Here is a 288,358-nt window from a genome sequence, read left to right on the forward strand (position 1 = left end):
ATTTGCCAGGACTTCAGCATCCCAGCCCTTCAGTGCAATGACATAGGTCAAGTCCCTAGTGATATATTCCTTGTTGTAATTGATTTTTGCTCATTTGTACTAATGGACTCAATCACAAGAGGCACAAAAAATTGTTATCTTCTGTGTAACCATAGACCCTAGTTGTACTTTTGATTGTGGGAGGGTAGCAACAAGCAAACTTAGCTCAGCCAAGTCATGGGAGAGAGAGATGGCCCATTAGAAGTCCTTCCCAGCCTCAGTGTGTGATGGTGTGTGTACGTACGTAAGGAGATGTAACATACTGCAAACCCCAAAGAGCTGGGTTCTTCAAGAGTTTCCTTAAGCACTACAGACTGCTATACCAGCGCAGCCTAGGGGAGATGTGGAGCCCTCTCTGGCCCTGCCTCTTGCACACATGGGTGAATGGATACCAGGCTTTTTTAGGGAGACCACCAACCAGCTCCAAAATCATGACACGGAGACTTGTTATTAGTTTTGAATGCTTGCCTTATCTTAGTCTCCTTTCTGGCTCCCTCTTATAACTTAAATTAACCTGCGTATCTACCTTTTGCTTCCAGGCTTTTTACTTTTCTTCCCTTTTGTATATCTTACTTTCACTGCTTCTCCGGTCTGGCTGGCTGGCAGCTGCCTGCCTTGATGCCCCAGGCATGTCCATCCTCCTCCTTCCTCTTTTGAGCCTACATTTCTCCTATTTATTCTCTCTGCCTGCCAGCCCTGCTTATCCTTTCTTCTGCCTAGCTATTGGCCTTCATCTCTTTACTAGATCAATCAGGTGCCTTAGGTAGGCAAGATGAAACAATGCAACACATCTTTCCATAATTAAACACATGTCCTTACATCGTAAAACAAATGCAGCATAAACAAATGTAACACCACTTTGCCCAGTTAAAATAATACTTTACAACATGGATACATGCATACATACACAGGAACCACACAGACACACCATACATAAATGCATACTACACACATACCATGTACACACATGGGCACAGGAATCATAGAGACACAACATATACAAAGCATACTGCACAGACACCATATATACACATGGGCGCAGGAGCCACACAGATGCACCATATACAAATGAACACCACATACATGCGTGTGCACATGTACATATACCACACACACAGGTTGCACATACACACACACCACAATCATCACATATGTACACCACCAATACACATATGTAATACACAGAAAGAAGAGAAAGAAAGGAAAAGAAGGGGAGGGAAACTTGCTAACACACCCAGACAGGTCCAAGGAAGAATCAAAATAAAATTCGTGTTTCTTGCAGAGGCAAAGGTGCTCCTGTTTCAAGGAGCCTGTCTTTTCAGATGCTTGGCCAAGCCTCAGTTTCTCTCTTCCACTGAATGGTCTGCCAGTGCTACTACCTCGAAGAGCTCAGCCAGGACACACCCACACACCTCTGCAGCCTCTCTTCCCTGTTTCTCTTCCCTTCGTGGAACCCAGGGAAAGAAAATCAAAAGTACAAATAACTCTTGGAAAGAGTTGCTCCTGTATTTTGTATAAGATGATATTGTGTGTGTGTGTGTGTGTGTGTGTGTGTATTTTTTATTATCCATGGTCTTTTTTGGAATAATTATGGTGCCATTTTTAAACACGGCAGCAGCAATCTGTCACCCAGAATTACACAGCAGGCCACCCAGGCTCCATGCTTCCTATTGTCCTGAGGTAAATCAGTGTGACTTGCAGGGGAGCATGCCACACCGCCCTGATGACCTGGCAGTCCCCTGTCACAATCCACACGGTGCCCACAGCTCCTCTCTTCTAACCCTGAGAGGGTCCTGAAAGAGAATTTGTCCAAGAATGTCACAGCCCCACAGCTAGCTGGCTTTCTAAAGAGCTGAGGTGAAGTAGCACTTTTCTTTTTAATACCCCGTGGTGTCGAACTGGAATTGCAGCCTGCTCCTATTTTCAGAGGCCTCCTTGGTAAGAGAATGTGTTTTATCTGCAGATACAATGACTGTACCCCGTACCCTGCAGTTCCCATGAAACCCTTGCCAAAGCTCATGAATGCTGTCTTTATGAATCGGTCTTGCAGGTGTTCGGGGGGTATGTAATCACTAATGAATAGTCCAGAAACACACAAACTCCTCAGCCTCTGGCACTGAGAGCTGCCTGGCTTTAGAATTCTGTGAGAAAACACACATGCAAGGAAGGCTTTCCCTGGGCTCCAGCATTGCCTGAGGCTTAGCATTTGTCCCAGTCTGTCTCTGGGCTGGTGGCACTTTCTAGAATGGAAAGGATCTGTAGTCACCCTGTGTGCTGGGAAGTGTGTGTCACTTACACAATTTCCCAACCTGACATGGGCCAAGCATTGCACTGGCTAGGGTACCATCTTCATGCACAGGTCATTTATACAACCCAACAGGGTACACAGACTTGTGACCTTAAGAGCCGAAAGACACAGATCCAGGTGAGCTGGCTGCCCTGAGTCACTTAGCATTGTGACCAACTATAATGCAAGAAGCCCGAAAGACACAGATCCAGGTGAGCTGGCTGCCCTGAGTCACTTAGCATTGTGACCAACTATAATGCAAGAAGCAACTGAAGGGAGCAGAGATAAAAGTGACATCTTATTTCCATTAATGTCTAACTGAGATGAAGTCTTTAATTACAAATGTATGTGACCAACCACAGTATGTTATAGTTGGTGTATGTGTAAGTATGGATTCTAGTCAACCAACTGTCCTGTGAATTTATGGTAGCTACATCAAGCCTACAAGTAGATGTAGATAGTTATTATGTTATTACACAATACACATTTCTATATAAAATTGTTTTTTAATTATTTGATGACTACATCTAGTATAATCAAATTCACTTTGGAGACTTTTGTAACCTGTTTTGTTCATTAAAAAAAACAAACTTAATGAGAATGTGTGTCTGGCTTCCTAAAGCAGTTAGGAACATGGTGTCTAGAGCCATGCATTTTCAATGTGTATCTACCAAAATGGCAAGATATTTCTATAAGAATATAAAGTAATATAGTAAGGTATGCATCCTCACAGATCTTACTCAAGTAACAAAAAACTGCATGGCCTTTTTAGAAAGCAATATAGTGATATCTATAGATACACATACACCTATATATTTAGAATTTACTCCTGGGCACTTAACATATGTCTGTGCAAATACTAACACCAAAAACAAAACAGAAACAAACACAAAACCCAACCACAACAAAAGAACAGATGGGCAGGCATTATTCATAGTGAACAAAAGAAACACAGAGAATGCCTGTCACTAAGAGGATGGTTAGAAAATGGGAATATTCCATGTAATGGAACATTATACAGTCGTGGAAAAGGATGTGTCCTTGGGAGATTCCAGTTAGTGGCATTAAATGACGGACGCAGCAAGAATGCTATGCGACTGTAGTCCACTTAATAACTAAGATGCGCTAAGACGGAGGTTGTGTGATTTGTGTGTACTAGTGTGAGGACATAATGAAGCAAGCACGGGGAAAGGGGTGTGGAGAGATGCTCACAGTCCATTCAGAGGAGGAGGGGGAACTGGTGGAGAAGAAAATGAGAGTCGGAAGGAGCCATAGACAAGCAGAAGCAGGACCACTCGTCAGCAACAAAATGCACATACAGAATGACCGCTTTGTGCTAAGATAAAATAGGGTTTACCATTGTCAAAGAAACATCTACAATATAGATATAGTGATTCTGCTGTGACACTAACGCAGTCAACTTGCTCTCAAGCCACTGAGGTGCTTTTTTTTTTCTAATTTCTTTGCTGCAGACTAATACTTAACATGTTGGGCAGCTTGTCTGGCAATGTAGATAAATCATAATGGCCAAAGCAGTTTGATTCTAAAAGCGAATATTTTCCGTTTTGATACAAGCGGCTCACCCACCTATCCATCCATTCTTCTTCAGAGGAACACAAGTACCAGGGTCTCTAAAGAAAGAGAAAAGAGTGGGGGAGGGGCTACGGGGGAGGGGCAGTGTTTATGAGCACTTGCTGCTGGTTTGTCTAGCTGTTGGTGAATGCCCAGCATGTACTTTGCCTGTGTGCACCATGTCACAGACACCCACAGCACAGGCTTCCAGAGCCGCAAGTGCAGATCCACTTGTCACACTTCTAAAGGTCACATGAGAGGAACAGAGGCTCCGGCCAGGCGCCGTTCTGCCCAGTGACCTAGAGGCTGAGGAATCTGATCAGGCCACTTAACAGTGCTGTCCACTTCAGCTACTGCCCGTCACTGTCTGTTCCAGTGGCCAAGAGAGAACAAAAGAAGTGACCAGCCAGCAGCTTTTGGCCTCCCGGCGTCATCCAGCTCCACCACGCCTTTCTGTCTTCACCAACTCACGTCTGTTCCAGGACACAGTAGGCAGCGGACAGGAGTCTCTTTAAACATCAAGTGGAGGATGAAGACGAATCCTGAGCATGCTGAATTGCTTTGTGCATCTGTTTCCTGAGTGTGTGTGTATGTGTGTGTTTGCACATGTATTTGCATACATGTACCCACATGTGTATATGTGTGTGCTTGTGCATGTCGGGGGTCTGAGGCTGAAACTGGAAATCCTCTACGGCAGCACTTTTTCCTAATTCATTGAGGCAGGTCTCTCAATCAAAAAACCAGAGCTCTCTTGCTAGCCAACTTGCTCTGGGGACCTTCTGTTTTCTTCTTCTGAGGTGGAAATGCCAGTGGGGTTACCATGCCCACCTGGGGCTTATGTGGGTCTCTGGGGATATGAACTCTGATCCTCACTCTTGCATCCCAGCATTTCAACCACTGAGTTGTCCCCAGGACTCAATGTTGAGTGACAGCCGCTAACATCTTACCACAGTTACCTAGAGCCAGTGATGTACAGTTCAAAACGCCTCCTTCCACCTATGAATTTCTGGGAAAAAATAGAGAACACACTGACAGAGATCAAAAGCACTGTCCAGCAACTTGCCAATGATGACTTAGCATTTTAGAGAAAACAAACTGCCAAAGGTTACTGCTGTGTGTGTTAGTCTTTGACACTAGGTCAAATACTCAAGAGAAACACAGGTTAAGGGAGGAAATGCTTATTGGGTTCATGGTTTCAGGGGGTTCAGTTTAGACGGGTTAGTTAGCCTGCTTCTCTGCTTTGGGCCTGTGGCAAAGCAGAATATCGCGGTAGTAGGAGAGTGTATTGAGCACAGTTGCTCACCTCCTTGTAGTTGGTAGCTTTTATGCATCTCGTCTGCTCCCACCGCTGCTTATAAAATAACACTCTGAAGCATAAGATTAATTGTAATCGTTTGGTCAATGGCTCAGGCATATTACCAACTCGCTCTCACAATAATTAAATGAGCCCAGTTTTACTAATAATCTATGTATCACATGTGGCTGTGTCTTACGGGTAACATTTTAGCATCCAATTCCTTCAGCGGCTACATGGCATCTCCCAGACTCACATGGGCCTGGTGGATACTGTCTGTGTAGGGCAGCAGAAGGCGTAGAGAGAGGAGAGCAAGGATATAACTAACATCCACAAAGTGATATCGCCTTCAGAAAAGGAAATTGGTAGAGACATGTCTCGATGAAAATGATCAGAAAAGGAAATTGGTAGAGACATGTCTCGATGAAAATGAAGCAGAGAATACCCACCCAGACCCTGCATTGACCCCCAGAGCAGATCTTGAGGCTCTGACAAAGTGGGTGACCTAACCAGTCAGAAACCAGCCTCTGGTTGTCCTTAACAGCCAACAAGGCTCAGGGAGGTAATCGAGAAGCTTGTCTTCAAGATGCAGGCATGAGCAGACATCTTGGGGACTTACAAAGCCTCTGTCAATAAGAAGTCGGGCTCTGTAATCATTCTCAACCACAGTGAGCCTCACAGGAAGCCAGTCTAGTAAAGCAGGCTCATTAAGACTGCAGCCCAGACAGCCCCGCCCCCTCTTCATTCCCGCAGTGAAACCTGAAACTTGAGGTGTTTGGAAGTTGCTTCTAAAGAGTTTGGGTGTTGATTGTTTGTTTGTTTGTTTGTTTGTTTGTTTTAAAATGGTTCACAGAGAGGCTATGGGTATTCTATAAAGCTCAATCCACTACAGCAATAGAGTTCTAGGTTACTGTCACATCAGTTTTGGGGCAAGTACCTGAAGATAAGCCCTACAGGCAATCAAGTCTAGCTTACTGGATGTCTGATACCTCTGTTTTTCCTCTCTGGTGACTGTAGATGTGTTTCAGACAGTGGCTATAAGAATGTCTCCTCGTCAGGAGCCAAAGCTAATAAAATAGTTTCATGCGTTTGATTCCTGGCAAGAAAACTAGGGAGACATAGCCCAGAACTAAAGTCAGGCTGTAAAAGTCTAGAAACCAGGAAAGGGATCTGGTGTGGAAATCTGAGCTGCATCAGCTAGATGGTAGGAAACAGCCTCTGTGACTGGGGTTGTTGCCTCTATTCCCTTTGCAGACTGGAAGCCTGGGTCCTTCTGGTTAGAAACAGCCAACCATAAATATGAACAACAGCAAGGGGGGAAAAGCAGACTACCAAAATGGAGCAGCTGGGCTTACTCAAATATCCATAGCCTGGCTCACCCCAACAGTGCTCTGAGCTTGCCATGTGCTCTGGGAGTTATTTCTGACCCCTCTATACACTGTGTGTCTACCACAGGTTCTTATACCGCTCCAAGTGACAAGCCAGAGCATCCCTCATAGGACAGCAAAATACGTCTGCATTTTCTCTTGGCTCTCTCTGAAACTGTCAAGGGTTTAGGGATCCGTCGACCAGGAAGAGGTAGAAGAGTGAGCGGAAGCTGGGGATGGCTGACTCAAAGGTGAGGAGCCCTAGACTACGGGGAGCTACAGCTCTGGGCGTCCGCCTACATCATTGGGTTCCTTCCAGGCCACCTCTGAGTCCTTAGTCTGTGAGGTTTCTCAAAGGCTCCAGGTTTCCTGACTGGTTTAACAGCCTCCTAAAGGGGTTTAAAAAGTCTCAAACGTAAACTGTCAAAGCTGCTTATGGTCTCACTGAGCCAGTGTTTGTGAAGGAACCAGGTTCCTTTCGTCAGTGGGTACCACTGAGCACCATGGTCGTTTGGTTTTTGCGAGTTCCTTTTTTTCCTGTGAGGCTAAGAGGTTTTGATATATTCAGAGAGAGCAACTAAGCATGCAAGCAAACAAAGGCAAAGTCATTTTGTGCCACCACCTCATGCCCTAACTCATATCAGTGTGGAAGATGAAAAGGGAGATTCCCACAGAGAATTGCACTAGCATAACCTGCTCTCATGCTGGACAGGCTGACATCTATCTTGCTCTAGTATCTTCACCCTAATTCCTTTCAGAAAACTGGGTACTGTTCTTCACTATCTGAGCCTCAGTTTCCCTATCTGTAAAAATGGGAGCATCCGGTTTTCTACCTGATAGCCTATCAATTGCAACCTGTGGGCAGATCAATACTGTAGCATCAGAGTGAAGGGTGATAGGCTGTCTTCTATCAGATTATAAGCCCCGTGCACAGGGGCTGGCTGGCTCTGAACAACTGATGGCAGAATGGTGCCTGGTGCACAGTGGATACTCAAGAATGTGTACTCTACATCTTTGCCATTGTCCATTCTAGGCAAGCTTGGTGTTCCATCTGCTCCCGTCGGCCATCTTTGATCGGTCCCAATAGCTGCCATACTGCACATTGTAAGGACTCCAATACCCATCCTTCATCTCCCATGGCTTCTGCCTCAACAAACCCCACATTCTCAGGTCTTAGCTCCTACACTAACTCACCTGCTTCGTAAGCTGCTCCCTGACTCTGCCTGTACCTCAAGTTACTTTTCTTGTTGTGACAATATACCTGACTTGAGAAAGAGGGGTTTTATTTTGGCTTGTGGTTTGAGGGTGATTTTTAAATCTTATCAGGTTGACAATTAAGGTCAGCTATCACATGTGCATTCTGTTGGTCACCGTCAAATCAGTCCTTTTCAATGATTACCTTACACTTTAAGTCCCCTTAGAGCCAGGAGTGGGTCTTATGTATAAGCTCTACCCTTTATATGGAACACAGTATGATATATGTATGTACCATACCCTATGTGTAGAACACAGTAGTTCAAATGCATATGCCATACCTTTATATGGCACACAGTAGGTGCCAAAGGGTGGTGAGAAGTGTAATTGTTTTAACATGTTCAGCTCTTTATAACTCACCCAAGTTTACATACGCAGGAGGTTACTTTAATCCTGTCAGTTGTAGCCAATAACCCTTTAAGAATTCCCTCTCAAACGTCTAGGTAGACTCATACACAAAAATCAAAGTCCAGGCATCCAAGCCCTGTATGAAGTGTTGGCATCTGCCTTTCCATTCCTCCTGCTCACCTTCTCCTGCCTTGGAGATACCTCTTAGGGATACAGCTCTGTGGCAGAGCACTTGTCAAGAGTGTTCAAGACCCTGGGTTCACTCCCCCACTCTTCAAAAGGAAGAATATGCCTGTCTCCTACTTAGTCTATCGATGGCTGTTCTTCACACCCTTGGCACATCAACCCCCTTCCATGTATCCAGCTTATACCAACCTGCCAGACCCCATTTTTCCTTCAAGGCCTCTATAAAATTCCAGAATGCAAAGAGGGACATGCTCTGCCTTGCTGCAGGTCTGACTCAGACACAAGCAGTACCTGACAGTCCTTCATTTAACACAGAATGTACCAGGCACCTGTGATATATTAACACCATCTTCCCGTAATTGTGCCCTCTCTGCTACATTATATTGTGAACTCTTCGGAAGAGGAAACCAGGATCTTGAATGTATTCAAATGATCCACACACGTGGCACATGCATGTCAAATGACTGATCAAAGAGAGTGTGGTCCTTTTTATGCCTCTGTGCTGTTGTACATATTGTTCTATTCCCCTAGAATGCCCTCTTCAGCTCTCATTGCTTCCATCTGTCAGGCAAAACCTGTTTTAGAATATTCTCTACACTCGACTCTTAATCTCATGGGCTGCTTCTTCTTCTTCTTCTTCTTCTTCTTCTTCTTCTTCTTCTTCTTCTTCTTCTTCTTCTTCTTCTTCTCCTTCTCCTTCTTTTTCCTACCCCTCCTCCTTCCTTCTCCTTCTCCTTCTTCCTCTTTTGGTTTTTCAAGACAAGGTTTCTCTGTGTAGCTTTAGAGACTATCCTCGCACTACCTCTGTAGACCAGGCTAGCCTTAAACTCACAGAGAGCCACCTGTCTCTGCCTCCCGAGTGTCAACACGGCCTGGCCTCTCATGGGCTTCTTACTTGTAGACTTCATCCCTAAGAGCATTGACGGCCATACTCTGCAGTATATTTAAACACTTCACATTCTGCACAAGGGAAGGATTGGATAGCTCTACACAGGTGCTGTAGTCACTGCTGTACCAAATATAACTCTGAGCTTTGAGTGCACATTTTCATTACTAGCACCTTAGGCATCTGACATGCGCTCCCTTCTTTCTACCCTGGCAGCATCCATGTGAGGTTGCTATGGAATGTCTCCACATCGTGGCTGAAATAACAGGCTGCTGTTTTACTTTCATGTTGCTATAGCCCCATGGTATTTGGTTCTTTTCTACCATGCTGTGAGTACTTTGAAAGGTATTTAGAAAAAAAATTTTAAAGACAGCTGAGATGTTTAGTCATGATAAAAAATGGGGAAGGATATGGTGGCCTAGAAAGGAGAGGTTGTGGAAAGCCCAATGGTTAAATCAAGGTGACTTGGCTCAACTCCTTCTCTTTCTGGCTAAATGGCTTTGAGCACATGGCTTTCTGTCTCTAACTCTTGTTTTCTGCACCTATTACATGATAATAGAGGATTTTAAGTCACAGTATCATAAAGGCTCCAAAATAGATAATCCATAAAATACTTGGCATGGTGCAGAATGTTAGTGTATGACAGACCAACAAATGCCATTCGTAAGTTCTATGTCAAAAGTACCAGAAGGAGACCAACGTGTTTATATCAAAAAATCAAATTCTGAAAAATACTTAACGGCGAACATATCTGTACAAAGATGGAATCCTGAAGAATGCCCCTAAATGGCTGACTCGTGAAGGATAACAGGGCAGCCCCTCAGCTAGCACAGTTTTGCTGTCACCAAGTCACAGACATCAATCTTGCTTCATGTTTGGAAAGGGTTATTAGACAGGCAGGTTAATGAATGGAGGTCACACATCTTCAATTGTATTAGACTTCTCTTCTTTTAATCTTGGTGGTTTCTCTGTAAAAAGGTGCACAAAGCAAGAGCTTTTAACATTAAAGTTGTTAAATAGATTATATGTACACACACATACACACATTCAATATATATATTTATATATATAATTATATATATATAATTGTCTTATCAGGGAACACACCAGTGGCCTTGACACCAGGTTTTCCTTCCTATAATAAATAAGTACTGTCAAAAAAATGGACAAAGGGAACAAAGCCATCGCCATCAGTAGAGAACAAACAGGGCTGAACCATGTTGTCCCAGAAAGGATGCATATATTAGGTGGTTCCTGGAACAGACTGGGCATTCTGTCTGCAAGCCCAGGGAGAAGAGATCCAAACAAAGCACAGAAATCCTGATACATTGGAGGCAGAGATCAGAGTCTGGATAGATCCAGACAGCCCCAAGTATAGAATGAAGCAAGATTCCTTAAATTCTACCCACCTTCAACCTCTTTTTGTCCATGAAATTTCTATACAACCCAAGATATATAGATATTATAAAATAGACATGCAAACCAAATGTTTGCTTGTAGTAAATCATAAGGACATTTATTTTTTTTAATTCCTATACATGTAATCTTACATATTAAATATGAAGGTATATTTGCATGCTAATGAAATGATTGTGCTGTTTATTTTTATGCAGAGAATCAAAGGCTGATGGCATTTTTGATGATGCAGGATGAAGACCATCTTCGGTGTTTTCCAGAGTTGATGGATACTTTGATTTTATTGTTAAATTGTCATTGCTGAAAATTTCGTGTCACATAAATGCCTAATACAAAAATGGCAAAGGTTTTTGTCTACTCTCAGAAATTGCTAAGAATTCTGAGTTCTATCAAAACTTTAAGGAAGGAACAATACCATTCTCACAAATTTTTTAAAGGAAACTGAGCATTTGCCACCGCGTCTTCTAGGATAATGCTATGCTACCAAGACCAATTGACAAAGCTTCAAATCGATGCCCTTTATAAATATGGATACAAAACTGTTAAATGCCTATTAGCAAATTAGTTTAGCAATGCATAAAATAGATAAAGGATCATGATCAAATGCTGTTTGCAGCAAGAATGCAATGATTAGTTTAAGATCAAAAGATCAGCTATTGGTACTCACTAGAACCATGAAGCATAGGAGGAAATTATGTGATTGCTTTAATGAATGCAGGAGAAATGAAACTGGCTTTTCACAGCATGCTAAATCAAAGTGTACCCAGCAAATTATTTCTAGGGAGAACCAACAAAAATGGGAGAACATTGAAAATAACATGACTGCAATAGTATCTAAATCATCAAGTAATTGGGAATAAGTATAAAAATACTTGTAAGACCTATACACTAACAACTACAGTGCAAAAGATTCAATTATTAACATGTATCATGTTCATGGATTGGACAACTAAATGTTAAAATGAAAGGACTCTCAAAAAACCCTATTATCACTATAATTTAATTAGAGAATATTAATTATTGGTGGGTTTGACAAATTAATTAAATTTTAAAATTTTATTTTATGTGTGAGTAGTTGCATGTGTGTATATGTACCATGTGCTTACATGGTATATGAGGAGGCCAGAAGAAGGTATCAGATCACCTAGAGCTAGAATTACAGATGGTTGTGAGCTGCCTGATGTGGGCCTTGGGAACTGAACCTGGGTCCTCTGCAAGAGCAGCAAGTGATCTTAAATGCTGAGCCATCTCTCCAACACCTCGACAATCAAATTTAAATATCCACATGGAAATGCAAAGGACTTTTAATACAAGTACATCATTTTAGATTAAGAGTGAAGTTGGGAGACTATGCTGTGTGATCTTATGGTCACTAGAAATTTTACTAAACAGAGGAGGGCATGGTGTTGTTGTGTAGACAGTGATCCAAATCAGGGAACAATTTATGATCCACCCACATGTGGTCAGATGAGTTGAGTTTCAGCATTTTAGAAAGTTAAATGAACAATTGAACTGCCAAGGATTAAAGGCGGGAAAGTCATTTCAAACAATGACTAGGAATCACTGGTTCCTAGTAGAAGCAACAATAAATCTCAACTTTCATGCCATACCACACATAGAAGGCAACTCAAGATGGGTCATCATTTTCAACCCAAAGTTCATAGCTACAAAATCCCTGGAAGGAAATGGAAGGAGAAAACTTATCCAAAGGATAAAAATTCCATCCAAATTAAAATCTTCTGTTCTGTCCCTTGAACGATACTGTTAATAAAATAAAAAAGGAAAGCTGTAAATCAGAATGGAGTGGGGGCCAAAGTTTGGTGTTTTTTTTAAGATTTGTATCCAAAGTAAAAAACCTTTTATGTGTTGGGGATAAGACAGGAAAGAAGGAAGGAAGAGGAGAAGAGGAAGGAAGCAGTAGAAGCCAACACACAGGAAATGGATGCCCTCGGTAGTAAGCATGGCAATAAAATGTCATCGCACATGGAGTCACCACTACATACATGCTGAGTCATGTCGAGTACACAGAACCACAGGAATGTTTATACATTCCCTGTAGGAGGGCAAACTGGGACTTTAGGAAAGCATGTGGTGGGTTCTAATAAGGTTAGAAATACATTCACTTACCTTAACACCTAACAGTGCCACACCTGCACCTTTCCCCCAGAGTGAAATGCATCTACACAGAGTCTCGTACAGAAATGTTTGATATTGACTTAACAGCCCCAAACTTGAGAGAAACCCAACGTCTCTCCACAGGTGGCTGACTGCACATCGTGGGCAGTCTGCACAACTGAGTACTTCTCAATACTGAAGAAAATTGTTTCAATATTTACCTCCTAAGTAAATCTCGAAAACATTATTCTGAGTAGAAATATTCCCCAAACAAATGGGACTGCCTGTATGATTCCACTTATATGAAATGTTACAGCAGCCAGCACCATAATAATGATTGCACTCATGAAGGGAGAGCCCACATACCAAGGGGTACTGGTGGCTTACACAGGGGTATGGCAGATGAAAGGAATGGATGTGTCTGAGTTTTGTGGTACCTGTTAGAGGAGTACACACATTTATCAAAGTTCATCAAACTATACATTTAAGTGAGTTCTGTGTGTGTGTGTGTGTGTGTGTGTGTGTGTGTGTGTGTGTGTGTGCTTGAATGTGTACGCGTGTGCATGCGGAAGTCACAGATCCATCTCCATGTCTTCTTCAATCATTCCGTCTTTTTGTTTGGTTTGGTGTTTTTGGCTTTTTCTGAGACAAGGCTTCTCTATAAAGCCCTGGCAGTCTTAGAACTGACTCTGTAGACCAGGGTGGCCTTGAAGCCACAGAGATCCACCTGCCTCAGCCTCCTGAGGGCTGGTACTTAAAACATGCACCACCACGGCCAGCCTCTGCCTTGTTTTCTTGAGATGAGAGCTCCCATCGAACCTACACCTCACCTATTCAACTAGACTGAAGGACCAACAAGCTCCAGAATTTTCCTGTCGCCTCGAGCCCCACCCCCTAAGAGCTGTGATTTCAGGCATGCACCACTGTGCCCAGCTTTTGTTCGTGGTCGTTTTGAGGACCCAAACTCAGGACCTCACGCTTATGTGTCGAGCCTTTTACCAAATGAGCTGTCTTCCCTGCCCTAAGTGAGTTCATTTAGTGTGCATCACGTATACGCAAATCATACCTCAGTAATAATTGACTTGGACTTAAACTCTGTCTTATTCTCCATTTTTATGCAGCAATAAATCTTGCTCATCAAGACATTTGGTTGGAAGATGTTCAAACTGTTGTTCTGACAAGTGTTTCAGCATCTGCTGTGAGCTAGGCATTTGTGACCATGATGACAAAGGAAGCAACAGGTCTTCTTCTCGTGGCAGTGCAATGCTATAAGGGAGACTGTGCATTGAGCAGTAGAATGCGCACTCTTAAGGGGAAAGAATCTGAGAGGCCCTGAGACTCTCTGGAAGGGAGGCTGGCTGAGTCCAAGTGGGAAGAGAGGGACTCACTTACCCAGTGGAGGGATGTGTATCACATTACAAAGCCTCTAGGGAAGAGGGGAGCATTTTTCAGGGCACTGAAGGAAATGTAGTGTGCTGGAGCCCTAAGAGAAATGAATTGAGACAAAGTATGAAAGGCAGGAAACCAGGTCCAGGCCACAGAGGGGCCCGAAGCAGGAGCTACATGTGCTGATCCCAGGCTGTCTGAGAAAACTTGCATCTTGTCCTAGGCTGCTGGCAGTGGCGAGGGGAAGGAGGGGTGGCATCTGAAAAATAAATAGTAGCAGTGAAAGTTCTTCAGGGATGACAGGGCTGGGGGTGGGGCAGTCACCATGTGTCTGGAACAACAGTCGGACTTTCTGCCCGGACAACTCTGCTCAGAAAAGAGTTCTTCACTGGGCATAAAATACAGGCCAAGAAGTTAAACTGAGGGATGGAGATAAGGGGCCTATTGAATTCAACTTACTAGGAAGCAGCAAAGAAAGGGGGAATTCCAGACCACTGACCACGGGGTCCTGAGGATGGGGGCTATACACATATGCACAGCCACCATCAGGACAGAAAGGGTCATCACAGTCTTTGGGAGGACAAGGTGACCAGCAGAGTGGGAAGAGACAGCAGGGTCCAGAATAGAACCCAGAGTGAATCTCTCTCTCTCTCTCTCTCTCTCTCTCTCTCTCTCTCTCTCTCTCTCTCTCTCTCTCTCTCTCTCCCTCTGTGTGTGTGTGTTTGTCTGTCTGTCTGCCTGTCTCTCTTTCTCTCTCTGCCTCTCTGTGTGTGTGTGTGTGTGTGTTTGTTTGTCTGTCTGTCTGCCTGTCTCTCTCTCTCTCTGCCTCTCTCTCCCCTCACTCAGTGTGTATATGTGTGTTTGTGTGTATGTGTATGTACGATGTGTGTACAATGTGTGTATGGTATGTGTGTTCATATGTTAGAATGCAGGTACACATGTGGAGTTAGAGGACAACCTTGGATATCAGTCTGTGTCTTCTACCTCGTTTTTTTTTATTGCTGCTACACGTGACAGGGTTAGGTGGTTCAGGAGCTGCCCAGGCACTCTCCTGCCTCTGGGATTAGACACATACACTCCAAGCCATCTCCACGGCTCAGAAAAGCAACTCTTAAGGTCTGGCCAGAAGAAGCAGGTTCCATGAAGGACAATAAGGACAAAGAGCAGGATCCAAGTAGTGGGAGAAAATCCAGAAAGAAGTTATACTCTAGAAGCTTGGGAAGGGAAGTGAGCCTTTCCTGGAGAATGTAGGTGTCCAAGATACCAACCCCTAATACAAGGCTAACACAGCACCTACCACAACTCTAGCACAACGCTAACACAGCACTGTGGGGGGGGGGCATGCTGACACTGACATGACTGAATACTGTGGAAGCCTTACCCCACTTAGCCACTTGGAGAGCATCACCTGTTGTCACTGAACAGTGACATAGGATAGGATACAGGATGCCACTTCTCTAGAACTCCCTGCCCTAGGCAGAGGCAATACAAGAACTGAGTCCTTCTGTAGTGCTCGCTCCCCTGGTGACTTTTCCACTGAGCTGCATGACCACCTGTTTCTCCCAAACAGCCTCTGAGGATCCATCAGTACATCATCCAAATCCTCTGTACCCTGGGATGGGATGCTTGAGATTTCTGAGCCCCTCTCTTGGACCACCAGGAAGCAGGCTGAGTAGGTAGAAAAGAGGCATGCATCCCCTCGAGCACCTCATCCCCACTCTTTGTTATTCCTCCCGCACCCACAGAGGCATAACAGGGAGAACTTGAGTAAGAGTTACTACTGCAGCCTGTGTGTAGGGTGGTAAAGGCTGCATCTCTCTACCTCCTTCCCAAGAGCAAGCTCTCCAGCACTCCTCCATCTAGTCCCTTGACCAGCAGGGTTCTCTTTCCTACCCGGGATTTATAGTTACTGGCTTTGACAAGCACCCAGGCCAACTGTCGGCAGATCCCAACTACCCTGCAGCCAAGAAGATGGCTGAGGAGATCAGAAAGCCCCACCTAGGAGTCAAGCACCCAGTGGATCTATTCTCTGTTCCTTCAGCCAAGCACCCACCCCTGTAGCCGGCTCCCGGGATCCTTGCCAGGTTCCTGCCCTCCCTAGGTCCAGGAGCCTGCAGGGGAGACCTAGGTGGCACTGAGCTCCAGGACTTCGCCGGCTGCATCCCTGCACGTGCACACAGGCAGGTGTCCCTCCCCTCCCCCCTCGATGCCTGCGCGGGGCTGCGGTCCTTTGTGTCTGAGTCTCCTCGAGCAGCGTCTGCTCTAGACTGGGTGGGGTGGGGGAAGCCGGAAGCGGCGTCTGGGACTTGAAAAATGCCTAGAAGGGTGGACGTTTTCTTTCACAACCCTGACCCCTCCAGGGCCTCCACCCCCACCCCAATCACTCCCCTCCCCCGCAAGTCCACTCGCCATCAGCCCACCTCACTTTCTCAGTTTCCTCTCCCACCCACCCCTGCCTGGGTCATCTGGATGTCATTGTCGCTGCGGTTCCCCGGCTGTGGGTTTGCATTCTCTGCCCCCACATGCACGGACCTACACGTGCTAAAGCACCTCCACCCGGTGGACCTGTATACTCCCACAATTCCACTTCTGGGGGGAGATTCTCTAGGTACCTCATTCCCTGGCTACATGATCCCCATAAAGAATGGGCTTTATCCCAAAAAAGTAACGAAAGGAGCCTTGGGGATATGTAATTGGAACAGGAGAAACTGCCGGGACAGGGGCTACATTTTTGTTGAAGAGTGGGTGGGCTGCCTGTGAGATTTAGGGCAATTTAGTTTTTTCCTAAAGAAGAGCAATCAATTTCCCCATTCCTCTGAATGCAGACCTTTCTGAGGGCGTGGGGGACTATGCAGCGAACCCACATTAAAATGTTTTCCTTTTATTTAGCCTAAAAAGCTGTTGCTGCATTCAGTGACTGGGTATTATATATATATATATATATATATATATATATATATATATATATATATATATATATATATATATATGTTAACCGGTGGCTGAAAAAGATCAGCAAAAATCTAGGACATTGTTGCTTTAAGAATCTAGACAAAAACACCTTAAATGAACTCTGAAGCAGACAGATGAAGGAAAAAAAAAAAAGCCCTTCTCTGGCCCTTGCTGCTTTTTGCCATTATTCATGATGTAATTTTTCAGGTGTTAGTTTGGCAGAGAAAGATTGGAACTGGGCTTGTTGCTAGGACATGAATGAAGAAGAGGAATCTCATTGGTTCCCTGGTACTTGGCAGGAGCCAATGAGAATGAAGGGGATGGAGTTAGGAGGGAGGCCACCACCATCACCAAAAAAAAAAAAAAAAAAAAAAGACTGCGGCCAGACTATTAATGCCTTGCTATGTTAAAGTGAAATGGAATAATTATGAAATCATGGTGGGGTCTCTTTTAGCATATTTTAGGGTATTGATGGGCAGTGGGACTCGATGGACCAGGGCTGAAGAAGCAATTAAGCGACTGCTTTGTGCAGATTACCCTGGTTTTCTCTAATAATTCACTGCCATTGCCAGTCTGGAACAAGACGCAAGTAAGGCCGAGAACATTTAATACCCTTAACCTGCTGCCACACTCCGTGTGCGGACTGCAATTATACTAAAGCTGGAGGCAAAGGTGCTGGGATTCTTCCTCTACTCTTGATCAGGACTAAATGAACCTTCTGCTGTACAGTGAACTGGCTCTCTGTGTGACCTGGTACTCAACATGTTTCCTGCCCAAGGCATGCGAGCAAGCTCCCATCACCACATTGCCATGGCGTCTCAGTGGGTAACAAGACAAGGCCCAGCTAAACTTCCAGTTCTAATGCCTTTTCCATGGCAGAACACTGCAGCAAAAAAAAAATGTCACTGGCTTTCCACACCAGTGTTATAAAATGGTCACCCACTTAAGTTTTGTGAGCCCCAGGCTCCCAGCTAGCATAGTAAGCAGTTCTGGGTGCCAATCATGCTTAGTGTCTTGATTCCCAGCAGTTCTTTAGAAACCAGGGAAGGAGAGATGTACCGCTACAGGGCCCTCCGTTTCCTCCATGACTTCCACAGACCTTACAAACACTGCGGTTTGCTGTCACCTATTGTCTGAGCTGCAGGCTGCACCCCACACCTTTTCTTTAATAACCGGGCAGGGCTTTGAGCTGAGTGATTTGAAACACACACAATAAATTGACTTCTATTGGGTTATAGACCAGGCTGGTTTATTTACACCCTGGAGGAGCTCAACCTCTGCCAGATCCCTGACTGCAGAGATTTTTGTGGCTGGCATCCAGCAACATAAAAGGATGTTTCCTTGTAACCAGAGCACTTCCTAAAACCACAGGCAGTTTCAATCAATTACCATCTCTGGATGCCATGCAAAAATTTCAGGGGACTCAAAAGGACCAGGACTGTTTTCCACCACAAGTCTTTCTGGATCTACAGCAGGGATTGATCTGATTATTGATTTTTTTTCTTGTCAATTGCCGAGTCCTCCCAAGTTGCTGTAGATTTGGGAGGATGGAGGGTGGGGCAGAGGCAGAAGACAGGAAAAGGTGAAACAACAAAAGCTTCCTAAACAGGCCTTCTTTTTTCCCTCAGCCAAACAAAGCCAAGGCTCTGCTCATGTCCACCCCACAGCACTGACAGAAAGCACAGCTCCATGTGTGGACCCTAATTGCACCCTTCAGGTGACAGGTACCATGTGAGCCTCATTTCAAAGCCAAAGTCAGGGTTGAATAAATCTGATTTCAGACAGTCGGCATTTCAAAATAAAAGTCTTCAGTCTGCACCACAAATGGAAATCTCTCCACAGTCTGCAGGAATCTGATACAGTGCACCCAGGCAGGCTGTACACTGCACATTGTTCTTAGTTCTCATAAAACCTGACTGCCTGGCAGGGCTAGCTGTCCTGTCCCAACTGAGCAGAGCCCTGGGACCAGGGACAGAAGCATAACAAGCACAGGAAAGATGTTACAGTCTGCATAGGGAAGTTCAGAGCCATGCAACTGCCAAGGGGAGAAAGGAGATCCCTAAAGGAAGGCAGCATGGTGTTCCTCTCTTTGTATTTCAATGTGTTGATGAATTGGATATTATTTTATATTTACAAGAGGAAATAAAACCATAAGATCTGAGTTCTCTTTAATGGTTTAAAAAATAAAAAAATGAAAAGCCTGGGAATGTAGCCTGGTGGAGTGCTTGCCTAGCAGGTATGAAGTCCTGGGCTGCATCTCACAGACTGAGTGTAGACGCAGGAGATTCAGAAGTTCAAGGCAGCTGCCCAGCAAGCTCAAGGTCAGACTGAACTATGTGAAGCGGTCTCAAAGGAATCAGTAAGAAAATAGACAGTCCATGAAGCCAGATGAACAAGCAACATTAAAAATCCGGCACTTGGGTTGGAGGGATAGCTCAGCCATTAAAGGCTAGGCTCACAACCAAAAATATAAGAAACCTGGCCCTTAAGCCACACAGGTTCGTTCCAAGCCAGCCTCTAGCATGGAGCCTCCAAACATTCCACTTGTGAATTACTAATGCCATACTAAAGCATTGTCTTCCCTCCATGCAGTGAACTTACATAGTCTCAAAAATTAAAAGATCTGTTTAGTGATGCCCAGTGAACCTGGGTCAGGGCCAAACAGAAACACCACATTCAAGTGAGGAAGGAGCCTCCACCAGCCAACTTCAGAAATGAACATGTTTTCATTGCCACAGCATGAACTACAAGTTAATTGGGCTTTGTTGTAAGGAAAGCAAATTATGCTGACTGTAAAATAAAAGCTATTGTCAGTCAGTCCCAGTATATCCATCATGACCCCAAAAGATGCAAAAATATTGACTGGCTCTAAATAGCATTTTCCTTTTCTCTCTAGGCAGCAATTTTTAAGGCACAGAATGGCCAGAGATGGTTCTGTTAACTTGTCAAAGGGCAGAAATGAGACAAAAGAAACAGGAGTTATGAACAGATCAGCCATCATCTGTGAGTGACCAAGATATGTATATATATCTATCTATATATATATGTGTGTGTGTGTGTGTGTGTGTGTGTATCCTTAAAATTCCCAACAGTACCTACAGCAACAAGAATATAATGAAGCCCACTGACAACTCTCAAAAGAAGGTGATTAATTAAAATAATTAGACTCCACTGAATTATTAAAATATGAAGTCTTCTGCAGGATGACCAAAAAAAAAGGCAGAACATTTTTGCTGTTCAAAAATTAAAACCAGATTCTGGTTCATTAGCTGAGACGGGAACTCACACGTTTTTAGCCTACAATCTTATTCACAGATGCGTAAGTGTCTAATATTTCACACCTTTGTAATGGCTCTTGTAAAAAAGAAAAGGGGGGACAGGGGAGAGAAACAACAACCTGATTTCAATTATTTCATTGCTTATAGAGAAGAGGAGATCTTTTGAAAGACAGAACAAGGAGTTGCTGGGATTGGCTCTAAAAATGTCTTCAGGCTTTGAAAGGACAGGTGTGTGGGGTCCAGGACTAGAATCAGGCTGCGGACAGCAAAGGACAAAGAAGCATTACTCCAAACATTCCTCAATTGTGTCTTCATAGTGCCCATCTTTTTCTTGCCGGCTAAATAAAACTGAGCTAATGCTAGGCTTGCAACCTCTTGCCATATTGCACGGCCCCATATTTTCCTTTCTCTGAAGCCTATGCCTTCCAGACACATCTATCTGCTTCCAAATCATGTTCTTACTTGGCTGGAGCACACTTGATTACTTAATGGGCCATAGCCTCTGCTTCTGCTGCAGGGAGAACCCAGTTCCAAGTCCTTTGCTCCACTCTCCCAGGAGTTCACACTTGGACCTGCACCAACCGTGCTTCTCCTGCTCTTAAACCTTCTATTTTGTTCTCTGTCTTCAGAGCAAATGGTGTTTGTGGCCTTCTGGCATCTGCCCTCACCGAATCCTCCAATGGGTGTTTAGTGTACCCACTGGAGAAAACACTAGCTCTGTCGCATATCATCATGCCTTGGAGTTACTAAACTTATTTGGACCAAAGACTGTGTATATAATAAAATGGGCTAGTACACATAACTAGTACCCAGGCCTGGTTTATGCTTGCTTCTTCACCAGACATCACTGTCTTAGGACTGTTTTTCCTTTTCCTGTGCTCTACCTGCCCCCAAGCAAACTTTCACTGTTTTGTTGATGCTTCTCTGTCAATATGCGCTTGTTTGAAAGTCTATCAAAGCCTACCAATCTTCCCAGCTTTACTGAAACATCATGATCAACAAAATCCTTCCCCAGACTCAGCCCTGTTGACCTACCTACCCAGCCCCTCTTAAGTATTTTGTCTCCATCTCCCTGAAGATCCCTAGCATCCTGTGTTTTGCACTGTGGTTTTGAGCAGGTATGGGGGGAGAGAACACATCTATTCTTATATCCACTTCTCATTTGTAGCAGAAACTATTAGTGTCATAGTCTCCAACTTCCACTACATGGTCTTGGATTCACATGACTAGTTTAGAACCATGGATGGACTATGAGCAGTGGAAACAGCTTAAGAGTCAGTGTTCCTTGTCCAACCTTCTCCTCCCTTCCTTGGGAACCGTGGTGCTCATACTGCAAAGTTTGGATAAAAGACAGCAAGCTTTCCTGAATTTGGGTTCCAAGTGCCACATGGAACAGAGAAGTCCCAACAACTTTTTTCTGCATGTGTTACCTGAGCAAGAAATAAGGCTTCTTCATACTAATGCTTTAAGTGTAGACTTTCATTATTTTAGCAAAATCTTGTTTATACTAATGTAATAGTCAACTTTACGATAAGGGAAACTGAGAGCACAGGAAGTATATAATATTCAAATGTGGAATAAGTGATGTATAAAACCATATTATTCCTCAAGAGATATATACATTTTTAAACAGTCTTTCACTGGCCTCACCAAATATGCTAGACTGGCTAGGCAGTAAGCTTCATAGATCTACCCACCTCTGCCTTGGAATAACCAACTCTCTTATTAACATGCATGATGATGTACTTTGTCACCCAATTGAATTTCAAGCATTTGATTTTGGCTGTTTAACTATAGGGTAAATCCCTCGTGGGTTTTCTCAATTGTTCAAGGAACCATCTCCAGCTGCCCTGCACATGTATGTAGTCAGACCTGTTGATTAATACCCGAGTCTACTCCATCTAAAGCCAAGCAAGAACACCATCTGATAAGGGATTCCCGAGCAGCTACTCCTGACTCCAGCAATCAGCAGGGTGTACTCTGATGCTGGTCCTGTGGTGCCATTGCCATCCCAGATCAGACTCTGAAGCTTCTCGGTTATGATAGAGGACTGAAAAGATAGAACTAGTTTTCAAATACTTCAAATAATATTCCATTAGTCCAGAATGTACCAAAGCTGTCATTGGACAGTATTTCTCTTATAAAGAAAATATAATGAACAGATTCCTAAACTCCCTTGCTGACTCCAAAGATACCAATAGACACCAAATGGGTAACAACAGAGTTGAAGGCCCATTCTCAGAGCACTTTTCTGGCATCTTCATCCCAGATGAATGAATCAGGTAATGTGTAATGCCTTCTACCCACAGAGAAATTCTTCCTGTAGTCAGAACCTGAAAACCCAAGTTCAAGTAAAGATCTTCCTAGTAAAGAACTAGATTTTGCTGTCTGCAAAAAATGGGGAGCTGTTTCTCTGGCCTTTTTTCCCAAAAGGTTTGTTGAAGTAAACACTAGTTAGGATACAATGAAAAAAATGCTTTGAAACAAAATTCACTAATATTTCCTTCTCGCTTCTTCATAAAAGCCCAGACCCTAGAATGCTTATACAAATGCCTGTACGTGGGCTTTCTCAAACACCTAGGATATGTCCAAACTGCTGGTGAGAAAAGGCTTCTCAGAGATATAGGCATTGTGCTCCATTCACTGCCATGGTCAAGGAAGCTGACACGGAAAGACATCTGCAGCGCAAAAGCAACTCGATGCAGAAGGGATGGGTGGAACCTGGGTACTTTCTCTATGCATTAGGATTTAGGAAAGAGCCAAAGGGGGTCAAAGGGAAGCAGGTTGGGTGAATGTAGCCAGAGGAACTCTCCACCTGTGGCGTATGCTCTGAACTAGGATTTCCTAACCTCAGGACCCTATCCTCAAAGAAAGAAAATATCCAAACGTTTTTAGGAGAATAGTATAAATTAGACCTCGTCTGGAGAGAGGTAAACTGATTAAACTGAGTTCTTTCCCACGTTTCCAGAATCTTAAACAGAGTATGGGAGAATCAGATAATTACCATCACTGCCACTTGGACAGTCTACCAATGGTAACTGTGCCATAGGTCCAGGCACCTCTCAACTGCCCTCTTAATTGGTTTTCTCTTTGCCAGCTACTGTTAGGGGCTCTAAATGCCAGTTTGCCCTATGGGGCATTGCCTCTGAGTAGCAGAATCAGCTCAGAGCTGCCAGGGCCACCGGGATGTCAAGCTGCTCAGAAACTCTGAATGGGCAAGGTCAGGATATCCAAGGGGGAAAGTCTGGCTCAAGTTGACCAAAGGCAACCTCAACTGAGAGACGACACAGGCTTTGTCAGGTCACTGTTTAAAATGCAGAAGGGAAGCAGAGCGGCTCTCTGGAGCCAGGTGGGAGCCAAGGCCAGTAATTAAGAGGTAAGCAACACTGTAGCCAGTGGGCTGGGAATTCACTGGACAGATGGTGGAGGTGGAAGTGCAGTTGTTCCCCAGCCAAGTGCCCTTGTGCACAGATGTCATTGTTGAGTGTGTGTCCTACCAAGGACTCCAGATCTTTGACACAGCAGTGCCGCTATCCTGCTCCCTATGGAGACATATGATGGCACACCCATTCCTAACCTTCACCCTGAGGTTGATAGAGACTGCTGATCTTAGCCACAGAAACCTCAAATTTAGGGATATTTTATTCGCCTTTGAGATTTTCTTTTTTCCTTTCCTTTCCATTCCTTTTCTTTCCTTTTCCTCTTTCCTCCCCCCTGCTCTTTTTCCACTTATAAGAGTGAATATCATTTACTGTACCCATGATTATGTTCCCTGGAAATTTTAGGACTAATAAGACATGATTCCTACATTCCAGTTCTGTTTAGTCAATGACACACTGTATCAACACACTGAAATGATACAGCTCCTAGAGGTAAAATTTCACATAACTGACTACTGCTTTCTTCTTACCAGGGTCAACTCTGCATGTGAGGGTACTACACTGTCAGCAGCTGGCTGTAAGTATCAAAAACACACAGCAGTTTCCCAGCTTGATGTTCCCAGCCTGCTTCTCTCCATAGCTCTAATTCATTCACCACCCATTTGCTCGATCTATGCCTGGTAGACATCCACACTTCCTTAGCACCTGCCTTCTGTCTCTCTTCTCCTCCAGGTCTTCTGCCATCTCTCCATCAAGCTATCATCTTCCCACTCCCATGGCAGAACAAATGATTCATGTAGTGAATCCAAGAATTACCCATGATGCTTCTACCCTAACTCTCCTAGCCTTCATCTAACCAATTAACATATCTGAAGGAAATTTGACGTCTCTCACTTCTTACCAAGCTTTTAGTTCTAATTTTCCCAATGCCTATGGCTCCTATTTCACATGCAACAGATTCCATACAAATTCAGGGGATTCATAGATGCAACCATTGGGGGAGGAGCATGCCAATAGATTCTAGATTAACAACCCAGGTCATTGGCTGCTATAAATGAGTGTTTATATCTGTTTAATAGTTTTAGATGTTAAGCTACTTAGGGACAGGGTTCCTCCTTGTAATTATCTCTGTAGGGCACCTGGCACGGAGCCTCATATAGTTAATCCCTTAATTAAGTCTTTTTGAATATCATATGGAGAAGAAAATGAACCATTCATCCAATAAATATTTATTGAACACATACCATGTGCAGGACCCTGTGCTTGTTTTCGTGGGAAATACTAAGACTTGGAGATAAAAGAAAGAGGAGGCTAACCCGATCACACAGGGTGGCTATGATAGGATAGGACGGATGTTGGAGTTCTGGCTTCAAAGTCCAGCAAGGATGGAGAGATTGATGAAGTAGTGATGAGCTTGTTGAAATGTGAGGACTCTCTGAGAGGCCTCAGAAAGGTTCAGTGGCACCATGGTAGGGGTTAAAAGTAGTGGAATTCACATTCAATCCATAACTCACCTCAGACTCTAGCAGGGATGGTGGAGGGGGGATAATTCAACACCATTCAGAACCCATGGACCATGGAAAGGTTCTAGGAATCCTCTTTTACTACTGTTTTCATGTTGCTGGTGGAAATGGGTTATATCAAGCCCCGTGGCAGGCACTGGGGCATCAGATGCTCACAGAGGATGTGGGGGCATTCAGGGTCTCCCTCATGCTCTATGTGTGTGTACGTAAGGTCTCCTCAAGCATCTGTCATGCTTCCTAGCAAGATGAAATCCCTTTGAGGGTGACTTATAATTATGGCTGTCAATTGCAGTACAACTCTTTTGCAGGCACAGGCATTGAACCGAGGGTATACTTGCTTATGTTAACCAAGAGCCTACCACTGGCTGAACTACACTTTCAGGTCTGCAACAACACATTTTACCATGCAATATTCTACTGGCTTCTCTAAACGTCCCCAGTGAAGAGGCTGACTCTCACTCCTCTATATCCAATTGGTTATACAGAATCTCACAAAGAATCTGAGGGTAGAGCCAGTTCCTTGCATTACAAAAAGCTGGGAGCAGAGGTGGTGTAGACCAAGCCAGTTTTGAGCACAAATGATTCTTGTCGTGGCACATAGCACCTAGCAAAGAGCCCCACTTTTGAGTCTGCTCAAGGAAGAATCACTGAATTTTGCAAGTTGACCTGAAATAAAACAGCTGTGTGTGGGTAATACTTCAAAAAGGGTGTTCTGGGCAAGTTCTGGTCCCAGACCTGGTCACCTGTAGGGGGAAGATCTTGGTGCTTCTGGTTCGAAACCCAAGAATAAAGAGATGATAAGTCCTGTCTCACATTGGATAAAGTCAGCTAGACAGATGTCCATTCTTTGACAGGAGAGTCAGTCACCAAACCCCTTCAAATTACCCTGAGTGGGATTTACACTATGATTTGAGTCTGTCGGGAACTTTTGATTTTCACAAACATCTGACAGACATGGTTAACTTGGCCCTGAACCATCAAACCACAGACTTCTTATTCCTCTTCTATGAATAAGGGGATCAGGGACAGAGAAAATATTTGAAATTAGAAATCAAGAAAGTAGTTCCAGTACAGCCAACCCAATTACACAGCATCTGTTTTATGGTTATTCAGTGATCAGAACAGACCCCGTGGTTCCTGGCCTTGGGTCTTCACAGCAACAGCTCCAAGCTCCAGAGTTAGTTCCATTGTCGCTCATCATGTGTTTTCAGAGATAAAGTGGTCATGCCCCTGCAGATGTGGCAAAAATGTATTTTCTATTCAGATCAGACAGGAATGGGACTCTGGAAATCTTTTTACTTAATGAGTGTTTGGAGGGATCTTCTAGTTAAAAGGGCTCTATCTAGGTGTGTCATAGTGTTACTATTGCTGTGATTAAACACCATGACCAAAAGCAATTGGGGGGGGCAAAAGGTTTATTTCACCCACATAAAATTAGCCATCCCAGATGATCCCTTGTCAGCTTGACATACAAACACATCACTGTTCAACTAGAACCTTTCCTTTCTCATTTATCCTCCAGATAGCATGTTGATATTAATATTCCAATATAAAACACAAATAACTTTAAAAGTTCTACAGTCTTTTCAAATTCAAACACATTATAAAGAGTGGTGCAATCTCTTTAAAATATCCAGTCACTTAAAAAACCCAGCATCTCTTTTAAAAGTTCAAAGTCTCTCAACTGTCAGCTCCTGTAAAAATGAAAATTAGGTTAAATATTTTCTTACTTCAAGAGGGAAGAATCAGGGCAGTCACAATCCGAACAAAGTAAAACCAAACTCCAAGAGTGTAAAAAACTCAATGTCCAACATCTGGGATTCATTCACGATCTTCTGGGCTCCTCCAAGGGTCTTAGGTCACTTATAATAACGGTTCTGTCTCTGCAGCATGCAAAGTTTTTCTTCCAGGATCTGGCAAGCTCTATTTCATTGCTCTGCTATTCTTGGTGGTCATTTCATGGTGCTGGCATCTCCAAAATGCTGAGATCTCTGTTGCAAGTGGGCTACACTTTCGCCAATAGCCTCTCCTAGGTTCACTTCATGGTACCAAGCCTCAACTTCTCCTCCATAACCTCTGGATCATGGGGATTTTGCTGCTACTGTGGCTGCACCTTCTTTAATGGCCTATCATGGTTACGTATAGTGCCCAGCCCAGCTGCTTCTCATAACCCCCTCATACTTTCAAAACCAGTACCACCTGGGTGACTTTTACACTACCAAGTTTGACCATCAGTGAAAAGTACAACTTTGGTCACCTCTGAAACATAGCTTCTTTGTACTGATTCTGAGGAAACACTTCCCAAAAGATTGCACCTCAATGACATGCGTACCTTTTTAATCACCACTAATTTTTCAACTCCAGCTGGCCAGCATAGAGTATCCCAGCAAAGCAAAGGTTTGTGTCAGCGACTCTGGTCTCTTGTTAATCACAACTGATTCTTCAGTCCCAGCTAGCCAGAACCACAGATTCTCAACTAAAAAGTAGTGAACAGTCCCACTAGAGTCTTGAAGTGACTCTCAAACTTCCTTCTGGAATTCCACAAACCAGGCTTCCATCATCTGCACTGCCCTCGACATTCTTATCTTCTAAGCTCCCACAGAAAAGCTCAGAACACTCAATGGATTTTCTAGTCCAAAATTCCAAAGTCCTTCCATAATCCTCCCCAAAACAACACAGGTCTGTCACAGCAATATCCCATGATCCTGGTACCAATTGGTCTTAGTTGGGTCACTACTGATATGACAAAACACCATGACCAAAAGGAACTTGGAGAGGAAAGGGTTTATTTCACTCACAGTTCCATATCATTCATCATCAAAAGCAGTGACAGCAGGAACTCAAGCAGGGGAGGAATATGGAGGCAGGAGTTAATGCAGAGGCCATGGAGGGGTGCTTCTTACTGGCTTACTTGCCATGGTTTGCTCAGTCGGCTTTCTTATAGAACTCAGGGCTAGTCTAGATGTGGCCCCAACCACGATGGGCTGGGCCCTCTCACATCAATCAGTAATAAAGAAAATGCCCTACATTGGAGAAAATGGAGGCATTTTCTCAACTGAGGTTCCTTCCTCTCTGATGATTCTAGCTTGTGTGAAGGCAATGTAAAACTAGCTAGTACAAGGTGAAAAACATTGTTACTATGGGTGATGGCTCTTTCCATAAAGGGAGTAGCAATATTAGGAGGTATGGCCTTATTGAAGGAAGCATGTCACTGTGGATGTGGGCTTTGAGGTGTTATATATGCTCAAGCCATGCCTGGTGAGACAGACTACTTCCTGTTGCCTGTGAGTCAAGATATAGACTCTCAGCTACTTCTCCAGCATCATGTCTGCCTGCATGCCACCATGCTTCCCACCATGATAGTAATTGACTAGACCTCCAAAACTGTAAGCCATCCCAATTAAATGTTTTTCCTTTATAGGAGTTGCTGTGGTCATAGTCTCTTTACAGCAATAGAAACAAATGACACAGCAAAAATACAGGCACAAAGGTCTCAGAGTATAGAGACCTACACTGGTGAAGTCTCAAAGACAGTCATTTAGCTGATCTGATTTCCCAGGATAGAATGAGTAGAAGCCAAGACTCCTACCTGTGGTTCTACACCCAGGAGACTAGAAAAGTAAACCACCATGGGAACAAAGAACCCAGGGTCCACTGATTGGTTCAAAGCAGACCTTGAGGCACATGTGGGAGCTGAGTTGTCAAGTGGAGGGGATGGAAAAGTGGAAAGGGTCAAGAAGGAATCATGATGATTGATTCTAAGAACAATGCTCAGAGCTGACAGTTGTGATTGGACTTTTGTATGCCCTGTGACATCAGCAACAAGTGTGGATGAGCTCAGGAACAGAAACAGAGAAGACCCAGTTGAATAATCCTATTGGCAGATGCTGGGAAAACCTTGGAGAAGAATCCCACATGCTGGTTTTGAAGTCTGGGCGGGAGTTTCTGTCAAAGAAAATTCCATGGAACTGAGTGTTGACAGCTCCATGTACCTTTTCACAACACTGTCTGTATGGCATTCAAGGTTATCTATCCCCAGACACCATCCTAAGTTTCCATCCCAGCATATTCTCCACCACATTTACATGGGCTCATCTTTGTTCTCCAAGTAGTCTCCGATTCTCTTAATGTTTTTTATTGTCCCCTTGTCTAAAATGCCTTACCTTCTTCTGATTAAAACTGTGTGTTTTCCCCTTTCTTTTTTATTTCTTTCTTTTTTTTTTTTTTTTTTTTTTTTTGGTTCTTTGAGAGCAGATTTCTCTGTACAGCTCTATCTGTCCTGGAACTCTCTTTGTAGACCAGGATAGCCTCACACTCACAGAGATCCACCTACCTTCATCTCCCAGATACTGGGATTTAAGGTGTGTGCCACCATCACCCACATAACTGCATTTTTAAACCTCTAGCCCAAATAATAGTCCATCTTGGAAGCCTTCCTGTCACAGTACTAATGCCCTAGGAAAAAGGAGTCACTCCTAAGATCTCTTTAAATTCCTAACTGACCATGCTTCTCTTCTGCCTTTGATTAAACACCGTGTCTCAAATATTTGTTTGATAAGTGAAGACTATGATAAGCCGTCTGTGGCAGGGGCACATTCTGTTTGCCTAGCCTCTTCACTACAAAAGCGTTATCTGAAGAAGAGCTGAGTTAGTGCCTGATGAACTTTGGATATGCACAGCCTCCACCAATTATTAGTATTCCAGTAAGTTTGCTACTTTTTTCTGAATCTTTTGAAACTGAGTTGCAAGCAACCACCCTGACACTCAGCCTCAAACACTTCGGCATGCCTCTCCCAGCCATAGGGACTTCTCCCTAGAAAACCACCACAATCTTTTCCAATCTAATCATCGCCCATCTCCTGGGATCTGCAGGTTCCACATTGTGTCAAAGATGCCTCCGATGGAGAAAGACAGTCACCACCATCACCTAGAGCAGTGGTTCTCAACCTATGAGCCCAGACCCCTTTGAGGGTTACATAACAGATACTTATATTATGATTCACAATAGTAACAAAATTACAGTTATAAAGTAGCAACGAAAATAGTTTTATGGCTGGGGGTCACCACAACATGAGGAACTGTATTAAAGGGTTACAGCATTAGGAAGGTTGAGGACCATTTCTCTAGAAGATTCTCAAGGGAAGTTGGCAAACATAAGGCCAACTGTCACCTAGCTGGGAGATGGGATGCCTCCTTCGATCACCTACTTTGCCCTAAACCTAGGACTATGTTCCATAAAAACAGATCACTGCATGACAGTTACCACCACAGTGAGCCATGTATGGACACTGAAGCCCTTTTGAAACCACAACTGATACATTAGAGAAATTGGGGGTACAGGGCAATTGTCATCAAACTGTCTGGACATAGAATTTTGTTTAAAGCAGACAGATGGAGCATCCCTCAAGAATTGTAGAGCAAGTTCTCCCCCTAATTTCTCACAGACAATAGAAACAGAGATAGGAGGCCACTGATGGGCTTCATTAAACAAGGGGAAGAAGAAGCTGGCTCACCCGTGAACAGTATACCAATAAGGAAAAGAAAGGTCCAGGCTTTTCTGAGGTGCCAGACACTTTACACCGATTCCAGGCTGGACTTGAACTTGTATGACCTTGGCTGGGCTGCTTAACTTTTAGGATTTGTAGAGCAGAGGAAGTTAGGTTAGAATTAAATCACAGTTAGAATAAAAATTTTTTAAAAAAGCAAAACTTCTGTCTGTATATTACAACCACTTGGTGGGGAGTCCTACAACTTGGGATTTTTAACCCATTCCTTTTCCTCTGTAAAGGAAGTAGCTCTTAGTGGGAGGCCAGTATTTTGTTTTGCTTTTTGCCCCCACCCACTGCAGGGTCACTTGGAGCCCAAGCTGACCTTGAACTTATTAAGTAGCTGAGGATGCCCTTGAACTTCTGATCCTCAGGACTGAGACCCTCTGCATGACAAGACGTCCAAAAGCTGATTCTCAGAAAGGAATTAAGTGAGCCCGTGAAAAGAACTCTGGAATCCTTCCACCATCCCAAGGAGTGAAGCTGTCAGTGTACTTCAGTGTCTCCAACTTAGCTCATTCCCATCCTCCTCACCCCAGGCAGTACAGTTTGCTGCAAAGGCTCACTGCAGAGACACATAGGTGTGTTTTGTTTTGTTTGTTTCAGAGAGAAAGGTTGATCCCGGAAGCCAAGATGGCAACATACTCTGGAGATGTTCACCCACCACCTTTTTTTTTCCCCCTATGCTTGCATCACAGAGCTGGGCGACCACTGAGGAGGGAAGAGGGAAGGAAAACAAGATGGCCGCTCAGCCTGCCTGCTTGACAGATTCTAACCCCTGCCAGCCACCACCAGCTCTCCACATGCAGGACTTGAAGCATCTGCCAGACGGGTGCTGGCTTTTGATCAGAACCGTGTCGAGCCAGAGACCTGCAGGGAAGCCGGCAGGCTCCCTGGAATTGGCTAGCAGGAGTCTTCCTAGCTTCCTCGAGCGAGCGACTTGAAGTTTGAGCAGAGGCTGAAAACGCGGGTGGATGGGGGCTGCATAACAAAGATCAGACCTTCTTTTTCTGAGGCCAAGTCATTCCAGCCAAGGGAGGCCACGCACCCTTTCCCCTCTGGCAGATGGAGCTGGATTTGGGGCCGCATTTGCAGATTTAGCTAATGACTCTGGGCTCAGAGTCTTTTAACCTTGTGGGATAACACCTGTAAAAACCGAGACCACTAGAGTGGGTTCCTAGGGTCCCTGTGGGGTGTGCGACACTGCAATATTGCTGTTTACAAGACAAATGATCACTCCAGCGGGTCCACTCAGCAAAGTCTGCTGGAGACCTCATTTTTTTCAAGAGGTCCTCTGGGGCGTGGGCTGCTAGCCTAAGGGAAAGCAACAACTTGCATCCTTAAGGCTGATTCAAAAATCCTCCAAAGCTGTCGGGAGCCTGTGTCTGGCCCTGGCAGGAGCAGCCGGGCCATGGGTTAAACAGAGGTCTAGCGTGTTCTGAGCCTGACAATAGCACTCTACACGACTCCAGGCCCCTTGTCTTTCAGGAACCAATTCAGCTTATTGGCCCTAACCTCCAAAGAACCCAGAGGTCCCTGCCTAGGTCGATAAATAAATCCGACTCTACTGTAGCAAACTTCAACAAAGTTCAACTGTTGGCTCCCTCCTGAATATCCCTGTTAACTCCCTCCAGGCACCCTAGCCCCATGCCTGTTCAGCCCTCCTTTCCTCTGGGGATGTCAGCCGCTGTTGGTGTGTTGTTGTTGTTGTTGTTTTAATTCCTTCAAAGGATGAGGAATGTTGACACCCCTGAAACACGCCTCTGATGTCTGGTTAGACTTCAGACGGCTGCATGTGAGTGTGCACGGACGCAATCGGGCCGATTGGGTTAAACCAAATATTACAATCGCAAGAACTCATCTGGAACTAATCATTTTGAGGCCACCGAAAGTAAAAGGGCCTCGGCTTTGGGCCTGGCCAGAGGCAGAGGCCAACTCGAGCCAATGCTGCCACCTGCCGTGGGCGCGGGGAACTGGGTGCGCCGCCTCGGCCTTCCTGTTTTGTTCGCCCCTCGGCACCCACACAAGGCAGGTTTCTCACCCGCCAGACCAGGGCTATTTTAAAAGACCAGTGCCTGTCCCCAGCCATTAAGGTAAAGATAGTCAGTCTGGCTGCTCCCTATCTTCTCTGAAAAAGGGCCACTTTCCAATTATAGTCCCAGGCCTAGAGAGCAGGACACTCCTGACTAAACGGAGCTCCATTAAGCACATAATCCCATGATCGTGTTGCCGGTTCACTTAGAGGAAGGCTCGTTTAAGAAAGAATGTTTTATTTTGCGGGGGATGAAGGAAACGCACAATTCTGGGTTCTGTCGGCACATTGCTGAACTGCAAGTCACGTGCCAGATCCAGAAATGATGAAAACATCTGTTTTTGCTTTAGCCCAGCAGTGAGCCCCGGACGGTGGGGAGGGGCAGCGACAGGACCGAGACGGCCTTGCTCACGAGCGCCATCTGCCGAGCCTGCGCGGGAAATACGTGCATACCCGGCACAATGCAGGTTGCTCACCCCCCGGGAAGGGACAGATCCACAGGTGGGGGTCTGTACCCGAGAGACCACTCTCTTCAGAGAACAGCCCTGGCTGTGGCCTGGAAACTTTGCCACTCTGAATTGTCTCGAAGTGTTCTCAACAAAGAGATCTATCCCTGGGGACTGCTCTAGGGCAGAGGAGGCTGAGGGAGGCAGCGAATGAATTCCCAGGTTGTAAAGCAAAGAGGTAAGGGGTGGGGGTGGGGGACACTTTTGGTTTGCAGAATTTGCGGTTCCTACCGGCTGAAATCTCCCAGAACAAAGAAACCACTTCCCAGCTCCCGCCCTGCACTCCTCCAACCAGCGCGCTCTCTCTCTCTCTCTCTCTCTCTCTCTCTCTCTCTCTCTCTCTCTCTCTCTCTCTCTCTCTCTCTCTCTCTCTCTCTCTCTCTCTCTCTCTCTCTCTCTCTCTCTCTCTCTCTCTCTCTTGCTCTTTCTCTCTCTCTCTTGCTATGTTGGTTTTGTGCAGTAAGTTTGAGAAGAATTCAGTGAATACTATTCTGGTCAGGCAGAGCTTGCCTGTCCCTTTATGTGCAATTTGCCCAACCTTAAGAAGCCAGTGCTGGATCCAAGCTCTGTGCAGGAGCCACACTGACAGCCATGACAATGCCACCTTAGCGTTTTCTTTTCAGGGTTCCCTGAGTTACTCTTTGCCTGCCTGCCCAGCCAGGCACTTGGCACAACTGTACAACTATATAAATACATTCATACATACATACATACTTCAAACACATCCCAGGAAAACGTGTACTCTGTGTCAAATCAGTGTTGCATACAATGACAGCTGGGACCTCCAAGTCAGGGAGGGGATTACAGCTGCAGACAGGATGTGGATCCACCTTTCTCTCAGTCATCTCCCTGAGGAATCCCTTCCCTCAGGCCACTTCCACCCTGGCCTCCAGTCCCTTACACATTAGCCCTTCTCAGAAGTTCCGGGAGCGCCGTTAGTGACTTCCCACTATCTCATGTCAAAATTGGTCTGGGGTCCAGACCCCATTCCCAACATCTCTTCCTTACCAGATGTAGATGCTAAGGCTTTACTGTGGAACTATATGAACAGTGCTTCCCATAGGAGGCAAAGAGTTAATAAAAAGAGCAAAAAGTCTGGCCAGGACGATCAGGCTTGCCAGGGGCTCCCGTGTCCCTTGAGGCTGGGCTGCTGAGCACACCCTCAGCTCTGAGGCAACATTCCCCAAAGCAGTCTATGCAGCCTGACTGTCCTCTAACCTACAAACTCGTAGGTTTAAAATGGAGACTGGCCTATCTATCTTTCCTACCCCTCTCTCAAACAAGTATAGAAAGAGCTGTCCTTTGTATGGGTCAGGAACCTGTCTATAATCTCAGGCATTTCAGAAAAAGACACTTTATTTTTACAGCTGGACAAATCTTCTAAGAAGCAACCCCATCCTCAACATAGTAGCTATAGCTATATCCCCACTGGCCATATGCTTCCATGGTACCAAGTTTTTAGATTACTAGGGCCCAAATTAACCTCCTGAGTCCCTGCAGACTCACCTGAACCCAGCAATGCTCAGCTCTGGGTCTGTGACATGGCCAGTTCTCAGGGAGCCCCTCCCATCAGTCAAGTTCATTTCTTGTTTCAGGCCGCAAAAAAAAAAAAAAAAAAAAGTGTTAGAAGATGAAACTTCCTTTTAGTCTGACTTAAAATTGGCCTAGTATAGAGAGTTTTGTTGAATTTTCTTTGTTCTCTCCAGAGGAAACTTAATGCTTACTGTCTCGTGTTTCTTTTCTGGTCTCTTGACTCCTTTTCTTATTTCTACCTGGTTCTGCAACAGACCTGTGTTTGGATACACAGTGGACAAGTTATGAAACTTTTTATACTGTGTTGTCATCTCAGAAGTCAAATTTGGGTGTTTTTATCAGAAAAGCAAAAATCTCTGAGGTGGGTTGCAATCATAAGAAAGAAGAAGAGGAGGAAGAGGAAGAGGAGCAGCAGCAGCATTAATGTGGGTCAAAAATAAACATGGCCGACAGTGCTCCCTTCCATGTGCAGTGTCATATCTCCCATATATACATATATATATATATTTCAGTTCTGGCCAAGACTCTCCTGTCCTCACATAAAAATCATTTGTCCCCCACTTTTCTCCATCTATCTTGGCGTAACTCTCTTCACACAGAGACAAGTAACCTTTGTTCAAAGCTCTGTTCTCCTCCTAAGCCGGGCAGAATTCTGCAAGATCACTCTGCACACACAAGCTTAGCGCCTCCCTTCCAGCTCCAAACAAACCATAATCCAAAAGCCACTCCTTTAAATAGAGGTTTCTTTTATGCCTAGATGCCTAAAAAAAAGGAATGTCGACTGCTACTGCTAGTTTGTCCAGTTAAATCCGATTTTCGCTGAAATGCTGCTTGCTCAAAATTCTGGGTGTGAACTGCAGGCAGGGCTCTGGGAACTGGAATTCTCGAGCTATCTGGAGGGCCCTCCAGTGGCCAAAATAAAACCTGCTGTAAACAAAGGGCATGGAAGCCAGCACTGCAACAAAGACCGAAGGGTGGTCCCTAGCCTGCCTGGAAAACCTGCAGAGTACGATCCCCGCATTTTGCTCCATGGAGGTGTGTCTCACATAAACGAAACTAAGACAGAATCTCAACTGGAAGGATGATGATGTTATTTGCATGACAAAAGAATCCTTCATGATATAAAAGAGGGACAGGTTTGAACTCCTTTAAATGATAACTCCCCCTATTATTTTTTAAAGACTCTATTGAACTGGGAGGGGGGTGACATGCAAATTTCTAGAATGCGGCTGTGAAACCTAAGAGGGTGCACTTGGGCTTGTGCTACTTGAACCCCCACTGACATTTCTTTCTACCTGTGAAAGCCTCGTAAGTACTATGACCTTGAGACTCAGGAATAAGTGGAGGTCAGGGTCCTTAGAGGTGAGATAAGAAGAGAAGGGGCAAGTTGAAGATCTGAGCCCAGAGAGCATTTCTAGAGGACTTTGAAAAAGCAAATGGTTCCCCTGCACCTGACAGACTTCCGATCTTCCAGAAAGAGCTCTAGATCTGTTACAAATTAGTACACTATGTCACATAAGCATGCCCCAGTTTCTCTTGGTAGACAACACGAGCCAGGCACAGATTTCTAGGAACTGTGGCTCCCTACTCATTGTAATAACCTTTGTTACCTGGAAACATAGTAGAAAGAGAGGGGAGGAAGAATTCTTCCCACAAAGTCCCTTTAGCCCTGATTCATTCTGAATCCCTCACCTTTCCATGTTCACATATGTGACTAGCAGCCATGCCAAAACCTCCATGCCCACTACTGATCACCACATACACACACATGCCCATGCACAGGCACACACACACACACACACACACACACACACACACACACACACAGAGAGAGAGTACACTCTGGCCTGCTGGATGCTGGGAGAAGCAGAGGTGAGGCAGGGATGGAGAAAATAGAGTTTACCCTCCCGAGTCTCTGCTCCATCAAGCACTGCTGCCAGATGTCTTCTGTGTCATCATGGTTTGTGCTCCAGACTCATGTCTGTGCCCCCACAAATGTATAGATTGAGATCATGCCCCCACAAAGTGATAGTGTTGGGAGATGGGGTCTTTGGGTCATGAGATCAGAATAGGTTGAGGTCACTCATAAAAAGCTTTGTCGGAGAACTGCCTTCCCCTTTTTTCATTCAAGGAAAGAGCAAGAAAACTATAAAGGAAGGAGGATCCCTTACCAGACATGAAATCTCCAGTGCCTCTGTCTTGAACTTCAGCCTTCAGGTCTGTGAGAAACCACATAGTTTATAAACCACCTACTTTGTAGCACTGTGTTACAAACACCCCCAATGGAGCCCAGCAACTGGGCGTTGTTTGTTTAGCATGCTTAGCTAAAGCAGGGAGCTAACGTCTGTCTGGAAACTGGAAAAGAGCTGGTCCAAGTCCATCAAGCTCTAGAGAAAGGACATGCATGAAGATAAATGCTCTATGGCAGATGAGTGTGTAGCAGCAGGACCACAAATTCTCAGGTGGCAAAGGCTCAGAGACCAGGCACAAGACAACAACCTGCTCTCTAAGCACACCAGTCTCCTTTGCCCGCTGCCACCAAGCACGCTCCAGCCTTCCCAGACTAGCCTTCCTTTGTTCTGATTTGGGCATATTGTCTGATTTCTCTGTCTTTCAAATGTTTGTGTGTTTGTGTGTGCATGTCAGGGTGGGGAAGCTGAAGTTACTTCTTTCCCATTTTTCTGTGTTCAAACTAGTCTCTATGGGTATTGTATCCTGAAAATCAGGGACACCTACAACTTCCTCCTCTGTGGAAATAAAGTGTGTCTCACACAGGGCAACAGGGGACTGAAGGAAGACAATTGTGGGTTGTCAACACTCATGTCTAGTGTATTTCATGGTCTGCTGGCATCCTCACAATAGCCAGTGAGTTAGATGCTAAGCCATCTGTATTGACAGGGAGGAAACAATAGTGGGTAAGATGTTAAGATGCACAGCATCATGAGACTCCTGAGTCAGGATTCTGCCCCAGAACCCGGACTCCAAACCACATGTGATTCGAAGGTGACCGTGGAGAAGCATGCCAGGCACATACCTGGGCTCATAGCCCTCATACTTTTTTGCTCTGGAAGTGAATAAATGTGGTCATCTTTTCTCTGTGCCCTGAGCACTGGGATGCTCCTGATTCCCACTCACCACTCTGACATCTCCAAGGCAGCATGTTCTAAGGTTGCCTAACTTCAGAAGACTCTCCAAACACACATTATCTTGAGATCTCTGCCATTCCAAAAATATCTCTCCAGATGGTGTGCCTGCTTCCCCTCTCTCGGTAACTCTGGACAGACACTTCGAGTACACAGCTCAGCCTAGCAAGTTTTGAACACATACATTAAGCCCTTTCTTATATTTATTAAATTGTTCGATCAACCTGAGGCTATGGCTCCTTATGACAGGGTTTTGTTTGTTTGTTTGTTTGTTTGAAGAACGAAGCATCTTCAACACCTGGAGAGTACCTAGGCAAAGTTTGCTAAGTGGAACAAGACAGCTTTCACCTTCTGTGGTATGTCACTAGCCATTTATATGTCCTAAAGAGAATTCACTACCCTTTCCACACCTATCTTTCCCTCTCCTTTCATACCCAGGTTAACAATATCAGCTACCCACTTCATTTTACAGGACAGGGATACTGAAATCATTCTAGCCCTGTATCACTTTGTTCATTTGTTTGTTTGTTCATTCCTTCATTTGTATGTGTGTGTGTGTGTGTGTGATGTACATAAGTGTGTGTGATGTATGTACACACTGAAGTGTGTGCAAATGTGTATGATATAATGTGGAGGTCAGATATAATGTCCATGTCAGGAGTCTTCCTTGGTATCTCCCAACTTTACTCTTTTGAAACAGTTTTCCCTCTGAATATGGAACTTTCTGATTGGCTAGACTGGTTGGACAGTGAACTTCTGTCCCCTTCTCCCCCCCAAAAAAACCAGGGATATGGGACTTTCAAAATGGGCTCTGGGCATCAAACTCAGGTCCTCACACTTACCTGGCATGGGTTTTACTGAATCATCTGTCCAGTCTTCTGTGTCACTCTCTGGGGGGGGGGCTGATGGTTACTTGAGCTTTTTGGATGTCATTGTCCCTAGGATTCTACAAAAGCAATCTCTGCTCCTCTCTCTCACTTTGTGGGGAGAGTCTTCCTTGATGAAACAACTGAAGACTGCTGAATTAAAGGTGTGCTAGGATCAGAAGGGAGAACAGTGTGGAGAAGCCCACCCCAAGAGGGAGGGGTGTGGACTATGGTGATGGCTGCTGGGAACCTTTAGAACTATAGCCATGAAGCATCTTCTTCCCTTGTCAAAACTCCTACAGATCTGTCTCTATCAGGATTCCCACCACCCTTTGAGTCACTTCAACATTATCCCACTTCAAAGACAAGAGAATAAACACACAAGATATTTGGCAAATTGTCAGATAGCCATAGATATCAACCTTGCTTAGCCTCTCTCTACTGTTCTTCTCTCAAAGTGGAGTCTGTCCAGTTGACATGCTGCATGAGTCGACTTGCTTTGTTACCTAACTTTTCATTTTGTCTATCAAGGACTCTGGGCAACAGGAGTCAATACTTGCCTGACTGATATGTGATATGTACCTCCATGCATTTCTTCCAAGGATGGAGAAACAGACCAAATGAGCTACATTCAACAGGTTCTTGTACAAAGAGGTGGCCAGTGAAAGATGGGCAGAAGTGCTGGATGGGTGGTTCTGGGAGAACTCTTTAAAAGGGAGTTACCCCAGCTGTGAGACTCTCTTTTACACTCAGTGTGGGGTCCCAGTAAGCACTGAGTGACTGTATAAGGAGCAGTTGAAGTTCTAATAAGAGTTGGTGGAGTCCTGAGAAGTGGGTAGTGAGTGTATAGTGTTTGACATGGGTACAGCCATATCAAGGACCCAATGCCTTAGACCCTTGGCAGTAGCCAAGTCTTTCCCACGGTGAGGCTCAGAGGGATGGCAAAGCCCTCTTCAGGTCCAGTGTGAACGTGGACAGTGTGTGTGCAATTTCATTTTCTGAATCATTGATCAGTGTGTGCAAAACCTAGCAAGCATGGCTTCCTTCTCCCAGATGGCTGCAACCTTAGAGTGGGGGCTTCCTAAGTCCTCCAACTGAGACCAGCTAACACCTCCTGCCTGTTGTACATAATAAAAGCTGTGGTTCTGGCTCACTGTAGTGTATTAGGTGTGTCCCTTTAGAGAGAGCACAACCCACCTGATCCTAGGCTTTCTGTACACGTGTCTGTAGGTCTGTCTTTTCTTCACTCTGTCATTGCCCCAGTCCGGTTTTCAGGACCAAGCCATACAGGAGGCAGTACCTCATCTTTTCCTCCTTGATATTGGCCTTCAGACTTGATGGATGGAATGTGAGCTCTGTGTGGACTTCAGACTACAAAGCTAAAGGCAGAAAGCAGTGCTGGATAGTGGAGCAGAAAGATGGGGAAAACCTGAATGCTCGGGTTCTAGCCTAGGACAACTTTTCAATGAAAGCAAACACACAGAGCTTGCTTTTACAGCCACGGAGGATTCGTTTTCCGTCACATGAAGCTGAACTTCACACTAGCTGATTAGTTCCTTAGGAGCAGCTTATATACATATGCATGCAATAACAATTAATGAAAAAAGAGGCCATGAAATTTAAGGAGAGTGGGCAGGGGCATATGAGAGGATTTGAAGGAGGGGGGGGAGAAATGTAATTATACTCTCAAAACTTTTTACTGTATTTAAAAATCAGGTTAACCCATCCCTGATGAGGGAAGTCCTATGTATATGTCAATAAAGCACTGTTGGACCAATAGGGAACCAAGATAGGTGGGACTAGGAGTCCAGGAGAACTCTGGGAAGGAGAAACACAGAGAGTCAAGATGTAACGCCATGGGGTAGGAAGCCCGGAACTATTCTCCGGTAAGAGAAATACTTAGATTAACAATTACGGGGTAATTACTTAAGTCAGAGTTAGCCAGTAAGAAACAAGCAAGGCCAACAGCTTCATAATTAATATAGCCTCCTGTGTGTTTATTTGGGACTGATGCGGCTCTGGAACCAGGCTGGCGGGAAGGTTTCTCTCAAGGAAAAGGTTTCCCTTTACACATCCCTTCATTGATTCAACAACCTTATGAAGTATCAAAGACTATTCTAAGCTCTGTGGAAATTAACAATCAGGGATGATAATGACAGGTTTCATTCTATAGTAGCATCCCACTTTTAGTGAGTTCATGGAGCTTCACTTTGTGTTGTCCCCACCAGGCTCACCAGCATCATGGTTGGGATGACTTATGCTCTTGAAATAAAAAGTGTCCTGCTGGTTTAAATCTAGAATGTTCTCCCAAGGGCCTATGTACTAAAAAGTTGCCCCTTAGCCTGTGGTGCTATTGGATGGTAATAAACCCTATGGGAAGCAGAGCGAGCCTGTTAAAAGGAAGTTGGTTCATTGGGTATGGGGGTGGTCCTTTAAGGAGGTACAGAGAGCTCAGCTCTTTGTCTCTCTCTTGACTTCTAGGCTGAGTTTTCTCTGCGGCATGCCACAGCCATACAATACTACTATCTGTTTAAAGTACCAGGGTCGACTGATTATGGACTGAAACATCTGAAACTATGACTAAAACCTATAAGTTACTTATCTCAGTTACTTTGTCACAGCAACAGAAAACTAACCAACACTCTCCCATCAGAGGCTATCAGAAACCCTTCTAACTCATGTATGAAAAGCATTCTCAGACGTGGAATGTCTTTTAAAGAAGAACAAGCCCCCAGAGGTCTACCAGCTCCTATTCAAGACATGTGAACACAGAACTATGTCAAAGAGGAGGCAAGGAGAAAGAGGCAAAAAGCAATTTGTTAATTTATGTTTTAGAGCTTTACTGCATGGGAGTTGTAGACTTCCAGGTGTGAAGACTAAGGGGACATACCTAAATCCTTAGGGAAAGAGGCAGAAGTCTGGGGTATAATCCAGTAGGGAAGGGCTGAGAAATCCTGGGGACATAACCGTAAAAGGTCAGCTACTCTTTGTGTATTTTATAAACCAAGAGGATTGTCTAGCTTTGAACATTTTGCTGAGGTTATTAAATCAGCTTTCCGTTCCTGAACACAACGTATGGAATATAGGATTGTATTGGGGCACTGGGGCCCTTGAACTTACCCCTCCTTCCTGTTGAGAAAGATCCCATACAATAAAATGGCTGATGGAAAAGGGTATCAAGGTTTGGGTTAAACAGCCAACAACATGCTCTTCTACCCTGAGACAGAGATGGAGCCTGTGTCTTCATCAGGGCATCACACCATCTCACTCCACAGAATCAGGGCCCACATGCTCAGTCTGGACTTCAGGGCTTTAGGATGCAGAATATACATACACTTATTAGCTGAGCCCTTAAAAATCTTTAATCTCCATTTTCTCCTTTACAAAAGCCCATGGATTCACAGTGGCCTCTCAGCCCTGAGGATTTGTTTTAAGTTGTCCCAGAGAGCAGGAATCATGTCAGTGTTGTCCACATTATATTCTTAGTGGCTGAGAGGGTACTGGATAGAGTTCTTAGGTGAATGTTGCCATGGGATCCATGATCCAGGGGACTCTGCCGTCCAAGGAGATTAATATCTTGCCAATTAGAGACTAGACCTTCATCTTCTGTTTCCCTAGTGGCTATCCCAATCATTGGATTTCCCCTCCTTTGCTTAACACCTCTCTACCTTAGAAACTGTACACCTATAAGAGATTCACTATCTGCTCAAGTGGGTTCCACACTCTATTCCCTCTAGCTCTGGCAGAAGCTCTGCACCACACTGTAATACTCGGGAAAAACATTTGACAGTCCCTGTGCAGTTGAAATGAAAAGCATATTCACCAGCCAGCACTGAGTCCTCCCCCCAAGCTCCTCCCAACTCCTCTTCCTCCCACCCCACCGCACAGACCCATGGAGAAAGGTGCCCCCCAGCTGCTAGTAACTTTTAGGCAGTTCCCTTCTTTTCTCTAGAGCTGTGAAACAACGATGGCTGGGGGGGGGGGAGTCAAGGTCCCTTTTACTAAAAGTGAATGTGACCACCACACTTGTGACTTGCCCTACCCGTGTGCCCACAATGTCTGTACTCCCTTATGTCTGCCATTTTCTCCATTCCCTTTGATGAGAGGCATTCATGGCTGACCCGTCTGTCTCCTGAGAAATGAAATGAAAGCTTGGGGAGCTAGAGAGGAAGGGAGTAAAAATTCCTCCTGTGAGCTCCCTCAGAGTGGATGATGACTCTAAGCCCTTGACCACACTGACAGAAGAAGGGTAATGCAGCCGAGTACACGGTGGCTGAGAGTTCCCTGGTTCTCCTTGTCTTCAAGTCTGAATCAAAACAACTTGTAGAAAGTAAGGGGGAGATACTGTGGTTCTGCTTCTGACATCTGACTTTTAGTTGAACTAGGAATAAGAGAAGTAGCTGTGATTTGGTCCTCGCCCCTGTTTAGATTTACTCACAACAGAATCATAAGTGTATGCTGTCACTGCTACAGAACAAAGTGACAGAAGCACACACCAGATGCTCCCAATGCTTGTCTCTGGGGCTACTAGGAAATCTCATTTTCTTCTTGGTGCTTTTATTCCCTCAGATTTCTATTATGGATACAAATTCCTTGTCTAATCCCCTTCTGACAAAGGAGCATTATTGAAAAAGGCAAACCAGCTGGGTAAATAAATTCCTGATGTATACACCCCAATCTGTTATCAAAAGGGGCCGTGTGGAATGGCTCTGTATGTATGTAGGAACAGCATGGAGTCTGGAAGCAGGCTTCCTGGCCTCCTATCTCAATTCTGCTGCTTCTTCTTACTTGATGTGACCACAGGCAACTGTCTTTACCATTCCTTGCTTCAGGTTGTAGAAGGTTGTGAGAATTAAACAACTTTAAATGAGCTACCCTCAGAAGAATGTCAGGTCCATAGCAATTATATATTTAATACTGTTGTTCACTGTAGCAGCACAGCCACTGATCAAAAGATTTCTAGCCTGTGTTAGAGAAGAGTATTCTTTTCAGTCTTAAACATATCTTGTCAACTATCTATGAACATCCATGAACCCAGTTTCCTCCATTGTTCTAGTTCTAGGGAACAGGCAAGGAGTTTAGGCCTTCAGTGTACTTCTGAAGCCAAAAGCATGGTGTCCATGAAAAACACACATGTTCACACACATCCAGACAGCTCCACCGTAACCAGGGCCGATTCATCCAGGGTCACTAACTGGCTATGTCTCAACCAGAAAAAGATAAGTCTTAATTATGAAGCCTCTTCCCCTGACCAGCCCTGAAGGTTTTAAGGAACTGAGTACAACCAAAGGGCAAATTTCAGAAAAGTCTGATTTGCATTTAAATCCAAGTCTTCCCCCCCCCACAAGGTTTGCTGATGCCAAGTTTTAAATATGAAATGTCATTGTTTTCATACAGATATTACCAAGCGTTACCGGTTGTCATTTTGGCATTCAGTAGGGTTATGATATTACAATGGAAACATTAGCATTTTCAAAAGTCTATCACCATTGTTCTTCTGTAAATTGCGGCAGCTCATATTACCCTACACATAATCTTAAAAAAAAAATGAATGGGATGCTAACAACAAAGCCAATGGTGAGAAGGGTAGTCACCTCCTTTGTCTGGGATGCTAGTGGTCTCCTGCTAGCACTGTCACTGCCCTAATGGGACATGCAGCAGCCCTGTGCACCACTGAACCCACACTAGTGAATGAAATAGGCACTGAAAAATTCCCACAATGCAAAGGATTTTGATAAAGTCTTACTGAGTTGCTGCAAAGCAAAAGAATCTTCTATTTTTCTAATCATGAAAATCTTTATAAAAATATACCATTTTTTTAAAGACTTCATTGTTCTACCATCAAAAAGGAAGATGATGTGTTGTCTAAACAGCTTGCAAAGAAGCCTGGGTGTATTTGTTTATTTATGCCTTTGGATTTAAATTTTTTTCTAGTTGGAATGTTTCTAAAAATGTCTGCCCTGTAGTCACCCATACAGATGGGGCAAAATTGCATGGTCATTAATATCACAGTTTAAGGGAGTTCAGGTGGTTCAATCTGACTCTGTCATGATACTGCATATGACAGCTTGGGGGAGCTAATCAGAACTGTCTTCTTTTCTTATTTTAAATTTATTTTTCTTTTATGTCTGCATATATGTCTATGAGGATGTGGGATCACCTGAAAATGTAGTTGCAGACAGTTGTGAGCTGCTGTGTGGGTACTGAGAATTGAACCTGGGTCCCCTGGAAGAGTGGCCAGTGCTCTTAACAACTGAGCCATCTCTCCAGCCAAGACCATCCTCTTTAAAGGAAAGATTCATAGCTAAATCAAAGGATCATTTTCAGAATCAAAGTCTCTTCATAAATGGTTTAGTATAATGACTATCAAATACAGATCCCAAAGAAGAGAACCAGCCTAGAGTGATAAGCTGCTAATAGCACTAACTGCTTTTCTAGAGGACTCAGGTTCAATCCCCAGTACCTGCATAGCAACTTACAACCATCCATAACTGCAGTTCCAGAGGGTCTGATTTGTTCTTCTAGTCTCCTCAGACACTGAATGCAAATGATACCCAGACATAAACACAGTCAAAATACCCCCACACATGAAATTACATCTTGACAAACTATAATTGTAAGTAGGTGGGCTATTTAATGTGTGAGACCGTCTTTCCAGTGCTAAACTGTCCCAATAAACTGTGGGGACTGGACTGTCCTTCTAAGAAAGTAATGTTCTGGTTCTTTAATTCAGAGGCTCTTTGCCCTTCTATTATTGTTGGGGTTCTTCTCTTCAGCACTTCTTGGTTTTAATTTGTTGTAGGTCCAATGGGGTGGGAGGCCAGCATCACATGACCACAGATGACAGATGAAATCAGAAAGGGTCAAGAGTAGGTAGCGACATGTCCTAAGACTCAGAGACACAGCCAGTGTCTCCTCAGAGTTAAATTAGAGGATCAATACATAGCAGGTGAGATAATGTAGAGATGAAATGACTCTCAAGCCTCAAGTTTCAATTCAAACCTCTCTGGATGTATCAATACTGTCTACAGTGTTATATGCAAGACTGACTTCCTAGGCAGCTCTCCCCACAGTGGGAAGATATATTGGCCTTGTCACTTTCTGTGACAAGTTTTCCATGGCCAGTTATTAGCTAGACAGTGTGATGTTGTGGGTCAGCCTCATTAGGTTGGTTAGGGTGTGTTTGGCCATGAAAGAAGAAGTGTGTTATGTAGACTTGAAAACTCAAGTTTAGGCCATGACCAGGTAACTTCACCCAGGTGATAGGATTCCCCTTGGGATTTCTGGGTACAGTGCATTGAAGCATTGAGCTCATTCTCACACTGAATGGAAGCATGATACTGTTGGCACGGGATTACTGGTTAAGACCTAGGGTCAGAAGGACCTAATGTTGAAGCTGGCATTGCCATTCACTCTCTGCTTTCCTCTAAACCAGTGACTGTCAACCTTCTGGATGCTGTAATATAAGTTCCTCATGTTATGGTGACCCCCAAACATAAATTATTATCATTATTATGATTATTTATTTTTGAGAGATGTTTTCTCTGTATAGCCTTGGCTGACCTGAAGCTCACTCTGTAGACCAGACTGGCCTCAAACTCTCAGATTCACTTTCCTCTGCCTCTTGAATGCTGGGATTAAAGGTGTGTACCACCACAGCCCAGCAAAATTACTTTCATTGCTACTTCATAACTGTAGTTTTGGTACTATTAAGAGTCATAATGTGTGGTGGTGGCACATGCCTTTAATCCCAACATTCAGGAGGCAGAGGCAGGAGGATCTCTGTGAGTTTGAGGCCAGTCAGCTCTACAGAGAGTGTTCCAGGACTGTCAAGGCTACACAGAAAGAAAGAAACCCTGTCTCCTATCTCCTAAAACAATCAACTCATAATGTAAATATCTGCGTTTTCCGATAGTCCAGGCAACTCGTGTGAAAGGGCTGCTTGACCACCCCCTACACACACACACACACACACACACACACACACACACACACACACACACACACACAAGGATTTCGTTCCCCAGGTTGAGAACTGCTTTGGCTCAAAGTCCAAACAAAAGCAACATGCCAGACTTGCTAAACTTTAGAAAGCCACCTATCCTTGACCATATCCTGGTCTAAGTTTATGATGCTTGTACTCATTGGCCTCTTGAGAGAGAAACGCAACACTTCCTACTTGGGCTCACTGAGTATAGGAAGTGTTCTTGGGTGCCCAGTTCATCTGCACTGCTCTGCTTTCTTCTCAGGTCCAGAAAATCACCTCCTTAACCAACTGTCTCATCCAGTTCTCAGGGAGGCACTGTGGAAGAATTCTGTTTACTTCAAACAGTCACCAGCATACCTCCTCAGTCATCAGCCAGCACACCTCCCTGCTCATCAACCAGCACACAGACATTGTGTTCTTCGAGGATCCGCCATCTGAGACCAGCTCCTTAACAAAATTATCCCAGGTCTGAATGTTCTCTCTTCTATGACATAAATGCCTTTTTCAAAGAGACGAGTCAGCTGCTGCTTGGAGACTGTGTCAGCCATCTTTATTGCACTCAAAAGAACAATGTAAGACACACACAGCGGATATTCAAATAGGTGGTGGCGATGTTTTTTTTTTTTTTAATTCTTTTTTAACTCAGTTAAATTTTATTCAGTGAAAAAAGTTGACACCAAGACAAATAAAATTATCTTAAAATTGTGCGACAATGTAGTAAAATCTTCAGCAGAAATCAGTGACTTGGAAACCTAGCAAGGCGATTGAAGTTATAAATACCTAATTTTACTTTGGAGAGAAACAAGTACACAGTGTTTCACTTTAAATAAGAGCAGAACAGGCCTTGGTTTTGCTGCAGATACTTCTGACTTTGCCTAAAGTGTCTAATGAGTCTTAGCAAAGAGTCTTTTTACATGAGGAGTGACGTAGGATATCTGAGGGTAATAATGTTCCACTTCGGCATTCATGCTCAGCCCATTGAAATTATTACACATGAAACTAATACCAGTCCTGGGTTTTCACTCGGCTCTGATGATTACATTTATAATATGGCTGCTCAAAACAATATGGGCAGAAACACATGCAACCGATCCTCCCTCAGCCACATTGAGCGGTGGTATTCCATCTGAGAACACACTTCTTGTCTATGTAACTCACAGTGCATTTCTCTTGTGACTTACTTGATATCTCAGTCTTGCATAGGAAGTAGTCTATATAAACTTAATGCTCTGGCTTTTATTACACAAAAGTTGTACCTGAAAAGTAGCACACACTCCAGATAAGAAAAACATCCTAGGAATGTTGAAATACAATCCCGACACAAGGAAGCGTCTGCAGAGTTTAGAGTAGGTTCTTACAGTGGCAATGGGGATAGAATTTGATTTAGTTATATGCCTGAATTTCTCCAGAGGGGACCTCGCTTCACTTCTGCGGAAGGAAGAGAATTCTCAGGAACTCACTGTGGCCCTCTTCGTGGGACAGAGAACTATGAGATGGGGGCTCTCGCCCAAGGAATAGAATCTTATTACTTGTGCTGACCATTAGGGGCCATGTGAAGGCAGGATGCATTGAGGAGACACTGGTGCTTATCTGTAAGGGGCTCAACATTACTGCTGGCCTTCCTAGTTCCTTCTAGACACCTAGTGTCTTCTGAAGGGCCTGCTCTATAAATTGGAGAATGGCGTTTAACCTGGCAGGTCATCCATCTGGAGAGGAGAGAACATGCAAGTGACTGTACTCTGGCAGCCTGCAAACATACCCAGTGATGCAATCAGGGGTAGCTCCTGAAGAGCCATTCTTCCAAAAGCCAGCGTGCCAGCCAGCCGCCCAGCAGCAGGCCAAGCTCTCTGGTTCCCACGTATCAAGCAGTGACAGTCTCACTTGTGTGCTCGCATGTGGTCCCTCTCCGTAGACCTTGGAGGCACTCTCCTGCGTCACCGCATCCACACAGACCCATGTCCCACACAGCTCAAAGGGTATTCAAAACAGGAAGGAGAAAAAAAAATCATTTCCCACATAGTCAGCAGGGAACCAATACTTGGTGTTCCAGTATATTCCATTCCCTGTGAGGAGGGAACTTTCCAAGACTACACATAGTTTAGTTTTAATTTCCTATTGTCACTCCAACCTCTGGACTCTTGCCGTTGACTTGGATACATGGAAACCTCCACATAGCTAAGCAGAGGGAAACAGGAGTGCGCGCTTGAAGAGTTCACAAAAATATACAATTTACACATAGCTGCATCTATCTGGCTTAGTCTTCGGGACCTCAGCTCTGCTATTTATACAAAATATTCTAGCCTTAAATGGCTACATGTTTTCAAACAGCACAGTGCATCTCCCGAGGGGAGGGGTGGCGGTGGGTCTGTACAGTACTATGGTTCAGCATCGGAGGCCCTGGAGACTGGCCTCGATGCTTGGCAACAACTCACGCTGCCTGCAGGAGACATATGCTCTGTGAAAAGGCTTGCCTGCAGAATAATAGACAATAATGCCACAGAGCCTTTTACACCGGCTTCTACAAATGCCACCAAAAAACTTGGCAGGAAAAGAAAAGGAGAAAATATACTTTCCTAGCAGTTCAATTCAATGGCTTGCCTCCCACCAGACTGTTAATCTTTCAGCTACTTAAAGACTTTGTTTAAGTGGGGATGGTAGGGCTGGAGGAACATTGAGCAAAACTTCAAAACAAGACAAGATAAAGCTGAAGAAATTCCAGTCTGGGGGAAAATAATGAAAAAGAGAGTGAGAGGAAAGAGGAGAAAAATAAGTTATAAGACAACCGACTCCTTATTCTTAGCAGTTGATACCAGAAACTACAACCACATAGCACACTACGGATCTACAGCTCAAAATGCTCATTTAATATACATATATATCCTTTAAAAAATTGGCTCTTACTTTCCAGACAATCCTCAGGTAAATATATTCCCACCAAAGGATGATACTTTTAGTTAAAAGAAACCAAGCACTTGTGAGGAGGGGACACACTGGATGGAAGGGGAGGCAGGTTTCACAAAATTTGCACACAGAAAACATGTATTCAGAGGCATAACTGGAATATTCCCAGAGCTTGCTGCTTTTCCGCTGGCAGGAAATCCTCACTGAGGTTGTTCCCATAGCACAAGTCAGGACACACTGGACACCGTTGCCTACACGCTGGACTGAAGGATGTGTTGAGGCCACAAAGAAGTCCACAGAACTTTGAAGTGACCGTGACATGAAACATGGGGTGGGGAAGTGCAGCTGTGTTTAGACACACATGGTGTTTCACAGAGAAAGCAAATGAACAAATCTGCCGATGGAGAAGTCAAACGTTTAGAACACCTCCATCCCTGGCAATTCCTACAACAACACTCTCTATGGTTGGGTGGGAGCACAGGCCAGGCAAGTGAGGGTGGTAGGTAGGGGTCAAGGTGAGGATCCAGAGAAGGCACTGACCAAATTCAAAATGACTGCATATATCAGTATGGACTTTTGAGGACAATTCAGTGGCTTAAACCCAATATAAAAATTTATACTTGAAATTCTTTGGTGGTGAGTAAAAACAAAAGGAAAACTCAAATTAAAAATGGAGACACGGCATACTATATATTTGCAATGCATATCTATCATGGCACAGATCTAAAACTTTCTCCCACAACCACAGTAATTGTTTTTCAAGTGACAAAGATCCCAGTGTATAAGAAAGCAGTGTCAACAATTGGCAGCTTCCAGAGGTACGCTTTGTACAGAGACATACACGGTAAAAGCCCACACATTCCTAGAAGACAGGGGTGTGGCTTGCGGGGCTTCCAAGGCTCCAGTTCAGCTGAATTGGAATCTAGCACTGACCCAGAATTCTCTCCTGTCCCAGACACAAGCAAACCAAAGCAGATTGCTCCTGCTCCTCCACCCCACCCTGATGGGCAAGAGGCCTTAACACCTGGGGTTTCCGACGACCACTAAAATATGGCCTTAGACAGAGTCCCAATAAATTAACAAAAAACAATAGAAACAGGACCTTCCCCCACAAGACACCCACACACTTATGTAAACTAAATCCAAACAAAATGTAAAATCAGAGCAGTTTTCAAGGAGAAATGTGATTCTGCCCATCACTCTCTCTTGAAGATTTTATTAAATACATTTCTGTGTCTTAGAAAAATAAAATGAATGGTCAATTTACTGAACCAAAATTATCTCACAGACGTAAAAGCATGCCCAGCAAGCACAGCTCTGCAAGACGACATCAATGTCAAATCAAATCAATTCAACCTGCTTTCAGTTCACAGTTGATGCTACAAAGTGTATTCATTCCTTTCTCTCCTTTTTTTTTGTTTGTTTTGTTTTTTTGTTTTTGTTTTTGTGTTGTGGTGGTGGTGGTTTTGGCCCATATAAAAATAACATATTGCAACTCAAAGTGCATCTTTTAAAATAAACCATCAACTATCTTTATCAAATAAAATATTTACACCATTTGGTTTCTAATGAGAAAAGCTCCTTCACGCTATCACCATGGGGACATCGTCTGAGAATCCAGTTATCATAGGAGCGTCTTCATCGTCCTCTCCTGAAGACAAAACAGTCAGACCTTGGTGAGTCCCAGCAGAGTTTTACACCACCCCATATGCCACCACTCTGCCCATGCCCATAGCCTTACAACAACCCCCAGCTGAACCAACACTAACTAGTCTTGAACCCTAGCTTGGTTTTCCTCTACCATCCTCAGGTCACCTTCTTCCCTTCCCTAAGTGACCAAACTAATTTTAATTGCTGTTTGAAGTAAAATCTGTAGCAAGGTGAATCTCATCCCCTAGGGCTAAATGGGTGGGTTGGTTTCTCCTACTTGAATTTTCAGTCCTCTTTTGAATTGGAACTGCTCTGAGGAAACAGAGATTGGTTGGAGAGGCTTAAGAATTGTGAGGTTAGCTTCCCAGACTTCATAGCTGTCCCTTTGAGACTCCTGTTGCTTGGCCTTCAGTGACTACTGAAGGGCCACCCTGCCAGGCCAACCAAAAGGAGCCACCCATTCATACAAGGTACTCCAGGTGCTTGTTGATTAACAAAAACAAAAACAGAGAAGGCAAGGGAATGCAGGTGACCTCATATGATCACTGGGGAGGAAAACACGCCACTTCATAAAGAGAAGAGTAGCAACAACTAGTCTATAGGAAAAGTAAACCCATAAACTCACATCTGGTGCCTTGAATTTGGGGAAGCCTTTGCCACACTCACTTTATTGCATGACCTGGCTACCAACTCTCTCAGTTTAGGGCTTGCAGCATTTGAAGACTTCTCACAGCGATCAAAAGATTTCCCTTCTCCTTACTGTACTTCACCCCCACACAGAGTAAGAAGAGGCTGTACTCAAAATGGAAAGAGGTATGGCTGACTGAAGGGTTTCACACAGAAGCTGACAGAAGATGAGGACTTTCATCTTGAAGCCCTCCAAAGGACGGATTAGACGGGGTCAGGTGAACATACTTGAGGATTGTTTTGAAATTTGGGGGCCATTCAAACCTAGGCCCTAACACTCCCTTTTCAAAGGGTACCCTTCCACTTCTCCCCTGTAAGGAGCCAGAACTACACAACTAAAGAAAATGTGGTATTTTGATTAAGGATCAAGGAAAGCAGAGATCCCAGACAGCGGGAACACTGGAGCCATGCCTGTCCTGAAAGGGTGAGCTGCAAGAGTCTTCCCTGATCACACCTCAGGCTTTATGGTGTTTGCCCCCGGGACCCCTGGGTACTTACCCAGGTCATCCCCAGAGGAGAAGATGGCTGAGCCCAGCCTGGAGCTGTAGTGGCTGTTGGCAAAAGCAGTAAAACTGCTTTGTAGGCGACGATGCTTTGTGTAGAGGATGGCAAAGCCAACACCCAGGCTCAGCAGGATCAGGAACAAGATAGGGACCACCACAGCGGCAACATCAGTAGACCTGGCAGTCTGGACTGCTGTTGTATCTCCACCTGCAGAGACAACATTCCCTGCCAGTGAGCCTCCTACCTGAGGGCCAGAAAAAGGATGGTCCAGGCAACCTCTCCAGGTCCCACCCACCCACCAAAATAGAAAGAAAAAAGCCTGGAGTTTGCAAGGGTTCCAATAAACAGCTTTCTTTTCTTGTGTGACATGGTCCAGCACATGTGTGAAGCTTGATGTTTCCCAAGTACTTGCCATGAGCCCGAAGACAGTGGGCCTTGCACATGCAAATACAGTAATTACATTAGACTCCTAATCACTGCCTTGTTGGTTATTTAGATAATCTCTTGGAAGGGAGACCTTTGTTGGGACATCAACACTGATTTCATTAGCATTATTACTTAAGGCCGCTTGCTTGCCTACATAAGAGGATGTGAAATCAGACCACTAATTAACGAGATTGCAATTATTTCCCCCTACTTGGCACCAAAGTCACTCTGCACTGCAATTACCTGAATCTCCGTTAAGTGATACAAACGAGATTCCTTTGCTGCAATACTGACTCAACAGCTCACCAAGTTTTATGGGCTTTTTTCTATCTTTTTCACTTAAGTAAAAAAGAGAAATAAACTTCCCATATACATGTGATATTTTAAACAGCTTGTTACTAAGCCACTTGACTGTCTATATAACATGACAAAGATGCTGCCTTCAAATTTGGCTTTAGATGGTTCACTGATACAGGTCCTCACTGGGGCTCTGGAGAAAGGTCTCTACCCATTCATTGCTCAACTCCATATCTGTTGGAGTTGGGGCCATTGTCTTGAGAGGGAGTAAAATTTTCACATTATAAATCCTGGGACTAGTCTGAGCTTGGGGGCAGAAAAAAAGGAGCTTTGGAATCAGTTTTTAGCAAAGGGGGCATAGTTTCTATAGACCTTGGAGTTGCTCTCTGGTACAGGAGGAGATGGCATAAGCAAGCTCCCATCTCACAGAGAAAGCATCATAGCTACACAGGGATTCAGGTAAACACAGTATCCACCAAAACAGCCCGCAGAACAGCCATTCCTTGTAGGTGTAACCTAGCAATTCAGTATGTATGTCTCTATTTAAATTTCTTTCATTTTCTGGATAGGAAAAAACAGCCCGCAGAACAGCCATTCCTTGTAGGTGTAACCTAGCAATTCAGTATGTATGTCTCTATTTAAATTTCTTTCATTTTCTGGATAGGAAAAAAAAAAGTATTTTCCAGCCTACCCCAATGGTGAGGTGGTAAATTAAAGAACTGCTCCCTGGCTGAACTTCTGAAGGTTCAATCGGCTTGATTCCCTAAAAGCAGCTGCCAGGGGCCTTACAACAGACAGTTTTACCTCAATGGGCATTTCATAGACTAATAACCGGTTTTGATTAAAACCAGGTCTTATTAAGGAAAAAGCACATTGTCAAGAGCTATCCTGTTTGCTTTCTGTAAGACTGTCCCAGAGCCTTGACTATGCCATAACTTTCTAAAGGGAGGGAGAAGACATGTTCAACCTTCCTGACGCTGTGACCCTTTAATACAGTCCTCATGTTGTAGTGGCCCCAACCATAAAGTTACTTTTGTTGCTACTTCATAACTGTAACTGAGTCACAATGTAAATATTTTTGGAGCTAGAGGTTTGTCAAAGGGGTTGAGATCCCCAAGTTGAGAACCACTCCTCTAAGAGACTGTTTATTCTGCAGAGGTTGCACTGGGCCCAGCCCAGGAAGGATTGGGAGGGAACATTTAACGGCAACCCTACCTAGCAATAAGATATTTTTTGAAATCCTGGCCAATCTACCACAATGCAAGTACTATCCTTACAAAGCAGCAATATGGTCCAAGGCTGGTATCCGTGTGTTCCAAAGATAAAGAGCCCAGGTTGTGACAGGAGTGCTAGCTGTACGCGGTAGGATGTGCTAATGACATGGAGAGTTACAGGTTTAGTAGCACGCTCAAGGCTCTGAGCAGTCTCATGAAAACCACCAACAGAACACTTGTTTGTCTAGCCTGGTGGATGGTTAGTCATCATGGTCAGCTTGACTGAATTTACTCAGTCATGTGAGAGACTGAGGTGTATTTCTGGGTGTGTGTCTGTGAGGGAATAAGTAGGGGGATGGTGGAAGACCCACCTTCAGTGTGGGTGGCAACATCCCCATGGGCTTGGGGCTTGGATGTAATGCAGGAGGAGGAGGAGAAGGCTGAGCACCAACACCCTTCCACTTCAGCTTCCTAATTGCTAAAGAAGCCTAAGCAGCTACTCCAGACTCCTCCTCCATGACAGGCTCTGTCTCCTCAAATTGCCAGCCAAAATAAATGCCCCACTCTCAACTTGCTTATTACGTGTCTGGCCACAGTAACAAGAAAAAAAAAAAGGCAACTAACCCACATACTGAGTTTCCTAAATACAGCCTTCTTCTTACCCTTTCCTGAACTTTACACTCAATGTAGCACCTTGCAATTCCAGTTCTTTCTATACTAGTACTATGGCCGGTCAAGAAGGATTAATTAATTAACTGTATCAGTATTGGACTAAAATGGTACCTAAGTGATTTTCTCAGAAGGCACACAGACAGTACTTGAAATGTGTTTTAGGAAGATCATCTGAAAACTATCACTCTCTCTCCTTCCTAGGAACAGGGCAGAGACAGGGCGGTTACACAGCAACTCACCTGAGCTCAGTTCATCGTACAGTAGCACAGCAGGCTCCCCACAGATCTGGCTGCCAAATAGACATCGCGCCTGGACCGTGAAGGTGTAATTATGACCCAGCTTCAGGTTAGACACTTTGAAGAAATTGTCAGTGGTATTCCCAAGGTAAGCAGTGAGATTCATAGCACTGTCAAACATATGGATCTCATAGCCCTGCAAACAAGCACACAGTGGACCATTCAGAGGTTTGAAGAAGGGGCCTGATGGTTTCTGTTACCTGCTCCAGATACAAACGTGAGTCCTTACTGTGGGGTTTTATGGATGCTAATATACTTTATGTTTCTCGATAGTTCTTTTGATTATGTGACTGAGATATTAAACTCAGAAAACAGGACTTTCCCTACTGACATCGTGCAGAAAAGGAAGAGTACGGTATGGCTGCAGGAGAACCATTCCACCCATCGCCTACTCAAAGTTCCAGGCAGCAGTTTGTTGTGCCCAGAAGAACCTGGGCACATTTAGGAATCAATACTTTGCAGTGGCAGTGGGTGCAGGCAAGACTAGGGAACATGCAATCAGAAAAGGAACTGTTGGAAGACCACTGTCATTCACTTCCTGTCCTAGCTTTCTAATTCTTTCTAGGCTGATCCCAGAGCCAGACAGCCTGATGCTGACTGAGAAGCCCTTAAGCAGGTTGAGAGTTCTATTCACAGTAGGACAGTATGAAATAATCTCTTCCCTCATTGCCTTAGGAAGTCCCAGATTGCTGTTGCTAGGAAACAGACAGATGAGACTCAAGATGTTGACTGGGATCAGTTTGGTGGTCAGCTTCCCTGCTGATCTCCAACATCCCAGTGTCAAACTCTGGCCACATCTGAGCCTACAATGCGGTCAATCTCTTGGTTCCTACTCCACTGACATGTCTCTAATGCTAAGCCAGGACGTCCTGCTACACCCATGGCAGCACCCTCCACTAGAAATGGAATACTGACCTATAAAGGCAACCTAAAACTGGGCTTCTGCTGCCCATATAGGCTCTCCTAGTGGTGATTGGCTGCCAAGTTCCCCAACACCTGCCTGGCATCCCTCATACCCCTTCTTACAAGCTAGTAATGATTATTTACTATCTGGTGTAAATCCAGGGTAGAACATCTGTAAAATAGGTAAAGATACAAATGAAACAACATACACAACCATCATTCACCTTTACTTTCCTCCAGGAGTCCTCCTGTTAGGTATTTATGCTTCCTCTTTCTTTCTATCATGAAGCAGAGTGTATAAAATTTTAATGCACTGCTTTCCCAATGTAAAATCTTAGAATAACTAAATCAGGGAATGTGAACATTCCGGTGCCTTTGATAAGTATTATCAAAGAGCCTTCCAGAACTTTGAACCACTCTATATTTTCAGTGTCATTCCGCAGCTATTTCCCACACTGCCATTACTCCCCCAGAGTTCTTTGCAGGCTTGATGTCTTTGTCGTTAGCTTGCTAGGGGCCTTTCTTTTCCACTCACAGCTGCTGGAATGCCATACTGTTCAGTGCCTTTTCAACAGTGGAGTATTCCCGGGTGGATTTCATACTCTTACGGACATTCACCATGTAGACATCACAGCTATGGGAGCTGTGAGGTGTCTCACAGAAGGTGAGGACTTTCAAAGTCTACCTGAGCCTGCCTCTCACATTACACTGTGGAAACCCCTTGGGCTCTTTGCCTACACTGTTCCTCCTGGTGACCGCAGCTGGATCATCACAGTCCTAGTTTGCTTTCAAGGGGACCAAGCCAGTTCCAATCAATACAATAATGAGTCCACCCTCCTGGGCAAATCTCTTGGATCTCACACTTCCTTCCTTCCCAAGTGCCAAGGGCAAAACAAAGTATCTTTTTCATAAGCTACTGCAGTATCTTTATGTACTTCTCGCTCCTTCTAATTACCCTGAGGAGACAGTGACAAGGTGCTATACTGAGAGTGTGGTTTGGCTGCCTGGCACTGGAACCACCCCCCAGCTCTCAAGGGGTTGGAGAAGCTCGGGGCTCTTGGCTCCAATACTGAGCACAGTCCAGCTGCAAGAAGCAGCACGTGTCTCCCGCCCGTTTCTTTCTTCCAAGGACAAGCGCCTGCCTGGCTGTGGGTGCTGAGCGCAGATTCTCGTGCTTCGTGGACAGCACAAACATTTCACCAGTACTCAAACGGTCCTTTCACTCGTAAGTTCCCTCCCCTGCCCGATGCTTTCCTCCTTCCCGCTGTCTGCCAGCCTGCTGCTAATGAACTCATGCCTAAAACAGCATGTCAACTAGAGTTCCAAAGTCACTGAGGATGCATGAGCAGCTTACCCTGGTTTCACTGAACTGCTTTTCCTTTAAAGCCAGGCTTTTCCAAAAGAGAAGAACGTGGTCATTTTCTGTTATGATTTTTAAGGCGTCGGGTGCTGACAATGAAACTGAAAATGGAAGAGTAAGCCACTTGCAGTTAGTACACAGATATCTGAACCTTTGCATCCTCATCTAGGAAAAGAGGCTGGAAAATGGTTCCCAGCCTCTAAGAGCTGTGACAACAATGGGATAATGAAAAAAAAAAACAAAACAAAACATGAATACTGCTCAGCATAGCATTAGGCTAGTGGTGGTGGTTATCAGTTCTTTAGCCATCAAATCTGGATATACGGTAGAAGCAGCAAGAACACATTATGTCTAAACACAGGGACCTAGAGGGAATGGAAAATTGCCCAGGTCCACTACATGCATCCCCAGCCTAAATGGGCCTGGACACTACCACCCCCACATACCCCCCATGCCCCCATCCACTGCAACTGTTGACACTACTTGCTGTTATCTAGATAGTAGAGATCATGAATCACCCAGTGGGCAGGAGCCTAACCAACCTTCTAGCCCACAGCATTATTACTTGTCTCCCTCCATTCTATCGGCCTGATGGACAAGAGGGCCACTGTGATACAGTCCAGGTCCTCATTGTAATGCCTGTCCTTACTGGGAAATAGTGTTGGGTTTCTTAACTCTCCTGAGCATTCCTCCTTTCCTCCCCTAGCTATGGTAAGACACTCTAAAGGAGGGTAGTGTGAGAAAAGCCTCAGAGACACTGGATGTGGCTCAGCGGTAGAGTGTTTGCCTAGCATTCAAGACACTCTGAGTTCAAACCCTCCAACTGCATTATATTAAAAAAAAGACTTCAAGAATATAGAAAGTAAGAGTCTTTCTCAGACTACTGAGCCTTAACCCCCCCACCAAAGCCATGAAGCCCCACATCCCTGCCTTGGTCTGCTGTAGCATGAACAGAGAAGAACAATGTCTGCATGCCCTACAAAGACACTGCAGCATTCCTCTGTGCCAAGGCCGCTCAGGTGCAAGAAGGCCTTTCTTCCTCCCCAGTTACCTGTGGTGATTTTTATGCTGGACTCCTTGCTCATGTTCCCCAGCTGGACAACAACATGGTATTTCCCTCCAGGTTCCAGCTTGTTAAGGCTGTACTCCACAGTACTGTTGCGAGATTTGACTTTGTAGCTCCTGTCCGTCTTTCTGATCAGATCTTTCACTGCAATTGCGTAGAACTAAGACAGACAGAGGGAGGATCTGAGTTGCAGTCAGATACAAGGCCTTTTACTCGAAATCAGCTACTTACGAACAATACTTTATACAATGTAAATGCCATTGTTCTAGTCACTGTTCCTCTGCTGTGAAGAGACACTCTTATAAAACAGAGCATTTCATTGACGTCTTGCTTACAGTGTCACAGGTTAGTCCGTTACCAGCATGGCAGGGAGCATGGCTCTACACATGGCATTGGAGCACTAGCTGAGAGCTGTACATCCTAGTCCACAGGCAGAGAAAGAGAAAGCCTGGGCCTGGAATGGGCTTTCAACACCCCAAAGCCCACCTGCAGTGACACACTTCCTCCAACAAGGCCACACCTACTCCAATAAGGCCACACCTCATAACTGAGAATTCAAATATATGGGACTGTGGGAAAAGGGACAAAGGGGATCAGAAATGCAGAAAAGGGAGAAGAGGGAATGAAAAGTAGAGGAGGAAACCAAAACACTCTAGGAAAAGTCACATAAACTGTGAGATCAGCAGCGAGGCTTCTGTCTATCCATCATGACAATGGTTTCTGGATACCGACAGAGGTGAAGACATATATGAAGATGTTCAACCCCGGCTCTAAAGCACAAACAGCCCCACCTGCTCTCTCCCAGGCTGCTGCTTAGATTGGAACTGTGGAGGAAAGGGGACATGTAGGACACATAGAAAACCTGGTCACCAGGAAGAATCTTGGAAGCAAGAGGTGTCTCAGCAGCCAAGAGGACACCACACTGATGGGGTACAGGGGTGAGGGACAGAGGGCAAAGCAGTCCAGAGCAAGGAAGAGAGTGGTGTTTCTAGGATCAGTGTCCTGTCCTATTTTTCAGCGAGGGATGGAAAACTGAAAAAGTTGAGGTGGCAGGCATTTTAGGCTTGAGGGTCTCAGGATCTCAACCACAAATGATTCTATTTTCTATTGGTAGTGGCACAAAAACAGACACAGGTCATATGTATGCAGATGGTTGTGGCCCTGGTTCCAATTAGCTATTAGTTAAAAAAAAATAATCCACAGGCTGGATTTGGCCTGCAGACCTTTGCCTGCTTGAGCACCGGTTAATGGAGGGGATGGACAAAATATGGTGGCAGGGAACAAGGGAGGAAAGCCAGCTCAGAAGGGGTCCCTGTGAAGACCTGTCTTGGACCACACAGAAATGGGGTCAAGGCCTGCTGAGCCAAGCTGCTATCAGGCTCACCTGTCACACTACCTGACCCCCCCCCCCCCCACACACTCCACATATCCAAAGCATGCTAAGCATAAGCATGGCGGGCTGCACGCCTTCCCACTCACCAAGTCCTGGTCAGGAGAGTCGTAGGGCGATTCCCACTTGATGATTGCTGAGGTTTTGCCTATTTGGACTGCATGCAGATGTCGAGGTGGAAGCCTGCTGTCTGGGATCATCTTCACGACGACGTAGTCAGAAGATGGCCCTTGGTAAGGGATCAACACCCGGACCTGGGTCCAAGCACACACAGGAAAAACAACACATGGTCTCATGCAACCTCTATCAAACTACTTTTCAATAAGCTGACACATGACCACAATTAAAATTTGATTAGAATAAAATAATATAAAATAGTTCCCTGTCTGGCCTAGACTGTTTTTTCTTTGTGTGTGTGTTTTATCTTCCTTGCAGAAATGCCCTAGACATATGTAAGCATAGACACATGATATGTAAGCCAAAACACACACGTGTGTGTGTGAGTGTGAGTGTGTGAGTGTGTGTGAGTGAGTGTGTGTGTGCGTGTGTGTGTATGTGTGTGTGTGGGTGTGTGTGAGTGCAGCCTACCTTTTAAAAATCTTTTTCACACAACCATGTTTCCCCTCCTAAGTAAAAATTAATAATATGCGTTCAGATTTTTTTTTTGCACATGGGTACATTCAGCACTGGCTTTTTTTTTTAACACTTCTGTATTCTACTCCATGGATAAGCCACAATTTATTTTACCAATCGTTTCTTGAAAGATATAGGTTATAGCAAAACTTTTGCTCTCACTGGTAATAGTGTCCTATGTGCTAGCTACTTTTTTTTTGGGGGGGGTTAACTTGACACAAGCCAGAGTCATCTGAAAAGAGGAAACCTCAGTTGAGGAAATGCCTCCATTATTTAACCTGTGGGAAAGAAAATGACCTGTGGGTATTTTCTTTATGGATAATTGATGTGGTAAGGCCCACCTGGGGAGGTGGTCCTGAGTTATATGAGAAAGCAGTCTAAGCAAGTCTTGGGAGGCAGTCAGGAAGCAGCACTCCTCCGTGGTCCTGCATCAGCTCCTGACTGCAGTTCCTGCCCTGACTTCCCTTAGGGATGGACTATAACCTGTAGGATAAAATAAACCTTTTCTTCCCCAAATTGCTTTTGGTCATGGTGCTTATCTCAGCAGTAGAAAGCAAAGTACGGCAGCCCACACACCTTCCCCTACATCTTGGCACACACTTGTGTTAACAATACAGATGGTACAGATGGTGCATTGCTAGGAGTGGACTCCGACAAAGACATCTTGTGTATCTGAACTGTGATTCATTTGCCATGTGACCAACGCTCCACCAATGAGCTGCATTTCAGAAACTGACTATGGGAACTTACAAAGATGAATCTAGGTCCCCCATTCTACTAGTGTTGGGCTCAGAAGCCCTAACTCTTAAGACGCCTCCTTTAAATGCAGGAACTCCTGTTTCCCTGCTGCAGAAAGCTTACCAGAAACAAATACTGCTCATCCTTGCTGACAATGACCGTCTTATTGTGGAGCGAAGTGGTTAAGCTTCTAGGGTTTCGGTAGAGGTCAAGGAAGGATGTGGCATAGAAAATGCCATAAACCTGGTAAAGGCAGAGAAGAGAAAAGGCCATCAGCGGATGGGTCAGTGCCCTCATGTTCTGAAATTGCTGACCTGAGACGTTGGGAGTGCTTCTAAAGAGCACGGAGAAATGGTCCTTCAACCTTTATTGTGTTAACCACACTCAGGAACAGGCAATGCCCTATGTGTGCACCTGCAAAGGAGTGCATGAGCAGCTTCTTCTAGAGGAGGGAAAGAGAAAAGGACCAGTTCAGCCATGAGAGCAAGCGAGAAGCTCTGGCTGCCACTCCAAGTGTGACGTGTCAGAGCAAAGAGGGCTTGTCTAAAAGGTGTGACATTATACAACAAACAGCAGTGACGGGGGAGCCGTCAAGTGAGTGTGGAATCTCAGCAGCCTATGGAATGGACACAGGAGGACAGGTGCAGCCAGTTTCCCCAACCCTCCAAGTTTTCCTTTCCTGGTGGGAAGAAGTCTGCAGTCCCTGCCACTGTGGAAGCTGGAAGAGCCAGGAACAAGGTGTCAGCCAATGAGATGCCAGCAGGTGTCAGCCAATGAGATGTAATCAGAAGTGCCCAGTGGGAGGGTCCAGCAGGCTCTTTCAATAGCAGGACAGCTTATCATTCTGCCCTCCTTCCTGGTGTTCAGACAATGACTGCAGCTCTATCTAGCAGGCTGCCTGCCCAGGAGATGACCTTAAAGACGCACACCATTGGCTGGAGATGGCAAGGTCTGTGTCATATCCAGGGTGAAAGTGTGTCACTGCAATAGAGGCCCTGAGCTCCACTTGACCCAGGGTATGTCTAAATCGCACTCTGTGGGTCCATGTGGGAAGCTGGGGGGACCTCAAACCAGGGGACTGGACTAAGCATACAGCAAGGAATGGCAGCTGAGTGAGTTCATATACCAAGGAACAAACTGAAGACGATAAAGTAGGGTCCCAATACTCCCTCCCCCGGGGATATGCACATGAAGCCAGGTGCCTGCAGAAAAAGAATACACACCTGCAGATAGCCTGGGCACAGAGAGGGGACTGCCTGGGGAGGCCAATGTCCCAGCAACAGTGCCACTCCCTGTAGCTCTGCTCAAAAGATTTGGAGGAGGGGGAGCTTGGATAGTGAAAGAGGAAAGGTGGCCTCCCAGGGGCCAGTTAACTGGGAGGAGCTGGGAAGAGAGAAATTGAGGGAAAGCAAATGCATAATGGGATAGCATGAAAGGAACAAGGCGACCAAGAGGCTTATATAAAAGGCCATGGCCCCAGCAGGGGCTTGGTGCTCAGAAATAGGATTATCTCATTATAATAGGGCTCGCGGTAAATGGGTTGGGGTAGCTAGTGATGGGAAAGGACTCCCAGAGACCACGGGAGTCAGGAAACAAGAAGGGCCCCTCATAGATGAAGACAACGACCATGAGTGCTGCCAGAGTACTCAGTGAAGAGACAGGAGCAGGTGACGGCCACCCACAGTGGGCCTCATTTGCCTCATCACATATGCAAGTTGGTTGTGTGCGACCAGTGAAGGCACAAGCCGGGACACGGCACAAGCAAGGCTGCTTTTCCAAACTGGCATGGAAAGAGAGGGGCTAACGCTGCTTGATGCCCCCATGTTCTGCAGACTATGCCTGACTCCAGAGGACTGCTCCGTGGGACAAGTGGGCCGGCACCAAGCTGAGCCTATTGAGAATAATGTCTCCTTGTGGGCATGTGCACTCTCCTTCAAGGTAAAAGGGAGTGCTAAGGTGGGCTCGGGCTTCTCTGGCTTAGCATCATATTGTGGGGCATGCAAAAGAGCAGAGCTCTATTGAAAATCTCAACCAAGCTCACCCCCCCACCCAGGATGATTTCCTTAGCGCATGAATACAGCACTCCACATGTGTGGTCTCCCCAACGATAAATAGGGGAACTGAGGCCAGCAGACTGAGGTCGGGGATGCATGGGCTGGCTGGGATGCCACGTCCCTTCAGAAGGTAATCCTGAGCTGGTGGGTGGCTTGTGTTTGGACAAAACTCAAGAGGGAAGAAAGTCCCATGGCTGTCCCGGGGCCTAAACTTAGGCAGGGTTCAGACCACCTTGTTCACTTACCACATTCTTGGGGCCAGTCCATGTGCATTCCACAGCAGTCTGGTTGATGGCCTTGGCTTTGAGACTAGGAGCCGGTGGGCGGATGCCTCTGGTCAAGACATGCTCGAATGCCAGGGGACTATCACCCAAGTCTGTCTTGGCCCAGGCGGAAATCTCATAGGATGTGTGAGCCGTCAGATTGCTAACTGTGAAAAGGAGAAGGGGTATTCCAGGGATGTATATAAGTGAGGGGTGTGTGTGTGTGTGGGGGGGGTGACAGCCAATACTTTGTTTGGGTTTGCACACCCTACTTTCCAATAGTTAGCAAATTCATTTAACATTTTCCTGGTATTCAGCACATGTAGTTCTTAGAGATTAGGAAACTTCTAAAGCTGACTGTGTGGATGTACAGTTGACAAAACATTCCTGCAGTCATTTGGTCTTATGTGACTGGAGGCCTGAGACTGACAGCCATCAACTCAACTACTCCAGGAAATCAGAGAGGATCTCAAAAGCTGTGAACCAGGACATCCATGTCTGCTACAGTAAACACGGGCAGCTAATGGTGCTGGGGTGGGAGGTCATTTTCTACAGTGGTGGAGCCCCTGGTAAGTTGCCCTTGTCACAGTAAATAACCAAGTACTCGTGTTCATGAAAGCAACCTCAGTAAGTCATAGTCACACGCCAAGCACTCACATGGCTTAAGGCAGGAAGACTGCCAGCATGAGGTCAGCCTGAGCTACAAAGTGAGTGCCAGGCCAACCTGAGCTAGATGGCATTTGAAAAACCAAGGGTTATGATCTAGTTCTAGCATGCACAAAGTCCTGGGTTCGATCCCCAGCATGAACAAAATGGAATAATAATAAAAGATGATGACAACAGCACACCTGTGGTTTCTGTTTCATAAGAGTAACAAGGAGGGACTAAAACTATGATTAACTGTCCTTTTCAAACAGGCTAGAAGGAGAGGAAAGGAGAAAGCTTCCAAGCCATTCACAGCACTCACAAATAGCTTTTGGTGTTGAAGGTTTTCTCTTAGAAACACATTAACATCTTCCCGTGAGACCATCTTCAGATATAAGAAGTTTAATGGCGGTCAGAGTTCGCACAGACCTAAGTGAGAATGGACCACCTCCCCTTTTCATTTGTTTGCTCTTCTATGCAGCTGACAAATCTTCCCTGAATGCCAATACACACCAGGCCTTGCCCAACTCTTACTGGCTGAGGAAAAGTACAACTAGAAAGATCGCAGGTAATGGAATCTGGGCAAGCTCATACACAGAGCAAAAATCATCTCTAGGGTTAAACAGCTCCTTCCAGGCTCCTCTCTTGCCCCAGCTTGCACCGAGAGCCACCAGGTTTAGAAGGAGGTTTGGAGGTTTGAGGAGCCAGCCAGTTAAGACTTTCCACCTGGAGCTAGAAGGATGCAGACAGTCCTCAATGGGCAAAGATTGTCCATGCACAACCATCTCCGGAGAGGACCCCACTCATTCCCAGTCTCCAAGTCCCCACAACCACACACAAGCCCTGATCCCTGCTTACAGACCAGCATGGCTCCAAGGTGTTACCTTTGTGTGACACTGAGCTTCCTTGGAAGTTCAAGGTTTTCTTTTCTTGTTTGTGGGCATCGAATGACCAGAAAAGGTTCACCACATAGCCATTGACCTGCCAAGAACCAGGAAGCATGAGACATGATCAGCTGACAGAGTCGGGAGACATACTGACACACCAGGCAGAGCTGGTCTCATTAGCTGCCTCCTAGTCTCTTTTGATGAACAGGTGTTTCTTCTGGTTTGTAATCAACTTCGATTTGTGCTATCATTAAATACATTCAATTATTTACAGGAAGTGGCAGTTAAGAGAACACCGTAGCTCAGGTTGTCCTCTTAGTCAAGGCCAAGAGGTCAATACAAAGGCCCCCAGAATCAGGAAAAACTACCTTCTTGTCTGAAAGTTCCTCATTGGAGAAGCTTCTAAACAAAAAACAATCGCATGTGGGACATGTAATGTCTTCATGATCAACACCACCAACAAAGGTCTACACTAAGTCATGTCTTCTATTGGTCCTCTCTGATGCTAAGAACACGATACTAAATGTACTTAAGTGAACATCACAAAGACCCTGAACACCCACCCTGTCACAACATCATGGATGGAGAGGGATGGGATGAGGAACCAGCAGATGGGGTCGCAAATTATGGGAGTGGATTTCAATTAGAAAGATCACAGGGACAGCTAAGTGGGCTATGCAGATGGGTGCTCAGAGGGACCAGTGGTGGCAGACAGGGAGTGACTGGATGGACATAAGAGACGCATGGAGATGGGTTTCCAAGGCATCTGATTCTCCCAAGAAGCTCGCTCTACCACAACGGGAACTTATACATTAGCACCGAGTACCAGGAAATCCAATAAAGCTGAAAATTACAGGGCACACATATTCTGTTCACACCAAGTCTTTCTGCGCACTGGAGCTGTGAACCATTTAATTATATGGTTAAAGAAGAAAGGGACCAGGCTGAGGCAGAATAATTACATGTGGAGACGCAAGTTGTTCTTCGTGGGGGGAAGGAAACAACCTGGGTCTGGTATTTCAGCTCCACTAGATCAGGTCCTTCATCTCTCCTAATCTCCCTGCCATAAGACACTCGAGTTCCCACACAAAGGAGAGCCCCACCCACTGCCAGTCTGAGAATCCCACATTACCTTGATGTCACCATCCATGGTCAGGGTAAAGCTCAGAGAGTTTTCATCATAGCTGTCAATGTGGACATTCGGGGCTTGAATCACTGAAAAGAAAAAGGAGTCAAAGAGAAACCACACTGTGGAAAGTGAAGAGGGCGGGCCCTTACAGCTTTCATCTCAACAAAGTGGCCTTTCAGCCAGGGAACAAAGGGCACCCTGGCTGCCTTTCCACAGTTATCTCTCCTACTACCTTGTCCCTGAATGAGGCCGGGCCCACTATTGCTTGGTGAACACATAATCTCCGCCATCTGGTCAGCTGACATGGCAATTAGGTTGAGCGGAAAAGTTTCATTGTGCCAATGTCCCGACATAGCCCGGCTTCGGTTCGGCCTGGCTCTTAAAAAGTCAGGATCCCAGTGAATGATGTCTTTATGAGGGACCACAAAGTTCCAGTCTCCCCATGTCCTTTGTGAAGGATGGGACTTGTGGAAAGAGAAACCATACGTTGTTAATGTGTGCGCTGCGGGTTGGGAGGGAACGGCACCACTGGAATTTGGGAAACCTGAGTGCAAATTCGTGTTCCCTTCATATCTCTTCCAAAGTCACTAAGACCCCAGGTCACAGATACTTTACAACAGAGCTATCCTCTGCACACAGCCTGACCAAAACTCACAAGAGGACCCGAGACTTGCCCAAATCACCGGGAATAGAATGAAGGAAATTATGACTCGGGGTCATTTTCAAATGCTCATTTGACTTTCGCCTACTGGATTTGGGAACAAGGTGGTCTCCCAAAGTCCCTCATTTTTGGGTTTGGATTGTCTGTATACTTTGGCCCAGAGTTTTGTACAGAGAAATGATAACACAATAGGATGTCAAGGAAGGTGTATTCATCACAACCTCTTTACTATCTGCCAGCATGCTGTCCCCCGACTGGCTGGCAGCATTAACTCTGGCTGCCTCCTGCCCTGATCACTACAACCCCACAGACTTTAGAGTGACTGAAGGCAATCTTCATCACTGAGAGCTTGTCACAGGCTCAGATGAATGTAGGACTGCCCTATGTCATCCCACACCACAGAGATCGATTGGTTTTAATATCTGTCAGGCCATGGGGTGAAAGTCTCCAGGGCCAGGCTGTGCTGAAGAAACCACTCAGGAGGATGGGTTTCCATCCACTGTTTGACGGGGGCTGGTACCCTTCATGCTGAGGCTTCAATTTACTCATCCTCCATCTGAGCTTTCAGTTCCCACCAGACACCAAGGATGGAGTAAAGCAAGCAGCAAAGATCTCAGTCCCAAGAGGCAGACATGCAGGATGGGGAGCTGCCTCCTGATGGGCAGAGCAGCCCAGCATAGGGACCAACGGAGGTATGCAGAAGCATGGTTAATGGCTTTGGAGTCAGGTACATGAGATTCTAGTCCCAGCTTTGTCATTTATGCGTGTTCTAGACAAGTAACACACCGCTTTCCCCACCCTTGTCTTGCAGCTATTCTGAGGGACCAGGCGTGCTCTGAGCTTTCATGTGTGCAGAGCAGTGAATCACGAGCACCAAGGGTCAGCTCTGGTGCTATGTGCCATCCCTAACCCCAACATGCTTGTCAGCGTAACCAAGGGAGAGGTGCGCAGACATCAATGAGGTGCCTTAAAAAGACACCAACAACAAGTGCACAAACCACGTCCAGCTTCAGTGAAAAGAGACTCCTCCTGCTTCAGGAGTTACACAAGCTCACGAAGGGCCTGGCATAATGGCTTTTGGGAATCAATGCGTGGAGGAAGAGTACACTCAGTGGATGCCCAAGAAGACTTCCCAACTTCCTAACGCCAAGGGTGCCTGTGCTGGGAACAGGAGTCTCAGAAAAGCTTTCTAACCACTGTTTCTCCTCTCCCGCTCAATAAAGGTCATTTCCAAAGGGCTTCTATCTTCTCTAAAATTGCCAGCGCTCCAGTCATTTACCTTTTCCTTTTATAGTGGTGATGGATTTAGAATCGCTCCAGTTTCCTATCCCGCGACTGGTCACCGCAGCCACCTTTTCAAATCAGAGTGTGAGTTAATAGGAAATAAAAGTAACACCATACAGTAAGAATCCTGAATGAGATAAAAGGCTAAGGATGCAGCAGTGAGGACAGAAAAAATACATAGACAGAGTGACCCAGGATATTCAGAGGCTCCAGCAAAGGAATTAAGAAGACCAAGAGGCAAAAAAAAATTATAATAGTCATAAGAATATAAAATTTTCATTGATCCTATTGATACTCAGATTCTTGTAAAGGACAGGTGAGTGAGTGTGTGTGTGTGTGCGCACACGCACGCACACACACACGCGCATGTATGTGCTCACATGGGTGTGTGTGGGTGTGTGCATGTGTATATGATCTCTAAGCTCTATATTCATATACAGAGACACATTTATACTCATATAAAAGGAGTCCTAGAGAAATTATCAGTGCAAGGATTCTCCAGGAGATGCGCATTAATGGCTTTAATAAACAACCTTTGCACAAAATCTATCTCCTTTCTGTCATATATATATATATATATATATATATATATACACTGCATTTCATAAGAACCTCGTGAAATCGGTTTACACAAGACACTTAGCACTGCAGCATCCTGCAGGTAATGTTAAATAAAGAAGCGGTGAGCACGAAAGGACAGACCCCAGAAGCAGAAGAGTGCCTGGTTAGCAGCAGGGAGAGCTGCACTGCTGCATGTTACTGGTTATCTGAGGGGTAAGCTGAACTTCCCTCTTTAAGACAAGGCACTGGAGCCGGGCGTTGGTGGCGCACGCCTTTAATCCCAGCACTCGGGAGGCAGAGGCAGGCGGATCTCTGTGAGTTCGAGGCCAGCCTGGTCTACAGAGTGAGCTCCAGGACAGCCTCCAAAACAATACAGAGAAACCGTGTCTCAAAAAACCAAAAAAAAAAAAAAAAAAAAAAAAAAAGACAAGGCACCAGGTGTTGTGAAGAACACTAATACTCAGTTCCCAAAGGTAATCATAGAGATGACAAGCCAGAGGCATCTCTCTATGTTCTAAGACAGGTCAGATGCAGACACTCACTCTGATGGTATAAAGGGCATTGAGCAGTAAGTTCTTTATTTCTGTAGAGTTGCTAGCAGCTCTCTGGGAGGCCCACATCTTGGAACCACTCCTGCTGTATTCCACCTACAAGGAGAAGCTCAGCATGAGCAGAGGGTGACCAGAGGTTGGGCCTGTCTAATCCCTTGCAAAGACGCATGTGGGGAAAGACAGGGCACTGTGGTGGCTAGTGGTAATTGTTAACTTGAGAGTATCTAGAATCCCCAGTGGTATCCCTGCACATGATTATGTGAATCATGTTAACTGAGGTTAGCACACCATTTCCCTGGGCTGGATGCTGTATAAATGGCAGGCACCCATTGCTGCTTCCTGACTGTGAATGAAATGGGACCGACCAGCCATGCTAGCTCTGATAGCCTTGAATTCTCAGCCATTGTGGAACTGTGAGTAAACCTTTGTCCCTTAAGTTGCCTTTGTGGGAATATTTTATCACAATGACAGGAAAAAAAATAGGACAGATGCGCAGTGTCCTAACAGATGGATCATTATTCACAACACCGAATCACATCCTAGTGACATAAAGCCCCCAGAAAACTTTAGCTCTCTGATACCCACCCCAATGTCTCAAAGGACAGTACTTACAATGTACTCACGAATGAGGCCATGGGTATGGATGGGAGGAGCCCAATGCCCAATGATTACACCTTCCTCTTCATTGTTGAGTGACAGCTGGAGGTTCCGAGGGGCATCTGGCACTAAAAACAGTTAAGTCAGAAATCAAGTTCTCCCTGCATTCAAATAATTTGATTATATGCATAAAAAGGACTCTACCAGGAAGCAGTTGGTGCTGGTATGAATTCAGTAAAATTAAATAGCATAAGAATCAACAGATAAATAAAACAAACCTATATCCCAGCAACCAAATAGTTTAAAAGAAACCCTGCTTAAAATTGTTCCCAAAATGAACAAGGAATAATTTAACCAAGAAGGTTAATTATTTCTACAATGAAAAAATTTAAACTACATATGAGAGAGGTTGAAGGAAATACCAGAAAATGGACAGGAAGAATTCATATTATCAACATAGTCTTGTTATCCAAAGCAATTCACATATTCAGTGCAATCCCTATCAGAATAGCAATAACATCCTCCACAGAAATAGAAAAAAAAAAGGCTGGGAAGTGGTGGTGCACACCTTTAATCCCAGCACTTGGGAGGCAGAGGCAGGCGGATCTTTGTGAGTTTGAGACCAGCCTGGTCTACAGAGTGAGTTCCAGGACAGGCTCCAAAGCCACAGAGAAACTCTGCCTTGAAACCTCCCCCCAAAACGAAAGATATAGAAAAAAAGCACTCTTTAAAAAGTGAGGTGCAGAAGGGAGCAGAAAGATTGCAAGAGCCAGAGGAGATGGTGGCCATCAAGGAAATGAGGCCTTCTCAACAGAGCAGCGCTGACTCGCATGAGTGCACTTACAGACACTGCAGAGGTCTGCACCATACGGGGTCCCAGTGCTAGCGGAGAAGTGGACACAAGCCCCATCCCTAACCCATCAGCCATCTCCAACTGATAATCACTCACAAATGAAGAATCAGTTTTCTCTAACTGAGTATACAACCCATTCTTAAGGCCAGGCCCCATGCCCATTATAGATGGCAACACAAAATGAACTCGCCATTTTGGGAGGTTCTTTGTCTCATAATGCTTTATCATGCCTTTGTTCTTTTTACCCTATACATATGCATTACAGTTTCCAATTTTGTTTTTTATGGGATTCCTGTGTGTATGAATGTGTATCTCTGCGACTGTGTGCGTTTCTTGTGCTTTTTCTTTTCTTGGCTTTCTTTTTTCTGTTTGTTTGTCTTGGCCTATTCTGGTTTGTTTGTTATTTTATCTTACATTATTATTGCTTTTTAGATGCCTGTTTGTATTCTAACGAGGGAGGATTTGGGTAGCGGGGAATGGGGAGGAGCTAGGAGGAGCTGGGGGAGAGGAAATCAAAATCAGAATATGTTGTTTGAAAAAAATCTATTTTCAGTAAAAAAGAAAGAAAAAAGTGAGGTGTGATGGGTGGTCACTAGGGGGAGTTGGAGAGTGAGAGGGGCAAGTGTGTATATAATCAAGATATATTGTATACATGTGTGAAAATTTCAAAGAATACATTTTTTAAATTGCACAGAACCATGAAAGACAACCCCCCCCACACACGGACACACACACACACACACAAACACACACACACACACACACACACACACACGGACACACACAGACACACACAAACACACACCTGCCAAAAGACAAAGCAATCCTAAAAAAACCAAATGCAAGGCTGGAGACAGCACACTGCCTCACCTCAAAATCCACACCACAGACATAGAAACCAAAGAGGCATGAAACACGGAGCAGGACAGGGAAGTCAGGAATGTGTCCATGTGTTTGCAGCCCACGGACTGTTGATGAAGGCAACAAGAACATTCAACGGGGAAGGGAGAGCCTCTTCAACAAAGGGAGGAGGGAAACCCGGAGACTCACCTGCAGAAGACAGCTGAAGCCTGCTCATTCACCGTGTACAAAAATCAACTCATAACAGATCAAAACGGAAAATGTAAACCACCCCAAACTAGGAAAACACTCAAATTTAAAAAATTTTAAAAGACCTGGGGAAAATACTTCAGGACATTCATCTGGGGAAAGGTTGGCTTTAAATGTGACCTCCATAAACATAGACAACAAAACTAAAAATTGTGTAATGAAATGAGACTATAGCAAACTTAGAAGTTCCCAAACAGAGAAAAGCAAGCAACAGGGTAAAGAGACAACTGCAAAAACAAAACAAAAAAACAAACACAAACCAGTAACAACAGCCTGGTTTTAGATGCACCAATGATCTAAAAAGAATATTTTTCCAGAGCTGATACACAAATGGCCAAAAGGCTTATGTATAAAAGCATCACTAAACATGAGAGAGGAGCAATCATGAGGGAGGAACAGATAAAAATGATGAGCTATCCTTTAGCCCAGTAATGGCAGCTGAGCATCTGAAGTACAAGTCAACCTAAGCTGGCCCAGATGCAGAGATGACAGAACCTACTACTGATGAGAACATCATCTGCCACAGCATCCAGGTTTCTCAAACTCCGGCATTAATGCTATGCCATGACCCAGCAACCCCACTACTGGGTATGCATACTCAAAGAAATCCATATACCTACATTCCATGTTTCTGCAGCAATATTCACAGCAGCCATGGTGTGAGATCAGCATAGACAAACAAAAAGAGAAAACATGGTACAAATATACAGTGTAACATTATTCAATCATAAAGAACGATATCCTGCCATTTGTGGCAACATGGATGAACCTGGAGGGCATTCTATTGAGTAAAATAAGTCTAGTATCAAGATATGAACACTGGTTGTTCTGATTTATATGCAGAAACTGCAGAATGATCTCACAGAAGTGCAGAGACTAGTGATTCCCAAGTCTTCAAGAGCGGAGGGGTGGGAGAGGGCTGGAGAAAAGTGGGCTTCAGGTGGACAGATGGAAGAAGGCCTAATGTTCAACAGCACATGACAATAGTGGTTGACAAAGATTAGCTGAATATCTTAAAATAAGTAGCAGAGAGGAGGCTGCACATCCCTCATGCAAAGACATAAAAACAAGCGGAGAGATCATATATCCTAGTAACCATGATCTCATCATTATATATTGTATATGCATAGTAAAATGTCAGGCTGTTACCCCCCCCCACACACACATGTGTACAACCTTTATGATAGGTACCAGTATATTTCAAAACTTTAAAGGAATCAACCGGAAGCTGAAATCCATCTACACAGTAGCCAACTAGGACAATTCCTGAGCTTAACGCAAGGACAAGAAAGGATGCCGGAGGGCACTGGAGCCTTTCTCTTAAAGATGCTGGCAACACCACCTTCACATTGACTGGACACTCTCCTCTCTTCCCAGAAGGTCTCCATAGACTGTGATGTGTGTGTGTGTGTGTGTGTGTGTGTGTGTGTGTGTGTGTGTGTATGTGTGTCCTGATGAGCTGTTAAATATTCATGAGAGGTCCAGCCACCTCCAACTCTCAAAACACAGAGTGGAGGACTCAGGGTGTAACTGCTGAGGAAGGAGATTATTTTCCAACATCACAGAAACCTTACATTCAAATGAATGTTACCACCATAACACAGACTCTTTACTTCAGGCAGTGGGGAAAATGACTAGGAGAAGCAGGCCTGCTGCAGCCACTCTGAAGGGAGGAGCAGGTGGGAAACGCTTTTAGAATTTGTTTTTAAAAACTTAGCCGTTTGTTAAGATCTTTAAAAGTGAGCAACAAAATGTTGACATGCCTCATATTTAAGTGACAAGGTCACCGTAAGTGTTAGGTATCAACAAGTACCCAGAAAAAGGAAAATAGAAGCAGAAACTAGATAAGACATTTAAAAAAAAAGTAGAGAGCTTCTGAAGCTAAGGGGATAAGAACATTCTGGGCCATGGTAAGGAAGATCAACCTCAGCACCTCAGACCAGCACTTACTTCCAATCATGTAAGGACCAGGCACGCTCCTCCTCACTCATGTAAAGTGTGGATAATCACATCCTCTGCCCACAGCGTCCTTGGGAAAAGGTCTGCAATATGTGCTAATGATTGTAATCTGGGGGCTTGGGAAATGGGTCACTGGGTAAAGTGCTTCCCACACAGGCATGAGGACCTGAGTTCAGATCACCAGCACCCATGTAAAGGCTGCCCATGGTGGCAAGTGTCCCTAGCCAGGCAGCCTATCTCAAGCTCCATGTTCGGTGACAGACCCTACTTCAAACATTAGATGGAGAGCATGACAGAGAGATCATGCGTTGGCCTCCAGTGTCTGCATAAGCATATAAGGTGTGTACACACGTGGGTATGCATACCCACACCTACTAACTACACAAACTTTGAAAATACATTATAAACTGGTGTGACAGTGCACATTTCTCACCCTTGCTACCTGCAAAGGAGAGGCAGGAAGATGGCAAATTCCACACCTGCCAGGGCTACAGAGCAAGTTGGAGGCCAGCTGCAAATTAATAAGTGTCTCAAAATAAAATGAGATGGAGCTCAGTGGCAGAGTGCTTTTGGGTATGTGCAGTGCCCTGGGTTCAGCCTCCATGATCACACACACACACACACACACACACACACACACACACACACACACACACACACCAACTATAATACTTACAGCCCTCTGGAGTCCTCAGGGTCACGAAGTCATTGGTGTTGTGCACTTTGCTGAGGCAGTGGACCTGGACCTTAACATGATAAGTGGTATCTGGCTTCAAGACTTTCAGTACAGTGCTTGTTTTATTGCTGTGAGTTTCCAGGGTCTTCCATATGCTCTCGCCAACCACCCTGACCAAAACAAGTAGGACACTGTCACAGAGAGGCAGTGTGCAGAGACAGAGATGCATGAGCCAGCTAAAGAGAAGCTCTCCATGCACATCGCAGGGGAACTCACAGGACATCCCATGTTGATGGCAACTGTGGCTAAATTGGGACCCACCTGTAGTAGACATTGTATACGCAAGAAGCAGAGGGCATTTTTTTTGGTCGCATCCAGGTCAAAGTCACATCCCCAGAGAAGTCGGCTGTCCACTGAAGATTCTGTACTTTGTATACAGTTAACTCATCTACAGAGATACACAGAGAGGCATCAAAGTTCTATCTGAGAAATCCTTGAATTTCAAAGGAATCCTCTGAGGTAGAGCCACTACAGTCTAAATTGTTAAGAGGACACAATCGTTATATGAAGATATCCTAGAAAACGTGACTACAACCACCCCACTGCCTTTCCTGCATTTCCCACCATTTTCTACTTCTGCATGTTTACCTCCCCTGTGCCTGATCAGTTTAAACTCGATTGTCAATAGAAGACGCTGCAAGTTGAAGGATGGCACATACTCTAGAGAGCAGGTATCCCCACCTGCAGCAGGAGGCTCTGTGAGAGCTACGGTGTGTCCATCAGGAAGGATAGAGATCACGGGGAACACACACTGAGGCCTTTCACTGCTGGAGAAGAGATGGCTGTATGGTCCATCAAAATTAGGCCACACCTCCTCTCACTTGGCACTCCCAGGCTGAGCACATTTTCAAGAGGAGACAAAGTCCCTAAGGTCCTAGCTAGAAGCCCCCACAGTGACTGGAGAAGTGGGGCTGTCACTCACCACTGCAGGCCTTCTCGTCACTCTCGTCTGAGCAGTCCAGGAAGCCGTCACAGCGCTCAGAGAGCACAATGCAGGCCTCTCCGTCCTCGCACTTGAACTCCCTGCTCATACAGGTCAGGGTGCTGTGAGTGGCTGAAATAGAAAGAACCTCCTTCAACCCAGAGGGGACAGGATACTTTGGTGTGGCTCGGCCCAGGTTCACCACATTTAAGAAAAGTAGGCTGGTTTCTTTCTACTATTGATTTCTGCTCCAAAATTCTCTGGAAGGGGAAGTAGAAGGATGCCATGTGATAGTCTTGTACTTACTAAAATCTCCCTTCAGGAAGATTGGAAGCTCTGGGGTCAAAAACACTAGATGAGGGTTTTGTTTATGCTTGTTTTTGAGACAGAGTGTGATCTTCCTGTCTCCATCTCCTGAGTGCTAGGATTACAGGCTTGTATAACTATGCTGTGGGAAAGTCTATGATGCAGTTTCTTGACTGATGACTGTGGGAGGGCCCAGCTTACCATAAGCAGTGCTGCCCCTGGGCTTGTGGTCCTGGCTGAGCAAGCCAGTAAGCAGCACTCCCTCGTGGCTTCTGCTTCAGTTCCTGCTACCAGGCTCCTTCCTGAAACCAGGCTCCTCCCTGCTACCAGGAAACTCCCTGCTTGAGTTCCTGCCCTGACTTCCTTTGAGGCTGGACTGCGATATAGAACTGTATGTTGAGATAAACCCTTCCCTCCTCAAGTTGCTTCGGTCATGGCATTTACCACAGCAGTAGAAATCATAACTAAGACACCAGGCAAGTGGGCAAGCACTATACCAACTCAACTCCATCTTTGGTCCAGGTTGAAACCCTGATTCAGTGTTATCTCAAGCACCTTCCAAAGTTCAACAAACACCACTTTGGAAGGCTGCTGCCTATGTGTGAGGATCCAATGAGCTCAAGCACATGCAAAGAGGCCTGGCTTTGGCCAACACTGACAAACCACAGCTATATTCCCCTGCACTGGTTATTATTCTGCTCCTAGTATTTATTGGTTTACAGTCTAGAAAGACGCTATGCTTTTCAGGATTGGGTAATAAAAATAACTGGATGAGTGGCAGTAATGTGAAGAGGGGTGCATGCTCACGTGGCATTTTGAATTGCACGAGTCTTCAAAGTATTTTGACAAGAGAATGAAGGGGTAATCTAAGAGTTATGAGACCCATTTCAAAGAAGGTTATTAGTCAAAGGTACATGATTTCCATTTTGGAGGAGGGTCAAAAGGGAAATGATGACAATGTCATTGAAAATACTTCTAAAGAAAGAAGAGGATGTCTACAGAACCCAAATCTCCTGTCCAAGGGTGGTTTGGGGTTTGGTTCTCCTTGTTCCTGCTTACCTGCTCAATCCTGAATAATAAATGGCTATATCAGAGACATCATGCCCCCCAGGAGTCGGTAGGATCTGAAGGCAACTGTGAGACCCTAAGTCAAAGACTTCCACATCCTAATCCGTGGAAGCTGTTGCTATGTTACTTTACATAGCAACAGGAGGCCTAGAAGATGGAATTGAGTTAAGGACCGTGATGGAGAAAGCTCAACCTATGTCAACCAAGTGGGCTCCAGCTACCTCCATGATCCTTCAGAACAGAGAGCTTCCCTGTTGCTGTCAGAAAGTGACATCCAAAGGCAGAAGGGCAGACAGATGCAAAGTTGCTGGCTTTGAAGATGGAGGAGGAGCTATGAACTTCTGGAGCCCTCAGAAGTCGCTGGGAAAAGCAAAGCATCAGACAACTCCAGGAGTCAGTCCATCCACACCTAGGTTTTAGCCTAGTGACACCAAGGCCACATCTGACTCAGAATATGGATTGCTTCAGGTATTACATGTGGGGCCAGACATCACAGTGGTCAGAGAAGACCGGCATGCATTCTAACCTTGGTGTCTGCTCAGCTCTTATGTGGGAGGTCCTATCTTGTTTTTATGAGCTCAGACTGTAAATTCTCTAATGGGCCTCAACAGCAAAGTTTCTCCCAGTTCTTGAGCCTCACCTGTCTTGTACACAAAAACATCATTTGCCACTCAGCAACTACACAAAGTGTCACCCAGGCATACAGAATTCATGTTTAAAAAAAATCCAACCTTAATCTAAAACAAATTGTTTGATGTCACCCACACTAGGATTTCAACATACACACACACACACACACACACACACACACACACACCACACACACACACACACAGGTCTTAAATGTATATATTAAATATCTTGAACCATTTAATTATATCTATTTAGTAATTTCAACAGCTGCATTTGTAAACTAAAATCTAAAGAATGAAAAATAGATATAAGTGTATTATTAATTGACAAGCAATAGCATAAGTGCAGAAATAAACCTTGTCTTAAAAAAAAACCTGGAAGTAAGACTGTCATTAATATTTAAACTGATTAACAGACACGTGACTGATGGGCACGAGCAGAGAACGTGGGGTGCTGGAAACACATTTTCTGTTTGATAAGGCAATCACAATAATGGATCAAAGGGCATTATGGGTAATAACACATCTTGGTTTTAAGACCCTTAACTAAGCAACACCCCTGTGAGTGAGCTAGATTTGAAACGGGTTGAAAACAGTGATTTAAAGGATGCCACTTAGCAAGTTCCAATCAATCACCCAGGTGGGAGGCTCTGTTTCTCTTCTTTCCTGTTAATTATTTTTAACATTGGCTCACTCTTGGCTAAGAAGTTCCCACTGTAGTTTTGGAGAGTGTGAGTATGAGTGTGAGGTAAGCCTGCCCTGCTAACAAAATGTCCCAGGGGGGCATCTTCACTCTTTCAACACAAGTGTAGGCTTTTACACTAACCTGTATTTAATTTCCACGGGTTGTTCTTGGTGTAGCCTCCTCAGATATGAACATTTAATGTGGCATGGTAGCAAGGCCACAGCTTTCTAGCTGAGTAAAGTGTCCCAGTGCCACTGACTGGGGGTGGGGTGGGGTGAGATTCAGAGGCCAAAGGAACATAAATGTTGGACTTGGGAATAGTAAATGAGACATTAAAACTCACCATAAAATGTTCATTTACCTTTCTTTTTACGTGTGTGTAGATGCATATGTGTGCACACGTATGGCTGTGAGTACAGAGGTCAGAGAACAAACCTAAATACCATCCTCACGAATGCCATCTACCTCCTTTGAGGAAGTGACTTTCACAGGCCTAGAGGTCACCAACTGACCTAAGTTGGCTGGGCAATGAGCCCCAAACATCCTCCTGTCTCTGGCTCCCCCATCTTTCCTTCCTCCATGGGTTCTAGGGATTGAACTTGGGTCATCGTGCCTGCACAACAAGCACATTCCTAACGGGGCCAAATCTCAGTGCCAACTTCCTGAATCTTGATTATTTCATCAGAAACTCAGCTACTTTGTTGGCTTCCTGTCACCTGTAGGTATGACATGTAAGCCTTCATGTTTTTGTTCAAGGTGCTGGGTACATTTAAAAATGGACAGAACGTATATTTAAAAAAGAAAAACACCTTACATATGCAAATGAAAAGTAGCAGCATCTTGATCCTTCTAGGTTACATCTATTATTTCTTATGGGTTGGATTAGAGGAACTGGCTGCTAATAGACATGGAAATGATAACATTTGGTGGGGTTCCCTTTGGGACTCAGTCTTCCCCTTTCTTAAAAATCTTTAAGAGATGAGAGAGAGAAAGAGATACACACACATACACACACACAGAGAGACAGACAGACACACACACACACACACACACACACACACACACACACAGAGACAGTTCACTGAGCAAAATGAGGCATGCATGAGAAAATGTGCTTCCTGGTACTACGAGGCATGTGACAGGGTAGGACATCAGTGTCTGCAGTGAGTAGGTGACCAATGGAGGGGATCCAGGAAAGCAAATCCCCAGGTAAGAAGAGCATTCTCCCATCAGAGAGACGAGTTGATGGCGGGTTGGGTGGCATCATATCAGTCCCCACTTTATCAGGTCAAAGGTAGTTTCCTGTACAGATGGCAGCTAAAGGTGCTGACTGGGTGCTGTACCGAGGATTAAACTAGTGTCCCTAGGATCTGTGTCTTCTCCCACCCAGGCTGCCTGCTTTCACTCCTGGCCCCTGAGCATCAGTCAGCTGGACAGTCAGTCTGTCCATCCACCACCTACTCCAAGCAGCTTCCCTGGGTACATCAGGGGAGCAGGCAGCGGGGCAACTGCCAGTTCAGAACATAGCTACCATGCAAGTGTCACCTCACATGGCACTCGGGTTCCCTACGTGGCTTATTGTTTCTCCCTAAGTATAATTACTCTAGGAGCAAAGGCCCTGGTTGTTAATTTAATGCTGCAGGTGATCTGTCCAACAGTCTATTCTAAATGCCTCAAGGATGCTGGTTGAATACGCCCACAAGGCAATGACTTTACCAATTCCTTTTAGGAATTAAACATGTTTAGAAAAAAATTCATTCTTCCATTGAGAAATCTTTCCCCTGGGGATGTTCATAATATTTAACATTTAGTCAGTTCATTAAATCCAGCATCACTATCATAGACTATGACGTTTGTCCACTCAGCCATGCCCTCATAGATAATACTGTAAACACAGTTATACAGAGATACATGGGAGTCAGCTATCCAAAGATGGAGGCAGAAGAATGGGACCCAGAGCTCTGCAAAGTGGCCTTGAGAAGATACTCACGGCAGTTGGCTTCATCCTGGCCATCCTGGCAATCCTGGTGGCCGTCACAGCGCTTCCAGTTGGGGATACATTTCTTTGGTTGGTGACACTCGAACTCAAACCGGTCACACCGTCCACGCTGGGCGGGAGTGGAGGCAGCAGTAGTGTTTGCTAGAAAAATATTTTGTTTTTACATTACTTGTCAGTATTAGGGGAGCTTGCTAGGAAGGGCAACCATTCAGCTATTGAATGTGCGAGGGGGAGTTCAGGCTGCAGGAACTGCAGGGCAGGGTACAGGGCCCAGGCACCTATCAGCTACACAGGAAAAGCAGGTAGGACACCACACCTTGTGTCGTTCCTCACAGCGTGCCACCACAGACTTACTTGTGAGAATCTCTCTAAAGACATGGGCATGGTCGGGCGGTGGTGGTGCACGCCTTTAATCCCAGCACTCGGGAGGCAGAGGCAGGCAGATCTCTGTGAGTTCGAGGCTGGGCTGGACTGATAGCCTCCGAAACAATACAGAGAAACCCTGTCTCTTAAAACCAAAAAAAAAGACATGGGCATGGGTAAGAAGAAAGGAGAGCAGGATGAGGAGGCCAAGTGATTAAGGGAGCCAGAGGAGGCTGCATCCGACCCTAAGCTATTGGAAGAGAAAGCTGAGCCAGCCAGCTCAGTATACAGCATTCCCCAAAAGGCTTAGAAACCGTCTCTCTCACCTGAGAGAGAAGTCTGGGAAGGGTCAGGCAAGGGGGATAGGACAAAAGCAGCCTCATTTACTACTATTCCCTTCTGGACCCAGCCCAGGACAAAACTGACTGGTATATGGTGGAGGAGGAGGCAGAAGTCTGGCTGATTGTGTTTTGCAAAGAATCAAAACAAAGGGCCTGTTGAAGCAGTCATAACTGAGCAAAAAGATGCTAATGATCACAAAGGCACTGAACTTACAGTCAGTCAATGAGAAGTCAGGTAACTATGGGACCCTGACAGTTTAGGCAGGGGACCTAGAATTGTCTCTAAGGACACTGACCAGCATTAAGAATTGGTCTCAGGTACACTCAGGGCAGAGGACAGAGGTGAGCTCTGGGTCCCCATCTTAGACCCAAATTCCTCCTGCTTGCCCTCTCTCGGATCCCCTGACCTGGGGACTGCAGCCAGGCCAACTCCCCCCCCTCCCCGCCTCCACTGACATCCAAGGGACCAGGAGCCTGCAGAGAGAGCTGGTTCACTTCCCCACACTCAGGGCAGAGGACAGAGGAGAGGAAGAGGATCTTTCTATACCCAAGAAGAAGTGATGGAAAAGAGGCAATATGAGAATACACTCAGCAACAGAAAACCAAATATGACACCACCAGAGTCTAGAGATTCTACACCAGCAAGACCTGAACACCCCAGTGCAGATGAAGCAGAAGGGAATGACTTTAAAAACACCTTCATGAAAATGATAGAGGCCCTCAAAGAGGATATGAGAAAATCCCTTAAAGAAATGGAAGAAAAAACAAACCAAAAAAATCCAACAAATGCAAGAAACAGAGGAAAACAGGGAGCAAAACTTACAAGAAACAACTCAAACAGTGCAATGTTTGAGAGCTGACTTGGAGACAATACAAAATACACAGTCTGAAGGAATGCTGGAAATAGAAAAATTGGGGAAATGGTCAGGTACTACAGATGCATAACCAACAGAACACAAGAGATAGAAGAGAGAATCTCAGGTGTTGAAGACACACTAGGAGAAATAGATTCATTGACCAAAGAAAATCTTAAGTCCAACAAATCCCTAACACAAAACATCCAGGAAATATGGGACACTGTGAAAAGCCCAACCCTAAGAATAATAGGTATAGGAAAAGGTGAAGAAACCCAATTCAAAGGGGCAGAAAACTTATTCAACAAAATCATAGAAGAAAACTTTCCCAACTTAAAGAAAGACATGCCAATGAAGGTACAAGAAGCTTACAGAACACCAAATAGAGTGGACCACAAAAATGTCCCTTTGCCACATAATAATCAAGACTCCAAGCATACAGAATAAAGAAAGCATACTTAGAGCAGCTAAGGAAAAAGGTGCAAACCTATCAGAATTACACCTGACTTCTCCATGGAAACCCTGAAACGCAGAAGGTCCTAGATATTCTATCAACACTAAGAGACCATGAATGCCAGCCCAGACTACTATACCCAGAAAAGCTTTCAATAAATATAGATGGAGAAAACAAGATATTCCATGACAAAACCAGATTTAAACAATACATATCCACTTACCTAGCCCTACAGAAAGTTCTAGAAGGAAAACTCCAATACAAGGCAACATCCAGAGGCATCACCATCCCTGACTTCAAGCTCTATTATAGAGCTATAGTCCTGAAAATAGTTTGGTATTGGCACAAAAATAGACAGGTAGACCAATGGAATCGAATAGAAAACCCTGATATTAACCCACACACATATGAACACTTGGTTTTTGACAAAGAAACTAAAATTATACAATGGAAAAAAGAAGGCATCTTCAACAAATGGTGCTGGCATAACTGGATGCTGGCATGTAGAAGAGTGCAGATAGATCCATGTCTATTGCCAGGCACACAACTTAAGTCCAAATGGATTAAAGACCTCAACATAAATCCAGCCACACTGAACTTGTTAGAAGAGATAGTGGGAGGTGCCCTTGAACGAATTGGTACAGGAGATTGCTTCCTGAGCATAACACCAGTAGCACAGACACTGAGATCGACAATTAATAAATGGGACCTGCTGAAGAGGAGAAGCTTCTGTAAGGCAAAGGACACAGACAGCAAGACAAAAAGGCAGCTCACAGAATGGGAAAAGATACTCACTAACCCCACATCTGACAGAGGGCTGATCTCCAAAATCTACAAAGAGCTCAAGAAGCAAGTCCCCAAAGCACCAAAGGATCCAGTTAAAAAGTAGGCTACAGAACTAAATAGAGAATTCTCAATAGAGGAGTCTAAAATGGCTGAGAGACACTTAAGAAAGTGCTCAACATCCCTAGCAATCAGGGAAATATAAATCAAAACAACTCTGAGATACCATCTTACTCCTGTCAGAATGGCTAAAATAAAAAACATCAATGACAGTTTATGCTGGAGAAGATGTGGAGAAAGGGGAACACTCCTCTACTGCTGGTGGGAGTGCCGACTTGTACAGCCACTATGGAAATCAGTATGGAGATTCCTCAGGAAAATGGGAATCAGTCTACCACAAGACCCAGCAATTCCACTCAGGCATATACACAAAAGATGCACATTCTTACAACAAGGACATCTGTTCCACTATGTTTATAGCAGCCCTATTTGTAAAAGCCAGAACCTGGATGCAACCTAGATGCCCCTCAACTGAAGAATGGATAGAGAAAATGTGGTACATTTATACAATGGAGTACTAAATTAAGCAGAAAAAGCAATGGAATCTTGAAATTTGTAGGCAAATAGATGGCGCTAGAAGAAACCATCCTGAGTGAGGTAACCCAGTCACAAAAAAGACAAACATGGTATGTACTCACTCATATATGGATTTTAGACATGAATTATGGGAGTGCCAGTCTACAATCCCAATTCCAGAGAGTCAGGGAAAGAGGAAGGACCCTAAGAGAAATATGCATGGTATGCCAAAGAAGTGAAATGAGGCAAGACCTCCTGAGTAGATTGGGACCACAGGGTGGGGGAGGGGAAAGGGAGCCAGGAAAAAGAGAGGGAGACAAGAAGAAGGGAGAGGAGGACATGGGGGAGCAGGAAAGTTGCATTGGGGGAAGAATAGAGGAGATCAGGATGAGAGATACCATAATAAAGGGAGCCATTCTAGGTTTGAGGGGAGATCTGGCATTAGTGAGAACTCCAGAGATCTACAAGGATGACACCAACTGGCAAACTAAGCAATAGTGGAGAGACTACTTTAAATGCCCCTCCCTAATAATGATTTTGACAACTATCTTATGTACAATCCTAGAACCTCCATCCAGTGACAGACGGAAGCAGAGGCAGACACCCACAGCTAAACACTGAACTGAACTCCTGGAACCCAGTGACAGAGAGGGAGGAGTGATGAGCAAAGGGGTCAAGACTGGGCTGGTGAAACCCAGAGAAACAGCTGACCTGAACAAGGGAGAGATCTTGGACCCCAGACTGATGGCTGACAGGGACTGATCCAGACCCCCTGAATGTGAGGAGACTCAGGCAATCTATGTGGTTTTTGGGTAGTAGATCATATTTATCCCTAGCACGCAAATGGACTTTGGGGACCCTTCCCACAGTGAGTGATGCTTTCTCAATCTGGACACTTGGGGGAGTGCCTAGGCCCTTCCCAGAACGAAATGACAGACTCTAGCGATCCCCCATGGAGGGCCTTACCCTCCTTGGGGAATGGAGTGGGGATTGGTTGGGGGGTGGGGGGATCAGCGGGGAGGGAGTGGGCATAGAGGGGAGGGAGAGGGAGCTGGGACTGACATTGGAAGCAAGCTTGTTTCTAATTTAAATATATAATAAAAAAGTGTAAAAAAATTGGTCCTCTGGGCTAGGGAGACAGCTCAGTGGGTAAAGTGCTTGCCTCACAGGCTTGAGAACTTGTAACCCCAGTGTTCCTAGGGCGAGATAAAGATGTGGAATTCCTAGAAGCTTGGAACTGCCTCCCTCCTGTTTAGGGAAGGATGCAGCTTCCTCAACCCTGTTCTGCCTACAGGACAGAAGTCTCAAGGTGGACTCTGGCCTCCAGCAACACAGTGGTTGCACAGACCTTCAGTTGTTCCTGTGTTCAGCCACTAGATGGCAGTGGTCACCCTTCTTTTAGAGGGAATGGCCACCAGACCGCAAGCAGAATAACTGGGTCCTGTCCCAGTTTGTACACACAGAAAACACCTCCTTATTATCCCAGACGTAATTCTCCACTGAGAGGGAGTCGGGGTGGAAGGCAGAGTGACTGGACTTTTCTAGCAGGATTCACCCAGAGCAGTTTAAACGCTAGGAAATGCCAGTAAACAAACCATGGCCAAGACTCACCCAGGGAGGGGCAGGCTTCCTCGTCTGAGCCGTCAGCACAGTCTCGGTAGCCGTCACACACCCAGGTGTCCATCACGCAGGCCCCGCTGCTGCAGCGGAAGTAGTTGGGCAGGCAGGTGGAGGGTCCAGGGGTGGGGGAGGGGAAAACATGTGACTCTGAGAAAAAGCAATCGAGGAGATCCCAAGTGTCAGTAGAAGCTTGATCTCAGATAAAAATGTGTCCCAGACCTGTTTCAGCAGCCAAGGGAGACCAGTGGCAGACACAGCCCTGAACATCAGCCCGCTTAATTAGCATTTGTAAGGGGTATCTCAGGGGTTTCCAAAGAGGTGGCAGTTTTTCCCTCCTGCTTAGCAGATCTGATACACTACAACACTTGAAGTAGAGTTTGCCCTTGAAAGGGCTCCTGACTGGTGATGGAGGAAGTAGGTGGACGGATGACCAGGTGGCTGGGTAGTCCTCACTGAAGCCTGGCATGGCTGTAGCTGACACATCACAACGACCCAAGATGAGGAGGCAAAAGGCAACAGAAAGCGAATGTTCCACACCAGGACCTGAGACCTTACTAACTTGAACACGTCACGGGGTCCTCTGACATTCCGTAGGAATACGGTGGGGATCTGCAGAGGAACTTTGAGAAGCAAGGACCTAGGCTCCTTACTCTCACTAAGCCCTTCAGAGTCAGGAATGGGTAACCTTGGAGACCGTGGAGACCCATCACACAGATCGTACATGGAAATTCATGCCAGTGCTGGGGGGAAGACAGAAGTTTCTAGAGTTCTTGGGCCAGCCAGCTTAGCTTAATTGTGAGCCCAGGTCCTCAAGTAAGACACTGTTCAAAAGCCAGGGTGGAAAGTGCCTTAGATACCCCTTATAAATGCACCAGGGACTGCCCTCCTCTGGCCTCCATAAGTGACTTGTAAAAATGAAACTGAAATAAAGGAGATAATGAGACCTTTAGAACTCAGCATTGTCCCTCCCTCACAAAAGCCACAACAGGTAAGGACTGAGTCAGGCACTCTAGAGACGGTGAGTCTACAGGCCAGCAGCGCTGACCTGGTGTCCGGGCTGGGGCTGACCCAGTCCCCCACGCTGGCTCTCACCTCCACAATCCTTCTCATCAGACCAGTCCCCACAGTCGTTCTCTCTGTCACATTTCCACCTGTTGGGGATGCAGTGGCCATTCTCACAGCGGAACTGAAAGTAGCGGGAACAGTTTGGGGCTTCGGTGGGGTTTTCTACAGAGGACAAACACACCATCGGTCATTTCCCTGCGCCGGTGTGAAAACAGCACTTCCCCTCGGTTCATCTCCCCTAGGGCCAAGTCCACTACTCTCCCAGGGAGGATAAGGCATCCTCGCGGATCTAAGGAGGGGCAGATAACATCCGCAAACTGTAGCATCCATCTTCTTAGGCCCCGACTCCCCGTTTTCTGACCTACTCTGGTACCCGAGAATGGTCGTTCTGAGTCTTAATCATGACACTTTACCAAAGCCATAACTTAAGTGTGAGGACAACCCAGGGACGATGGTGTGGTCTGTAACTTTCAGAGGAAGGCTACACTCCACAGCACTGGCCATCCTGATGTTTAATTCTCATTGTCAGCATACAGTGGGATTTAGTCATCATGGAAACATACCGCTGGGTGTGCCTATTAGGGTGCTTCCAAAAATATTTAATGGAGCAGGAAGCATCCACCCTGGGTTGTGCTAGCACATCCCGGGGGCTGCAGCCATGGGCTGAATACAAAGGAGAAAGTGAACTGAGAGTCAGCATTCATTTCTCTCAGCTTCCCGACCGGGTACACGATGTGACCGGCTGTCTCAGGTTGTTGTCATGGCTCCCTTGTTGTGATGGGCTATATGTACACCCTCACACTATATAACAAAACCAGCTTCCCTTCCTGACGGTGTTGTGTGTGTTGCCACAAGAAAAAGTAACTAAGACGCTTCCTTACCCGCCATATTCCTTATATGCAATGTGGTCCTCCCAACGGGGGAAGGAAGAGAAGTGGAATAAACATTCCCCTAGCACCTCCTGGAGGTCAGTCTCTCTTCACTGCATCCCTCCGGTGGGGATTTGAGAATTGGCAGCATGTGCCACCGAGGAAGAGGAAGGCAAAGTTTCCAGGTGCGATGTCTGCAAGCGTCCTGCCCTACGGGTCTCCCTGTAACCGGAAGGCTGGCCAAGGAAGGCGGGGCTCCTGGCCTCTTACCGCAGTTGGCTTCGTCAGAGTAATCGCCACAATCGTCCATCCCATCACATTTCCAAATCAGGCTGATGCACACTCCGTTCTGACACTGGAAGCCGAACTCATCGCACTCCTTGTGGAACTCAGGGTCTTGAGCTAGACGGTGATAAACATCCATCAGGTCGGGGTCACTTCCATGCTAGAGAGTTCTGAGCAGAGGGGCTGCTTATTTGAGATAGGAACGACAAAGAGCAGGCTAGGGCACTCAGACATGATGTGCATCTGAGTCTTAGGCGCCCCATCGAGTGGCCAACCTCCCCACCCGTTTACTCACAACACCCAGCAAACGCAGCATCCTCATCGGAGCCATCTCGGCACTGGACGATGCCATCACACACCATGGAGTGGAAGAGACACTGCTGGCGGTTCTTACACACGAAGTCCATGAAGCGCGTGCAGAAGGGCTCTGAAAGAGAGGACAAGCAAGGGCCATGAGCCTCTGTGGCTGGCAGGGACGCTGTATGGTCCCGAGCAAATGCACAGGACAGATATACCACTGGTAGTGATATGACAGCAGCTGCGGATCGAGTACCTGTTTACGTAGGGCCTTGAGCTAAAGCACTTGCCATAAAGTACACTACTAAGCCTCTAGGCAACATTACAAGAAATTTTATTGTCACTGCATATAACAAGAAAATAAGGATGGCAGCAACAAGTATTCTTTCTGTCAAGGGCGCATGGCTAACGAGCCAGAAGCCCACACTACAACCCAGATCTACCTGGCACAAAGCCCAAAACTTAACTATGATGAATATGACACTGCCTCTCTGATATGGAGGTTAGCAATCATTTTCTGTAAGAAACCGGTGCTACAGACTGAATTGCACCCCTGCCTTCAGCTCCTCCATCGAAGCCCTAAGACCAATGTAACTAACTATATCTGGAGACAGGTCCTTTAGAAAAGCCACTCAGGTTAAAAGGGTCACTAGGATGAGAGAAGTCACAATAGGATAGGTGTCCCTGTAAGAACAGACATCGGTGATGCATGCAAAGAAGAGACCATGTGAATCCATAGCAAGAAGGAACCTGGGCTTGAATAATAACTGCCTTTGATAGCCTTCATAACCTAGTGAGCCAGTTACTTCTGATATGCCCTCTGTGTGTGTGTGTGTGTGTGTGTGTATGTCTGTGCGTGTGTTCACAAACATGTCTAACCCAAGATGTTGTTCCCATGAGAACCCCATGCCATCAGACTGTTTCACAGAAGCCTAAAATACAGCCATATGCAACACAGAAACAAATGATACTCAGTGTGTTCAATGATACTCAGTGTGTTCAATGCCATTTCATTCAGAAGAACTGGCTATGGGATGAATCTGGCCACAGGCCAGTCAACCATGCCTATACTAACACATTTGCTTTTGAGTGATGATCTGGATCTGACCTAGAGGCCAGATTACAGCACCTGCACTAACACACTTGCTCTCTCCCTGGACTGTACAGTAGAATAGTATGGGACACTCACTGTAAGAAAAAGAAAGATTCCAACACCCAAGTCACACTCTAGACTAACTAACTAACTAACTAACTAACTAACTAACTAACTCTTTTAGAAGTCCCCAGCTATTTCCAGCGTTCTCCACAGACAATCTCTTGAGGGTTGGCAATGGGATAGAAAAGGGTCATCTAGCTTAAAATGCTCCTCAAGTGATATTCAGTGATAGCCATTACTAAAACCATCACTTAGAAGAGGGAAGTGCTCTGGTGGAAAGGATCTGGCAGCTGGCAGCACACATGAGAACCAAAGTGTTTACCTAAGCGTGGCCTGACTCCACAACCACCCTGCTTATCTTAATATACCCCCTCCCCACGCCTCGTCTCCTTGCCTAACTCACCCCCTAGGTCAAGAGCTCTGGGGCCCCGAAGAAACGGACAGATTGCAGCAACCACCAGGGCAGAGAATGGACTTACCACAGTGCTGCTCATCAGAGCCATCCGGGCAGTCTCGTAGGCCATCACAATGTTTGCTGGATGGGATGCAAGTGCCATTTGGGCAGTGGAATCCATTGCACTTTTTCTCTGAAATTGAAGTCAGTCACAGAAAAATGACAGAGGAAAAACAAAACAAAACAAAACAAAAAACCAGGCAGGCACCCACACTTGTTGGCAGGGTACAAACACTACACCACTTCAAGGGTAGTTTCCTAATGGCTAGCAAAGTTACAAACTGACATATATTTTGACCCCACAATTCCAAAAGCAGGTGTGTGTTCTATTTACGCAACTAAAAAATATAATATATGAACGCAATTGCAGCTGAACACAGAGTGAGTATAAATGAGACACTGAAACATCCTGTCCTAGGGACAAGCCATCTGCATATAGCGGCTGCCAATAAACGGCTGAGCAGCGGAGTAGAAGATGGCTCTAGAGAGACTGAAGAAGACTACTACGGAAAATTTCATCCAGAATATATAACCATGTAAAGAAAAAGAAGCAAGATGCAAAATAATAGTCACGGCATATTGTGTGTACACGAGAGGCGTAACACACGGTGCCTTTGAACTTAGACTGCGTATAACAACAGGGTGTGTGCTGAGAAGTGTGTCAGCAGACAGCTTTGCTGCTGTGTCAAAGTCCTAAGGCCACAGTTAGACAGACCTAGATGGCGCGGCGCGGGCCACTCACTTCACACGCTCCCTTGATGTAACCAAGAGGTGAGGCCAACAGTAGAGGTAAAGCGGTGGGCCCTACTAGCTGACTTTTCCGTAAGGAGAAGGGGGCTATAATGATGACAAGAAGGATAGAGATCATGCAGTAAACACAAAACGGCGCTTGTTATCGCTATCCAAGTATCACACATAGCATGCAATTGTGTGCACCGCATGTGCGTATGGCTGGCAACACTATAGGCTCATTTACCCAACACCACCACAAACACACAAGCCACACATCCCACCATGATGTTAGCAGGGTTACAGTGTCATCACCTGACAGAAACATCACATGTCCCTACATCTCCCATGTGATCTGATGGGACCATTGTAAACACAGTCCATCACTCCTGATACATCCTTATAGAGCACATAGCTATACACACACCACTATTCTCAAACATTTAAAAATATTAACCAATATGTAAAACCATTAGGTTACCATTTCCTACAGGGACAAGGTAGAAAGTCCGCAGACAGGAGGGCAACGTTTACTCTGGACCCATTTATGCTTTTTCTGTTTTCAACACCCTGGCTGTACTATTAAAAATTCATTATATTTTTATAAGAAAAAGAAAAACCTTCAGTGAATAGGGGAAAATAGTTATTAAACCCTGGATTTTTAATGCTCCCCAAGACACTAGTATCTTAATTTTTATTCTTCAGAACTCCTAAGGCAAAGACTTTTTGGAGTATGTTTGCTTGGAGCTGTTGGGAGCCTGGGGTTTCACAGCCAATTCTAGTGGAAACCAGAACTAAGGCATCCTGATAACCGAACTGCACACTTTACCCCAAGTCTCTGTCCCTAGAACTTGGAGCACTGCTAGAAAAGAAGGCAGCTCTACCTGAGTGTGTGGAGGCTAGTTCACTCTACAAAGACTAGTTCTAAGGCAAGGAAATATGTTACAATCTGGTAAAAAAAAAGTCACCATTCCTAGAAAATTAGTTAAATAGCATCATTCAGACAGAGAAAAGGCCCCTTAGTCTTGTGACTAGGGAAAATGCTAACGCCACTAAGTAAAAATAGTTTTGAAAAGAGGTAAAACAAATAGGCACAGTCATAAAGTCCTAAAAACAGCTAGGATGATGAAGTCTAATGTCAAGGGTGACAACAGGGAATATGCAGCATAGGAAAGGCAGAGAGCATTTGATATACTCTATCAGTGAAGACAACCACGGGAAAGCCTAGGAACTTCCACCACCTTGAGTCTGATGAAGTCTAATGTCAAAGGTGACAACAGGGAATATGCAGCATAGGAAAGGCAGAGAGCATTTGATACACTCTATCAGTGAAGACAACCACGGGAAAGCCTAGGAACTTCCGCCACCTTGAGTCCACACTGGGCAAAGTATCCCAGGAAATAGTTCAAAGGCAAAACAAGCCTTTGAAGGACATGGAGGATTGTGCTGGCTTAACAATGAGAATGGACAGTTCTCAAACACCCATCAGAGATCAACTAGATAAACCAGATGATCATAATTAATATAAAATAAATATGCATCTTTCAGAAAAAAATGCTCACCATAGGAAATGCAGGCATATGGAAAAAGCTAATTTTAAACTTTGGAAAGTGAAAGACAATTGTGTAAGACTTATGTAATGACAATTGTCCACAATACCTCCACTTCTACCAAAATTCAGAATGTCAGCAAGAGGAATATTAACAGTCAAGTAGAAAAGCACTGTATATGTTGTTTTATTGCTGTAGTGGTAGGGTGTGTGTGTGTGAGTGTGTGTGTGTGGTGTATGTGTGTGAGTGTGTGTGTGTGGTGTATGTGTGTGAGTGTGTGTGTGGTGTGTGTGTGGTATGTATGTGTGTGCGTATGTGACTGCTAAGTTGCAGGGAGAACAGGAGAACAGTTTCCCGTGTGTGTGTGTGTGTGTGTGTGTGTGTGTGTGTGTGTGTGTGTGTGTGTGTGTGACTGCTAAGTTGCAAGGAGAAGAGTTTCCCTTGCCTGGAGCACCAGCTGACCCTCCCCCGGATGACAGACCCCGGGGAAGGGCCAAGCAGGGGCCAGGGAATTTGCATTTACCACAGCTGACCGGATCCTCATCAGAACCGTCCTGACAATCTGCGTCACCATCACACGCCCATCGCTGGGGAATGCAGTGGCCATTGTGGCACTGGAAGTTGGAGGCCTCACAGGTGTGATAGATGGCTGTCAACAGAAAAGAACAAAGTCATTCTTCCTGCCCCTCCTTCCCCGCCAACTATCAGAACAAAGTCCTACACTGGATATCAAGGTGGGCACTTTGGGAGCAGCTGAGTTTTGCCTTGGTGGAGAGTCAGGTTATCTATGGCTGAACTTGAGGTACAAGTAGTTTTCCCTAGTGACATCTTTGTTGCTAAAGAGACAGGTGAGGACAGGGGACAGGAAGCCAGAGAGCCACTACAAGTAGGGAGCACTATGCCCCTCCGTCACCACCAGTCACTGGTACACAGAATGCGGCCACCACAAGCCACTTGGAAAAAGAAAACTGGAGGCAGTGCTAGAGAAACAGTCCTTGTTATAAAAATGGCTCCTTTGCACAAGGGCCAAGGTCACCAAGAATGTCTCAACAGGCACAGGCATCTGCAGGCTACGCAGGGTTATGTATGTCAGTGGACAGGCCTGGGCACCCACATTAAAGACTCACCCTTTACAACAACCAATGGAGCCTTTTACAAGTGAGAAGCTGGCGTGGAGAACTTAGGAAACACACTGATGCAACAGTAGAAGGCTGTGCTACTACTTCACGCTCTCACATAAGCCCTTCCTACAGATGCCAAGGGGTAAGATGTGCAGTGTGTTCTGGGGAGAAGGTTCTAGATGTCAACCCAGCAACTGTGTGGAGGCCTCAATTTCATCTCATTATCCTGGCTTCTTGAGAGTTCCAAGTTATGAAGTGACACAACTTTGTGTAATTCTAAGCAACACTACCCAGTTTTGGATGTGGAATCCATCAGGGCCACAGAACACAATGAATTCATCTAGAATCTCAAAGGAAGCAAGCCTAGGATATGGAATGATCTAAATCTTCTATAAAGGCAAGAGTAACATCTGTTCACTCAGCATTCAGTACAAACACCTACAAAGAAGCCACTGAGACAAAGAGATGTAGTATTTTGTTTTTTCTTTATCCATTTATGTTTGTTTTAGTTTGAGTCAGAGTCTTTCTATGTAGCCCCGACTTCCCTGGAACTCACTATGTAGACCAGGCTGGCTTTGAACTTGCAGAGATCTACTTGCTTCTGCCTCCCTGGGATTGAGTGCTAGGATTAAAGGTATACACACCAGGCTCCAGAGGTGCTATTAAAGACTAACAGCCTCATTTGTGCACACATCCCAAATCTCAAAGATTAGTTCACGTATATAATACCTGCATCCCCCCAAGCTAACTAACAGTGAAGAAAAGGGAAGCTGGGTTTTTTGGTTGTTGTTATTGTTTGGTTGGGTTTTTGTTTTTAATCTGTCTACTAATGAAGAAAAGTCAGAACTTGTGTGCTTCACAACTGACATAAAGAAGTACATTGGTTCCCCTGATTTACAGAGGACATTGTATGGATGTCTAGAATTTCAGATGCTACTAAACACTACATACATATGTTCTAATATATACATATCTATGATGTTTAATTACCGATAGTAACCATAAACAACAGCTAACAATAAAATAGAACAATCATAACATTATGGCATAAAACTTATTTACAGTTTTAAACTGCTTATTTCTAGAATTTTCTATTTTTTTTGGATGGCAGTTGACCACCATCCAAAGCCAAATTGCAGAAAGCTAAAATATGGCCAAGGAACTACTGTAGCCCAGATTGGCTCCTTGTTGGTCCAGATATGTAAACAGACATCCTCCCAACAGGACAAGTAAGAGTGGGTTGTTAGGAAAAAGCTATAGATTTGCATCCAGTTGAGATGACTGGTGGTGTTGTTTGGTGGTGAGAAATATATCGAGGAGTACAACAAACACACATGGGAGTTTATTAGGAAGTGGGGAAGAGCTTGTGATGATCAAACAAGAAAGGAAGGGGGGAGGGGAAAGGCAACGACCTGCCTACCTCTTCAGAGAAACAGGTGAGTGTGGGATTGGGCGGAGCTTGTCTCTCAAAGGGACCTTTTGCTCCTGCATACAGAGCCAGGGTACTGCCTGCCATGCGGCCCAAGGGGTGAGGCCAAGGTGGCCTGGATGCTAACAACTGGTGGCATGCTGTTGAAGGGTTGGAAAAATTGGTTTATAGTATCCTCCAGAATTTCTACTGAATTGAAGACTATTCTTCTGTAATGACAAAAAATACCCAGAACCTGGTTCTCCACACCATTTTAAAACAAGTATCATCATTATCTGTCTTTTCATCTCTTTGAAGACCAAAGAAGCACATACATAAGTCTACTGGGAATTTTTGATGTTTACAAGTCAAGGCACTTAGAATCCATTAAACATCTTTAAAAATATACTCGTGATAAAGAAAGAGAGGAATTTATGAGTTACGTGCATTACCTGGGCTTTTGTCCACTAACAGCCATTACCTAGACTCTTTTTGATTTATTGATGTTGAGAGTCTGACCACCACTACCAAGCTTCAGCCTGACTCGCAGGCACAAAGTCATCTATAGCTATTACCACAAGAATCTACTTGTTAATCACCCTGCACACTTTGTTTTTAATTGAAAACAATTTCAAAGTGTTAGGGTGGTTTCCAAATGACAAGCCTGGGAGGCGTGTCTTAGATCTCCAGACTGTAGGCAGATGCTGAGACCAGCAGGATTCATAAGTTTGCACAGTTTTACTCGTGACCAGGCATGCGTGGAATGTATAACTTCTTCCTTTTCCGGATTAAAAAAAATCTTCTGAGTAATTGACTAGTCCTCTGGCTTTAAGTGTTTGAGAAATGACATGTGCTCAAAATACTACTTCAGTTACGAAGATGGAAGAGATTGATAGCTCCAGGCTGAAGGATTTGGGGGACTCAAGAACTCTTTATATGATGGATTTCACTGTAACAGTGGGGTTAGTGGGGGAAAGCTTCCTATACTTGCCCTCTGACATTGATTTTCCCCAACCTACCAACATCTGTTAGAACATCTACCCAAAGTCATTACCCAAACGTAGGTGGGCCTAAACATATGAATAATGAAATCTAAGGAGGAAGACTGCTGTCTCACTTCTTACAAAGCACTGGGCTACTAGGGAGCACATTAGGGGAAAGACATGTTATTAGAACTAAATTTGAATAACTAATGACATTTAAAAAGCATAAAGAGAACTAGAAAGAATTACAGGTTGTCTATGAAAAATAACTAAATAGATGTTCTAGATATAAAACAAAAAAATCTATAGCCATGAAAATAAGAATCAGACTTAGCTGAAAGGAGAACTGATGAACTGGAAGGTAGCTCCAAAGAAGCTAACTCAAGAGTCCAGTAAAGAGTCCACATGAGTAAATGTACAAGGGAAGAGGGAGCCCAGGGTGATGTTGTACAGCAAAGGCCTGAAAGTGACTGCTGCGGGCCGGGGACCCTGATGAACTACATAATTGTGAGGTCCCAGAGGAGATGGAGAGCACAAATTCTCAGGTCTTAAAAAGAAAACAAGTCCAAAATAAAGTAGGTGCAATTTTATAACAATGAAAACTAGAGACACAACTATGTTCCTATTACAGATAATCTGAGAAGAGAATTAAAATCAGCACAAGAGTCTATAAGAACTAGAAGAACCCCATCAATAAAATTACAGTAAGGTACTATAAACTTAGAAATCCAGACTCACTTGAATCTGAGACCAAGGGCTAGAGACATGTTATACTCACAAAGCCTGAGAGAGTTTAGGACTCTTGGTCTCCTGTTGTAAGAACCCTGAAGGCCCATACAAGGAAGGAGGCACTGGACACAAGACGATAACTGATAAAGTGACATGCTGACAAATAAAATTGGTCATTAAAAGTAATAAAATGGAAGGAGACAAGAGGGTTCAGCAGATGAAGACACTGGTTGTCAACCATGATGACCTGAGTTCAATCCCTGGCATCTACATTGTAGAAGGAGAGAACTGACTTCTCAAAGTGGTCCTCTGACCACCTCAGGTGTCTTCACAGGTGTGTGCACTTGTGCTACATACACAATAGATAGATGGATGGATGGATGGATGGATAGATAGATACACAGATTGATAGATGATGTATGCTAGAAAATAGATACTTGTTAGATGGATAAACAGACAAATGGATAAATGGATGATAGTTTGAAATTTAAATAATAACAATGACTAATTTTAGGCATTATTTATTTATTATTTGTTTGTTTGTAGCTGATGGAATCAAACCCAGGGTTTAAAGTGTGCTGGCCAAATGCTCTATCACTGACCTACACTCCCAATGCTAATGCTCAAATTTTTAAAAGATACAATCAAAATATTAAGTATTCAGAGCTTTTAAGTACTCAACAGTTTACTAATCATTTTAATTATTTTGGTATTGTGGGCAGGGATTGAAAGTGGCTACATACCTGAGAGAGGGAAGATATTAAGAATACAAAAAAAATACATCAAAAGTGAACATCAAAACAATTAGTGTGTATTGGAAGGAATAAAGACCTCAAACAGACCCTGGGTAGCAACTTGGGGGTTAGAATGAGGGGCACTCAGAACACAGTGAGCTGAGACCACCAGGAGGGCAGTCACCCTGACCCATCTTTGTCTTAATTCAATAGGTCAGGGAATGAAGTGTCATGCCAGTGGCATAATGAGCTCAGATTGACCCTCCAACTATTCTGAGCTGACAAAAAGGAGAATCAAGTTTAAAAGAATTTGGAGAACCATTGGCATAAGGTTGCTGTTAAATGGCAAAACTGGAGTTCCATCAGTGAGCCCAGCTTACAGGAAACCAGAGATAAAACCTAGAGTTTATGACACGCCCACCCATAGTATTGAAGTGTTAATTTGTTCTGGAAGTCTGGTACCAGCTTCTGGAAGCCGGGTTGGTCTAACCTGGCAGTACTAACAAGATGTTCAATCACACTGCAATTTACGTACTGAATGCCCAGGCACACCCTTCTAACACATTAACTAATTTTCTATCTAAACTCAAACCTGCAGGCAGCACCCACATGCTTCTGGGCTCACAGCAACTCCTTCCACAGCCTGGTTTTCCTCTTCAATAGGCCACACAGGCCGGACAGGAATACTATCCTGCGCCCTTCTCAGAGTAGAGGCAGACACTGACACCACACACAAAAAACATGTGGCCTTTTCAGGGCTGAGACTGGGAATATTACAGAGTATCCTAGTGATACATTGGGCTACTGTTCTGGAGTGCATAGGACCAAATTGAGGAATCCAGGAATTCAAAAAATTTTCTATTTTAATTTTAGTCTTGAAAAATTGTATAAAAACATAGGGTCAAAACAAGGGTAATAATCTTCCCTACTCCTTGAACTACCCAGTGCTCACCACTCCAAATTCTCAGTAACACATCCCACAATATAAACTGTATCATGCATTCATTCACAAAAATAATGTAGATGAGTGAAACCCCAAGGAAACAGAACATAGCCCTTATCTTATACCACCTAGTGTTCGTTTTCTACTCATGAGGTTTCCAATTTTATTTCTGATGAACTCTTACCTCTAAGAAATGCAAGCACAGTTTGCATTTTAACTGTTTTAGTGAGCCCTTGGAAGCTCCATTTTAACAACAGGAACTGGGTTAGCACTACTCAAACCATGGACTTGAGGGCTCACATCCATCTATAACTCCAGTTTTAGGGGATCTAATGCCCTTCTCTGACCTCCTCTGAGAGCACAACATACACATGACACAAATATACATGCAGGAAAATACTAATGCACATAAAATAAAGATAATTCTTTAAAAAAATACACGGTTCCTAGACCAGCAGTCAGTCTGTGTGAATGGTTTACTACTTACTGGTTCCTGAAAAACTAAGAAAATGGATCCAGACTATAAATCCCTCAGGACACTGTGATGTTCCGTTCATAGCACATAACCTCATCACACACCAGCTCTGAGGAGGGCTGACCTAGATGCTATTAACGCTAATTCTCAGCATCTAGTTTCTATGCTCACTTAACGCCTCAATGCTAACTAGTACACAGATAGATGAGCACTAATTATCAGGTCTAAGAAGTACTGACCAGTACAGTTGGCTTCATCAGACCAATCCCTGCAGTCGTTGTCTCCATCGCAAACCCAGGAGGAACGGATGCACATCCCAGAGCTGCAGTTGAACTCATCGCTGCGGCACTGATGCATCTCTGCAGGGGAGGAAACACAGGAGAGGTGTGGAGGAGGCGCACTCAGAATTCTGCCCCTGGGCTAAGCATCTAGGAAGTCAGAAATGGACAGTGCCACTGATTCCTCAGACAGCATAGACACAGAGACCGTCACCAGGAGCCATCCACCATGGATCAACTAGACACTGGATGGAAAGTCCTCAAACCAAGGATGTCAGGTCACCTGGAGTAATTTCTACCATGCGTGCTGGAAACAGGTCCTAGATGTGCTAAGATACTGATACCCTGGGACTCTGAAGAAAACAAAATACCAACCTCACCCATGGCATCCACTTAGCCTACTCCACAAACATTTCTTCACCTGCTACAGTAATGGAAAGAAAGTTGGGATTGCAATGATGGCAGAGGCCAGAGAGCAGAAGTTCCAAGAAACAGAAGACACTAGAGATAAATTGTTGAGGAAGAGGTCATGTGGGCTGATCTCTGGGAAAGTGGGTTTAGTGCTGAGATCTATGAAGAGGAGAAACATCTCAGGATTTTGCTCTGGGATGGATGCTCGTGGCTTTGCTCTTTAGAAGAGAAGGTTCCTAAGGCCAGCGATGCAGTGCAGCTTCACCAAGGATTCCCTATAATATCATTCCCAGGCCCTGGGGGAATCATGAACATGCCCCCATCCCCAAATCCCTATGTGGAACCGTCACCAATGCAGCAGAACAAGAAACTGGACCTTTAGAAGGTGACTAAGAGCAGGATCTGTGACCTCATTGAGGGAGAAGGCGCTTTTCATCCCTTCTGCCATCTAGGGACACAGAGAAGCCACCATAGGATGGGACCTCATGAGACAGCAAATCTGCTTGTACCTTGACCTGGGAATTCCCAGAATCCAAAACAAGGAGGAATTAATTAATCTCTATTGTTTATGTCATATGGTCTCATTTTAACTTTTTTACAGAAGCCCAAAAGGACTGAGACACAGAACTTCCAAGAGGAATTGTCTGCAGCCTCAGATAAAGAGGAGTAGTAGAGTAGGTGACAGGCTCAGCGCAGCGGACAAAGGTGCTTGCCCTGGAAGCCTGACACCCCTGGTTCCATCCTCAGAACCCATGTACAAATGGAAGGAAAGCATCAACTCCATGAAGTTGTCCTCTGACCTCTGCATGTGTTCCATGGTGCCTGTACACACACACACACACACACACACACACACACTCACACACACACATTCATTTTAGAATTAATTTTAAAGGTGAAAGCAAACAAGAAGAGCCAAGCATGAGACCCAAGACAGCTGTCAGTCATTCATGAAGAATGAGTCTGAGACTTATGAAGTGGACCACAACAGAGAGCTACAATGAGTAGGATGTTGTGGTGGGACAGGATTGGGCCATGAACCAATATGGACCATGGGATGCAGAAGAGTGATGCTGAAGCTATTGAATGCTCAGCACTTTGTCTGGAGATGGAGCTAGGCGACGACGGAGACTTGAAACCATGTGGGGTCACACTTCTTCTAAGGAAGGTACATTTCTTTCTACCCTATCCACACACTTCAGCCTCCAGAGTTCTGGGGCAGAAATGGAAGAATGAAGGGAAAAATGTAGATCCCAGGGTCATTTTTAATGGCATTTGCTGAAAGAATATTATGGAACAAAAATAAAAAATAAAAATAAAACTCCCCATTCCTCCTCTAGCCAGGGCAGGGTACACTCTATGCAAAAGTGGCCCTGAATGTGTCCACTAATCTGTTTGTGTTAAAATGATTTGTGAACAGTCCCTGATCCATTAGATCTAGTCCCTGTGAGTCAAACCACCTGCTCACAGCAAACAAAGCAGGTCTTGTCCATGCGCACACACACAGCTTGGCTGGACCTGACCTTGTGGACAGAAGGGCCAGCAGGGCCTCAGCAACTCATCACCATGTCTGGGTTGGCGTCTGGTTTCCATTTTCACTTCCCTTTCAGTCTGATAGGCTCCCAGGCTGGTGCAGCACACACACAGCGCATGAAATCTCCTCCTAGAGTAACAGCACAGGACCAGCGCCTGCTGAGGCTGGGCTCACAGAACTGCCCTGACAGTGCCATGCAACAGAAGGGCATTACAAAAGGGGAGGCATGGGCCCCACCTCCTCATTCTGATGTGAGATTATCTTCTCATCCTGAGTAATCCTACTGAGGAGACAGTTAAGATGGACCCCAATCAAAGAGAAGAGGACAGGCCCTCCTAGTCCCTGTGATGGCAACACATTATTCTTCCAAATACAAAAACCTCCTTTTAGAAACCCATGCTAAATCAATGCTGGTAGAGTTTATGACATTAGACTGGTTTAATAAAGAACAGCAATGAATCCGTGCAGCTGGGCACAGGGGCATGTATCTGTACTCCCAGCCCTCAGGAGACTGGGTTTTAAGCTGCCCTACACTATATAGAGACTTAGTCTCAACGGAAAAATGGAAATTAAAAGGTAAGATCCTGGGCCATTATCCCACTTTGTCAAGGTGTGTGTGCGTGTGTGTGTGTGTGTGTGTGTGTGTGTGTGTGTGTGTGTAGGGGGATGTCTCTATAGCTATTAAGAACCCAATGAGTCTGGGGAGGGTTGTGCAGAAAGACTACTCAGTGGAGGAAGTACTGACTGTGCAAGCCTGAGTTTGGTCCCCCAGACCTTGAAGGTGAGAAGGTGAAAACTGACTCTGGAGTTGCTCCCCCTCCACGTACACAACCATACACAGCCCCTCCCCGCTCATGTAAACCATGGCACTCACACGCAGACAGGCGATCATGGACACACACACAAGAACAATAAAGAAAATGAAAAGAACACAGAACTCATTCACTCAGAAAACGTACATCCTTGCTTTCACACCTCACTTACAGCTTGCCTAACCCATTTTTCAAAGTGGAAAAGAAAGGCTAATCAAGAAGTTAGCGATGGAGGCCGAGTCTAGATGCCGACTCCTAACCAGGAACCCAACATCCCATTTCGTCAGAGATGTGTGTTTGCAGAGTCACTGGATGTCCATGAAAGACAGAGAAAGAGCTCAGGAAACACAGAGCGGAGGAGAGAAAGTGACTAACCCTGCCCTGACGGCAGACGTGGCCATGCTGGAAGACGCTAAATCCCAACTGTCCATCGGAACCTCTCTGCTCCAGCCCACCCCATCCACCAGCACAGCCCCGTGAGCAGCTTGGGGACCCTCCCCCAGAACATCCCCTTACCACAGTGACTCTCATCACTGTTGTCCCCACAGTCATCTTCAAGGTCGCACTTATAGGAGAGCGGAATACAAGTCCCCGACTCCTGACACCGGAACTGAGTGTCTGCGTCGCAGACTGTGGTGGCTGCAGGTGCAAAGTGGGGACACGTTTGTTATTTCAGTTCATCCTATCCCCTGACAAGCCTCCCGCAAGAATAGCAGTTAAAACTCCAGGGAGGCAGGCTTTAGGTAATAACAACAAGAACTAAGCCCAGACCTCATGGCAGAAACCAATCGCACAGGGACCCGATTAGGCAAGTTAGGTAAGGGCGTGTGTTTCCAGGGCCACCTGTAGATAGAAACAGGGCCTAGAGTGTGACACTGCTGTCTGGCGGGGAGGGGAGCGAGGGGCTGACATAGCCCCTAAAATCCTTCCAGATTGTGAGGCACTCTTCCCAGTGAGCAACATAAACAACATTGTTTACAGAACCACCTACCTCAAGGGAAGCCCAACCCTGTACCAGCACCTAACACATCTTACAGGTGAAAGAAGAGCACAGCTAGACTCCTGCAGCAGAAACAACTGTATCGGCACTCAGTAAAGGTCGGGGCTCGAATCCTGGCCGTAACTTTTATCAGGCAAGTAATTTTAATCTCCCTAAGCTGCCGTTTCTTCTGTAGTAAAGTGAAGATAAGGTAAACTGTGCCAAGCACCTCTGCCTGGGGGTAGTACTATGGGTACAGGACTACAACCACACCCTATCTGGCAGACTGCAGAGATAATCCACTCCTGATAGGTGTGTCTTTTCTCCCCATCATGCCTTGTTTCATAGGGATGGGTAAGGAAATCTACTACCTCCCTCTTCTAAACAGAAATGTCCTGGCTGATCCAAAAACCCGGAGGCCCAGGGAAAGGCCCTCAGGAGACATGCAGGGGAAGAAGGCTGCTCTCATTTCAAGCTGCTGAGGAGCTGGACGAAGAGCGGGGGGGGGGAATCCTGCACCAGAGGGTGGAGGCCCACAGCAGAATGCAACTCCAAATGGCAACCCAGCAGCTCTCCTCTGAGGTTCCCCCGTGTAACTGAGCTCGGGGTAGGAGGCAGGGATGAATACTAAACGACAAGACTGCAGGGGACGCATGTCAAAACCTGAGTGTCTCCCGTCCGCCCAGCTGGAGGAGTCTGTGTAGCCGGGGGAATATGATGACAATATCCCTCCCAAGTCACCTGCAACCCCCCTCTTCTCTTCTCCGGCAGCTGACGTCACCCCATGCCTCAGCACTCTGCCACACCTGCCTTGTTCTACAACCTGGCCTTCGGACAGGGCTCCGCTCGCCATCTGGACAGGCACACCACTCCTCACTAAGGAGATCTGGCCGCTCTGTTTGATTCTCAGGAGACAGGCTTCACGCTCCTTATCACCTCACACCTCCCTCATCCCATCTGATATGTGGGGGCCTAAGCCAAGTGGGTTCACACATGTGAGAGAGAGAGGGGGGGGACCGGAAAGCTTGTCTGGGGGCAAGATGAGGGGCTGTCAACCTCAGCTGAGAGTCACACCAAACCAGAAGGAGGGCAGAGCTGTCCACAATTTCACCCACTGTAGGGGTTCAAACGAGTGGGTTCAAGCTGTGAGAGCAGTCATGGGTCTAGGACTGTGAGAGGCCGGTAGCCACCTGAACAAACACAGAAGTCATGACTTCTGTCCACACAGGGAGCTATTAGGAGACCCTGAGCACAGGGAAGGCCTGCTACCTCATGTCCCACACATGTGCAAAACTAACTTGCATCTCTTTACTTCTGCTAAGCCTACTGTCTGAGCTATTTCCCACAGCCCTATATGGAATAATCCCCTTCCATCATTTCCTTTGCATACTTAATAATATTTATTGATGTTTGAAAAGAGCTTTGCCTAGCCCCTCACAAGCTTCACACCCTCCTGCAACAATCTGGATAAATGGAGAAGGCTGGTTAAACAAAACAACAACCAGAGAGGCACAATCTTTTCCCAGCCTGCTGTTCAAAACATCCCTTTCCTGGATGGGAGAGCCATGCACTGAGGTCAAGGGAAAAAAAAAAGGGGGGGCATATCAGGGACTCATACAAAAGGAGCAGGGAAGGGCATTGCAAGGCCCAGATGAACCTGATGAGTTAAGCTAGATGCAAACCAGATCACCTGTTCTAAAGTTGTTACCTATGTGAAGGCATGTGGGGCCCTCGCATGTGCTCCACAGAGGGCTTAACTACATCTGTCAGGACCTAAAGGCTTCCTTCATCAACCCATTCTTACAGTTCACACAAGGAGAGAGCCTCTGAGTAGCCAGGGGTAATCAGTTTGAAAGACAGGCCTGACTGGGTGTCTGGCTTCTCTGTTCATTCTGCCCACTAGTTATCCTTCCAAAGGCAACTTCTTACCACATCACATGGGTGGCTACCATAAAACTGCTAATCGGGGTTATGCCACGAATCCTACCTCCCCTATCACATACAGGAGAGGGAAGCATGTGGCTCCCTTGTCCACTCTGCTTGGTGCTCCCCATCCTCCTCAGCACCCCTCATTCGTGTCTAGTGGAGTTGATTTGGATACCTTTCCTGGATGATACAGTCTGGTCCATCACATTACTCACTACTCTACTGCCCCATCCAGGTCCAGTAACTTTTCAAGACACGAAATTCCCTATGCACATCTGGCCCAGCAAAGAGCCTGAGACAGAGGTGTTAAATATCTGAGAGCTAGGAGTTTTAGCTTAAGCTGGGAAAGGAGAGCTAAGGTTAAGCAGCTGTCTGCCTCTAGGCCCTGTGAAATGGAGTTGGACCTTAGAAGCAATACGAAGGTCACTTTTACATAATACACCCACCAACATTTTCCCACATTCTGGGCCCACTGGCACTACTGATCAGTTATAATAATCTCCCTTCAGCCTGGCACACAGCCTGCATCAGCTAATTGAAACAGCATAGGAGGGCCTGTTGCCTGGCTTTGACACGTCCGAGTGTTGATTTTACAAATCAAGTAATATCACCTGTCATTCACTCTGGAGCTACCAGCTGTGCACACACTAAGATCATGGCCCACATTGTCAAGTCAGCTCAGTTTCTGCCTTGAAGGCTTACATATAAGTAGCTATGTGACTTAAATTTTACATATGTAATATAAAACAATACCATACATATTTTTACATCTGCTTTTTTTTTTCTGTTGCCCAAACACCATCCATTTAGATAAATACCACAAAAGTGGCCAGCCAGTATCCTGAATCACAGGCCACAACCCAGAAAGACCAGTCAGCCTCCTGAGCAATTGGGCATGTTTAATTTCCTGGGAATTCTCCCACGCCTGGAGACTCACGGCAGTTTCTCTCGTCACTCATGTCTCCACAGTCGTTGTCGAAATCACACCACCAGATGCTGTTGATACAGTTGCCATTGCTGCAGCGATACTGGTTGCGAAGACACGTGTTCTCTAAACGAGGGGTGGGGTGGGGTTGAGACCAGCATTATTCTCACCACTGGACCACAAAACGTTCTGTTTTCAGTTTCCATTTCTCCCCCCCCCCAACACCATTCTGATACAGATGGGATGGAATGGGGAGGGAGGACCAAGAGAGCACACGTGTGTAGGAGAAGGGAAGTTCTCCCACCCCACCCCACCCCACCCCACCCCACCCCCGGAGTTGCTTTCTTTCTTCTTTAAATTAAAACTAAGATGAGGCAGGCTGTAAGTGTTTAGAGGCAATTACTAGGAAGAACAGGAAAATGCTGACACCAATTGGGTCTACTAGGGAACAGATCTTGTCATCAGCAAAAATAAAATACAAATTACACAAACAAGCCTTCAAGTGGTTATGTCTAGAGAGTATCAAACATACCCAGGCGATACATTTACAGCTATAATATACACCTAGTCGGCTCTCTGTACTCACGGCTTCCATATTCAAGTTTCAGTTAATCGAATACCAGAAATATCTAGGGGAAATTGCATCTCTACTGAACATGGTAAGTTTCTCCCTCTCCTTGATATCATTCCCTGAACAACACGGTTCAACCCCCATCTGCACAGTATTTACATTGCAACAGGTATTATGACAACCTAGAGAAGACTGGATGTATATAGCAGGTGGATAGAGGTTACATGAAAATGCTGTGCTCTTTTATCTAAAGGACTGGAGGATCTGTAGAATTTACTATCCACAGAAATTGTGGATCCTGGGTTAGGAAGGAATGACCTTATATAGCTAGATACAGTTACATAGCCACGTATACACTAATATAATAACCAAACAGCTTACTAAGATTTTAATAATGTGATATTCTCTCTCTCTTTCTATTCCCTTCCTTCCTCCCTCCCTTCCTTCCTTCCTTCCTTGGTTCCATGGCTTCTTCAAAGCAAGGACTTACATAGGACATAAAAGCATTGTTCAGCACACGGGATCAAAGACACCGGTGGCCTGTGTGGACAATCAAAAACATTCCAGTGGTGACTGGAGAAACCTTTTGGCCCTCTTCTTATAAATTACTGTTGACTTTCTTTCTAGATAGCTTTAAGATGTCATTCAGAGCATGAGAGGACGTCTCCTGTTGCTGAGGAAGGAGAGTCATCTTTTCCCCACTTGCATTTTTTAAGGAAGCTGGATGATAAGGCTCCCGTTGTCCACTCGCTTGCCCTGGCCTCAGAAAAGTGTGGTTAGGATTACAAAGCAAATATGACCTTTAGAATAAGGAAACACAGGACTTCAGCCACCAATCCAAGTACTTCATGGCAAGACCACCTTCCCTGGGCTCTCACAGATAAGAATATGAGGTTAGAGACTGAGTCGGTGACAACGGGCAACAAGACAGGAGTGGGGTGCCAGATTCTCAGAGGAAAAGACTTTCAGCCATTTATTCAAATTCAAACTGGCTAAAGATGAAGCCTCTCCTGTTATTTACTCAGCCAGAGCTTGGAAATCAAGACTTTTAGAGCCCGGCCAAAACTGATATGAAAGTCTGGGCCATTCCCAGCTCTGTGACGGCAGAAAGAGAGAGCAGTCTGCTCTGACAGAGGTTAGACAGTTACGTCTGGATAGCAACCTGGTCCACTGTTTTAAAAGGCATGCGCCAGAGAACCTGTATGAGAGAGGTGGGTGGGTACAGAAATATACAGAATAAAAGGAAGTTGGACCTGAAGAAAGCTTGTGTCATTTCTCGTTAAACCAAGAGGCACAGTTGTGGCCTTTATATAAATAACCCAGGATCCTTGTGAACGGGACTGAGAAACCTTAGAGCCCAAACCACACCCTCTGGGTATCTAATGGATCTCATTTCCACCTGGGACATTTTCTAATAAGCAAATCCTAGGCAACACCAGGACCAGAAGGGAGGAGAAGCGGGGGAGGGAAAAGCAGGTACACACCTTCTTTGACACAGGTGTTGTTCTTCCTCTGAAAGCCCTGAGGGCAGTCACACATCAGGTCCCCAGTGGAGAGGACACTGCTGGCCACACCTTCTGGACACCTGCAGCTTTTGCTGTTGTTGGCCTTAGGGAGACACAGCAGGCTGCAGGGCTGAGGTAAGCAGGCATTGCTTCCTAGAGAGAAAATGCAAAAGCAGGAGTTGGGTTAGTAAGCACCATGAGGGAGCCAGAGAACATGAACCATACTGAAGGTCATCCTACAGATGAGGCAGTGAGGACCCCAGACCATCTCTGAAGCATCAATCACACTGAGAAATCTCTGTTCGGAGCCCTAAGAAGGAGCCTACACCCCACAGTGAGGGCTTCGCAATCACTTGTTCCCATAAGCGTCTGGGCCTGTGGAACTGGAGAAGATGGCTCAAAGATTAAGAGCACCTGTTGCTCCCGTAGAAGACCCGGGTTCCATTCCCAGTGCCCATATGGTTCACAACCATCTGTGACTCCAGTTCTGTGGCTCTCATGCCTCCTCCTGGCATCTGTGGGTACCAGGCACAGGTGTACTACACACACCTACATGCAGGCAAACACTTACACACATACAAATGAAGTTTAGAGGATGGCTAGGGCTCAAGGGAAGCATGTGTTCCTTCTGGTGGTGTGGAACTGAGCTACTGTAGGTTTAGAAATCAACCAGGAACTTGGAGTGAGAAGGAAGGGCATCAGGACCTAAGGTGGTGCACAGAAGCTTAGCCAGTGTGTAAACTGTAGCTGTGGCAGATCTGCAGGTACAGTCCACAGAGTCAAAGAGACATGGAGACTTTCCTCTCCTCTTCACGGCCCCAGCAAAAGGAAAGGTGGCCTTGCATGGCCATCTGCAGTCACCTGAAGGTCTGGGCATATCTCCCATCTTTGGGTTCCTTACTGCCTCCCTTGTCTTTCAATGGCATTTTTACCTGCTCCAGCTTGAACTGGTTTCTGCTCTTCAGCATGCAAATGTCCTTTTCTGAAATATATACCTAGATAATGGTCCCCTCTTCTCACGCCCTTTGTACCACAGTACAGCTGACTGACTGATTGGAGACGCTCACATGAAACTGATTAGCCACTATCATGCAGTAAATCCACAGAAGGGCCAGACCCTATACTGACCTAACCACTATGATGATCTTTCCCATGAATCAGCTTAGTAAGAAGAATGCCAGAAAAGATGTCCAAATGCTACACTGTACTCTTGGGCTCTTATGGATAGACAGACATGGCCTAACTGCTTTCCTACTCCCAACCCTTCTGCCAGTAGAAAGGAGGACATCACACCTATTTTATAATGACCATAAGCCGGACACAGCTATGGAGAGGCATAAGGTGCTGAAAACACATGCATTGTTTTCTTTTGCTTTGGCTTTTAGTCATGAAACAGGGAGAAATAAACATTAAAACCTTTAAAAAGAGCTGGGCGTTGGTGGCACACACCTTTGATCCCAGCACTCAGGAGGCAGAGGCAGGTGGATCTCTGTGAGTTCAAGACCATCCTGGTCAACAGAGCGAGTTCCAGGATAGGCTCCAAAGCTACACAGAGAAACCCCTGTCTCAAAAAACCAAAAAAACAACAACAACAAAACCAAACCAAAAACCTTTACTAAAACTCAAACAACTGGTTCTTTGGCTGAATCATCTCATGGACATATCTCCTCCCATACCTCCCAGAAATCCATGTGATCTGTTTCCATGCACCGGAGACCTAAGCTAAGCTGGGTGGAACCCTGCTGACAGGCTGGGAAGCAAGATTCATAGATACTTTAGTTTCTTTCCCTGCTGCTGACAAAAGCAACTTAAAGGAGAAAGGGTTTGTTCTGGCTCCCAGTCACAGGCTGCAATCCATCGTGGAAGAAAGAGCCTGAGGGAGCTGCTTCCTTTGTGTTTACTGCCCAAAAGCAGAGAATGAATGATGCAATGTTGACGTTCTGCTCTCTTTGTTTATCTGTACCGTCCAGAATCCCAGCCAAGGTATGGTGAAACCCATAATGTGCAGATCTTCCCATCTAAACTAATGTGATAGAGCTCATTCTCAACAGAGATGCCTAGAGGCCCATCTCAATTGTGATTTTAGATTCTGTCAGGTCGACAACACCAACCATCACTATAGATGACCATGAGTATTGACAAGGGCCATGGGGGTACTGGGACCTTCACAGTTTAAGTGGCATTACAAAGAAAAAGTAAAGTGATTTAATGATGATGTCATCTTATGCTAAGACAAAGAGAGTATGAAGCACTATACAAACACATACATATATATGCAAGTATATAAGTGTATACATATAAACACATACATGGGCACACAGAAATAGAAAATTAAAAAAAATTCAAAGACTCCAGCAAATGACTCAATCCATCATAACAACCTCATTGCCAGAGCAGAATTGCCAGCAAACAAGATCACAAGCTCTAGTCTTTCTCTGACATCTGTGGGAATCCAAGGATTCCTTTACCTCAAATACCCACATCCTTCACTATAGGAATTGACACAGGAGCACTCCTAATGACAAACAGATAGGGGCTGTGTTACTGTTTCTGTCCCAAGAAAAGGAGGACCGACAGAATAAGTCCCTTAAACGTGCTCAATTATAGGATGACATCTGCACATGAACTGTGTCCATAAAATGGTATGACAGGCATCTTCACAGAATGAATGGCCCCAGCCAAACAAGCAAAAGTGTGGGTCCTATTGAAAGATACTGATCCAAGCAAAGGTGGATGGTACTGAGATATGAGAGGTCATGCGGGGCAAGACCAAGCAAGCCACCAGGTGTGAGGATGAGAACTGGGCAGGGCAGAGCATTTCAGTTGTCACAAAGCTACAGAACAGAACGCGGGAGTGCTCATGAGAGAGCCCGGTTGGAGATGGAGGGAGAACCCATTGCAGACCCTTTACACAGGATGCCAACAATGTGTAGTATGATGACCATCAGGCCAAGTAAAGAATAGACAAATGCCCCTTTAGAAGACCTAGCCCAGAAGTCTTCACAAGGCGTACTCAGGACATTTTCAGACTCTTTTTGGAATTTTCCTCCAGAATCAGTTTAGGAACCAAAATCTGCCAGCATCTCACTTAAGCATCTGAATATTTGGCAATTACCAAATTCATGTTGTCTCAAGTAACAGCTGCTCACCCCCACTGTGGATGCTTGGAACCCTGTATTTATGGTAGGCTCTGAAGAAGAGCTAAAGAACTCTGAAATGATTCAGTCCATGGCAGCATCAACGGAAGAGGCCCATAATCTTGTAAAGTGACCTCTTTAAAGGATGAAAGAGAAACTTCCTTCCAGAAGAAATAGCAGTGGCTCTACCTAAAAAAAAAAAAAATCCAGCCAGGTATCAAGACCCGAAATGCCTTCACTAGCCACCAAAGATCTCAAACCCATGTGCTTTCCATCTAAATTAATTTTTTTATTACAGGTCAGCATCTATCAAATCTCAGAACTTTAAATTGTTGTCACATTACCAGGGCTCTGCCATTCAAACCACGGCTGGAAGAGGGTGCAAAGCTTGATGGCTTCACTGACGTTCGAGTTTCAGGGGCAACTTGGCTCAGGTTCTCACTAGACAGGTTACCAAATCTGGCTTTCATGTAGGCAGCGAAGACAATGGGAGTATGTGGAGGCATGTGGATTTGGGTAAGGGCAATGATGACTACAGAAACCTGTGAAATGCATCAGTATGGTGCGAGTGACAGAGCTAGCCCCTAAAAATGCACCTGCCATTACTTTATGCGTGGCTACTAGAAAGCCCTGCATGTGTTAGGAGTGAATAACGAAAGTAACGAAGGTAGATGGCCTGCCACTGTATGCTTCCTGCACTGGGACAACCCCAGGGAGCTACAGAGAGGCAGGGAGGTTAAAGTGAACAGGGTTATGGCTGAAGGGTGTGCACAGCATTGGTAACCACTGGAGCATTAATTCAAACTATCTGGGAGGCTGGGAGCTTGCATTTTTGGCCCTGGAAAAGTCCTGCTCAATATTAAAGATGCAAAAGAATCCCAAATGGGTAGCAAGGACATATATTAAGTGTCCCCAGGCCAAAGTGACAGTCACCACTGATTGTGCATCCCTGTCTGGGTCCTTCCCACCCACACCTCTATCTCAAACCAGACCTTCCTCGGGTGCAGACACTATGCCAACCCCCTGAATCATTCTCTGGCTAGTTTAGGTGACAGTCACTCTTTAGGACATGAAGGGGAAATGAAAACTATGCTGAGACCCTGCCCAGCATACAGAATACAGGGGTTCGGACCCCGACTGCTCCCCAGGTGTGCGTGCGCTGGATGTGATTGGCCCTCAGCTTGGGTGCTTGGGTTGTTGGGCTAAGAGGCAGCCAAGATGGGATGCGGAGAGCAAGAGACAATCAGGTTCACCGGAACAGTGCTATAGCAACTGCTGGGCACACACAGCATGATAGTAACACTCAGAAACATGGGGCCGTGCTGCACTAGGTGGCTTCTTAGAGAGCATTCTGTGGCTTGCAAAGTGAAAGAGGGCATGGTGTCCTTTGTCCCAGGCCTAGAGAAAGCAGTGCTGAGGCTGCTAAGCAGGGTCTCATCAGCTCATCCTGCTTTAAATCGGATGTCTCTCAAGGTTAGTTGGAGCTGAATAATATCCTGTCTCAAAAAACATAAAACCACAAAACCATTAAAACAGGTGTCTCCTCCAAAAAATAGGAAAAAGAAAAAAGAAAAGGGTGGTGTCTCTATTTAGTGTCAGCTCTCACAGTGGTGAATACCTTTGAGAAGACTAATTAATATCTATGATTTCTTTCTTTGGTCTACAACCACAGGTCAGAATACCAACACATCTCCTGCCCCCCCCATCAGTCCTGAAGCCACACAAACAATACTGACTTATATTTGTACAACGCTTCATAGTCTTTGAAGGGAGTTCTCACACAATCTTCCTTAGTTCCTAAGGGATAGCAGTGGTTATCTATAACTGTATTATTTTCCCTGTCAATTTTCTCCTCATGTGGTAAGCCAAGAAGTATGAAACATTATCTATCAACCCTATAGTTCAAAACAGGGAACCCAGTAGTGTGTCAATAGAGGCAAGTCAGCAGACCCAGGAAGCTACTTAATCCTGTGGAGATAAGGAAGGTATGGTTAAAGGGACTACTCTTCCTGGCAAAGCCTCAACTTTCTCCTGGAGAATCAGGAGTCTCCGTCAAGATAAGCAAACAGTCAGCCAAGGAAGAAAGGGAGCTTCCACAGTCTCAATCCTAGCCTGCAGGACCAGCAGGGCAAAGCCCAACGGTAGGTTCTGGAACCCTGAGCCACCAGTTCTAAAAGAAGCACAGCCAGGAGTTGGTGCACACCTGTAAACCAGGTGCTCAGTGAGCTGAGGCAGGAGGATTGAGAGGTCCAGGAAAACCTAGGTTACATAATGAGGCTATGTTTCAAAAAGGAAACAACAGAAAGAATCAGGAATGATAGTTCATGCCTGTAATTCCAGCACTTGGAAAGCTGAGGCAGGGGCATGTCCAACCTGGGATCTACAGTGAGCTTCAGGATAGCCAAAGTTGCAATGCAAGAATTTGTCTCTAAATAAAAATAAGTAAAATGAAAACAGAAGCCCTTCTCCTCTCTGCTCATCCATTCTTTCAAAAATAAGAACTGAGCATCTACTAAGTGCTACACACTGGTAAAGTATTGAGGAGAGAAAAAGGCTTATTCATTTCTTGAGGGTTAGACATTCAAGACGGGACTGTGAATGAAAACAACACAACTGTACAAAGCATGACCACAGAGGTAGGAATGATCAATGGGCAGGCAAGCATCTGGGCACCCAGCATGCACCTCTCTTTGTGAATGTGCCAAACTGGGATTAAGCACATGCTGGGCCTCTCACAGCTGCAACCAGAAACCCATACGACCCACCAATGAGAAGCTGAGGGCAGGAAAAGGGTGTAATCACCCACCAAGCCCCAGCACTCCAGGCAGGCAGAACATGCTGTCTTCCAGCTGTTTGTGTATCATTAGAAAAGAAATTAAGATGCCATTAGGAAGAAATTAAATAATGTGCATGTTGTCGTGACAACAGAGAAGCAAACTGCCAGATCTTGCCTCGAGTTGAGATTGCCCACATGCAGCCCCTTTCCGGGGACCAAGTCTGGGGAGAGAGAAGAGGAGACTGCCTCACCAGCATTCTTTCCTTTGTAGAAGATCTTCATGTCCATCAGGCCTGTGAGCTGGCTTGCTAGAATCTCCATCCGGGAGCCGCTGTATTTCGAAGCTCTGAAGATGCTAAGCTGTGACCAGTCATCCCAGTAGATTTCATTCTAAAGAGAAAACCTTTACCTGTTAATCTAGTTCAGTGGGCCTCCTTTCAGGACACTTCGCGAGGACAAGGGCCATCCACACCACCACTATGTGGGGACAACAGATAATTACTGAGTAGCAGGTTTGGTCAAGATTTCACTTAAGAACAACTGTCAGTGCCTTTATTGAAACCTCACCAACTGCCCACCAGGAAAAAAAAATGGCCTAGAAGAGACTATCTAGTGCACATTAAGTTGGACCAAGTAGGAGCCTCAGTGTTGAAATGTGCTTTTCCCATGATGGGCAGAGTCATTTGCTCCCTAGATAATGTAGGTGGTCCACAGTTCATCTTCAGTCAGCTGGGAGTGAAGCAAGAGAGGACGCTATGGAACTGAAACATGGTCCCTAGCAGTGAAGAGCAAGGACACTCAATGGAAGGAACCTCAACTGCCAGCCTGTTAAAATGTGAGCAGTGGCAGAAGCCTAGCATCTCTCCATGAAGGCCGGAGACAAGTTAGCGCAAATTTAGAAGAGTCAATTCCCAAGGCATTAGGCAGACTCTTCGGAAAAGCCCAACAGGCCCCAGATCTGCACCTCGCATGTTCTTCCCCTGCTCCGGCAGATGGCACCGGGGCACTCGGCAGGACGAGAAAGACTCACCTTAAAGACAGCGATGGCATAAGGGTGTGGAAGATTGTCCAGGATGACTGAACGCTGCTGGCCACTGAGCGTGATGCGCTCGATACAGTCCAGGTAGGCATCTGTCCAGTAGAGCCACTGGCTGTCCACAGAGATGCCATTGGGCCACTTCACATCCTCCGACACCAGAGGATACGCAGCAGAGCCATCCATGTTGCTCCGGTAAATCCCAGGCTTCAAGTCTCCCCAGTCAGTCCAGAACATCACCCTAGCCAACAGAGGGATCGCACAGTCTCGTGAGAATGAGACAGGAGAGCCCTGACTCTCTTCCCAAGAGGTAATAGAATAATCATTAGAACAATTGGCATCAAAACAATCACTATTCCTGTTACCTGTCGTGACAATATTTGAGAGTCTTTCAGAAACTTAAAACAGTTGAATTTGACTCAAAACTTCATCTACTGAAATCCATCTATAATCACATGATTCCAGCACTACACAAAGAAACGTACACATGTGTATATTAATCTAAATGCTAACTGATAGAGGAAGTGTTGCATAGTAGTCTATGACAGAATATATCTATTGCAATGCCCCTAAAATGTTGTATGCAAAGTACTTTAAAACCTCCATATTTGTATGTACTACTTAGTTTTTTCTCAATGACACAATCTAGAGTCACCTCAGAAGAAGCAACCTCGATTGAGGAACAGCCTCCAGCAGACTGGCCTGTGGGCGTGTCTGTGGGGATTATATTGACTGATGATTGACGTGGGAGGGTCCAGACCACTGTGGGCAGCGCCACCCCTGGGGCAGGTGGTCCTGGGTTATATATGAAAGCAGGCTGAGAAAGCCATGGAGAGCAAACCAGAAAGTGTGGTCTCTGTTTCAGTTCCTGACTTGGCTTCCCTCAGTGAAGGGCCATAACCTATAAGCAAAATAAACTCCTTCCTCCCACCAAGTTAGCTTTGATCCAAGTTTTTAATACCAGGAAAAGAAAGTAAACTAAAATACTACATGCTCTTTGATAAGCTATCATCAGTCCATCCACATGTCTTTTGACAGGCAGGAAAAAACAAGTACCCTATGATTCTATCTGATGTGATGTGCCGTGTGTGTCACTAAGGGGCGCTAGCTATATTTAAAGATCATGATTGAACACCAGTTTTTAAAAAAAAAACTACTCTGAATAATACAAGCAAAAAATTATCAGTAGCTATTATGTATGACTAATGGTGTCTATTATGTAACAGTGATGTGATTACATTCCTAGGCTGTAGGAGGATGAAGGGTGAAGAATGAGAATTCAGCAAACATAAGTTTCCTTACAAAATCTTCTGTTCTCTCTTGGTATCTTTAACCAAGCCCATAGATTTCTTTTAGACTTTTCCTTTAAAAATAGTGCAATTCTCAATTATAAGTATACCGAGAGAGGAAAGTTAACCTGGCATCTCCTTCTTAGCTATGTTTCCTGTGATTAAGGAGTTAATAAAAGGTTGCCATGCATACCCCAAGTGCCTGTTAATTTTAAATAAGAAAACATGCACATGCTGGGAGTTGGGTATGTGAGAAAGACTGATTGAATTAAATGTTTGTGAAATGCATGAAACTCAGGGGAAAAAAATCCATCCTTTCAATGTACCAGTGGCCTGCCAGCTTTGCAAAGACTCTCTATAGGGTTACCTTTCCTGTAGAAACACCACACAGATGCAAGACATCCGGAGATCTTAGGAGAGCTGGCTGCTTGCTAATCAAATACACATGGAATCACCAGACCACAACTACCAAGATATGGCTTCAAAAGCCTCATTCAACCCGTTACCTCCACCGTGATCACAAGAAGCAGAAACTTTGCCCCAAGTTTGCACTTTCATGAGCATTTGTTGTAGTAGTGAGAATAACGTTGACTCCCCACAGGGGCCACACTTACCCCTCTTGGGGTACAAGGACTAGAGCCCTGGGCCGATCAAGCACCGAAGAATTGATGATGGTCAGTCGGAAGTCGCCATCTGGATTAGCTACCTGGCAAAACAAAGGTTGGGTGGGGGAGATGGAGAGGGATCTGAGCTCCTTACAAAGCCCACATTGTGAACGCCCTCCATCAGACCCTGCCTACAGGCGTACCCCTCTGTGCCCTGCCTACAGGCACACCCTGCACACCCCCTCTGTGTCCTACCTACAGGCACACCCTGCACACCCCTTCTGTGTCCTACCTACAGGCACATTCTGCACATCCCTTCTGTTTTCAGCCTACAGGCACACCCCGCCCAACCCCTCTGTGCCCTGCCTACAACCACACCCTGCACACCCCCTCTGTTTTCAGCCTACAGGCATACCCTGCACACCGGCCTCTGTGTCTGAGTACCACTCTAGAACCACTGGGAAACCTACCTTGATTCCCAGTCAGAAGGCACAGATCACGTCCCTGGCTGAGAAAATTTTCAAATGGGCTGAAGGAAAGGCTAGAACTGTGTGTTTCCTGACCCCAACCCCAGGGCATAATAACACGAGCAAAAGTAAATGATCTGGTCCTTCCAAGTCCATGAGCTCCATACATGCCATTCCTCAGTACTCCACACAACCCCCACACTTCTTCCTGCACACTTGAGACCATTCCTATCCCTGATAACTCCTACAGCAGTGCTGGTGCTGAGTAAACAGGCGCTGCTGAGTTGTTTGGGAATGGATGACAAGGAAAGAAGTCTGCACAGGCAGTACAATTTTGGGTTTGCCTTTTTTTTTCAATTCATGGACGTGAAACTACAGATTTGGAGGGCTGGCTGTACTTGGCTGCCATCACTACTCCACATGAATCTCCTCTGCCAGTGTCCAGAGGAGACGCCCCTCCGCGTCAGGTTCAGTGTAGAGGGTGGGAGCTCCCCCATTCACTTCATCTCTCTTCACACCACCCACTCCCCAACCACACAGTCACGTGACTCGCTTCATGTTCGTAGCGGAATCATCATCATCAGGACAGGTTTCTTTATCTTCTCATCGTGTTGCTTCTTCCACTGAGCTAGCCTGTTTGTGTGGTTTTCCGTGGTTTCCCTTTGTTTTAAGACAAGATCTCTGTGTACCTCAGGCTGGCCATTAAACTTACTATGTAGCCCAGGCTGGCCTCAAAATCTTGATCCTCCTACCTCAGCTGAGTGCTGGCATTACAGGTATACACCACCATACCAGCTCCATTAAACTTAAAGCCAATTAGAAAGGCACCAACAAATTTAAGAGCAGGCCTGGTGCAAGACCAGCTAAGTAAATTGACTCTCGCTCTCAACACTGAGAAAAATGAGATTCAGATTCAGGAAGCCCCTTGCTGCATGTCCCCTAGCGGGGCAGGACGATGCATGAATCCAGGGCAGCCTTCAAGTCTGTGTTGTGTCTCCTTCTCGCTGTGTCACTTAGCTCTCTGTGTCTCCCTACTGTGTTTTCCCCCGTTAACTGGCCAAGTCACACCTCCATGCGGTGTGGATACAAAGGGCTGCTGGGACAGTATCCTAGGGCCACAGCAGTGACCTGCCAGGTGCGGCGCACATGCGCTTCTTCAACACAATACTTTGAGCAGTTTACAGGCCTCCTCCGCCTCATGTAACCGTGGCTATACAAGGTGGAACAGGTTTCTGGGCAGCTAGGTAATAGATAGGCAGAGATCAGTAACGCTAATGTCATTGTTGCTTTAGATAATAATGGGCTGTTATTGTCATGATGATTACAACATTATGAAATCATCATCATTATATTATTATACGATGCTTCTGCCAGCCAAAATACAAACTCCTCTGTCTCCTAAATGGCACCTGTGGCTTTGGGTCCTCACTTGGGTTCCTCTGAGATGACCCCCTTTCATCTCTTCAGAGATGCAAGCCGAGGCCCTGGAAACCCTGGCAAATTTCCCGAGTTACATGACACACTGCTTTCTGTCTTGTGTCAGATCTGGCTCAAAGCCCAGCTGCTCCACCTGTTTGCCTAATGAAGAACACGGGAGTACTCGTACCTCAATCTTTTTAAAGCCAGCATCCACCCAGTACAGTAATTGGCTGAGGGGTTCGAAGGCCAAAGCCTCCACAGTCTCCAGGCCAGAATTGATGATCACCTCTTGCCCGGTGCTCCCATTCAAGCAGAGACGCTAGGGAGAGAAAGCAGTAATCAGCACTGTGAACTGTGCAGCAGACTCAGGCCAGCCAGCCAGCCAGCCCCACGGACAGTAACCCTGCCTTCATCAGCTAGCTGTTTGCCAAGGGCACAAGGTTTTATAGGAGGAGATGTGGGTTAGATGGGAGAATCTTCCAGACCCTGCTTTAAACATAATGACAGGCAGAATTTAATCATTTCTACTACTGCATGCTAGTATTGTAAACACAGATTACTAAACTATGGCCTATCTCGGGGTAATGATCTATTCATGGAGACATAGGAATCAGCTGCTTTAAAATAAATGAAAAGCAGACTGCTGCTACTTTTTAATTCTCCCGCCTCCTTTCATAGTCTTTTATCCCTTGCAAGGCTCTTGGACATTGGGTATCATTGTTGGGACAGTTACACTTAGTGGTCTTCCCCAACTCCAACCCTCATAATGTAAAACTTACGTTAGGTCAGGACTTTGGAACCAGGTAGACGATGAGTCAATATGACATAGCTCTCTTTTTGCCCTTTTTTGAACCTATGGCCTGCTGGCTAGATAAGTGACCTACCACTGAGCTACATTCCCAGGCTCATTTGGGGATGGAGAAATGGTTCAGTAGTTTAAAGTGCTTCCTGCTCTCGCAGAAGAAAGCTCAGTGCTCAGCACCCACATGGCAGCTAGCCAAGTCTGTAACCTCGGTTCCAGAAGTTACTTCTCCTAGTCTCCTCTGGCATCAGGCATGCAATGGTGCACAGACATACATGTGGCCAAAACACCCATACAGATAAAGGAAAATAAAAAAATAAATATTCAAAAATGCATAGATTTGAGCATATGAGTATATGACCAAGTGTCTGGCCTATCAAGGGATCTTTAATACCTATATCCTGTGGGGTGTGTCTGTGTGTGTGTGTTGGGGGTCTGTGTATGAGTATGTCTGTGTGTCTGCATGGTGGTGTTGTGTAGATGTTTTATTTTTGTAGTCCTGAAAATTGAACCTGGGCTCTTGTGGTCACTGGGTAAACACTGATCCACTTGGCTGTATCTCCCCTGAGTGCCTAGGCTGAAGTCATCCACACCCATACACACAATCTCTCACCATGTCCAGCCACTCCCTGGTTCCTGTCTGAGTTCAGGAGACCTGGAGTGGGTAGTCATGTGAACTGAAGATAACTGGAGTGTCACTACACTTTGACTTGGAGGGGAAGATACTAAAGAGGAAGTTGGCAACTGACTATCCCACATCACTGGCCCTGGAACCTTCCCAGAAGGAAAAGTGAGACCCCAGATGCAGTCAGGGATACAGACTGCGGGCATCCGTTATCTTTCTCATAAGGGCAGAGCCAGGCAGGGGAGAGAATTACAACAGAAAACTGCAGTTTCATGCAGCAACACAGGAATGAGTTACCATGTGCAAACCACTTGCAGCTAGCTCTCCTACTTAAGCCTCACTTGAAGCCTCTAAGGACTGAACAGTCAGAATCCACAGCCTCAAGACTAAACCAATGGCTGACAGACTCACCTGGATGGTGTCCAGTGCCAGGTCTGACCAATACAGGCAGTTGCGTTCATAGTCAAAGTCCAGGGCCACAGCTGCCCGCAGCCCTGAGAGAGGCAGCTGCTCCGTGGCTCCCGACGCCAGGTCATAGCGGTAGATGGACTTCCGCACAGCGTACAGGATGAACTCATTCTCTTCTGCAGATACAAGGCAACCATGATAGCCAGGGATGCTGAACACTGCCTAGCAGGCCTGGCCTATTTCTTCTCACACGCAAACCTCAACCCCTTTGTCACAAGGGTAGATCAAGAACAATAGTTTAGACATCTAGACTCAGGACACAGAACAAAATCACATTTCTAACCCAGAAAATGCATTTCTTTACCTATGTTTTGCTACACTACAAAAACAAAAATTTCAACATCCATATTTCTGATCTTTGCCTAACAGGCTTTGGTCATACTCATCAACATAGGTGGCAGACAAGTCATTCCATATCATACCATCATCTGACAGCCCTGTAGCACCATTATCTTGGCGACTACTTGGTAACTTCTAAAGCCTTTTAACCAAGTTTCTTACTGAATTTGTTCACTTACACATACTATGGAAAATGGCCTGTTTATGCTTTAGGGTGGACCTGCAAAGTTTCCAAAGCAATCATACGTTTGTTCTGGAATGATTACAAAATGTTCTACAGAGTAATTACAAAGGTTCTGTTTCTGCTCAGCAAATGTTTACACAATGTACTTACTATGTACCAGGCATTGTTTAATCCTCAAAACACTCATGAGATTGAAGAATGAGTATTCATTCACTCAAGGATGCTCAGCTAGGAAGCAAGTGTCTGGATTCAGAGTCTCTGTTTTTAGCCTTTCCACCATGCCACCTTTAATGGCTTAGAACCTCACAGTGACACATAGAGGGTCAGTGTGCTTCCGAGTGTTACCTAATGTCAGACAACCAGTAACTTAAGGTCTAATACCCTCTCTTTCTACTTAGGAAATAGCCAGAAGTCATCAGGACTCTTCCACGGGTGTGCAGCGCAATGAGCATCTCAGTCTACAGCACACATCGAACCCCGGGATAGCAGAACACAAAGAGATGCCTGCAGAAGGATGTGTAATGTATAAGCTCAATGCCCTTCAGCCACACCTCACCCTCAGCATCTCTTACACAGCTGTCATCTGGCTGCTCACCTGTATCCTATGCAATACCTTGTGTAGCAAGTTTAAAAGAACCTAATCTAGAGATTCTGGGGAGAATAAAGCACAGGGAGCAAACCCCAGAGGAACTAGAAAGATGCCACTCAGAAAAAGGGAAGAGAAGAAGCCTGTCCCATGTGGGTCCTAGAGCAAAACTAAGGACAGTACTCAAATGTTTCTTGAGTCTGTGCCTGTCCAAATATTTGTTACTTGTGTCATCTCTCCAAATAGACTAGCAATAAAAATATCTCTTAAAAACGAAGAAAAAACAAAATTTAAAGCGTACACTGATGCTATGCTACATGTGGGAACAAGATGCAAACATGAATCTGCTGCAAGCTTGAATTGGTTGTTGCCGCCCCCTCTGTCTTTCTCTCATCCTGTTAATTCCCTGAACTCACATACCCTGAAAACCACCTGCTTCATAAAAGCCTCAATATTGGTCTGGCAAGATAGCTCAGCAAGTAAAGGTACTTGCTGCCAAACCTAATGACCTGAGTTCAATCCCCAGAAACCTACAGAGTGGAGGAGGAGAATCAACTCCTAAAGTTGTCCTCTCACCTCTGCATATGCACTCTGACACACACACCCCCTCCCCACCTCACATACACACAAGTAAATGGGATTTTTAAAAATCTTCAACATTGACAACACGCTGAAAACATAAATCCACAAAGTGAGAGTAGGCAGAACACTTGTTCCAAATGTGGGAAGCTCTGAGCTAATCCCTGGGACTGCCTCCCCAAAGTTTTAAATAATAGACAAATCTATCCAAATCTTGAATAAGGTAAGTTTGCCTCTTTTTCTTTATTTTCACTTTGCTTCAGAAATACCCCAGGTACTACCACATGATAACTAATGTCTCCTTTTGGCTGACATTCATTCCAAGGCAGGGGGCAGCGTTACAATAATGCTTGCTTGGATTCCATGGCAGGTGAGTGTGACCTAGGCGGAGGGACAAACCTGCCAGGCAGTCAGAGCTTGAGTGAGAAGTTTTACTAGAAAGGGGAGGAAAGGGGAAGGAAAGAGAAAAGAGGTGAAGAGACACAGAGACAGAGGACAGAAGATAAGAAAGAGACAGGAAAAGTCCTGTTGGCCCAAGGGGTATAGCAGGAAAGGGGGAGGAGCATAAGTGGGAGGGACCTTTCTTTTAAAGGGTCCTTTGCACCTGGGTGCAGACTATGCAATCATGAAAGCATGGGCTGACCCCGGTACAGCCTGAGTGCATTCTGCCAGGTGACAGGGGCAGGCCAGCGTAATGCCTGAATCCTTAATGGCCAGAGGACATAGGTCACAAGATGAAAGCCACAGCCCAGCAGGAGACTTCTGACCCACAACCCTCTGCAGCACCCAGACCCTCACTGCTCCTGTGTTTCTTCCAAGAAGCCAGTGCCCTTACAGAACAGTAGACACCAGAAGAGCTTGCTTAGGAAGCTGGCCTGGAGACATGCAACGCTTCACACGTGTGAGTGAGTCCTAACCTAGAAATGGAATAGAGGCTTTGGCGGGCGCAGCCATGCATAAGCACAGCCTAGAAAGATCCATTGTTACAGTAATCATAAAGAAGAAAAATTGCTGCATTTAAAAAATCCTTCCATATGCCCACATTACCTCATCTTTTAAAGACGTTATGGTTCCCATTATGCCTAGAAAACATCTTTTTTTTTTTTCATTTGAGTACTTCTATGCTTTCATTTTGGGGATGACCTACCCTAAAATGAGACTTTTCTATTTCATTCCCTGCTCCCTCCTCTTCTATCTGAGGAGAAAATAGCTTTCTTGCCATTTCTGATGGCTTTAAACAAACAGTTGTGTCCCTTGCTGAATTACCCCTGGAAGTATTTATGACAAAAGTATGTACCCGAAGCCCTCAAGAGCGATCACTCAAACGCTCCTCACCCAAGCCCTCATCACAGAGGCTCATGAGGGGAATGCTCGAATATTATCTGCTCATTTGTAGGAATCTGCTGAATTAGTGGTTCTTTTTACGTCTCTGCAGTGAGGTATGTTAATTACTCTGGTAATGATGGAAGATTAAATTAAGGGGCTAATGAGCTTAGCATGAAAACACTAGGGCAAGCCGATGAGCAATAAATTGGTAGGAGACTGCCCTGCGCAGCCTGCCTGTGGAAGATGGAGGATGGCGTGTCTGTGTCATGATTCACTGGGAGCTCATGGCACTTCCATCACTGCGGCACTGCTGACGGAAGCCAGAGCCACTCACCTGCCCTCACTGACAAGTAGCAGCATGATAAAGCCTCTGAGGGAGTAAGACCTGGAAACAGTGAAGGAAGAAAACAGGCCAAGAAATCCCCTTTTTATTTCTTGTGGGGTTTGTGTATGAATGCCTGTGTGAGCGAGTCTGTGTGTGTGTGTCCGTGTGTCCCTGTGTGTGTATGTCTCTGTGTGTGTGTTATGTGTGTGTGTCCCTGTGTGTTATGTGTATGAATGTCTCTGTGTGTTATGTGCGTGTGTGCCTCTGTGTGTGTGTGCAAGCATATTTGTGTCTGTCTGTGTGTCTCTGTGTGCTCGTGTGTGTGGTGTACATGAGCATATGTGTGTGTACCCAGCTGAACATCACATACCCTGCCCCATCACTCTGTCTTACTCCCTAAAGAGAATCTCTCATTCAGCATGGAGCTAAGCTGGTCTCCAGCAAGCCCCAGTAAGCCTCTTGTTTCCACCCCTCCACAACACTGAGCTTACAAGCACACACATGATCGTGCCTGGCTTTTATTTAGGGATCTTGAACTCAGCCTCATGCCTACATAGCAAGTGCTCTTGTCCACCGAGTCATGTGCCCAGCCTAACCGCCGTTTTAATGTATCAAATTCAGTGTCTATACAACTCACGCTACATCACCACTACAAAGCTAAAATGTGTTTGAAATACACTTCTATCTTCATAACCTCTTCAAAGAAGGTCTTCTCCATTAGTAGGCACAGTAGCCATGAGGAACAGGACTAACACTTATATACCATTTGGATCCTGGACCTCCAGGTCTGAATTTTACCACTGTCAATTACTAGATACATGACCTTAGGAACCTCTTTTCCTCTGAACCTGCTTGCTTCCTCATATAGATACACATACAGTAGTTTTTAGTGGAGCCAGTGATCTATGCATCCCTGGGCTATACGGAAGATTCAGTTGCCAACACATGGACAAGTGAATTGAAATCTGTAAAATTCTAATAAAACTAAGATTTATTATAAAATAAGATAGACCACTTAGCGAGTTTAGAAGGAATCTCAGTCTCTTTATATTCAACTTTGACAAGCTGACATGCACATCAAGGCCTGAGACTGTGCCCTTTCAAGGTGAGAGACTAAGCTTAGGGAAGGAGATCCCACATTGCTTACATTCTAAGAACTGCCACATGCCTACAGGGGTGAGACCATCATGACCCAACCAGCACTCAAGAAGGCAAAGGGAAGAGGCCGCCTGTCTTACCTGCCAGGGGACAGGGGACCAGCTCCCCTTCCAGCCGTGCTTCAACATCTCCTCCACTGCAAGTGTCCCCAGAAATCTTCCGATAGCTGTTACCCCCACCACCAAAGCAAGAAGTCAGAAACACAGAGGGTACATATGGGTCATGGAGGTACCCCAACTGAGCACATACGCCTGGCCGTGAACAACAAAGTTAGAAAGATGGGCTTTATTTGCTCTGAGTCAGTTTTGCTTGTAATATTTAGAGTATGTAGACCCAGACAATTTAATGCACTTCTTGGGGAAACACTTAAAAATATCTCTCTTCTATAAACTCCTCTAAAGATGTTTCTGCAGCTGAGGATGCCCTCAGCCTTGCGGAAAAGCTTGCAGACTTCCCTCACTGGGAATAGGAGACGGCAGATGCTATTAATTTAAAAGGTTGCCCAACCACCTGCAGTCTGTAACTTGGGGTTTGAGAATTTAGGGTGCGGGCAGAGTCACATAATCCTCAAACCTCCTCCTTCCCCTGGCAGGCCCTTGAGAGCCAGAGTCAGACAACTGTGTGATACATACCCTCTCGTTCTCCTGTATGTAGAACCCACGGGACAAGGCATAGGAGGGCTGTAGGGCTTCCCAGAAAACTCGGGGTCTGGAACACAAACCTCTAAGGAGAGATCTTCACTCAGCTTGAAGCCAAAGTCACTGGAAAGGCAATTGGAGTTCATTTAGACCATGGATATGTACCACTGGCACTTCAGAACCAACCCTGCAATCACTATACTCTACCTAGTACTTACAATGTATGGGCTACTCCACTGTCCCTTTAAAGAACAGCCATTTTGTTATACTAAGCTATATATGCATAAGAAGCTGTGTATCAGAGACCCACTGCTACATACTCAGCTACACACAAAAAGGATGCAAGCCATCGTGCCAAAGAAAATTATCATCTACACTCAGCTGCTTATCCAGACTCAGGGACTGTCTCTTCTTGGCTAAAAGGGAACAGTGGGGCCAAAGCTATGGTTCTGTTGATAGAGCGCTTGACTAGCATGCACAAGGCCTTAGGTTCAATATCAGCACTAGGTGTGGGGTTACAAGCCAGGGAGGTAGAGGTAAGACAATCAGAAGTTGATTTGAAGTAGGCTTGAAGCTAGCCTGGAATACAAAACCCTATTTCAAAGAAATAAATAAAGCGGGAGGGCAGGGTGATGGCAAGTAAAAGCTGAACCCAAGCTGGGCACTGTGTAAACTGCGGGCTTCAGTGGTGCCTGTCTGTAATTCCAGCGCTCCTACTCCAAGAAGGGAGAAGCCAGGAGAATTGATTACAAGCTTGGAGCTAGCAAGTCCGGCACACACAGTGCAGAGACAAGAGAGTATACCTCAGATCCAAGATAGGAAAGAACCAAGAAGTTGTCTGCTGGCCTCCCACACATGTGTCATCACAGGTGCACACACCATACACACACACACCACACCACACACACACCACACCACACCACACCACACCACACACACACACACCACACCACACCACACCACACCACACCCACACTGGATTAGTCAATATTTAAGGACTATGATACCTCCTCCTTGGCTCATTGGGAGAATTAAAAGAAGAATTTAAAAAGAAAAACCTTAAGAAGATTTCTTTTGAAGTTCTGGGGATAACTCAGGAACCTTGTCCATGACCCCTTTCCCATACTGTCTACATCACCTAGATGTCTCATCCTGAACTTTGGGAGATGACAGTTTAGTACATCCTGTAATCTAGAGACCACATCCGTCAAACTCACAGCTTGGTGGGTGAAGCAAGCAAATACTGGTTGAATTCTAAGTCTTCCCCCATCTCCACGGCTTCTCTAGTCTATACTCCCCACTTGGAAAGTAAGGCAGCTATACTGTGTTTTCCAAGGCTCAATAAAGCTACCAGCTCTTCAAGTCAAGAATTTTATATTCATGAGCTGGACCACAAGATCTTCACTTCCCAACATTGAATTCAACATTTATCAAATATTCCCTACATTTTCCTAGATTAAAAGTACAACCAAATTACAGGACAACATAGTTTGCATTGCAATCCACACTTAGTGATCTGTGGAGAACCCTCCAAATGCAGTGGTTTTATTACTCTCATTCATTCAATCATCCATTTGTTACTGAATGGCTTACTCTATGAGGACCTGTACTGCTAGAGTGTTAGCACATTGCTTGTTTGCCTCCACAGCCAGGTACCCAGCTGTGAGACAGCTGTCTTGGTCTGCAGGTCACAACAGCTTCCTCCTCTCCCACAAACAGTGAAAGACTGCAAAAACCATCATGTGTTTAAAAAGTAACTGTCCCATAAAAGCTGTTTTAATTACATGTGCAAACCAACATGAACTATATTGCTTACTAAGGGTTGCAGTTAAGAATTTGAAAGCTACATGTCTCGGCAATGTGGAGAAATAAAAAGGTATAAAAGAAATCACTCTTGAAATCAGAGAACATAGCCACCAATAGTGTGGTGTCCCACTGTGGTCTGAGAGGACTAACAGAGTTTACCTGGCTTGCAAACACAATGGCCCACCAGTGGCTCAACCCATGGACAGGTATCACCACAGCTGGCATGTCCTCATCTCATCTCAAGTGGTGTCTTGGGACCATTTCCCTTTTCAGTGCCATAGTCCAATCCATAGACTATTCTCCAGAGTCACATGACCAGAATGGCTCCTTTCTGGAAGCCCCAGCAAGCAGAGAGCAGCCTGACATCAATGGGTCATTCACCATTTCTACAGTGCCACAGGGGCAGAGAGGTTTTCCTGATCTATAAACAAAGACTTAGCACTCAGAAGAAATAAGTACCAAGCAAGTTCTAGCAAACCAGTAGCATCACAGCCAGTTTCCCCGGAATATTGAGCTTTTGCTTGTTTTGTGGGGGAGGACTTTTACATTTCTTCTTTAAAAAAGGAAACAGCAACCAGGAGGGAAGAAAGCAAAAGCTTTGTTTGATTTCCTCAAATAACTTTTTACTTTGTCTTAATTTTATTTCTTGGTACAGTCATCTTTCATGTCTGAAGGAAGCCAGCTCCAAAACACCCTACAGATTCCAGATGCAGGTGACACACCTGTTGAAACCTGAAATAAGAATGAATGCAAAGGAGAAGCATCTTGCACCTGGAGGCTGCTTGAACTCCTGGGGCAGCATGTGTATTTTATCAAGACCCACATATGTTTGGCCAAACATAGTTGCCTGTTTTTATAAAACCAGATCCCTTCATCAGGTATGTCTTCCTTCCTCTGTGGGCACTACCAGAGACACAGCTGAGTAGCACCCCTAGAACCATATGACTTACAAAGCCTAAAACATTTACCACGAGGGCTGTCTTCCAATCTCTGGTCTAGCATATATCTGAGGGCTCTGGCTTTAGCTGGTCAAGTACAATAATGCCAAAGGTAAAACATACTTAGCACCTCAACCACCACAGAAACAAATGCTCTGAGTAGGCTGCAAGTCCATATTGTAGTCAGCACCTGACAAAAGGGACTGCAAACTGTGCACTCAACAAAAGGAACCTTCTACAGCTAAGCTCTGCTCAGCTCAACTCTCCTCAAAGGCCTTTGGACCCCATCCCCCTGCCTACAGAATGAGGTCCCTCTCCATTTCCACCCACTGCCTGTCTTCTTTTCCACCTCATCTCCACTCTCTGACCCCGTTCCACATACCCAAGCCAGTCATCCAAAACAGACTGGCAGTAACAGGCACGTTCCTGCCCCCACATCCCCACACTGTTGCTGCATGGTCTGGTACTGCCTTTTCAACACAGCTTGATGCTTCCTCAAAGCCCAGCTCAAACATCTCCAGAAATCCCGATTTTCCTACTGCAAATCACAGCCGCACTAAAGGCAGCTATTCTTGCCCTACGGTGGCTTCTCGCCTCCTGTCATAGTATTCGTGCAGACGCTGATTCCATTTAACAACTCCCAGACATGCCTTGGATAGCTTCCTCAAGCGATATGCAAGATGATGCAAAAATCATACATACGAACATCCCCCCATTTCAGATAAGAAAACAAGTCTTCTCTAGTGAGGGAGATCTATAGAAAACACAAGTTCCCCCAAACGGGACTTTCAGCACGTTCCCTCCAGGGGTCCCCCTAGAAACAAACCCTGACTATGAGTCCCTGCAAAACTGGCTGAAGCTTTGGGAAGCCACACCTCTACTCAACTGGATGGCTGTAGAATCAGAAGGCAATGTAAGTAAAAAGTGCCTCCCACAGTTTCTGGCTCAGAGAGCACTCTCAACGAATGCTATTCCCTTCCTCTGAGAAACAGGGCATGCTCTCCCATCTTTTAGCCTCACATTACAGATCAGGTATGACACAACTCAAGGTCCCGGCCATGGGGGAGGAACACACCATTCATAGTCCTCCCGGGTGCAGGAGCAGTTGGACACGACCACTGGCCGGTCAAAGTCTTCCCCGTTAAAGCACGTTGCATGGGGGGTCCTCCTTTTGAAAACTGTCTTGTGTCCTAGCAAACACTCGTTTCCCCGCTCGTCAGACGGGGACCACAGCTTGTAGTCGTTCTCTGTGCAGGGAACCCCTGAGAACAGAAAAGGGCAGAGCAAAGCATCAGATTCAGGCTGTGCAGGGTTTCCTGTCTCCCCACTCTCAACTCAGCCCTCTACTTCCAGTGTCTCCGTGGCCCCCGAGCAAGTGCAGAGCACAAAGCTACCCATCTCTAGTCACCACGTGCTAAGGATGGGCAGTAGCCCCGAGAATAAAAGATAAAAGCTACACCATTAGAACAGAGGTGCTCCCCTGAGAAAGCTGTGAAGAAGCCAGTCCCAATTGACAACGTCCAAACTTCTGAATCATACAATTTGAGGCACTTGGGAGGTCAGGGGTGGTGATGATTGCTGCTGTTCATTTTTTGGTGTGTGTGGTTTGGGATTATTTTAAATTTATTTATTGTGTGCCCTCCTGCAATTGTGGGGGTCAGAGGACAACTTTTCAGAGTAAGCTCTCTCCTCCTGCCTTTACATGGGCTCCCAGGATTGAATTCAGATCTCCAGGCTTGCACAGCAAGCACATTTACGTACTGAACCATCTCACTGGCCGAGTTTTGGGTGGCTTGCTGGCTTGCTTGCATGTTTTACTAAAGAGAGGACCTATCCAGAGAGTTCAAGTGAACTGCAAACTTCTGATCCCCATGCCTCAGCCCTCCCCCACTCCCAGTACTGGAATCCTGGCATATACCAATACTTAGCCAAGTATCTAAATTATTAGGACAGTTGGCAAATCCTTTTGTAAATAGGTGCCTGCTGGGGTGGAGGTGGGGTGGGGGTGGGGCTGAGCTCTCTCCTAGGGCAAAAGGACACTTTGGTAGGTGATGTAGGGTATTGCTGTCCCATCTGTTTCCTTCTTAGGATTAAGTAGGCAGGATGGGCTGAGAGTACTGAAGGATGTGTTTGCCCTACTTGATGGTACACGATCTTTATGTAGAGAGAGTGGGAAATGACAAGATAACTTCACACTCATTCCACCAGCCCACATCCATTTCAAATGTCAGTAGTGTGCCTATGGGAATTCTATGCTTACGTCTAGATCGGTGCCTTGTATCTTTTTTCTATGCATGTCAGATTAAATACTACCCAAAGCTGATGCATACCTGTCAACACATTGCCATTCAAATTAGCAAAGAATTATTAAAAACCCTACCGTCGGTGAGGCACTAAAGAAACTTAGTAGGTGAAATAAAAATATGCGTAGGAAAAGTCTGTGTTTTGAAGAGCCTTATAAGTAGGTGATGGAACATGGTACATAATTGCAGACACAGATATACAATTCATGATGTGATAGATATGCCTATTTTGTATCATAAAGAAGAGACACATCTTTTGATTGAGATATCAACAACACAGGTGCTGGATTCTGAGGCCGAGGTTGAATGGGTGACAGTAAAAAGACACAGAAGGCTTTCTGGACAGCTAGAGTAATATCAACAAAGCAGACGTGAGAAAGGACAGAGGTTGATGAGGCAATATGAAAGAGGACTCAAGAGTCAGTCCATCAGTCTTCACTGCTTAAGGATCCCATGTGCACCAACAAATCGAAACTAGACTACACACAGCCTTCAAAGGACCCTGAATCGGTGCTATTCCAGGCGAATGCTCCCAAAGACCCAGGTGTTAGTCCCTGGTCCATGGCATTATGGGTAAGTGGTAGGACTTTTAGGAAACAAGGCCTAGAGCAGTAACTAAGTTCATCAGGAGTGTGTTCTTAACAAATTCATTGGGATCCCAGTCCCTTCCTCCTCCTCCTCTTCTCCCCCCCCACCTCTCTCTCTCTTTCCTCTTCCTATCTGTTTCTCTCCCCCCCTTCCTGGACACCATGAGATAGGCAAAATTCTCCTACCATGGCTCCTAGTTCAGCCTAATAGGAAAATGTCAAGGAACTATGGACCAAAGCCATCATCAAAATAACGTTTTCTGCCCTTTTCCCTTGATAGAGAGCTAACAGAGACATATCTACTAAATAGGTCCTCTAATTTGGAAAGCTTGCTTCCATCCAGCCTTCCCTCCCTCCACCCATCCATACTTTTAACAGATATATATTTAGACATTCCAGGTACTGCACAAAGAAGCCAGGACACAATCATAAACAGTCCATTAAGACTTGAGTAAACCAGCAAGAACCTGTGCCCTGTGCCCTTCACTCACTCACTTGGGCAATCTCCCCTAGTGAACCCCACACTGAGGATACTGTATCTAAGCTGACACACTCCTGACAGTCAGTCATTATGTCTGTGGCCAGGGCCCAGGAGGCAGTGGCTTACCCAAGGCATCGGTGGCATTGACCTGCAGGATGAGCCAGCTGTGGACATTCTCCTTATTTGAGCCAAAGATGGTGAAGACCGTACTCTTCTCGCCGGGTTCTGTGAGAAGCCCGTATACAAACACAGGCTTCTCAGAGAAGACAAACGTCTTCCAGGTCTCCCCTTCATTGGTGCTGTACCTGCCCAATGCAAGCAAAAGAAGCCTTGAGGTTACAGTCCCAGAAGGCAGGCCTCAGCTTCTACACACATCATTAGTGATCATAACCAGCACCCTATTAAGAGGAAATGACCCCCTTGTCCTGAAAGAGTTAAGTTTATGATTGTGCCAGAAAAGCAAGGAGGTATTAAAGACAAATCCTGTCACCTGAAAAGAACACAAGAACTGGGTTGAAACCCCAGGCTAGGTTCAATCTCCAATACCCCCCTGAAAAGAAAAAGACACAGGAGCTAGCTGATTGGACTCTGAACAGCCAGATTTAGGACAGTTTTAACACAGAGGAGAACGATGACGGTAACGTGGCAGAGTGAATAAAAGTAGGGCACGGATCGCTACCAATGCTGAGAGAGATAAAGAAAGGGGTGGGGGAAGGAAGGAAGCAAAGGAGGGAAGGAGGGTGGGGGGAGAAGGAAAAAAGTTATTTTTCTTATATTGGTAGGTCACCTTATATCATTGAAAAGTAATAACCAGATGTGAAGTGTTATCCTTCTGTATACACCCTATGATAATCAAATCAGTCAAGGACCATCCCTGGATGCTAAAATCACCATATAAAATTTTAGGGGACTAGGATGCCCATGTGATCTAAAGACATCAACCCACAAACTAACCATTCACTGCTGGGGAAATGCAACTTCATGGAAGGCAATGAGCCACACCCTTACCTACACTTAGCACCACCAACAGTGGGGTAATCAGATAGCGCACGGGTCCTCATTCAGCACAACTTCTCAGTACCATCCAATGCACTGAACAGATCTAGGATGTGGGACAGCACTGATGGCCACTGCTTTTATGTACTTAGATACATGAGGAGATGGCTCAGTGGGTAAAAGCAGTTGATGGAAAACTGGATACAGTAGCGCGGATTTGCAATCCCAGCTCTCCTACAATTTAAGAGGTAGAAACAAGAGAATCCCAGCTAACCTGGTGAACAAGGATACCCTGCTTCTAACAAGGTAAAAGGTGAGAACCAACTCCAGAGGTTGTCTTCTGACCTCCATACATGCTATGACATGCATGAATAACTTACACATGATTACCCAAAAGCGCGCACACACACACACACACACACACACATACACACACACACACACTATTAACTGTTTTTTCAAATTTTCAATATTTTCAAAGCCAAGAAAATAAAATAGCAGAAAGTGTTCATCATAATGCAATTTGTAAAGCCAGTCTAGGTTGTAGTTCTATAATGACTTAACTCTGAAGCCACCATCATTAGCAATACCAGACAACTGAGCAAATAGCCTGAGAGAGATACTTAGTCCACCTTCGTTTTCATGAATGTGACCAAATAGGAAAACATCTTTACCTAATGAAGACACATGTTTATGGACACAGTAAGCCATGAAAGGACAGGAGTCTGCAATTGCTCTTCAAGCTCAAAGAAGATAATGGAGAATACAGATAAATACACAGTTACAGGAAACTGCACGTGCTGGCCTCTTAGTAAAGATCGCCAGAGTACTCTTCACATTGTTCCCAGCTTTCCTGTGTTAGTAAAAATTTGAAAAGGCGGTGGGAAAACAGGTGCTGAGACAGAAAAAGACAACTCCACGATTTCAGAATAAAAAAGAACACTTGAGTAATTACACTACTTTTAAACTGTCACACAGAGGATAGGGTATCAGTCAGGGCCCTAGAACCCTCTACGCAAACTTTAAATATCTTTTGAATATCAGTGAGCTGTGATAACCACCAGATTCAAGTCTTCTTTAGAACCCAGGGGCTACCAGGCTTCCACAAAATTCTAATTACACACAAACCTTTGGGGATTTTCGTTTTGTTCCCTCAGAACTTCAAAATTTGACACGAGTCTCTTGACTCGTGATTTCACTCAATCACAACATCTCTTCTCATATTGAGATTTGTGAATTTATCTCTCTATACCTGGAGGCAAAACCAAGTGATGGGGTCTGCAGCCACCCAGGTCACTGGGGGACTAAGTATCTCTCATCCAGCACAGGTCATACATGAGAGTAAATCCTCATCCAGCTGTCAAGCTTGGAGTTTAAGTGAGGTCTGATCAGCTAACCCATTCTATCTCTTACTTTTTTACTAACACTAAGAAGCTGCAGGCTCAATACCATTCCTAAAGCTACCTTCAGAGTTGGTCCATTAATCAGACATGCCTGGAGTGGTCCACCTGTTCAAAGATGATATAGGAAGTCCACATATTTTAACATGGTCAAGTTAATTCCATTTAAGAGCTCCTCCAAGCAAACATGACCCCAAGAAATGAATCATTTCTTTATAGATTCCCAGAAGATGCAGACAGTAAGTCATTAAGGAGACAAACCAGCAGGTGTGTGACCAAGCTCAGCCTTGTTTAGAACATGGCATTTTTCAGGATGTTGAAGAAAGGATGGTCATCTAACAGCAGCAACAGCTAGGGGAACATCTAGGTCAGACTGATCCCCAATATTCTGCTACCAAAAAGGACTAGTGAAAGAAAAATGACAAGAGACGAGTAAAAATAAATCGCAGATCTCTTTTCTTCTTTTTTTCATTTCTTTTCTTTTCTTCCCATGTGTGTGTTTGTGTGTGTGTGTGTGTGTGTCTGCAGAGCTGTATACATACACGCATGTATGTGTGGATGCAAGAGGTCAATACAAGTTGTCATATGCCGCCATCACTCTCCACCTTATTTTTGACATAGGGACAGTTGCTTACCGACCCTGGAATACACAAATTGACTAGCCTAGCTGGCAAATGAGATCTTCCTCTATCTCTGCCCTGCTCCAAAGGGCTGAAGTAACAGGTGTGGGTCACCATGCCTGCCACTTTACATGGGGGCTGGGGAACCAGATTCAGGTCCTCTCACTTGTACAACAACCATTTTACCCATTGATCCATCTCCCAAGCCCCAATCCTTACATGTTTAAGTCATAAAAGATGATGCAGCATCTTAACCCTTATTCTGCTTATTAATGAAGAATACCAACTGTTTAGAAAAAAATTGGCATATAGATAAAAACTCTCAAGAGGATAGGAATGTCAGATATATATCAATATAAAATAAAACATGTAACTACAAACTTTAAAGAGGGAAGCAAAAGTAATTTCTAAACATATGATATTACCATGTGGCTGACAGAAAGATCCAGATCTTTACCGAGTATGTTCAATCAAGATGGAAAGAGACATATCATCAAGATCAAAGATTTAAGAGAAGATTTAAAAGAAGCCAACCTCCTGGTAGTTCACTCCTGCCATGACTCTTGACAGCTAGAAGTCTATTCGAAGAGAAACCAGATAGTTCAAGTTCAAGAGTCAGGATTCATGATTCAAATTACCAAAACAATTAGTAGACTATTGCCGGTGGGCTGGTGGGTCAGTGGGCTGAAGGCCAAGGGCTGCTAGGCCAATGGGCTGGTGGGTTAATGGGCCCAAAGGGCAATAGACTGGTGGGGCAGTGGTCTGGCTGGAAGGCTAGTTAACTTCTGTAGAGGATTATAAAGGAACAAGATCGTTGTTCTCATGGCCAATAACATAAAGAGTAAAGATTTTTACAAAGACTTTGTATTTCACTTTTACCCATATTGTAGAAAGGTTTTCAAGCTAAGCAAGGGAAAATTAAAGGAAATGGAACAAACTGAACACCTACTAGAGAACAAGAAGAGATAAAGACAAAATGATCAGAGTCCATTTCAATAATTTCTACAAGAGTAGTGAACAGATGCTAAAGACTAGAAGAGGAACAGTCACTTTGTTTACCTGGAGAAGAAAAGGAAGTATTGAGAATGGTTATAAAAGCACTTACTTAGGCAAAAGGAAGCCACAGCTGAGAACTCAAATGGTTTCTTGTCACAACAAGCTAACCCATTTCCTTCCCTTCTGATTATTCTTGATTTGAACAAAAGAATTGTATTAGTTACTTATCCTGTTGCTCTGACAAACCACCCGACAGAAACAACTTAAGGGTGGGTTTGTTTTGGCTCACAGTTTGAAGGTACACATTATGGCAGGAAGGTCTGGCTGGCAGAACCTTGGGGTACCTGGTCACATTGCATTAACATGGAGCAATGAATGTGTGTGCCAACTCACTTTCACCTCTTCATTCAGTCCAGGACTCTAGCCAATGAACTGGTACCACCCACATCAATTAACCTAATTGGGCTAATCCCTCCCACATGCTCAGAGATTTGTTCCCATGGTAATTCCAAATCCCATCAGGTTGATAATCAAAACCAACCAACTAAGGATATCGATGAGAGAATAATTTTTTTAGGGGATCTTTGTGGACCACTCAGATAACTTTCATTCATTGCTGGTGAAATGATCCAAAATGGGCTGATATATATATTTTATCACAAACCAAAATAAGACTTCAATTTCTCACACTTCAGTTTTCTCCACATGCTGGTCAGCAGTTTAGACAGCGAACTTCAATGTGACTACAATTTGCAAAGGGCCTAAGGCCAATTGTACACACATAACTTTAAAAATGATAAAATTAAGGTCAAATGCTTTCAGGCATCCAAAGAATAAGCAAAAATGAGAAAATTAACTTCCACATGATGTTCCCAGGGCTTACCTGCTCAGATTTAGGATAGGAGACATCTGGACATCTGTCCTTTAATAAGAGTCATCAGAAAATGGAGTTCTGGAGGTTTGGTTGACTGAACTGAGCTACTGACAAAAGTTATATGGTGAGCAAATCCTGGGCCAGGGGGATGTGCCAGCAGTTAATACTCATCCCATCCAAGCTAAAGGACCAGAGTTTAGATCCCAAGAATCCATGTAAATGCCATGTTGGCATTGTGTCTCTCCTCTAATCCTAACCTCAGAATGCAAAGAAATTGAATCTCTAGGGCAAAATGGCTAAGGAAATGAGCTGTATTACCAAGCTCTGTGTTGTTCTGACAGACCTTGCCTCAAAGAACTAGGTAGAAGTACAGTCCAAGAAAATTCCTAATATTGACCTTAAGCCTTCGCGCACATAGGTTCACACACACACCTGCACACAAACACGCTTCACACATGCGAACACATAGATACTATAAAAAAAATGAATAGCTACAACTCTAAACACCAGCCTTATGGCAACAGTAGTCCAGTAATTTCATGTAATAGGCAGGAGGAAAAGAGTGGAGTGCTAATGGGAAGGTGCCTGCACCACCAGCACCTTTAGGGAGGTGGTAAAGCACTTTGATATGAGTTGCTAAGAGCTGATTAACATCCAAAGATTCTGTGGCACATGAATGGTTTCTCAATAAATAAAAAGATTAGTGGGAGTCACCACTTTAAAAGTGTCAGGAATGTTGGTGCATACCTGTCATCTCAGCACTGGAGAGGCTGAGGCAGGAGGATCTCAAGTTGGAGGAAAGCCTGGGTTACACATCAAAACACTATCAAAAATAAGTGGAAATTTGGTCTTAAGGTTTTTATTTGTAGAAAGTGTCTGGAATCAGTAAGTATTAATCCTTCTGTATGTTTTACACTACAGAGGTCAGATCTGAGACCCACATCTTAATGGGTAGATCGAGGGAAACATCTATGTGAAGTTCTGGGGTCCAACAACAAACTAGGAAAGGAAATGTGGGTGTTTCCCATAGCATGAGAGATACTCAGGATTACAAGGGTGGGGTCCTCAAATGTCTGAATGGCTTTCAGATGAAAGGAAGTATCTGCCATGTGATTTCAGGGAACAGAACCCAAAGCCATGGAATGAAACCTGGAGTGCAAAGAACACAGACTTTCTTACCAGAGAAACATGCTTACAAATGAACAAATGAGTACATGAACAAATGAATGGGTTAGTGAGCAAAGGAATGAATCAAACTGTCCCAGAAGGAAATGACAAGTTCCCCATTGCCACAGTTGCTCAAAGTCAGTTCTCCATCCCAGGTGACAGAGGCAGAACCACGTGACACGGCACAATCCCACACTTCTGGACTCAACCTTGGGACTTGAAACAGTCACCTGGTTCACTCTGACCAAATCTACCTTCATGGCATGGCCCTGCTCCCCCTCCATCTATGACTCTGTTTTCTGTGAATGGTAGAATCACCTTTCAGTTAACCAGAAACCACACCCTTTTCATGCAGGATGAGTCCTCAAACCCATGAGCCTTCAATCCCAGCCTTCTCTGAAATACACTTATCCTTTTCATTCTTCCAAAGAAAGCCATACCATTCCTCCTTTTAAAGTCCTCAAAAGCAGAGTTTCAGTCTTACCCAACTACACACCCTTCAAGATACAATTCCAAACTCCAGGGCATAATACGCTCTCTGGTGCAGTAATGGCATGACTGTTATGAGAGTAACCAATTGCTTTCTCATTAGGTATTAGGCTGCTTCCACAGGAGGGATTCCTGCCTGGTACTCCAAACATGGTCAAATATCTATGACTAGGAAATCAAAGGTCATAGGGGGAAGCCAACTACTCTCTTGCTTAATGGACATGGTGTCAAACCGCTTTATAAATATTGATACTTATATCCATAGGTTAGTGCTGCTCTCAGCCTTGGGCAGAGAAGGTTCTCTTTGCTCTGGGCAACAATCCATATAGAGATTAGTAAGCAGTCAAAGTGCTGAGAGTGTCCAGCCTTACACAGGACATCTCTATCACCCCCTCTAGGGCCCAAAGAACAATGTCAAAGAAGGGAGGAAAAGAACATAGGAGCCAGAGACAGTGACGATGACTGCTGTGAAATGCCACCTTTTAGATACACGTGGACATTTCACTTGAACTCCACACTGCTCTCACAAGGCTGGGCCCGTCAGCATCTCATCACTAGTGAGGGAGGGACTAGTGAGTTCCCACCCCTCCTGAAGGAGCTGTTGGCAATTATTGGTAGCTTGAAGAAGGGAGGTGTTATTTTTGTCTTCAGTGGTATGGCCACTAACTAGTAAGTTGCCCATTCTCTAGCAGAAACCCCACACACATGTGCTCATGTCATCAACTTTAACTGAACTCAGAAAAAGAGCAAAGCAACAAAAAGACATGAAAATCGGAGAAAATTTTGTTGGAAAGAACAGTTTAGTGTGAGTAAAAGGGGGTGTGAGTGTGATGAGGGTAAAAATGGCCGAACGTCATGACGCGTGTGTGTGTGTGTGTGTGTGTGTGTGTGTGTGTGTGTGTGTGTGTGTGTGTGTATGAAACTGTCAGAAAGTAACCATAAAAAACCTTCATTTAAAAAATTCTGTCCAGTGAGTCAGGGAAGGGCCTGATTGCCCACCTCAAGCCTCATATCTCATCACTGCACCTCCCAGCACACATCCTGCTCACGCAGAGGCCACAGGAACCAGATTCACACAACCACCTTTGCTCTAATTCTCTCTCTCTCTCTCTCTCTCTCTCTCTCTCTCTCTCTCTCTCTCTCTCTCTCTCTCTCTCTCTCTCTCTCTGTCTATATGTAAATGTATGGCGGGTGTGGAAGGGTACTCGCACAACCACCCCTGCACTCCTGACGAAAGCTAGATGAAGACATCAAATCCCCTGAAGCTGGAGTTATAGGCAGCTGTGAGTCACCTGCTATCAATGCTGGGAACTGAACTCAGGTCCTCTGGAAGAGCAGAAAGCACTCTTAACTGCTGAACCATCTCTCCAGCTCTTTCTAGCACTGGGACTGCATACCAACTTTTTAGCTCACCTCAAGCTTCATCTCCTCTGAGAAGCCTTCCCCAACTTCCTAGGCAGCTCTACCTTACTCCGGCTCAGACGAGGCCCTGCATTAGACCTCACACCTTGGCCTACTGTGTTTACATGACCAGATCTGGGAGTGTCTTCTACACTTTGGTTCATCTGTAATAAAACCCCCACCCACTTCCCTGCCCCTGAACCTGACAACTCATCTACCACCAGAAAGAATAATAATCAACATTTGCTGCAGGAAATTAAACAAATCTCGCTGAATTTTCATTTTTTTAAAGCCTGCCCAGCTTTGTAGCAGTTAAAAAGTTATTAGGGCATCTGTTGCACAGGCCTCGGGGAGCAGAGGAAACTACACAAGTTGAGAATGAAGAGGCGATGGCTCTCTGCAACTGCACCACAGAGGCACCGTTTAGCCATCGCTTAGGAGCCACGGAAGAAGCCACTGTAGCTTCTGATAACCTGCAGCCATGAGGCTGACTCCAGACACAGGTCCAGAAAAGACAGCTAGGCTGCTCCACACAGCCTCCACATCAGTACTGGGGATTCCCAGAGGAAAGCCTTGTGAAACTGGAGATCCCCTCACACAGAAAAGATGCTTTGGGGTAAGTCCAAAATATTAATAACTATCAACATCCCATCACACTGACAGGCGAACTGCCAAGAAGAAACGGAAGTTGATCTCATCCCTCAGGATCCAGCTGACAAACGTGTGCTTGGATCTTTTCTGGTTGTGGTGCAAAACCCAAAAGCCAATACTCTGCAAGATGCTGTGCATCCTTAAGAAGTGGGACACACTCCTGGGTAGCCTCCAGGCAGGTTCCTGGGGAAGCACCCTGAATGGATACACAAGTGAACCCCCAGGCCCTGGGCTCTTATTCTCTCACGTCAGACAAGCAGACACAATAGCCAAGCAAAGCTATCCGCTTCTTAATCTCCATTTCAATTAACACCAGCAAAAGTAACGGTCTCAACAGAGAAGCAAGGCAGAAGGCAAGCAGAAGAATCTTAGTTATTGTGCTAAGCAGAGGAAGAATGTCAAGAGAATGGCAAATGAACCACCCAGGAGTGGGACAACAAACACCCCAAAAACTTTCTTTCTGTCTCTAGCCAATGTTTCTATCTCCACTACCTCTACCCCCTGACTAGGATGCCAGACTCTATTACAACAAAAGGGTAAAATGCTTAAAGGGGAGGGACCACATCCTACTCATCTCTAGATACATGGCACCTCCATTCCTCAACTCAAAACAAGCCCCTCCTCCCAGGTTCTCTCTCCAGCTGACTCAGACATCCTCCCATGGGTGCAGGCAGATCCCGAACCAGGCCCCACTTGCCTCCCCATCATTGGTGTCTAGCACAACATCTGGCTCACTGTAGATGTTCAACAAATGTTTGTGTAATTGACCTGAAATGATTCCTAGCAAAAATCTGTTCATGCTCCAGTGTGGGTGCTAACTCCCACAAATCATACCACGTCATTGTGTGGAAGATAAGGAGAGCGGATTGAATCTTCTCTCTGGCTGCCAGGCTTCAGACATTCAGTAAGCCCCCGCTGCTCAGGGCTTGTCATTTACAAAGAACACAACAGCAGTGGTCTCCCTTGGAGCTGTGCAAATAGCACCCTACTCAGATCCCTTCCCATTTTATAGTTCTGTGTTTAAAAAAAGAAAGAAAGCAATCTCAGATGCCCAAGTATGCATGACCTATTTATTGATCGACCAAATATTTGCTAAGTGCCCACTAACTTATACACACTAGGAATATAGGCCTACAAAAGCCTTACTAATGAGTTGAAGAATCCAGGCGTATAGTGAAAAGGAACTAAAGTACACAGGACATCAGAACACAAGCAATCCAAATTACTAGGGCAGCCTAGAAATTCTGAGGGTCAAAGGACAGAGAGGCTGCTATGACTGGGGAGCTCAGACTGAGCAGAGGCCTACAGCTTGTCAGCGTGGTGGGATGGCTTGGTGCCCTGATGAATGGAGCCCATATCTAGGAGGTAACCACATCATGAGGGCTCTGTCTTTAATCTGTTGATGGACTCATACCATGATGGCATTATGGGGAGGTGGTAGGAAGTAGGGGGTGGGGCTTAATTGGCGGAAAGAGGTCCCCGGAGGCATGCCCTGAAAAGCTGTACCTTGCCAGCATGGCCTTCCTGCTGAGTAGCTCTGCTCAGCCATGTGCTCTCTGACACGCTGATTATGATTCGGCTTTGCCTCCCAAAGGCAATGGAGCAGCCAAGTGGGACTGAAACCTGTGACACTGTGAACCCAAAACAAACTCTTCCTTCTTCGCCTTGTTTTTCCGGGGTATTTTCCACAACAACCCAAAGCCTAGCATGTGGCCTCACTCACATATGCACAGCACAAGGAATCATCACTGCTGTCTTTGCAGACTGTAGACTAACTTTCACTATTATCCCCCTGCTTTTTAGACTAACAGAAGGAGAAGCAAAGCCCTCTGGGCACACCACATCCAATAAACGCCACGTGGCTCCACAGATCCTGGCCAAGCTCAAGCTGGTACTTGGGACACATGTACCTGTCAAACGGAGGCCAGTTCACATTTTCCTATTTGCATCCACTTTATTTGAACCATGCGTTGCAGACACTTCCAAATGACCTGCACGAATAGAAGAGCACCATCGTGTCCATGCTGCCCACTATCTACCAACCCCAAAGCCGTCATAGAATGCCTGGGGAGGGGATTATGGCTTTCTGAGAGCAGGTTTATTTTTCTGGCCATGTTTTGTTGCAGCTAGTACAGAATGGCACTGCGTTCCCTGGGCACATGTACACCGACAGATGGTCTTGGAGGACTAAAATCACACCAGCTCCTTCAGAGGAGTCAGCTCGGAATGCTAATGGAATCTGTGTCGAAGTTAAACAAGGAAAATTGAGAACTGACTCCAAACTCTGAAAACTAAAACTATACAAAGAGTGCAGTCCATGCCCAGGAAACCAAGCCCTGGCCCCTGGATGTCTTCCTCATGTAGCAGTTTGCTAACCACTACAATTACTTCCTCGCATACCTTACAGCTAGAGGATGAAATGCTTGTGGGGGTGGGGGTGGGTGAAACCACAACATCCTGTTCATCTGTAGATGTACAGTACCTGGCATAGCGATCACTTGCTTGGTGTGTGAGGTGAGAGTTAAATGACTAGACACACACACACACCAGCAGACATGTGGGATGCCCGCTCTGTGGATATTGTCCTCCGAGAAAAAGCTTGGCTCTAGGCTCGAGAGCAGTGGTTCCCAAACTTCCTAATGCTGTGACACTTGAATACAGTTCCTCAAGCCGTGGTGACTCCAACCATAAAATCATCTATATTGTTACTTCATAACTGTAATGTTGCTACTGTCATGAATCATAATGTAAATATCTGTGTTTTCCGATGGTCACCCCTGTAAAAGGATCACTTGATTCCCTCCCCTGCAAAGGGGTCATGACCCACAGGCTTAGAACTGCTGCTCCAGAGAAACAGCTGTCCCATGCCACCCAAGGCTAAGAGCAACCAAGAGGAAAGCCAAGAGTAGCACTCTGCTTCTCTCTGACTCTGGCAGGTTCAGTATATGTCCACCAAAGCACAAGGGAACACCGTCTGTTAATATCTCTTTTTCAAAGCTCCCGTTTCCTGCTCCTACCAGTTCTGAGAGGAGAAAAGGCAAGGGGAGCCTGCTTCCTTCTACTGCACAGTTTGATTTCAGAGGCCCACCCTGACTCCCACAATCATCTAGCTAAAGGGTTCGGGTCAAAAGCATGCAGACATGAGGGCCAGTCTGTCCTTTCCCGTGGTAACACTTGTTCAATATCTTTGTGAAAGCAAGCAAAGAAATGACCCTGCGTAAAACCAAACCTTAACCAGGGAGAGGTTACAAACTCCTGAAACTCCTGCTTTTTTTCTTAGACATCACCCAAGACCAACTACCAATAATGACTTTATCATTAGCTAATGGTTACTTCACCTTGCTGAGCCTCAGTTTCCCCATCTGTAAAATGAAGCAGTCAACCCCTATCATCTCTTCCAACTCCATCTATTACACCCCACGACTAAATGTAGCCCAGCAGAAGCTACCTGGTTACCAAGTGGCATGCATTCTGGCCACCACCATCCTCCTGTTACTACCGCTTATCATTTGACTGTTAGTCATTCTGTGTACCAACCTTTGGATACACCACTTCTACAAAGACATATTCAAAACTCTCTAGTTACATGGGATAAGAAAGCAGAAGGGGGAACCAGCTGGGGGAAGGAAGAGAAGCAGCCAGAAAGGGAAAGGGACAACAGGCAGGGTAGTAGGGAGGGAAGAGCTGAGCAAAAGGAATTACATCATGTATGTATGTATGTATGTATAAATAAATAAATAAATAGACTGCGATAAGACCCTTGGTTTGTATTTTAACCCAAAACAATTTGTTAAGAGAAAGAACATAGATAGTTTGTAAATCGTTATTCAAAGGAATAAATATCACGTCACTCATTTCTCATAGCCTCCCTCTAAGACAGAAGGGACCGGTTACTTCATAGACATGAAAAGCCGAAGTGATTTCCAGAAGTCTCAAGTTCTCTGTCAAGACCCTAGCACTGCAGAAAGAATCCATTGGTCATCACAGACACCAGTTTGGGAGAACAGTTTGATGTCAAAAGAAAAGGAACAGGCAGAGCACAGTAAGTGGTACCCACAATCCCAGGACTTGGGAGACTGAAGCAGGAGGGGCCCAAGTTCTACACCTACTGGAGCTTCATAGACCTTATGTGGGGGAAAAAAGGACGGAGGGAAGGAAGGGATAGAGAGAAGGGTAGAAACAATTTTGTTGAGAGAGAGAGAGAGAGAGAGAGAGAGAGAGAGAGAGAGAGAGAGAGAGAGAGAGAGAGAGAGAGAAAGGAAGAGGGGAATAACCAGATGTACTTACTTCAGTTCGTTGGTCTCCATGCCCTGGGCAATAGCCATGATGATGCCTCCATGGTCCCCCCATGTATAGTAATGAGGTCCAGGAAGGGCCTGAGTAAGGAAAAAACAAAAACAGAGTGACACACTGATGCAGAGGTGAATGTAGAAACCATGCGCGCGCGCACACACACACACACACACACACACGGTGTTGAGAACAGGTCCTTATTCATCCTCTCAATCATGCCTCACGGTCCTAGAATCCAGCAGAGTTAAGTTCTCATATCCCAGAGTCAGATTACCTCAGAGAGAGAGATTGAGCACTTGCCTAAGATGCAGGAAGCCCTAGGATTTATCCTCACACTGCAAAACACATAAACAGCCAGGCAACCAGAGTTCCTGTTCTAACTAAGCAAGTTCCCTGAAGTCTGGAGAAGCTACCCGCATGGTTGCAGTTTCCTGATGTAGCTTCATCCTAAAGGAAAGCCCCCATTCGAGGAGCACCTCACTTCCAGGCAGGGAACTCAAACTTCCATAGACACTGTTTCTCCAAAAGGAACTGTGAAATGACCCGTTCCAGGCTGGGGATAGTGCTGGAGGAATCCAAGAGGGTAAATCCCTTAATTGGAATGTACCTCTCTATCTAACCCCCAAACTACATTCAAATGAAGGGACCTTGAAAAGGCATCTAGAAAAGAACGGTGTTGTATACATGCATGAAAAAAATGTTTGCATGAAATGGGCTATTACATGTGCAAAGGATATAGCTGAAGTAAGCACGGTTGCTCATGAGAACCTGGGTAAACAGAGGTCAACAAAATCATGTTCAAATTCCTATGAGCCCAGATGACCACTGGCCCCGATTTGAGCAATAGAGCAAACACAAGGCCTGGGAATAACTGTGAAATAAGCATTCTCAAATGAAGGAAAGCCAAGGGAAGCCGCAGTCAGTGGACGGCCTCACAGACAGTGGGTTCTACAGGAAACGTTCGAGGTATCTCTTTCAGCTGAGGGTATCAACCGAGGGATAAACTGCGATCTTTGGGAGCTGTAGACAGCCAAGAGAAATGGCAAATATCCGAGGGGAAATTCAAAACTGCTTTTTTTAAACCGTTATTTTAAAATCAGTACTAGAATTTAGACTTCAAAAAAAATGAGTGTTTTCAAAGTATATAGATGTGACTCATACCACAAAAGGTCAGGGGAGGGAGACAGACTCACATGATGCAAACTTTCTATATTTTATGTAAGTTCAGTATGAAATCAGTGAAGACTACGTATGTTCTAATCCTCAGAGAAACCGCTGAAAGAAGAGAAGACAGAAATACCAGACGACAAGAGTCTACACTCTGGTGGCTGGGAAGAAGACTTAACAATGGAGCACCTCACAAGCACGCACAAGGATCTGGGTTCAATCCCCAGCACTGCCAAAAAACAAAAATCTAAATAATGCAAAAGGAGACCCAAAAAATGAGAGAGAGAGAGAGAGACAAATGTATATAGAGGAAAGAGATAACAAAAAATACTGCATTAAAGTATTAATTCCATTAAGTAAATCAATAAGCAAACAAGCAAAGCCTGGGCCAGTGAGGTCAGGGTGCTCACCTCCAAGCCAGACAACCTGAGTTTGCTCCCCGGGGCCCACATGGCAGAAAGAGAGAAACACCTCCCACACAAGTTGTCCTCTGACAGCTATACATGCACCTAACAAGAACCTCAAAAATTTTTTAATTAATTTATAAGGGGGAGGGTCTAGGCCCTGCTCCAAATGATATGATGGACTATGAAGATCTCCCATGGAAGGCCTCACCCTTCTTGGGGAACAGAAAGGGGATGGGATAGGGGGATGGTGGGGGGCAGGGGAGGTGGGGAGGGAGTAGGAACTGGGATTGGCATGCAAAAAAAGCTTGTTTCTAATTTAAATTTTAAAAAAACTTTAAAAAATTAATTTATGAAAAAGCAAGAATCTACATGCTGCCAAAACAAAATTCTTTAAACACTAAGACAGATGAGTGGTAGGTAAATGCACAGAAATAGATGTATCCAGAGGAAATTTAAAGTCTTACATGTTTATATTTTTAGAGTCTAAAATAAATAGCTTATCAAAACACAGAAAAAGGAAATAAAATAGACAGCCATTAACAAAGGAAAGAGAACAGAGAATCAGCTTATTTTATGAGGCTGGCCAGACCAACACTGAAACTTGTCAAGGATGCTGCAAATGGAATATTACATCCTAGTATCTCTCACAAAGAAATCCTTTTAATTTTTAGCATATCAAGTCTAGCTCTATTCAAGCAGGATAATGTATCATAGGATTTATTCTGTAACTGGAAGTCAGTTTAATATTCAAGCATTAATTAATATAATCCATACAGTAACAAAGAAAATCTACACTATTACATTGATATAAAAATGACATTGACAAAATTCAATATCTGATCTTGATTTTTCTTTAGAGTTATCAATAGAGTAGGAATATTCTCTATGTGAGAAAAAATATATACATATATATCTCATACAATCAAGGGCCTATTGTTTGAACAGGTGCACACCTGTAATCCCCCTATTCATGAGACTGAAATAGAGAACAGAAAGACTAGCCTGCCTGAATTACAAAGAGAGATCACTGTTAAAAATAATAATAATAAGCAGATAAAATGTTTCTCCTTGAAACAGAGCCCAAACTAGAATACTCACTCCTCCTACTTCTACTTAACACTACATGGAGACCAGAGTCACCATAACAAGAGGAGAGAGAGGAAACTAAAGACAGAACACAACACAGAGGAAAGAAAAAGAAATAATGTAATAAAAGATCAGAAAGGAAGAAATGTAACTGCCTTCCTTTACATCTGGTTTGATTGTTTATAACAAATCCAAACACAAGATAACTAACTAAAATGAATTCGTGCCTTTGGCAAAGCTATAGGATGCTGAAAGCATTGTTATATATTAGGATAAAATCTAGGAATGAAGCCAGGTATGGTGATGCATGCCTATAATCCCAACACTCAGGAGTGAGAGGCAGGTGGATCTCTGAGTTCAAAGTCACCCTGTTCTATATAGCAAGTTCCAGGGTAGCCAGGGGTAAAAAATAAAATCAATAAAAAATCTAGGAATAAACTTAAAGGAAAATTCCATTTCCAGTAATATCAAGTTTAAATATCTAAGAATAACACACACATATATACTGTAGCTCCGTGGAGTACTTGTCTAGTATATGGAAGACCCTGGATTCAATCCCCATTAAATTAAGAAAAGAAATATCAAGTCAGGCATGGCAGCGTGTGCTTGCAATCCCAGCACTCAGGAGGCAGAGACAGTAAGACCATGAGTTCCAGCCTGCGCAACCTAAAGAAATGACATACATGACTTCTACATTTGAAACTTAAAAATGCTAAGAAAAATTAAAGATGACATGGAGAAATAGACTACAACTGCAGATCAAAAGACTCAATGTTATTGAGAAGTCAATTTACCCTGAAACTGATCTACCTATTTAAGACACGCCAGTGAAAGTCCTAGCAAAACTGACAGGGAAAGCACAAAAGACTGTGAATAATGGGAGCAATTTTGAAAATAAGCAAAGGACTTACCCTAATTGATTCCAACACTTGCTGTGAGGCTTTGGTAATCAAGACAATATGGTCATGGTGGAAAGCAAATACTTAATTCAATGGAACAAAACAGAAAGCCCTAAAACATACCCACATATACATGACAAATTGATTGCCAAAGAGGTACCAGGGAACTCAACAGGACAAAGAGAAGCCTTCTTGACAAATGCATAAGATGGATAGCTTCATCTTGTGACAGATTTGGAAATTTACTCTAAATGAATCACATATTCAAACACAGCTTACAACTATAGAACACACACACACACACACACACACACACACACACACACAGGAAAATTAAGTGTCAGAAATTAAAAGAGCTCTACCATTCCAAGGATTGACAAGTTGATTGGATAAATAAAAAACACCGTTATCCCTATAGTGGGGACAAAACTCAGTAGCAAAACAGGAAAAGGCCACAGGCAATGAAGCCTAGTGGATGAGCTTCTAATTCTCATGAGTGACAGAATCCAGGAAAGTAGAATAAACATTGCATTGATATAGAACAGCACTTACACAGAATTCTAGGCATGATAACAATATGTAGAGGTGGTTTCAGATAAGACGAGGGTAGAGACAGGAAAGTATATTACAAGAGGACGTAAAAACACTTGAGGGGATATCCGATACTTGAATTTGTGAAGATGAGTGGTGGATCTTATCAAATTGAACACCTCAACAGATTTGCTGTAATTCACAGCTCTTGATCAAGCTGTTATAGAAGAAAGAGTAAGAAGGAATCATGCTCATCAGAGAATTTGCATAACTAGCTGGTTGGAGGGCAACCATGTCACTAGTGTTCCCTGCAGCAACCTGTCACCTGTATTGTTCATCCCCCAGTGTAGGGGACAGGATGGCTGATGCACATCCCACATGGGGCCTCTGTGGTGAAGGCCACCCACAGGGACTCTGATGCTCCCTCACAGGCAGTCTCCTCCTCCTGCTTCTCTTCTAGTTCCCAAAACAAGGTCTCTTGGGTGCTGACAACTTCCTGGCAAGTATTACGTATGCCTGGAGACAGTCCCAGACAGCTGCCCTGGCAACAGCCAGGCAACGCTGTTCCACTGGAGGAGGAGCAAGACACAGATCTCTACCCAAAGGAAATCACCTGCAGATGTTCCAGTCCCTGTTGCCACCAGCAGCAGAAGGTACTAGAAGCTCGTAGGCCTCTCTGCTGAGAGGACTTCCCACTCTAAAGGAAGCAACAGCTCTGTGGCTCCAGGGAAGCAGCTGTTCCATATTTCCCATGGGACAGGACAAGGATGACCTGAAAATTCCAAACCTGGAACTCTTGTTTGACCACTATGTCCTGATCACTTCCTTGATATGAATATGGGCTTGTACTTTCCACCATTCTGGTAGAAGTCTTAACTTGTGCACATGTATGCATATGTACACATGTACATGCAGACACTCACACACATGCACACACACATACACAGTGTCTGTCTGTGTCCTCCATTGCTCATGGAGGGGGATAAGCAAGCCTGGACCACATAGGAGAGAAAATATAGAGCAAAGTCTACAAATTACCCAGAGCCAGACTGTAACATTACTGCTTTGCATATTGCAGATTTAAATGTGGAAGTGTGCACATTTATTCTCTGTAGGAAATACTGTGGGGAGGGACGTTATGGCTACTGACTCTTAGCCAGCTGTACGACTCTGACATGATGCTTCTTGATCCTTCACAAATCCCTGTGCACGGATCTGCTGAGGATGTCAGGAACCACTCCCCAGGGTCAACATAGACCCCAGTCCCTACAGAATAAGACCACTTTGGCTCTAAGTCACAGGAAGCCAAAGGACTTTTTTCCAAGTTTGGGGACTCTCTAACATCCGAGCCCACAGCTTAAGCAGTGATTCGTGCTGGAGAACTAGCTGACCCTTGAGACTTGGTATGGTCAGTGCTCAAGATTCAAATGGGGGGGTGCAGTGTTGAGACAGAAAGCGATCTCCTCCTATAGCATGGGGAAGATGAAAGTACCTAGAAAGTATTGCTGGGCAATCAGCAGTGTCAGACCCACCACAAATGCATTGTAATTCCTAACACATTAACCAAATATCACTGGGCATTTTCTGTATGCCAGACACTGTTACAGCCCAGGGCTGAAGTAGGAACCAAAACATTTTCTGTATCCCCACCCCTACCCCCATGGAATGCATAATCCTGGAAAACTTGGTCAAATTCACAGTTGTTTCCAATAAAAAATTGAAAAAGTCTGTTTTTTATTTAAAGTGATATTTTAGCAAAAGTTATGAAGGCAAGATAGGGTGTGAATACACAGGAGTGTGGCTAGCTCTTCTGTGGGGCCCTGGGTTTCTGTACAAACATATGGATCGTATGAGCATCACAGGCCTCTACCCGCCACTGTGACCCTGAAATGTTGGTGCACAGTCCAAGTGCTCACTCTTAGAAGAGCCTCAGAACTGACCTCTCTCCACCTGGCTCCAGCGCTGCTAGAGATGTACACATTGGTCTTGCTGGCCAAGTTCTTTCCCACTGAGCCTGAAACACAAAGGGGAAGAATGGCTATTCATTCAAGAAAATGCCAGAAATGCATCTGGCCCCACCAGACATCCCCAGTGGTAGCTAGTCCCTAAGATGATGTCTTAAAGCCATGAGGAGTGGTCACTCTGGAGATGTGGATGACCCGGCTGCACATAACCAGCCCACAGAAGCTCCCGTGACAGCAGGCAATGCACACTTACCGGTGGCAATGATGAGGCCGGGGGCTGACTCCTTGGACAGGATAGGCATCCTCCGGAGTTGGAGGTTGAGCAGCTGACTGAGACGCTGAGCCAGGTGGAGGGAACAACCTTGGGAAAGCTTGAGAAGGAAATTTTCCAGATGGGATCAGCATGCAGCACACTCCTAGGTCTCCCTCAAACCCAGGAGTCTATCCAAGGACCCCACAGCAAGACCCAGAAGAAGGTCTGGCCCAGAAGAAAACAGACTTACAACCCAGTGGTCTCCAAATCTCCCTAGACAGAGCGCATCTTCCGAACCAACATAAATGTCTACCACTGAAGAAAAGAGAAAAATAACTTAAAGCCCTGAGATGCCCAGGAATAACAATTACAAACCAATGTCAACTCAAATCAAGAAGAAAGGCACTCCACAGCTGGTGTCACCCAGAGACCCTTCCCAGGGACTCAAAAACAAAGAGAAGCAAAATGATGCGTTGACTTTCTGAGTCAGTGCAGATGTGCCTCAAAAAAACGACTGTAGAAACTTTGTTAGAAGAGAAAGAACCAGAAGTCGAAACGTCTTATTGGTACATGGCCTGATGCATCACATGTGAGGTAGGAATACCCTAGGGGTCATGTGGAAACCTTAAAGGCGTATCCCACATTTGCACAAAGATGCAGGCTTTAGTGTCATGGAAGCTGGCTTCCTCACCATGTGCTGAGGCTGACTGAGAGTCCTACAGACCACCACAATACTTCTGCCTCATTCTCCTGGCCAGAAAAATGATGGTCAAGATATTTCAGACATATCAGGGAATTCTGTGCTCCTGGCAAAGGTAAGAATGATGACAGGATGTTCAATCTACTTCTTTTTATCACACACAAAGAAGATCCTTCCAACAAAACAATCTTGCTAGCTTCCCAGTTTAGTTAATTAAAAACAGGAGGAAGTCAGGTAGCCTCGAAGAATTTTTCCTTGCCCACTTCCTCTTTTCACTCCTGTTGTTTCACCTACAAGGAGGCTGATTCTTAGAAGCGCTTCTGCATCCTCACATCCAAATTTTAGTCATATCCATCACTATCTAGTCTTTTCTCCACCTGTAGTGGCTTGGCTTGAAATAGCCCCTGAGGGTTCTGTTCTAAGGATTTAGTCACAAGATTTTGGTACTTCTGGGAAGTGGCAGAATCTTTAGGAGGTGGGGCCTAGTGTAAGTCATGCCATTAGCTGTGCCTTTGAAGGGGACATAAGGATGCTGGCCCCTTCCTCTTTGGGCTTCTTATATCCATTTCCTATCTGCCATGATCAAGCAAACTTGTTCTACCACACATTCCTACCACAATGTTCAGCCTCGCCACTCTCATCAACAGAGTCAAGAAAGTTCAGACAAAAACTACTGACACCTCTGAAACCTTGGGCCAAATATCAGTCTTTCTCCCTTCCAAACTGGTAATCTCAATCACTTTTAATAGTGACAGAAAGCTAATATACCACCTATGATGGTTAATGTTCATTATCAGTTTGATTGGACCCATAATCAACTAGAAGATACCCTTCTGGGTATGTCTGAGGATGTTTCCAGATAGGCAAAACTGAGGATGGAAGACCACATGACTGAGAAAGCGCCATCTCATGATCTGAGGTTCCTGCCTGGATGAAAAGAGATAAAGGCAAAAGCAAGCTAGGCACCAGCATTAAGACTTTCCCACCACAATGGAGGGTAGCCTCAAATTCTTGAGTCAATTAATAACCCCTTTCTTCCTTAAGTTGTTCCTTATTAGCTATTTGGAATACAGCAAAGGGAGAAGGACCCAACACCACCTAAAGTAAGAATCAGAAACTAAGAACTGATTGATAACCCTACAGTTATAAGTCTGAAAAATAACATTGCCACTGAATCTGCTTAGCCAAGCTCATCCCCAGCATGGCAAGTTCAAAACGGCCTAGACAAATCCAGATCAAGACAGGTCAAACTTCTGAGGTCCTAAATATTGAGGGAGGGAACTGGCAAGGTGTTTACCCATGTCTGTTTACAGCCCTCCTCTTTCCAGAGTTAGATTTCACGTGCTATAACAAGACTTGTGACCCAAAAGAAGAAAAATTAGGAAGTACATTCTAAGTCAAGTCTTGAAAAGAATTTTCCCAAGGGGAGGAATACAGATAAGAAAACAGGGAGACACCATACCTTACCGTGAACAAACAATTCAAAAATCCAAAAGATTAGGTGACTAACCAAAAATTAACACTAACTTATTTTTCTAGTTTCTTTTTTGTCTGCTGGATACCTCGGGTGAAGAAAAAAAAAAGTGTGTGGGGTTTCACAGGAGACCAGGGAGTACAAGAACCAACTCATGAGAACACTTAGTGGGACCAAGAAATGGTTTAAAATGCTTAGCTTTTCAGATAGGCACAACTTTCTTCAACACTGTAGGTTTAACATAAAATTGATATTGTCGTTTTCATAGCAGTTCCAGGCCAGAAGAAATACAACACCATCATGTGTCTTTTAGAGGTAAGTGTAAACAGTGGGGGTGTGTGTGCATGCACCCATGTGTGCATGCTCTACCAAGAGAGCATCAGTTTGAAACAGCTGTATTCGTAAGCTGAAAGAAAACATGTCCATCTCATGTTTAAACAGATCACACATTCTGCTAATGGGATAAATGCACCTGCTAGGCATGACACAGCTTCTCGAATTTTGGAATCCTATGTGACACTGTCACTCTCATTTTCTGTCCCATCCCGATTTTCCCACTGAGTCCTTCATCAAATTGACTCACAACACTCTAGCTTCCCAAGGATGTGACGTCCTCAAAAGAAATCTGATATGCCCTCACACTGAAGCTGTGAACTAGCTCAAGCTCATTAATCAAGTAATTAACGTAATGTCTAACAGATGTTGTATATGATGTGCTTCCTTCAAAATTTTTAAATTAAGCTGGCTGTGGCAGCACTCTAAGTACTCAGGGCCCTAATGTAGAAAGACTGCCAGTTCAAGACCACCTAGAGACACATAGCAAGAGTCCATCTCATAACACAACAAAACTTGAGGCACAGCTCAGCAGCTTAGCCTGTATGAAGCCCTGAGTTCAATCTCAGAAACACCACAAAGAAAATTCTTCAATATCCCACGGTGCTCCTGAGTTCAACACAGCCCCCACCATACCCTGGTGTGGAGCAGGGACCTGAAAGGACAGATGTGCATATGAAAGTTTGTTCCCTGTGGTATTAACAGGGTGTTCCATCATCCTGCACGCTTTCTGGAAATACTGAATATAGAAAACAGCTCCAGACCACAGCTCTCTGCTTTGGATCAAAAAAGCCAAACACGATTAAAGCAACTGTACCTCACAATTGATTTTCTCTCCATATCCCGTGAAGGCCGGGGCCTGAAGAAATTCCCAGGTTCCCCCTTTGTCAAAGGTGATGACCGACCTCATGTTCTCCTCATTCATAGAACCATTCATCAGGGTGGCAATGTAGACACCTTGTAAGCCTTCCACACGGTGAAAGTCAGCAAAGGGCTCATTTGCAAAATACCTGCAGTCAGAGAAAAAGAAGCAGCCATCACCCGAGACTGCTATTTGCTTGCCATTTTGAATTGTGTGCAGCACAATATTGAACCATCTTAAAGCACACAATACCACAGGCATTAAGTATGTTCACAATGTTGTGCAATGTGAGTTCCAGAACATTTTCATTATTGGCAGGCACTGTCTGTTTTCTTCGGTTCCCAGGCCTTGGCAACCACAGATTTGCTTTCTGTCTCTACGGATCTGTCTCTATGGATTGCCTGGTCTGGCTATTCTGTATAAATTGAATCATACAATACCCTTTATATCTTGTTACTTTCACTTACTTGTTTGCAAAGTTCACCCGTGTAACATGCACCATACCTCATTTCTTTATAGTTAAATAACCAGCTCTTGAAAAAGAAATAAATAAAAACTGTTTTTAAGGGCCAGGATGCTCAGCCAACCCACGACTTCCAAAAGGACATTGAGAATGTAGAAGACGCCATAAAGCAGTCGACAGAGCCACATCCGTTTCTTCGCTCTGAATACTGATCAAAACCCTTCGAGAAGTGGGAAGCCTTGAGCCAGACACTAGTGACAATGCTGAGACTCACAGCCAAACCTGGCCTGTAGAAATACGAGTATTAGACACGTCAGGGTTACCTGTCAGGAGTTCTAGCAGCATCTATTGCAGCTTGGCCGTGCAACACCACAGACAGCCGGCCTGGCTCTACAAAGCCCGAGGTTGCACTTGTTGACCAAAGAATAAGGGTCTCCCCAGTTTTACCTGCTGTGCTAAGAGCACACTCACCAGAAGGGAGCGTTTCACTAACATGGCATACCCATTCCAAATGCCACATCTGTGAGGAATGGTCACCGTGGTTCATGGGTGGCTTTTAAAACTTGAAGTATGCCCTTTATGTCAGGGGTTCTTAGCTGTGGGCTGTACAATAAAGCAGACGCCTGGTTATGCCTTCCCCATCCTATGCCCCAGAGCTGGATGGTGGCTGGGCCACCTCAGACAGGGAGACACACAGAGACCACTGCTGCTGGAAAGGGGACAATGCATAAGTAGTACTGGCCTGGGAGATGGCTCAGCTGTTAAAGGCTGGGCTCACAGCCAACCATAAATAAGTAGTACTAATGAAACTGCTCTTGGTGGGCAGAAGGAGCAAAGTCACCCAGAACATACTGGGATACAGACCGAACCCTCTAACGTGGGATTTCTTGGGTCTCTATTGGGGAATGGGCTAAAAGGCTCTGGCCTTCTACACTGCTTACTTCCGTTCTCCTGCCTCAGAAATCTGCCATCCTGAGGCCCACTGCTTGTTATGCCCAATCGGGAGGCCTGAGTTTCTCTCAGACAAGCCCAAGTTCTTTCCCCTGCCCATCTTCCTGGGGTTTTAGCATTTAGTTCCTGTCAGCTTTTACCTCACAATTCCTCCACTCCAGTGCCAATCCTGCCTCATTTCCCTCTTTGGCTTGCACTAGGACAATAGACTTCATGTCAGCATTCTCTTCCAAGAGCCCCTTTTCTTCCATCTTACCCTCAACAGCCTACACCAGGACACTTCTCCCCTTCTTTCCTGGGTATCCAGGGCTGAAACTTGCCAGGCAATTCATCAGGTTTCCCCCTTCAGCCACTCCCCATACAAAATCGACATCCTGGCAGCCATCCCCATGGACTAAGCCAAGTGCTCCTTCTTAAACTGCCCCAGTGGGTCTGCTGCGTGGTTAGCACATTAGTTCCTACAACAGTCCTACAGTTTGCTATGGCTTTCCATGCGATTCCTCCAAGCACAACCCACAGATGCCAGAGTGATCCCCTATTCAGAGTCCTCACACGTTTCTTTAAAGAAATGAGAGCCAGTTCCTCAGCACGATGCTGCCCTACCCAGTTCAGAGGAGTTTATTCTAAACCAGCCTGCCCAGGTCATCTGATAGCTCACCCTTTATCCTACTTCATCTGGCTACGGCCGAGCCACAAGTGACAACAGGCCACTGAATTGAGCACATCTAAAAGCCTGTCACCCTGAGATAAAATGTGAAAACAAGAAGAAAGCTGAACAGGATGTTGGCCCACCACTCTTAACATGAATCTATTTTCAATGCCTCAACTGGGACTCGGAAATCACAGGAGGAAACTGTCACACAGAAAAGACAGTCTAGATGTGTGGAAAAACCCTGTGGTGGCATAACTGAGGTCACTGCTTCCTTGATAGTCTTCTCCAGGTTGGGCTCCCACTGTCTTATCATGAGAAAGTCATCTAGTATCTGACAAATGAGAAAGACGAAAAAGTCTTTAGCAAGCTGCACGCTATTCACTCCACAGCCATGGGGTTCTCCAGGGTGGGGGTGGGGGCGCTAAAGTTGGCGAAAGACCTGAAGGACAATGGTTCATAAATTTTAGTTATTAAAACAAGTAAACTCTACTATTCACTTGTGATTGACAGTTAAAGGAGCAATGACACTGGGGCCTTTGTTATCTCATACTACCTTATAATTACCTCTAAAAGAGGCTGTCAATCAGTCACTTAGAAGCAGGGTCACTATGTTCCCTGAAGTGATGGCATCTTCCAACCATTCTTTGTGACTGGCTCAGAGACCACAAAACCCAAGGGAGTGGTTAACAGAGTATCTGAGGTCCTAAATGTCATCTAGAACAGCAGCGCTCAGCCTTGGCTAGGCACAGAAATTCCCTGGGGACAACCTGAACCATACTCTAGACCAAGTCAATTGCAGTCTGGGGACACCAGATGCAGGGATGGCTGTGGGGCACCCTTGGGAAGAGTCTCAAGCAAGGCCATATGTGCAACTAATATTACAAACCACTGAAGTAAGGAGAGGCTGGTGACCTCTGCTAACCCAGGAAACGGAGGTGGAGGGGGCTGAGGAAGGTGGACAGACACAATCAGTCTCCTTACCTCACCAGGGTGTCACTGCCAACCCCTCCTGGGCTATAGTACAGCACGTTCTCCAGGGACAAGGAGAATTCCAGCCCCTCTGCTTCTGAGATGTATAAGTTAGTACTGTTGTTGCTGTGACTCACACACACGAACACCTGGTCCTCTGAGGCATCTGCGATGTAGTATTCCTTTGGAACCCAAAGTCAGGAAACAAATAGTCAAAAACACAATTATCCTTATGGGTGGCTTCTCTCTCTCTCTCTCTTTTTTTTTTTTCTGAGACAGGGTTTCTCTGTATTGTTTTGGAGGCTGTCCTGGAACTCACAGAGATCCGCTTGCCTCTGCCTCCCGAGTGCTGGGATTAAAGGCGTGTGCCACCAATGCCTGGTGGGTGGGCTTCTCTTACCCACATGAAAGTAATGACTCCAAGTGTCCCAGTGATGAAAGTGACTACAAAGGCAGCAGCCAGGGCTGGACCTGAACAAAGAAGCTGAAATGCCTTTCAAGTGTCCATGCTGGTCTACACATGGAGCTTAATGGTAAAATACAACACAAGAATGGGTCTCTGGGGGCTGGAGAGATGGCTCTTCCAGAGGACCTGGGTTCAATTCCCAGCACCCACATGGCAGCTCACAACTGTCTGTAATTCCAGGTCAAGGAGATCTGACAGCCTCACACAGACATGCAGGCAAAACACCAATGTACATAAAACAAAAATAAATCATTAAAATTTTAAAAAAAAGAATGGGCCTCTGACCTCCATAAGTGACCTAGAAACCTCTTTTTGGTAATGGCGCTTCCCCATTTTCCCCAGCAGACCTTTTATTAGCACAAGGCACAATATAGATTAATACGCATTTCATTTCCTCTTCCTTCCCCCACGGAGACTAAGAGAACCCTTAAAAACTGAAAGAACTGATCATCACTCCTGTTACATATCCCCACTAAGCTATCAACCAACTGCTGATGCCAGCGCCTCCCGAGGAGACCTCCTCACTGCAGGCACTGCCCTGGGACCCAGAGTTCTTTGTCCTAGCGATCTGTGTGCACTGACAGAGAAGACTTTTGAGCACAGACTTGTATGGTTTCTCCACTCTGTCCCCAGTCTTTCTAATCCATCTGTTCCTACAAAGTAGAACCTGAATGCATCCTCTTTCAGAACCTTAGCCATCGGCGAGCAATACAGCACATGGTTAATCAGCAAGTGCCATGCACAAGCTTCCCATTGCTTGAGGACTGGCACATGAGGCCACTGACCGGCACCAACCCCTCTGCCAATCCTACTCCACTTAAAGCAGGAAAAAGGACTCTCATTCAGCTCCACTTCAAACAGTAAAGTCCACAACAGCAGATCAGCAGGCCCAGAGTATAACAGGTCTCTTCAGAGGCCTCTCTGGAGGGTGCCCACAGGGAGAATGTAAAATGCTCCCGCCAGCCAGCAGGACATTCCCATGATGCTTGGAGACAAGCACCCTTCCCCTGCCCCCTTCCAACAGACTTCACTCACATTAATAGGATGCTTTGTGACAAACTGGGCTGCTCTCATAGGCTTCCGGCCAAAGGAGACCCAGAGCTGGACCGATGACTGCTGCTGGCTGCCTGGAAGATGCTGCCAAAGAAGAGGAGAGAAAAATTAATTGTGCCAGATGACAGGCCCTCAAAACATGGGGAAAAGGAAAGTCGGACCCCTCTGATCCCACCGAAAACACAAAGCAGTCTGTGACTCGCCCTGAGCTTAGCTGTTTAGTACAGGACCCCCGGTCTACACCTCCTACAGACACTCTGTGGATATCTGATGGGGGGGGGAAGTGGTATGAAAAGAGAACTTGAACATGGGGAGGGTAGCAGAAGCCACCAGTGCATAAAACGGAGCATTAGAACAGGAGAAAGCTGTGGAATATAGACAGAGCAGAGCCAGCACAGGTTAGACCAGCCACACATCATACAACGCTCACAAAGCTATCCAGTCACAAGGCTTCAACTTGCAAGACTTGGTAGAATCCTTGGTGGTTCCATGTACCAATCTATGAATATTTCCCGTGGAGTAGGATCTTTTGATAGAATATATACTTTCTGATAGAACAGAATACTCAACACAATACTGAATATCCCATGTGGCATTGTAGAGATTTTAAACCATTGCTGGGGTCATGAAAATGTTAAGGTGTCCTATGCATACAAAGATCTTCATGACTTCCAATGAATACATACACCCATGAAAAATATATATTGCATATCATATTTTTTCAGTGCTTCAAATTCTTTTCCCTAAAATAAGCTATTTCACAGCAATACCAAGGGCCCAACTTTACCTGAATTTTCAACAGAAGGAATACAAAGGCCAATAAATATATCAAAAAGTGTTCCATGTTCTTAACCATCAGGGAAATGAGAATTAAAACTACTTTGAGATTCCATCTTACACCAGTCAAAATGGCTATTATCAAGAAAACAAATGCTGGCAGGTATGTGGAGCCCTCTTGACTGCAGAAAAGTAAACTTGACGGCCTCCTACAGAAGTCAGTGTGGAGTCTCCTCAAAATGTAAACATGAACCCTGCTCTGGCTCAGCAAGCCACTCCTGGATATACGTTCAAATGACCGTCAGCATACCACAGCAGCCCTTGCATAGTCAAGTCTAATCACAATGGCTAAGAAACAGAACAAGCCTAGATAAAGAAAATGTTAGACATTTACACAACGGAATTTCATTCTGCCCTATAGAACAACGGCATCATGACATTTGTAGGGAAATGTATACAACTGGAAATAAGCCTAACTAAGAAAGACAAATTCCATGTTCTTCTTTTATATGTGCAATCTGGGCGAACACACCTGTGTGTGATCATGAAAGTAGAAGGAGGATGTGAGAGCTTAAAGTCTGGGGAGGGGAAGATGCTTTAACCTTAAAAATAAAAAAAAAGAAACTGGAAAAAACTTTCAATAGTTATTTGCAAGGTGGCTTAGGAATATGGGGGAAGATATACATATATATTATACATACATACAAACACAAACACACACACACACACACTCACACACCACTCTTAGCCCATAAAGACAAAAATCACAGACCACTACATTAATTTTTTCAAGGTTTTAAAAGGCACCCTTTCCCTGCCTCTGAGAGAATTATTACTAAACTGAGATAATTCTGGTTCACCCTAAGGTATTCTGAAAGCATTATGTATTGTTTTATGACCATCAAGAAACTTATTAGCAATGAGATCATGACACACTATTGACTATGCAGGACATTGTCAGGCTCTGAAGATCTTAATAAACCACAGGGTTTTGTTAGCATAAGACAAAATGAAGAGTTCCGCTCCCACTGTCCTTCCTCTTCCCATGCCACCTTCCAGGGAGTCCACTGGCAGACAGCTCTGTGCACGTGCACTATTAAACACAATATAGTGATGACAAGTCTGCCTCCTGTCCCTCCCGAACAGCAGGGCCCAGAGGAAAGATCTCCATTCTTTATGTTCTCCTCATCAGGCATAGTCACATAGTCAAGTTCTGCTTAATGAAATGCAAAGAGAGATGTCATGCTGGCTTTGAGGAAGGCTACTTAAAAGCACCAATAAGCTGGTACCTCTACCATTTTGGCCATTCTGGTTATCCTTAGTCTTCCCAACTGGGTAAAGACTCAAAGGCCAGTGCGGGAATGTTAAGAATAGGAATAACTCCATAGGATGGTGGAATGGAAAGACACAATCATAACCTTAGCCTTAGCTTGCTCGTCTACCTGAGGCAACACGGGAAAGACAAAACACCCATTTTGGCCATCACTTTAATTTCTAGTCTGCTATTAGTGACTCCACATAATTCCAAACTGATGTGTGCAATCCAGTGTTTTGCACACAAACTGGGTCACAATAAAGAAAAGACTGATCAACTTCTTCAAAAAGACAGGATGTAAATCTTGCTAACCCACAATTTAGCCTTTCTTCATTGGTCATGTTTCTCAGACATCTTTTCATTTCACAGCTGATGACTGGCACCAAGATGATTTCCAGAAGCACTCTCTAACAAAATGCACAGGTACATACTATCTCTTTTACAGCTGCACACCACTTGTAGAGCACATTCTAAGGAGAAGAATAAATTCGTTTTTAAAAGCAGATTTTTGTTTTTCCTGAAACAAGAGCTCATGTAGCCCAAGCTGGCCTGAACATACTGTGTAGTTGAGAATAGATAACCTTGAACCCCTGGCACTCCTGTTAGTACCTCTTAAGTGCTGGGCTTACAGGCATGAGCCAGCATAATAAGCTTGCCAAACTTTCATTTTGGATTGATAAGCCTGAAAGGCTGAATCCACGACTAGACCCATCAACACATACAACAAACAACTAGGGATTATCTAAATGCATTCGTCTGGATGAATGGTCTAGAATTCGATACTTTATGGAAAGTGTTACTTTTTTAAGTTTCGAGTTTTCGGTTCTGATGATAGCATGATGTGGATTTCAGTTTAGACTTGCGCTGATGTCAAAGCAAAGAAGTAGTAAGCAATCAAGGAGTGACTAAGAAATGACATATTCTTAGCCACAAAGGCCAAAGGATGCTGCAATGAGTTCTTCACCTCTAAATCTCAGAGCAGTTTCAACTAGGGAAGACTGCCAGACAGTAGGAAACCACCCAAGGTGCCTGGCGACATGAGGACAATAGCAGAGGCTCCTGAGTTTCAGCTAGAGCAGTCAATGTTACTTTCCCCTGGAACAGTGACAAAGCTTCAGGGAATCATCACTACTTACAGTTCCCTGCAGGGAGCATCTGTCATAAAACACAGACACCCAATGGAGTGGCCCAGGCCTCTCCTGCTATGGATGATTCATCTTGTCAATCTGATCACACTAAGAAACACCTAGGGCTGGCGGTGGTGTTAATTCCAGCACTCGGAAGGCAGAGGCAGATGGATCTCTGTTGAGCTTGAGGCCAGCCTGGTCTGCAGATCGAGTTACAGGGCAGCCACAGAAGAAACCCTGTGTTAAAAAACCAAAAGAAAGAAAAGGACAAAAGAAACACTTAGGGATGAGGAAAGCACAACCCTGTGTGTGTCTGGGGGCAGGGGCATTTCCAGAAAGGAGTAACAGAAGAGAAATGGCCCTCGGAACACAGGGAGGCACTGTCCCCAGGCTGGCTGGGAACCAGGTGGAATAAAAAGCTGGAAAGGAGCGAGACGGCGGGTCTTGGCTTTTCTCTGCTTCTGGGCACCATAAAGTGAGTGCCACGCCCAGCCTCATCCTCCTAACGGTTATGCACTGAAAGCTCTGAAATCCTTGATGCAAACAAATCTTTCTCTTTGAAATTATTTCCTTCCTTCATGTATTTTGTCCCAGTAGTAACACTAATCTGATTAGTACATCCCAGCTGCTTGGGAGGCTGAAACAAGAGAATCATCTTAGCCTAGGAGTTAGAGACCAACCTGGGTGACAGTGCAATACCTCATCTAAGAAAAAACAAACAAGCATAAATAAAGCATGGATAAACTACAACTGGCTGGCTAGCTTTCACAGTACCAAAAGGAGGCTGCTAAGCAGTAAAAGTCACCAACACCTTCATCCAGTTATGAACTTTGTCAGCTACAAAATGATCAATATGGCAAGAAATGCCTATAGGTGAAATGATGGGATGAATGTTATAAAAGAAACCGATAGTCTTCTGCTTGGATTTAAGAGGACTATACCGTGGAGGAAACACTTGCCTGGTACTGTGAATTTGACCAAGAATCCACAGCTGGGGAGCTCATAGGCCACAGGGACAAACCTACTACTATCATTTTGCTAAATGGACATAGTCCTCCAAATAGGTCTTTCTATACCCATAGATGAGTGCAGCTCTCAGACTTCCACCAGAGAGCTTCTTTGTGGAGTAGATGGTGGCCCAGGCAGAACTCACAATTGGTCAAAGTACAGAGAAATAGTGTCAGTCATAAATGGGACATCTATATCATACCCACCCTCCCAAAGTTCAAGGGGCATTACAGAAGAGGGGCAGTAAGATTCTAAGAGCCAGTAGTTGAGGAGGACCTGTGCAAAACAATGCCTTCTAGACACGACAGGACCAAAGAATATGAACACGCACGGCTATGACTGCTTGCACAAGACCTGCTCAACATCAAGCCAGTCGACATTCCAGCATGGGGGTGGAGGGCTCACAGCCTCCACCAATAGTGGAGCAGCTTCTGGGAGAGAGCTGATTTTCTCCAAGAGTGTGGCTCCTGGTAGGTCAAGCACGCTCCAGTGGTGGTCTCACACCCGTGAGTAACAGCAGTACATGGCAGCACAAGTTGGATTCAGTGGATTATAAATCAAAACAAAACAAACCAACAAAAAAAGGACAAGATGCTATAAGGTGTGTGGAAGTGGGGGGGATGGATCCAGGAGTTGGGGGAGGGATGGGAGGGAGACTATGATCAAAATATATTGTATATATGTATACATTGTAAGAAGAATTAATAAAAACATATGCTATAAGAAGTAAAAAACCATCCTAGGGGGAGACAAATTAAATAAAGGGTAGACAGCTAGTGGGGCTGGTGTGTGTGAGGATGCTGAAGACGGATGGGGGCAATGAGGAAGTCAGATCAGTATGAACCGTTCTTTTGTGTAGATCAGGAAAAGACCACAATAAAGTTTACAAAGTTAATATTAATTGGCATCATTTCCAGAATGACAAGGTAGGGAGCCCTAAAACTGCCCCCATAAAAGCAAGAAAAACACTAACACTCTCAAAAACCAACTTTCCCAGGTTTCTGAGAACTGCATAAAGTTTGGCGAAACCCCAAGTGGTATTTATTGAAATACAACAGCTGGATCTTGGCAAGCATGGTGGACTTTGCTGTGTTCTCGCATGCCCTACTCTCACCCCTCTCTCTCTAACTCTGAGGTAGCCTTGGAAACCCACAACCTCACAGCCCTAATATCTGAGGGGTTACTGGACAGGACAGAACTGTTCACCCTCCCCTGCCCCCCCAAAAAATCCTGCCTGACACTTGACCCTACACACACACACACACACACACACACATACACAGAATCCAATAGCCAGTCAGGGTGTGCCTGGGGGACAGCAACTGACAACTGACAGTTTAACATTGAGATTGCCAGAGGCAGCAGGGCTAACCAAAGCTTAAAAAGAAAACCCAGAAAGAAAATGGTCCTAAGAGGCATTGTTTGAAAAGCTCTGAAAAGATTTCTAGGAATCTTTACGGCCAAGCACATAAGAGCTGTGAGTACACTCTAGGAAGAATAAAACAGAGTCTGGCCTACATCCAGCTAACCGGGAGGGCTCCACAGAAGGCAGAAGCGAAGGGTGGGATGACTCTGGAACTCACAGGCAGGGAACAGGAAGCTTTACCCCACACCAGAGTCCACTAGGAAGGCAGAGCAGCCTCCTCAATGCACACAAGGAAATTTCTAACAGTCACTGCTGTCTGCTAAACCAAACCACAGACAATTCGGTATATGTACAACAAAGAGCAGTCTTTTCAGAAACAGAAACTCTCTGAATAAACAGCAACATAGACCCAGGGAGCAGGTATCAAGAGCCACTGCATTATAGTAACTGTGTGGTTTTCAACAACAAAATGTCCTGGAAAGCTTTAACTGACAATTTGACATAGTCTAGAATCATCTGAAAGCCAGGGTTGAGGATTTGCCTCAATCTCCTGGCCTGTAAGCATGTCTATAGGGAACTGCCCTGATTGCTAATTGATATAGGAGGGCCCAGCCCACTGTGGGTGGCACCATTCCCTGGGCTATATAAAGAAAAGTCAGCTAAGTGCAAGTCTATGAACAGTACACTGACAACAAGTGTTCTTCAGTTGTAGCACAATAAATAAAAGACCCAGAGACAGATATTGGTGTGCAAGCTTTTCTGAAGATCAGAAAAGCAAAGCTGCTAAGCTACTTACCTCTACCTTAGACTGAAAGGTGACCCTGGTTCCATCAATCCTCACACTGCAATTCCAGACTTCACTGCTCCTCAGATTCACTCTGATTGCTATATGGCTACAGAATCCTGACACTGAGCCTATTGAAGACCCTGCTCCTATCTTTTATACCTCTCTAGTGCTGCGATTAAAGGTGTGAGCTCTGTTTCTCTTTTAGACTGATTCAATCTCGTGTAGCCCTGGGTGGCCTTGAACTCAGAGAGATCCATCTGCCTTTGTTTCCTGAGTCCTGGGATTAAAGGTGTATGCCGCCACTTCCTGACCTCTACAGCTTGAGGCTGACTTTGCTTCCTGAATCCTCACGTAAGCTTTAACAAATCATAAATAATATATCACCACATTCAGTCAAAACTTGGGTAGATGACTTGCATGGCCTGTAGGAAGCCCTGGCTTCCATCCTTAACATATGGATGTGCATTCATGTATCCTATATGAGTTAGTCTTCTGTTGCTGTGATAAAATACCATGGCCAAGCCAGGATAAGAGTCCGCCATGGCATGGAGGCATGGCAGCAAGCAGCAAGCAGGAGATAGCACAGGGCTTTTCATCTCCAGTCCCACCTCCAGGGATTTACTTCCTCCAGCAGGCTGGACCACCTAAATAATGATATCAGCTGGGATGAGGTGTTCAGATGCCCGAGAGTAGGGGGGCACTTTTCATTCAAGCCAGCACACACCTCCTCACAAGTATACCAACTCAAAAGAAAACTGCATTCCAGGCATTGACAGGAGATCTTAACTGGCAGAAAAGAGCCATCAGTCGTTTCTTAAAATGACTGTATCAATTGTAGGCACTAAGGCAACCGGAAGATCAATGGTCAGGCACATTGTCTGCCATGCCCAAGACCCTGGGTTCCATCCCTAGTGGCACAAAAATGGGGCAGAAGAAGACAAAGGAAATAGCAGCAGCAAATGTAACAAATGAACAGTAGATCTATTACATTTCATCAACATTAAGATTATCTTTTGCATCAGGTGTTGGTGGCTCACACCTTTAATCCCAGCACTCGGGAGGCAGAGGCAGGTGGATCTCTGTGAGTTTGAGGCCAGCCTGGTCTACATAGCCAGTTCCAAGACAGCCTCCAAAACAATACAAAGGAAACCCTGTCTCGAAAAACCAAAAAAAAAAAAAAAAAGAAACAGATTATCTTTTGCTAACAAGGACATAAATAAAGAGGCGAAAAGACAACCCCACAGAGAGTATCCAAATCTTATACAGAGACTCTACACGGAATACAAGAATTTAAGAGCAGCAAGATAACTCAGTGTTAAAATGTGTGTGCGCTTGCCACATGCATGCAGGTGCTGCCCACAGAGGCCAGAAGAAAGCATCAGATAACCTAAGAGCCGGAGCTACAGGTAGTCATGAGCCATCTCTTGCGGTTGCTAGGAACTGAAGTCCTATGGGAAGAAGAGCTGCAAATACTCTTAACTGCAGAGCCCTCTCTCCAGTCCCTTCCTTAGAACTCTTGAAATTCGCTTTGATGCTGTGGGGGGGCGTGCATTTAGCCCTGCAATGTGTACTAGTAGCATCTGCTCCTGGGCAATGATGCTGCAGGTGCTCCTAAGAGAAGAGTGTGGGCCTGGCAAAACTTACCTAGAACCACAGATGCAAGCCGCACCCATGGCCTTGAAACCCAGAGTCCTGTCCCCACACAGGAGGCAAAGCGTGAATACCATTGACTAGGCAGCATCTGCTCATGAGGCTCTTAGGCAGAGAGACGTTCAACACAGCAATATTAACTGTACTGGTTAGACTGTATCTCACTGTGGCAAATACTGAGATAAACCAATTAAAGGAAGAAATGACTAATTTTGGCTCACAGTTTTAGAGGTCCAGTCTACAGTGGCAGGGAAGACATGGCAGAGCAAGTCACGTCATTGGAGGACAGAAAAGACAAAGAAGATGACACACTTCCTGTTTCTCCCTCTTTTATTCCTGCCAGGTCCCCAGACTATGGGTAGGCTGGTGACCCCCACTCTCTGGGTATCTTTTCTCCTCCAGTTAATCCTCTGTGAATATATCCTTAGAGAGCCTTCCAGAAGTGTGCTTCACTAACCTTCTTGTACCTCTCAATGCAAAGTCATCATGGCAAGACTAACCATCATACATCCTTCCAAAATTCAAAAGTGGACTCTTTTGTGGGGGTTGTTTTCACTTGTGTGGGTCCAGGGCAGCACATATTCAACTCGACTTCATACTGCTACTGGGTGTCACATCAGTGACCCTGAAAGCAGACATGCCCCCAGGAGCTACAGAAACTCCTCAGGTGCACTAGAGAGCGGCTGTGCCTATGGTTAGACTGGAGAGGAACACAGACAGCTCCCACTATTGTCCTTTAATGCTTGGGCATGAGATCCAGGAATTGCAGGCTAAGAGAAGGAACAGCAGCCATCTACCTCAGGACCCACTCAGGCAAAAGCAAAGACAAGCCAGGGCATCACCAGTGAGTGTGAGAATTGAGAAATTAAAGCCACACATTAATTCCAACCCAAAGACTTCAAACAGGAAACTCCCACAGCCACTGGGGAACCAGAGATAAGGTTTCAGGCTGCAAAAGAACTCAGGGTTATCTGATTTGGGTCACGAAGCATCAATGCCGGGGCCTGTTTTCTATTACCCTACTCATGTCCAAAGCAATTGGAGCCGGGCATGTTCTTGAGCTACTCTGAAAGCATGTGTGTGTACACGTGTGCACATGTGTATGTTTGTACACATGTGTGTTCATGGGTATGTAGAAGCAAAAGCCAGGCAAAGCAAGAAAGCGATGATCGAGGAGTCAATGCAAGAAGAAAAAAAGTGGCCACAATTCAGTGGTTTAAAAAACCATTTGTGGGGGCTGGAAAGATGACTCTGAGGTTAAGAGCATGTATTGCTCTTTTGCAGAATATGAGTGCTTGATGCCAGCACTCATGGGAAGCAGCAGTTCACCACTACCCATAACTCCATCTTAAGGGACTCTAACAGCTCTGGCCTTCACAGGCACCTGCACTCATGTGCACATTCCCACACAGAGACACACATAAATTAAAAACATAAAACAACTTAAAAAATTAGTTTATGTGCATTAATATTTTGCCTGCATGTATGTCTGTATGAAGATGTTATGGTACCCTGGAAGTGGAGTTACAGACAGATGTGAACTGCCATGTGGGTGTTGGGACTTGAACTCAGGTCCTCTGGAAGACCCGCAAATGCTCTTAACCACTGAGCCATCTCTGCAGCCCTAAAACAACTTTTAACAACTTTTAAAAATAAAACATTTTGTGGGCCAGTGAGATGACTCAGGAGAAAAGGTGCTTTTGGTCAAGGCCGATGACTGAAGCTCAAACCCCAGGACCCAAATGGTGGAAGGAGAGAACTAAAGTCTACAAGTTGTTCTCTCTCTCTCTCTCTCTCTCTCTCTCTCTCTCTCTCTCTCTCTCTCTCTCTCTCTCTCTCTTTCTCTCTCTCACACACACACAAACACAAAATAAATAAATAAATGTAATGTAAATTTTAATAAAATAAGAAAGCATGGCCGGGTGGTAGTGGCACACACCTTTAATTCCAGCACTCAGGAGGCAGTGGCAGGTGGATATCTGTGAGTTCAAGGCTAGCCTGGTCTACAGAGTGAGTTCCAGGATGGGCTCCAAAGCTACACAGAGAAACCATGTCTTGAAAAACACAAAATACAAAAAGAAAGAAAAGAAGGAAGAAAGAAAGAAAACACATTTTTGTGAGGTCCTAAATGGAGAATGTCTATAGCTTTTAGCCCCCTGTACCCTTCCTCCAACCTTCCTCCCTGCTTTCCCTGCTGGCAAGTACCCTGGAAGTCTATCAAGGAGGCTGGCCTGCTTCTGCCCTGTCTGCTACCAACTGCAGAAATAAAGGAGAACCTGGAGAAAAACACTGTATCTGGCTTCAGTCCCTAACTTTGCAGTGACAGAAAGCAGGACAGACGCCCAGGTATCAGAGACTTTTCACAGCCAGTGAGCAAAGCTGCAGCTCCCAGTAGCTGGGATCCAAGAAGCTCTTGCCAGAGCCCACTTTGTCCCTTTGAACAGGATCACAGAGTCCTGTTAAGCGATCCACTCTGATTTGGAACGAGCAAGCCTCCATTTCAGCACCTGGCTCTTGCACCTCAAACCAAAGGGAAGGACCTTCTTAAGGTTCAGCAGTATCAACCTAATGACAGCTGGAAGCTTAATTACTGCTTGTCTTTGAGTATTAACACCCACTAACCAATGACTACACATCCTATTAACATCCTATTAGCTATGTAAATGAAAGTGCCCAAAAATCTCAAAGAGATAAGTTTACATTGAAAAGAAACCAACCAGGCAGTGGCCTACACACACACACACACACACACACACACACACACACACACACACACACACACACCTGCACACACATATACTAACATATGCATATAAACACATACACCAGAAAAGAAATCTGTCTTTGTCTACAGTGCTTGGTTACTGGGAGACAACCAGATTCTCTACTCTGATCTAGCACCTTCCATGCCCTTGGGGATCCTTCAGCCAAGTTACCCCAAGTGCATCACCCAGTTGATGTCATGCAAACTCACCCAGGTGGATGCCAGACCAGCAAGGGAATTGTCGGAGCAGCGTACTGCTGAGCATTCTCAACTTACCACCACCTTTGTTGCAAACATGTACTTGTCCCGAAGCTGAAAGTCCCTCACTTCCTCCAGGATTACTTCCTGATTTTCTCGGGACTGGAAGAAGTCTGTACTGCGAAACACTGTGGAGAACCCGAAAGGTTCGTGCCGCTCAATGTAGATAGTGTTTGGCTGGTCATAGGGGTCGATTCCCCTGGAAGGAAGAAGCAACTGTTACCATTTCCTATTTAATCACTAGAGGCACGGACATTTCGCTGTGTGGACAATTGCTCAGGATCTAAGACCCCACGGTGCCAGTTACAAATGGCACTCTGCCTCAAGCATGTGCCTTTGCTTGTTCCTTAACTAGGAACAGAAGTTGGGGAACTGCTACTTGTACAGTTTTTACTCTGCTATGGCTGTTTCCAAAGCGTCCTGGGATTAGCTCAAGGCCATCTCTGGCCCTACTTTCAAAGAGCAGAAAAAGCAAAAGGCAGGGAGGCTCTGAATAAAATGAGTGAGACCGGAGGCACTCACAAGTTCCTGGCCCCAAGCTCAGAAGCTCAGAGGTGAGGCATTTTCCCCAGGTGCCGTAGCCTAAAAAGTACAGCACATTAGGACTCTGTGAGTCAAGTGGCCTATCCCTCAGGCCTTTTCCTCCCTTTCCCGCTGACATCACTAACCCATGCCATCTGGACTCATACTGCCAGTCCATTTCATCCCCCATGAAGCACCTGTTTAGCCGACATGCTAGGTATCCTCCAGAGAGGGCAGGCACACGTCTCTATGCTTCTGTGAACATCTTATGTAGAGGTGCCCTCTGTACCAACTCCAGTCCTTACACCTAAACCCTACTCTCCTCTGAGATCAAGTTCAAATCACTGTCCTCCAAGTGCTCCTCTTTCTCCTTCCCGTGTTAGCCACATATCTCTGCGACAGTCTTTATCAACGTTTCTATAGGAGTTTTAGCTCAAGATGAAAGTGCTGGGGCTGGGTGAATTTTGGAGTCAGTCTCTTGACAATATAATGGTGCCTCTTAACCACTGCATTACATGCTTTCATGTAATCTTCCTGGACATGTGACGCTGGCCTGGGGAAGCTGGGATAATAGAATCCCTGGATGAAGAGATACTCACTGCATTGGATGCATGGATCACAACTATAGATTCCAAGCCCAATTGCCAATTCAGGTTAAGATCAGACTACACTGGAGAAGGTCTGAGTCTGAGCTAGTGTCCTCAAATACAGCACCACCCATACACTGGGAAGACCACTGATATGCCCAAGTTTCCAACACTGAAAAAGTAAACACCAAGCCTGATTAACCAGCAAATGAAATATTAATTGGGAAGTCAAGAAAAGAACCCCACAGTAGCCATGCAGAGATGACTCAGGCATGGAGCCAAGGGAATCATTTATGTGGCTGCCTATACACAGTTCTACATGCCCTGTGGAACTTAGCACAAGGAAGATGAGGATCATTTTTAATTCCTCCTGAGATAGATGGTCAAGGCCATGTTCATCAGAAAACATATCCTTTTCAAAGGAAGAAACAGAACTGGGTAGATGGTCCAGCCAGTAAAGCTGGTGTAATACAAGCATGAGAACCTTGTGAAAAGCAGGGTGTGGTGTCTCATGATCCCAAAGGTGGGAAGGTGGAGAAGATGTCTAACCAGTGAGCCCCAAGTTCAACAAAAGACCCTATCTCCAAAACACCTGCATGTGAACATATACAGGAAGGAGACAAGAAATAGAAAAGGGAGAGTCTCATTTCACACTGGGGGAAGACTTGACGTCGACCCTACAATCTGGACTCTGAGGAAAGTGTTGGAGAAGCCAGCAGCCTGGGCCCGGCGTGGGAGAAATCCATTCTTCCTGATCAGATGCTCGTGTGGGGGTGGCTGGTGACATGTTCTCTTCTCCACAATTAGAAGTACTGATTAAAGTACTTCCTCTAGCCTAGAGGATATGCAAATGAAAAGGAGGCTGCTGGGTATTTTTAAAAGGCAGAGAGGAAGAAACCCTGCTTGACATATTTTGAGATGAGCTCATTTCTATTATCCCTTTCTCCGGCCAAAAGAGGAAGCCATGGTCTAGAGACAGACCACCTCATACCTCTCATCCCAACCCCCCTCCCTCATCCATATTTGCACCTCCTAACCCTGGGATTGACTCCATCTACAGACTCCTATGCTCTGGCATCTGCTTGCCTTCCAGCTTCTCTCCAACTCTTAGATACTTCTCATTCTGTCTTCCATGGAAAAATTATAACCATTGGCTACTTCTAAGCATAGTCACCCACTAGGCCCCACCTGCCTCACGCACCAGGAAGCCCCACCTGGAAGCTGTGTGGGACATCCTTGAATGTCCCCCACCCCCTTACAGGTCTTTTCCTGCCCTGCCTTGCCAGTCTCTGGACATATATTTTCTAGTTTTCTATGCCCTGACCCCTGCCTCCCCTGCCTGATGCTCCCAGGCTGCCAGGCATGGTGGATCAAGACTGTGTTACTCTCAGAAAGATCAGCTTGCACTCTTACTTACTATGGGGGAAATTTAGGGAGAAATCCCTCAAGTAACCTGGAATTCCAGTACTAGACATCTAAGCATCTGAAATAAAGTAGACCAACATCTCCAACACAACTGTGTGCCTGCAGAAGTCACAGAACAAATTTCTAAGCTAACGCCCTCCCCCCACATTTAGCAGCCCTGCTGGCTCACCTTCTCAATATGTTGTTCATTAAAGTGATAAAAGGTCAATTTGGGGGCTGGAGGGGTGGCTCAGTGGTTAAGAGTGGTGGCTGCTCTTAGAAAGGACCATTTCCTAGCACCCACATGGTAGCTCACAACCATCTGTAAATCCAATAAAGCGTTCTTCTGGCCTCTGTATGCAACAGGCACACTTTTGATGCATAATTATCTGTGCAGGTAAAACACTCGTGCATGCAAAATAAAATAAATCTTAAAAAATCAATTTGTTCTCATAAGGCAAAGGAAAGTCATGACGGCACTCCCTGGATGGAGGCTGTCCTTATGGTTACAATTTTCCTCAGACACCCACAGCCTCTGCCCAAGGAAAATAATCAAAGGATCAGAAAAACTGCTTGTTATGAAAAGGAAGTTCATGTGATTTAAAAAATATTTAGCTGTAGGGCTCCTTATACCCCTTTTTCCGTATCCTTTGTTACTAAAGAAGTAATATCAACTTGAAAAAATTCACAAGCAGTATTTACATCCTATTGGTCTACTATATTTAATGTAGATGGAATTAAACAAAAAACTCAGAAGAAAAATAATAACTGGAAAACAAGCATACAGATACAACCTGTCTTATATCACACGGAAAGGGCCTAATCTCAACTATATAAAGAGTTCCCAGAAATCAACAAGAAGACTGACAATCAATAAAAGATCAAGGAGCATTAGCAGACATGTCCCACAAAAAAGAGCATAGGGGGACAGGGTTTCTCTGTATAGCCCATAGCTGTCCTCGAACTTGCTAAGAAGCGCATTTTTAAAATTATGCTTGACTAAGAGATCTAGGCCATTGCCAAATATATATACATACATACATATGCATATACATACATATATAGTTCCAGGCCATCCATGGTTACATGAGTTCTATCTTTAAATAAATAAATAAATAAATAAATAAAGGTTCTTGAGTAAAGACATTCAAATTCATTCATAATGAGAAAATGCAAATTAAAGCTAAATGAGACAATGTGCCCTTAGCTGTAGAGAAAGACACTATTCTATGCTACTGAGATGAAAGTAAATTTGACAATGTCCATGGAAGGTTTGGCAATGCCTACCCAAGTCACAATTTCCCTGGGGACTCAGCTGTGTGCAAGACTAACAAAATCGCTTCCCCTTGATGCTCTCATCCTATTGAAGACAAACAGTTGATGTGTCAAACAACTGTGTGCATCAAGGTAATAAAGGGTTATACCCAAAAAGAATAGCACATAGCTGAACGAACAGAGTAATCGTCATCTTAAGTAGAATCTTTAGAAGGCTCCCCACAGAAAAATGACTATTACTTAAAAGACAATAGACAGGGGAGCTGGGAGGGTATGGAGAAAGGGGGAATCTATAAGTGCCACACTTTGTGAACCAAGATGGGTGAGGATGCTGAGGAAGGTAAAAATAGAACTGCCATATGACTGAGCAGTCTCTTTCCTGGATATAAACCCCAAAGGAAATGAAATCACTACCTCTGAGATCTGCGTTCCCATGTTTACTGTGGCACGATTCACAAGAGCCGAGACACCTCGGTGTTCACTGGCAGAAAAAAAATGCACAAAGAGACTGTGGTATATAGGTGCAATGGAATACTAGTCAAACTTTAAAATGGAGCGAGTGCGTGACAGGGAGAGACCTAGAAGAGTATGTTAAGTCAAACGGGCCGGACACACAAAAAAGCCTATGTTCTCACGTCATTCAGATTTTTAAAAAATCAAATGGGGGTGGGAATGGGAGAGGAAAGTTAGAGGAAATAAAAATAGAGTGCATGGAGGAAAAAGACGTCTAGAGAGCTAATAGAGGATTAGACTACATAATTGCAGCTTGTGCTTGGGATTTTTGCTAAACGAATAGATTGTAACTGCTCCTGTCTCACACACACAAGGATAGCATGAGTGATGACGCCTATAACTTGCTTCACTGTGGGTACCACTCTACTGTCTCTCTCCCGTAACAGCATAGTGTCTATACTCTAACAAACATTTAAGTAAATAAGTGAGATCTGATGGGCAGTCTCAAGGACTGAAGAAGTAAGAGGGAAGAGCTAGGAAAGAACATTCTACCCAGAGGAAGGAGCAAGTGCGCAGGCCCTCTGCCCCGCGGTCCGTATGTACCTCCTCTGAGTAAACAATGATGCATTCAGTGGCTCAAAGAAGGGCTGGGGAGATGGTGCAGTGGGTAAGGTTCTGTACGTGATTGAGGAGCTGAGTTCAGAACCCATGTAAAATGTGGGAGTGGAGCCTTCTGTCTATCATAAGAATGCTAATGGAGAGGGGGTGTTCGGGGAAGAGGTAGATCCCAGGGACTTCCTGGCCAGCCAGTCTAGTCATATTAATGAGCTCCAGGTTCACTGTGAGATCCCGTCTTTAAAATACAGTGAAAAGTGATTGAAGAAAACAGCCAGCATCAAACTCACATGCACACATGCCTGCACATACACATGTGCACACAGATGTGAACAACAGATGTGAACATCTGTACACCACACACAGGATTGCTCTGCCTGTACTCTAAGCATAAACTTCCAAAGGACAAGAGCGAACCCAGAGAGACAGCTGAGACCCATGAGCAACAGCATTGGCTCCAAGTCAAGCCATGGCTGAGCAGGCATCTTTGGGTACACAAAGGTCGGTTAGGGGCTGGGGAGGTGGCTCAGTGAATAACACACTTGCCATGAAAGCATAAGGACAGAAGTTCAGATCCCCAGCACCAAAGGGGTAAAAAGGCAGGTGTAGAGGCAGAGAAGGTTCTCTAGGGCAAGATTGCTGGCAAGACTAGACAGAACTGGTGAGCTCTGGATTCAGAGAGAGACTCTCTCTCAATAAATAGGGTGCTGAGTCATGGAGGAAGACATGAATGACAACTTCAAGCCTTCACATGTTCATACACGCAGACACATGTGTGGCCACACATATATGAGCACACGCATACACAGGCCACTGAGTCCACAAGTTATCCATAGATGGACAAAGTGAAGAGCATAAAACAAATGTGGATTCAATGACCACAATGTTTTGTTTTGTTTTTTGAGACAAGGTCTCACTATGCAGCCCTGGCTGTCTTGGAACTCACTATGTTGCCCGGACAGACTGATTGCAAACTCATAGAGATCTGCTCTGCCTCTGCCTCATGAGTGCTTGGATCAAAAGTGTGCACCACCACACTCAACCACAATGTCCTTAAACTGATCCTGGACACTGAATGAGGAGATGACAATGACCCATGCAAGACAGGAGGATCAAGAGTCAATTCAGGAGACATCCTTTTATGGTGTCTCTCAGCTACTCATGAGAACAAAGTTACCAAATAAGACAGACACAATCACCCTACAACAAAGTCCCAAGAATCTGTCCCACACTCACTGAAACGTGCAAACACCTGTGTTCAAGATCTCATGTTCCACTGCTCACAGTACAAGGTGACAAGCAGCAATACTTACTTAAACATAGGTGGTTTTTGTTTGTTTTTGTTTTTTTATGGAAGTCATTTTGTCTGCTTCACTCTCCTTAGAACCCACAGTGGCTCCCCACTGCTCTCAGAATTCAGTTCAGATTCCTTCCTCAAACACTGTAGATTTTTAAATTTTCTTTGTGTGTGTGTGTGTGTGTGTGTGTGTGTGCGTGTGTGTGTGTACCCCAATGCAAGCACTGTATAGAGGTCAGAGGAAAATTGGTTTTCTTCCTCCACCTGTGGCTTCTGAGAATTGAACTCAGGTCAATAGACTTGGTGGCAAGCACCTTTAACAGCTAAGTCATCTTACGTCCAGATTCTTACACAATTTCTCTTCACATATTTCAAACAATGCAGAGTTCCAAACATTAAAGTCAGTATTCCCTACCCAGGTACCACATAACACATGGCTGCTTCTGGCCATCAGGCTCCTGTAGAGAAGTCCTGTCCTTCTATCTACAGCACACAATTTCCTGTTCCCACCACCATGCCCAGCCTGGATCAAGGGGGGCCAGAAGCTATCTGGTGCTTGGTATGTGGCATGTACACAAAAGTCTCTTCTAACTCCCTTCACTACATTCTCTGTAACTGTATCCATCGATTTTGCTTAGCTTGAATTGAAAAAAACAAAACATGAAATGTATGCACCAGAGCCTGGGTTTTTATACCAAAGAAAATCCCAGTTGTGATATGATGCCATGAACATGGAAATGTTTGGGGTTCTAGGACATGCAAGAGCTTCAAGGTTCCCCTAGGGTCCTGTACCCAACTGAAAAACCCCCACTTTCACAGGGCCAACTGATGAGCTTGTTCTCTGTGCAATTCTGCTTCTTAGATCAGGATAGCATGTCTTGAGCCAAAGGCCTCACATTTTACATGAGAGTAAAATATCCACCCACTGTCTGTTATGACTGTTTCAGTCTGCCATTTTTCTCTGTGGGGTCATATTCTGAACATTCGTTCCCAGCTCAAAGCTGTTAAACCTAAAGGAGGTAGGGTTTAGCTGGCAGAAATAGGTGAATAGGGTCAGGTCTTTGAAAGTCATACTCTGTTCCTAGTTCCTTCCTCATTCTCTTTCCTGGTCTACTGTGATGTGAACAGCCTCATCCAGTGTCTCCCCTGCCATGAGCTGGCCCAGGATATTTCCCCAGCATGACAAAGAAGGACCTACTGACATTGTGAGCTAAAATAGTCCTCCCTTAACTTGTTCCTGTCAGGTATTTTTATCCCAGCCATGCCAAAGTAACTAATCCAAGCTGAAGGAGCTAAGGAACAGGAGGCTTCCTTAGTGCACCAGGATTTGCCATGTGGCTCAACTTACCAGGAGAAGGACTTCACGTGCTCCTGAATCATGATCCAGGTCTGGCCAAAATCATCCGACTTCCATAGCTGCAGAGACCAAAATGACAAGAAGAGATGCACATGCCACAGTATGAGGGAAACGCCAACTGAAATCCCGCCTACCCCAGGGCACTGTGAGGACACGCACTCAGGTATACCACGGCAAACAGAAAGAAAAGGAAGGACAGATTGTTCTCTAGAGCAGCTGGAAGAAGAATGAGGGTGACTTGTGGGCTGTCTTACCACTTGAGTGAGGAGAGGTTAGGACAAAGTATTTTCCTAGCATGTTCAAAGCCCAGGGTTCCTTCCCTAGCACTGAAAACAAACAAACAAACAAAAAAAACACCAAAGCTAAAATGCAGTAATCCACACAACAGTGTATGACCCCCTTGCAAAAGGAACTTGATCCTGGCACCCACTGAAGTCCAGGACATTGAAAACACTGTTCTTAGTGAAAAAAAGACAGATCATGTGATTCTACTTATATGAGGGACCCAGGAGAGGCAACATCAAGACAGAAAGCACAATGGTGGCCAGGAGGGACTGGGGAAGGGGGAAACAGGGAGTGTGAATTCAACATAGACAAGGTTCAGTTCTACAAGATGGAAAGAAAGTTCTGGCGCTAGATGATGGTGATATTGCACAATAATAAATGTAACTGATATCAATCAACTAAACAAACACACAAATAAATTAAAATATTCTGAAGAAGAAAAGTACACTAAAAAGAGAATAAAAACCATGGGGCTAGCTTGGTGGTGGCAGAATACTCATCTGCCATGTAAGAAGTCCTGGGATACCCAACACTAAATAAATAAATAGGCATTGGTCATGTCAGCTGACTGTAGGGGTTCTGCTTAATCTGGGAGCAAAGGGATCTTCTCAGTGCTTGACCACAAGGATCTACTGAATGCATGAGCTTGGCCCATGAGTAATTTTCCAGCTCTTCCCCAAAGCCTGTAGACACCAGAGGCTTCCACAGTCCCTGGCAGAAAAGATAAAAAAAAGCCTAAGACCAAAACTAACAATAGTCCACCACTCCTGGTAAACTGACCCTGCCCCTAAGCTTCGGTTACTCTCCAGGGCTTGCAAAGGTAAACAGATCTCTGTTTTTGTTAAACAAGCACAGAGCAAGTGAGTTGTTCCAAGGCCCATTTGGGCAAAAGCATTCAAGCCTCCCCAGTCAGGACTTCGAGAGGACCTGCTGAGTTCACAGGTTTATGCCCAATATTCACATTTGAGCCTCGAGACAGAACTCTTCCCAGGCTCTAACTCACTTCTTAGTTTCCTTCAAACTTGATTCAAAATGGGAAACACACAACATTCACCTTATAACCGATAGGCACACACAAACACAAGGAGGAATATTAAAGTTTATGATAATGTCAAACAAACACAAGTGCAGTGTGCTTAAGGTGGGGCAGGGTGAAGCTGAGTGGTAGCAGTCTGGCCTAGCACGCCCAAGGGCCTGGGTTCAATCCCAGTTTGGGAAAAGTCAAACAAAATACATACAGTAGATGATAGAAAAGTCAAACAGAAATACGCAAGGAAGTCAGAGAAGAGCTCAGACTCCAGACTCCTATTGTGGTTCTCTCTAGTCAAATTTCAGGACCTCCACTTACCCCATAGACTTGCAAACATGCATGTACACTAAGAGAGGCCTAGTGTTGAAGTCACAGGGCCTGCCAAGTGTTGGGTGCTAAGTGATGGCAGGGACGTAGGGAGAGGGTGCCAAGAGGAATATACTTTTCCTTAGCTGTGGTAAGTGAAATAGTAGCTACAAAGGCTAAGCCTGAGGGAAGAGGAGGAAGAAGGAGGAGGTGAGATCATGAAAAGGATACACACACACACACACACACACACATACACACACACACACACACACACACACACATGCACTGGGGGAAGTCCTTCTGTGTATATGTTTCTCTTATTGGTTAACGAATAAAACACTGATTGGCTGATTGGCCAGGCAGAAAGTGGCGTAGTTGGGCAGAATCAGAATATAAGTAGGGACAAACAGGAAATCGCTCTCTTCTCTCTCTTCTCTGCAGAGATGCTGAAGAGTCAAGATGCAGGATGCCAGAGGAATAAGAGGTCCCTGGACCTTTCTCTGGTGAGATAAGACCATGACCACATGGAGATATTTAGATTTATAGAAATAGGTTAATGATTAAGAATAAGAAACTTTAGCCAGAGGCCAACAGCTTTATAACTATATAGTGTCAGTGTGCTTCTTTGGTGCAGAGAAGGGGGACAGGACCAGCTGGTCCAAGAATCTCACATCACACACACACACACACACACACACACACACACACATACACACACACACTTATGTATGCTCCAAAGACCTCTTACCTGCTTGTTAGGGTGAGACCTGTCAAAGCCCAAGAGGAGGTTGGAGGCCTTGCTGTGGAGGAGGAGGTCAGCAGCCCGGAATGGGATGGAGAAGCCATGGATAGTGCTGCAGAAGTCAAACGTGATCCAGAGGTACTGGGCATAAGCATCTACAAAGATGTACTGCAAGAGAGAATAAGCAAGCTCAGAGTACTGTCTGGTCAGAGCCACTGAGCAGGTCCCTAAACCATATGCAAGTGCCCCTGTGTTGGGGGAGGGGTACAGCACTAACAGGGTTTCATCCTCTTTCTCTGCATCTCCTGGCAACCAAAAGATGCTGGATATATCAAACCATGTTCAATTAAGACAGGGGTACCAGGTGGGGAGACAGCTCAGATGGAAGGTTCTTGCCTTGTACACACCAGAATCTACCTTTAAAGAAAAAGTGAGGCCATGCCTGACAACCAATACCAGAGGCTGTTCTCCAGTCCTCATGTGGCACACACACAAAGGAAGGATTGAAGAGACAGGCCCGGTGAGGCCATGAAGGGAACTTGCTTACCCAGGCCATAAGGCTAGAAGACTTTTCTGGTGTTTCTTATTCCTTCCAATGTTGGCCATTCTTGCTCGCAGGCAGGCCATTCAGTCACAATCAGAAGGTGGCTACTGACAGCCAGGATGGAGATATCCTGCCCTTCAGACTGTCTGAACCCAGATGAGAGTGCCATCACTCCATCCAACCTCTAGGTAGCACCAGGTCACGCCTTTTCTGGAAACCCATTAAAATCTCTACATCTAAGATAAACTGCCCCTCCTTGCTATTATGCCAGGTGACTCCATAAGCTTGGTGAGCCAACTGTGCTGCCAGGCACACTCTTGAGGCACAGCTGAGGTGGCTGTGGGAAGCAGGTGCCATGCCTCATTTTACTTCTTAATAGGTCACTGACTTTAAACAAGTTCTACTGGGATGGCAGCAGCTGCCACCTCAAGGTTTCCTGGGGACAGGACAAAGGTAGTACAATTTAGCACATGAATAATACAGACCATCAGTCACATGCTAGAAGTGCTGCAGTAAGAGTCCTCCCCCAGGCAGTAGCAGCCTACTATGAGAGGTAGGCATGCCCACAGTTAGCCACAGATGAGGGTTAAATGGCCAGTGACACAGGCAGAGCACTGTGAGAACCTGTCCAGCCCAAGGTATCAGATTTCACTCCATAAGAGGTAGTCATTGAAGGGTGGCTATATTGGTTTGCCTTCTGTTGCTGTGATAAAACACCAGCCAAAACCAACTTAGGGAGGGAAGGATTTATTTGGTTTACATGCTCCAATCACAGCTTATCACTGAAGAAGGTCAGGGTAGAAACTCTGGCAGGATCAGAGGCAGGAACCACAGAGGCTGGCTTGCTCCCAACGGCTTGTTCATTTCGCTTTCTTAGACATCCCAGGACCACCTACCTTGGAGTGGCTCCTCCTACAGTGGATCCTCCCATATCAATTTCTAATCAGGAAAATGCCCCCATAGACTTGACTTCAGGCCAGTCTGATAGAAGCAATCTCTCAGGTGAGGGTCCCTCTTCCCAACAAGTCTAGTTGACAAAAACTAACTAGCATGGCAGGCATAGCATCCACCAGGAAAGAATAGTCCATGCCTGGGCACAAAGTAAGAGGTTAGGGACTATTATACAAGCTTGATGATGGGTTCGGAGGCCTAAGACAAGAACAAGCCTAGGAAGTGCAAATGAGATGGGAGCCTGGGGGGTGTGGGAGTGGGGGCAGCCATGCTCCCAAAAGAACAAGAGTGACCCAGAGAACCAGGCGATGAATCAGAGTGAGAGCAACGGGGACCCGGCACCACCCACAGCCAGTCCTTACATTCTAGAAGGCAGCCAGTTCAAGGGAATCAGTCCAAGGACATTTCCCTACATGACAGATGAGCCTCCTGCTCCAAAACCCTCATCAGCCTGCTCATGAGCCACTACCCTGCACTGGTTCCCGCCTGGCCTGGCTCTCAAGTGTCCCTCCTTCCTTCTCCTTGGCATGATTTTCCTGTGCTGTTTCTCTTGTACTTCCTCCCCCAGCATCTAATGTAAATCTCACACTCTGCAGAAGCCTAATTAAATCTCAGAAAAAGGTAGTAAATGTTTGGAAAGCAAGAACTACTCTAAGCAAATTCAATGCAATAAAAACAATTATGATCCTAGCAAGAGCATCATAATTTTCGTCATGGATATCTTCCTTAGAAATAGCCTGTCTTCCTGTTCTCAACCCATCTTGGCTCCTCAGGAAGGTGAATCTTTCAATTAGAAAGGACTGCTCCAGGAATCGGTTTCATGCCTTCCTACGGGATCACATTTGTGAAGCTAAAATACCACAAAACTAGACATTTTTATGATAAGGCCAAATGGGATTTTGGTTTGTTTGTCTGGTTGGCTTGACTTGGTTGGTTTTTGTTTTTTGTTTTTTTGTTGTTGTTGTTTTTGTTGTTTTAAGAACACTTGCTCCACACTAGGCAGGGATCTGGAAGTTTCCCAGGCTGTATCTTGCTCAGGCTGTTCCTCATTCACAGTGACTCGGTGTTTTGGGTCATCCTGTCACACCCCTTTTAATAACAAGGACACTGAAGCTCATGGCAGTTAAATGCCAGAGAAGGTGCAGGAACAGAGTCATATCCCAGCTGGTGCAGAGCCCAATTTTTACAGTCTATCAATCCTTAGAGCTCTCCAAACCAAAGGCAGCACTACCTGATCTGAAAGCATTTCATGGTGGGATTTAACTCACATACAGGCAGCCTCTCCTCAGATGTTCCTCAATTTTTCCCTGGAAACTCATCTTCCTTCACCTTCTGCAACATCCCTGTGAAGTCTCCCTGCTCCTCCCATGACAACCTTGGACTCTGTGCAGATTCCTCATCCCCACACACACCTTGGAAGCTTGGAATCCTGCGTCCTTTACTAATGTAGTATTTCTTGCATGCAGCCTCAACCCCTGCCTTTAAGAATGGATACAGAATGCTTGCTACAGTTTGCATGTGGTTTGTCCCATACAGGTTTACAAATTAGAAGCTTGACCCTGGGGGCTGGAGAGATGGCTCAAAGGTTAAGAGCACTGACTGCTCTTCCAGAAGACCTGAGTTCAATTCCCAGCAACCACATGGTGGCTCACAGCCATCTGTAATGAGATCTGGTGCCCTCTTCTTGCCTGTGGACATACATGCAGACAGAACACTGTATACATAATAAGTAAATCTTTAAAAAAGAAGCTTGACCCTCTGTGATGTTAAGCGATGAGACTGGGGAGATGCCTAGGTCAACAAAGTACTTGTGCAAGCATGAGAACCTCAGATCCAAACTAGGTGTCATGGATCCCATCACTGAGGACTGACAAGGTTTCTTCTTCCAGGCTTCTCTCTGTTCTTTCTCCTCTAATACATTATACATATTGGTAGGAGCCACGTTTCCCAGAAATGTTCCTGCCCACCACTTCCCAACTCAGATTCTCTCAGGGCTCCCCAAAGTCCTCAAGGTGAAAGCCAATCTCTTCCACCTCCAAATGGCAGTCAGGGTGGCCATGCAGAACAGCCATCCTGCACAGATGCCATAGGCCAGTTCCCTGGAGTCTGTCCCTGCCAATGCCTTCCTCCTGCTTGCTTACAGGCTCCTATCAACTCCTCTCCCTCAACTGACAACAAATGTCCATCCTTGAAGCCCCATTCCTAATCCTCAGGGCTCCAGAAGGGCCTCACTGTCTGTCTCACTTAATCCCCTACTCCATTTAGAGACAGGGTTTACTCGTCTCCCAGCATCTCATACACATGATATGTCATATGTCACACACATGGTAGGTAAGTACAGAATGCCTAACTTGTTCTTAAATCTCTAAATGCCTGGTAGCCAACCCCATATATTGGCTACCAGACCTGACCTACTAGATGCTTCCTAAGGTGAGGTCTCAGGACTACTTGAACTTCAACAGCTGTTTGTAATCACTTGATATCCCAGGGGTACATCTGGGAAGATAAAGTAAATGTACTGACTGATTTTATGTCATTTGTCACAAGCTAGAGTCATCAGCGAGGAAGGAACCACCACTGAGAAAATGCGTCCTTCCATGAGAGGTATACAGGTCTGTGGGGCATTTTCTTAATTAGTGATTGCTGTGGGAGTGTCCAGCACATTGTGGGTGGGGTCACCCCAGGGTTGGTAGTCCTTGGTTCTACAACAAAGCAGGTTGAGCAAGCCATGGGGAGCAAGCCAGTAAGCAGCACCGTTCCGTGGCCTCGGCATCAGCTCCTGACTCCAGGTTCCTGCTTTGCTTGAGTTCCTGTCCTCACTGATTTGATGATGAACCGTATCTGGAACTGTGAGTGAAATAAAGTCTTTCTTCCCCAGTAGCTTTGGTTATGGTGTCTCATCACAGCCATAGGAACCCTAACTAAGACAGTACGTTACAGAATTTATCAACACAATCGACTTTCTCCAGCTTTGATGCAGGAACCCAGGTATGATGGATGATAAGTTGGAAGCCAAGAAGGCAAGCAGGAAAAGAAAGGAAACAAATGGTTTACTATTTCCCTAGGTCCACGCTCAGCCTGGAAAAGGACAGGATTCATCCACACTCCTGCTAAGACTAGGCTGTAAAATCCAACTGTGCTTCAATGGTCCAGCAACGAGCCTGGGGCCCACCACTGCACTCTTGACAACAAGGCACCCAAACTTGTATGACTTTTTTCAGGAAGTGGTAAGTCTGGTGGGGCAACATTTGCCTTCCAGAGAACAAAGGTAAATGTAAAAAGCGACACCAGCATAATCGGTGTCATCACTTCCTTCCGGAGACATCTGGGGAGGATTATGACCTTATCTGGGGAAGTAGACATGCTACAGAAAAGCCTCTATCACTCCTTGTTGTGAACTTCATCCCTAACCATCATTATGTTCTCCAAAAAGGCAGATGCTTTGTTTCCTGAGTCCATATACTTGCCAACTCCAGAGCATGTGTGGCCATCTCACCATGAGAAACCTAAGACGCACATCACGAACACACTGCCCCCACCTCTCCATGCAATGCCTAGGTCTCTTTATTGTGAGCATTCAGGTATCCACACTTCCTTCTTACCCCAACATGGCAGGAGCTCTACACCTTCTGCTGACCAAATGCTGCAAAGCCCGGGTCTTCTGCCTGCTCTAACTGTGTTCACAGGAGCCCAAAGCATCCTTCCTGTCTTCAGCCTACACAGCTAATCATAACCAGAAAAAGGGTAGGAAGGCACAGCTTGCCCACATCTGGGCCCTGAGCTGGAAGGGGAGAGTCCAGGGTGAGGGAAGAAGGCTTCGAGGCCAAGACTTCGCCCAGAGTCAGCTCTGAGAAGGGGTGGAAATCTAGCGGTGACAATAATAACTGGGTAAACACACCCTGGTAACACAAGCAATTCTAAGCGTAGTTTGCTTCTTGAGGAACAATGAACACAAAGAACTATACAAAAGAAGCAGCCAGCCCCCTAGCAGGTCCTAGATGGAGGATCTCATAAGGTGGTCACTCTCCACCTCTGGGAGCCCTCAAGACCATCCTCATGGTCTTAAGGTAGCCTCAGGAGGAGAGTACTAAGAGCTGTGGAAGGTCCAGTTCCTCCAATTTCTCCTTGTTTTCCCCTTGGGAAGTGTGTATATGTAGGTCATCAGTTAGGGCTGATTATTTACCCAGCAGGTACCAGTAGCGACTATGCTACCCTTTAAAAAAAAATGGTCTGCATCAGCTGGTAAACAGCCACTGCCTGGAAACATCTCAAGTACTTCCTCCTAAAGCACTAGTGGCCATGCTAGTATGGAGGAGGGGAGAGGATGTAGGGGGAGGGAGTTTCGGAGGGTGGAGAAAGATGGTACACCTCCCCAAATCCAGCAACTAAAAAGAGCCTCCCATTGGTCAGAGTGTCCACATGGGTTGCTTAATCCTCTTAATGCAGCCCCTGCTAGGAGACCCCAAGGCCTTGAAACCAACACCAAGGCCTTGGAAAGACCCGGTCTTGTCCCGGTGGATTTTTCTGCACAAGCAGAATGTAGCAGCTTCCCTCACTTCAGGAAGCTCTTACCGTTGATGGGTTTTTCTACCTATGTACTTTCCACCCCTGGAAACACGGAGTCCAGTGTAACTCCTAGAGCAAAGAGCTACCAAATAGCAGGAAAGCCTAGTAGGCTGTCAAGTTCCCTCTAGCAGGCTGTCAGGGTCCTTTCATGCTTTGCCAGCACCTGAAGCCCAGGAGTAAGGTCAATACTTTCTCTAAACGCAACTGCCTGGGGTACTGATCAAAGAAGCAAGGCAACTAGCTAATTGGGGAGAGGGCAGAGGCACAGCCATACCTGCTCGGTGGGGTTTCTTTTCTATATCCGTACAGGTTCAGAAAAGAGGGAAAAAGAAATGCAAGTGTGTGAGCACACACACACACATGTGTGTACACATGCATGCATGCATCTGCATGCACACACACACACACATACACGTTGACAACGCCAACAAAAGCAATAATTCAGCAGTCACTCTTGGAGACCCAGGATTAGCACCATACACCTGAGAAATGCTCCAGCCACCAGTGAATCAGACAATTTATTGGTTGGCAGATTTCTGTGGTTGAACCTGACCTTGTTTGTCCAGAAATCCTGCCCGACCAGTATTCGGTCTGATTATGCAAAGATCCACCTTGAGAATTGCATTCTGTCACCAACTCAGAGGTTAGACAAAAAAAAAAAAAAAATGGTAACTGGCAACCTATGTGTGCTACAAGGATGGCAAAAGACTCCAAGGCCCAGCCCCCTTCAGTGCAGCCATCTTTCCCGAGTACAGTGTCCTGAAGCAGAGCCTCCTTACCCGTTTGTTGTCAGCAGGGCTGTGGTAGAACTGTGAGATCACGGCTTCACTATTGTTTCCCACTCCAAAGTTCAGCTTCCCTGAAATCCTATTGAATGATTTCCCGTAGTCATAAGACACATACACCTGGAACACATGGAGAGGGAAAAGGAGAAAAGAGTCAGTGAGATGCTAAGCAGAATGGTCTCTAACCTCCACACCCCAGCTTCCCACTCCTAGTCCTGACAGAGCAAGGTTCCCCGGGAGTCCGTGATATCATGAACTTTGACTCACATCACATAACCCACAAAAGGGAAGCAGGGGACTTCTGAGACTGTCCTCAAAGTTGGGGCTGGCCGGGGAGGCAGAAAGCATGAGGACTCTGCAGCCACCCCGGCGCCCGGAGCACAAAGTCCTCTCACCCCGGAGGTAAGACCAAGCCCAACCCAGAGGTAAGACCAAGCCCCAGAGCAGCTGGCAAACACTGGAATAAAACATCCTCTCCCAGCCGGGTGGAATGCTCCAGTCCGGATGCAGACCGAATGCACTCTGAGAGGGAACGGACTGAAAATTTGTTTTGTACATCTGTTGAAATGTCCCCAAAAGGTAATCAGGATAATTGAATTCTTCATCCCTCGACTAGGAAGATGACATCCCGTACCCAAAGAGAGAAACCCATCAAAGGCCTCCAGTGAGATGAAAAGGAGAGGGTGCTGAGTGAAAAAAAAAAAGCGTGCACGGAGGAAAAATGCCAGCAGGCTGAGAGGGGGAGGCTGGTGGTATAGCGCTTGTCTAGGATACACTAGGTCCTAGTTCAACCCCTAGCGCAAGTGTATACACATACACACTTAAATACAAGCGGTCGGTATCAGAACCCACTCACTAATGCTTTGTGACTCTATAGTGGGAGACCATAGCAGCAGCAACAGCAGCAGCAGCAAGATGCTGAACCCTGCCTATAGACTTGCTTCTCCACCGCCTTGTGGCTCCTGTTGACACAGTAACCACAGAGACACCACATAATAAAGGTCATCTACTCACTATGCACAGAAACGATGCTGATCCCATCAAGGGAATGAGTTTGGGTCACCTGCACAGCAACCCTACCTGGGAAGCGCAATTGTAAGGTCATTTCATAAAGGAGACCACGGGGCTTGCCAAGATCACAACCTAGAAAGTCATCAAGGCAAGGGGCTGAAGAGATGGTTAAGCGCACTTGGCTGCTCTTCCAAAAGAATGGAGTTCAGTCCCTGGCATCTACATCAGGGAGCTCACACCCAACCACTTGTAACTTCAGCACCAGGGATCTGGTGCCCTCTGCTGGTCTCCACAAGTACGTGTACATGCATGTGCATACACACAAGTAGATAATAAAACATCTTTTTGTTGTTGTTTTGTTTTGTTTTTGGAGACAGGGTTTCTCTGTGGCTTTGGGGGCTTTCCTAGAACTAGCTCTTGTAGACCAGGTTAATCTCGAACTCACAGAGCTCCACCTGCCTCAGCCTCCTGAGTGCTGGGATTAAAGGCGTGCACCACCACCCGGCTAATAAAACAAATCTTAACGAAGAATACAAAAACAAACCTGGGGAAAAGGCCCCCGACCCAGATCACCTGCCTTCAAGCTAGTGACCTCAAACCACTATTATCTCAGGTCATAAAGCACAAAATGGTCACTGTGGGGTATTTTCAAACTAGACTTTACTACCTGGGAGATATGGTATATTAATATAATCAAAGGATGTAAAACAAACCTGATAGGTAAGTATCACACTGTTAATTTTTTTCAATTATTTATGGGAAAGATAGCTGAGGAAAGCATGGAAGAAAAACAGCAGGCAGTTTCCAAAGAGAGTGGCTAGACTCAACTGAGAGTTGAGTCCATCTCAACTTCTGAGTTGCCATCTCCGCCCATTTGATTCAACTACAAATAAGCCTTGAGGGTTTAGCAGGAGCCAAGCCCAGCGCTGGGCACCAGACACACGGAGACTAACAAAAGACATGGTCATCAGACAAGGATGGGTCTGTAAGTGTGTGAATGCCTGCTGTGCTAATGAGGCCATGAACAGACTGTAAAGGACAGGAGGCTGAACATGGGGCTCTGAGAATGCAGCCGCCATTGCCATTTAACACAGGTCGGGGTTAAGGGAGGCTGGGTGTCTCTGCCTCCAACTGGGGCATCTCAGAAAGAACTACTCACAGGATGGACGATGCTGCCCTGGAGGCATCTGTGACCAGCTAGCGAGTTGATAGTTCACAAATAACCTGAGTGGGTAAAAGACCAAGGGGGAACTTCATGCATTCTGTTTGCCAAGAATAGACACGTTTTCCCAGGAAAGCTCGAGAGCTGTACAGTGCAAACTAATGGGAAACTAAGCAAGTCCTTAGTTTCCTTCTCCAACTCCAGTCTCCTGTGATCTGATAATCCACTGTGAGAGGCACAAATGGGATCCTATGTTCACATCGCAGTGAGATTTTTTTTTCCTTGTCCCTCCTATACTCTAGTCCTCTTCCTCCTTATGAATCTGGCAAGGAAATCCCAGCTTCAGGGTACCCAGAGTATGCCAGTTAGTCAACAAAAGACATCTGTAATGAATAAATATGATTATAAACCAAAGAGTGAGTAAATGAATATGCTGAATCAATCAACAAAGAGAGTGAACTGAGTTAATTGGTGAGTCATGGAGAAGACAGTATCTACACTGGATTGCCTCCAGGGTCCCCATGGATACCAAAATCCAGTGACACTCAAGCGTCTGAGGAAAAAAAATAGCACAGGAGCTGCATGCATTCTCCCATACACTTTAAACTATCTCCAAACTGCTTGTAACAATTAAGACAACATATGTCTTATAATATGTGAATGAATACCTGTTTGTACTGCATTGTCTTAACAATGACAAGGGAGAAAAAAAATGTCTGTTCATGGTCAGAATCTTGGAGTAGCACTCTCAGACACAGGATCTGCTGTAGCTTTTGAGATGATAAAAGATAAGCGGCACAGCAGGAAATGACTAGTCCAAGGTCACATTGGTAGTAACTGCCCAAGCTTTGCCAGCCTCTTGAGATTCCAAGCCTGCTTGTCTTTTCACTCTGCAAGTTATCCTCAGTGAGACGGTTCCTTTCTCCATACTTAATGTCAGGAGTTCGAGCCAGCAGGGAGAAAAGTCCTAGGCAGGCAGAATACACGCACTTCCTGAGATTCTCAACCGTAGGGCTGCCACAGCACAGGTGGCAGTAAAACCTCTTCCTTGTGACACCTGCAAACAAGCCTGACCATCTCATGGGTCTTCAACTTAATGGAGGTTAAGAAGGAGAGGACAAGGACCCATCCTATGCCTGAAGTCTATCACAGATCGCGCATCGACCTGCCTTGTCTTGTCCAGGTTAAACACTTCAACAAGCTATTTTTAGCCCGTCCTTGTAATTTCTTACTTCTCTTTGTCAGACACAGACGACACTCAGGGCTGGGGAACAGTTGTCCCTCCACAGTGACAGCACACAAAAGGCCTCTAAAGGTTTGGTTAATGGTAAGGGGGTGGGGGTGGCTCTGCAGTCTCTGTACTGCACCCCAATTACAAATTCTATTTGGAGCTGTCTGTGGCTCACGGCAGCATGCTGCTGCTGACTCACTGGCCACTGTCATCGCCAGGTGAACTGGAGCAGACAGCCTGAGCTGATGTCTGCTGCCTGCACAGTTTGTTTTCTTCCAGACACAGGTTCCTCCACTAATTAGTCCTCTCTGACCTCAATATGACACCGTTCCTTAAACAACAACAACAACAAAGAAAATCTAACATGGGAGGGTTCTAAACTGCCCCAAGGTCCCAATTAGATCATTTCCTTACCCATAAAGATAGTTCTTTGAAGTGACATTCCATGTAGTTCAAAATTATATAGTAATAATGGAGGGCAGGAGGAGGGCACACTGAAATGTTGGAAGGCAGCCCCTCCTCTGGCACCGCCCCAAGCCTTTTATAGCGGGGCTGTGATCTTAGCGGATTTACCCAATGCCCAGGCAAGACACTGGTCGAACACAGTTTCTGAGTGAAGTCTAAGCCTGGCATGGTAGTTCACACTATAATCCCAGGACTAGGGTAGCTCAGGCAAGAAGAAGGAAAGAGTTCAAGGCCAACCGGGCTGCATAAAAAGTCCCAGGCCAGCCTGAGAGCACGTCCCAAAGAAAAGAAGAAAGAAATGAAAAAATAATGGTGATGATGATAGCAATAACAATAACAACAATGATAATAATAAATTTTAAAAATTAAAACAAGAACCTGGGTCAGCACCTGACACTCTGCATTTCTAAACAGCTTCCAGAAAACACTCGTGTGGACGACCTACCTACCGTACTTTGGGTACCTTTCTCATTTGCTTTCTGTTGCTGTGATAAAAACACCGGCCGAAAGCAACTGAAGAAGAGTTAGGGTAAGAGTTGGGGTTTCAAGGCAGAGATTCGAGACAAGAACCTAGAGGCAGAAACTGAAGCATAGACCATGGAGGAACGCTGCTCACTGGCTTACTCCCCATGGCTCCCTCATCCTGCCTTCCATACAACTCAGGACCACCAGCCCAGAGTTGGCACCATCTACAGTATTCTGAGCCCTCCCAGTCAATTATTAATCAAGAAAATGCACCCACAGACACGCCTACAGGCCAATCTGATGGAGGCATTTTCTCAGTTGAGGTCCCTTCTTTCCAAATGATTCTAGCTTATGTCAGGTTCACAAGAAAACTAACCAGAGCAGGTACCAAAGTTTGGGAAGTTTGTTTTGAAGTACTGAGTATCAAACACAGAACCTTGTACACCCAGGCAATTGTTTTACTAACCACTGTACTATGCCTAATGGAGATATACACAGCGTCCCAACCAGAGAACTGAATCAGTTGGGATCAATAATCACCAACTAGAACCTCTAAAGCTGAGGTTGAAAATAAATTTTCTCTTTATAAGCTACTTGTCTCAAGCATTTTGTTATAGTAACCAAAAAAACATAAATAAGATAATATAAATTATTTGGCTCAAAGTCAGATTATTTATAAATGGCAGAGCCAGGGTTCCAACCTGAGCATTGGGATGTCAGAGGCTCTCTGTACTATCAGCAAGGATGGGAGTTCTGCTACCTAACTGACCCTGGAGGAAACCAATCATATCACACTAGTCCAGGGACAAGACGATTGAGTCATATTATTCGTGGCATCTTGGTGGATTCTGATCCTCTGGTAGTTATTGTCCCTATGTAGCATTTTGGGCCAATTATGCTGCACCTGAATACTTCATTATTTCTGCTGGTAGTTGACAGATTGTTTTGGGTTGGGTTTGGGGGAGGGATTTTTTTTTGAGACAAGAACTCACTCTGTAGCCCAGGTTAGACTTGAACTCACAATATCCATCCTCCTACGCCCCCATCCCACCCACCCCCGCTGCCTCAGTCTAGTATCGCAGACCTGAACCACCATATTGGATGGCGAATAGATACTTTCTAAAATGCACCAGAAATCAGGAATAAAGAAATAAAGTCGAGATAAACCACAACCTATGTTGCAGTTCATTGGCTCACTGCAGGGATAGATGACCTTTGCAGGAGACAATCCTCAGTGATGATCGCTGATGACAGGTGGTTTGGTTTGGTTTGGCTTCAGAGCAAGCCATCTGGGATCCCCGGTTCCACCCTTGTTTGCATACAGAATACTCATGACCTCAGCCGTTCTCTGCCCTCACACAGGTCCTTACCTGTACGCAAGCTCTTTCCCTTCAGACAGGGGTTTTACTGAACCAAGCCTCCAGGCCTCTTGAAGGAACATTTGGATTGTTCCCTCAGCAGTGCCACTGACTCTTCCTCTGAGTCACAGTTTATTTTTGCACTAACTTTTCACATCCGAACATCTCTCAGTTTCGGCTGCCAATTCTTTAATGCGGTTTGTACACAGGTGGAGGAAAATTCTGACATCTCTATTTATTAACTCTGGACATTAAGTTTCCTTTCCATTTAATCTTCTGTCCTACGTCATTCCAGGATAATGACTTCAAATGGCCAATGAGGTCTTCAAAGCAAATACTCCAACATTTCCACAAAGTGAGAGCTGAGTTGGATAGGCCAGTAATACTTGAATGGTCAACGTTCCTGGTTCACTTAAGACTGAGGGGGTCTGAGATGTGAACTTTTGGTGCTCGGCACAGAAAAATGGGTCCTTCTGGTAATTCTAAGTCAAATCCATGACTGGGTCTACATTTTCATTACACACCTCTACTCCAATCACTGACATGTTAAGTGATCTGTTGTGAATTATTTGTGCTGCAAAGACCTTTTATATGTCCTTCAAAAATATAAAAAAATATTTAAGAATGTTTACCTTTTTTGCAGTGACAAATCTTTCCTGAAAAAGGGATTGTTTTATGCATAAATACCCTGAAGATTCCTCAACATAAAACAGCATAGAGCTGGCTCCTGTGCCTAAAAGGGACTCCTAGTAACAGGTACATGGTAACTACAGAGCATCCCGAGGCCAGTGGGCACTCATACACAGCCACCCATGTGTGACTGCTTACAAACCTTGAACATATTTATTTATAAACCAGCCTAAGTTGTTGCCCCAAACAAGTCCAGCTTTGCTCAAGAGCAAAACACTAACACTAGCCATTATCTGCATTATCCCATGCTCCATGGCTCAGAGTGCTCACCAGACAGAGCTCTGCAGCTGCTGGCCAGCCTTTCTTCAAGTCTCCCTAATTGTGACACCCAAGCGCACAGGGATCCTCTGGCCAGAATGCAAGGCGAGGCGAGGAATACAGCATGTTCTAGCCACAGCTTCACTCTTATGAAAAAGTAGTCACCCACCCCCAGGGCAGGCAGGCAGGGGCAGTTGCTTTGCCCACAAGGAGATGCCTGGATTGCAGAACCAGGGGCCAAGGACCAGTTCTGCCCCTAATGCTAGATTCTTATTTGGCCTACATGGTACTTGTCAGAACTATATTTTAGCTGCCAACTGCTAAGACTTAGCAACTTTACACAAAGGGAGCTCTGGGCTGGGGGTAAAAGCTTAATGGGAGAGAGGTTACCTGGCATGTACCAGGCCCTGTGTTACATCCCTGGCACCACAGAATACAGCAAAAGACTTTATGACCTTCTGCTGAAGTCAGGAGATCTGGCTGCACTGGACCAGTAACCTGCATGGCCTCCAGGCCCTGGCACCTGTTCACCACAGCCCTGGGAAGTATTTCTGCAGCTTCCTAGTGCCTCTCTACCACAAACCAAGCATCAGTCACCACATCTCCTGTCTCAAAAACAAACAAAAATCTTGGGGGTGGCTTTCCTCCCATCCTGGATCTGGAAGTCTTGTACAGGCTTCTGGGTCTGTAACCTTTGTTTTTAGCTCTTCAAAGCATCTAACCAAAACATCATCAGCCAAAAAAGTGCAGATTAAGAATGTAAGAGAATTTGAATCAGCTGGACTTGGTAGCTCATGCTCATCATCCCAGCATTGAAGAGACTGGGCTACAGGGCTGCCATGAGTTCAAAGCCAGCCAAGAGAGAGCTAGAGAATCTATAGAGTGTGCTGGAGAGTGAGACCCTGTAACAACAACACACATACACATACACAAAAACAGATACATACATGCAGATAGATACACAATACAAACTCCATAGAAACATGGATGGGTGGGTGGATAGATAGACAGGCACAGGATGAATGTTAAAGAGAAGATGTATACATAGTTTGATACGAGATAGATGATTGATAGACACATAGATAGGAGACAGATAGATAGAGCATACATATGAATGCTAACAAAGGGATAATACATGATAAGTAAAGGAGAAAGAGAATGAATCTGTCAACAGCTCATCAGCCCTGCTAGCATATGGAAAAGACCAATCAGTTTAACTTCATCTGGGCCAGCTCCAAGTTGCTCTGCCCTGGAGTACTCTTTGGCACTTTGTGGAGCGATCAGTGTAGACCACCTGTGAGTTTTGGAGCTATCAATGCAGACAACCTGTGATATCACAAAGCCATCCTTAACTGTACATATCTACTTGGTTGACTCTACCCTGTGTTCAGTATGCAAGCTCACATGTATTATTTTCCATACCTCTTCACTGTCTTGTAGTTCATACCATCCATCCTCTAATTACCCATGATTTGTTTTTTATTTTTTTTCTGACATGACAACCTGGAAGATCAGAAGGGTCCTGTCAATTATTCCCAGGAGGGCCCAGCGCCATGGAGATACTTACATCACTGCTCTTAGGCCTGGCCAGTGCGAGGCTGTCTCGGGCTAATGCCACAATCACGTTGCTTTTCTCTCCGGCCCAGTGCACCACCATCTGATTATGGGAGTCATTCAGACTGACCTGAAAGAGACCAAAAGGAAATCAGGACCTGTGGTGAGGGACAGCCACACACATTCCAAACCAAGACTCCCGGTCTTCCTCTGTCACTGGGATTCTGAGATGTGGAGCTTGGGGTCAAGGCAGTCTTTCTCACCACTCTGCAAACTCTCCCATTAGCACCTTCCCCAGGAAGAAACACCAGCCCCTCCCACAGTCAGTTACACTGTGGATGTATCTCCCCGGGGATATGACTGCACAAGGGACTCCTTTGCTTTATTCTATCCTTGGTGACATCACTCCATGTGTGTGATGTGCACTTGTAAGACTGCAAACCGAACACTGAAACTTCCTGTTCATTCAAAACAAAAAAACAAACAAAAAAAAAAACCACAACACCATAGGCTGGGAGTGGTGGGGTGGAGAAGGGATGGATGAAAAGAACAACTTTTTTTACATTTACATTGTGTGTGTGTGTTTTTCAAGAGTGTGTGCCATAGAGCATGTGTGGAGGTCAGAGAACCAGAGAACAGGACTACTTTCTGGTGTCAGGCCTTTTCCTCCAGCATTCGAGTTCCAGGAATTGAACTTAGGTTATGTGTCTTGGCCGCACGTACCTTTACACACTGAGCCATCTCACCAATCAGAAGGAATAACTTCTAATGTCCTGTAGCACAGCAGGGTGACTATGACTGACAACAACAGTTAATTGTATTCAAAATAAAGAAGATTTTAAATTCTCTTGACAGAAACAAATGACTGTCTGGGGTGATGGACCACCCAGTTCCCTGAGAATCACCTGGATGTGCCACTTATGTGACCATGACACACATGCTAAAACATCACCAGGCTGCACCTCAGGGACATGGACCAGTGTGTGACAATTAAAATGTATCTAAAATATTTTTTTAAATCCACAGGTCAAAAGGCCACATCCTTTCTGAACTTCTTCCTAAACCAGTGTGTCAGGGAGAAGGCATCGTTTCTCAGCTTTAGGTAAGAATGAAAAAGGAAAGGAAGGCTTCCTTATGGGATTTCTCTACTTTTTGTTGACATTCGGGGTTTTTTTGAGACAGGGTTTCATTAAGTAGCCTAGTGATCGTGATCCTCCTGCCCCAGCCTCAGTGCTGAGATAGCTGAGCGTGTCACCTGACCTTTAAGTGTATTTCTTAAGTGTCTCAAATAAGGAAACATTTCTCGGTTCTAAACAGAACTCCCAGCCTTTTAGTCTTGCAGACTAGTCAAATAAAAACAGAATAAATAGGCCAACTGAAGTATGCGTGGCCATTTCTGTTTTGCCTGGTAAGCCACCATGTCAAGCTTGACCAGCTACTCTCTGCCTGTTTCTTGAAGACACCATAGACTCTTGCCCTGACTGAGACAGCAAGGTTTATCCCCGGGACAGCGCTCCAGGCAGAGGTTGTTTGAGACATCCTAGGGACCACTCCAGCCCCGGACCACACAGCCCTGTTTTCTTTCCCCATCCACACAGGCAGTGCCAACTCAGATCCCAATGCCCTAGAGGCAAACAGGGTAACAGGATAGAAAGCGCCTGGGTTCCTGATAGGCGAGCCTGAGGCTGATAAGGGACACTCACTTTGAACTTCTTAGAATTGAGAGGTAGCTACATGACTAGACTGTCAGGGTTTGTTTGTTAAAACCAAGGAAGCATAGAAACTCAGAGAAAAGAGCCATTCTTTTAGGTCACTTTTGACTCATGGAAAAAGTAGCTGTGTGACTTTGTTTTTCTCTTTTCACTGTTGGGCCTCTGGCTGGACCACGCTGAATGTGTGTGTTCTCTTCTTAGTTCACCATTCACTGACAGGCATCAGTCCCAAGACCGACTTTTCAGAACCCTGGAGCTTTACAAGTTATTCAACCTGTGGGGACACCAACAAGCTCCAGCTGCCTCACTGAGAAGCAGGATGAGGCCTCCCCAAACCCAGAGCTATCCCGGGTCCTGCTGAGTAGTGTCTAGAATCAACTTAGTTGGCTGAAGATCATCTCAAGAACCATCTCAGGCCCACAGGCTGGAAGGTCCAGCTTGAAGGATTCAGCACCTGTGTCTGAGCTTGGAGAACTCACCCAACCTGGCTAACACCAACTCTTGGACTAATGAAGAGTTCAAGTTGAGCAAACCCACCTTTCTCACAGTAGACCTCCAGCAGAAACCCCGCCCCTGCAAGGCCCCTCCCTCTTCCTTTCCCTTCCTCCTCCACCCTGACGCACCTCACCCACTCCTTGGGGTGCTCTCGGATGTCACAAGGGAGAAGAAAAACACCTGGGCCACAAACTTGGCAGCTAGCTCCACTGAGGAGCTAATCTGTAACGGCCCTGCTTTGGGTTTTAAACACCTGCATCTAATTGGATCCAAGAACCAACCGTTTAAATATATATATATATACATATATATATACATATACATATATATATATGAAGTGAGACCGTTTCAAATAAAAAAGACCCTTGATATTTTTTTAGAAAAATATGTCACTCCAAAACTCCACTTCTCACTCCCAGTAGATAAGTCCAGGCAAGCATCAACAGAAACGAGCAAATCAAAAACTAGAAATAAATTATTTAACTCAAAAAGCTGCTAAGGGACTCTCCCCAACTGCTCAAACCTTCCTCTAACTTCCTCTTCCCTTCTCCTCACTTTCAACCTAGGCGTACAGGAAGCAATTGGAAATACTGTTGGGTCAGAGATCCACCAGCACAAACATCTCGGGTCCTCGAGCAGAAATCTTCTCCCCTAGGAACCAGAAGGGAGTACAGAAAGAACTATGTAAATGGCACTGGGAAAGGAGTTAGTAACCTAGGAGCATCACCTGAAGTCCACACGGGGTCCGAGATGAGAAGACCCTCCCATTTCCAGTCTGGCCATCCTAAAAACCTCAGGCAAAGCCATCCCTCTGGCAGATTAATAATCAGAGGACCCTTTGAACAGGCTACAAAGAGATCAGAGTGGAGAAGAGGTCTGCCAACACTTGCTGAGGTCTTTGTAGCAGAGGGCGGAGGTTTTGTTAACCGATCCTGAGGGATGAGGGATAAAATGGACACAAAGGAGAGGCATCAAAATATTCCAGGCTGTTCTTACAAAGAAAGCCTCTAGAAGACAAGCTTGGTGGAACACTTCTTTTCTTCTCTTTTCTCTTTTTTAAAGCCTTTTCTCTCTGACATTCCCTTTATTCCTAAGAGCAGACTGAAAAAGGGCAACCCATCGTAGGGAGAGAGAAAGCTCTCCAGCAAGCAACGGCTTGTCCAAGGGTCACCAGGCACTCACACAAGCAGTTCCGCTCCTTGCCTTGGCAGAGACGTCAAGCATATCCAGTCATGAGAATAACTCCCTAGTGAGTCACCACTAATCTACAAGGCAGCCCAGGTGCCCAACCCCCCCCCAAGGCACAGACCCAGAATCAGTAGCAGGAATCAATGCACCCCAAGGACAAGGGAGCCAGGAGAGCGAGGTCAGCAAGCCGTAAATTGTATTAAGGTCAAGACATCCAGTCTATTTTCCTCCTCTCCATGCCGAGGATAAGGCAGGAAGCAGTCCCTAAAGGACTGTCTTGCCATCCTCCATTGACTGTGACCAAGAAACCAACAGCCCCCCAACATCAAGAGCCCCCAGATTCCCATGGCTGGACCCCTTAGCGGTGGTTTCTAGTTGGTGTTCTTTGCCCTCCTCCATAGCCAGATCTGCAGCCCTCTAGGATAGCTGCAGTACTGCTTGCAGATCGGTTCCACCAGCCTCTCCCACTTAGTTCCGCACACTGATGGAGGAGACACCGGCCTGCCAGGGGGTGGGGGGAGGCGGGAGGATGACTTTTCCAGGAACATAACCTTGATATGTAGTCAGTCATAGTCATAACCCCGGGGTGTGAACAACCTTCCTTCTCTTGTCTCTGGCTCACAGACCATTGCTGCAGCCTGATAAATGAGACACAATTAATTGGGGCTGTAAAAGAAAAGCAGTAAGGGAGGGGCCTGAGCAACTCTGCTGGGAAGGCAGGGGTGGAAAAATTGTGTGCCCCAGGGATGAATATAAAACTGCATCTTAGATGACAAACTACATCAGGCAGGCCTGCCAGACCTGTGCTAGGCTCACAGGCAAGGGGTTAAAAGAGCCCCAGAGGCCGCCTGGTCTAGGAGGAGAGCCCTGGAGGTGACCCATCCTGGATCAGACCTCCAGAGGTCACTCTCTGTAGGATCAAACCCCAGAAGTCACCTGGTCTGTGGTCAAAACCTCCAGAGCTCACCTAGCCCAGGATCAGGACTCCAGAACTCACCTGGTTGAAAAACAGAGACCTAGAGGTCCACTGCCGAAGATCAGAAGCGCCTGTCCCATCCCAGAAACGCCTATTCAGAAGCCCTCCTTAGGTAACCCACGCATGAGCATTTGGAAAAATCCCTTAAGAGTCTCATGTAACTCATTTAGGAGGTGATGAACCTGATCCATTCTCTTTCTTGCAGAAAACGAGAGGCCAAGAAAACAGTTTTTAGGGGGTTGAGGAAAGATCAACACAGTTTTTGAGGGGGATATGGGGGGAGACCTGTTCGCGGGAATTTGGGATAATTGTTAATGGAGGCTTCATGTAATGCTAACTCACTGATAAAGATGAATCTTTTAAAAAATGCCAGACACAAAGGTCACATACTGCATGACTCAATTAACATAAAATATCCTGGGCAGGTAAATCCACAAAGACAGAAAACAGACGGGTGTCTACCAGGAGGCTGAGGAAAGAAGAGAGTAACTGCGATGTTCCTTGGGACTAATGAGAATGTTATGGACCTGGACAGAGGCAGTTGATATGCAATGCACGGATTGTACCAAAGACCACTGCATTTTCAATGGCTGTTACATAAATTCCCCTTCATTTTCTAGAGCATCTCTATACCTGTGTGGAACACGCCATTCTCAAGTGCAGATCCAATACCTAGGAGCTCCTACTCGTAAGCAGTACTTATATCCGTTCAACTCACCAAGGGCCCTCATGCTACCAAAAGACGCAGAGAGCATGAAGTATAAAGGAGGAGGCTGGAGGCTGGGTCTCTGGCCAAAGCAACACTTGAAAGGCCAGTGAGAGCACCTGCAGAGTCAGAGCACACCCATCACCTTGCTGTCCCCCACTGGTGCAATGGCCACCGGCTCAGGAGTATCAGCAGACTCCCAGCAATTGTTGTGTTGCCCACACCTCGATGTAGCTCAAAGTCTTTACCAAACATCACCACCCACATAGCTGTCCCTCGGTCCCCCAACATGCCCCAGTGCTCCACAGAGGTACAACGAACTCGCTTCTTATTATTCCCTAACCATTCAGAGCGGGGAGAATCTGTTGCTATCCACTCCTCAGGTTCTGTCGTTATAAATAGAAGGGAGGAAATAAAGTACTTGTTGGAAGGAAGTGATGCAAATCCCATTAAGGACACACTGAGGTCTGCTAGCTGCCCCACACTCTGTGGGCTCTTTAATCATGTCTTACCTCTGAGAGCACAGCAAGGGCTTCTGGGAGAAATTAGGGAGAGGATGAGACATTCCCAAGGAACCCACCAAATTCTGTATGGCCCTTTATGCCGTACAGGAGGACAGGGGCACCTTCATGTAATGGCCCCACACCTCTCTCCATTCATTTCTTCTTGGCCTTCACACAGGCCAAACACAAAGCTCAAGATGTCCTAGACACTCCAGCTTGGCACCCTCATGCCTCCTACACAGAAAGCCGTCCTGGTTCAGTTCTCTGCCTCACTGACCATGAAATACTGAGAAGCATCTTTAAAAATTCAGCAGTGATGTACAAAACAAATAGCCTTACCCTTCAACCCTGAGGATAGAGTCAGCAGCCAAAACTCCCCCCCCAACCAAGTACCTGACACCAGGGGGCCCTTAGAAACCAAAGATGGACAGCCCATGTTCAACCAGGTGACCTACATGTGAGGTATGCAGATCAGCTCCCAGTGTCCCCTTTCTGGACCAAGTTCCCACTATATTTAGAAAGCTCATTACCCTCCCTGGACTCCCTACCTCAGGAGAACTGAAATCCAGTTTATGAGTGCTCCCCGAAGACAGTCCTGTCCCTGGGTTTGGCACACTCTCTTGACCTTGGAGGTGGCTCAAGACGAAGCCTGTACTAAGAGACCTTGCTAACCACTTAGCTGACAAATTCATGCTGCCCATTTTATGGACGAGGAAACAAAAGAAAGGCCTTGAACTAAAAAATACGGCATTTTGCTACCATCTTCACTAGAGCTGTGAGGTTGCCATAGATGGATAGGACAGATGGATGGATGGAAGGAGGAAGGGAAGATGGAGGGAGGAAGGGAAAATGGAAGGAGGAAGAGAAAGTGGAGGAAGGGAAGATGGAAGACGGAATAGCTTTTCTTCCTACCACGCCATAAAGACAATAACCACATTCTCACTGGCTTGCACCCTACCTGTCATTCACTGCCACATACCACCACACCTTCCAGACGTACACTGTCCCCTGACAATGGCATGTCTTGTTCCAGGAGGGCTCTGGAGTAAAAGGAGCCAGAGAAAGAAAAATCTGTCCCTTCCTTTGCTAGTGTGAAAAAAAAAAGGAAGAAATATCAGAGCCAGAAGCTCAGAGAACATCTAACAACTGCTGGCTGGAGAGGCTCTGCTCTGAGACATTTATGGGGAACATTCCATATTGCCTTTAGACAGGCTTGCCAGCACCACCACCCCCCACACACAGTAAGCATCCCTAGCAGCACACACCTGTGTTCTGTGAGGATTTCCCTATAGAACCCCAAGCATCCGTTCACTCCTTTAGAGACAAGAGTCTAGCTGTGTAACCCAGGCTGCCCTGGAGTCTACCACGAAGCTCACTCAGGCTGACCTTGAACTCTCAACCCTTCTGCTTCCACTTCCTCCAAAGACACTTACTTCTACTGCTCGGGTTAGGGATGGGGAGGTTCCAAGCCACCCACTTTCCCCAACTCTCCTGTTTGACTCTGCAGCTTTGCTATAAATAGCTCCTTGCTTTGCTCCTTCAATAAGTGTTTATTGAGCATATACTGTAAGCCAGATGCTACCCTAGGTGTTAGGAAAGCACCAGACTTGCTGGACTCGCCTGGCTTCTCTTAAATTAGCAGAGGAAAGAACCACCAAGTCACCAACTTAATGAGTGCTCAAACTCCAGTTGTCAGACAGGCCCTGACTTCTACGGAGAGGAGAACGATACTTCCTTGTAGAGCTAATAAAACAAAGATGGAGCATGGCAGTTATGGACAGAGGGCTGGGGCAGAATCTAAAACAGCGGTGCAGCCCAAATAGCCTGGGCGAGGGCGACATATGAGAACTCTGGGTTCTAGGGGAAGGTGGCTGAAGGATTTCACAGAAAGGAAGAAAGGGAGGGAAGAAGGAAGAGAGGGAGAGAAGGAAGGGGAGGAAGGAAAGGAGGGGGCGAGGGAGGGACCTCTACGCAAGAGGACCCCCTATGTGTGAGAGGCAATGGTGTCATATAAATTTGAACCGAGTCAGAGGTTTGCTATGGGTCTTGTCGTCACAGGTTGCTAGCTGTCTAACCAGGGAGCCGCTTGCTTCTCTTTCTGAGCTACTAGATATTGGCCTGGGAATGGAGATGAATAGTAACCCTCCCCAGGTTCACAGGACTGTTGCAAGAAACACGACGTAAACCATGGGTGTGTTTCATAAACGTCCACATTCATATGCATCATTTACTTCCAGGTCCAAATGACTTTCTGCCCAAGTCAGCCATTCCTTTTTCTTTTCTTTTTCTTTTTTGTCTTTTTTGTTTTTGTTTTTCGAGACAGGGTTTCTCTATTGCTTTTGGAGCCTGTCCTGGAACTCTCTCAGTAGACCAGGCTGGTCTCGAACTCACAGAGATCCGATTGCCTCTGCCTCCCGAGTGCTGGGATTAAAGGTGTGAGCCACCAATGCCCGGCTCAAGTCAGCCATTCTTTACAGCATAGTTCCATGTAAAAACTCAACATTGGTATCACCAGGGTTGGAACAGAGACCCAAGGGCAAGACATGACACATGTCAAATAGTAAGGCACCACACATCTCACTGTCTCTTAAACTGATAGCTAATGACGATTTCAGGCAGCTCCCCCATGCCTCATGCTTGACAATAGGGCTCAGAAAGCTGGGGGAAGCCCAAAGTCTAGGTCCCAAGATGTTACCACTAACACGGCTCCCTAACACTGTCCTCACCCCCAAGGCACAGCATTTAAACCTGTCATCCCAGAGCAGAAGACCTGAAGACCTCACCCGAAGCATCTTTTCCACACTGGAAAAGAACTGCAAACAAGATGACTAATCCACAAGGCACATGCACCTCAACCCGGAAAACCAAGGATGGCCAAGTTCCCAGTAACAAGAGCTGGCCTGGGAGCTGCCGAGGCTCAGCCTGGTGACAGGAGCTAGCAGCAGCTCTCTCCTGCTTGCCTGACTCTCCAAATCTGTTCTAATAGCCTGTTCACCTGTGCCCAACTCCACCCAGCCACACCTAATCCTTCTCCTCCAGCTTGATCACCTCCACCCTAGCACACCTCTCCAAAGTCAGCAAACCCCATGCACGGTTAACTGCAAGACACACGTCTATAACTAACTACTCAGTGAGCGACTTCCAGGGAACTAAACACACGCCAGTGAGGTATATTTTAGGTATGGTGTCTCGTTACTTAATTAATTGGGTACAGGTTTCAAACATCCAAATTCCTTTAAACGGCCTTGGATTCCAGATTGTTTGCCCAGCTCTGCTCTGTCCCCACCCCCCCCTTAAATCAAGAAATCAAGGTTCTCAGCAGGTCAGCTTTGACCTTCCCAGGTCTCAGGATTGTCAAGCCTGAGCTGCCATGAACATCACAGTGAACAGACAAGCAAGGTTCTATGGGGTCCAGGACCAAACAGCATCCAGAGTGACAGACTCAGAGCCAATGTCTTTCCAAATAAATAACGCCCAAGCAGTCATCTTTTGGTTGTTGCTGTTTTTGTTTTTGTTTTTTAAGGGAGGGATAATGCAGTACATTGGTCCCTACATGGGACAAAATGCATTTGTTATCTGTACAGCTTTTTATTGCCCTTGTCTGCCACTCAGATTCGGGATATAATCACATCAGCCTGCCTTTCTGAGAATTCGTAGCTGTGTTTTTAATCTAATTCAGGGGCCTGCAGATAAATCATCCTGAAGGGTCCCGATTTTCCAAGCCAAGAGCCTGCAGCGGCAGCAACAGCAATGGCATGCTAAGTTAAAGGGCCAGCAAGGAAGGAGGGCCAGCTTTAGATGCAGTGACAAAGACCACACGGCTCTATTGTTTGTCTTTGTGCCAGCCTGAAGGGTCGAAGGGATGAAAGACAGGCCCAGATCCATCGAGGTAAGTCAACAAGAGCCCAGGGAGTAGAGGGCAGGGCCGCAAGGCAGCCTCACTGTTAAGGCACTGTTTACATCTCACTGCTACATGGGACCCAGCGGATCTGCACCCCTCTGCACAGCCTGGATAGCCCCGGGCTGTTTGCGTAAACACAGCAGCACAAGAGAGGGCACACAAGTTTGGGGAGTCCTTCTGAAGGGCCAGCCTTCCAAGGGTCTGATGGAAAGAGGCAACTGTGCAGAAGCCAGTCCCCAAATGAAGGCAGTGCCCACTTGTCCTCAACAGTGCCCCATGCGGCCCTCCCTAGCCACTGCAACTTGGCAATCGGCAGCCTCAGAGACCTAGGGTTTGCCCAAAGCCCTCAACTCCTGTTTTCACTTCCCCTGTTTATGATAAGCCGCTCTCCTCCGGTAAAGCAGAAGCTAGGATGTCTAGGCCTCCTTCCACGCGATAGAGAAGTGTGCTGGCAGGAAGTACTGTAATAGCCAGGATCTACAGGTCTACGCTTTAAATCCATTAAAATTCAGTGAAAAGAAATTCAGTTCTTCCACCAGGCTAGCCACAGTTCAAGTGTTCGGTGGCCCCATTTGCCTAGCAGACACACTGCACACACAGATGTGGATCAGCACTGCCTGCCCAGCAGTGTTCCACTGGAAGATCAGTTACAAGGCCAGAACACAGGATCAGACAGCTCTCTGTGACAGCAGTGATGGAGCATGGAGTCGCCATCATATTTAACAAGTGCTCAGGGCTGAGGGTATAGTTCACAGAGGAACATGTGTTCCGCATGCACAAGGCACTGGGCTCAACACACACACACACACACACACACACACACACACACACACACACACACACTGGACACCTGAATTTCACAATCACTCTTTAATTCACTATTGCAGTTAAGACTGTTACTAAGTCCCACTCTTGTGGAGTCCGCTCAACTATTCATGGTGCATTGCTGTCTTTTGATTTTTTACTCCAGGCATCTCACAGTAACGTAGGATACAGCCCATACCTTGACCCTGACCAGCAGCCCACCCTGCTTTTCCTACTTTTTGGCATCATCAGCTGCTTTGATGCTAAAAGGCCACCCAGGCCATTTCTTCGAAGGCCTAAGGTTCCCAAGTCGATAAACCAATAAATTAGGTCGAAATTAACTGTGACTCATTTTAAACTGAGGAAATTGATTTCTGAATGTACGTGGCTGGACTGAATATGTCATCTGCCAGCAGATCCTGGCTTACCTGGAGAATGCACAGGAATGCCCTGTTCTCATTAACAAAGAAAACACCTCCTCCCTGAAACCCCAGGCAATTTCCAGAGAAATACCAATCCCCAAATGTTCAAACCAAAAGAGAGTGAACTCTCCTGTCCATCACATTCATTTAAGCCTGAAAAAAATGAAGGAAAGGTCCACATAACACCCCAGATTTTAATGCAGTTCTGTGTAATCAACCATCAATTATCCATAACTGTCAAATATTCCAAACTCCACAATGGCTTTCCCTGAAGACATTTATATAGCCATTTCCCCTATCTGCAATTCAAAGAATGCAAACTCATTTAATATTCACCTGAACAAACTTTAATTAAGAAGGTAAACTGATGCTTTAAAAGAGAGAGACTAAATATATACAAAAGCAAATAAATTAGTCCAGGTATTTCATGATTTTCAGAATATCAGTCTGCCCCCATATCTCTTTATGATGGACTGGACAGGGCCAGCTTGATCTATAGCCAGCTGCCTTGGGATTAAACCATAATGCCACAAAGATGCCTGTGATCTCTAAGGAGGAAGAGATTCCAGTTGACAATGCAATGATCCTACAGCATCTGTTCTTTGTCTTGGGATAGGCAGTGTTGTAAGGATCTGCCTCTTGGATCCAGGTCTTAAAGCAATTTATTAAGCATACCATTAACTCCATTTTGCAGTTTACGGTGAAAAGATTATCCAAAGGAGCACAAAGCTATAATGTGGTCCCTATATTCTGAAGTCCTCACAAAGTGGGTTCCATTTCTCTAGGGGCTGCTGAACTCTCTGTACGCTATGAGGGGGCTCCGCAGTGCTGTCCTCCTGGACCACACTGGAGAAGGGGGAAAGGACTAGTCTTACACCTAGCCTAGAAAAAGAATAACAATCTATTTTATAAGTGACACTTCAGGAAACATCTGAATACCCATGGCCACCACACCACAAATATATTTAGAGTTTAAATTAATCCCATTATTCAGGACACCAAGGTTCCAGATAACAAAAGGCTGCTGGTAGCTTGATTGTGTGTACATTCACGTTATGTACACTTAGCCTAGTTCTGTAAGGAGACCCAAAAGCTTGGAGGCAATAGTTACCAGCTGAGAAAGGACACGCTCGTGATACATGAGAACTTGAAGAATTCACCTGTCACTGCTCATCCCTTCCTATAAGTGGCTTTGTTAGCATGAGTTACCTGCTACAGGCTAGGGAAACAGAGGGTGAGGTGTCATCCTTTTTAATTCTCAGTGCCTCTCCTCAAGGGCTCCTTTCCTCCATTCCTCCCATCTCAAAGCCTCTACTGTTCCAGGCTCCAAGCTAATGATGAGCCAAATGGTGCCAGACACAGCCCAGAGCTCAATAGAGGGATACACCCACAACCAGGAGAGGTTTCTCAAGGTCACATCCCTCACCAACCCAAGGGGCCAACCAGGCCGCTACATACACAGAACCCAGCTTGGAATGGTCAACATGCTGCCTTCTCATCTTCGTCTGGAAGAACACAGGTCAACATCCCGACTTCAGAATCAACTAGCCAATTCTTTCCCAAGCTAGTCTATCTTGTAAGAATCAACACCACAGTGATCTAAAGCCAAACAGTATTCTCTCCCCAAAGAAAGCCTTTTGTCCAAGGTCCTTGTGTTGCAATGAACACTTTGTTTTTAGTCTGAAATCAGGACACTGTATCCTTTCTGTCCTCTAAAATGCAAGAATTAGGAACAGAGAACTTGTTGCAAGCAAAATAAACCTGTAATTCTTGTTAGGCTTTGTGCCTCATTCCAAAGGATCCCCACCCCCACCTCCAAAAAATAAAAATACCAGTAGCAAAAACCAATATGAGTCCTAAAAGGGAGAATGCAAAAAGAACATGAATCCTAGGTCTTTATTAGAATTTACTCTCAGATTGCACAGGAAAACCAGGGCTACATTCCTGAGGGCCATCTCATTTGCTTCTGCACCATGGAGTGAACCATTCTGTCTATCTGTGGCCTCCCCGTGGCCCTCCTTATACATAACTTTATATAACCTAATGTGTTCCCTACTCTCTATGCCTCTTCTTCTGGGTAGAAAATGGATCCACAGATAGCTATTAAGGGCCTCCCATACTGTGAAACACAGAGAAGGACCAAACCAGGACTTCAAAGGAGTCACAGGAAGATGAAGCATTAATTATAACCCAAGGCAGGGCTGGAACCAGACTTAGAACTGCTCCCACAGGACTGAGAATACTAGGGGCTCTGGAGTATCGGGGAACTGAACAAGGGTTCTGCAAGCAACGAGTTGAGGAAGATCTTTGGGGAAGAGGGCAAAGAAAGTGTGATGGCAAAGGGCAGGGCAAGAAGTCAGTGTGGTACCCACCTGGGGTGGGGGTGAGAGTGGTATAGTACGCCTTTAATCCCAGCGCTTGGGAAGCAGAGGAGGCGAGTTCCACCTGGTCTACAAAGGGAGTGCCAGAACAACCAGGGATGCACAGAGACACCCTCTCTGGGGGGGAGGGGTCAGTGTGGCAAAAACTATAGACTAAGCTGGGCTTGGCAACACACACCTGTAAAGTCAGCACTCTGGAGACAGAAGCAATAGGATCATCAGTTAAAGGCCAGTCTGAGCTTCATGGGAACTTTCAGGCCTGCTTGGGCTAAATGACCCAAGACTCTCACCAAAACAATTTTTAATTAGATACATTTTTATATATTATTAAATTTAAAAGATATAATAGCTTCATCCTCTGATTTTACTTTTTTTGGGGGGAGGGGTGTTCTAGACAAGGTTTCTCTGTGTAGCCCGTGTTGTCAATTCTGGCCCTCAAACTTAAACCCAGAGATTAACTTACCTCTGCTTCCAGAGTGCTGGAATTAAAGGCATACGCCACCATGGCCCAGCTTTAATTTGACCTTTTGGAGGAAAAATACAAACAAACTAAAAAAGGTTTTCCTTGTAACCTTTGAATTTGTATAGCAGAAAAAGCCTACTATCGGGCATTAGTAGCACATGCCTTTAATCCCAGCACTCGGGAGGCAGAGGCAGGCGGATCTCTGTGAGTTCGAGGCCAGTCTGGTCTACAGATCTAGTTCCAGGACAGCCTCCAAAACAATACAGAGAAAGCCTACTATCTGGTCCATTGGTCTCCACTATTACAAATATGCTCCTGGGTGACCATGTCAGAACAAGTTCTCCAGATTAGAAAATCTTCCTAAGAAGAAGGAACATGGTCAAAATAACAAAATCTTTCTACCCCGTAAGTCAGGAGGGCAAAAGAACAGATGCTCCAATATGATGTGCCAACCACAGGTTCCTTCCTCGGCCAAACTTTCCCTGGCCAAAGCCTTCCTTTCTCTCCTCTCCGAAACTAGTGGCCTTCCGCTTCCAGCCCTGACAAGTGTCCCTATGTATTCCCTCACCCTCACCAAGATCCAAGGACAAGAAGCTGCAGAGCATGTAAGTCTCCCTGCCCCCAGCTATCACTCCACCTCCCGAGCCTCACACAGCCACAGGAGGGCCATGGCTGGCTGAGTGGGCACAGGTGTACTGGTTCCCGCCGGCTCACTTACAGCACTCTCTCCTGCCTCCTTGAGTTGCTGTTTGTTGTTTGTTTTTGTTTTGAGAAACACACTCCCTTCAGACAACTGTTCGCTGTAGCGTTTGGGTTTAAAAACTGAAGGGAATTTAAGACACTTGGTGCAGGGCAAGAGTTACAAGGAACATATGGATTAGTAAATAGTACAGCCGCATCCTGATGCATTTGGGGGTGACTGAAGCACTATTCATAACCGGGTCTGTCCCAGGAAAAACAGGGGGCACACAGCCACCTTTGCTCCCAAAAAGACATGAGTTACTCCAGAGACCCAGAGAAGAGCCCCTAGCCACACCACCACTGTTTCCTGTGCTTATAGCCTGAAGGGCCCAAACTAGGTTAGAACATGTGGTAGAAGCCTCAAACCCTGATGTTCTTCCTTCTGTCTGACTCAATTCCTTGACTATGAAGGTTAATGCTATTTCTCATTAACCTGGGGCAACAGAGAACAAGGGTACAGGAAGGCAGCCCCAGCGAGGAAGAGCACAGTGAGGGATCCTCGCCATTCTGTGGGAATTCCTCATTCTGAGTTCAACTGCTGGCTGGATCTGCACCCTTCAATGGAACCAGTCTGGCTGGCCTGGAGACATGAAAGCAAAGGGAGGGTTTTGGAGTCGCTCCCAACAAGAGCAGAGTTCATCTCTAGCCTGCTCCAAATCCCTGGGAGATTTTCACACGGCAAACCCAGAGAAAGGAGGAGATGGAGAACAGCACCGGTATGGATATTGTAGCGACTAGAAAATGCCTCTTTCAACTGCTGCGGAGGACCTGAGCTCCGAGGGACTGTCCCCTCCACTTCCCACTCCCAGCCTGCACAGTAGAGCCAGCTAGGCAGGCTGGGGGAACCCATCCTCACCAGCTCCACACTGACATGCTTGCTGACTTCCAAAGCTCAAAAAAGGAAGTTCGGATGGAGTTGAAGTGGGGGACAAGGATCTGGGCCCAAGAGGAACAGGGCAGGTGGACTTCAGTAGCCTGAGCCCTGAGCCTCCCACCCCCAAGCAGTTACAGGTCATCTGGTATACATTTCTTCCCGGGGGAGGGGCTGCTTCCTGTTCCCACCCCTCTATCCGCAGAGCCAAATACATTTTATTTTGGAAGGAGAGTGTTTAGGAAGCACTGAATCCTGGCAAGGTGACTCCCGGCACCCAAAGGTCAGTGGGACCGTGTAGGCAAGAACTAAAGCACTCCAGCCCTCGCCTATGTGACCTGGGATTAGTCACTGCACCTTTCACACCTTGGATTTCTTCACCCAAAGCATGCCACCATAGGATGGCATGTTTTATGAGAGGCTCTCTGGCTCCAGGAGTTGATCATTTAACTCTACGTGTAGCCTGAAGGAAGGCTTTGCTATGGCCAAAAACCAGAAAGGCAGAACCCAGGCTAATCTTTTAATTTGTACTTTAGAAAGGACCATACTTTAGGAAGTGATCATGTTTATGATCACTTTTTCTCTCCCACCGACCTTCTGGCTTTTCTGATGCCAATCTTAACCTCAGGACTGGGAGTTTCTCGGGAGACAATAACACCCGGTAAATTAATTCTGCCAATGCTGATAATAATGGACAAACTCGGCCTGCCATCCCTAGTCAGTGGGGGCCCTAAGAGTAAAACGTGTGTTACTTATGACCTAATAAACCCATTACCTGGATAGAGATTAATGTATATGAATACATACATAATGTAATGAATAATAAGTCCACCAATTTCTTGCAGTCCTTTCAAATCCCTGAGTGTCATAAGAGATAATTCCTGTCTAAATAAAGTCATTACCCTGAAGAGGTAGGAAGGAACGGGGGTGGGATGGTATGCCACACTCCCACGAAAATAAAAATCCAGCCTTACATATACACATGCACAAGCACACACGCACACATCTACCGGGTACACAAGGGACAATCGTGGAGCTTTGAGAGTTGCCCACCTTTATTGGGGTTCTTGAGGGTAAACGCGGAAAGCCCTCCTCTGCAATTCTATGTAAGAGCTTTACAACTGCAGGGTTCTCGCCCCCACTGCCAAAGGATGGGGGGGGGAGGTCAGGTTTTTATCCTGATGTATAAATGATGCTGTACTCCTCCAATACCTGCTGGAAACTACACTGGTCTGTCTGCATACAGCCTGGGAAAAGAGGCGTTGCACCCTTTGAGTTACCTGGAATACATTTTCTAAAATCGACAGGAAGAAGGAAAAGATCTATGCGACCCGAGTGTTGACGACTGTACTCATGTGATGTGGGGGGAAAGAGAAGAAAAGAGAAAGAAACACATGCCAGCCGGGAAGTCCCCAAGCGGTGCCTGCACCTGGGAAGCGACTGCAAAGGATGGGTGTGGGGGCGAGGAAGTGTTGGGAGAGGAAAGGGTTGGAAGGAGGCGGCTGGCAGAAGTGCTCACCTGTCCATACACCTGGATGGGCTGGGGCTGCACAGTAGCGCTCCGCCGCGTCCTGAGTGGCTTCCCGGCCGCCGGGCTCGCCCCCCGGGCATCCCCGTGAGTCCCCAGTCGCAGTTCCTGCAGGTCGCCCTGCACCACGAAGAAGCCCCAGTCCTGGGGCAAGGGCGTGCGGCCACCGTACAATCTCTTCGTCCAGCCCCCGCCGAGAGCCCCGGGGGGCAGCAGCGCGACCAGGGCGAATAGGAAAGGGAGTCGCGACTCCCTCCTGCTGCTCCGTGTCGCCATGTTCGGGCGAACGCTCCCGCAGGTGGCGCCGCCGCCAGGAGAGAATGTGCAGCGCGCGCAGGGACAGCGCCGGGCTAGAGCCGGGGCCGCGCGCGCCGCTCCCGGAGCTCCAAGCTGCCCGGGCCGCTCCGCTGCGCCCGCCACCGCTGCCACGGCCACCGCCGCCGCCGGGTCCCGCTCGCTCGGCGCCGCGCCGTCACGTGTGCGCTCGCAGCGCGTCCCCTTCGCGCACTTTCTTCGCTCGCCGCGACTGCGGCCCCGCCCCCTGGGATGGGGAAGTCAAGGCAGAGAGCGCCCGCAGGTCCCAGGCGCGCACACCTCGCCCTCCCTGCCGCAATGAAGAATTGTGTGGGCCCTGTGCTCCATTTCCCCGGTGTGAGTTAGCTACTCCACGGATTCCTGGGGTCCCCTAGTCGCCCGAAATCGCCGCCAATCTCCGCCCCTTGTGCAGCCACTCGACCACCCTTCCTGGGCCTTGGCTTCATGCCTACCTCCAATGGCGAGCAGCAAACCACAGAATTAGCCCCGAGCACACCACCGACAAGAGTCGAGATGAACCTGCCCCGTTGTGAAACTTACATGGTTTCAACTATGGCACAGAAATGTACTTGAAGTGGCCGCTGCTCAAACTACCCTTGATCAAGCTAAACTGCCTGTGTCCAGCAGAGCATAGCAGACAAACACCCTGAACGGAAGCAGTGAAACCTAGGCTGCACCTCACCAGGAACTTGGCCCACCTGGACCTTTATACAGTAAGAAGTATGACCCCGCACACATGGATGGATATCTGGGCATGGCCCAGGGCCCCACCACGATCTCTTACTTTGATTCCCCCCTCAAGGTGTCCCAGCACTGAGCCACTCTCAGTGGCAAGATGAGTGTATCTCCCAGTCCCTTCGGCCAACACTGCTAGTTGTAAAGGCTGTAAAGATTGTACTTGTGCAGGAGAGGGCAGGAGCCCAAGGAGAGGAGGGAGTGCACTTTCAATGCACCTTAAAATCAGCTCCAAGAGTCAGGTTTTCTGGAACTGCTTTTACACTTTTTTTTTTCCAGTTGGTGGGAGCAGCTAAGTGTTAATGCTGTATTTCATCCTATGTCTCTCCGGATTCAGGTCCTGGTTACCGAGATGACTGAAGGCAGAGCAGAGCTGTTGCTGAAGCCTCTTCAACAAGCCAGTAGCTTGGTTCTGCCTCTTGTCCAGCTGTCACTCAAGCTCCTTCTAGTTAGCTTAGTCTAGCTCCTTCCTCCAACCAAGACCTCCATTGACAACCTGCCAAAACCTGTCATAATATGATCTGGGTTTGTCCCCAAGTTGAAATGTATGCCATTATGATGGTGTCAGAAGCTGAGTGCCTTTAAGAGACAATTACACCACTGAGAGGGAGCCGTGACTTCTCAGTGGAGGCAGTTTGTTCTCCCAAAAGCAGTTGGTAGAGCTTTACCTTAGGTCAGTCCTCAAAAAGTAATGTCAGCCTCACTGGCTAGTCCTGCTTCCCATAAGAGCTGAAGCAGCGTAAGGCTCTCAGAGAAGCTGAGCAGACACCAGCATCGTGTTCATGGACTTCCCATGAGTCCAAAACTCAACTGTTTCTATGTCACCTGACCTCTCTTCCAACAACAGAGAAAAGTAAAAGAAGGCCAACATTTCTTCACCTCCGTAAATCCATCATTCTACTGCCCTGCTCCATCCTATAGGAGGCTTTCTGAGAGCTTCGGCTCAGGTTCTGCAGCCTCCCAACCAGCCACTTTCCCTCTGGCCCCTTGTCAGATGTTGTCCTTCTGTTATCCAACTTGGTATCATTACTGAACCACCTAGCTGACCCCCAAAAGCCACTGCGCCATGGTTATCTCCCATTGCCCATCAAGGCCAGTCCTACCTGCTCAGTATCACCTACCTCACCAGTTAGAGACCACTCAGGGGTCCTCAGCGCTTCTCCTGCTTTGACCCCCAGTGGGAAACTAAAGGAACTGCCTGCGGTTAGAACACCCTGCATGTGACTTAATTATTGGTTGTTTTTCAGCCTATATTTAATGAGAATAGTCTTCTAAGAGTTAGCATCTCTGAAAAACAACAACAACAACAACAACAAAGGCAGGTGTCTTCTACACGTTATGTGGAAGATGGAGAAGCTGTTTGGTCCTGTGAGCTGCTGGCTTGAGCTTCAGGTGGCAATTTGCATGGAAGGATTTGTAGGGCAGGACCAGCTACTTGCTCATTTTAATTTGGATTTGTAATTTCAATGCTATAAAACTGGCAAGAATGCTCAAACACGGTTAATTTACTCCTGGAACTCCCTCCTCTCTAGTCATTATCTACATCCCTAGCCATTCTCAGGTGGATAATCAGCACCCTGGGAGACTGTGGGCTGCATAAGCACAGGGCACGGTGGAAAGAAAGCACACTGAATCTTGAGTCAAAGGTTCAACTTTCTAGCTATGGGAACTAAGCTAAATGCCCTGCCTGGAGCTTCAGTTTTTCTCTTCTAGCAAATAAAAATCTTAATTCTTATCCACCTCTCTGAACAGTTACAATACCAGATGAGATCTGATATGCTAATAGCTGTGAAATCCCCACAAACACACAAAAAAGACTGTGTTCAGGCAACAATGGAGGCCTGCACCAGGGTTCTGGTATCGCAGTAAGTTACTACATGGGTTTTGGAGGGTTTGTTTTTTATTTGTTTTTGTCCCTGTCAAAGAGACCCTCCAGTCCTGACCATTCTCTACTTTCCAAACCTTACAAAATTGTGAGACAGGAACAGTCATACGGCAAGTTCACCCAAGGCACAAGTCGGAGCTGACTTGTGCAATATGACTGGGGTGTTTCTCTTAACTTCAAAAACAGATCTGGGTTGAAAACAAGCCTCCACTTCCTCCATTCCTACAGGGTTATAGATGAGGAAGGCAGTATTCTAGCCCCTCTGCCCTAACCATGACATTGCTCTGTCCTCCATCCCTCCAGGACTATGGATAGAGGGGAGGTAATATTCTAGACCCTCTGCCCTAACCATTGCTTTGATGATAGACAGCATCACTACAAAAAAAAAAATCAACATGCGTGGAGCCATGGAGATCGTGCAGCAGGTAAAGGTGCTTGTGGCCAAGCCTAGTGACCTGAGTTCAGTTTCCATAAACCACACAGTAAATGGAAAGAATCAACTCCTGCAAGTAGTCCTCTGATCTTCACATTAGCTCAAGCTCACATGTGCACACATGACATACACACATGTATGTGCCCACACACATACACATACATGTCATAAACTTACTGTCAGTATTTTTGTATGTTTATGGCTCTTAGTTTATCAACCATATGCTTTTGTCTGCCCTAGGCAAATGCTGCCCTATCCTTCTGTCCTAATAAGGGATCTAAGCTAGAGTTGGGGTAGAACTTGGGAAAAATCATAGCAATCACCGGCAGCATGGTTTTTATCCAGATGGAGTAGGGAGACTTGGGGAATGGCTCAATGTAAGAATTCTTACTGCACACACAAATGTGAGGACAGGAGTTCAGATCCCCAGCTCTCACATAAGTGCCAGGCAGGCAGGGCAGTCTACCTGTAATCCCAGGCGGCACAGACCGGAGACTCACAGAGAAAGCTCACGTGCCATTTGGCAATCTCTGGGTTCAAGTGAGACATCTGTCTCAATATAAGGTAAGACCCATCAAAGTAGATAACCTGTGTCAACCTCTAGCCTACACACATCCACATACTTGCAAGTGTCTCTTGTGTGCTCATGCATGTAAACAGACTTGCAAGCACACATATATGAGTACATATACCACACATATATACATGAAAAATAAATAAATAAAATAGCTAACAAGAGCTGGGTATGATGGGACATGTCCATAATCCAACAGTAGGGAGACTAATGTCTATAATCCCACTGCTGGAAAGGCTGAAGCAAGAGGATCATGAGTAGTTTGATATAAGCCTATGAGCCACAGCAAGCCCCTGTTTCAAAAGACAAAGCAAGGACTCCCACGCTGGCTCAGACAGTAAAGGCTGCCAAACCTAATGACCTAAATTCAATCCCTAGGACCCAGCTGGTGGAGGGAAACAACCAAACTCCTACAAGTTGTCCTTCAATATCCACAAGGTTACAGTTCATGGTAACCTTGACTATACCTAAACCGCACAAGACCCAGACTCAGGTCCCCAGTGTGAGAGGAAGAAGAGGGAGGAAGGAAGAGAGGAAAGGAAGAATTTTAAAAGAACAATAGGGACAGCGGTAAAGACAAAGGTGGGGGTGGGAATTCTGAAAGCGCATTTTGATTCCTTTCTTACTTTGTGAATACCTTCTCTCCTCCTTGGACCCCTGCTAGCCAACTTTACCCATTCTTTACTTTGCAGAGGCATCTCCCTCTGCACCTAGGTGAGCAGTGTCCCTCACTCCTTGGTATTTTCTCTCCGGTCATGTTACCTTACTCCATTTTTGTCTTAAGACTCAAGCAGAAGGAGGTGTGACATCAGCCCATGTTAATCATGTCTATAGTCTGCGTCCAGCAAACTCCTGGCAGGTGGTGGGAAGGATGGGATCAATGACCTAGAAAGCGCAGAGGCAGAGGGAGCTGGCCTTTTACCCTATGAAGGTTCAGTTTCAAAGGCCTAAGAAATACGCGGACAATAGTCAACAAATTAGCAAGAGAAGAGACACAAACTTAGAGTGTGCACTTTCCGTGGGAGCCACACAAAATACAAGACTCAAAGGAGGGGCAGATTTGATGTTTGTATAGTCCGCCCCTCTGAGCTTCAGAAGAGAAGAGGGGGTGTGTAGACTCTGGGAGGTGATGGCTGAGGTTATATAAAAGAGGGGTGCAGGAAGCAGACCACAACGGACGTTCTTCTTGTTCTGCAGCGATGGAGCCCTAGCTAGCGATTCCCAGAACTGGTGCAATGGACGGATGGACCGTTCTTGTGTGTTTATTGCTTGGTGAGATTCCAGCAAGGGTGCTAAAGACAATTACTTGAGTTCTTACTGAGGAACTTCCCTTGGCCAGATAAGGGAACTCATTGAAGACTCCCTGCTAGCTTCTGTAAATAAAGTGGGGGTTGGGGACAGAAGTCAGCCAGTCCTTGGTTCTCAGGCTGCTTCTGAGGCCTTTGCAACCTTACAGTGGCCATATTGAGGGTTTCCTTTTCTGTTCTCCAGCAGACCCATGCAAATGAATGGAGAGCAGAAATGACACCACCTTCCACTTTTGGTGGTGATGGCGGGTTATGTGACCAGTATTGCTGGGCTTGAAGACACATGCCTATAATCGCCAGACAGAACTTTTACTTCAAATGCAAGTCTGAGCTACAAAGGGAGACCTTGTCTCAAAACAAGCAAGGAAAATTAAATAAACAAGAAAGTCACAAAGTAGGCAAAGCCCAGGAAAGAGGACAAAGATTAGGATACATAAACATTTAGAATATAGTGAGCAGCTTAGAGTCTCACCTACGAATACATTAAGTTTGTAAAGAGGCTTCTGTAACTAGAGGTAACTTACTTTTGCATAACAGTTCATATTTGCATAAGGGTGTGGTCCATTGTAACTCACTGTGACTCACTGTGCCAAAGCTGGTATTATGGCCACTCCCACTTTAGAAAGTAAGAGCTGTACTAGGGAACAGATTCAAACCCAAGTTCTCTGAGGTTTACAGCCAAGGCTAAGAGCCCCCTTACAAAGGGAAGATCTGGGGCTTCAAATCCTAGAAAAAAAGGACACAGGAAACGGGGGGGGCTGCATATGCCCAGAGAAAACTGCAACTGCAGGCGAGGAGCACAGTATCTAGGGGCTGAAGCCACCACAGGGCTGTACTGCAGCAAAGTGTCATGTGACTGCTCAACAGTGAAGACACAGGATCATGTCAAACCAGCTGTCCTTAGCTTCATTATAATAACATTTCCATGTCATTAGCCTTGCAAAATTGCCTGCAGGTATTATGCTTGTGACACCCTGACACCTCTAGAAAAGCCCCATATAAAAGCCAGAAAATGGGAGTCAATACTATTCCAGGAAAATCCTTACCATCCATGGGATTTCCTGCCTTTTCCCACTTTACCTGAATAAGCCTCCCGTCCATTAATGTGTGTCCCCGAGACACCAGCCAGAAACTTGGCAATCTGAATTCTTTTTCCGACAGTCACAGGATCTTGAGCACACTGAGCCAGAGTCGATCAGCTGCACAGTCTTCCTGGAACTGCAGCATCGAGACCAGGGCAGAAAGAAGAGCGATGAGTATCCCCCCCCCTCAGTCCTCGGCAATGCCTCCTCTGCAGGTCATAGCTGCCTTCCGCACCAGGCACCTCAGGTGTAACACTGAGTCACTCTGCTCTCTAATATTCCCATGTTCAACCCTGAGAGATTCATCTGTCCAATTCTGTTTTCCATAACTGTCTAGAAGACTCACTGAAGGAGGGATTTGTTTTCCAGGGGTCAAGGCCTGTGAGAGAGTACAGGTTTCTAAAGCTGCCATTGAGTTCTGGTCTTCCTCTGGCTAGATGGCTCAGTTAGAAAATCAACTTTTCTTTCTTTTCCTTGGCTTGACTTTTTCAATTAATTGACAGGTTTTGTTCTGACATTTCCACACACATATGACATTATGCTTTGTTCTTAGTCATCCGAGGGCTAGATTTTTGAAAATGTCTTTCTCTTGAGATAAGGTCTTGCAGTGTGGCTTTGAACTTGAGACCCTCCTGCCTCAGCCCCTCCAATCCTGCATCACAAGCATGTCTGTGCCATTGTGCAACCTCTTGATCTTTTAGAAAGAGGAAGCATTTGCTATTTCCTGAGTCCAGTGAGTCAGCCTGGGCAAAGATGAGTCCTTTTGCTGCAAGACAAGTCCCATGTTTGTCCTACATGTTGTCTGTCACTTGATAGGGTATAAATGTCCACAATGATATGGCCAGTACCTGCAAGGGACTTAAAGAGAGATAAATCAAGACTAGCAGAAATGTGTGAAACCAGAAAGAGCTCTACTATGAGTCATGAGGTACTGAGTATTAAATCTAGAGCCTGGTGCATTATGGTAAGTGTTCTCAGCTGAGCTACACCCCCAGGTACCGGAGCTCTAAGATCTTAGATTGCAAGCACAAGGTCAGTCTGAGCAATTTAGTGAGGTGTCATTTCAAAATAAAAGACATACAAAGGGCTGGGGCTGTATCTCATTGATAACGGTGCTTGCCCGGTCTGTGCAAAGCCCCGAGTTCAATGCCTGTCACTGATGCAACCGACCTTGGAGTGGGGATTTCAGGTATATCCATCATGGGAGGGAGCCGGGTGGGGGACACTGCCATGCTCCAAGAGAAAGCAGGAAGTTATTTTTGGTGTCTGAAAAGAATAAGTGTGGGTGAGGAAGGGTATAAAAGCAATTAGCTAGGGTGGTGCCTGTTGCAAGAGGCACCAATAATCTCCCCCCAGATACCACTTCAGTCCATCCTCAGCTAGAACACAGGGTGTCACCTGTTTGCAATGCATATAATCTTCCAGAGCTTGCTGCAGACTGATCAGACATCTGCCATCTCTAAATCCATCACCCTGGCAATTTTACACGGTGTCATCAGCTGAATTAACACCTGTTAAAAACCATCATTCCCACTAGACTCAAAGCAGCAAGCGCCTTTAATGAGGACCTGCAGAAAAGAATACATTTCCTCAGAGCCCTTAAATAAATGACATTAAGTCCTCTATGCTAAATAAATTATTGAAACAGCGATTAGGGCTTGGATCGTACCAACAGACCTGCTCAGAGGCATATATAATCTCATTTGGGTTTGACTGCCACACCCGGACTAGCAAACTGCCCAGCCTCCTCCGTTGATGGGTAAGTGAAAATTGCATTCCTTTTTAGCATGTATTGAAACAAGAACTTCAGTGCTAAATTAGCAGTGGGTTTTGTGTATGAATTTTCTTTGCATTCTAACATTATGTAAATGAAAAACCCAACGAAGTGCAAATTAGGACTATTCTTAATTCTAAAAGGCTGCTATTCTGTGATAATGACGCCATGGAACACTTCACAGTCTGCCAAGCACGGTGTGTGGTTCCTGCTCCCCCATCTGCCCTGTGAGACTCCCAGCAGGGGGACACCCACTGTGTCCTCATTTTTTTCTCTTGCCCACTAATGTCAATCAGATATAATCCACACATCCTCTCCTCTTCCTCTGTATAATTTCATCTTCCAAGGATCATTTCCTCACTAAAAACAGAACAAGAGGTCGAGAGGAACTTAATCTGTATGAACAATGGTATTACAGGATATTAGTGGCCTGACATTCAGGAGGCAGGTCACCTGGATTTTATCCCAGTTCTTTCTGGACCAGCTGCCTCATCCTAGGACCCTACTTTTCTTCATCTGGAAAATGAATTAGCTACCTCTGCAGCTTTAAAAGATTACATGAGATTAGACACCTTGAGGTTTAAATCTAAGCCTGGCATAGAAGACTTGTTCAGCAAATGATGTACCTATTGTTGTCTGCAAAGTTCAGCTTGGTTGAGCCGGGCGTTGGTGGTGCACACCTTTAATGCCAGCACTTGGGAGGCAGAGGCAGGCGGATCTCTGTGAGTTCGAGGCCAGCCTGGTCTACAAGAGATAGTTCCAGGACAGCCTCCAAAACCACAGAGAAACCCTGTCTCAAAAAAAAAAAAAAAAGGTCAGCTTGGTTGTAGTTGTTATATCAGTTTGGCCATTCAGCGGATGGCAGGTTTTTATTCGTGTTTGTGTCTCCTTCAACCTTGACACCAGGCAATAGGTTTGTGTAAACAACAACAACAAAATCTAATTGGGGGGTGGGGAGAGGAATTTAATTCAATGGTAGAAGACATGCCTAACAACGATAGGGCCCTGAGCTCAATTGTCAGCACTTTCTTCAATACCTCCCCTGCCCCCCCCCAGACACACCAGACAAACACACACACACACACACACACACACACAGAGAGAGAGAGAGAGAGAGAGAGAGAGAGAGAGAGAGAGAGAGAGAGAGATGGTCTGTGTAGGACAGATCTACTCTCAGTGTTGCTCTCTTCTTCATGTTCCTTAGGATGGCAGGCAGATGCAATAATGTTCCAAGAGCAGGATTGGAACTTTAAAACAAACCAACTTCAGTTTCCTATTAATCATGGGGACAAAAGGCCAGAAGAACTCTACTCTGTGAGTATGCTCTAGAGGAATGAGCCCACCAGGCCTGCTGAAATATAGCTTATTCTTATATTATTTACTTTGTATGTATGGGCATTTTGTCTTATGGATGTCTGTGTGCCACATTCATTTCTAATATTTTCAGAGGCCAGAAGAGGGTGTCAGATTCTCTAGAACTGGAGTTATAGATGTTTGTGAACTGCCTTGTGGGTACTGGAAGTCAAATCTAGGTCCTCTAAAGACACAGCCAGTGCTCTTAACCACTGAGCCATCTCTCCAACCCCACTCCTTGGATCTGTGTGCTTTATACATGCAAACCAATTCCTGGTAGCCTCACTTCCTAAATAGTATTAATTTCACCAATGGAAAAAAGTATTCCTAGTATCCTTTATACTAATATATCACAATTCAGGTTTAGTTTGTGATAGCTGATAGCCTCTTGTCCAGCATGGATCCTGTCCAAGATGCTTTACATGCTAACCACACCTCATTTGGAACATGCATTCCTAATGAGGACCTTTACTTGTTAATTGTCTACCCTCTGTGTGGGTTATAGTGAATCTATACTTGTGTACATAGCGTTGTGTATAGTAAAGCATTTAAAAGTCAATTACAGATAGCAGGGCAACTGTGAAGAAGGACAGGCTTCTGCCATTGCTGAAACTGGAAAACAAGTGTAAAAGAGTGGGTTCCCAGAGTGAGATTATTCATGCCTTCAGTTCCCTGACGCCCAGAATCTACTTTAACACCGACAGCTAGATAACATTGTGTTCATTTAGGCATCACCCTAAAGGAGCCATTTACCCAAATAAGGACTTCATGCCTCCACTGTGGTCAGCTAGATAAGACAGCCCACACTCCTGAGTAGCTATTACAAGTGCTTAGGGTATTCTAATCCCAATCAATGCAAGTGATTTTTTTTTACAACTGACATAACAATATAGAGAATGATCTTCATTAGTGGCTAGCTAATTGGCTGGGTGAACATTAGAAACATGCTCTCAGTAAATTCAGAAGTATTCAAGGCTTAATGCCAATCAAAATTGTAGTGAAGACATGCTGTTCCATTGCATGGAAATGTGTAAAACAGCACAACTCCCCTAGCCTCAGAGATAGGAACTAAACTGGAAATGCTGGCTCCTGCCTGTAGTCCCCAGCACTTGGGAAGATGGGGCAGGCGGACTATAATGAGTCTGACACTAGCCTAAACTAAACAGTGAACTCTTAGCCAGCCTACTCTACAGGATAAGACTTTGTCACAAAAAAAGAAAGGAAGACAGGAGAGAGAGAGAGAGAGAGAGAGAGAGAGAGAGAGAGAGAGAGAGAGAGAGAGAGAGAGAGAGAGAGAGAGAGATCAGGCTACAGAAATAGCTCAGTATTTTAGTGCTTGCCTCAAAAACATAAGGATCAATATACTTTGATCCCCAGAACCCATACACAAAAGCTTGGCACGATAGTGTGTCTTTGTAAGTCTAATGCTAGGGAGTCAGAGAGTCAGGTCCCTAGAGCTCCCTGGCCATCTAGCCTTGTCTGCTTGGCAAGTAATGGTACCTGATATTGCTCTGCACTGTGCTGTCTTCCTCATATGCATGCACACACACTCACATACAAGTGTTCACATGCATATTTACAAAGGAGAGACAGAATGAGGGAGGAAGAAGGGGTAGGTGGGCTAAATCTTATTCCCTGATCCATTGTTCGTCCTTGGCTCTGAGGACTCTGGCTGCCTCCTATGAGCTGTAATTCTAGCTGCATGCCAACTCTAGAATGTTCTTTCTGCATCTGATAAAACACATCCTCCAAGTAAGGTGTGATGAAAGCACCTAAGACAGAGCAGGGACTTTCCTATGTCCTGTTTTAATAACTGTTTAAATAACATTCGCATGTGTGATGGAGTCCAATGTGAGGTTGCTACTGTTAAAATGTATCTGTGAGGGTCTGATGAGGGTCTGAGCCATAGTTAACCCTGGCTATTCTAACCCAGTCCCTTCCTATCTGTCAGAAACAGGCATGACGAGCCTAGTATAGGACAATTATAATGTGTGCTATGGAGTGATCTGATGGAAAACTAGGGTTGGGTTGGAGAAGTGGGACAAGGGTTTTCAGGACCAATGTATAAGCTGGGAGAAGAATTCGGCCACATGTCATAGAGACCCAGGGTACTAAAGTTTCTACAAGACGTATGTTTATTTCCCTCGCACACTAGTCTCTAGGTTGGGCTGCACAGCTACCAGCATTTCAGGTTTATTCTACCTCATTTTCCCTGCTATCCCAGGTTATTTGTTTTGTCTTATAGTCCATAGTGGCTCATCGCCTCTTCCTCAAAAACCAGAGGGAAGGAGAATGGGGCACAAATCAATACGCACACATCACTCTCACTCACATACTGATGGTCAGAAATTAGTACTCTGTCGCTTAACTGCAAGGGATGTTGGGAGACAAGCTATCTCTGAGTAGTCATGTGCTCACCTGCAGGACAGGGATTCTTTTCCTTTAAGAAATGGAAAACAATACCTAGAAGCAGTTGCTTCCAGAATCATCAGGAAATAATAGAGTGACCAGGGCTGATAGCTAGAAGGCAAGTCCCAATAAAGACTGTCATTTTAAAAATACTGAAATGTGTGTGTACCCAGTGCCACTCCTCCAATCCCTGAGCAACACTATGCCACTATTTAGGTCCCAGCTACCCTGGCCCTCTTCTAAGATGCTTTGGACTTTTAATGCCTGGCTCACCAAGGGTCTCTTTCACTCTGTCCTGTCCTCTCGCTGTAACCTTGTACTGGTTCATAAGTTCCCTTGCCTTACCCACTTTTTAAATGTTTTACATATAAGATGGCAGCCATGTCTGGAAATAAGAGTGTGTGACCCTCTTGAAGAACTTGAGACTTTTGACCTAGAATAGAGGAGGTAGAGACAACTCCACTGTCTCTCTCATCTAATCATTCATAATAACCATTGACTTTTAAGTTTTAAAAAAAGTTTATTTTAACTATTGACAATGTGCTGACACCTGGTTTGGGCTGAGTGATTCGTGTATGTTCTCTTAGACTCTCAAAGCAAGCCTGTGTGATGGAAATTATTTTCATTGTATGGCAAAGTTGCTGAAGATCAGACACACTGTACAGGTAGTACAGGGAAGCCTCAGGAAAGTACTTGCCATGCAAATATGAATTCAAACCCTAGCCCCCACTTGAGAGTCCAGGCAAGTGTGTTGGCATCCTAAAACTGGAGAGGCAGAGACAAGTGGATCTCAGGTAAGAGAAAAACACAGTCTCAAAAAATGGAATGACTAAGGAAAATATCGTACATTGACCTCTGACCCACACATATACACAGGCCACACAGAGTCAATATGCACACCTCCACATGTCTGACTCCAAGGCCGGAAACTTTCTCCATAGTGCCAACATACCCACAAACAGAATGTTTGAACAACCTATAAAGCATTTTCTAGGCAAAAGAATCAAGTAAACACTTCACAAAGGAGAAGGCCTACAAGGCCAAACAGTACATAAAAATGATGCTCAGCATTGTTGGTTATCAGGGAAATGCAAATGAAAACCACAATGGCTTTGCCACACACCCACTAGACTGGTGACAATAGAACTTAAAAATTCAACAATGCCAAATGTTGGAATAGCCGTGGAGCAGCTAAATCTTCACAAAGTGATGGAGAAAAATACAGAATTGTTCAGTCATTTGGAAAGTTTGCTATTTTCTGCCTTTCTGTCTTCCTTCCTCCCTTCCTCCCTTCTTTCTTCCCTTCCTTCCTTTATTTCATTTTTTTTAAGACAAGGTCCCCATAGTCAAGGATGACCAGGAACCACACGCATGAACCACCATTCCTGATGTACGCAATACTGGGTATCAAACCTTGTGCATGCACTAAGCAATCACTCCACCACCTGAGCTACATCTCCAGGCCCAAACTGGCATTTTCATATAAATATTATTAGTCTACTCTATGATTCAGGATTTATAAGATAAATGAATTCATATATCTACCAAAAATTCTGCTTAAGAATGCCCACTGTAGCATTCTTTCTCAAAGCTCAGCTTTGGAAACAAGACAATGTTCATTCAAAAGAGGAGAATGGAAAAACAAACTGAGGTTTTTTCATACAAAGAGATATTGTCCAAGCATAAAAGGAACACATTATTTAAATCTACAACATAGATGAATCTCAGAAATACTGTGTTAAGTGTGTTTTAAAAAAAAACAAGACACACAAGAGAACGCATACCAATTACTTCATTTACGTAAAATCCAACGTGCAGATCTAATCTATAGGAACGAAAATTCAGAATCACAGCTACCCTGCAGAGGATGGAGGGAGGACTGCTAACCAGAGAATGCTGTGGAAGGGTTTTCTGGATGATGTAGTTAAAAAACACTTATTTATATATTTAGTGTGTATATGGAGGCAGGCATGGTATGCATGTGATGATCCAAAGACACCTTGCAAGAGTTGGTTCTCTCCTTCAACCACGTGGGTCTTGGGAATCAAACTAAGGTCTTCAGGCTTGGTGGCAAGTATCTCCACCCACCTGGCCATTTCACCATCCCAGTCTTCTACTTTCTGATTATGCCATTGGATACACAAGTCTATCCATTCAACTGTATTTCCCAGTGTGTAAATACATTTTGACTCAAAATTAATTTAAATGAGATAAAAGAATAAAAGGGGTGGCCCCTTCTACTCTCCTATCCCTAATCATGTAAGCTTCTGGGATAAATTGATGCTTATCAGAGATACTATTGGGAGGTTCAGGTTGAAAGTTCAAATTAAGTAACTAAAAACATTTGTAAATATACAGAATTCTGAACTAACAAAGCAAAGCTGCCTTCTGCTTCAGAGACTCAGCTCTCACAGTGGGAACTTTATGTTACCCAAACCTTGAAACTGGAGATGGGGAGATGGCTCAGGTGGTTAAGTACTTGCCAGAGCAGCTGAACAACCTGAACTCCAGTGCCCATGTCAAAAGCTGGGTATGGTAGCTCATGCTTATCATGTGGCACCAGGGACATGAAGACAGGAGGGTCCCTTAGCTTTCTGACCATTCTGTCTTGACAATTGGTGAGCTCCTGATTCAGTGAGATAGCCTGTCTCAAATAAAAAATGAACAGATAAATAAATTGGTAAATGTGCTGTGGATCAATCTTTGGACACTGTAAATTGTATTACTCTCAATGGTTGAGAAAGAGCTGACTGGCCTTTAGCTGGGCAGGAAGAGATTGGGTGGGAGAGCCAGACTAAAAGGATGCTGAAAAGAAGAAGGGTGGAGTCTCAGGAGTCACCAGTCATGAAGTAACAAGTCATGAACCACGTAGCACATAGATTAATAGAGATGGGTTAATTTAACATATGAGAGTTAGCTGGGCGTTGGTGGCTCACGCCTTTAATCCCAGTACTCGGGAGGCAAAGGTAGGTGGATCTCTGTGAGTTCGAGGCCAGTCTGGTCTGCAGACAATACAGAGAAACCCTGTCATAAAAAACCAAAAAAAGAAAAGAAACAAAACAACAACAACAAAAACCAATGTGAGAGTTAGCTAATAACAAGCCTGAGCTATTCGCAGAGTATTTATAATTAACATTAAGTCCCCATATTGTTCATTTGGGTACTGGCAGGTAGGAAAGAAAAGTCAGCCTACAGAAATGACTGAGGAAGAGTTTACCTCTTTCCACCACATACACAAACATGTATGTGAAATTTTGACCCAGGCACCTACATACAAGTGCCCAACTAAATATACATACATACATACATACATACATACATACATACATACATACTCACATGTGCATACTCATATATACTTACACACAAGCATAACTTTTAAAAATATATTTCTTTTTCTTTTCTGAAGTTTTCCTCTTTTTATAGAGGGACCATTTTTAATTATGTGTGTCTGTTGTGGGGGTATGTGCATGAGTCCCTGGAACTAGAGGAGCTGGATCCCCAGGAGCTGGAGATACAGGTGTTTGTCAGCCCGGAATCAAACTCTGGCCCTCTGGAAGAGCAATGCATGCTCTTAACCCCTGAGCCACCACTCTAGCCACATCTGAAGCTTTCTTATTTAAAATTACATCATTTTCCCTTTGAAGCCCAGGCCCTTCTCTGTTCCCATATCTTAGAACATATGATGTCTACACATCTCCTCTGTCAACATCCTTTCCAGTCCCTCCCTGAAGGCTCTAAGGAAAAGTTAAGAGCACCCATAAGTTTTTCCTATACACTCCTCTGGTTAAATTGGTGTTCTACCTGATGCTCAGTTTACCTGTGGCCCAGCGTTGATCCCCAGGCTAAATGATACTAAGGTTGCCTTAAGCTCAAAGATTCCAGCTCTTTGAACATGTGATTCCAGGCTTGAAGAATGAAGGCAAACATTCAGGCCATCAGCAGTAGCATCTTCATCTACACAAGATGCAGTCAGTGACAGGGTCTGCCTTGTAGCATTCTCCTGTGGAAATTGCATTACTTAGAATAAGGTTGAAAATCCCATCTCCAGCAGACAGAAGAAGTGTTGAGACTGTCAAGCTTGTACAGAGTTGGAGTCTTGCAACCTTGGGACTGACTGGATGGGAAGAAACTTTGCTCAGTCAGGAGAATGGTTTTGTGTGGATTCCGTGGACATGGGGATTAAAAGAATAGAATGGATAAAACTTAAGACTAGAGGCATCTATTTTCCTAGGGCTTCCTATCACGTCATAGCCTACGCTAACCACTTTGTGTCCATTATTCTTACTTAATCCACATTAGAACTCTGTACAGAGGTTAACTAGAGTGCTCAATATTTCCTAGCTAGTGAGTGATAGAACTGAATCTCATTTCCATGTCTGTTTAACTCCAGACTCCACACTATTAATCACTAGGCTGTTCTGTGTCTCAGAAAGGAGTTAGCAAAGGCATTGTGCCCTATCTCTTGGTTCGAGGTTGGTCAAGCAGCCCAAGCTCAAACACTCCTTTCCGTAGCCATTGCAGTGACCTGCCAGTGTCTCTCTCATCTTCAGCAAGGGCATTCTTCCTGCTTTACTCCACTTTTGTTCTATCATTGGTGATCCACATCAGCCTTGACACCAAACAATTTCAGTGGCAGAAGGAGGGTGCCAAGTGGCTGCAAACAAATTTGACGCATTCCAGCGCATCTTCTGATTACCCAAGGTCAGTCCGGTCTCCATAGCCGGTAGTTTGGAGGAATATTAATGAGGGGATTGCATGGCATAAGAAGAAATGGTTCCTTAAGAGATATATCCTCATTAAGGTGCCTTTACAGCAGACTACAGGGCATATGGTAACATGAAGTTATGGTCTAACCAAGGAAAGCCCAAGTAACAAATCAGCAAGTCATGAGAAATAGGATCTGGAAACATTAGCAATTCTGTGCTAAAATTTCTGAATAGTCTTCCACTTTTGGTCATTTTGGATAAAAAGGACTAAAACCACATCTAGTGTATCAAGCACTTGCCAGGAACTAGTCTCTCCTTTTTCCCTGTTTCTTCTCTGAGGATGAGAGTCAGGCTCTTGTACATGAAGGGCCCGTGTTGTGGGTTTTCATGTTTCTGGATTTGATTGCAGTGGTTTCTCAGTAAGACAGTCACAGGTATAAAAGAAGAAACAGGGAGATGTTTACTTTGATAGTGTCAGGAAGCAATTCATGGGCTGTTTTCTAGAAGAGCTTAGATGAGCAACGCTTTGCAGTGGTATGTTTAATCAAGGCAAGACACTTGAGACTCTATGCAGGTAAAAGGCATTTGTGCCTGATTTAGGTGTCAGGGGCTTTTAGAAGGCATTAAAGAGAACTGTGAACTGGGCCAACATGTTGACACTTCTCCTCACCTGATGCTCTGAGGAAACGCAGAGGCTCAAGCATCTCTTCCTGTTTCTTATGCAACAACCACCTGGGCTTATGAAAGCCCCAAAACAGGAACCATGTCAGTCATATGGCATTGACATTGCTTTCCTCTGCAACTTTGGTGAGCCTACCTCCGAATGAAGTGTTCTCTCCCTCCCTCCCTCCCTCCCTCCCTCCCTCCCTCCCTCCCTCCCTCCCTCCCTCCCTCTCTCTCTCTCTCTCTCTCTCTCTCTCTCTCTCTGTCTGCTAAACTTGATTTGAACTGGGAGAGGCCTTCAAAGCAAGAGCATAGAGGAGACCAAAGTCGTGGACTGGCCTATTTGCTTGAGAGGCCTCTTTAAATAGAAAGGACAGAGACTGAGAGAGTCCCACTGATCAAATGCTTAAGTTGGTATTGGACTACACTTGGAGGGGCTTGCCAGAATCATGAGCTAGATCAAGGACCTGCCTGACCTGAGTCACCATCCATTTCATGGGTATTGTCTATTAGCCTCTAACGTGGTCCTTATCATTTTTCATCACCATCTGTGTTTGAGGAGGCTGTATCAGCTGTATCACTGGGCTCCCAGGAGCTCCAGATTCCAGTTGACTGTGGTCAACTGGAGGTACTGGTAGGGAGCCATGTGTGACATGGAGAATAGGGTGGTTCTTCCCCTAGCTTCCTTCCTTTAAAATGGCCAGAATTTAGCCAGGTCCCTCTTCTGATAACCTCAATTCTTCTTGGGTTGTGCTCCTGCAGACAGATACACTCTCTTGGCTCTAATGACTGGCTCCAAATACTGCCCAGTCATTGTACATTTCACATGCTCTTTTGATGCAGAGTATCATGTAGCTCAAGATGACCTTATACTCCCAACATAGCCCAAAGCCATAATAAAGTTCTGATCTTCCTGCTTCCACCTGCTAAATGCCAAGATTTCAAGTGAGATTTCACCATGCCCTTCAAAGGCTTCCTAATGTACCTGATTGCAGGTGCCATCAAGGTACAGCTTCTTTTCCGGGTGTGATTTCATGTAGCAATGACTGGCGTCAAATTACTATGTAGTCCAGAATGACCTTGAACTTGTGATCCACTAGCCTCCACCTCCTTATTGCTGTGATTCCAGGAGTGTGCCACTATACCTACCCAGTTTTATGTAGGCAAGCACTCTGCCAACTGAACTACATAACCAACCCTCAGAATGCTTCAGTAACAATCACCTACCAGATTGACAGCATTGAAATTAAGATCTGAATAATAATAGTCCCTAAACACAGGTTTCTATCCTGACAATGTCCATGCTCTAAAGCTTCATCAATGTGAATTGCTGCAAAGGGAACTTTCATGAGTTCTGTCTCCAGTGAGAATAAGCTCTCTTATATGGATGGTGGTACTTGGGTAATACCCTTGTTAAATATACATAGGTATTAGATACACTTGCTTTTTTGCTCAATTGTGTAAGAATATAAAACTAAAGCTGTATTGAAATAGTGAATTATTGAAAGTAACTAAATATTAATAGATTAGAGTGCAGTAATTCAGGCTTTTAGCTTGGACACATAGAGAAACAAATCTTAACTGTGTGCCCTAGAAAGTTACTTAATCTCTTCAAGTCTTGGTTTTTCTTTTCCATAAAATAGTCATGCAACGGGGATCAACTGAACAGTTTGTCACTGCTATTGATTCTTCTGTTCTTAGAGACTTCACAAGTCACAGGGAAAGCGATTACTATTGCCACTGGGATTTGGGCCCTGCTGTGACTTGTACCTATGATTTCTGTCATACAGTGTACAAGCATTGCTTTGAACAGCACACAGCATGGTATTAGGGTCATTCTCACAAAACCAAGATGACTGACATTGTTCCCCCAAGAAGGATTAGTGGTCTTATGATATCATGCATCCTAACTATCATCCAGCTAGTGGCGATTTAGAAATTGCTAGCATAACATCTGTCCAAGTGTTGATGACTAAATTGCAATGAACAGCTTGTCCTGTCTAAGACACAACCCCCAAATAGCAGTCAGCCCCTTCTTAGTTTCTAAAATGCTTGGGTTAACTGTGATGATCCTGGCTTGCAATGTATTTGCCTCTTGGCATGCATTCCCCAAGCGCCAAGTCTTACTGGAACAAAGGGTGAAACAAACTGAAAGATCAGAATAGGAGGCCATGAGATGTGCTGACCTCACATTTGCCTGCCTTTACTAGCCCAATTGATTTCTAAATAAGGCTCTCAATTCATGTTCCCCCATTACCTACCTGTTTCTTGTCAGTTTCATACATGTATGACAACTAATAACGGTGTTTTGACTTTGGGTTTTAGTACAAATATCCAGGAGCAAATTCAGCTGAGTACATCTGAGACACAGACTGTGCAGCTGGTACAACAATAGCAACTACTTGCTATGTGTGTTGTGGAGGCTAAATGAGATTCAGACAGCGTGAACACAGTAAGCTCTTGAAAAGTGTTACCTGCCATTGTTGCTGTTAGTTTTAATTTACAGCCTCCCGGTGACATGGGCACCTTTTCAAGTGCATCTGCCATCTGCTTATCAGCCTGGGTAAGGTGTCTGTTCAGATCTTTAGCCCATTTTTTTAGTTGAGCTCTTGACATTCTTATCATTGAGTCTACAAATTCTTTGCAATGTCTGGACTTTATCAGATTTGCAAATAACATGCTCCTACCTACCCTTTGGCTCAGCATCTCATACTCTTGATGGTGTTGCTAGTAACAAAACACTTAAAATAATAGTACACTCTGAGTTATCTCATATATTTAGCGGGTTACTATTTTAAAGAATCCCAAACAGTTGCTGCAACATAGTTAAGAGCTGCATGGGTGTCAGTTAATACACAAGTAATACGTAAGTATAAATACCCATTTGAGCCATTCCTACCTAATGAAAAAATGACTCTTAGTCACTTCTTAAACTACCTTCTGACTTCCTCCTGGATGTTTTGTTGTAAAACCTTCCTGAGTACATGTCTGGTTTAATTTCTCATTTTTAGCATCAGGTCAGCTTATGGCCAAAAGCTATTTTAAGTAACTTCCCCTAAATATTTTATTTCTTACTCTTACATGGGAGCGTCCCTATCTTTCGAGCCCAGTGGAGGAGTAGCTGAAGCCATGCTTCCTAATCCAGTCGCTCCCCTTGGTCCCACCCCAGGGACAGAAAACAGAAGCAAGCCTGGAGCTCTTGATTCTCTCTGCTAATTTAGAGATTTATGGTCTGTTTGATTGGATGTTAACTCAGGACAGTGAAGGCATAAATGTTTTCTTTTAAAAGTGAGTCAGAATTACTGTTCTCTGGTGTAAATTCACGATAACAGAGAATATGAATTTCTTATTTAGATCAGATAAATGTTTTCATGACTGAATTAATCTTTGATTTTGAGGCCTGTGGCTGGTTACAGAGCAGAGGGCCTTTGTGGTGCATGGTGAAAGCTTTCTATCTTACCCATCCCTTCCCCATCCTTAGAAGAGATACTTAGCTGCCTCCTGTCTTGGGGAGTCAAGAGACCCCGGCACTAGGACCTTCATTGGAGCTGCAGAGAAGCAGAGTGAGTGTTTGAACAAATGCCCTGACACCTGTGAAGGTTGTCAGTGTGATGTTTCCCATACAGGAGGAAAACGGGACTGAAGTTGGATTATTTCTCTAGGGAGCATATTGCCCACAACCCTGTGGTGATTCTATACCCATGCACACGTGGTGAGAATGAACTGGACTCAGGGGGTGAATAACAACAGCAATAATAATAGACATGAAGCCCCTTGGAGAGCTGAAGGGAGTAGTGGGTGGTGGGTGAGATTAAAATGTTATATATACTTTTTTTCAAAAAATAAATGAAAATTATTTTTTAAAATGGGTGACGCAATTGTACCTCACCTCACCAGCTTGCCTTCCTACCTCAGCTAGTGGCTAAAGACACACCTGTGAGACACAGAGTGTGCAGCCACAAGTCACGTTGTGACATCTGCCATATGTATTTGTTCATACTCTCAGTTCCCCAATCAGTTCCAGGGTAAAACCACAAAGACAGAATAAAAAGAAGCCACAGTGCAGTACTTAGAATTCCTCTGTGATAATTCTATGACAGCCCTTTATTTTTCAGTGAGGGGCTTGACAGCTCGATTTTTAAATTCATCTTACGTGATAGCTCCAATTTAATGACCAATTTCTCTTTAATAATCTTTGCAGCCCCCCTGGAGTTTTGGCCATTTAAACAGAGCATAATAGAATTTCCTCAAGAAATGAAAAGTGATTTCTTTATATGGCTTCTCGGGTTCAAAGACATTTACATACTCAGTTCATCTGAAAATATAGAACAATGGCACTTGTGAATAAGAATCTCTCTTTCCTATTCTCAGAATCTTTTACCTACCCCTCTTAGATCTTTCAGGAACCTAATCTGGAATTTCTCCTTTCAGGAGGTCTTTCTTGAAAAATCACTCTTAGATCTGATTGCGTATTTTTTCTTCATATAATCAAGAGCTGTGGATTCCGTTTCGATCAGATTCATGAATGGATCTGAAGTTTCCTGAGTCCTAGCATATGAATGTGTCCCTGCATCCTTGACTTTTGTGTCAAGTTTCTTCTGTCTCAAGAGAAAAGACAGCGATGAGCACTTGCCTGGTGTGTGCTGCACTGTGGACTTACACATTAGTGCCACAAATGAGAGAGACAGGGGGTGGGGCACCAAGGGCACATCCCTGCACCCTTGGTGTAATGTGAGCTCTTGACATTTGCCACTGCGTGATGCTGGTGCCACTATTCACTAGCTATCAGGTGGCAAGATCACTTTTAGAAGCCTAACTTCTCTTACATATATAAACAGGATCTGTGCATAAAAGACAGAGAGTTTTTCCTGGGTAATACACACTGGTTATCCCAGCACTCAGAAGAGGAGTCAGGAGGGTCGGGAGCTCCAGGTCATTCCATTATTTCTAACAAGACTCCGTTTTTTGATGTATTTATGTACTGCTTTTGTTTATGAGATAGAGTCCTTCTATGTAGCCCTGGATGTTGCTATCTAGATCAGGCTGGCCTTGAACTCAGAAAGATCCACTCACTTGCCTCTGTCTCCTGACTGTCTCCAAAGTGCTGGGACTAAAGGTGTGAGCCATCATGCCCCGCAAAACCCTATTTTTAAAAATGAGAACCAAAGAAAAAGAAAGTAAAAGAAGGAACAGTGGAAGGAAGAGAAATGTGTGTTTGGACCTCTTAAGGATGCTGGAGAAGCCTTTGAAGCATTGTTGTTTGCTGAATGACATGATTGTAGAAGCTACTGAGTCCATGAAATATCTTCCTCCGTTTGTTGACATCTGAAATTGTTTTCCAGAAGACAGAGCCCTCTACTCTAAATTAGAAATCAAACTGAAGCTACAAATGATATTGAAGCAAGTACTGAAGAATTTAAATCTACTCATTCTGCCTCATATGATAGATATTTGATGCAGCATTTAGTCATGGCTCCTGCCATTACCTGTGATTGGCAGTGCTAACTAGGCATCCCTTATCCATGATTGACAGTGTTAATTGGTCATCCCCATTTAGTCTGTGGTATGTGTCAGAACTATCCACACAGGGCTCTAAACACACAATGCAAATGAACTGAGATGTGAGAGGTGGAAAAAAGTCTTTTGTTGTTGTTGTTGTTCTTTGCCTTCCTTCCTTCCTTCCTTAATTTCATTATGCTTTGGTTAATTTTTTTTGAAGTGGCATCTTGATATCCAACACTGACTTGGCCTAGTACCCACTATGTAATATCCTAGACAGGCCTCGAACTCACAATGATCCTCCTGCCTCAACCTCTCGAGTGCTGGCATTATAAGCATCCCACTGTTCCCAGACTGATGTTGACCTTTTCGTTCCTAAGAACAAAGTTTGATTAAAGGATAAGAATGAAGGACTTAGAGGAGGAGAAGCAAGAAGCAATTATTGCTGACTGTGGAGAAAAGGACAAATTCCCTGGCCTCATATTTTGTAAGCTATTGCCACTACACGTGGAGGCATTCATTCTTCCACGGTCCCAGCTGAAATGACTGACCCACTGGTATGCTTTTTTTTTTTTTTACCAGTCCCTGGTTTTGAGAAGAGAAAAGAACTAGATTATGTTCAAGACCTTCTGAGACTCTAGAGCCTTGGCTTCATGCTTCTAACTCCAGGCTTTCTTCTTCCACTCAGCCTCCTCTTCTGGACTGACCACCCACAGCTGGTTGCCAGAGTAACCCAACAGGAAGTCCTGGGAGCTGCTTTCCTTATGCATTGATCCTATAGGGCCCCAATTTTTAAACCACAGGTCCTTAACCCACATAAACTGAACTGAAGTAGGGGGGTCATAAAAGTTTGTCAACAGTAAAAGGTTTCTGTATGCTTGGGTACAAAAGTTTAATCCAAAATCAAATCTATAATGTCCCCAGGTGTTATATGGCTGTGTTGAATTACATGCTGTCATTGTGGCCTTGGTTCCCACACAACGTGTTCACTCTGTACTGTGCCGGCCCTCATGTGACATATACCAAAGAACGATGCCTGAAACACCTGAGCTCAGATTCAAGATTCTTTTCTGTTCTGAATGGCAATGTTTTTACTGTACATGCCAGATTTTCTATTGTCATAGAAACCTAATGGCTTAACTGCCGAAAACAAAGACTTTTAATACTTTCCTATAATCATTCCTCAGGATGCATCATATTGGTACCTCTCTGGTTGTTTGTGATAGCTTGCTTGGTATTAAAGATTGATAACATGAATTTCATTAGAAAAATTACCAAACAAAATTTGGCCCTACATATACTATGCATTTTTCAAAGTGTTGTTCTCATGACTGACAATCATAATACTGATCAGCTCTGGCAAATGTTGATGCTATCCTATATCCTGCAGTGTCAAATGTTCAGCCAGGACTTCATTCTTTGTGACTAAATAAAACAAGCACATGTATCTCATTATTATTTTGATTTTAATGATGAAATCATGTATCAAAGAAGTGTTTTTAAAATATACTTGGTTATTGTTTGCTATCATTATTATCATCAAATATTTTACTTTGCATACCTATTTTACACACCTGTACATTCAGGGTTTCCTAAAAATTTCTCAGGCAAACAGGGATATAAAGCACTGCTTGCTCAGTGTGAGGCTTACACGGACTAATCTTGTGAACCTCATTTTTTTTTTATTTCCATCTTTACCAACCTAGAAAAAGGCTATTCAACTGACAGTTAAATATAATGGCGTCATCACAAACTCATTTAGGAATGCTACTGGCTAGGGAAAATTCTTACAGTTCAGTTGTAACTTTCCTATAAATTAATCGTGTATATCCATGCTTACATGTCCTCCGTTTCAACTTGTTTTTCTGTTCTGAATGAGGAGAAAAACTGAACTAGTGCAGATCAACTTCACAGCCCCTGCTAATTTTGTGCTTCTCTAGAAGGGATAACAAGCTGCTGGCGAATGGGCCCCACGTGAGGTGGTCCAGGGCTTCGGACATCAATAGTCTTATCTCTCCTTTGTTTTCACCTTCCTTGTCAGGTTCAACAGCAGGTGGCACAGGCTGAGCGACCCTAATGCAAGAATCTGAAATCTGAAATTCTCCAAAATCTGAGACTTTTTGGGTGCCAAAATTGACGGTGTGCCTGAAAAATTACATATCATGAAAATCAGTCTCATGCAAAAAAAATTACTAAAACTATTATGCAAAATAGTTACATATGTAGAAGTTATACATGAATCTTCTGTTTAGGCTTGAGTCTCAATTTCATTTTGTATATGAAAAAAGTAGGAAATCTCAAATATGATGGTCCTACATGTTTTGGATAAGAAGTATTCAACCCAGAGTTGTCTATAGAGGCACAAATAATTCTCCACTCGTTGATCCATCCATCAATTTGTCTGCTTATTCATTTTATTGTCTATGAATATATAACTATGACTAATATCTATGACATTAGGCTACAGTAACAAACAATGTGAAGTAAACATCACTTTAGGGCCTACAGCTTCTTCGTGGGAACAGACATTAGGCAGGTAGACAACTAAGTACAGCAGTTACCAGTTGTGAAGTTTTTGAAGAAACAGACAGGGTGTTAGGATAGAAAATAACACAAGGACACAGACTATGTATAGTGGTATCTATAAACCCATGTCCCAGAACACCCAGTAAGGCAATGTGGAACTGGGTTTGGGTCAGAAGCTCCAGGTTGGTGGTAGCTCCCAGCTAGGTGATCAGGAAACAAGCATAGCAAGATGAAGGAGACACAGGGCCCAGGAGTGTGGCTTGTGAGGACCCAGCCTGCATGTGTAGATACTACCCACCCACAACAAGGCGGCATCTACACCTTGCAGCAGGACCTTTTCTGCCTCATTCCATCAGACAAAAATCAACTTTTCCTCCCAGAAACAGTATTCCACACATCCGCAGTGTAAGTCTGCTCATGTCTCCATGGTGCGAGCTGGGTCAGAGCTGAGAGACCACAAGGCACATTATCTAGTGAGAGGCATCAGAGGCCAGCTGGGAGCTTGGGACATAAGCAAGCTTGTGCACAGTGGGGTGATGCGGATCACACCATTCTTCTGTGAAGAGCTTGAAGCTGTAACAGAAATGGAAGGAGAGATTATACCTGAGGCGGAGAAGGAAGAGGGCTCTGAGAGTACAGTGAGCAAAAGCACTTGAGGAGGAGAAAATATGAACCCAGAGAAAATCCAATTTTCTAGAACTTTAAAAATCAAATAGCCCTTGAACCAGAACAGACTCTCAGCAAACAGCCATGAGACTGGACCGATATGGATTCCTGGGAAGATATCCACGAGTGAGGGGATGCTGCAGGTCATTCCCGGAGTGTGATTATTTCCCTAGGATAGCCCTAGAGAGAGAATTGCAAGTAGAGATGACACATTTTAATGACTTTAAGGGGTTGTCCTTAAGTCACATCTATTTTTCTTGTCTCTACACACTGTGCTGTGTATGTTGGCTTCAGAATTCTTCAGCACAGGTGAAGAAGCCAGAGGTACCCAGTAAATCCCCCTCAAAGACTGCTAGGGAGTTCAGCCACTCAGGTACTACCCAGAATTCAGAGGTTCTCTTGGCACCCTGGGAATGACATCATTTAAAATGGTCACATTAGTGAAAGAAATATGCCCAATGACAGAAAATTAAATACATTTTGATAAAGGAAATAAAAACAAAGGGATGAGAGAACAGAGAAAGAAAAAGACAGAAAGAAGGGAGGAAAAACAGAAAGCATAAAAAGAGGGCTGGGTGTTGGTGGCCCACACTTTTAATCCCAGCACTTGGACAGCAGAGGCAGGCAGATCTCTGTGAGTTCAAGGGCAGTGTGATCTACAGAGAAAGTTCCAGGACAGCCAAGACTACAAAGAGAAACCCTGTCTTGAAAGAAAAAAGAAAGAAAGAAAGAAAGAGAGAGAGAGAGAAATAGAGAGAGAGAAAGAGAGAGAGAGAATAAAAGGAGGAAGGAAAGAAGGAAGGAAGAAAAGCGGGAAGGAAGGATGGTCAAGCAGAGGAAAGCTTACACACTAGAGGTTATGCAATGCCTCCCCTAGCTTTCTTGTCACAATGACAAATACCCAACTTAAAGTGGGGCCAGGGTTGATTTAGTTCCCAGTTCCACAGGGTTAAGTCCATGGCTGGTTGGACCCATGCACTTACGCAGAACATCACAGTGGCAAGGAGGTGACACAGAAAAGCTTCCTCACTTCTTGCAGAAAGAAAGCAAAGACAGAAGGACTGGAGGTCAGGGATAACCTTCAAGGGCATCCCCACATCAATCATTTCCTCCACCAATTTCTAGATCTCCTAAAAGTAGTGTTACCTCTGGGGACCTGTGAGCCTGTAAGAGGCATTTCATATTTAAATTTTAACAGAGATATTTCGTTTTTAGGCTATAACTGATGCTGTCTTAGTTACTGTTCTATTGCTGTGAAGAGACACCATGGCCAGGGTAACTCTTAAAAAAAAAAAAGAATTTGATGAAGCTTGCTTACAGTTTCAAAGTGTTAGTCCATGACGGTCATGGTGAGGAACATGATGGCAGGCTGGCATAACACTGAAACAGTAGCTGAGAGCTTACATCTGACCCATAAGTTTCAGGCAGAGAAGGAAGTAAGCCTAGTGTGGGCTTTTGAAACCTGAAAGCCCACCCTCAGTGACACACCTCCTTCAACAAGGACACACCTACTCCAGCAAGGCCACACCTCCTAATCCTTCCCAAACAGTTCCACTAACTGGGAACGACCAAGCATTCAAACATATGAGCCTCTGGGAGCTATTCTCATTCAAACCAACACAGATGTCTTTATAATGAGGTGGCATTTGGACCAGCATACAAAGAGTGGTCTTCAAAGAGGGGAGGGAGCAATCAGGTGGGTAAGTTTCAGATAAGAATGAATTCAGGGTTCTAAAATATTATACACACACTAGTGGGGCTAGAACATGGGTGCAAAGGGTGAGTTGAAAGCAATGGGAAGGATTGAATTGAACAGAACTCTGCAGACTATGATGTGAAATGTATGTAGCTATCAGAGGACTTCTAGACAGCAGTTTGTCCTTGGCCAGTTTGTTTCATACTTCTCTGGCCAGTTCATGCAAATTGGATAAGGATAAGTCAAGGAGTGAAGAGAAGAGAATAGTTAGCTAAAGAGAATAGTGGCTGCCAGTGACAGTCCTGGACAAGGACAACAATATTTGCCTTGGAGGCCAACATGATGGGACTTTCTGGTACACTGAGTGTGCAGATAGCGAAGAGGAGTGCATGTGTACAGGTGTGTAGACGATGATGCTGTTTGCCCAGGAGAAACATTGGGCTTGGGTTACAATTGCTTGCATGCCAGATCTCTGTCTTAATGACCTTTTTTCTCTTACCCATTGAAAATTCTTAGCTTGAACAGAAGAGCAGAAAAAGAATAAGGCGGAATGTGTTTTTATTTGAATAATTCATTCATTTATTCAACAGATATATGTTGGGCATCTGTCATGTTCCAGTCACTCTTATGCATTCTGAGATTGCATAAATTCTTGCCTTAGTGCAACTTATTTCTACTTGCTGTGTATATTTGCACATGTATGCAAAGGTAAGTATGTAAAGCCAAGTGTGATGGTTCACACCTTTAATCTCAAGACTCCAGAAGCAGAGGCAGGCCTTTGTGAGTTCAAGGCCAGCTTGGCCTACATAGCTGAGTTGCAAACCAGCCAGATCTACATAGCAACACCCTGTCTTTAAAAAAAAGTACATTAATACATTAATTGCTTGTATTATGACTTTTAAAAGGCATCTCGGGGTAAAAAGTACGTGTTTGAGAAGAGGGTGGCTTATTATAGTTTATGTGGTGTGTCTCTGATAAGGTATCATGTGGCTGAAAGTCTCCGAGAAAAAGCAAACCACATGGATTTGTGGGGCTACTCCAGTCAAAGGAACAGCAAGAAGAGATATCCGTTGTATCCCAGGAGCAGTAGAAAGGCTGGTGTTACTCCTTCACTCATCATTTTTCCATTCCCAGCTCAAGGCTGCAGACCACATGGTGGGGGAAATGAAGATGACAGGAACTTGAGGAAGGTGGTCACATTATGTCTGAAGTTTATGCTCAGCTGGCTTCCTGCTCTTTGTGCAGTATAGAACCCATGCTCAGGGAGTAGCACTGCCTTACTTCAAGGTGGGTCTCCCCACCTCGATGACATAGTCAAGTTAATCCCTCCTAGGTGTCCCCAGAGGCTAACCTAATCCAAATAACCACTCACAAGTATGGTTTGCCTGCTAGGTGATTCCAGAGCATGTCAACATTCACCGTCATGATGATGGAAAGGTACAATGGGAAGCGATGTTGGAGAGGAAGTGGGGACCAAGTCTCTTAGGGCTTTATGGTAGGAAATTTGGATCTGGCTGTAAGGTTAGGAACCACTGGAGTGTCTGCCTCTCTCCTCTCCTTTCCTTTCCTTTCCTTTCCTTTCCTTTCCTTTCCTTTCCTTTCCTTTCCTTTCCTTTCCTTCCCTTTCCTTTCCTTTCCTTTCCTTTCCTTCCTCTCCTCTCTTCTCCTCTCCTCTTCTTTTCTTTCCTTCCTGCCTTTCTTGGTGTTTTGTTTTTGTTATTTTGAGACAGGGTTTATTTGTGTAGCCCTGACTGTCCTGGAATTCACCGTGTACCAGGCTGACCTCAAACTCAGAGATCTGCCTGCCTCTGTCTCCTTAGTGCTGGGACTAAAGGTGTGTGCCACTACCTCCTGGCTTCTGCCTTACTTGAAGACCGTTTGAAGAGTCCCATTTACAACCTCTGTTCCTATTAAAGGAAATTATATTTCACTCTCAACTTGTCTACAATGAAGCTTAAATAGAGCAATACCTCACACCTATCAGGATTACTCTTACGGGATTAAAAAACTTTTGTTTTAATTAAAATATAACATAGAAGCATGTTTTAAGATATAAGCTTCAAAAGTATTGAAAGCAAGACCTTGGGGAAATATGTGTACACCTGTGTCCAAAGTAGGGCTACTCCTAGTAGTTCAGAGGTGGCAACAGCATCAAATATCCATCAATGTATAATAAATAAATAGCAGCCAATGGAGTATTATTTGACATTTAAAAATGTGGGAATCCATTCACAAGCTACAAGCTGTATAAACGCTAAGGTCATTGTGTTAAATTAAATAATCCAGTCACAAGAACTCAGTAATTTTGTCATTGCACAAATGTGAATTACATAAATGTTGTCAAGTTCATGGAGACAGAGAGTAGACTAGTAGCTGTGTGGTTAGAGACTAGGGGAGGGAGGAATGGGGGATTGTCAAACCAATAGTTTCTGTTTCGAAAGTTGACAAAGTTCTGGAAGTGGGTTGCACAACAAGACAGATACACTTGCTACTGAACTGCATATTGAGAGGTACTTAGGAAGCAAATTTTGTTGGGAATGGTTTACCACAACAAAGAAAAATCCCTTATTGTTTGTAACTGTCTTCCCTAAATTAAACGTTTCCTAACAAGATGCAACTCAAAGACTGGGGAGGAAGGAAACAGATAAGAATAAAATGATGGCAGAAGCATACATATTATTAACGTTTCAAAGCTGCCGATGCCCTCATCCCCATCCCTACCCAAGTCAAGATACTGTTACCCAAACAAAGCAGCTTGGGATATTATATCTTCCGTTGGCAAATTCTGTTCTTGTGGGGACAAGGAGGGCGCATAGCTGAAGGAAAACGAGGAACGGCTCATTATTCTTTCAAGGCATTTCAATCCCCAAGTAGCTTTCTTCTGTCTGTCATCAACCTAAACTATAGTTCTTTTAAAAAAGATTTGTTTCATCTAAAAAGTCATGTGCATGTGTATGCTGTGTGTGCGGTATATGCACAGACACACAGGTGCCTGCAGAAGCCAGAAGAGGGCCAAACCTTGAGCTACCCACTCTGGGTTCTAGGAACCAAACTCGGATCTTCGTAGAAGCATATGAATTCTTGACTGCTGTGCCACTTCTCTAGGTCCCAAGCTACGACTGCGTGTGTGACAATAACCTAGGAATCATGAATATGTGCAGACAGATGAGACACCCACTAAGATGCTCTCTTGCCCCTCCTCCCTCCTCTGGATACGTCTCTTCCTTTCTTTTTGTTCACTACCCACTTTTCTTTCCCCTGTGTCTGAAATAGGGTTCCTATGCTCAGACACCATTGGTCTCTGTCACTCTGGGCCTTTGAGACTTAGACAGTGTGCATGGGCTGTTTACTTAAGGTTTCTTATTATGTGGTGCCATCACTACCAGGCGGAAGTTCCCCTCCTCCCTGATAACCCTCTATGAAGACATGGAGTATCTTCAGGTCTTTGCCCCATCTCAGGGATCCAGTCCCACTCTAGTTATCATGGTTAGTGTGTGAGATTTTAATGCTCCCTCCTGAGCCATGCTTCACCCAGCTAAGTCAGGCTTTGGAGATAATTAGAAAAGAGGTGACCATCATGGGAGTTTGATTGGCTTAGTTGTTACAAGACGTATATTTTCTAAACTGCTAACTTATATGACAAATCTGAGAGGCTTTGTTGGCTAGCATAATTAATTTTATTGAAGTAAGAGGTGGTGTTTTTTCCTAACACTTTACACAAGCTCATTCATTTGTATAAACTCTGAAAAACCACCTAATATTGTTTAAGTACCCTTACAGAAGCTAGGTCAAACATCAGCAATGGAGTTCAAGTGCTTGCAATAGGTATCCTAGGAATATTATTATCCAAAAGCCACAACGGTTACAGAGCACCTGAATACAATGCAGGAAATGTGTGAACAGTCATGGTTTAATCACAATTAATTATTTCCTAGCTAGCATTTTCAAAACTCAGCATCTGCCTTTTCCTCTCTTCAACAACCTCCTGGGATTGCTGGGTGCTCAGGCACTGGCCCCATAACAAGATGACATTTGGTGATTTCTCCCCCATGTCTTAGTCTCCAACTGACTTTACTCTAAAGTCCTTCCATCGTGACTAGCAGATGGGCTTGGGTTCCACATTAGGCTTTCACCTGGCTATGCCTTATTAAGTGAGGCCGTCTTCCCCATGGTACAGATCCAGTGAACCCACTTGTAGTCTTCAGACAAAGAAGCTGTTCTCATAGCACAGAGAAGCGATCTGGTTTTGCAGCAAATTCCTGCCCATCCCCCAGAGCACCAACCACTGCCCCAGTCTTAATATCTTTCCATACTGCCCATGGAGTGGATTCTACCAACTCATTCTTGTATTTTCCAGGTCAACTAGCATTTATAAGAGTATTAACAAACCTAGTTCCCTGCTATGCTAAAGCTTTTTGCCTGCTGGTCCCCAATCTTGTCAGCAAATTCATTTGTCCTGTTACTGAGGTATCCTGTTATTGGGGCATTCCTTTCCCAGTATTAAAATCAACTTCTTTGAGATTCCAGCAGATTGCCTCATGGACTGAACAACCAAGCACCTACTGGGTTCTCAGCCTTTTCCATCTCCAGTTCAGTTCCTTTAGAGCAATAGCTACAGGTTCCTAATCCTGTGTTTACCCCTGGAATAGATTTTTTTAATTGTTATAGCTGTTCCTGGGGAAGTATCTACTGAAACTGGAGTTACAGGTGGCTGTGAGCCACTTTTGAATGCTGGGAATTGAACCCAGGTCTTCTGGGTGAGCAGCCAATGCTTTTAACCACTGAGCCATCTCTCCAGCCCCACTGGCACACATGTTGGAGCTCGCTCGGTGTTGTAGGTCACACTGCATGCATGAGTCTCCCTTTCAGAGTGCAAGGGGAAAATCATTCTCCATTTTAGAGACGATATTGCAAAACCAGAAAGAGGGGAGTGAGAGAGTGTCGTTGGCACATCCACTGAAAGAGAAACCACAGACTGTCAACATAAGTTGTAGAGGGAAATAGGAACTGAAAGCAAAGGGAGTCTGCTTTCAATGCCATACCAATGGAAGTCTAGAACACAGGCATCCATTCGGACAACAGTGTGGAAGTTACCATTATGTATCTGCAACTTTGAAAACACCACATCAAACCTTTTATTTTTTCCTGAACTTGAGAACAAAGAAACTGTCCAAACGGATTTGAAGAAGGGAGGTGAGAGAGAGCATCATGCTTCCACTTGAAAGCCCCCCGACCCCGTCCCATCGCTTAACTGCTTTTTGAAGATCCACGGGTTGTGGCTATTACCTAGTAGTACAGTGCTTGCCAGCCATGCACAAATCCATGGCTTGACATTTGTCATCACCAAAAAATAAAAATAAAAATTGTGCATGTAAGGTCTTAACATTTTCCTCTTATTTTTGAGGTTATGATTGCATAGTTCCCCCTTCTCTTCCCTCTCTGTAAGTCCTCCCACATACCCCTCATTACTCTCTTTCAAATTCATGGCCTCTTTTTCATTAATTATTGTTGTATACATACGTATATATGTGTATTCACATTTATAAGCATATTCCTAAACACATAAGTAATGCCTGCTCAATCTGTGTAATGTGTACATGTATGTTTACATATTTTCAGAAATGATCATTTGCTATTGAATAGCCAATTGGTATGCTCCTCCCTGAGGAACACTATCTCTCCTGTCCCCAGGATACCAGTTGTCTGCAGCTCCCTATGAAGAGCTGATGTTCCCTGACCCCTTCCCCATACATATTAGCGTGTGTGTGTGTGTGTGTGTGTGTGTGTGTGTGTGTGTGTGTGTGTGTGCGCGTGTGTGTGGTTGCTGTCCAGCTCATGCAGGTGAGACTTTATGGAGATGTAGCCTCTGACATTACTACAGCAAGTTCCCTGATACTCTGACTCTTAGACTCTTTCTGCCCCCTCCTCTGTATTGACCCTGAACCTTATGTTCAGGAGTTATATTGTAGCTATTCCCATCAGGAGTGAGCTCCACAACTCTGCGTTTTGATTAGTTGTAGTTTTCTATAATGGTCTCTGACTGTTGCAAAAAGAAGTGTCCCTGATGAGGGGGTGAAGACTACATTTATTTGAAGGGGTTTTTCAAACTCCCATGAAGAAAAAAAGAAATGTCATTTTTCTTTTTAATCAGCTTAAACTTTGAGGGAAGAAAAAGTGCTTAAACTTGTTTTACAATAATTGAATAAATAAATACTTCATTCTACAGTGTAACTTCTCACTGGGGTGTAGGTATGGGAAAAGGAGGCCTGTGGTGGGGACAGCAATTTCAGAGGAATGACCGTCAGACTCTGCATATAATAACCGTCTGTCACCGCAAAGATTATCCATTCGAACATGTTGCCACTGTGTGATTTTTAGAAATGGGAATTTTTTAAAAAAACAATTCTTTCTGTTTGCTATATTTACTTTACAACAGGTTCACAACTGACCCCAAGTTAAATTTGGATACTTACTAACACACATTCTTAAGTATATTTTAAGTCTGTGTGTAAATTCATGTACTTATGTGTGTTGATATGAGTGTGTATAACACAGGCTGCATCACACATGGGGATGCCAGAGGACCACCTGAAGTACTGGTCTTGTCTTCTGCATCCCACATCTGTAGGAGTGCTGGGATTACAGATGTGTACACCACTGGGTCTGACTTCACTTGGTTATGGGAATTTGAACCCAGGTCTTCACAGTTATTCAGCAAATATTTTATCCATTAATCCATATCAGCTGTCTATTCTTTATTTCCAAAGCGTAACTGAAGTATGGTTTACTTATAATAAAGCTTCCATTTTCAGTGATTCTGACTAAGGCATGGAGTTGTGCACCAGCCCAAGCTAATTTCAGAACATTGCCATTCCTTGTCCTCATCCTCATCCTCATCCTCATCCCAGGGGACACCTCTCATTCACTTTGTCTCTACCTTTTGGAGACTTTCTTTGTAAATGAAATCTTATGATAGATCATCTTTTTCCTGTGGTGACTTTCACTCAGCATATGGTTTGAACACTCCCCCATGTGGAAGTGTATATCTCTTCTCCATTCCTTCTTAAGGCCAGAGAGTATGCCACTGGGTGGAGACAGCAGAGGCTGTGTATCCCTTCATGGGTTGCTGGGTTCTGGGGCCATTTCCAAGTCCAGACTATTATAGATAAAGCTGCTCCAGATGGTCACATATGACTTGTTTGTGTGTGCATAGACCCCATTCCTGTTTTTTTTTTTAAAGATTTGCTTTGATTTCTGTCACACCTGAACCCATGTCCATGCTTCTGTATGCGGGTATGTGCACATGAATGCAGTACACAGAGAGGCCAGAAGGGAGCATCGATCCCTTGGAACTGGAGTTTTAGGGAGTTGTGTACCAGCAGACGTGGGTTCTGGGATCTGAACTCAGGTCCTCTGCAAAAGCAGAATGCACTGAGCCACTTGTCCATTTCTTCCGTTTCCTTTTCTTAAATCAGAGACTACAGTCTTCAAGCTTTTCTTACTTCTTTTTGCCACATCTTCCCAATATCAAGCATATTCAAAAGAATGTGCAACAGACTCTGGAGGTGAAGCCCAAAGAAAATATTTTATAAAATGACTTTCTTCTTACGTATCACCATTGGGCAAAGAGCATGATCTCCTGGTGTAATTGCTGTAAGAAGACGAAACTCACCACACAAATGCACTTAGGCATATAGTTAATTTCATGTGCATAGTTTAATTACAATATCCTGGAACCTACAACAGTTTAGTATAACACCTTTCAAGTAGCTGGCTGTTTGATAAATATTTGATGATTTGTTTTTTTGAAATTCCCACCAAAGTTCATTTTTGGAAAGTAAAACATCAAAAGGTTCAATATTTTAACAGTGTCTCCCCATTTTGTGTAAACAGCTAAGGCCCTCTGAGAAAACACAATAAATTAGCCTAAGAGGGCTCCAAGTTACAATTACCTATTGGGCAGCCTTATTGATCTTTCTTGGCTCAGAAGGTCCCACTGGAAGCAATTGCTTGAGAGCTTGGGCTGGGGAGGGTGTTTGTGTTGGGTCTTTGTGCATGTTCAGTGGACTGCGATTAGATCTTCCTAATGCACAGGGGAGGCAAGTTTCTCCTAGCGAGCACCAGAGCCCTGCAGGCTCGTTTTCCTACAAGGTAGATTGGCCCGCATCCAATGTAGGCTAACTTTGTCTCAGTCACTTCTTGCACTCTGTTCCAAGCCCGTGTGGTTAAATTTGAGCTGTTAACTCCACGCACTCCAACCACAGGGAAACCCAACCCTCCCAGAGGCTTTTCTGCGGACACGTTAGCCACCATGTTGCGTCCAGAATCCTGCTAATGTCTCTATGTCTGTGGTCTGTGGGCTCTGAAGTGGCTTGCGATGAAAGCCCATCACTAATTGGACAAATGAATATCCTACTCCGAGTTTTCCCAGAGCTCAAGAAGATAGTGGATTAGACAGACATCCTATTTGTCTGCCTGCAGTTCCTGCTCTGTGGCCTCTTTGCTAGTCTGACTGCCAAGACCAGAAACACATGGGGTCTTCCAGCCAGGCCCAATAACTCAACAGCCTCAGCCAGGTGATCTCTACTGTCTTAGTTTCTTTTCTGTTCCTCATAATAAAACATTCTGACAAAGGCAACTTAAGGGAGAAAGGAGCTATTCTGGCTTACAGTTCAAAGATATAGTAATCATGGTGGCAAAGTTGAGCTTATAAGAGCTTGTACCAGCTGATCACATTCACAATCAGAAACCAGAGTGCGATGAATGCCCAAAACTGCCCAGGTCCTTTTCTCCATTTATATATCCCAGGATCCCAGGCAGGGGATGATGCCACCCACAGTCGGTGGACATTCCCACATCAATTATCATAATCAAGATTTTTTTCCCACAGACTTGAAAAGAAGCTTGTCACCCAGACCATTCTAGATTCTATTGGGTTGACAGTTAACACTAACACAATGTTCAAGAGCGCTTTCTATTTTAATTTTCAAAACATATGTTCTCATGAATATGTTCATCTATCAAGAATGCCGGCTTTCAAATTTATTATAGATTAAACTAAGGAATGTAATGGTGCATGCCTGCAGTGCCAGCACTTAGAAGGCCGAGGCAGCAGGAGCATAATGAGTCTGAAGCTATCTTGGTCTTCATGGTGAGTTCCAGATCAGTAAGGGCTACCAAGCAAGGCCCTCTCTATAAATAAACAAGATTTAAATAATTTTCCCCACAAAATATCAAACTTCTTTTAATAGATACCAATTTAAAAACAAACTCAACACTTTAATGTTTTCTCATTATTCAGTTTTCTTCCTTAGGGAAAAAAAAGAAAAACATGAGCTGAAGAGATAACTGTATGTCCTTGCTGCTCACGTGAGAATCCGATCATGAAACCCACAGGTGTCTGTACCCACAGTCCTATGGGGTGAGGGACAGAAGGATTGCTGGCACCAGCCTAGCTCACGCTCCAGTAGGAGACCCTGACTCAAGGGCATGTGGGAGAGGATGATGTAGTGGGACATCCTACATCCTCTTTGGTTTCTGTGAGTAGACGTACAGGTCTGTACATGAGCACACACACATGCACATACTCTATGTGCACACTCATGAGAAAGTCAGAGACAACAAAAAGTGAAGACATCAGAAAAAAGCAGCCATAGCAAAAATAATTCCAACAGTCTGAGTGTCCAGCTATAAAGCGAGCTGAGGCAGGGAAATTAGGAGTATGAAGCCAACTTGCGCTACAGAAAACAAATAAGAGACAAAAATCTTTTTTTTTAAATCCCAAGCAAAACAATAACCTCCCTTCTCCTTAGTACCACATTTCTTTTCTTTGGTTTCTTGCTATGTGCTGTTGTCTAAATACTAAATGGAAAATTCCAGAAATAAAAAATTCATAGGTTTTAAATTGCACACTGTTCTGTGTGGCATGCTGATATCTTGCATTGTTCTGTTCTACCCTCCCAGGTTGAACATCATTTCTTTATTAATAAAGATGTGTCTACACAACTTTCACCATGACATAGTTCTGTAGTCACTGCACTACTTGTTAACTATGCTTAATTTGTGGATGAAACTTTATCATAGGCTTGTACATGTGGGACAATATATATGTATAAAGTTCAGGAACATCCACAGTGTCAGATGTCTGCTGGGGGTCTTGGATAGTATCCTCATGGGTACTATCACGTGGGTGATGTCTCCTTAGGTAATTACATTTCTTCTCCTGGGATTACTGCTGTCCAGCTCTATTCTTATGCAGTGATCCCCACTTTCCTTTCCCCTTCAACTATAATCCTCTTCATCTTTCTCCGAATTGTTGACCCCGTCAGGGCACTTTTATTTTGTTTGTGCAGCATTCTTTCCTTCTCTCCTCCAGCCTGGTGATCTAAGGGCACTTTCTTTTTCTTACCCAGGAACAGGCAATCATCCAATTGGCCAACAAGAGCTCTTTCCTGTACTTTTCCAACAGAACTGGGAGGGAATGAGGTTCTTTGTTTTCTGAGGAAAACTTTCTCTTACTTAAGCAGGTCCCAGATTACTTTTGTCAATTGTAACCCAAAGCTTTGGTTTCTGTACGAATTCCACCTCACCCCCCCCCCATTTTTTTGTCCATGATTTCTCTCATTTGGGAAATTTAATGCTGACTTTTTAATTAACAAATTTTAAAAAATGGTGTGAGGCAAGTGAGATGACTCAGTGGTTGAGATCACTTGTTATACCATTGTGAGGACCAGAGTTTTAGATCCCAACACCCACATAACATCCATATAAACACCATCCATAAGCTGGCCTTTCGCTATATAGCCAAAGATAGCCTCAAACTCCAGTCCGCCAACCTCCACCACCCAAATGCTGGAACTATAGGTGCATACCACAGTACCCATCCGAACTGTTTCTGAAAAGGAAAGAAAGAGATCAACACAAAAGTATCACACCACTTTGAAGATTTAGGCATCCATACAAACACCTGTAACCCTAGCTATAAACGGGACAGAAACAGAAGGACAGATGCTGGCTTCCCTCCTAGCCCAGAAAACCTGAGCCCTGGATTCAAAGAAAGACCCTGCCTCAAAGGAATAGAAGGAGAGTCATAAATGAGGCACTTTGTACTACCTACAGCCTCTGCCTTTGTATATCTGTGCATACACACACGTGCGCGCATGCGCGTGCACACACACACACACTATATATATACTCATACACATACATAAACAAGCAAAGTAAATCTTCAGTGTGATACTTTTGTTTAGAAGCTAAGCATATTATCATCGCGACAGGAAGCAGACAAGCATGGCATGACACTGGAGCAGTAACTGAGAACTTTACATCCTGATCTGCAGGCAGCAGGCAGAGAGAGAGAGAGAGAGAGAGAGAGAGAGAGAGAGAGAGAGAGAGAGAGAGAGAGAGAGACAGAGACAGAGACAGAGACAGAGACAGAGAGACAGAGAGAGAGAGAGAGACAGAGAGAGAGAGACAGAGAGAGAGAGAGAGAGAGAGAGAGAGAGAGAGAGAGAGAGAGAGAGAGAGAGAGAGAGAGAGACTCTGCCTGTTTTTGAAACCTCAAGCTCATATGCAGTGACACACTTCCTTCAACAAGGCCACACCCACTCTGGGAAGGCCAGGCCTCCTAATCCTTCCCAAACAGTTCTGTTAACATAGGCACCAAACATTATAACATATGGCCCTTTGACGTTCATTATCATTCAAACTACCACAAGAAACATCTGTTTAGGAGAATTTCCCATTTATTGGTTAGATTATTTGTTCTTTTGTTTTTTGAGTTTTTTATTAGCTTTGTGTTTGATCTAGATATTAATCTGCTGTTCTGTGAGTAGCTGGTAACGATTTTCTTACATTCTGCAAGCTGCCTCTTCACTGTTTCCTTTGTGGCGTAGAAGGTTTTAATGTCATACAATCCAATTCTTGATATTTTTCTCTTGAGCTGTTGTAGTCTTGTTCAAAAAGTCCTTTCCTAGGCCTCTTCTTTGAAATGTTGCTCCTGTTTTTTTTTCTAGTAGTCTCAAGCCTTACATTAATGCTTTTGATCTTTTTAAACTGATTTTTGTGAAGGGTGAGAGACAGGGATCTAGTTTCATTTTTCTATGTGTGGACATCCTGGCTTTCCCTGCATCATTTGTTGAAGAATATCTGGTTGTTGAATATACATCTTTCCACTTTCATCCAGTATCAGGTGGTCCTAGAAGCACAGGGTTACTTGTGTGTCCTGGAACCTCTATTCTATTGTGTTGGTCTATGGGTCTATGTTTTAAACCAATGTCACGCTGTTCTTGTTACTATTGCTTTGCAAAATAATTTGAAATTAGGTGTGTGATACCCCAACACTACTCTTTTGCTTGGGGTTTCTTTGTTCATTCAGTATCTTTTGTATTTCCATCAGAATGTGAGGATCAATTTCTAGATTTGTGAAGAATATCATTAGGATTTTGATGGGAATGTCTTTGAAACTCTAGATTGTTTTATCAAGTTGACAATTTCACCAATACTTTTTCTTATAATCCATGAACATGAGGATAGGTCATTCTAGTTTTTGTGGTAGATATCTTCCACATACTCAGTTAAGTTTCTTCTAAGGGTTGTGAATGGAAGTGTTTTCTCAATTTCCTTCTTGGCATGTTTGTTAATGATACATGGAGAAACTAGTGATTTATGTGCAATGGTTTTGTATTGTGTTACTTTGATGAAAGTGATTTTTCAGATCCAAGAGTTTTCTGGTGGAGTCTTTACACTCATATTGTCTGCAGAAGAGAGTGAGTTGACTCTTACCTTCATTGTTTGTACCCTTTCTCTCTTTCATCTTATAACTCTAGCTATCTTAAATGAAATGCTTTCAATTTTCCCCTATTGAAAATAGTGTTAACTATAGGTTTTTCATATACAGATTTTATTATATTGATGTACACCTATTCTTATTACTTCAGCTGCCTCAGTGAGAACAGCTCATGGGGCTGAACAATCCCCAGCTTGAGGCTCAGAGCTCTCACACTCACAGACATCCACAGTTGCAAAAGGGCTTGCTCTCCAGCACAGAGGACAGGGTCACCAAATACCATGCCTTAAATAGTCAAAACCTCTCAGCAGTTTGCCTCTAACGCCCCCACTCCATCTGTTCATGACTGTCTCTCTTGTCTGTCTCCTACCCAGATACTGTGGCAGCATGTCCTGAGGCTCTATGATTTGTCTTTATTTCTTGTTTTCAGGTGCCCAGTGTAGGTCTCACACAACAGGTACCCTGTCAACATAGTGCCCTGATACAACATTCCAAGACAGAGGGATCAGTGAATTTCTCTAAAGCTGGCTTGTCATTCTAGAAGAGTCACCATTACATTAAATCCATACAATGGACTTAAGACTTTTGAGAAGTAGGGTTTCTCTAGTCTCTTTCTCTATTCCTCTCTGTTTTTCAGTGTCTGTCTCCCTTTCTCTTTCTGCTAAGGACTGAGCCTGGGACCTTGTCTACGTTAGGCAAATGTTCTATTACTGATCTGTTCTACCCCTTCCTCCCAGGTAGCTTTCTACATGACAGATGTGACCTCACAGCCATCCACAGTGTTGAAATGGAGAGGAAGTTGGGAATATCGTAGTGAAAGAACACAGGGACCAGAGGCTCTGCCTGAGGTTGGGCCCAGGCTGTATTTGAGACAGCACGACATCCATGTCCTATATGCTGCCATGCAGTACTTCCTAGGTTTCATGCTTTTCCCTGGTTCTCCATATGAATTTCATTTGGTCTAATAGAAAAGGTAACTGGAAAAGAATTCATACAACATCAACATAGCAAGTCCTGTGCTTCACTGAATCATGGTCCTCTTCTATGCCAATAGCTAAGAAACAGATTGTTTTAGAAACTTCTAGATTTTCCCACTAGGAGTCACAGTAAGTCAGAGAAGTAATTCTAAAGATGACAAGATGAGAAAACACAATTCCCAGAGTCCACCAGCCTTCCTAGCTTTTTCCAGCCAACAGAATTGATTTAGGGCAGGAGAGGTTCAAAGAAAGGGGAATGGTGGATTCTGGGAGGATGTATGCAAGACTGTGTGCATACTGTACAGCCTAGGGCAAAATGAAAATGTGGGATCCCACATTCAAAATTGTCCATACTGTCAACACATCAACACAATATCATTAGACCAAGCCTGTTCTAAGTGCAGGGCTCTGAGCAATTGCACAGGAAAGACACTCACAAAGCCATCCTTGGGTAAATGCCAACACAGTGTTCCCCACTGGACCTTTTAGTCTGGGAACACAGTTCAGTGGTAAAATGTGTGTTTATCATGCACAAGGCTCTGGGTTTGATTCACAGCAGAGAGAGAGAGAGAAAATAAAACCAAACCACAGTAGCATCAAAGCTGAGTGTCAGGATCTCTCTCTTTCTGTCTCTCTTTCTCTGTGTCTCTCTCTGTCTGTCTGTCTCTCTCTCTCTCCAAGACAAGGTTTCTCTGTGTAACAGTCCTGGTTGTACTGGAACTCACTCTGTAGACCAGGCTAGCCTTGCCTCTGCCTCCTAAGTGCTGAAACTAAAGGTGTGCACCACCACAGGCTGGCCAGGATCTCTTTTAAAAGTCTTCTTTTGGGTATCACAGGAGCTCCCCCAGAACTGAGGGTAGGGTTCACTGCTAGATACTTATCTAGTACATGAGGTCCTACCACCACAAAAATAAGTAAGTAAATAAGTCACTAAATAAATTCAAAGCTTCCCAGACCATCCTCATACTAAACATTTTATAGTTGGGTAAGTAAATAATAGAAGGAACAGATAAATGCCCAACAATCCTAAATTTCTTTAAATCCTCCAAAATCACAGTGGTTGTGGCCTTAAGCCATCCCAGCAATCTGCCTACAAGAGGCTGGCTCACCCAGCTGTGCAGGAGACCTGCCTATAGCATTTAAACATTCATTTATCCTCATTTGTCAGATGAGTCCCTTTACCCTCTCCTGGGATCAGTGTCAATGAAGCACTTCCCCCCTCAGATTCCCTCAGCAACCACTTAGGGGATACTTTAAGGACATTTTTTTTGTTTCGTTTTTTTGTTTATTGAGACAGGGTCTCTCTGTGTTGTTTTGGAGGCTGTCCTGGAACTCATTCTGTAGACCAGGCTGGCCTCGAACTCACAGAGATCCTTCTGCCTCTGCCTCCCGAGTGCTGGGATTAAAGGTGTGCGCCACCAACGCCCGGTCCTTTAAGGACATTTTAAAGCACACTACACTGGAAATCACTAGAAGGCACTGGCAGCAGAGCCTCAGCTGAGGATGGCAGTGAGTCTGGATGCAGAGTCACTGAAGGAACGGACTATCAAGAGCCTTGGTTTAAAGGTAAATATCTCAGGTTAGAATACAGCAAGGAATCCCCAGGAGTGTCTGGAGGGTCAGATGTGTCTGAGGGAGGAGACATGGGAGGTCAATATGGAAGGCAGCTTAGTGAGTGAAGAAGGCTTAAGGGTTTGTCTCTGAGCATGTCAACAAGAAGCCATTTGGGACAGAGAAGAACAAAGATTCAAACTGTCCTTTACGGATTTAATTTGAAGCCACAACACTAATAAGTGTCAGCTGTGATCATTGTCATATTATTATTATGTGTTAATTTGCATATCAGTTCTTACTTTAGAAAAAGTAACGGGAAATGATGTGTAGCAGTGCCCTGTCCCAGTGGCCTCTCCAGAACGGTCCTGGGCTGACTCTCACAGTGCATCCCCAGAATTTAGCCCTCTGGAATTTCCCAGGCGGAGGGTTTACACATCATTCATTAACTTCATTCCAATGGCGTTTTCTTCACCTCTGCCTGGTTTACTTTGTGTGACAGTGATAAAAGCCACGACCAAAAGCAACTTCCGGAGTGTGGTGAAAGAAATGGCCCTCAAAGGGAAGTGGCACTATTAGGAGGTGTGGCCTTGCTGGAGGAAGTGCGTCACTGTGGAGGTGGGCTTTGACTTCTCCTGCTACTCCCAGTGTCATGACTGCTTCCTGTCACCTGCAATTTGTGTGACTCTCAGCTACTTCTCCAGCACCATGTGTGCCTGCACGCTGTCATGTTCTGCCATGATGACAATGGATTGAACCTCTAAAGTGTGAGTGAGCCACCCCAACTAAATGTTTTCCTTTATCAGAGTTTCCATGGTCATGGTGTCTCTTCACAGTAATAGAAACCCTAACTAAGAAGGGGAGCAAAGGGTTTATTTGACTTTACACGTATGTATTAGTCAGGTTTCTCTAGAGAAACAGAACTGATAGTATGAATATATATATGAGTATCTATTATATATAATAATGTATATATAATCTGAATATATATATATATATACATAAATTATGAGAATGGCTTAGCTTGCAGGATGCAGGCCAACTAATCTAACAGGGGCTGTCTATGAATGAAAGTTCCAAGAATCCAGTAGTTGTTCAGTCCGCAAGGCTGGATGTCTCAGCTGGTTTCAGTATACTCCAAAATCCCGAAGAAGTATGCTCAAATGCCAGTGAAGGAATGGAGCCGCCCATAAGAATGAAAGCAAGCAGGCAAGAAACAAAAGCTTCCTTCATCTGTGTCCTTCACATAGGTTGTCAGAAGGTGCAGCCCAGATTAGAGGAGGATCTTCCCACCTAAGAAGATCAGGTTAGAAGTGAGTCTTCCCACTTCAAATCATCTCCTTAAGAAAAAGACCCTCACAGATATAACCAGCGCTTGGAGATCAGTGGATCCCGAATATAAAGTGGACAACCAAGAATAGCCATCACATGTGTCCCAATCCCAGTCTACCATAAAAGGAATTCAGGACAGGAACTCAAGCAGGAGCAGACACAGGAACTAAGGCAGAGACCATGGAGAAACACCGCTTATTGGCTTTCTTCTCATGGCTTGCTCAGCCTGCTTTCTTATACAACCCAGGACTGCCAGTCCCCACATCACGACACAAAGACTTATTATTAATTATGAAAGCTTGGCCTTAGCTGAGGCTCGTTTCTGACTAGCTCTTATAACTTAAATTAACCCATTGCTATTCATCTACATGCTGTCACATGGCTCGTGGCTTTTACTTCTCCTCCTGAATGTCCTGCCTCCTCTCTCTCCTCTGGCATCTCTCCTGCCTAGATTCATTTCTTCTTTTCTCTCTCTGCCCAGAAGTCCTGCCTAACCTATTCCTGCCTAGCTATTGGCCATTCAGCTTTTTTATTAAGCCGATCAGAAGGTGCCTTGGCAAAGACACATCTTCACAGTACACAAAAAGATTATTCCACAACAGGATGACACCACCCACAGTGGGCTAGGTCTCCCACATCAATCATCAATCAAGACAATACTCCACAGACTTGCTCATGGGCAGTCTGATGGTGGAATTGTTTTCCTAATTGAAGTAGCCTCCTCCCAGATGACCTTGGCTTGGGTCACGATGACAAAAACCTAACCAGTACAAATCTATTATAAATGACACTTTTCAAAATTACATCAAACTGTTTATTGGTATTATATCAGCAATACAATTGCTTTTTGTGTGTGTTAACATTGTACCCCATGACCTTGCTGAGCTAAATTCACTTACTTCCAGCAAGGTGAAATTTGGGATTGATGTAAAGGAGCCATTTCCCAAATATATTACAACACTGACCTTGAATAGGGTGATTTCACAGCTTTTTGATCTGTAAGCCTTTCTCTCTTGGTCTTTTTTCACTGATAGGTGTTAAATGGATTGTAACAGCAGCTGCTCTCTCTGTTTCCAGTCTTGTGAAAAGCATTCCATTCTTTATGGTGAAATATGGTGTTAGAAGTGTGTTTTGTAGGCACCCTGATCAGGATATGCTAATCAGTTTTTGTTTTTGCTTTTGTTTTTTTTTTTTTTGTTTTGTAGTCAGGACAAATACTTGAGAGTCTTTTAAATTGTTTCTTAAGGGAAGGAAACAGTTGTCTTTTTTAATTTCAGTGAAGTCTAATAATTTGTTATTAAGTTTTTTCTTTTGTGGCTTGTTTTAAAACTTACATTGTGAAAGTTCTTTGTGCATGGTAATGAGTTGCATAAAGATATTGTCATGCAAGTATATATTATATACTGAGCATGTCTTCCCTCATCTGCTCTTCCTCTCTTCACTCCTCATCCTTCCCAATTCCTTTTCCTCCCCTAAGAAAGTTTCGGTTCTAGGGAATATTTACATTGACTCGTACTTTTCATAGGATTCAGTCACGTGGAGCCATCGTTGGCGAAGCCTGTCGTCAGGCAGAGTGTCATGGCAACACAAACGTGTGATACAGTGAGGCTTCTCACCTCCAAAAGAACACCCAGCCCCTGAATCAGCACCAACAGCTGGACACCACTGTTCAAATGCATGAGCCTGTGGGGCATGTTTCACCCTCAAACCAACCACAACATTCTTTCGAAGGAAGGGATTTCTGGGAATGAATTTATGGGTTACAAAGATGCAAGCATGCATCAGCTACATGCCTTCATCACCACGAAGCCACCTACTGCCATGCCTTTCAGTCACAATGGGCTGTGTCCTCTGAAACTGTGGGACACAATGAATCTCTTTCCCTTACCACATATTCTCATCGCCACGGAGAATATCCTTTGCCATGCCCCTCCTGCCATGATTCTCATGCAATGCTCCCTCAGAACCAAAACGGACCCCTCCCCCTCAAATTATTTCCCTTATGTATTTTCTCACAGTGATCAGAAAAGTAGCTGATACCGAAAATCGGTACCAAAAAAAGTAGGGTTGTTGTTGTTAACTCTGAAAAATTGAACCAGGTAGTTTGTAGGCCTTTGGGACTGACGTGGAGAAGTATGTACAAAAGTTCAAAGCTGTGGGCTGAAATGTCTGCAGTGCCACCAGCAGAGCTGCATGGGCTGTTCTGGCTAGAGTGAGAAAGGTAAGAATGCAGACAGAAATACAGATGCTGATGGCCGGGGTCTTAATGTTTTATAGGAGAACTGCCCCTCACAGGTTCATATGTTTGAATAGTTAGTCTCCAAGGGTTGGCTGTTTGGGGAGGTTGTGAGATCTTCAGAAAGTGGGTCTTTACTGGAGGCCTTGTGATCAATTCTGACTGGAGTTTCTACTTTGCTTCCCAGTCTGCTGTAGTATGAGCAAGACATTGCATTTTTCCAATACCACCATCTCTATGCCTTATCTATCATGATAGACTGAACACCTTCAAATCACAAGCCAAAATAAAAACCAGCCTCCTTTGTGTTGCTTTGGATATTTTATCACAATAATGAGAAAAATAACTAATGCAGACTCCATTTTATAGTGTTCCCATGATGGTGAGTTTTAACTGTCAACTGGACACAATTAGAAATCACTTGAGAAGAGAATCTCAATGTGGATCAAGTTGTCCCATAGGCAAGTCTATGGGGGGGGTTGTCTTGATAATCTGAATTGATTGAGATGACCCAGCTTAAGTGTAGGCAGCATCATTCTCTGGATTTGGGTCTTCGATTGTATAAGAACAGAGAAGGGTAGCTGATTACCAAGGATGCTCATGACTGAATGTGATATTACTAACTTTTTAAGCTTTTCTCACCTTAGCTTTCCTGCTATAGTGGACTACTAACCTGAACAGTTACTAATGGCTATTTAACTATTACTTGACCCTGTAGAATTGGGGATCAGTAAAGAATAGCTCTCTTTCAAGGTAGGCATCCATTGGACAGACATACAATTGATTTCATCATGTCCAATTCCACACATTTATCTTTTTAAAAAAATCTTATAACTTTCTGCCTTTGGTCTAGGGTGACAATACAATGTTACAACCTAATCTAACCTCATACCTGCCCAAACAGATAATAAAATGGGCAAATGAAAATCAAGCCCAGACATGGTGGTATACACCCACCCACAATCCCAGCATTCAAGGAGTCTAAGGCAGGAGGGTGCAGAGTTCAGCACCAGCCTGGGCTACATAATGAGTTCAAGGACAGCTTCCGCTACATGGTGAGACCCTGCTTCAAGGAAAATACAAACGAATAATCAACTCTGGGGAAAAAGAACCTGTCCAACAAAGAAAGCAGCACTATAGTCCCATTCTTAAGTTACACAATTCATTGCTACTACTGCTGACTCAAGGACTTAGCACTACTTAGTTACTTTACTACTTAATGAAAGTATAACCCTTCATTCACTAGTACTATGCTACTTTAATAAATGTCAAAATTGCTATTTAATAACTATAATGAAAAATATTGACTGCAAATGGATAAAATGGAATTAAACAATTTTGAAAGAAAGGGGTAAAACATGACGAAATTCTCATTTTCAAAAGTAGAACAATGAATAGATATCTAAAACTGATCAGCCAATATGTAATAATGTAAGCAAATCATTTGTAAGTATAAAGGTCAGCGTTAGAAGAGAGAAAAACTGAAAGCAAATTTGTCTCGGATGGCCTTACAGACAGGAGTTACAGACAGTTGGGAGCTGCCTTGTGGGTGCTGGGAATCAAACCCAGGCCCTCTGGAAGAGCAGTGTGTGCTTCTAACTATAGTGACATCTCTCGAGCCCTTGGGAGTGGCCTTGCAGACAGGAGTCAGAGGAAGCAGCTTTTTTGTGTGTTTTTTCAGAACCATCTTTTTTTTTTAATTAAGCTCATTTATTGCTTTGTAGAATTAAACATTAACTTTTAAAACTCGGCTAATTGAGCTTCTCCACCAGCCCCAGTTTCAGAATCTATTAATCACTTCTTATATGTCATTGCCTAATATTTTAAAACAGGAGAGGGGAAGGTAGCTTTCTTCTCACAGTATAATACTGCCTTTGGTATGTGGTTATCACTTGTGTCAGAAAGATAAATTTAATCACCCTCCGGTGTCCTATTGTTATGAAATGACAGTTAATGCAATTTATTCAGTACTCTTGTTCCATTACTAACGTGTCACTCAGAATCAGGCTCTAATTTTACAAAATGATTTCATTTTTGTTCTGGATTTTTAAAAAATTATAATTTCTGCCAATTTACTTTTTTTAAACAGCCAGGAATTTCAGTGAGAAGTTAAGATGTAATTCCCTAAATTGTTTCTGTTCAGAAAGAAAAATGATTTTTTTTTTTGCATCAAGGGAAAATGTGTGAGTCCAACAAACCAACCCTCTGTATTTGACACCCAGGTAAACTGAGGTCGTGAGAAAGGCTAGAATTTTAGCAGCAGTCTAGAGATGCCACGGCCTTATCCGTGAGGAACTTTAGTTCTGGGCTCATGTGGTCACAGAGCCTGCATCCTGCCCTTTGTGCCACTTGCAACAGCTGCCTAATTTGCATATTCCTCCTGTCAGCCAATACTGACTTGCTCCTGTTGTGTGTGAAATGAACACTGAGCTCAGCTTCTCATCTTGAGGAAGGGATTACAGAGGTGCCTGTAGGACCCGGCACTCTGCTCCCCTGCAGTGAGTCCAGACACTCAACTGTGCCCAGGAAAGACTGAGGTGTCGTGGCCATCATATCATGCCCTCTGGCCTCCGAGGAGGGAGGCAGAAGCTTTTTACAAATAATGAGCCATTGTCCCCAGAATAGTCTCCTTTGTTCAAAGCAAAGCTTGTGTTTGTGTGGGAGAGCTTGGGCCTGGCACAAAGTACTGGTGCATGAATGCTGACATGTATGCCTGGGGTCCTTTGGGATCCCTACGGATGAGGGATAGGGACGGGAGCTGATTGAAAACCTCTCCCAGGTGTCACAGCATAGTGGCAGTGACCGGAGCCAAAATGATTGTACGGGTGGTAATAAACTGGCTAACGCAGAGAATATAAAATGACTCCTTTTCCTTGTGTTCTTCATTATCATGACACTAAGGAACCCTTGTGGGCAAGAGAAGACAAGCATTCCTAGAGAAAAGCCGCAGCTGTGTTAAAGATTCTGCAAGGCTGATGATGATTATTCATTGATTGACTGATTGATTGGAATTCTAGTGATTATTCGGAGTTGGAACATTGAAGGTCTTGATCCAAATTAATTTGGTCTATCTTCAGCCCCCTTAATAGCCATTCCTTATCATCTTTGTATTTGAACTAACAACTTCATGAGCATTAGGCAAATTCTAGTGTGAATAGACCACTAGCTCCCACTAACCAGAAAGCTAAGAATTTCATGGGATAGCACCCAAGGCCCTAGCAGAGATTTCCCCCACTTTGGTGTTCTGGGTCTACCAGAGAGTCCCACCAACGTATTTTAAAAGTGCCTTCATTTATGACTTTCTTTTATTCTGTTACTATACAAACGTCATGAAATCGTTACCACTTGGAACATGGTGTTTGGCCAGCCTTAATCTGTCCTCCTGGGTCATGGTGTTGGCAGTGGAGGACTATAAGGGACAGTTTATGTTTAGACATCATGGTGTTGATATGGGTATCCAGTATGAGCTAGCACAAAATGGCTGACACTGGATGTCCTGGGTCTGCCAAGATAAACAGTGATGCAATCTGTTATGTAACCAGTTTTTGGCTGAAAGCCAATTTTGTGTGAGGCTATATAAATATGGTTGGGAGACGAGAGACCTGGGCCTTTAATTGAGCATTAGCGAGAACCTGGGGCTTTTCCTCTGCCAGTACCTGCGTGTGATTGCCTGTAGGCCTATGTGCCTGCGTCCTTGTGGCCTGTGCCTGCCTTTGTTGTGACCCATGTGTGCCCATGCGTGTCTGGGTACCTGCTAGCCTGGCACATTTCCCAAGAGTGAATAAAGCGCGCCTTCAAAACCTCTCCAGCTCCCCAGCCTCCCATGCCCCTCCTCCTTTCCTGGCACCTGGGCATGGCCCTCACATGTGTTCACTCGTGTTTGGCTCCTCAATGCATGTCTGTCAGTCAGGTCAGAGCTGAGATTTCATGTCAACAGGAACTGCTGAAATAGTCTTTATGAGACATCGGTTGACCTTGGTATAAGACTTATAGACAAGGCAATGTCCAGCTCACCTGAGAGAGCTGGAGAAACATCTGTCTCAGCGTTATCTGGAGCTCTCAATCCAGAACAGTCTACAGACCCAGCCTTGGCTCCTGGCGGAGTCCTGAGATGCTGCTGACTGGAAGTCTCATTTGCTGCTGGCCCTCCCCAGAGTTCCATCAATACCAGTGAACATCTCCCAAAGCTCAAACCAAGGCTTTCTGCCTATGAAGGGACTTTATTGTCTTCAATTGATGTTTATCCAGACTGCTCTACAGCTCAGAACACACCTTTCCTGAGTCCTTCCTTCCTCTCTCCTTCCCACTCTTCTCTCCCTGTCTTCCTCCCTTCCTTCCTCCCTCTCTCCATGTTTCTTCCCACTTCTCTTCCCCCTCTTCCTTCCCCCCTCCTTTCTTTGCTCTCCCCGCTCCCTTTTGACGACAGAGTTTCACTGTGTGGCTCAGGTTGTCCTTGGATTCACAGGGCTCTGGCCTCCACCTCCCCAGTTCTGGGATTACAGGTGTGCACCACCACACTCAGCTAAGAACCCATCTTTCAGACAGGCCACCCCCACCTCTTGGTACATTTCTCAGGAGGAGATCCTGTGGGCTCAGACCCTCCCCTACCTCTGTGCAAATCTCTCCTTCCTGCTTATGCTGTTTGGGCCTCGTTCTTCAAGGCCCCCTTTCTTCTAATTCATTGGGGGGGGTGGGGGAGTAGAATATTTTAACCTTAAAAGGGATCTGATGCCCCCTTTGATTTGATGTCAAAGAGGCAGGTGTTTGGTGGAGGCCTGGGAAGTTTGAACAACCTTAGTAATACTCTCAAACTTGTTTGCCCCCTCAAACACAAGCCTACTTCTTCTCAGGGGCAAGTAATGTTTCCAGCCTTCCTCATGCATCACCAGACTGAGAGTTCCCCAAGGGTCCATGGGGTCACTCCTTAGGGTGGTGCTGTTAGGAAGTTGTGGAGCCTATGGCAGGGTGCGTGTGGGTGCGGGGGGAGGGGGGCGGGGTGCCTAGTAGGAATTTTTTAGGTCGTTTATGATATGCTCTGGAAGGGAACAGGGTCCAGTCTCCTACCCCCTGCCTTCCTGACCATGATGTGGCTTTGTTATGCCACCTGTTCTCACCAACATGTCATGTTAACTCTATAAGCTCAAAGCAGTGGGGACAATATAGATCAAGGGTCGAATTTCTGAAACCGTAAGCTAAAAGGAGCCTTCAGCAGCTTTGTGAGTTGATTATGTTGGATTTATTTGTTATATTAATGGGAAACTGGTTAGATGGACAAAAGGATGAGAAAACATAAACAAAATAGGAACAAAACTAGGAAATATCCACAAGCCAGATGTGGTGGTGATACATGTGAACCCAGAGCTCAGGAGGATCACAAGTTCAAGGACAGTTTGGGCCATATAGCAAGAGCCTGTCTCAAAACAAAGAAAAAGAAGCCCTCTATAGATAGATCCCATCCCCCCTTCTCTCTCTCTCTCTCTCTCTCTCTCTCTCTCTCTCTCTCTCTCTCTCTCTCTCTCTCTCTCTCTCTCTCTCTCTCTCTCTGTGTGTGTGTGTGTGTGTTTCATGTGATGCATATGAAATGGCCACAGGCTGACATCTAGTCCTCCTTATTTTCTGACACAAAGTCTCCCTCTAAAACTAGAATTCACCAATCCAACTAGTCTGCTTGCTAATTGAGCACCACGCCTGGCCTCAGCACTGGGGTTATCTATACCTATATGTGATGCCGTGCCTGCCTTTTTGTGTGGGTGCTGAGAATGAGCTCAGATCCCCAAGCTTGCACAGCAAGCCCTTTACCAACTGAGCTATATCCCCAGCCCCCCACAAATGGATTCTTAATAGACCATTCTGCAAGCAGAGTCTGGGAGTTACCGTGTATACATTTGCATAAATTAATGTAAATTTACATGTACATAAATGCTTCCTGCCTCTTATTTCCTTTGAGGGCAAGGACTTTCTCCTCCTTTCCATTTCAGTGGCATAGCATTAAGCTTTACACCTGGAGGGCTTCTCCAGAAATATCCGCAGGCCCTCTGACGTCATCATTGGTGCTTTCGCTACTTTGTTACCCTCCCTCAGGTCTGATGCGGTTTCAAGTCTCTTCATTGTTCCATCAAGAGCCCTGACATATTCTCCTATGTCTATATCCCTTTTCAACCAAAGTCCATAGGAGAAAACAAAGTATTTCAATTGTGATCTGACAAGTTCAGAGTCTGGACTAAAATGTCAAAATTGTTCCATAAAGATTAATGTTAACCCCATAGTCTGTACTCTATGGTCATTTACCACCCATAAACCTACCCAATTTTCTTGGTTTTGCCCACCCTATTTCTCCATTTTAAATGCACAGATATTAGCATCTTTAATAAGCACTACTTCTCTGAGAGTTTCTGCCAATTATATTTCCCGAGTACTGAATGCTGTCTTCAGTGAGATACAATTATGCCTGCATAGCTTGAGCAAGGTAGGTAGAAGTTGTCTCTTTCCCTGAACAGAGATCTAAGCTGGTAACTGACATCCCTCCAACAATTATAAAGTTGCAGACTTATTGTTGACCAACACCCAGGCTCTGGCCTCATCTGCCAGGTTCAAACGGCACACTGTTCCACTTCTCCAAAACAGCAAGGGCCTCCTTTAAGAACAGGACTCAGAGCAAAGAAAGTACCTTTTGCTCTGTGAAGCTAAGTAACAGGACCAGGGGTGCTTGGGAACAGTGGAACAGTGAGAACACACTTGGGCTAGCAGGCTCTGTGTATGCTTGCAGAAGAAGAAAGTATTTAAAGGTGGGTTGAGGAAGATCACCTATGATGCTTTCAAACAAACTTGATCCCTGACTCCATGGTGCAGTCATGGTGGCATCAGCCCAAGATCAAACAGGCAACTGAGAAGCAGATGTCCCTGCAGAAATGTGTGTGTGTGTGTGCGTGCGTGCGTGTGTGTGTGTGTGTGTGTGTGTGTGTGTGTGTGTGTAAGGGGTGCAAGTGTGTAATGCTATCTAATTTCTATGAATATTTCTTACCAGGCATATTTGCATGAGACTTCCTTGCCTGCCTTTTCTTTTATTTTCTTTCTTCCTTCTCCTCCTCCCTCCTTCCTTTCAGACTGGATACAGTGGTTTCATTTTTATTCTGACAGTTTTCAGAGCTCATATCTACCGCCAGAGCTTGTCACATGCTTTAAGTCCAGCTGCAAGTGAGGCTGGGAAGTTCTGTTTTTATTCGGGATACAAGGCATAGTAGGAATCCCCAAAGATGCCCATTATCTTGTCCCCAGAGGTCATGACAAAGATGCTTCCCAGATGTGGTTAAATTAGGTATTTGAGAGAAGAGAATTATCTTGCTTTATCTGGATGGGACCAATGTAATTATGAGGGTCCTTCAGAAAAGGATAAAAAAAAGTCAGCTTAAGGAAAAGCTGGGAGAGAGAATGGCTGAAGATCTCTGCTGCTGCCTTTGAAGATGGAAGGAGGGTGCCAGAAACCAAAGAGGAAGGGGCCTTTAGACAAAACAAGAATGCAAATGGTCTCTACTAGTCTCCAAAAGAAATGTCGCTCAGCTTACCCTTGTACATTTCTAGCTTCCCAAACTATAAAGTAGTAAATCGTGCTGATTTAAGACACTAACTTTATGGTGATTTGTCACAGCAGCCACGGGTAGCTAATACATTTATTCTAATTTATTTTTCTTGTTATTGTTTTTGTTGTTCTTTAACTATGAAAAAATGAACACAATAAATATGAGGACATAATTAGCATCCTCTTTTATGTTTAAAAATTATTAATTATTAAACATGTACAGATGTTTTGCCTGAATGTGTGTCTGTGTACCATGCACATGCCTGGTGCACACAGAGACCAGGAGACAGTGTAAAATGATCCCCCAGAACGATGGTTGTGATCCACCATAGGATGCTGAGAACTGAACCCAGGTCCTCTGAAAGGACAGTGAATGCAGGGGCCATTTCTCCAGTCCTTGCCAATGTTTTATTTATTGATTTTGGTAATGATTTTATGGATACTCCTAAAGATCACTTCTGTCATAAACATTAAACTGAAAAGCCCATAGTATATCTAGCTTGAGTTCTCCATTCAACTCGATGCCTGTAGTTGGTAAGCATCCCTTTGGTTTTCTCTGCCTTTCATGGCTTCTGGACTCTCCTATAGATCAGAGATAACAAGATAGGCTGACCCTAGCATCCTTGTAGTGGTGTTTAATAGGAATGACCCACATAGGCAAGTGTATTTAAATGTTTTACCATCAGGTAGTAGCATTACTTGAGAAGGATTAGGAGATGTGGCCTTGTTAGAGGAGGTGTGGCCTTGTTGGAGGAAGTGTGTTACTGGGGGGGACTGGAGGCTTCAGAAGCTCAAACAAGGCCCAGTGTCTTTTGCTCCCTGCTGCGTGTAGATCCAGATGTAGAACTCTGAGCTCCTTCTCCCGCACCATGTCTGCCTGCATGCTGCAATGCTTCTCGCCATGGTGATAATGGACTAAACCTCTGAAACTTACGCCAGCCCCATTAAATGTTTTCTTTTATATGACTTATCTTGGTCACAGTATCTCTTTACAACAAAAGAACACTGACTGAGACACTTGTGGTAGCCAAGATTCAGCACATCACAGTTTCTTCACCTACCTTGGAATCGCTATCCTTGCCTAGGAATGAACATTCACCTTGCTCAATGGGAAGCCCATTCTCCCTGAGCCAGAACTCTGAAATAGCAGAAAGGCTGAGAAGATCTATTTCCCTGAGGTCATCCCCCAGCAACAAAGCTCAAAGGTTTTGGCTTACGCTAACCTCAGAGATAAAAGATCACCCTCACTAGGGTTCATGGCTGCAGAAACCACAGCTATTCTTTTCATCCATCCAGAGAGCTTTAAGATTCCAGTTTCTCCACAGGCTTCATAGTAATGGCCTAATTGCCTTTCAAGAAGGATAAAATGCCCACATTTCTGAGCCTCTGCCCCCAACCCCCTAAGCCTTTGCTTCTTACACCAGTAATGTTTGGGTTTGCTAGTTACCAGATCTGTTCTATCTTCTCTGAGCTGTTTGCTTCCAGAGAAACAGCCCATGGGACGACAGCCAGGGTAATGGGGAAATGAAACAATCCCAAAGCTTTCACGTTTCCGAAAGATGAGCACATTTTCTTCTGTGTTGTTCTCCTCACCTGCTCCTTGTCCTCTCTGCCAACACTCTCTGCCCCAGATTCGTTGGCAGTCCAGGCAGGAGCCGACTGCCTACCAGGCACCCTCATTAAAATGCACTGCTCTTGCTAATTACGAGCCAAGATTCTCCCACGGTGGGCCTGGGCTGGGCATTGCCATTATCTTCATAAATAGACTCTTTACTTTGCAAATGCTGCTGTCATGGCCAGGCATTCTCAACCTGGCACAGGCTCTGTGCATTCTTGAGTGGTGGAGGGAATGTGTCAGCAAGAGAAGGCAGAGGCATTTATGCCAAAGCTGGGCTCTGTCCTGAGTTCACCCCGCTCAGTCTGGGCAGCAGGCAGCCAACACAATGGTTGACTCTGAGAGTACAACCATGGTGCGCAGTAGCATATGGCTCAGATCTTCTGGGAGATTTTATTTCCTGTCATTTTAATCTTTACAGCAAAGGCAACTTATTTGATGTAAAAAAGAGTATAAATATTTTTAAGTGCTCTATTTTTTAAAAAGAATGTTCCTAGCCAAAAATTTTTTTCGGCAAATTGGATGTGTGTGTGGGGGGGGGCGCAGATGAATCTTGGTCTCGCAAATATGCCGTTTGCAAACTCATCTATGAGGTTTTGTTTATGTATTTAACTGCCTTTGCCTACAGAACTCTTTCTGTGTACAGTTTCTATTTAATGCTCAGCTGCTTTCTCCAGGGCTAGTTCTGTCAGTACACTGTCTGTTTTGATTCCCTCACATATGGTTGTCCCCCTCTTTTTGCAATGCCAGGGTGGTTCTATGTCATCTGCTAAATACCACTGTCGTTCCCACTGTGTAGTTTGTCCCCATACCACACCTGTCATACCTGTGGGCTCTAATCCTTACAATAGACTTGCAGCTTTTGTGTTCGCATTTTGTAATAAGACTAGTGCAGCACACACACACACACACACACACACACACACACACACACTCCTTTGCCAGGAGCAAAATAAGGCTTGGAACCTTCAGTTGCAGCTCATAGAGAACCTCAGCCCTATACTAGATTACAGACTCCTGTGGAGAGACTTTGCTCCTAGGTGCTCAATAGAAATGAGTCAGAGAAACATCCCTGCACCACAGTCTAATTAGTTCCCTAAGATATGTTGTCAAGAAGAGCCGTGCAAAAAGGCAGCTCAAAGTGTCACTGCAGAGAATATGCCGTTTTGCAAATTCACAGTTTGCAAAATTTACAATTAAAAGGGTCACAGGGAAGGTTACATGTCAAGGCACTGGCCTTCCCACTAACATCCTTGCCATAATAAAGCACTTCTCTAATTCTGAGGTGCGAAGGAACCTTGGAAAGAGCCTGTTAAAATGCAGGTGGAGATGCAGGTCTGGGTGAGGGAGGCCTAGCGGAGCCACTCTTTGAACAGCCAGACAAGAAGTAGCTATTGGGAACCACACGAGAGCACATGGGCTACACAGAAGCAGAAGGGAGACCATGAGGATTTGAAACTAGAGAGGACCAGGAGTGAAGAAAAGAGGAGGGGAGATTTCATTTTGGTCTCTCAGATCTCTGTGTCTGCCCCTATGTGATATCCTTTGCCTGGAAACCCCTTGCATATCCTTTGAGCCAATAAACTTTCATTCATCCTTAAAAACAGCTCAGAGGTAATTGCCAGTAATTTGCCACTCCTCTAGGCTAAGTCTCCTCTCCCACCTCTGGATAACGAATGGTTGGTGCATACCTTAGGTTCTGCTGCCCCCCCATCCCCTCCACCATGACTGTGCAGTCCTTGAGGTTAGAGGCTAAGAATGAATGAGATGACACATGATGGATAGTCTTTAATATGCTGAGCTTACCAAAAGGGCTAAGAGGGATCATGCAGAAGAAGTCGACCATTCCCATACCCACTGCTAAGAGTCAGAATGAAGTTGACTAAAATGGATGCCCGGGAGAAAAGCATACAAACTTTATTAGCGCAAGCTGAACATGGTACAAGAGACTTCATAAAGAAGTGAAGGTCCAAGACCCAGAGTGGAAGTCTTATAGAATGAATGAGACAGGGAGGAGACAGGGAGGCATAGAAATACAACAGCAGACCAGACCGAGATAAGTCATGGGACTAGAGATGGAAAAGGAAGAGAGGACAATGAAGACCACAATAATGCCACTTAAGGAATATCCTTGAAACACAGTAACTTTAGACAGCATGTATTTGTTGAAAGCATGGGACATGGACTAGGCAGACATCTAGACTCGATCATGCATCTGTACTCAGTTGAAAGGTCAGCTACAATGGCTTTGTCAAACATCTAGGGCATCAGGCAAAGTCCGTGTAGTTCTTTACCCTAATGGGTCAGCCCAGGTCCAACGCAGGATTCCATGACAGAAAATGAAGCATACTATGCATTTTGATGCTAAATACACCTACAGTACAACATCACCATTGTTCATCTGATTGGCCAGATCAAGTTCACAGTCCTTCCCAGAGTCAAGAGGTGAGGAAACAGATCTACGACTTGGTGAGAGAAGAACTACAAGACAAATGAGAAGGTTATAAAGTAGGCTACAAGGATCAGGGATGTTGATATCAACTGCATCATTTTACGTTGGCAGGCACTAGGTCACCCTCACGATGGATCTGACTTGAATGGTGTCATCTTCAGGAGGTACTTGAACTGCAAAGCATGACCACTCCTCACTCTTGGCTCACCAGTCACCTCAAACAGATGCTCTCTTCCCAGGCAGGCTTCTCTTCATATGTGCAACTGATGTGTGTCTGTGTAATTCAGACTAGATCTAAGAGTAGGGTAAGTGAGATATGACCAGAAAGAATAATAGTTAATAAAAAATAACTAAGCAAATAAAAATAAGTTTAAGTTTAGCTCCATTCAGACTACCAAGTTCTCCATAAACCCTTGAGTTGTCCAAGGGTTTTGAGTACAAGTATTTTCTTTTATCATCCTCCTTTTTATGTTTATTTTCTGAAATAGGATCTTATGTAGTCCAAAGTATGTAATGGTTTGAATAGGTGATTCATTAAATACAGTTTAAAATACTATGCAAATCTCCCCTCATTCCCAATGACTTAGTCCGTCTCAGAGGCAAATAATGTTATTTTAAACAACTGCTATCCAAAAAAGGAATATAAACAAATACATATGCTTTGTTCTTGATGGTATATTTCAATTTTATTTTTTTTCAGTTAACATTATTTCAATAAACATCTTTCTAAACTAAGGCATGAAAATGTTCTTGTTCTTTTTTAGGGCTTCATGATTTTCCATTGTGTGAATGCATCAAAGTTCCTTTAATCATGCCCTACTGACAGCCATTTAGTTTATGTCTATTCACTCAGTGTTGTATAATTAAATACAAAGTGATGTACAGGAAGACACTGACAGAATACAAGTCTGGGACTGATGAATGGATTGATGACAGTGACTGCTCTATTGTCTTCTGATTGGAGTCTTTGTCTTAGCCATAATCCTGAACAAGCAATACAAAAGCTGGTCAATAAAATAGCTCAGAGGATAAAGGCACTTGTATCCAAGAGTGATGATCTGAATTAAATTCTCAGGTCCCAAATGCTGGAAGAAGAGAATGGGTTTCAGAGAGTGGTCTCCTGATTTCCCAACAGCACTGTGGCATGCATGAACATAGTTACACATACATACATACATACATACATACATACATACATACATACATACATACAAAATACACACACAAATACTACATACATACACTCACACACACACACAAATAAGTAAAAATGCAACTGAAAAAATAAAAACCACAGAAAATCTCATGAGGTGCTTGACATGCATTTGGTATTTGGGAACTGTATGTGTTAACCTGAAGAGGAAGCCATATGAGAGAGCAGGATGATGGGAAGGAACAAAGGACTATGTTTCAAAATATAAGCCAGTCTGGGAATGGAGCCCAGGGCTGGAGTGCGTGCTTAGCGTGCACAAGGCCTGGGTAGAACCCCCGGCACTCGTCCCAGGTTTACAAGGCTGTTGAGCACCATCAGGGGCAAGCCAGTTCATTCAGGCATCTCCTCAGGCACAGTTGTGGCTTCACACCAGGTGCCTCTGCTCTGCTCTCTGCACTTTTTCTGTTCCAGAGAGTAAATTCGAGGTGCAAAGAACTAATCATTTGGAAACACCATGTCATGGCCATGATCGTTGGATTCATGTGGCTATCGGGTTAACTCAGACTAACCAAAAAGACAGTCACCATGGAGAATTCAGGGAGGATGTTAATCTATCCGCAGTCACAGTGTAGATGGATTGTTTCTGAATGCTAGCTTGTGAACCTGTTGCCTCAGAATGACTTAGAAACAAGTAAGGCCTCACGAATCAGATCCATGAAACCTGTCTCTCTGGAGTCTACAATAAGCTCCTGTCAGGTCTTGCCAGGTCTGGGAACTCTCCCAAGACAACAAGGAAACGTGACTGCATTCAGAAATGAGGAAACTCAGCCCTTCCAGAGTCTACATATGGAACACACCAAATGTTCTGTGCTCTGGCAGCCTGATGCTAAGTCATGGAAGGACTGAGCTTTCCTTCAGGCTTTAAGAAGCTCAGATGTGACACCTTGTGTCTTTGTACCGATAATATGAAGAGAAATATGATAGGGCGGTACTGGTCAGGGGACCAGTCTAAATCTCCTTCTGTACAGGTCCTCCCAGATGTGCAGTAAATGATGCAGGCAGGAAGTTTGGTTGTGACATTGGGGTAGTTTGAATTGTAAAAGAACTGGCCTGGGAGGGATAATAGGTCTAAAGCTCAGAGCCCAGGTGGGCAGAAATGGAACCTAGGAGTTACCCTTGCAGCATCTGCTCTCTCTGGAAGTTGTAGGCTAGTGACTATGCAGAAAGGGGCTGAAGGGGGAATTATTGTCTGTAAAGTCTGGAGTCAGTATGGAGAGAGTATTTCTCATGATGGAATGAGGTATTCTCACTCAAAATCCTAGTTGTTGACCTGAGCCTGGGTCCTGCCCATAAAAGGACATGTCGACCCTGGGGTTGGGACATCTGGGACAGCCTCTCTTAAGCTTAACCTGATCCTTGACATAGTTTCTGTCTCCTATGTAATTGCACTTCAGATTCAGCCTCTGAACCCCAACCAGGATTCCAGAGCAATGGGTTAAGACACTTTGCCACTCCAAGGTAGAGCTGAGCAAACAAACCCCATTTCAGACAGCAGAGGCAGTTTCTCAGAGTCCTAACCATGCCTTGCACAGAGTTGGTGCTCAATAAATGCGTGGTGAGTCCAGGAGAGTAAGTCAGCAGTTACCCTGAAGAAAGCGGTGTCTAGAGATATATGGCCTCTCTGATGGCATAGAGATACTCTGCTGGTCTTGTGTTTCCTAGGATCTGTATTGGTGTTCTGAGTCTGCACTATAGTGTTTGTACAGAATGGTGTGCAATAACTCTTTGTGCTCTGAAAATATTTACCACTTTCATGAGTGACAAAAAAGGAGTATCTTTCCTCACTTGTCATCAGGGTCATGATTGACATTCCTATAACCAAAAACTCATTAGTGATAAAGTGTAAAGTGTTTTATGTGACACAGCATATATCAGCAGATATCAAAAGTGAAGCTTCAGGCTGGGGATGGAGCTCAGTTGATAGGATGCTTACCTAGTATTTAGTTTTGACTGTCAACTTGACTGCCTACAGTCATCTGACAGAGGGATTGCCTGGAGGGGATTAACTTGTGTATTCATATTTTGTACAACACATCACTGTTTGCTGTCCAGAATTCTCAGGTTGATACCCGGCACTCATTTAGGTTTTGGTGGTTGAATACCATGGGGAGATGAGGGATGTGTGTTGATCCTCTTCCGTGCCTGTACAAATGTGCCTCAGTTTTCAGTGGACTGACTCACAAAATCTTGACTTGATAATAGTGTGTGATAGCTACACACACATCTAACAGGAACCACAATTCAAACTTCAAATTTTGAAATTTGACACCCCCCCAAGGCTAGCAAAACAAGCTACATTCTTCACATATGAAGGGAGCAGAAGAGTAGTAAACTATCTGCTCTATAGTCACAAGTGGAAGCTGCCTCATATTGATGTTAAACTATGACATTTAATTCAAATGAAGGACAGTGAATGACTCATTAGCCTATGATGTTTTCAACTTACAGTGAATTTAATGGAACATGCCTTCATCATAATATGAGGAACATCTATATTTTACTTTGCAAATATTTCATCTAGCTCTCTGCTTGGTCAATTGTAAACTGATAGAGTAGACTTTTTATGTTCACCTTATTTCATTCTAAGTCAAATTTACAAAGGAAGCAAAAAACAACCAAAGGAAAGTTTATTTCTTAAGGAAAGTCAAACATGCTAGGTTTCTTATCTCTTAGGAAAATAAAAGGATTTCTGGCCCAGTGAATTAAAGGCTTGGTGCAAGCATTAAGCTTGGATCTCTAGAATCCATGTAAATGCTGGTGGTCACAGCAATCAGTCTGTAATCCCAACATTTAGGGGTGGAAGGAAATATGAGGTCCCTAAGAGCTAGCTGGTTAGACCAGCCAGCCCAGCAAAATCTATGTTCAAGTGAGAGACCCTGTCTCAAAGAATAAGGTGGAAGAGCAATTGAGGGCTCCACATGTCTGCACACATACATGCATGTACACATGCACGCGCACACACACAGAGGTTTCCACATTTTTGAGCATGCATATACACAGGCATATTATATTAAAAAAACACATGGAAATAGCAAAAAAAAGGAAGGAAAGGAAGGAAGGAAGAGGGGGAAGGAAGGATGCTTTACAGGCAAGTGAAATCAAAGACAGGGACTGTTAGCTGTGCATTAGGCTTTACTACCTGCTGAGAAAACATGTGATGCCTCCTGGCACTCAGAGGGCAATGTGAGATGAATGGGGTCTGAACTCAGAGTTGTAGCTCTAGGACATAAGGTTGCTGCCTGGTGTGAGTGACTGTCCTCCAAGCCAAGCAAATGCCATCTTGGGGCATTCAGCTGTTGCCCCTTTCAAAATGCTTATCCCAACTTGTGAACTGTTTATACCCCTTCATGGAGGGATGGGGTGGGTCAGGAGACCCTCCCCTGGGGATCCAACTGCTCCCTACTACCTGCTAAGCAATTCTGCCTTGATTGCAGGTGACCTTGGGGAACGACCAGAGTTTGTAGGCAAGGGAAATCTAAGAAGAGGCTCCATCTATGTGGTTAAGGGGATGCCTTACCCGTACTGGTTATAGATTTCAGTTGGGAGGGAGGAGCATCCATGCCTCTGGAAGGCTCCCCTACCTATGCTCTGTAAGGAAGCCAATAAACTCACTGACTCCTCTGGGTAAACTTAAGCAGAATTGTGCCTGGGTTTGTAGTTGGGACCTTATGAGAAGGGGTAGACATTGCCTACGTCTCTGTCTGGGAAGAAATTTTAGCAACGGGTCTCTCATACACATCCCGGGAGTTAGCTGCAGTTTTCAGAAGATCTCTAATGACCCTGCTTTCTTGAAGCTATTTGAAAACACACAGTGAGCTGCCAAGACCAGGGTGTTCTTCATCAAGGACTCTGGAGGAGATAACATTTAATTTGCTCTTCTGTAGGCCTTGTTATGCTGTTATGCGGGTGAATTCCAGGGAGTGATGTATGTCTTTTTGTAAAGTCAGCAAGCCATTGTTGAGCAGAATTTCTGCAGATATTGTCAGCGGGAACATAATCTGGGTCAATGAATCATAAATTCTATTTTGGTAGTTTGCCGAAGACAATGTTGAGGACATAGCTGTCCCGATGGGGAAGACTGGGAAGAGACACTTATAATGAGGCAGCCATGCAGCAGGGCAGGAGAGAAAGGAGAGAGACATTCTGCCCAACAGACTGCAGGCTTCCCTTCAACTGTTTAGTCACCAAGCAGGGTGGGTCTTCCTTTTTCCCCTCTGGGTCCTGGAAGTAATGGCATAGCAGGGAACACGCAGATGGCACAATCACACAAACAGGAACGTGACCCGGGCATAAGTTCCGGGGGCGGGGGTCCTCAGATGACTGCAAACTACTCAGTTTATCAACCTATAAAGAATCCAGCTTTGTCCCTGAGAACAATTCCACAGACCTTAAGTGGCAGCGGTTCACACTGTCCTGGTTTGTGTAGCTTACAGAAAGCAGCTAGGTTACACGCTAACTTACCTCTCTGCTTGGCTAATGACATTCAGGTGCCGCTATTGGTGGTGGGGGTTGTGAGGAGGGAATAAATGAAGACATTTTCATTATACATATAAACTGACATCGTAAATGAAATCACTGAATATAAACAGTGATACCAGGTGCATCATTGTTACTCATACAGGAATGACATGCGACATCTTCACCTCAAATGCCCTTCCATATAAGCTTATCATCATCAAGGAGGAAGAGAAATTACCTGGGGGCTTACTCACAACCAAGGCAACTGTAGTTTACCCCTACTACAGTCTCCACTAGTCCACAGGCTTTGCATGAGTGAGAACAGCTGTCCTTTGTTTCCAATAAAGACAGCAAGAAAATGAAGCTTAGTGGTAGGAGGAGGGATTTGGAGGAGATATGGGAAGGAGTCACTCTGCTCCAAGTGTGAGACCAAAAAACGAGTTACAAGGGACAGTGGCAGGAAAGGCAGGAAGATCAGTCACCAAAACCAGCCCTGAAATGGACCGTTTCTGTACTCCTCCTTCTGGCCAATCCAGGGTTCCGCTCGTGCCCTCATGAGGTCTGTCAGCCATGACTGCTGAGGCAGATGGTGTTTGCCTCCACTGGAGAGTGTCTGCTCTCCAGAGACTCCAGTCCACCCCTGTGGATTACCTGGTTTGATCTGGGAAATGAAAGATAAGTGAGCGTCTTTCAAAATGAGCAATTATCATCCCTCGTTGAGGGCAAAAGGACTCCCCCTTCCCCCCCCCACCTGAAGGGGGCAGAAAAACCCCTTGCAAAGTTTAGAAGGCATTCTTCATACCAGACTTACAGGGGTGTCCTAAAGCTTGGTCCTTGGACATGATTGCCCACTGGAATTACCAGCAATATTAGGATTTACAGTCCAATTAACCAGTGGTGCTAGAAATTTTTAAACAGGTTCCTAAGTGATTTATATAAAAATAAATTTATGGAACATGCTACAGATAGGTCCCAAGTATCCCTCAAGGGACCAATTGAGAGATAGTGGTCCCTTTAGGGACTATGGCCTATCGGGAAGTCCTTCCTCACTCCTTGGCTCTCTGGCTCATGATGTTCGGCCACTTCCTCTGTCCCCAGATACTCCTCCCTCTTGTGCTCCCTTGTTACAGGCCCAAAGATGATGAAACCACCCTCCAAGGCCTGAAAATTCCAGAAACATGAGCCCAAACCAATCTTTTCTCTTTATAAGCTGATGGTCTCAGTTACTTCTTGTAGTAACAGGAGGTTGACTCTCATGAGGGTACACTGGTTGAACTGAGCTCCTGTAGTAGGCACAACAGACCAAATCAAACAGGAGCTACACTGGGGCTGAAATTCCACCACTGAGATAAAACCAAGTTGTTTACTGACCTTCTGATTAATCAAGAGGGAGTGAAACGATGTTCAAATACCCAAATAAGCAAGTACTAGTGGGCTAATAAAGGGGTCTCCGCTTTATCCTTACAAGCAAAGAGCCTGTTGTTAACCAATCAGCTTTTCCCATGTCGTTCTGTTTCCTAGTTCATTCCTTACAAGCCCACTGCTTTCCTACCATCCAAAGGGAGCCTATTTTGCATCATGGAGGATTCCCTAAGTCAGGAATCATAAATAAAAGACAATTTAATCTATAACTAATTTGTTGTCATTTTTTGTTGTTTGACATTCAACAGGGCACTCGGGGCCAAAAAGTGCATCCTAAGAAGTTTGGTTGAGATGGTATGTCCTCTTTGAGGTCATTCTCTGAGTTCAAACACAGACTGTGGGAAGGGAAGTAACCACGTGCCTACACCTAAGAGCAGTTCCCTTAGTGCTGTTGGGTTGTTGGATTGGAAGATGAGACCTCCAGATATCCTATGATGGAACAAAGAAGCCTGTTCCCTAGCCATCAGCCCAAAGGGAGACACTTGTTACCATGTATCCTGACCCCAAGAAAACAGCTGGGGCTCTCTGGATTGTCTGCAAAACTTCCTACAGCCAGAGGAAGTTGTGACTCTGTTCCTGGCAGAGGGCAGAATGTGTAAGAATTTCCAAAACCCAATAGAACAATTCTCTGCAGTACAAAGAATATGAGGCAACTCATGGCTACTCAGTGGGTAAAAATACAAAGGTAACAATGAAATTCCACAGGTTTAGATTAGGAATCTGGATTTGAGGCATGTTGTGATCTGCCTTGATGTTATATACCTTTAGGCAAATGACTAATTCCTCTTGGTGTCAGTGTATCTGTAAGATAAGGATAATAATAGAAACTATTCAATAAAACAATGGCTGTTACTTTAATAAATCACATTCATTAAGACCCACCCAGCTTTGTTTAGTTGTTGTTCTAGTTGTAGTCTGTTGCTGTGTTAACATTCTCTGACCAAAAGCAACATGGAGAGGAAAGGGTTTAGCAGGTTTCTACTTCCAGGTCACAGTTCATCATTGGAGGAAGTCAGGTGATAACTGGGGACAGGAACCCGGAAGCAGGAATCAGGGAGGAATGCTACTTGGCAGCTCTCCCACAAACCCATGTTTAGTTATTTTCTTGTACAACCCAGTAGGCCCTGCTCAGGAAATATGCACTCCACAATGGGCTAGGTCCTGTTAAATCAATAAAGAGAACCAAGACAGTCCCTCATATAAAACGATTTGATAGAGGAAATTAGTCAGTTGAAACTTTCTCAAGTGGCTCTAGGGTGGGTCAAGTTGATGGTTAATGCTAACTAGAACAGATAGATGAGTCTATGCTGAGAGGCACACAGGGGACTTAGCTCCTCTTTATCGCAGTGCTTACATTGGATATTAACGGAGGGGATGTGCTCTGCCCAGGGGCACCAGCTGGTACTCACAGGCTTCCTTCCAAGCCAAAGGTGCTTGTTGGCTGGTCTTCCCAGCTCCAGATCTTGGTAGGGAAAGGGGGCTTTCCTGGTCTGCTTAACCATTAACTCAGGGAAGCTGTCACTGGACCCAGAGCCACAATCCCCCTCATTACCCGTGGCAGAGAGCCAAGGAACCAGTATTTTTCACCCAAGAGTTCTCCAGAGGATCTAGCTGCCAAGCAGGTTTGGGAACAATGGTAGGATCAGCCAAGACAATTAAAGGGTGTCATGAAAAGGTCTCTGCCTGAGCCTGCTCACTCACTCTGTGTTAGAGGCATCATCAGGCAGGTGATTCCACAAGCAGACTTTTATTTGGCTTCCCAAGTCTCCTTATATAAAATGTACTTAGATGTGAGGTCACAGAATCTTAACACCTAAAATTAACTTCAACGAGTTTACAGAATTTTGCCCTATAGGAGAAGGGCAAGGAGTGACTTAGGGACGGAGATTGATGTGGGAACTGTAGACAGTGTCCAAGAAGAGGAATCTTTGAGTTATGTGACAAGCAGAGGAGTTCACTGAGTGGAAGAAGAAAAGCCTAGAATGAAAGAAATAAATATTTCAAGGACTAAATGCCTTTCTCGCTTGGTGTAGTCTTTAAACTGCTGTCCACAGAGCCCCTCATGGGTGATAGGCATGTTGCCAGATATTTCGCCAGCCATTTGATTTTCCTAGTAGCACAGAACAAATGGTCCTTCATTCCTGTCTTACAGAGGAAGAAACTCCATTACCTTGTCCAATGAGGCAGACAGGTGGCGCTGTAACCCCAAGTCCTACTGAGCAGAGGTGAGCAAGGCGTGCCCTTATGAAAATGGTGCAATGCTTAAAGTGCTCAACACACAAGAGCAAAGACCAGAGTTTGGACCCCCAGGACTCACATAAATCTACTGGGTGTATCAGCCCATCTGTAATCCCAGGCCCCAAAAGGTGGAGACTGGATTCCCATAGCAAGCTAGGTAGCTAGGATAGTCTGTGTTCACTTGAGGATCTCTACCTCAGTGAATAAGGTGGAGAATGATTGAGGAAGAACCTCAGCGCCAACCTTAGGCCTCCACAAGCACACATATATGCACCCACAGACATGTGAGCACATGTATAATACACACACCACACACACACACACATACACACACCATACACACATACAAAAGCAAAAACAAACGGAAGAGAGAAAACGAAAAAGAATCATCATCTTTGGAGAGAAGCTCTGGCTGCTGGTAATTGACTCTCCTATCATCTTTAGCATCTCATTATCCCAGACTCATGCAACAGCAAGCAGGTTCAGCCCTTCTGTTTCCAGGGCTCTGGTGGAGGTGGGAATTAGCCCCAGATGAGTTGTCCTCTGCTAAGTCTGGCAGCTAACTACCTCCCACAATCCTAGCTCCCAAGATTCAGACAGTATGAGCATGTGGAGGGCACATAGAATGTGTTCAGCAAACACTTCCTACACTGATCTAGAGGAACCAGTGGGCCAGGCTTGGCCATGTTTGCTGACAGTCAGTTTCCTATCGCTTTTGGCTCCCTTCTGGAGAGCTGGTCCTCAACAGGTGGAGTAGTCTACCGTACCTTCTGGAAAGATTGTGTAGCATGAATATTAAAAACCCAGAGACAGATATTGGGGTTCAAGCTGAAGATCAGAGAAACAAAGCAGCCAGTCACTAGCTCTTGCCTCTACCTCAGTCCAAAAGGGTTCCATAAATCCTCAGAGGCAATGCTCTCCCTGTCTGGAAACTGAATCTCCTATGAGACCCTTTGTTTCTTCCTTTTATACCTCCCTCATGCTGGGATTAAAGTCTTGGGATCCCAAGTGCTGAGATCTCCTTTATGTGAGCTGTTTCTTTTTTAGATTGATTCACTCTTACGTAGCCCTGAGTTACCTTGAACTTACAGAGATCCATCTGCCTCTGTCTCCTGAGTCCTGGAATTAAAGGTGTGTACCACCACCTCCTGCCCTCTATGGCTGAGGTTAACTTTGCATTTTGATCTCTGGTTGCTTTATTAGGTTATAAACAATATGTCACCACAAGATGGTCCTCTGCAGGTGGAGTAGCCACCATCCCTTCTGGAGAGCCAGTCCTAGGCAGGTGGCGTAACCCACCATTCCTTCTGAAGAGATGGTCCTTGGAAGGTGGCGTCCTAAGTAGCTCAGCATAGCCTGGCTTCATCACAATCATCCTCTCAGTGATTCTCCAGTTAGGATTCCACACTCCAGTCAGACATAAACTTACCCTTCTCCATGCAGAAAGTTGAATGCCACCCCCCTCCAACCTCCATCTTCCATGTTCAAAGTCCAGACACACATAGAAGAAAACTCAGCATACCGCTGTCAGTACACCAGCACTTCAAAATCTTTCCTGAAGAAGTTGTTTTAAGAAGTTACTCTTGCTTAAAAATAAAGAAATGGAGGCAGTCCTTCAAACTTCCTATATTTTTAAGATGTACCATGTGGGTACTGGGAACTAGACCCAGGCCCTAAGCAAGAAGAGCAAGAGGTCATACTCATGAGCAATCTCCCCAGTTCAAGCTTCCTCTTCTTACTATTGTGTTATTCTGTTTTCCTTGATGAATATCATGTTATTCTTGTGGACAATCATTGTGGTGTGGTAGAAAAAAAGAGATTTGAGATTAGGAATATCCTGTCTTGACCTGTGTGACACAAGTGAACTTGAGCAGGTTATTCTCCTCCTCTGGGGCTCAGTTTCACCAACTCTAAGAAGGGTGAGTCCAACCAAATACTAATGAGTAAATAAAGGACAAGGACTTTCTTAACCTTGACTCTTGAGTCACAGAGATTTGCCCTAAGTATCTGCTCTCTTCCTTTGCCTCCTGTACCTTCCCTATAGTCCTTTACCTGAAGGTATCTCAGCCTTCCAAAGTCATGGGTCTTCAAGCTTCCATGAACTTCTGCAGGGCAGCTGGGACCTTAGGACCCATGCTGAAGTGCCCATGCTGGTCTAAGAATAAGGGCCAAATGGGATAAATGTGTCAGGACTCTGTGAAGGAAAATGGAGAAGGAGGCAGGAGAGACCACATAATTATCAGACTGTGATGCGAGTCCAACAAGACGAAGGAAGGTTGGGAAGCATGGCAGAGACTCATGAGGGCTACAGGAGGCTTGCAAAGGCCTTCGGGGAGCCCTTGAGCTACTGTTGCTGGAGGGCTGCCTGTATCTCCCAGGGGAGGATCTCTCTTATTCTCCACGCTCTGCTTAGTGTTAGCTGGAAGCAGCCCATGGGAGGCCCTGATGGGTTTTAGAGCAGAAGTCATGGCATTGCTCAGCCATGCTCACTGTCCCTGAGCAGAGAGGTGACAGAAAGAAAGAATAATGTATCTCCTAATTCCACCACTCATAAAGAGTAAAGCTTTAAAGAAAAGATTGTGAGTTCTTTGGCTTTATGTTTGAGCAATCCCACCTCCAGCTTTTATAACAAGTGGCTTTGACTCTCCACTCACCTGAGATGTCTGTGTCCCTCCCTCTGAGGGGCTAGAGAAGTGGCTTTGGTTCTGGTCTCAGCCGTGTCCACCTCTCTAAGGGCTGGCTACCACCCACTTTACTGTTGTCTGTATGATTGTCTACCAATCCCACCTAGTGCAGCTGCAGCACACGACCATCATGGAAAGTTGTCATAATGCAGTCCCTTGGCCTCTATGGGGTAGGACCCATTCTGCACTTTCAGAAATATCCCCAAATGATCGTTACACTCAACTAAGCTTGGAGGTCAAAACTTTTGTGAAGAAACCACACAGCCAAGAGAAAGGGCTTACCAACTTTGTACCTACCCTGTGAACTACCCTGTATCTTGGTAACTATCCTTTATGTGCCTCTTCCCCTGTCCCATGTGTCTTTCTGGGCTCAGACTTTTTGTATGCAATATTTCCGAGGACATATGGTGAAGGGATTAGATGGCTCTTCTGCACACGTCTTGGCATCCTCAAAAAGACCCAGTCAATATATCCCTCTTGTATGCTTTCTGGGGATTTTCACTTAGGGTCTGTGTGCCCTGATAACTTTTCAGCCTCCCTTAGTAAATGAGTAATAGCATAGTCATTATGTCAATAGAATGTAAAATTCAAATAAAGGAATAGAGTAGAAACACACACACACACACACACACATTTACTTAAGAAGTACAATCAGAAGGTGGAATGAGGCAAGATCTCCTGAGTAGATTGGGAGCACAGGGTGGGGGAGGGGAAAGGGAGCCAGGAAAAAGAGCACATGGGGGAGCAGGAAAGTTGAGTTGGGGGAAGAATAGAGGAGAGCAGGATAAGAGATACCATAACAGAGGGAGCCATTCTAGGGTTGACGGGAGATCTGGCACCAGTGAGAACTCCAAAGATGTACAAGGATGACACCAAATGGAAAACTAAGCATTAGCAGAGAGACTACTTTAAATGTCCCTTCCTAATAATGATTTTGACGACTATCATCCTAGACATACCATCCTAGAACCTCCATCCAGTGACAGACGGAAGCAGGGGCAGACACCCACAGCTAAACACTGAACTGAACTTCTGGAACCCAGTGACAGAGAGGGAGGAGTGATGAGCAAAGGGATCAAAACTGGGCTGGCTAATACCAGAAAAACAGCTGACTTGAACAAGGGGTAGATCTTGGACCCCAGACTGATGGCTGACAGGCCAGCATGGGACTGATCCAGACCCCCTGAATGTGGCTGTCAGTGAGGAGACTCAGGAAATCTATGGGGCTTTGGGTAGTAGATCAGTATTTATCCCTGGCGCACAAATGGACTTTGGGGACCCATCCCACAGTGAGTGATGCTTTCTCAATCTGGACACTTTGGGGAGGTCCTGGACCTTCCCGGAATGAAATGACAGACTCTAGAGATCACCCATGGAGGGTCTTACCCTCCCTGGGGAATGTAGTGGGGGTTGGGTGGGCGGTTGGGGGGAGGGAGTGGGCACGGAGGGGAGGGAGAGGGAGCTGGGACTGACATGGGGAGCAAGCTTGTTTCTAATTTAAATATATAATAAAAAAGTGTTATAAAAAGATTAAAAAGAAAGACAAAAAAAGCCTGTTGTTACACTTTGGTGACAGGTGTATGGCAACTGAATTCAGCCTTCTGAGACCTGTTCTTTGTGTCAGATGCCTAATTGTACCCACTAAAGGTTCCCATAGGAGGGTGTGACCAACTGTCCGTGTTCCTGGCATTAGTGTCTGAAAAATCTTCATCAAGGATCACAGAACAAAGAAGAAGGGCTCCTTGTTCTTGGCTATGACCTCTGCCAAAGTATTGAGTCTGCTCAATGCCAATACTAATTCGCTCTTGCAAATAAAGGAAATAGTGATATTAAAAATTTACTGCCAGGCACAGTACAAAGTGCTTCCTCCCAACAGCTATATGAGGAAGACATTTAATGGACAAAGATGTCTAATGTTAGAGAGATGATGGTCTTGGCCTTGTTCAACATGAAAGCTCTGGAGCAGAAGAGGTCATACTCAACCATCAAGACCAGACAGCTTCATTCTCTTCCTGGTCTTCCTCCTTCCCTCTGAGAGGTTGGTTTAATCTGGATAGGTCCACTCACCTATTCTCTAGGCTGTCTCCCTGTCTCAACAATTTCATTTGCTTGCTCTCTCCCATGACCGCCCCCCAAATTTTTATAGTCCGTCAAGAAAGATTATCAAAGTCATCACATAATATAGAATTATTGTTCATCTTAAGACACATCTTTGGAGTCCTTCACTGACTTGGGGTACTCTGACACTCCTCTCTGGTTAAGCATAGTGATGCTCTCTTATCCCTTGAGAGTGTCAGATGGGTCTTCTTTCTGACATCAAATCTTGAGTGTTGTCAACCCTAAAGATAAGAGCACCCGTGTGCACAGAGGGTTTTGCCCACAAGATTATGGCTAATAAAGCTGATGTCAGGACTGGGTCATGAACTCAACTGTGTTTGGGAAATGGAAATGCTACACCAAGAGGAATTAATAGCTGTCAACAGATTTTTAGAAAACAACATTATGTGGCTGGACAGGCTTAGATGGCATGTTAGTGTGATCAAGCTGTTCTGCCTTTGACATGTGACAAGTTAGTCATTCAGACAGCAGCCAATGTTTAGTAGGTGTCTTCTGCCTGCTTGGGGACAGCATCACGGAGAAGATTCACTGATCCTGGTCTTCGTGGAGCCAAAAATCAATGGATACAGACTGTTTCTATACTACCATTACTTTTGATAATGTTATAAATAATTTGAAAAGCCCAATGAGTGATTTTTTTCTAAGTGTTATGGATGTCTTAACATGAACTTTAATTTCACTTTGCTGGTTATTTCTACTCTGCACTCTTCAGTTTGAGATAGCATAGTAACAAGATGGAGAGCAGGGTAGGGAGAGAGAAGGATGAACAGGTAGATAGTACAGTCTGCTCATCCTAGACGTGTTTAAAAATGATTGTTGATATAGCCCCTATACTGTACTCATCAACTTGCTTTTATTCATTCATGCGTTCAAGTATTCATTTACCAAATATCCATCCTGTGCTTATTATCTGCCTGGCCTTGTGCTAAGTGCTATAAGATCCATGTCAATTAAGACATGTATCTTAATCCCCTGTCATGCATATAAGCAATTGTAGAGACTAAATTATGGGGTACAATATAGTGGGAGCCAAAAGAGAGACTGGCTGGCTTGTAATGTGTCTTGACTAGATTATGAAAGATAGATATGGGCTTCCCAGGCAGATGAGGATAAATGACAGGGGAAGAGAAGGAGCAAAGAAAAAAGCAAGATAAAATGAACATTGTTATGAAGCTTGTGTGTGGTGCATGTTCCCTGATGGTCTTCTGTAGCCATTAAAAGTAATAATAGGGAAACAGTTAATCAGATCTTATGAGGTTTGGATAGAATTCTGTCAATATACTGACTCACCGATGGTTCTTAGATAAAGAAATAGCAACCATAGTTGCATTGTGTAAGCTGTGCTATAGTCTATGAAGTTCTCGCTGTTCTTGTCAATGAAATCAGACTGAAGAAAGTAAGAGTAAGACTAGAAACAAAGACACTGTATTTCATAAAATACAAGAGGAAAGCCCAGCATGGTGGCACACATCTTTAGTTGCAGCACTCTGGAGGCAGAGGAAGGAGGATCTCTGTGGGTTTCAGGCTAGCCTGGGCTACACAGTCAGACCCTGTCTCAAAATAAATAAATAAATGAAAAAATGAAGAGAGGGAAAGATAGGGGTAAGGTGAGGGAATCGGGGGTTGGGGGGAGTAAATGGGGAGAGGAAGAAGGAGAGAGACATAAGGCACACCTGGATCTGCATGGAAAATATTTCCCTGAATATATGGATGATGTTTCTCTTTGGAGTGGGGGCATCGCATACACTGTAGACGGTTGTTTCTATAGGACCACATGGATGGAAGAAGCACACTTCCTGAAAACATGTACCGATAGAGTTACCAAAACAAGCAGAAAAGTGTACATGTGACAGATAAAAACCACACCTGCTGTGATCTCCTTCACCCAGGCAAAGCCAGTGAAGGCCTGGGCTTGCGGAGAATGAAGCATGTGCCTTAACTGCGTAAAAAACAAATTTGAAAGGGTTGGAATGAATCGGAATTTGTGTCAGATTAGGAGATGGACAGGAAAGAAAGAACAAGAAGGCATCTCTAAGCCCCTGGGGTTCCCCCCCCCCGATGGGTGAATGTGGGATGGCAAATACATAGAGCTGGAGGGAGATGAGTAGGTGTGAGCTAGGTGGGGAGTGTGGGCGCAGATAGTGGATTCATATGGACTGCAGTAGGGTGTTCCGTAAGGCATGCGGGTTGCACTGAGGATGGTTAAGGAGTAGGTGACATGGTTGGGAAGAAGGAAATAGTAGGTAAATTCAGAGCTCCCGCCTCAGATGTGACAGCTATGTCAACCACAGGTCACAGGCTAATGAGTGAACTTTATTCATGGCTAGTATCGGGGTACATGCAAACACTTGATGAGCGCATGCACCACCAAAGGAGGCTCAGTGTATCCTCGGCTCCCTGCTGCTGGTTGTGAGAGATCTAGTGCTTGTTGGTGTACCCGGAACAAGCAGGACCTCCAGTTTAGATTGCCTTCCAGTAAGGAATTGTCTCAGAGAAGGATGTTTAGAGGTAGTGATTTCCGAAGGGCAACTTCCTTGCCTGACTTGTTTGCAGGGAACACTAGGATGGTGGAAACTCCTGTCTCTCGGGAAAGAATTGTTGGTGAGACTACAAGGAGGCTCTCCCATGGGCTCATAGCCTGAGAGAGAGGCAGTGGTGAGGGGGAGAGTGCCCAGGACATGGTGACTCTCGCAATAATTAGGAAGGGAAGCAACATTGTGCAGGCCTTCACTGGTTGGTATTTTTGCTAAGCATCAGATCGCAAGCTAGACTAGGACCTGTGCTTTGGAATTGGTCTCAGAGCTGGTGTTCCTGGCTTCATCCTTCTTGTCCTCATGAATGTAGAGGGTTCAGCTGCCTCTAATGGGGACACAAAGCTCCCCATCCCAAGTCATCTTCACAGTCAGGATGCACCACAGTTGGGTCTGGAAGCATCCTCAGAACCAGGGTAAAATCCTGCTCCTGGTTGTACTGGTTAAACCCCTTTGGAGGTTTTGACTCCTGTGGACATGCTTAGGGAAAAATTTCCCTCTATTTGCTAATTATCCTGATATCCTGTGTGTTGCTCATGAGTCCAGAATGTAGTTGGTTTTCACTCCTTGAGGGCCTACCGCCCACCTCCCAAATAAATATATGGAGATTTATTCATACTTATGAATGCCTACTCTTTGCTTGGCTTGTTTCTAGCCAGCTTAAATCATCCAGTTTCTCTTTAACTACATTTTGTGTCTGTGATTTTACCTTTCTTTATTCTATATATCTTTCATTCCTTCTTACTCCATGACTGGCTGGGTGGCTGGCTCCTGGCATTGTTTTCTCCTTTTCCTTTTCTCGCATCTCTGCTCTGCTCTCCTTTTCTTCCAAGCCTAGATTTCTTCTCCTATTTATTCTCTTTGACTGACAACCCCACTTATCCCTCTCATGCCTAAGTATAGGCCATTCATCTCTTTATTAGACCAACTAGGAGTTTTGGGCAGGCAAAGGAACACAGCTCCCAGAGTTAAACAAATACATAAAAGAATGCAACATATCTTTGCATAATTACACAAATATTTCACAGCATAAACAAATGCAACACATCTTAAACTAATATTCCACAACACCAGAAGGGTTTATAAGCCTGTGAAAGATGTCTACAACACAGTTTTAATTGAAGAAATTAAGTTTCAAGTCAGTAAACACATTACGTACCTGGTGGAAATATACGGTGGATGCATACTCTGTGAGGAAAATTAGGCTTTCTCTTACATTTTTTATTTACATGCACGTGTCTTTATGAGTGAAAGCCTCATGTGTTTAAGTGCCCAAAATGGCCAGAAAAGAGTTCTAGATCTTCTGGGGGTACAGGCCATTGGATGCTAGGAACAGAACATAGGTCCTCTAGAAGAGCAAGAAGTGCTCTTCACTACTGAGCTGCCTCTCTAGGCCAAAATTATGCTTCTCAAATGTCATACCAGCATATCCATGGTTCCAAAATCCCTGAGGAAATGAAAGTTCACTGAAGTCCAAGTGGTATCTGCACAAGACTCACATCTTCCAGCAGGGCTCTGAGAATGTCCAGACCACTTTTAATCCCCAGAATAAAGTAGAGGCCATGCCATGAAAATAGGAGTGCTCATATAGTATAGAGGAGGGCTAAGAGCATGCTGCATGTAGTTACACAAAAAGTCTGGACAATATACAGCAAAATGTTAGCAATGGTTTTCTTTGTATTGTAAAATTGGTGGGTTTTGTGTGTGTGTGAGTGCATGTGCGCGCGTGCATGTGTTTGGCTTGTTTTCTTTATTCTTGTTTTCTAATTCTTCTTTGATGAATATCTATTACTTATATGATTATGGCAATACTAACAATTAAGACGAGAGACTTAAAATCATCTTCCAACCCTATGCTCTTCCTAGTCTAAGGCATGAAATACAGTCAAGACAGGCCCGAGGGAAATGAAGGTTACAAACCTGAGAGGTTTCCTTGGACTCTGCCTCAACCTTGGTCAAAATGTTGTATGGAACTTGTCTGACATGATGGAACCCTGACGTGTCAACCCATCTCAAAGCAACCTTTCCCTTTGAGTCTATCCCTGCAGGAACAAGAGGCTATGAGAGCAGCCAAACTGGTGCAGGAATTGAGAAACATAACAAATGTTCTTGTATGTACATGCATGTTTGCGTGTGAGTGAGTGCCTATGCCCATGTGTAATTGTATGGAGGCTAGAGGTTGATGTTGAGGGTCTTCTTCAGTCACTCTCCAAATCTTATTTATTGGGGCAGGATCTCTCCTTGAATCTCACAAATTTGATTACTTAGTTAGTCAACTTGCCCTCTGCCTTCATCTCCCAAGTACTAGGATTACAGGTCGGCCGTTATGCTTTCCTGGATTTTACATGGTTCAGGAGACCCAAACTATGGGCCTCACACTTGCAAAGCAAGCACTTTATTCAATGAGCTATCTCTCCAGGACCATGAGAAAGACGTTTTGTGTGTTGTGTGGTGATTTTTTTCCTGAGACCATAATGCTATCTTGGGTTTTGCTTCTGGTAGCTAGGGAAACTAGATCAGATCAATACAATGCTATCCAGGTCTGTGGTGATGGCAATAGAGCTATGGATACTTGCTATGTGGTAGAAGGGAGGGTTAGGGATCCTCACTTGAAATTCTTCTTCCCC

At 44.9% G+C, this 288,358-nt stretch overlaps 1 protein-coding gene and 1 long non-coding RNA gene across 2 annotated transcripts; one reads left to right on the forward strand and one right to left on the reverse strand.

The window, feature by feature from the left end:
- Window positions 1-16,121: 16,121 nt before the first annotated feature.
- LOC121133527 lies at window positions 16,122-25,001 on the forward strand. Its single transcript, XR_005870396.1, has 4 exons — window positions 16,122-16,334; window positions 20,003-20,105; window positions 24,294-24,337; window positions 24,493-25,001. It is a non-coding gene; the product is annotated as an uncharacterized LOC121133527 (long non-coding RNA).
- A 22,428-nt stretch (window positions 25,002-47,429) lies between these two features.
- Sorl1 (sortilin related receptor 1) lies at window positions 47,430-211,328 on the reverse strand. The gene is made up of 48 exons (XM_005069402.4): window positions 210,907-211,328; window positions 194,238-194,354; window positions 186,025-186,150; window positions 179,191-179,352; window positions 176,810-176,877; window positions 169,327-169,507; window positions 158,239-158,340; window positions 156,750-156,919; window positions 153,658-153,850; window positions 150,334-150,451; window positions 150,057-150,130; window positions 144,021-144,109; window positions 131,266-131,444; window positions 128,844-129,030; window positions 125,019-125,147; window positions 124,467-124,552; window positions 119,833-120,005; window positions 118,182-118,313; window positions 116,118-116,209; window positions 114,209-114,455; window positions 113,430-113,568; window positions 107,245-107,418; window positions 105,202-105,315; window positions 101,876-101,998; window positions 98,564-98,683; window positions 92,455-92,580; window positions 89,678-89,785; window positions 88,041-88,172; window positions 87,731-87,862; window positions 86,619-86,753; window positions 85,518-85,673; window positions 80,527-80,676; window positions 75,846-75,977; window positions 75,185-75,311; window positions 74,864-75,033; window positions 70,281-70,393; window positions 69,660-69,764; window positions 68,552-68,624; window positions 66,615-66,697; window positions 65,480-65,576; window positions 63,933-64,117; window positions 61,757-61,876; window positions 60,352-60,516; window positions 58,858-59,032; window positions 57,801-57,907; window positions 55,487-55,679; window positions 52,633-52,845; window positions 47,430-51,448 (listed from the first exon to the last, which is right to left on the reverse strand). The coding sequence occupies exons 1-48, from the start codon at window positions 211,189-211,191 to the stop codon at window positions 51,381-51,383; spliced, it is 6,645 nt and encodes a 2,214-aa protein (XP_005069459.1). The 5' UTR covers window positions 211,192-211,328; the 3' UTR covers window positions 47,430-51,380.
- Between the last annotated feature and the right edge of the window lie 77,030 nt (window positions 211,329-288,358).

This window comes from Mesocricetus auratus, unplaced genomic scaffold, assembly GCF_017639785.1.
Source record: "Mesocricetus auratus isolate SY011 unplaced genomic scaffold, BCM_Maur_2.0 Super-Scaffold_100022, whole genome shotgun sequence".
Lineage (NCBI taxonomy): Eukaryota > Metazoa > Chordata > Mammalia > Rodentia > Cricetidae > Mesocricetus > Mesocricetus auratus.

Bases quoted from the DNA above. Each gene is read 5' to 3' on its own strand.
- Sorl1 (XM_005069402.4), bottom strand. From the start codon at position 211,191: ATGGCGACACGGAGCAGCAGGAGGGAGTCGCGACTCCCTTTCCTATTC. The intron at 153,851-156,749 runs GTAAGGAGACTG...CTCTGACTGCAG, and splicing joins GGCAGTGACACCCTGGTGAG to GTATTTTGCAAATGAGCCCT. The intron at 75,034-75,184 runs GTGGGTCCCAAT...TGTTTTGGTCAG, and splicing joins GTATACAATGTCTACTACAG to GGTGGTTGGCGAGAGCATAT.